We start from the raw sequence: 288,358 nt of genomic DNA, 5'->3' as shown, positions 1-288,358 counted from the left end.
AATTAAGCTCTCCATAGCTCATGTGCTGATGAGGTCACATGTTGTCCCTCTCTTGCTGGGCAGCACTTCATTAGCTAAGAGGGGAACCTGAGATTAAAGCTAAGCCTTCCGAACACAAAGAGAGAGGATTTATTTTCCCAAGGAAAATAAAAAGGGAAGATGAGCTGACCTGGTAACAATACACTATTGTTCCCCATGCCCAGTTCCTGCCTCAGGCTGAGTCCTCCAGGCTCTCAACCCAGGCAAGGCCTCACTAGAGTGTCAGCTGCTTGGGACAGGCCTCTCCTACCACTGGCCTGTCTAAGAAGATGGGATGGGGGTTTGTGGAGAGCAAGAGAGACCACAGTTGAAATGTAAATAAATAAAATAATCAAGATAAAAAAAGCAAGAAGACAAAGGGAAGAAAGAAAATCAAGAGATTTAAGAAAAGAAAAGAAGCACCCAGGAAAGATTTCCACCCCTCTTTTCATAAAGCAGAATGCATCTGCAAAGAAACCCCAAGGCTCCAAGCAATGGACATCACTAAGGGAGTAAAACATGATGCCGTTTGGGCAAACATTAGTGATCTGCTTCTCAGTTCCTGGAAGGGAGTTGCAGGGAGCCCTGGGCAGGGCTAGGTCCCAAGGAAGCAAGTTTGAAGCCTTGAGATGTTGGTTTGTTAGTTTGTTTGTGGCATTATAATTGCAATATTTATTCCTTTACTTTCCTCCATTCAGACATAGATGATAGATAGATAGATAGATAGATAGATAGATAGATAGATAGATAGATAGACAGACAGATAGGTAGGTAGATAGGTAGGTAGATAGGTAGGTAGATAGGTAGATATAGATACAGATGTAGATATATAGATATATGGGTTTGAATGTATATTGAATATATTTGACATATATATTGTATATATTCCCCACTCATCTTCAAATTTACAGCCTCTTTTTCATTCACTGTTATCCCATGCATATACATACTTGTATATACATGTATGTTCCTAATTATCACCTGTTGGATCCATAGAATGTTACCTGTATATATCTTGTCAGGGCTGTCCATTTGATGCTGGACCACCATTTGGTGTGCTTGTCCTGAGGAGGACCAGCTCTCCTATTCCCAGCTTTACTCAGTTGCCTGTGGGTCTTTGTGTAGGACTGAGGCCTTAAGGGCTTTTCCCCTGTCCATTTGGCATGTTTGTGGATGTCACCCTTGTTCAGTTGGGTTGGACTGTCCTGTTGAATCTTGAGATTTTTATATACACAGAAATTATTCCTAGGGCCGCAGCAGAGGAAACGGGGTGAGAGGGACTGTGCAGTGGTCAGGGTCAGGAGTACGTGGCCTGCAGATGAGAGGTCACACGAGGGAAAGAGACTGCACACGGCCCTCTAGACTTCAAGGAATTGATGGGTTTCTCCTCCCCACTACAGAAGCCTTTGCCAGAGCAGGATGGCATTGTGCTGTTTGGACTTCTGTCCTGTAGAACTGTGAGCTAAATAATCTTTTCTTTAGAAAGTGCCTGGGCTTATCTCATACTGTAGCAACAGGAAACTGACTAATGCCAGACAGAGACAGTCTGTTTAGAGTTGGCTCTCAACCTGCCTAAGGCTGCAACTCATCAATACAGTTTATCATGTTGCGGTGACCCCCAAGCATAAAGTTATCTCTTTGCTACTATGTAACTGCAATTTAGCTACTGTTATGAATTATGCAGGATATCTGATATGTGACCCTTGCGAAAGGATGGTTGAGAGCCACAGCTCTAGAGGAACCTGGTGGTCAAAGAAAGAACCACTGGGTACAGCAAGGATTACTTACAAAGGGAGCCCTGAGTGTCACACCCTACTCCCACAGTGCACTCAGTTCCACATGAACGGAGGCCCTACTCACCTCCTTGTTCCAGCATGGCTTTGGGAGGCACTGGAAGTCTCTATACCCACGTCTGTTCTCCATGATTTTAAATGAGGCATTCTTTTCCCTTTCCACGGCCAGTTTGGTTTGGGAAACGACCAATAGTCGAATGGGATCAAGCCTAGAGAGCAGCGACGATGCTGGACAGTAATGATTGACGTTGGAAACAAGCAGGGACTGTAAAAAATTAGGTTTGAGGGTCCAGTAACAAAAGTCTCTAAAAGTTCTCTAAACCTGTGTGCTTAGCCTGCCTCACTGAGTATTGCAAAGCCTTCTGGGTAGCCTGTGTCACACAACTATCCTCACTGGATGCCACCCCAGTTCATGTTTCTTGAGATTCGGTCTCATCCTCTCAGCCCTGTGTCAGATGACCTGACCTGTTCTTAGACTTGAGTACTGTTTGGCTGGACTGTCAGTGGAAGACCCAACATTGCCTACTGTGAATACACAACCATTACAGGCATGGCTAATTAGCCCTGGCTCTTTCCCCTCTGGGGACCCAGGTAATGTTGACAGTTTATTAAAGCTGGAATGGACAGGGTAGACCAATGCCTCCAAGTAAGAACTTAGAGATACCTGAGTGAGTGAGGCAGAAGACATGGGTTGGTTCACCACACTGGGCACCAAGAATTTCATTTATCCTGTGAAAAAATATCCCAAGTAGATGATGCAAGCAAGACAAAAGGATCGTGCTTCCTGTATGATGAGGGCCGGCCTACAATGGCTAGAGGTACACTATACACCCCAGTCTCCAGCCAGGTAGCTCCCCTGTAGACACACGGCCATGGCTCATTCATGACACCAGCAGAGCTGTGCGGCTGGAACAAGTCATGGCTCACTCAAGTCCTAAGAGGTTTCATACTCGGTTCTTTACAGAAAAATGTGTAGAGTTTTATAGGCCATTTAGGAAGTCCCAACCTGCAACCTGGTCCCTTAGATCGTATACTTGAATGACAGGTAAACACAAACACAATTCGCTCCCAAATCACACGGTCCCAGAGAGAGGCCTCCCACCCCTTTCTCATGCTGCCACACAATTACGTCAATTTCCCAAGCAGTCTGCCTGCCAATAGCTGGAATCAGAAGGCATCCGAAGGGAGGCAAAGTGGCCATTGTCCTACAAGTCTGAGCCCCTGAGCTGACAGACTGCTGCATCTACACGGACAGGGACACTGCAGGCTTCTTTTTATTTTATGTTCTGTATTTTTTCTTTTATTGGATATTTTCTTTATTTACATTTCAAACGTTATCCCCTTTCCTGGTTTCCCCTCCGACAACCCCCTCTCCCATCCCCCTACTCCTGCTTCTATGAGGGTGCTCCCCCACCCACCCACCCTCCTCCCCTGCAGACTTCTAAAGTAACTTTAACTGGTGGAAGATAGATGTAAGCCTTGCTTTCTAAAACTCATTTAAAAGATTGAAAGTCTTCTTTAGGATAAAAGGCTATCTTGAAGAAATTAGACTGAAACTATGAAACTATCTCCCAACTCGAGCTCCAGCCTCAGTTCTGGAACACGCTGACACTGTTGTCATATAACCAACCGTCCGGGGGAACTTGTCTTGTTCCCATACTACCACCCTAAGCAGGGAGTCCCTGGGCCCATGATGCAGGAACTGTAACAGTACAGATCTCAAGGCTAGGTGCAGGGTAGGAATAGTGCCAGGCCCCAGTCTGCATTTGGCTGTGGTGTGCTGAGGATCCCAGGATGCCTTGTGAAGGAAGAGAGGTGCTGCCAGGTTTAATCCAGCTTCCTAGACCTACAAGAGGAAGGCTGTGATATAACTACCCGCAAAGAGAACAAGGGTGCCAGAGGCGCACAGACTTAATGTGGGAGACTGGACAACACTTTCCCTATCTGCCCTCGTTGTTTTGGAACTTGTTTTCTCATTAGCAGGTACCTTTCGCACGGGCTAATACTTCCTCCAAGAACCCTTCCTCTGGCTCTACTGCAGGCACAATAGACTCCCTTTCTGTCCAGCAGCAAAGCCCAACTGGATGCCCAGAGACCCTGCCCAGCTGCAGCAAACAGAAGCCCCATGTTGGGATGCACAGATAGAGAAGCGCACGGTGAGTCTACACGGCGTCCTGAGGCCGGAATGGCAATGGAGAGGTGTGAGAGCACCCGGCTGTTATGAACGTTCTATGTTCACAGTGTTGGATCCAGTGATTAACATGGCTGGAGCAGGAGTTGTCTGCATCCTACTCTATGATAAACATATAACTTCCTTCCCTTCTCTCTCCTTTAATAGGCCTGTATACCAGTCATCCCATTTACAAGGTACTTGGCATGGGCGCCTTGTCCAGTACCATGTTCTCTTCATGATAGGCCAAATCAGATTTCAGAGTTGAGTGGCTTGTTCAAGGCAGTGGGACTAGGACCCTGGATCCAATCAACTTAAGTTCTTCTGTTTAACGTGCTTGTCCTGGGCCAGGCTACTTACTTCCTGCCATTCTGCCACCATTAGAAGCTCAGCGGACCTGGGACGGTAGCCCTAGCCCTTCCATTACAAGTCTTCTTGCTGGCTACAGGGCTTGGCCAGCAGCTATCTCAACATAGATGCCTGCGAAATGTTCCTTCATAGAGTCCTTACAAAACTGTATATATATATATTTTTTTTCAGGTGTCTGTGTATGGCAGGGATGGACAGCTACTTCCTATATAAGTGTTAGCCTATATAAGCGTGTTCAACTGTGAGTGTTCACATGCACATAGACACAGCTCGATACGGAGACTGAAAGTGTGAGTATGTCTACATGTGTGAGTGCATGCGAGCACATGAACCTTTTGTGAGTGGGTGTGTAGGAGAGTATGCTAGTGAACATCTTGTTCATGTGTGAGCGCATGCATATGTACATGCACACCTGCATGTCTGTGGTGTGTGCAGCTGTGAAAGAATAAGGGTATGGCACGCTTGTGTGATCGGTGTGAGCAAGTTCATGCGTGCATGACCATGAGGGTCTGCGCATGGGTGCTGGTGCTGGGGTTTTGGTTAATACAGTGCATGCTGATGTAGAACCAGGATTAAGAAAAGGAAGTAAAGCCAGGCGAGGCTGCTGCACCGTGCTGAGCAACTACCTAAAGACCCAGTCACCAAAGTGACTGTGACCTTAGGCTCTCAACTCCAGGGATGTGGCTTTGGTCCTTGGAGTAAAGGGAAGCTCACAGCCTTAGCAGTCAGCCCACCCTGCAGAAAAGCAGCTTGATTGAGAACACGGGAACATGGGAACGGGAGGGAAGGACCCTCCACTGGAAGCTGGGCAGGACTGAGCTAGTAAAGTCAAAGGCCGGTTTGTGCCTGGCTATGGAAGGGACTGTAAGAATGGGGATGTCATGAAAGATCTCGCACGGCTCACACACACGCCCCTCATCTCCGGCCACCCAGGCCCAAACACTAAGCAGCTGCTCAGCAGAGCACACAGCCTGTGGGCATAGGTGCCTGCCTGCTTCGTTCACACTCCTCACACTGAGATACCTCAGACAAGCTCCCCACACTTACTCTGACTCTCAGACCCTCAATCTCTCTCGGACTTACCTCCAGATTCATTCCCTCAGACCCACACTTGTTCCTCTCACACCACTGAGGCAAACTCACACTCACAACTCACTAATGCACACATTCAGATCCATTCCGACAGTTCTGACACACTCACATTCACACTCACTCTGACTTGCTCGTTCACACGAGTGCCCCGATACGCAATCAGACCACTCAGATCCTCGTTCATCCTTAGACACACCCGTACTGTCCTACCCACACTCACTACACACTCACAGGCAGGCTCTCACTCTGATCTTCTGACACACTTGCTCTCAGCTCACACCCCCTCAGACATGCACAAGCACACAGGCTAAGACTGGGTGTGTCCTGTTGATTCTCTGTTAGCAGTCACGTCCATCCAGAGCCAGGAATGGGGCCACTTCATGTCTGTGAACTCCTGCAACAAACCTACTCTGCAAAGACAGAGTCAACAGATACACAGACCCAAGCCGCGGGTCTCTCCACAGGGCACACCCTTGCAGGCCGGCCAGATTGACTGCTAATTCAGAGAAAGCGGAGTGAATGGGTTCCCTTCTGGCCTGAGAGAGTGTGGGCCTGAATAGACAAACGCACAGCATCTCCGTGATGATACGTTACCCAGAAAATCACAGACAGAAAGGGCTCAGGGCTGTGTGTGCTGTTGCTAAAAATAAAGCAGATAAACATAAAGAGACAAAATCGCTTCCTCAAGCCAACATGTCTGCATCTTAAGTTGCTTTTCCCTTAACACTGCATTCTCCTTGTTAAGTATTTAAAGCAAAGACAGGAGACAAATGTTGCTGAGTGTTCGTGTGTCCGTAAAAGTGTGTGTGTGTGTGTGTGTGTGTGTGTGTGTGAGAGAGAGAGAGAGAGAGAGAGAGAGAGAGAGAGAGAGAGAAGCGGCACAGCAATATATCAATGTGTGTAACTACTGTGAATTAATGTTTATCCAAAGATACACAAACAGCCTACAGAAGCACCAACAATCCATTCCTAAACATACAACATGCCATGACAAGACAATTACAGTCACGTAACACGTCATGACAAGACTATTACAATCATACAACATGCCGTGGCAAGGCAATTATAACCATGCAACAGGCTAAGAAAGCTAGCTTCCAGAAGATTGGACTCTGAACTTGGGATTGTTACATAGAAAACTCTGGTGGCTCCGGATTCCAGCAGCAAAAAAAAAGGGGGGGGGGAGGCATTGGAGTCTGCTGCCGGCCACAGACAGGTACTCTGGAGGAGAGGGTGCTGGACTACGTCCCTCTGCCTTCCTGTGTGATGAGAACCCATATGTAGCAAGGCTTTGCACACCGGCAGGTGATTGGTAGGTCCCACTAGTTTGTCTGTTTCACCTGCTGCAAAGTTGGGGTGGCGGAAGTCTCAGTAACAAAATCCTTCTTCAGGTCTCTGTAGATCAGTGGTCCTCAATCTTCCTACACTTTGGCCCTTTAATACAAGTTCCTCATGTTGGGGTGATCTCCGACTATAACATCAATTCATTGCTACTTTATAGCTGTAATTCTGCTACTGTCATGAATCATGATGTAAATACGTGATATGCACGATAGCTGACCTGTGACTCCCTACTAGGTTGTGACCCACAGGTTGAGAACATTTGCTGTATATGTAGCTGGTCCTTCCACCATCCTTTTGTGTCATTTTAGAATTCTAGAAGGCTCTCCTGAGGCTGTGACTTAGGCCTGGGTTTCTCCATCCCATAGCTCCCTCAGGAGGAGACCTCTAAAGTCAGAGGAAAGGGAAGAGCCCAAAACAGGCATAGCATGCTACCATTTTAATCGCAGGGCTCAGACTTGCTGCTTTCCCTGCCCAGGAACACTGAAATGCTACCTGTGCTTTTCTAAATGACAGGAGGACTTTCCTGTCACATTCACATTCACTACCCTGACCGGTTCATATGGCCACACCTGGCTTCTCTGGGCAGTGGGTGACAGGGGAACTGACTAACAGCTTCCCATCTGGACCTGCACGGGCAGGGACCACAATGAAGCTACTGAGCATTTGCTGACACGAACACGAATGGCCATTGCTTCCGTGCACAGGGATGAGGACCCAGAGGTTCAGGCAGGCCAATGGCTAGAGTCCAGTGTCAGAACTGGTGTTTGAGGCTTCCTAGAATACCCTTCACAGGCCTTGAATACCCAGGAGGCCAGGGGGAGTTTCAGACTAAGAGAGGTGTAAACAAAGCATGACCTATAAAGATGGTCAAGTACCTAGAGGAGAGAGAGACCAGCAGAGGACAAGGAGAAACCTTGTCCAGGGGCCAAGGCCAGGCTGACTTGCAGCATGGTAGATGATAGGCACAGATCAGAATGGCAGGCAAAGACGAGCGAGAAGCCTGAGCCCGTGACTGGCCGGCAACCCTCTCCACAGCCATGCCAAGCTGGCTTGCTAGATTCGGCCTGCACCCTGTGTACTCTGGGGGCTCATAAAATAATAAAGCTCTCGAAGCCCCTCAGTCGAAAAGCTGGGTAAATGCAAGCATTATGATCTTCCCGCAACAGATGGGAGCTGTTTGGGATCTTTTATTTCTTTTCCTCTTCCTCGCCCCCCTTCTCCGGCAGCTATGGGGAAGAAGAATGTGGCATCAGATGATCCATCAGCCTGGAGCACGGCGGTGGGAGGAGGGTGGCTGCTCCCAGAAGGGCCCCCACCCCAGACAGCAGTGAACAGCCCACCGAGGAAGCCGAGGGTCATGGGAAAGGTCCCCTCAGATGGGGAGAGGCACACACTAAACAAACGCAGCCACACGATGCACACATTCAAACGCCACCCCGGGGAATATGTGCACATATGTTCTGTGCGGGTGAGGGGGAGGCTCCCAGCCTCCAGAAAGCAGGGCTTTAAAAAAATTCCATCAATCAGACTGCGGTCCTGTGAAGTATGAAGATTAAAACCACAGAGGAGACGCGTGCTCTGCTCTGTCACCAGCTGCCTGTCTGAGACAGCTTGGTCACTTTGCCTGGAGACACACTGCTGTCCTGTCTGGGCAGAGAAGAGCTGGGAGAAATGGGAGGGTGAAAAGCAATAAACACCCTCGCCCCTGCTCACACACCTTCTGAAGGGCCAGCATGGCCTCATGGTCTATCTTCCCCTCCTCAGTCCTATACCAAGGGAGACACATGGATCCATCCCCAAGCCTACTGCTGTGAGGAACTTGATGTGAGGCTCCATTGTGGCAGTGCTTCCTTTGTAAAAGTGGAGGAGCCAGTGCACGCCCAACCCCCCCACCTCACCCCCCCACTCCCTCACCCCCACCCTCACCCCTGTCCTCCCAGTGCAGGAGCCTGCATGACCTGGCTCCAGATGCACTAATTCCAGGAATCTGCTTTTGCATTTAGATAAGGACCCCCTGCTGATGAGACACCCTTGTGGGACGACTGACTGGAATACTCAGTGCCTGAGACACAGGCTGTGGAAAAAGTGCTCAAATTGGTCAGTCCCCTGCAATGGATCTCAGATGACACTCCCCAGTCCCAAGCTGATTGTCACCTCTATCAGCATCACTGGATGCCCGTGGGCAGGTGGGCTCAGGGCAGCACAGCACGCACGGGTGTACAGCTGCACCGTCAGCCATGTACACAGGAAAGGAAGAGCAGACTTCATCGGGACAGGAAAGTTGCGTGGCTTCCAGTTTACGTCTTGAGCACAGTTAAATGGGGTGCGTGGCCCACTGGCAAGCACACCCTAGTGCCTGCTGTGCTATGCTTGTGTGTGTTTCGAGAGTAAACGCCATCGGACTACAGAAGGAGGCACAAAGTGGTCCCTTGCCACCTACAGTACGCGGAAGGGAAGCCCCGGAGCACATCCTAGAAGTAATAGCTAAGCAAGCCAAGCTGAACTGCCCGGATGACACTGCCAACTCAGAGCACCAACGGCCCAAGCCCAGTCCTTGGCCAGCGTCTTACACCACAACTTCGAGTGTTTCCCAACCACCGCTGTAGGTGGCGTTAGCCCACGCCCCACCTGGATGCAGCAACCCAGGTTGTGACTGAGGGGATTTCCAAGCCTAAAGATAAGGCCTGTGGAGCACGGGCTATGCTGCATGTGTACAGCGAAACCACACAGAAGATGAGATAAGTGTTTGTGACTCCCAACCTCGCCTCACAGCTTGAGCGGCCCCGCTGGGGTGTCCCCTCCTCCTGCAGTCTCACAGCACAGCCACCCTGTGGTCACCCGTCCTCAGATCTCGCCTCCACTTCTGCAAAGTGCCAATCATCACCTCAAAGTCCTGGCCTCTGAGTCCCAAAGCTGGGCCACCACCAGCCCCCAGGCCAGCTGCCCATTTGGTATGCCGTGACCACTGGATCTGGTGTCACACATCTGCAGTCCCAGGAGGAAGAATCAGGATAGATGAAAGCTCTAGGCCGGTCTTGGCAACAGTGAAACCTTGTCTCCAGAAGCTAAGAGAGAGCAAAAACTTCTGGCTGGTACAGCTGTTAGCAGGGAGCCAGGGAGACTCCCTCTCCTGATCCGGATGGGTCAGACAGCTCATTGCACACGCTGAGATGCAAACTCGCCTCTCCTGCTACCTCTGTGACTCAAAGGAAAGAACTATCTCCTTGAGACTTTGCAGTGCCTAGGATCTTGAGGCTTTCACTATAAAATATCAGGTCCATCATCTGGCCAGTAGCTGTCTCTGAATAAAAGCTAAACGTCAAATATCTGCCTTTAAGACACCCAACATTCAGGCAGAGTAGCAGCCTACAGAAGGAGAAAATGTTTTTAGGAACTACATATCCAATAGTGGACCATAGATATCCATATCTATATCTATACATATAGATAGATAGACAGATCGGTAGATCCAGATAGAGATAATTAAATTTTAAAATCTAAATTTAAAAGAATTCTAAGTCTAAACAGAGAATCCTAAACACAGGAAACTCAAATAGGCTGAATAGGACTTAAAGAAATATTCAACAGCCTTAGTCGTCAGGGAAATGCAAATCAAAACTACTTTGAGATTTCATCTTATATCCGTCAGAATGGTCAAGGTCAATAGAACCAATGTTGGATTGTGCTGGAGAAGATGTTGAGTAAGAGAAGTATTCAAACGTTGTTGGTGGGAACACAAATTTGCATAGTCACTGTGGAAATCTGTGTGCTGGGTCCTCAGGAAGCTGGGGATAGATCTACCTCAAGGTCTAGCTACGCCACCCTTTGGCATACACTCACTGCAGAGACATTTGCTCAACCACATTTATCGCTGTTCTATTCATGATAGCCAGAAATTGGAAACAACGTACATGTCCCTCAACAGAATGAATTTTAAAAATGCGATTCATTTACAGAATAGAGTACTATTCAGCCATTAAAAATTGAAACTATGATGTCTGCAAACAAATAAATAGAACTAAGAAAAAAAAATGATTGTGAGTGAGGTAACCCAGACCCAGAAACACAGATATGGGATGTGTTTACTAATACATGGATATTAGCTGTTAAGTCAATGATAACCAAAACACAATCCATAGAACCCGCTGGTGCCCAGAATATAAATTGTCCTCCACAAACTGATGGCAAGGCCCTATTGCTGAACACAATACCTGCACAACTCATTGAACACAGAGATGTCAAACTGGGGCTTACATAGAGCCTTTACCCCTACAGGGTAGAGTCTTTGGTACAGGAAGGTACCCTGCATGCCACAAAGGAGAAATGTAATACAATGTAGCTGCAAACCCTTTGATCCACAATGGTGTCTTGCCTGCAAGCTAAGTTAGTGTAATGGTGGCCCGGGCTTTATCAGAGTAACCAACTGACATCTGATTGGACGTAAGGCCACTCCACAAAATGAAACCCATACCCAACTCTGCTTGGGTGACCAAAATCTGAGACTAGATAGGTCAGGGACCTAGGGTAGAACCAAAAAGTTCTATTCTACTTAAAGAACTTAGCAATAAAATGATTCCTAATGACGTTCTGCTGTATTCAGATCAGTGTCTCACTCAGCCATCATCAAAGAAGCTCCCTTCTACACCAGATGGGAACAGATACAAAGACCTGCAGTTGGACAATATACAGAGAGTTAGAGACCTTAGAACACTTAGCCCTAAACAGCACGTCTTCTCTCCTCTCAGGGCTCAGTGAACCCCGTGGAAGAGGAAGTGGAAAGAATGTAGGAGCCAAAGGGGATGTCGGACACCAAGGCTACAAGGCCCTCTAATCCAGGATTTACACACATACGAACTCACAGACTGAGGCAGCATGCACAGGCCCTGCACGGGCCTGCACCAGAGGGGCTCCTAGAGCTGAGAAGTGGACACACACCCCATCCCTAACTCGGAAGCTATCTCCTATTGAGAACCACTTGTAAATGAAAATTTTGTTTTCTTTAAGGGAATCTCACTGGGCAAACAAACTACTCAGGGTGAGCACATGCACGGTAGTAGATGGCAGACAGGAAACACTCAGGGTCTTCACGTCATGCCCGGCCTTTTCAATTTTTATTTTTGTCTTTATCCTTATTTTATTTATATATCTTATTTATTTATCTCCTTTTTTATTTTACAGGTCCTTTGCATGTGTGCATGTGTGTCTGTGTGTGTCCGTATGTATGTGTGTGTGTGTATGGAAAGAGAGAGACAGAGACAGACACACACACACACACACACACACACACAGAGAGAGAGAGAGAGAGAGAGAGAGAGAGAGAGAGAATAAGCCTGTTTGCTTTCTAGTGAGTGACAAAAATGAGAAATGGGTAGATCTGGATGGGAGGGGATGTGGGGAAGAAATAATGGGAAGGTAAACTGAAATAAGAATATATTATAGGAGAAAAAAATCTTTTTCAATTAAAGGAAAAAATATCCATGTTCAAATTAGATTCAAAATGAGAGTTTTTTCAGTACCTTAGAAGAGGGTATCATTTCCAGGGTCTGTGAGTCACAAGGGATTGGTTGCTTTTGTATAAACAAATTTTAAAATAGCTAAGACTTAGAGACTTTACTCAGGATGTTACACACACATTTATTTGTGCACATGTGCCCACACTTGTTCATACACACACACACACACACACATACACACACACACACACACACACACACACACACAAATTTACGTGCACTGTGGGCTGCACGAATTATTCCCTATTGTCTAAGCTCCTGGAGAAAAGCAGCCTCCCATAATCTCCTACCTGGCAGCTTCTCACCTGTCACTATGTAGGGGACTTCAGAGCTAGGACTAATTAGGGGCTCCAAACCTCTGTGGGCCCAGGAAAGAGCAGCGAGGCCTGTGGGATCGGGGTTTCCAGGCAGTGATTTGGCTCTGAGCAATGGAGGCCAGTGGCTCAGGGACTGCTGACTAAGTCCTACAGTCCTGCTTCAGCTCCTACGGTCACACCCAGCACACAGACCTCCTCTTCAACCTCAAGAACTTCCGTGGGATACAGGAATACGGAAATTCTGCCAATTTCTATCAAAACTATCAAGAAATAAGAGGAGGAATAAGAGGATCTTGGATCTCCAAGAAGGATCCAGCCCATGAGCAAGGCAACCCCTGGAGAAAGAAGCAGGACTGTCCTCAACATTCTTCTTACTGCACATAGGCGTGGGAGGGAGAACCCATCTCCTGTGGGACTAGTAGAGTGGGGAGGAGCCTCAAGAGGTCCCAAAGCCCTCTTGCCTAGGTACACTAAGCATGCATAGAAAGACCCTGAGCCATAGTAGTTTATCATAGGCCCAGAGCCAGGCAAAGATTAGTTACCAAAGAAGATCTCCAAGACTGTCATGCATTCTAGCCCTAGAAGGAGAAGGCTCAGGAGTTCAAAGTCATTCTCAACTATACAGCAAGTTGGAGATCAGCCTCAGGTATAGGAGACCCTGCCTCAACAAACAAACATGCTGAAAGTCTGTAAGCCACCCACTCCCATATACACCCGCACACCCCCGTATACACCCATCCCTGTATACACCCAGCCATCCCCATATACACCCACACACCCCCCGTATACACCCACACACCCCCGTACACACCCACTCTCTGACACCTCAAACATTCGAGTAACCAACTTACCTTATAAACGAGATTTTAGAGATGAAGAACCTGAGGTTTGGATTCGTGCTGGATTCTCCTGGATTCTCTGACCTTAATGAGAGGGACCAGGTACGAACTCAAGGTTAGTGGAGCCAAAGGGAAAGCCTGTGATATGTCAGCTGAGGCCAGAGTGGTGTGGGGCCTTACTCTGGAATACCAGGCACCCCAAGAACTGGAGACAGCCAGGATTCTCAGTGGAGTCCTCACAGAGACCGCATCCTGCTGACAGCTTGATCGTAGCTCTGTGGGACCCCTGTTGGACTTGCCCTCTGGAAGGGTCAGAAAGTGGTGGTAATTTTTTTCCACATCCTAGGAAAAGAAAGAGCTATTTTATTCCTTATGCATTTTAGAATCTCAAATATATTCAGCTCGTTTTCAAGCCCAGAATCCTAACATTGTTTCTTCCATATTTACCCTTCGGTGAATGTTCTCAGCACCTTATGCGCTCTTATACTAGTAGTTCTTTCCCACAAGACGGATCATCTATTCCATCCACCCTTGTTTAGTGCAGAAAGGAGAAAATGAGGTTTAAAGAGGAAAAACAAGCTAACCCCAGTTGTATTATTCTCCACATCTCTGGAGAGACAGTGGCAAAGAGCCTCAACTTGATACAGTCAAATCAGCCCACAGTAAGCCGGGTCCAGGTCACTCTGGTACATCAAGGGCACTTCCCACCTTCACTCAGCACTTCAGGATGAACTCGGGCCAGTGTATACTGTTCTTACCAACATGCCCTTCTCCATATTGTTCTCAAGGGCTGCGAGGGAGGCTGGAGCATTCACACACAGGCCATGTAGCTATCTTACGTCCTGGCCAGTGCTTGACCTCACATGCCCAGCCGCCCTCAATCAAGCCCATTCAGGTTGAGTTCTTACAGCCCCTATCCCAAAGGACAAACCCCTAGGTCAGGCTTCCCAGTGTCTGTGGTACTCACGGGTGTATTTTCTAAGAGATAAAAGTTTCATCTCAAACACTGCAGCGCCTAAGATGTGAAGGAGCGGGTGAAACGGAGGAGGCCTCAGAGCTTTACCTGATATGCTCGGGATACTGTGAGTTATGTAAGAGATAGATGCCCCGTCTTCTCACAGCCATCTTCTTCAGGGAAGAAGGTGGAGTCAGAAGAAGAGAGTCAAGAGTGGATCTGGAGCATGTAGAGAGGACCCTGTTGGCTGAGATGAGAGACCCTGAGAAGGCTGGTCCTGGAGACTTGGTAAAGAGCAGAGCAATGAACAGCTGAACAGGAAAGGGTAAGAAAGAAAACAAACCCAGCAAGCCTAAGGAAGTCTACCAGATTTCACACATTCTGCCAGAGAAGCCAGCGAGGCAGAGAGCATCGCCCTGAGACAGAACTGGGGGGACTTTACACTTGGCTGAAACTGGAGGAACACGGTCCAGCACTTCCAGCTCAGAAAAGCATTCTTTTGTGCCACATCTCTGTGTTATACTGAGCCTCGAGCCGAAACTGCTCTAGACACTCCTGAGCTTACTGTCCTGATAAGTAAGTCCTGGGTCTTCAGCCTGGTTTCTTGTATAAAGAGAAGGCAGATCTCCCTGTACTTGTCTAAATTTAAACATTGATTTGTGGGAATCACACACACACACACACACACACACACACACACACACTAAACCTTGTCCCCCTTGCCCATTACCCTCTATGGGTGTGTCTAAACATTTTTCAGATAAAGTTCAGCTAATTGTTGAAGCTGTAACTGTATAGAGTGCAGCTCCCACATTTTCTATCCTCTAGGAAGATGACTCCTCTTGTATTGAGTACACCCTTCTCCCAGCTAATGTTCCAGACAGTGTCTCTGATTATGACTATACAGCCAGCGCCTGTAAGAACTTTCCCATCACACAGCCCTTCTTCCAAGTCCCGATATCCAAAGAATGAAGTTGAGGCTGCAGATCTAAAGGAGCATCCAGGCAAATGGAGAAATGGGGACCAGCATCCAAAACCTCCTGAAGGAAACTGATTGACCACCAGTACAATGCAGGAGAGAGCCTGGATAGAAAGCCACCATCATCTTTCTAACATAAAGAAGACAGGACACCATTCTCCAAAAGTTTGTAAATAAAGTAAAGAATATGGGAGAAGAGAAACAGAGGGGTGAACACAAGTCAGGAAAGCTGAGAGAGAAAACTGTGCCCACATAGCGTTAAGGAGCTTAGGTCTGCCTGGTGACAGCATAGACAACAGGCAGCTATCAAAGAGAGGTAACAAGCAGAGGTAACAGCTGTCGGGTGGGGGGTCCCAAACAAGCCCAGGGCTTTTAGCAACTGGCTGGCTGCTGCTTGAGAGATTTGTTGCACATGACAAAGTGACACCCAATTCTTAAAGGCAACAGTGTGCACAGCTTGGCACTAAACCAGAGCAATCCTGGTCCTGATGCCAGTAGAAGTCATTAGCCAGCAGTCGTGGATACAGCCCTACTGAGGAGGCAGTGGCCAGCTCTTAGTGTGCTCAAAGGTAGCCAAGGAAGGGACAGCAAAGGCAGGAAGCCAGCGTATCATTGCTAAAAAGCCAGGTCACTGTTCCAATTTTCCAAGAAGATCTTCCCAAGAAATGCGAGGAGATTCTGCTCTATCCATAGCTCTCTGCTCCGTGTGAACCCTGTTGGTCATTTTCAATATGGCACAGCTATAGGAATAGGCCCTGGCTTCTGAGAAGCCAGAAAGAGGCCAGACTGCTCCTTCTAGGATCTCCTGAGTCCTTAGCTGGTGCAACTCCAGAGTGATCAGCCGGATAAAGACAACAGGGCCATGACCTGTCTGCTGCAGAGCATGGTGTTAAGAGGGAATAGCTCAGGGAGACTTGGGGTGCAGTTGTTTTAGACCCTCACTGACCCTCACAATGGGCTACCCCTCAATCTTCACAATCCAGTATGGAGACCATGAGTGGAGGCTGTGACTTACCTGGCTCAGTGACTTTGAGATTTCATTCCGTTTTAATTAATACAAATTGAATTGGCGACACAAGGTTCAGGATAATGCATCAAAGATGACTGCCAAGTTTTTTGAGCCACCACTTTATGTACAAATTTTCAGGTCAGCATGTGTATTTGTGAAGCCTAAAGAAGGGAAAGGCCAACATGGCGTGAATGTCAGGAAGAGATAACAAAGATGGAAAATTATCCCTCGAGCTGTGGACCACTTTCAATCGTTTTGCTTTTTTTGTCAACTCTCCTAACATCAGGGAAAACGTTTCCTAAGATTTCTGTCTATCCATTCGTTAGCCAGAATTCAAACACTTGAACATTTCTGAGTCATGCTAATGTTGTTATGATGGCAAGAGGTCTCTTGATAACACTCCTGGGCTGACAGCCTCTTCCCTCTCTTATAGCACCTTTTAGGTGATGGGTAGAGTCTTCCTCCAGGTCAGACAAATGACCCTGCAAGGACATCAGGACACCAGGATCAGGGAGCAGCCGAAGGGACGCAGAGAGATTATTACTACGTTATCATTAAAGTCTTCTGCTCTGAGCGAAAGAAGACTGAACACCAGTCATGTACTTCTCTGTAACAATCTGAGCTAGACTTTAATAGTTTAAACAACAAATATTAATTATCTCCTGCGATTTCTGGAAACCAAGACTTTCCCAGGTAAGGTTCCGGTCTAAGAAGCTTCATGGGGCTGTAGAACCAAAGGTTTGCAGGGACCAGAGGAAGCACTGCCAGATGAACTCACTGCCACTCAGTCAGAAGGCTTCTCCCCATGGATGAGAGAAAAATCATCCAAACATGGAGCTTGGCAAGATATTCAAGTGTGAGAGCAAAAGAGAAGCCATATCCTAACCTGGCAACCTTACAGACACCTTCTGCCATATTCAATGGACACACAGACAAATATTAAAAGACTATGATGGGAGGTAAACACTAGGTAGCAGGAGTCACCTTGGGGACATGGCATATCTCGTCTAAATCCATTCTGATTGCTGATCTTAACCTCTTTCCATTTCAAACTTACTCCAAGTTTAGTAACGCATCTCATTAGAACACGTGAATTCATGCTCACGAGGGGGAAAAATCCCTACCAGCCAGTTCTCTGGACACCTCTTGAAGCTTCATCTCTCTAGCTCAGCTTTTGCCCCAAATTCAGTACCTGCCTGGCTGCTCCACCTGGCAATTCCTCCTTTCAAGGTCTTGCTTGTAAAAGTGGTGACCAAGGGTGGAGAACTGTAGTAAGAATTTTGGTTTCTTTAAAAACCTAGTTATGTTAAGTGAATATGTTTATGTGTTAAGCCCAGGTGTGGAATAAGAGGCTGCTTCACAGCAGGTGATTATGATTTGTCTCATGCACTAGCAGGGGCATGATTTTTGCCAGCTTCAGATAGTTTAATTCTGGGGACTCTGGAGAGTTCGAGAGGGCCTGTGGAGGCCATTGCTCCTATGCTGTTCCTGGTTGCTGCTGTTGAAGTTTGACGGGAAGTTTATAAAATCCTGAGAATGAAGCTTGGACTTGCCCCAAGGAACTCAATGTTCCTAATCAGCAGGAAGTAATCTAAAGAGGTCTACACCCCTTTCCTCCCTAACCTTATTTCTCTCCTACCTAGTGTTCAGGGATTGGAAAGGATCAGAGTGGAACAAAGGTTAGGAGGGTAGTAGTCATAAGAACCTAATAAAACAGCTTTAAAAAAAACCATACCAGGGGCTGGAGAGATGGCTCAGCGGTTAAGAGCACCCGACTGCTCTTCCAGAGGTCATGAGTTCAATTCCCAGCAACCACATGGTGGCTCACAACCATCTGTAAAGAGATCCGATGCCCTCTTCTGGTGTGTCTGAAGACAGCTACAGTGTACTTATATATAATAAATAAATAAATCTTTAAAAAAAAAACAAACAAAAAAAAACCATACCAGCATGGCCAGCATCAAGCTGTCCATGGGCACAGAGCATTCTGAATAGCCATTCAGCCTCTCCGGTTTGTAGACAGACCATGGTATCAAGTAGGAATAGCCAGATTCCCAAATAGTGGGATCCATAAAGGAAGGTATCAGAAATCCATACAGCTATCTACATAGCACAGCTTTCACAGACTCACCAAACCACCAAGAGAGGCACCTCTGCTAAAAATATCCTCAGGGGATCAGAACCTTTGCCTTCTCTTGACTTCTTACCCTGGCCATGGAAGCTCTGAGTGGTCCCCATGGAATTCTCCAGGCAGCCTTGCCTGCCTGGTGAGTGTGGTCTCACTGAAATGTACCTTCCCTCTGTGCCCCTTCAGGGACCCCACATCACTACAGCCAACTATGGCACCGACAGTGTGGCAGATGCAGACACAGAGGATGAGGCATGTCAGGAGGCTGGCTTGTCACAAGCCCATAGCAGCAGGGACAGTCACCCTTCTCCATAGCAAGGACAGTATTTGCCATGAAATTCTGAGTGACAGCTACTGATCCTACAAAGCCCAACACTCCCACATGAGGCACCCCAGTTCCCTGTCTGAAGACAGCATACACACCTACCATGTACACAAGGCCAAGTGGATGTTGTCCGTTGTAGAGCATGGTCAAGAGCCCAATGCTAAGCACCATATGCACTGTGTTGGGAGCTCTAACATTCTGGTCCTGGTGTCTTGGAATCCCAGAAAAATGCACCAAGTTTTCCAGTTACAAAGCTTTACACTAAGTGTGCAGATGAAACAGAGCAGGGAGCACTGGACCATTGGAAGTATTCAAAGGAAAAGAGGTGTCTACATGGAAAGATGGCAGAAAGGAGTACAAACTGCTGCACTCCTGTACTGGATGACCCTCATGACAGATGAACACTTGCTTTAAAACGTAAGGTACTTTCTAGCACACCCCTGGTGGAATGTGGGCTCCTGGTATTAAAATGTAGGTAATAATAGAGCTAGCCAATACTCTCTGGAGATAAAGCCAGTCTGTGGGAGGGACACCTGCAATTCTATGTGCTGCCTAAGAGCCAAGATATGCATTCAACCAATAGCGTGCTAACAGACAGCGAGATGCATTTATTTATTACCAGATAACATTAGTAAGCCATGAGAAAGCAATCCTGTCATCTGTAGTAGTGTGGATGGAACTGGAGTTCATTATATTAAGTAAAACCGACCAGGCATGGGAAAACCAGTGCTTTTAGTCGGTCACTCAGTTACTGGGACACACACACACACACACACACACACACACACACACACACACACACACTCACACCTCAAGACAGAGACTGAGGCAGTGGTTACCAGCTGGGAAGGAGGGGCTGCTGAGGGACTGAGCAAGTCCAGAGGTCTCATGGACCACACAGGCGCCACAAGTCACTGTGTATATGGCAGTCTGCTTCACTACCACCACCATATAACTCCCCATAATTCCATGTCATAAGCCTCAGATGCATGAGATAAATGCCAGGAGCAAGAATGGATACATTCTGGAACATAAAATGCTATGGAAGAAGCCATGGAGATTCATAGCCTGCCAGGAAACTACAGAGCTCTTTGCAAGGGTGACCTTCCCTGGAGGGGAGGCTGGCTGTGCCCTTCCACCTGACAAGAAAGCCACCTCAAAAGGAAAGAGGTTGTGCCAGCTAGCTCTGGAAGGGGTTGGAACCACCCTTCCTGTATCCAGTTACCTCATGGCCTCTTATCTCATACCCATTATGAAAGATTCCACAGCCCGTGCCAGAAGGAAGCACTGGCCAAGGTATGCACCCCTTCTGATGCAGGGGTTCTCCTTGAAAGACCTGAACACCTCGTGGGGACTTTCCTGCTTAGCTCAGTCCCATCTGCTGCCTCCACGTGTTTCTCTGATCCCTCAGGGATCCCTTGCCTTAGAAACAAATGTGTTTTCTCATCTCCTCGAGTTCACCAGTACAAGGTCACGTGCTGCAGGATCTGCAGAAGGGTGGGTTTTCAGCCATTCTAGATCTATCCTTAGTACTTAGCACTGTAGTAGGTTATACTTCTCTCAACTTTACAGCTCACACGCAGGCTTCTTGGTGTGGTGGGGTTTTGCCCAATTCTATTCCTTTTCAAAATCCCATCTCACCATCTCCCTTTATAGAGAGAGAGGTATCCAGAGGGCAGACAATGCCTTGATGTCTAAGGTCTATGCAGATCTCACAAACTGTGGTTCTTTCTTCAGTCTATCTTGAAGACCACACACAGAGAGAGATTCTTCTCCTATTCAGCAATCTTCCCTCTGGGAATGAGTCTCAGGCCATACCCAGGATTCCCGAGTCAGGTTTGACCACTTTGCCTCTACAAAGCTATCCATCCTAGTTTCCAAGGATGCATTTCTCACTCAGGCTGGTACAAGATACAGGCTGATTGTCCCCAGCTGCTCTGACCCAGGGACAACACTTGACTTTCCAGTGTTCCAGTATGGCCTTCTTGGATCCAGGCTTATATCAACATAGTTTTCCTCCATACAGGGGAGAAGCAGGCACAGTCTTCCTTAGAACTAAGGCCTTGTGGTCATGGCCTTCCTAAGTGCCAGGGTACATGGGTATATTCCTCCTGAGAATTAGGGCCATGTGAAAGGGTCAAAGTAAAGCCAGAGGACTCCTGTCTCTGTCTCCCAACATTTGACTCACTTCTGTCACCAGGAAGTAGGGGACAAGAAGGAGGAGCATAAATGCTGTGTGTTGTGGGGGGCATGGATACTATAGATGTCGTGCTTAGAATGACAGTGACAGCACAGGACAGCTTTAGCTCCTTACTGTACATTTCCCAGGTGTAGGGAGGGAGCAGTCTCAGATGACTGGCACTTCTGTGTTATCCTCAGCTTGAGTTTGGTAGGACTAGAGAACAGGGACCAAGGATCTAGAAAGGAAAGCAGAGTGCCGGGAACTAAGTGTAGGCACAATGTTATTGTGTGTTGTGTGAAGATTCAAATGTTTATTTCTGTCTCCCTGTATCTGGTTGCAATTCTTATTCAGAGGATCTCCTGTCTCAATCTGTGTAAACACTAGTTCCCCAATTGTTCCCTGATGAGTCGATAAAGACAGCTTAACAGCCAATGACTGAGCAGGGGAGAGAATAGGCATGGACTTCCTGCCAGCCAGGAAAGAGGCAGGAGAGAGAGGAAGTAAGGAATTGACCATGGGGAGACCATGGAGAAGGACCTGGAGCAAAGAAAGCCATAAAATGCAAGTATCGTGGGTATTTTTGCTGGGAGGTGGCCGGATTGGCATAGATGCATAAAATAGAGTAATACTGCTCAGTTGTTGTGCCTTTAAAGCATGTTAAATAAACATAATGGTCCAGTCACAATTATTTGGGAGCTCACTGGATTAAAAGAAAAACTGTAACTCACTCAATTCAAAAGCCACCAACAGCTGAGCGTTGTTGGGGTTGGGTTTCTGAGATGTTCCAGTCCTAAAGAGATCACTTTAGCTATTCATTTTCCATTCCACCATGCCCTGCACACCCAGCACCTGGATTCAAACTCCTCTGAGGTCCAGCACTGTCTGGGTCTCTTATTATTCTCTGTTTCATATTTTCCATTGATTATGTCCATTGATCTCTTCTACACACTCATTCTTATGCTAGAAACTGGTGAGCCAAGCAAACAGAGTCGCTGGCCCAGTCAATCAGTGCTGGTTCTCTGATGGAGAGAGAAAATAGAGAGCTTTTACGAAGTTCACCTCTCGACCATCAAGGACAGCACCCACTCTCACATCTCAGACAAGCGTATCCTGAGAATGAGTAGATTCCTCTGTCCCACAGCTCTCAAGAGTTAAAACACTTATTTCCTCCTGTTTATTTTTCACAGACTCTTCAGCACAGGCTCATCGGCAAAGCATGCCTTCTCTGCACCATGGTGCCTGGGCCATTCATTACACCAACGTTGCTTCCTTTAGCCGTGCAGATTGCCAGTGAGTTGTCCACTACCAAAAAGAAAAATAAAATAAAATCAAGTCATATAGATACCTACTACAGTGCAGACACTACGCTATGCTAGCTACCTTGATGTCCACATAGTGGTAGCGAGACTAGGTGTGGCATTGCAGAGTCCTACTGTTCACAGTACCCTGCACTTCCTCTACAAACCTCCGTAATGCAGCCAAGAGCGCCCCCTAGTCTCACAGAGCCAATCTTCGCTTTAACAAAACACCAGCGGGCTAGTTGCCATTGAAGGCTGAGAAAATCTGCCTGAGGTGGAAACCACAGATGCACACGTAAAGCAATAGAACTCCCTGTAGATGCCACTGCTGGAATCTGGTTAAGCACCACAGGTGTACTCAATTTACTCGATGCTACTTGCGCACTGACCTTTACCTCATGCGGCTGTGAGTTTCGTGATTCCCATTTCCAGATAAGAAAAACTGAGGTTTCCCCAGGTCAGGTATTTGCCCTAGCTCATGTAGTTGAAGTAAGAAACATAGACTCAACTAGGATTTCTTTGAATCCACTGAGCTTTTTTTTTTCTTTTCTTTTCTTTTACTGGATATTTTCTTTATTTACACTTCAAATGTTATCGCCTTTCCTGGTTTCCCCTCCGGAAACCCCCTATCCCACCCACCCATCCAGTCCCTCCCATCTCCCTGCCCCAGCATTCCCTTACACTGGGGCATCGAGTGTTCACACGACCAAGGGCCTCTCCTCCCAATAATGCCTGACAAGGTCATCTTCTGCTACATATGCAGCTGGAGCCATGGGTACTCTTTGGTTGGTGGTTTAGTCCCTGGGAGCTCTGTGGTGTCAGGTTGGTTGATATTGTTGTTCTTCCTATGGTGTTGCAAACTGCTTCAGCTCCTTCAGTCCTTTCTTTAATTCCTCCATTAGGGACCCTGCTCTGAAGCCTGATGAGGGTATCAAAGTCATTGCTGCCAAAATCTATGGGAAGGTCTGCCAGCCAAAAAAGACCTTTGAATACCTGCCACCACTGTGACTCGGGGACCAACTATTTGCCTATCTCTGAGGCATTTTGCCAAATTTGGTCCTGTTGAATAGGGCTATTCTCTACTCTTTCCCCCTACAAATAGCCATCCTGGTCACTTAAGTCCCCCAAGAATGCTCATCCAGAATATCCACAGGAAAACTAAAGGAAGCTGAAGAGCCAGACTCAAGAAAAACAAATCAAAGAACAGGCAGCTGTCAGTCTCCCCCTGCAATAGGAACTATGTTCTAACCTCACTGGTTCCTTTCAAATCTCTGTTTAGCTCCAATATAGTGCTCACGATGCAAAGAGATGAACAGTTAGTCAGTGAGGTGAGATCCCCTGAAAACGCAGAACTCTGTGATAGAGAGGTGAGAGAAGGGGACAGCAATAATGCTTATCTCCAAAGGGAGCACCTGGGGACTGAGCCCTGCAGGGCAGGTGTTCCCATGTGATGAGCAGGTGCAGCCAGATGGCCCAGGCCTGGCCGAGCCTCCAGCCAGATGGAGTGCTTGTTCAAGGAAAGGAAAGGGAGTGGAAGCCCTGGGGGGTTGGGGGAGATCCCTGCTGACCAGCCAGCCCCCTTACAGGCTCACATCTGCATGGGTTTTAATGACTTGTGAAAAGAAGGAGGGCCCAGAGACATAACTCTTGGCAAGCAAACCCGTGGGTACCAGCAGCTATGTCATTCAGCTGGTTCAGCTGCAAGAAGCTGTTAATCCAGGGGCTTTGCAAGGTACAAGCAAGTCCCTTAGTTCACTTTCAGAATCACTGCAACCCTGACTCTGTGAGGTTTTATCAAAGCTGCACAGATTTTCCATAAAAGAAGTTTTTATCTTACACATCACACATTTATGTTTATACGTTGTTGATGCTAAGTTCTAAAACAGACTTTTGCACAATGCACCGTTCTGCTGTATTTTCTACGCGGCTGGGGTGCAGTGGCAGCTACCTCATTTGTTCTGTCGAGCACATGATACCATATGCCTTTGTCTTCTTTTGTTTTTTTTTTTTTAAAGATTTACCTGTTTTTATTTAATGTGTATGGGTGTTTGCCTGCGTGTATGTCTGTGCACCGTGTGTGTGACTGTTGTAAGACTGAAGGTGTTGGGTCCCAAGGAACTAGATTAGATTCACAGAGGGTTACTAGTGGTGAGGGAACCAACCCTGGTCCTCTGGAAAGCAGCCAGTGCTTCACCACTGAGCCATCTCTCCAGACAGTTTTAGTTTTGCTTTTCTTATTATGCTTTATTGTTTTTGTTTGTTTGTTTTGCTTTATTTTTTATTCTTAGCAAACAGATTATGTTTAATCCTGCTTGCGTTGCTATGACTGCTTTTGGTGGAAATCATCAACCCAAATTGAAAGCCACGGCACAAAATGTTTTTTCTTTTCACACCTTTCGGTTTTCTTACCACAACAACTGTGTATGATCCTTGTCCCACCGTGCACACACTCCAATGCTTTCAGATCATGGCAAGCTGACACTAACATTAAAGACCATCTCTATAGCCAGGTGCGATAGCACAACCCAGTATTCAGAAGTCAGATGCAGGCAGATCTCTGAGTTCAAGGCCAGCCTAGTCTACATAGCAAATTCAAGCCAACCAGGACTACATAGTGAGACCCTGTCTCAAGACAAAACAAGCATTGCTATTGTCTTATGATTTTAAAGAAGGAATTGAACCAATTGAACCAATTAAAATCAGCTCTCTGTTCAGAAACAAGATTATACATAAACTTTATTTAGGTCATCATGTCTGTTTCCATAGTGACTGCTACATGTTAAGGTAGTTCTCTGGACTGCAATCTGGTTTATTCCACATCTAGACTTCTTCAGACTTCAGAGAAACATCTTCAAAAGTCAGAAGCTAGGTTGTCATTACCGTTAATTTACAGCCCCTTAAATTATCTTCTGATGAGTATGAAGTATAGAAAGAGCCCAACTGCTCCTCCCACTTGACTTGAATAGAAATAGACCACACGGGTGGGCCTCTAGCTCACAAACAGGGAACCAATCATAGGTAACCCCAATCTAAAGACAATCCAGCTGGGAACAACTTGTCCTTCAGGACCCTCTAGGTCCCTGTCTGCTGGAAATGATATGAAGGAACTCAGAAACCACCTAGTAGTAACTCCTGAATGACTGAGACTGGCTTGTCAGAGGAGGGCTTGGAAGAGAGCTAACAGATTCCTGGTCCCCTGTGTCCTTTATCTTCATGAGGAAGTACTCTATGATAGAAGAAAATGCCCTGAGGACACACAGGGCCTCTGGTGGAACCCAGACACAACTGTAGCCTGACTAATACTGCTCTTAGGAAATGAGATAACTGGTCTACCCCTGGCTGAGTCAAGACGTGGACCTTGAGAGAAGAGGATACTTGAGTATTGAATCATTAAAATGACCTTAATGTTAATTCTTTGATTAACTTTCAAATATTTATTGAGATTCTTTGTGTTAGAAAAATTATCCATCAAAGCGTAAGATTCAGTCCCTGTTCTCAGTAAGCATTCTAGAAGATTTTGAGTGTAAGAGGAAGCAGTAAATATACAAATTCACTTTATAACTCAAGTTGCAAATGAGTGGCTTAACCTAGCCTGCATAAATTTTTCAAAAAAGAAAAATCAACTAGAATCTCTGGTTGGCACTAAATCTACGAGGACAGCAAGGATGGTGAATACAAGGGCTCACAAGAAGAATGGAAACGGGGCTGCAAAAACAGCTTAGTCAGTAGGTGTTTGCTTTGCAATCATGAGGGCCTGAGTTCAATCCCCAGAACCCAGGTGAAATGCTGGCATGGTGGCTCACTCCTGCAACTCAGCAAGGGGGATGCAGAGCTAAAACAAATCCCTGAGTCTTACTGCCCTGCAGGCCTAGCCTAACCAGAAAGTCCCAAGGCAATAAAAGATCATGTCTCAAAAACATGAGGAATGACACACTCACGTACATGCATACACACTAGAATAGGTACGAGTAAACTCATCAGAGCAGATGAGTGTTGTCTCATCTGTCAAGACTCCATAGGACAAGGGTCTTACCCTTGGGTTTAAGTCCAGTGCAATGGACATGTATTAACCATCACTTGTGAGTTAGCATCATGAGACTCAATAAACTATAATGAAATGAAATAAAGGATTTAACCTGTCCAGGTATCCTGATCCCAAACTGTCACTCCTAAACACACACACACACACACACACACACACACACACACACACACACACACACCCCATGCCTGCACACAGGCCGTATGCATAGCAGGTGACCAGCCAGGTCTTCCCCTGGAGCTACTGACCTTCCTGGTATTACAGGGCCTCACAGACAGCAATGTAATATAAATTCTGAAGATCCAGTGAACTCAAGCTGATGTCACTCACAACATCCAAAAGTGTGGTTTTTGTACCCAGTAAGATACAGGTTCTCTTTATCAACACTGGTCTAGAAAAATCCTTCCACGTTGAAATTTTAAAATGGATTATAGGAATCTGAGGTAAAGAGAATGCAGAACCTGCTACAGATTCAAGTGTGGGATCCAGGTAGAACCAGGGCCCAGAGCTCCTCATAGTCTTCTTGGGGCTCAACTCACCTGTTACCTTCATCCTTCCTCTTTAACTTCTGGTGTCTTTGTCCTCTTTCTGGAGTTTTGTATCTTCAGGTTCCTTAAAAAAAAAATAGTTCCATCGAATGGACCCTTATGTTTAGAATCTAAGAGCTCCCAGCACCTTTTGAAACTGTCTTTAATAAAACATATACTATAGTTTGGTAAGACTATTATTGTTTGCAAATGTCATATGATTAATCTGGAACACCTAGAGGATCAATTAAAAATTGCTCCAAGGGCTGGAGAGATGGCTCAGTGGTTAAGGGCACTGACTGCTCTTCCAGAGGTCCTGAGTTCAATTCCCAGCAACCACATGGTGGCTAACAACCATCTGTAATGGGATCTGATGCCCTCTCCTGGTGTGTCTGAAGACAGCTACAGTGTACTCATATACATAAAATAAACATTTTCTTTTTAAAAAAAATTGCTCCAATTTGTAGACTGCAAGAAAGGTGTTCCAGGCCCATCTTGGAGAGAATTAACACGGGGGCAATAAGCAAGTGCTTAGTTCCTCATCTTGGAATACTCAACAAATAAAGAGAGCAGCGAGGGCAAACAAGAAAAGAGGCAGCAGAGCATGGGCTGAGAGATATACAGGGCAGGCTGGGGTGCAAGTGCGCTCAGACCAATGAGAACTCGAGGGATAGTTTCAGGCAGGACAGTAGGCCTGCCATGTTATCTCGAGATTGTGTGGCTCCTGTGGAGAATGAGCTCAATGGGGTGGAAGGGGTGTGTAAAGGTCCCCTGCCCCTATTGCCCCCCTGAGAATTCTGACTGAAACTCGGGTGGCAGGAGGAGACTTTTGAGTTAGAAGAAGCTGGTAGGTTTCCGATACACAGGAAATCAGGGACCTCATGGGGTGGGCCGGATATGAAAGAAAGAGAGACATGAATTCTGGGGGCATTTTACTTACAGGATCCAATAGATACACTTAACACTCAGCAGCCTTGGGATAGGCAGGATCAGAAGGGGCATCTGAGCCATTCAGTTGTCTCCCTCTGGTCTAAGCGACGCTCATGTGAAATCCCTTTTGTAAGGAGCTATGCAACAGTGATACTGAGGGTTTTTCTTTTCTTTTCTTTCTTTCTTTTTTAATGCCTTGTACACACACAGTTTCTCTCACGGTAAAAAGCTTATTTTGACAACAGCGGGACCTCAACAGACCTTGTTACAGCTGCTCTTCTCTACCAGCTCCTTTGCCTCGGCCCCTCTCCCTTAGCAGCTCTCTGCGGCCCACTTTCCTTCAGTCAGGCTCTCCTTTGCAGACTCGTCCAAGAGGCTGCTTACTTCCTGTCTTTCCCTCCCGCGTACAGCAGCCGTGACCCGAGCATCTGCGGGTGCCAAGAGCCTTCTGAATGCCTGTTTCTGTCTCTCCTTTTTATTTCAGCAGCCTCAGACATGAATTGCCCACCTCGTCCTTCCTCTGCCTTCCAGTGACCTTTTATGGGGAAAGGCCCCACAGATTCCAGCATTTCCTGCTCTTGTCTGGAGCGGGCCTGCATGGCCGCGACCCATGGGGCCATTCTGTCAGCCCAGGCGTTTAATTAACTAATTACAACCTGCTGACTCGCATGCCCAGATCGCTGTGCTCAGAGGGCAGCTTCTTCCAAATCATTATTACAAGCCACATACATCTGATAGGTCTTCCCTGAGGGGATGGGGTGGTAATTGGTCCTTCCAACTGGAGGTTCTCGCAGATCATCAGAGCCGAGACCAAGTGTCACCATCTGCCAGTGTTTGTTTCTGGCCCCATCCCACATCTCACAGTGTGTGACAAGGCTGCAGCTGTGGTACAGGGGACTGAAGGACACAGAAGGAAGGGAAGCTGCCCTGGCAAACCTGCCTGAGAAGAAGAGCTGCCCCGGCAGACCTGCCTGTTGTATAATTCTCTCTCTCCCGCTGGGCTCACCAGCCAGGGCTGGGAAACCGAGCTGATGAGCATCAGAAAACCTCATGAGAATGACCTGGCCAGAGAAAGGCGGGATTTCTAATTAGGGCATACGAAAAACCCTGCCCTGGTCATGGCTTTCTGTTCCCTGAGAGGCATAAGACTGGAAAACCCCTGGGCTTCACCCAGATGTGGGGCCCAGACATACAGGGTTGCCATGGTGATGCCTGCCAGGGAGTGACAAGCACGGACTCTCAGGTCCTAGAGCCACAACACAGCGAGTCTCAAAGAGGTCTGTGAGTTACCATCCCCAGCACAAACAGAAAACCCTCCAAGGGCCAGTAGGACAACGGCCACAGCAAACTGGTGCTTTCCCTGCTCTGCCACCTCAAAGTCCAAAAAGGTCTCCTTGACCTACTGTCTGTTTTATTGACCTATTGGCAGTTCAGGTGTCAACAGGGTTTTGAGAAGAATCGGGACTTTTGTTTTGTTTCCAGTTTCCTGAGGTTACAAGCACCCTGTGTGTCTATCTCCTGAGCTAGCAGTGGTTGTCTAGTCTTGTCACCACAATTCTCCAATACTAAGGACAGAGCTTGGCAAATGCTAAGCAAGCTCCCTGTACTGAGGTGCAGGCTAGTCCAAGACCAAGTCTTCCTGACATGGAATCTCACTTAGGTATCTTTTGCCCCTGTGGTAAAGATGGGACTGCCTGGGCAAGTCCCCAAATTGTCTTAGGACAGTTGATTGATCACATCAGACCCATGTCTGATTGAAATGCCCGCGCCCCTGCGTGCGCGTGCGCGCGCACACACACACACACACACACACACACACACACACACACACACACACACAAAGAAGGAACCTTTCATTTGCTGAGGGAAGCCTCTCAATGACTGGTGTGATGACCTTTCCTGGCAAGCTGGCTTAGAAACACAGGCAAGCGCCCAGTGACACCACGCCAAGGATACTGACAGATTTTATAGCAGTTACAAGGAGGTGAGCATTTCTTAGGCTAACATATTTAGTGGTAAGTCAGAATGCATGCGTTTTAAAGAGAAAGGTGTTTTTTCTTGATTTGACTCTTGTTAATTTGTAAGCAGTGAAAGAAAACCTCTTTTGGTGCAGTTTTATGGTTCCTAATGCACGTCTGCACTAACATCATCACAGTACCCACCACATAGCAGGAGAGCAGAGGCTGAGTGCATCAATATTACACCGTGAATGACTCACTAGCCCACATCCATGGTCCTAAGTACCTTCTCCTTCCCAATGAGCTGTGTCTATTTTTATTTCTAGCCATGTGTCTGCCCTTGGTTCGATTCTTGAAGCATTTAAGTGCTTGGATAAGTACCCCTGGAACATCCCAGCGGGTTCCTTTTGGACTCGGATCTTGCCTGTGGATTTTGGTTTTGGCAAAGTCCAATTGACTGAACTTGTCTTTTGGCTTGCGCTCCTGGTGCTGAACCCTGATGCTGTCTTTGCCTACCCCCGGGTCCCTTTGTGCCTTGTGTGTTGTATTCTGTCTGCAACACGCAGCATGTAGCAGTTACATTCTCATTCATTCCGCACATTTTTCCAGACACTAAAAGAACTCAGTCTCTTTCATTGCCCATCATACCACCATTTCTTTTCCTTTTTGTTCAATCCTACCTGAAGAAGAATTTCCCTGACATTTCATAAAACACAAATCGACTGGAGATCAGTGGCCTTTGCTTCTCAATCTGAGAACATGTGTATTTTGTGATCCTTGCTGATGGATATATATTCTTGCTGGATACAACACGGAAGGCTGCCAGCGTGCCCTGCCCCATAGGCACTGTGCTGCAGTATTTCCAATGAGTGCCAACCCTGCTGCTGTGTAACTTACAAGTTTATCTTGTTGCAGAAAGAAAGAGAGGAGGCAGGAGGAGGGAAAGGAAGGACAGAGGGAGGGGGGAAAGGGAGAGAGAAGAAGAGAGAAAGGGAGGAATAGAGGGAGGGAAGAAGAAAAGAAGGAAGAAAGAAAGCAAGCAAGGAAGGAAAGATATGTATAAAAGATGTAGGGGAAGAGCCCTAGGGTCTATCTAGTCAGTGGGCTGCACTTCTGGAAATTTCCTTCTGACTAGTCAGAAGCCAGGGTCAGCAAAGCCTTCTTCCCTGGGGAGTTGCCCAAGCTGAACAGCATTTGCTTCCTGAGCAGTTTCTTTTCCTCTTGGGTTTCTAACATTCTCCTTCCCCACCTGTCATCCTGAGAGATTTCGTCCAGCTCCAAGAAAAGATGCTGCTCACAAGTGAGGCTCACAGAATGCCCAGCCCTGGGGTCTCCCCTACAACCCTGCTTCTGCACTCACTTGGGTGTGAGTGGATGCCATGGTGGGAGTTGCCAAATAACCCTTTATTTTGCTTATAGATTAAATGTCTGCACGATTTTCAAGGCCAAATCAATGGGTCAGTCAGACTCTGCTTTTTTTCTTGACTTTGCCATAACATCTACCTCTGGTCTTATCATCTTTAATCCTAAAACACACCCTCACAGTCCTCGGTTCACAGTCACTTCGGTTCTCCTTAGCCTTCCTCATGTGTGCCACCACATTTCACATACAAAGAGGTTGGACATGGCTCTACATGAGACAAGCGCTGGGTCAACACTCAGCATTGCCAAAACAAACAAACAAACAAACAAACAAACAAACAAGGAGCATATAGTTACAGGTCAAATCTCCATTTATGCCTTTTCCTGGCTTTCCTGTGCCATGGAATAGTCATACCTCTCCAACTTGGGCAACTCTTCTCTATCTCCCTCTACTGTGGAGCTAAAACTCCCAATCCCTCAGGCTTATTCACCAAGAATTCCTGGAGCCACCCAAGAAGCAGAGCCTTTGTGTCTGGCCCTCAGCTTCATCTTGCTTTAGTCCCACAGTTAGTGCTAAATAAATAAATGAGGGTGGGGGTAGATGAAGGGTAGAGGGAAGTTGCAAGCCGTGGCCAATGACACCCATTGGTCTATAGACATGCTCTGCCTCCCAACACACAGTGTTTCTTAAAAAGCAAAGCAAAGCAAAACAAAACAAACCTTCATGCTAAGATTTTCATCCCTAGCCTGTGGGCACCTGCTTCCCACTTCTCTCTCTCTCTGCCTGGCATCTGAAACACGAGTCCCGCTTGTGTTGGATGTGAATACATGGTGTGAGAGCCTGGGCAAGACTCCTTCCTAGGGCTACGACATCCGAGGAAGCAAGGAAATGTTAATGGAACCAGGATGTGGTTGGTGGGAAAGACATCAGTTAAGGAGGAACTCACATCATGCTAGCTGTGGAGGCTTGAATGAGAATGGCTCCCGTAGGCCATAGCTCCACGTGGCACTATTTGAAAAGATTACAAGGATTAGAGGGTATGGACTGGTTGGAGGAAGTGTCACTTGTGGTGGAACTTGAGGTTTCAAAATCCCATACCAGCCCCAGGCTCCCTCTCCCCCTCCATCTCCCTTTCCCTCCCCTCCTCTCTCTGCTACATGAATGCCACTGTGCTCCCTATCGTGATAATGAACTAAACCTCTAAATGGTAAGCAAGAACCCAATTAAATGCTCTTTTTCTTTCTTTTTTTTTTCCTATTCTTTTTTTCGGAGCTGGGGACCGAGCCCAGGGCCTTGTGCTTGCTAGGCAAGCGCTCTACCACTGAGCCAAATCCCCAACCCCAAATGCTCTTTTTCTTAATAGTTGCCTTGGTCATGGTGTCTCTTCTCATCAATAGCACAGTGGCTAAGACCACAGTCAACCATGAGAGCTCAGGAAAGCTCTCACTGTGGATGAGACAGGGACAGTGTATGGTCCCAGCACTGAGTCACTGTAGTGAGGACTTAAGACGTTCCTTGTATAGAGGCCTGGGCCTAAAACCTCCACACTTTCTCCCAAGCAGAAGCATCTCCCTTGTACCTCGGCCTATGTACGCTTTGCAGTAAATGGTCATTCAGGACTCAGGCTCCCTAAGCTAGGAGGTAGCTAAGCACAGCCAGGGAGCAGAGATTCTGAGAGGAAGGGTGGTCAAGACCAGCCCTACCCCTAGAATCTGCTGGTGTTGGCCTCAGTGAAGAGTTTTTCTATCTGTGCAACAAGGGAAGACAAATGGGCTTTGGGTACACATGGTTATCTTTGCCATGCACAGTGGGAAGCCGCTGTGGAGAGTGGGGGAGCCCCACCCCCATACTCCTGGCCTCTTTTTTTTTCTAGTAGCAATTACAGTCCTTATCTACCACTTACAGCTGTGACCATGCCGCTGTTGATCAGCCGCCACCAGCTCCCACCACACTGGAGGTAATTCTGGCAGACAGTGGGGAGTGTGTTCCCTGCTATGAAATGAAAATGGAGGCTTGCCAAAAAAGCAAGAAGCAAACATTCTGGTAAGTTCTCGGGGACCCAGTTTATCTCAGCCAAGCCAGCCCCTACCATCTCACAGTCTTCCTTTCTCCATTGCTCATAGTTACCAGGAGATTTGGTTGATGAAGGGCAGGAAGCCAGGGATGAAAGGCAGGGCCGATCAGCAAAAGCACTTGGGGAAGTGCCCATCTCTGCCAGGATTAGCATCCTGGCTTAATGGTGATGCAAAGAGGATGAGGCAAACGTCAGCCAGGTACACCGTTTTTTTCTCCCTTGTTGATCAGCATCGTTAATGAGCCAACAATCTCCAAGAAAACTCAATTTGAGAAGTTCAGTATTTGTTGAGCATGCACCATTCAACTAGCTGCCATTAGGCCGAAAAGAGGAAAAAGCCATCAGAGAAGGAAAAGTGTCTTGTCATACCTCTGAAGAAAGGTTGAATAGCAAGTTGCCCATGAAGAGTGTCTACTAGTGGTAGGGACTAGTGGACTGGTGGAAGCACACAGGTCCCAGAAGGATCCCATTGGGGTGAGATGGGGAAGGATGGGAGCAGGAAGCAAGGATGCACCTGTGAGGTGCAGGCTGCAGAGAGCATCTCCCCGTGCAGGAGAAGCTTGTCTGTGTGGCACTGGAAGACTGAGGCTGAGAATGGCGATGGTCAAGGGGCAGGGTAGCAGCTAACATGCACCCATATGTCAAAGCTGTCTGGAATACAGGAGCATTTGGAAACCACGGAAGATGAAGAATGGGGAGAATATCTGGCAGGGACAGGTGGGGAACAAAAGTAAGACCCCCATTCAGAGGCCAGAAGGGACAGCTCTGTGATGGCAGACAATAGATTCAACTATCCCCAGGTGACGGTCTGATGTCTCTTTACCCATTCAGTTGTCACCCAGTGCTTGCAAAGACACAGTCATTGTACAGTTTCTTCACGCCCAGTGATCCAGAGGCAGAAATACTTGCCGTGACCATCATGCAAACCACATTCCTGAAGAGCAATTGGACCTTTCTTCACAGCCAGTGTGGAGGACAGGCTCTATAGAGAAGAGGGTCCTAGCAGTGAGACTTGTCCCGTCACCTCAATATTGAGAGGCACTGAAGACATTAGTAGCATTGAGATCATACTGTCCTCTGTTCTAGGTTACTCCATGTTTAATAAAACAGTGGGTTTTCAGACTGTGTCTTGTTCTGAATGACTGTATTTTAAGTTCAGGATGATTCCGCATCTTGATGAACAAGTAGACAGTGAGGTCTGTCTTGCACCTCCTCCAGGGCAGGGACTGATGAATAGCTTATTCCTGAAAGTAAAAAGAGCACCACTATAAATTTATTGGAGTATATGGAGGCCATATGAGCACAAGAAATATTAAAATCTCACCAGGAAAGCCAGGGCCAAGACTTACAAACACACAAATCGAGGAAGGCTATAACACCTCACCTGGGCCCCATAATGAGGAGAGCACCTAACCCTGCAGATGGCCACAGCCCCTGCCAACCTGGCATCTGTGTGTGTAAGTGACCTGTAGGTAGAGAGCCCCTAACGGTCCTAGGAGCTTCCGTGTAGCTTGGCTCCCACTGGTGATATGGCCCTCTGCCAGGATGCCATCACCAAACCACCCAGTGGTTTGTAGGAACCCAGTCTTGCATGCACGTTAACAGCCTCCACAGTCTTGCACCTCACTTTAACATCTTAGCTAAGTCTTGAGGCTCAAACAAGTGACCTAGAGTCTCCGGACAGAATCCAGCAGCTTTTGCCCAACCCAACACCAGCAGAGACTCTGTATGTCTGCCTCTATGTCAGCCTTTGGCCCGCTACCTCCAAGAGAGGTCCTTTCAACTTCTTGAGCACTGATGTACCCTCTCTAGCCCTTTTTTAGCCACTCTATAAGCGGTAGACACACCAATACAGATGTAATTACTGTTTGATATGTAACGACGGATGATCTGAAAGTTAGTAGCTAAGACCTGAATGAAAACACATGTGCTTGGACCAACTACCAAGGAATCAGTACTACTTGACAAATTTCAGGTATCACCAACCTGGTACTAAGAAGAGAAATGTCTCTTCCTGGTTAGTCAGCATTCTCTAGGGGAACAGAATTCATAGACTGGGTATATTTGAACGGTGTTTAGTAGATTGGCTTACACAATACAGTCTGGGAAGTCAAGCAGTGGCTGTTCCAACGAAGAGTCTGACAGCCTGGTCTCTGTTCACTCTGCCTCACTAGACCCTGTTTGGCACCAAAGGACTGAAGACTTCCTAAAGAGGCATTGGTCTTGAATCCACTCTGACAGCCTAAAGAAATTAGACTTTGATAATAGTTAGTAAAAGATGGCTTCAACTGACCCTAACAATTCCAATAATGTGGCCAATGAAACTAACCTCTTAGATCAGGATTCACAAGGTCCCCTGTGAATGTATTGTTATTCAATAAATTCTGACATTATGAAAAACCAACAATGTGTCCATGATTTTATGCTGGGGCCTGGAAGCCTCTGCTCACCCTTGTGTCTGAGAGAACTCTACAGTTGGCTGTTGTCTACATATACACAGAAATGATTCCTACCACTGGGTAGTGACATCAATCAGAGAAGGCAATTCCTAGGCAGCTTCAGTCTTTCTGATGTGATTCTGACTTTGAAGGGAAAGAGGTTTCAGGTAGCATTTCCATGTCCAGTCTTCTCGGGCCTCGGCTTGTACCCAGCTACCATTGTTTTCCACATAAATAGGAGCAGTGTGTTCACCCTTCCCTGCCTGAGCCCAAGATTTCATTTATTTGGCTCTTGACAAATCCCATTGTCCGAGGGTGGACACCAACTCGGCTGGTAGAGCCTTTTGAGAACACCCCTAAAGCCGGTCAAAGGCTCTGAGGCACAAAGCCCACCCTCTTCCCCCGCCCACCTCTAATAGTACCACATGCCAGGGACAGCCCTAGACAATGCCACCTAGTCCAGTGAGCCCCAAACCTAAGTACAGGCCTCGTGCTATTAAGATTAAGACGCTAATCCATCTCCGGTGCTTTGAGGCTACTCTTAAAGATAATTCAGTGTGCCCATTTGAGGACTCAAGACACAAAACCTCAAGCAAGAGTGACCTTTGATTCCACTGGAAGCTCTAAGTACTACTTCAACAGGTGAAGCCTTTAAAGTTAGCCTTTTTTACTCCATCTTGACAACACTGATTGATAACACAGAGCTAATCTCCTGCTTTTGTTCTCAGGGGACAAAGGTTCCAGCAGCCCCTTTAGAATGTGGATCTTTTAACTGTGAGGTGTGTGTAAATCATAAGCGGACCCAGTCTGGGATTAATTCCTCCCCCAGGAAATGCTCCCCGAGGACTTCTAGTTACTGAGGCCCTCCTGGATGGCACACGCTGCTCCTGTACCTTGGAAACTAAGACTCCTCAGTTTGTAGTGATCCCCTGACCATAAAATTAATTCCTTGATACGTCATAATGTAATTTTGCTACTGTTATGAATCATAATGTAAATCTCTGATATGCAGGATATCTGCTATGTGATCCCACCAACCCCCCCCCCAAAGGGTCACGACCCACAGGTTGAGAACTGTTGCTCTAAATAGAAGTTACTGAAAAGTCAGAGTATACACTTCAAGTGTTTAACTGTGTTTTCAATGTAGTCTTTGGCAAACTCCAGCACTGTCCCAGTGACCTCTAGGTCCCTGCAGATGGCTCCGCTCTGAGGCGGGCAGGTCAGTGAAAGCTCCTCCCTTGCCTGCCTTCCATACAACTCAGTGCACAGGCCCCACTTGGACCTTCGATCCAGGTGTATTTTCTTAAGATGTTCTAAGCTCCCTGAAGTTCTATTCAGGTGAGTTTAAAAAGGCATAATGGAATGTAAGGGGAAACAGGAAAATTAATTTTAATAATATGTTAGCTATGCACAATATCCAGTGGTGGAGAGAGAAGCAGAGGGGATGGGAGAGAGCAGAAAGACCCAGAAGCTGACATGCACACATCAAATGTCGATAGTGATGGAGACGGTGGTGGGAATATGGAAGGCAGAACAGGCTGCTAAAACAGTAAGGTCTGACATTGTGACGTGACACCAAAGCACAGAGCATGGGGGAAAACCAGGTCACTTTGGTCAAGGTCCATCAAAAATAATCCTTTCTACAAATCAGAAGACAGCATGTCAGAGATCGCCAGGCAAAGAGGGTGTAGATGCCACCTGAAGAAGATGAAGGAGTTACAACATGCACCAAGAGTGACTTCCAAAATACGTGAAAGCCATCGAGCCCATTGGCTCTGTGGAGCAGAGCAGATCCTGTGGTAAACTGTATGGAAGTTAAATTTCCTGTTCTTTCTCCAAACTTCTCACGCAAACCCCAGGGTTACAATTTTAAGATTAAGCAAGGGCATGAGCTACTAAATCTTTGTAGAAAAGGACAGGTGTGTTTGTGCTTCAGGGGGTACAACATATTGATGTTTTCGAGGGCTTACACACGCAACAGGCTAACCTCTGGGAACAGGATTCCAACTATATCTGAGATGTTTGTTTACTGAAGATAAAGCGATCACAGCCAAACAAGAATACGTGGGGATCTTTGTTTTATGCTTCATGTTTTTATGAGTTCTATGTTTTAAAAAAAATCTAATTTTTCTTAAATAGATATCCACTCTTAGAATTTTGCAGTGTCTGGTTTAGAGACATTAATCACATAGGCTTTGAAGCCACAAAGAATTATATTTTTCTCAAACAATAGCAACAAAAGTACTTAAGCTGGACATCAAAACCGTTGTCCAATCATTTCAAAGAGGGAGATTATATTAGACAAATTTTGAAATAATGCAGATTAATTCTAAACCTTTTCAGATTGGTAAAAACAAATTGAACTTAAAACTTAAGTAGTGGACATTTTAATTCATGTTGCTCCCTCTGGCACAACTACTGATACTGAACATCTAAACTTGGTTATGCATTCCTCATAGGTATACACTGCTGCTCTCTCCTGCTATAGCCCTTCCCTTGACACCCTGTGACTCAGTAGGACTCTGTCTACCCATGCCAAGATCTGAAGCCAGGACCATGTGGGCTTTGAATGCTGCCTTCTGTTTGGACCTGGCTCTTGGGGTTGCAGGACTTGCACCCAGAGCCATTAGTCTAGTGCCAAGGTAGCAGGAGACATCAGCAGCACACCCAGAATTCAAGGAGGGTATACATAACCAGTGCTCTCTGAAGCCTGCTGTGTTTTCAGTACAAGGACAAAAGGGCAGCGTGCAATTTGTACCACCCAGAGCTACATCCTAGAGAGAAGATCCTAGGGTTCAGGGCTGGCAGACCCCTGAAGGGCCTCCAAGACTGCCCCGACATCCTCCTGATGCTGCATGAAGTTGCTTCAAGTGGAAAGAATCTGGATCCTCTTAGAAATGGCCTGTGGAAGGCACTGGACCCCAGTATTCATATCCCAGCCAAGAGCTTACCATTAGAGAGACATGCTGTGGTTGTCTAGGTCATACCCCCACATTAGTGGGCACAGCAGGACTATGGCTCAGATTAGGGAAAGTGCCAAGGTGCTAAAGTCAAACAGACCTCAAAGGTTCAAACTGTGATCCACCTAACAGATGGGAGGACCTGGGAAACTCTGCTGGTTCACTTCCTCTACAATAAAATAAACAATATACAGTAGAGATGCTTGGCTACCCACCACAGATACACACTGCTCCCACCAGCCAGATGGCCTACCAGTCAAGGATGGCAGGCCCTGGAGCCGATTACAACTGTAACCCTAGGCAGATTCAGCTAGCGCTTTTTCCTAGTCCCAGACACACCCACCTGTTGGCACAGCCTCTGGCGATGGCCCGATGGCAGATGGAGCAGAGCCCACGGGCTCACAGGATCAAAATCCCCATTATCTGGCTGTTTGCTTACCCTGCCCTTGAGAGAGGGTTGCAGTACAGGCAGGAGAAGAACTTTCACTGTGATAACCCCAAAACTTGGGCAATTTTATTAAAGCGAGAAAAAAAATGTCTGCTGCAAGGCTGCTGCCGTGCAATGCTGTTAGTGCCCCTGGCCTATTTGGCACATGTGACCTGGTTCACTCCTGGCCTTGAGCTACACACTAGGTTCGTGGAGTGGACAACGGATCTCAGAATAATCCCTTTATAGGGAAGGAGTTACTACCGGGTGACCAGTGGAGCAGCTGCTTTTCAGGTAACCGGGGAGGGGAGGCATGATCTTGTAGTTTCACAGAGGAATATATAGCAGAAGTCAGTATCTGCCTCACACTGGGCAGAGCATCAGAAAGGTCCGGAAGCAGCCAGCACAGTGGGTGTAAGCTGTAAGCATCCTGGGATGAGCTGATGTGATGCAGGGAGGCAGGGGGATGTTTCAGGTATAGCAGTATGGATAACAGCAGCCACCAGAAGGAAGCAAACCCTGGGGAGTGCTGCTGGCAGGTTCGGTTTGAACCTTGACCTTTTCCCCAGGAGGTACTGCTAGGCTTCCAGGAGTGTGGCAGGGTGTAGACCTGCAGGGCACTGGGAGCTGTCTGGGACTGGAGTTTTGCCAACTGCAAGCTCAACCTCAAAGTCCATCCTGGACTCCAGCAGCCACACAGGGGGAAACAATGAGCCGATTGTTACTAATATAGGGTCCATGCTTTGGGTCAGATGAAGCTATGTATGGTCTCCCATCTGATCGAGGAGTCAGTTCGGAGGCTACATAGGAAGAAATTGAGTTGCTGGGATGCTTATTTCAAGGACAGGTTCTAGTGGCTGTGGGAACTTTTGAGAATGATGGGGAAACCTGTTTATGCATTCAACCAGGGAAAAGAAAAGCATGTGGATCAGTGTCTAGCTTGCCATCCACAACCCAGACAGGTTTGTGTGTGTGTGTGTGTGTGTGTGTGTGGTGTGTGGTGTGTGGTGTGTGGTGTGTGGTGTGTGTGGTATATGTGGTGTGTGTTATGGTGTATGTCAGTGTCTAGCCTGCCATCCACAACCCAGACAGGCTTACCTGTGTGTGTGTGTGTGTGTGTGTGTGTGTGTGTGTGTGTGTATTTGGTGTGTGTATTTGTGTGTGTGTGTAGCTGTGGTTCAGGAGCCCAGAGAAGTTTTCCAAAGCCAGCAGGAGACTTAGTATAAAGACAATATATTGGGCAAAGAACACGATCTGGTCCAGGACAACTATGTACCAATGTTCCAGCCACGCAGAGCATCCTTGGCTCTGCCTCTCTGGTGTATGCCACAAAGATCAAGCTGAGCTGTGCCTCCTATTCATGTTTGTCTCCTGGGCATGTATGCCATGCTTCATGTCACTAAGGGAGAAAAGCACCCTGACCTCCAGCCTGCAAGCTTGCCTTTGTGTGCATTCCCTGGGGCAGGGACAAAGGGGGGCGGGGCTCAGAGGATGTACAACAGGAAGAATCACCTCCTAACCCTACTGATGAATTTATTATTTAAAGGATGAGATATTATGTGGGAAGCACCAAGGAGTTCACTGGCTGGGTCTGTGGCCCGAGCGGGCATCCGGCAGGAGATAAAGCCCCAGGGGAATCTGGGAAGGGAAAGTGGTATGAAGATGGAGCCTTCATGGGGCACACCTGCAGACCTCAGACAACATGGAAACACAGGTATCCACAGACCACAGCCGCAGGACAGATTGGTGGGGGAGGGGAGGAGATCTAGGATTCAAGTACAGATGTGTAATGACTGGGGCCACTCTGACAGACTGCAGGTGAAAAGCCAAGCAGGCAGCCTTGCACACAGAAGAGGGGTGTGGGGAATGGAGGGGGGCAGAGAGAAACATTAACCAAGTGGCAAGGTTGAGATGCTTGTCTGACTGTTGCTTTGGGGAAAGTTGATCTTACAAACAGACCCACCTGTTCTCCTTGTAAAACTTTATTTGGGCTGTTGCGGAACATGTTATCAGCGCTTGTTTAAACATTCCACTAAAGATCTGGGTGGTGTGTGGGGCGGGGAGGCACTGCAGTCACAGGTCTCCAGTTTTCAAATTTGGAAGCTTCTTTCCATTTCTTGGGAGGAAGTTTAGAGGTGGTGCACCTATAAGAGCAGGAGAGAGTTTTTCTCTAGATTCAGAGTGACTCCAGGTCAGGTCAGGCCATGCCACAGCAGTCGCATTTGTGGGCATGCAATTTAGTTATTTCTCTCATCGCTTTGACAGAAGCAACATAAGGAAGTAAGGGTTTATGCTGGCTCACAGTTTGAGGGTACAGTCCACTATGGTGGGGGAATCCTGGCATCAGGAGTCAGGAGGCAGCTGGTCACACTTTATCTCCAGTCAGGAATGAGGAGGACGAATGTTGATACTCGGCTTGCTCTCTCTTTTTTATTCAGTTGGGAAGGAACAGTCCCTGAAATGGCACCATCCATTTGAGGTGGGTTTTCCAACCTAGAAACTCTCTGACATATATGTCCAGAGGTTTTCCTCTAGGTGATTCTAGACCCCATCAAGTTCACAATCAATATTAACCATCATAGCACATATCTATCAAGAAAATTATTTTGATTTGCCACAGATGTTTCCAAACTCAGTTCTTTTATTAAAAAAAAAAAGTGTTACTGCCCCACCTCTGCTTTCTCCAGACGAATGGTGGCAAGTATGACTAAGGGAAGTGTTCTGTTTCCTGGGAACAATGAATGGAAACCATGTTCTTTACAGTCTCGGCCCAAATTAAAGCTCCTTCCTGTTGGGACAGCATCTGATAAGCTGGCCCAGGATGCATGTGATCCACTGTTTTCTGTAGACAAGCATCACACAGCAAGAAGGCGGTAAAGAGCATTTGCTCATCACTAGTAAGAACAGACCCTCTTCTTTCTCTGCAAATGCTAGTCCATGAATCTGCTTCTTCATCCTCCTCCTCCACCTCCTCCTCCTCCTCCTCCTCCTCCTCCTCTTCCACCTCCTCCTCCTCTTCTTCCTCCTCTTCTTCCTCCTCCTCCTGTTTCTCCTTCTTTGGGATAGTGTCTAGTTATGTAGCCCTGACTAGTCTAGAACTCCCTATGCAGATCAGGGTGGCTTCAAATTCACAGAGATCTGCCTGCTTCCCACGTGCTGGAATTAAAGGTGTGCATTTCTCTAGAAAGCTGCCATTCTCGTCTGCTGTACTCCTCTTTTCTCAGTTGCCTTCCATTTGAACTGCTCCACCCTGTGTCCTGACCATGTGTTGCCCTGCCCACTGACACCTATACCTTGTCCTGTATTTCTTCTGCTCATTCTGATGAGTAGCTCTATGCATGTAGATGGGAATTCCTTCAGCAGAAACCAAACAATGATGGTAAGAGTTGGCTCGCCCAGAATTACAAACAGGGGAACCATGGACGGTCAGGAAGCAGGCTCAGTCCCAGTGCTGCTGTGCTCGGGAATTTAGAGCACTAGTGGCAGATTTTAAAGGATGAGCATGTTGGAGCTTTACAAAGTCATGGGCTGGTACCAGCACAATCATTCTAACACCCGACAGTCTGAGGGCATGGGTACTAAGTGGTGCACCCTGGCATTCTTGTGAAGTCTGCCCCCAGCTACTGGAACCAGCTAGAAGGGGGAGCCGTTCCTGTCTACTTGTTTCATGGAAGTTGATTCAGAATAGTCACCCATTTGGTAATCTTCAACTTGACAGTCTTCCCCTCCCCAGCCTATTACTCCTGAGGAGGTGAAAACCTAGATGATTCAAGTGATACAAGCCTTTCAGTGATACAAGCCTTTTCTGTGCCTTGAAGGTAGACTTCATAAATCACAGTGCGGTTCCACAGAAGCAAATGAGCTGAAGACACGACACGGTGCCATGTCAGGACAGGGATGACTTATGGTGGCGTCACCTTGGCCCGATCCTCCTGTGCTCTGTGGTTTCCATGGAGACCAGCATCAGGGGTCTGCTTCACAGGAGCATATCTGTACATCAGATCTGTTTTCTGTTTGCTATTTAAGAAAGTGTGTGCTTCATTAAGATGTGCCACCAATGTTTATCTGATCCACTGCTGCTGATTTATTTACTATTCTCAATTTCACTGGGTCGTACCTGCCTTTTGTGCTTAAGGAGGAACTTAACTTGAGCATAATGCAAATTGCCTCTCACTGTTAAAGTGACCATCCATTCTCTTTTCAAACTCAGGGAAGAATGTAAGCTCTACAATCATTAATAATTAATTTATAATAAATTATGCCCAAAATGTCAAACAAAATAAGGATGAACTCACAGGGTTATGGTGCCTTGGGAAATGAGATATTCTTACTGGGTTTTGAATGATGCATAATAATGAGAATAAATATGTCAAGATCACATTCAAGAATTATTTCAATTATTTCAAAAACTGGCTATAGGCAATTCTACCTTTTAATGGGTCCAAATAAAAATTAGTATTAGACTCATAAATTCATAAAAAGCAGTGAAAAATATGTGGGAAATTATTAAATTAAAAAATAAATAGGATGTGTATGATAGCATTATGAGATAGCATATGAGAGGGATTACATCACTGACTGACGTAGCTGGGTACGACATGGACGTATAGGAATGAACAGCTGTGAAGATGTAGAGAAATAACCACACAGCCATAAAGGAACAACAGCTGCAGTACTAAGTCTAATAGGAAAGTTTTCATGAATTGAAACTCAGACACCCTAAAATGTTCACATGTGAGTATTAGAGTCAGCGCAAGAACAACGGCAGCTTTGGACAAGTGGACTGGGCATTGTAGGATGCCATTGTCCCTGGCATATTTTATGGATTACACTGGAAAAAACTAGCTGAGGTCCCTTATGATCTTGATGTTTTTACATACGCTTTTACTAAGTTGGTTCCAAACTTCAGGAAAAGACAGAAAAAATCTGAAACAAAGAGTCCAGAGATGGGAGGTTGAAGTTCTGTCAATTTTTAAGTTACAATGGTTTAATAATTAAATCTTCATTGTATTAGATAAAAATAAGATATAAAATAAGCCAAAAAGTAAGAGGAAAGCATAAAACTACAGATGGGCACCAAAAGATGTGGGAAATTATTAGATTAAGTTACAACTCAAATTATCATTGAAAAAACTACTATGTGGAATATGGCATTTGGCAACTGTGTAGCTGCTGATAAAAATATGAATGATGAACTTGCTAATTAGGTGAGCCAGCATACACCAGTGACCGTCCATGCAGGAAGCTTAGGAGGGAGAGCGGAGGTCAATTTTCAGAAAGGAAAACAGCTACAACCATGTTTACTACCCTACAATACCTATAGCATGTTTCAAAAGGAATCTAAATGCATGAAATATTTCAACATTAAAACCAAACACCCCACACACACACTACACACACTACATACACACACTACACACACACTTACACTACACACACACTACATACACACACTATACACACACACTATACACACACATACACTACACACACTACACACACACTACACACTACAGGCACACATACTACACACACGCACACACTATACACACATATACAGTACATACACACTACACACATATACAGTACATACACACTACACACACACTACACACTACACGCACACATACTACACACACACTACACACTACACACACACTACACACACACTACACACACACACTACACACTACACTCACACATACTACATACTACACACTACACTCACATATACTATATACACACTACACACGCATACTACACACACACACTATACACACACTACACACTACACTACACACACACTACACACACACACACACACACACACACACACACAAAACGGCAATAGAAATCATGATCAGGGAAATTGTTCTTTATAAATTCAGAACTAAGTGAAGAATTTTCTAACTAAAATCCAAGCATAGAGAAAGGATTTTTAATTTCAGCTACACAAAAATGTTGACTTACTCATGAAAATCAACCATTAGCAAATTAAGAAATCAAAACAGGCAGTGAGGAGAAATAAAACATTTTCATTGCTATTACAACCCACACCCTTAATATATAGAACTCCTAGAAGCCAGTAAAGAAAGAAGAATATCAAGAACGCAATAGGCAAATGGCTAAAGCCTCGGGTGGACCTTCCAATAAAGGGAAATAGACGCTGTGCCTCATCGATAACAGCAAACCCTTCAAGCTAACTGAATTGCAAGACTTCCTTATATTATAACACTCAGTAAATGAAGCTAGGACAGAGGAATCTCAGACACTGGGAGGCTAATTTTATGCATGTCTGACCCTGGGCATCATGACATGCATGCAAGACTTAACTTGACTTATTGTGACAAAATATATGGGATATGTTGGTATTAATAAGCAAACATAATAAGCATAATACGTTGGTTCATTAATAAGCAAACAGTGTAATGTTAAAGGTCTACAAGGCATCAGGGCACGGTGGTGTACACCTTTAATCATGGTGGAGGCAGAGGGAGCTCTGTGAGCTCAAGCTAACCTGGTCTACAGCGAGTTCCAGGTCAGCCAAAGCTACATAGTGAGACTCAAAACGAAGCAAAAGTAAACACGAAATATGCATCTACTAAAAACAATGGAGATCCTCTTTGTGTGGTAGGCTCTTCAATATACTCTTGTTCATCAGAGCATTGTGGTGTAGTACAGTTTATATAATATGCTACCATTTGTGTAAGACTTAGGATGAATACCTAAATAAACTGATTGTTATATAAAGGTCCTGGAAATCAGTCAGAAAGAATTTCTTACTCTGAGGGTTGTGGAAAGTGTGAATGGAAAGCAAACTGTACATTATATGTTCTGGTGTTCTTGGTTCCTGATCCCTGTGAATTACATCCCATTCAACAATATCGACCTAATATTCAAATTTTGGAGTATAAAATTCTTTTAAACTTTGTACACTTTCTGTGAAACTTGCAGCCTCATTAACAAATATTACTTTCCCAGTAGCCAAACTCAGCTCCCTTTGACTTTATGGACCACTCATTGTGGTGCTATGAACAATAACCTCAATTTTATATAGTATTTGCAGGAGTGACCTTCGAACACCATGGAGTGATTTCCCCCACCAAACGACTTTCCACTTCCTCCTTTACTCTCTCTACTTTGCAACTCATGATGATGAAAGCCACTTCCTAAGTAATTGCTAGGATCCCTGATTTGAGCGGCTTCCTGCAGCGGCTCCTCAACTGGCTTCCTTACTAACAGTCCCCAGGACACCAGGAAGTCAGGAGCTTCCGGATGCCGCCTGTGCTTAGCACACCCAGGCATCATTCCACGGTTTGCAGGGTGTCGGGCATGTGGAAATACTGTGGCTGAGATCAGCCTGCTTACTCTGGAAGGCAGCCTAGTCAGGGCAGGTGGAATCTGCAGCTTTTTGCAGGATGGCAAAGCAGATATCTTTGCCCTGCTGTCAGTCTCTGATGCATCCTCCCCCTGGAAGAGCTGTTTCAACTCAGACATTTGCAACCTGCCCAGAGCTTTCCTGGAACCAGCAAGGAGCCAGACAGGAAAAGATGAGTGCGGAGGAATCAAACCCATTGGAGTATGGAAAGTTGCAATAACGTCTGGTGGAAGATTGGGTTTCTGTGCTGACCTGGCGATCTAATAATGTCCCTTGGTGTGACCGGTGTCCTTATGTTGACACAGCCCGTGTGTAGGTTAAACCCTGTTGGACCACAGCCTGATATCCTTACCTGCGCGTCCTTCTCTTCTCTGGTGACTGTGAGGATTAATTCTGATAACATGTCTGGGTCAGTGACATGCAGTGGAGGTGTGGGGTGACATGAGTGGTGGCTCACAGTCCGGTGACAGTTGCCTGGGTCCCTCCTGTGGCCTCTGTGATCTAGTTTATCACCCTAAAGCTTCACTCCGAGGCCAGATTTCACACACACACACTCCTTTAGGCCGGAAGCGCTCTGGCTTTGGAAACCTAGCAGCCTTTCAGGGCCCCATTTAGTAGCCCTGCACTTTGCCTGATCCCTATCAGCTCTTGCCTTGTCCCTTGGCCACCCATCCGGGCTGGGGCCCCATGGTCTCACTGTGGTCTCCTGAGCCTGAAAGTTGCTGGAACCAAGCATTGATCCCCCCAACCCCCACCCCTCTTGCTTACACTGGCATCTTGAGCACAGACATCAACCTCTCAACTGGACTTTCAGAGTTTGGCTGAACTGTGACCTTGTGTGAGCTGGATTGTGACTCATCTGAGGTCAGTTTGCTCAGCCAGCAGCTGACTGTGGTGACTTGAGTCAAGTGGATATGGAAATGGTTCCTTCCTCTACATCCTTAAGGGACCAGAGCATATTATCCCGTGTGTTCCAAAACGGAGGAGCGGAAGCAGTGGAGAACGAGATAAAAGCACAGACGCCGTAACTGCAGACTCAGCAGTCTGGCCTGCACAGTTCCGGCACTGAAGCACAGCCCTGGGCCTGTGGGTAGCCATGAACACTGTACTTCCTGGCAGCCCGTAAAGGGATCCCTTGCCAAAAATAAAAATTAAAAAAAAAAATCATGAAGTTGGGTGACTGGGGTAGACTGGCTGTTTCAGGGTGGCACACAGAATGTCGCAGGCGTGCTAAGAATGGATTCCTGAGCGGTTCTGAAACCCCAGGTCCTGAGTTTCAGAGCTCCTTCACTTGGAAAAACACAAGGAGATCCGGGCACAGGACTTGAAAGCACTGGGGGCTTCGGGCACAGGACTTAAAGGGGGTGCAGAAGAGCTGGGTGGAGGGAGGGCTGTGAGGTGATGCACCGGATATTTAGCACCATCTGGACATGACCAGCACTTAAGGGAAGCAATATTCCCACCATTTGTCAGCCTGTGAGTATCACACCTCGTGGAGGACCCCTAAGGTGTGGCTTCACACCTCCTGTTCCCACCACTGACTGACACAGCTCCCAGCAGCTGAAGATCAATATATAAACACAGTGCAATGTTCCCAGTGATTTAGCAGACCCCTCAGCCATTAACTTAGGTCCGAACCTCATCCTGGACCCAACTAAAGAAGAAAATCACCATTAACTTTTCTATCATTTACAGGTAATACAGGAACAAGCACACACACAAACAACAACAGAGCCAGAAGCGTAGACTGCCCAGGTCCAGATGGACAGTCAGGATTCTGACTCCAGCAAGACTGACAACTAACACAGAGGCTCCTGAGGATGGGTCAGCATAGGACCGTGGAAAATAGCATGTCTTAAGTGGGAAGTGAGGGCCACAGCCTGTGGAAGGGATTTATCTCTAAATTCAGCACTATGAGAACTTTACATGCTGACATATGAGCAAGGCCTAAGCTACTCTCATAGGCTTGTTAATTAAGGCCAAAACAGAGAGACTGGAGGCCCCTGTGCCCACTGTCCCTGCATCACCTGCAGACCCTACCCTCTGCTCTGACAGGTTTCCTGGACCTCATACTCTTAAGGACTGGCCTTAGTGTTATAGCCTTCCCCTCAGCCTGTAGACTGTAGCCCGTTCTTGCTCATTCTGTATTTTTCTGGGCTATTTCCATCTCCCTGCCAAGCTGCTGGGAAGGTTTTGAGATTGCATTTTAAGATTTTGAGATTATAAAGTTCATTTCTGGGATTCAGGGGAACTGTCAGTGAACCATCCAGAGAGCCACTTAAGCAGCTAAGCCAGAGCCCAGCAGATCTCCACAAAGACAAGGCTGCTGGCTGAGGACTAGCACTCCCCTGCCTCCTTCGCAGGGGAGTGAGTTCCAAGTTTTCTGGACTAAGTTTCTGACCGTCCTCCTAAATGGAGTCAATAACACTGTCTTGGGAGTACTCAAAGTCCTGAGCAATTAATGATAGCAAAAGCTTTGAAAATATGTAAGCTTTCTGGAAAGGTGGCATTTGATATTTATAATGGCAAGTGTATGCTTACAAAGCTCCATCAACTACAGCCATTGGCTGGCGCAGGACTTAGCTTTATGACTAGCTGTTTTGAATTGAGCATATTTCATTTCCGATTAATTAATTGATGTGTCAAGGGGACATCCTGTATACATCCAGGGTCTTATTTGGAGAACATCTGATGCAATCCAAGACTTATCTTAATCGGTCCCAGTTAATTCACATGGGCTCTCTACAATCCAGACACAGCCCACAGAAAAACTGGTTCCTCCAAAACCCAAACTCTGGAGGTACCACAGTGATTTAGTTTCATTAAAATTACTTAGTAGGGCTGTAAACCAAACCACAGACACTCCCTTTTATCTGTTGTAAAGAATTTTCTTTGTTAGTCCCTAAGAGCCAATCCCACAAGGGCGCCCTGCTTTGGCAGAGTGTTGGCTGACTGACTGTGGTGTCCAGGTGTGACTTCTGACTGCAGCTGGGGAGACCGAGCGAGTGGTTAGAAGCCAGTCTCCACTGCAGGTCTGCACCCCTTCCTCTGCAAAGCTCAATCAGTTCCTTTAGACAAAGGGTTCCCCTCCCCCATCAGCAGTATGGTGATTGGTGGTTGGTTAATAGTGACCTTGCTACCTCCCTTATTCTCCTGTCACCACCACTAGCCATGCTGATGTCTCCCCCAAAGGGATTAATTCACACAGTACAACCCCAATCTTCCCTCATGAAGATGGAACAGATTTCAGACTGTGATTGCTCATGCCTTTCATCAATACAGAATTAAATGAACGGAAGGCCGAGCCTTCAGGTGCACACAATGCCCCACAGCCCCAGTGGCCGGGTGCCAGCGGTCACTCCCCACTCTTGTCACCCTGGATCTACCTCTCTGTGGCCAGATGAACAGGAAAGAATTCATTTTCCTGGAGTCCTGAGAATTCACAGGCGACGGCTTCCCACACAGCTGTCAGATTACTTAGTGAAGAGCGCCGCCCTGTGTCTGACTAGAGAAAACACAATCAGGAAATGGACCTAGGAGGTTCTATAATTCCAAATCCAGCATCATTGCATTCCAAGGTGACTTCTCCTTAACATGGGTTCCTGAGATTCCCTCGGGAAGTAAAGCTAGAAAGAAGCCCCACAAGCACTCCGATCCCGTTGGGATACATACCTTTGGCAAACTCCAGAACGGTTAACAAAAGCGCTACCTGTGCCAGGTTCAGATCCACAGGTAAAGGGCTCACCTGGCAGAACCAAAAACTACTTTCAACTGGGACTTCAGGTGAGGACTTGAGGCTGGCCACCATTTTCCCAATGGTTAACTCATGTAAGGCTGGGGAATTGTTGGAATGTTAGACACATACAGTGAAGATATGCACATAGCAACATACACACATCACACATACACATCTCAATGTAACAGAGAATCCAAATCACTTCCCATCATGGTCCACGAGGGACAAGAAAAGCTGGCATCTGTTGATATTGTAGGGACAGAGCAAAGCATCTGCTGCAGCGCTTTTCCTTCCCTCATGTCAGTTAGATGAGGTGTGTGATGGCAGGGTCAGCATCAACACTGCACAGACAAAGACAAGCCCTCAAGCCTGGTAAACTATGGAGCATGCTCACTTCTCTAGCATCGGGTCTGCACTGCCAACCTTCCTTCTGGCTGGCCTCTGTGCTTCTGTTTTCTTTTCTAGGCAGACTCTTAGAATGATTCGTATCTTTTAGAGGCCACTGGCAGAAGTCACTCACAGGAGTTGAGGAATCTCTTGATCCAGGATTGAACCAGGCCTTATACAGGGCAGAGCCTCTGTGGGATGTCAGCTTCCTGAGATCTCCCACCAGTCTCCATAGCATGGCCCCCAGCTCTGGTTCTTTTTGCTCTCAGATCCTGTTGGAAAACCTAGAGAGTTCCGGAGTGGTGTTCACCCAAGCAGCTTGTCCTGATGGAACAGGGAGACAGTACCGAAGACTACATGCTGAAGAAGTCATTCCGTTTATTTCATTATCTTTCAGAACCTCTACATGTGCTTTCTGTGTCTTCTGTTCTCTATTTCCTTCATAGACCTGGTCAGCCCTGAGCAGCCCTACAGGTACTGCAGGCCAGGGTGAGCCTTGTTTTTAAGTACACTTGGCAATTGGCTGGGGCCATACAGGTAGCACCTTCAATCAACAAGAATCATCAACTCAAGATTTTTCAGAACCTTGAATTTGTACATGTATCATGCAACTGCTTCCTCTACTAATGACGTAAGGAGAAAGGAAGGCTCTAAACTTCTATCACCTGGCCTCACTCATGCACTACCATGGTATGTGTTTCTTAATTGTGCTGGATGTGAAGCCTTTTCTTCTGTGTGGAAACACGTAGATGACAATTCTGACAGAAAGCGTGTCAGCCTGTGTCAACTTTATTTGTGTTTTTGGTTAAATGTATTAACATTTGTTTCTTCTCACTGAACGTCCAAATTCTCAACAAAACTGCACGTGTGAGACTGACGGCTTCATTCCATTTGTTCTTCTGTCGGCTGGTATAGGCCACTAGGTTCTCAGTGTATTGGAGGATCAGTTTTAAGAACCTGTTAAGAAGACAGCGAGGAATGTTAGTTTGTCTGTTCTAGTACAGAATACAGCAGTGTACATGTCTTGCCTTCTCTTGGGAATATTCCTAAAGATTACTCAGCTGTGTCTGGATTCAGGAAGAAGAAATGCATGTGAAATGAGAATAAGAGAAACCGTTAGAGAAAGGACGCAATGCTGGGGCCAGTGCTCTCCACACGGGGATGGGTCTCATGAGACTCCAGATTCTTTCCCCTCTCTTAGATCTTGACATGATGTTTCTAAGCAATGGAACACAGTCTCAAAGACTGCACAGCTATCTGGCTCAGACTGACAGAGGATGGACACACGGTGAGAGAAGGTCCTGCCCACAAGTCCCTCTGGTACTGAGGCTACATCGTTTGGCTTTCTTCCCTTGGTGTTGATGTGTCTCTCTGAAGAGAAACACCATTACTATGAAACACCTGCCACTGCTAAAACCAGTTTTCCTTAAAGTTATCCTTTGAGATGGCAGCAAGTTCCAACTGATTATGATACACACCATTTTTACATTTTCAGGTTTATCCTCAGTTTCCTGAGTACTGTAGACTTTCCCGTAGTTGTTTACATTTTTCATGAAGATATGCTAGAGGAATGGAGCCCACAGAGCCTTTGCTCTCCTCTGGGACAGGTATATTCCTCAAGGACACTAGGAGGCTGCTACTAACATGTGGCTAGCACACAGAAGCTACAGAGCTAGCACTGCTGGTGTTAAGGCTGAGTACCCCAACACAGTTGCCACTGATGCTTGACTGAGTACCCCAATGTAGTCACCAGTGGTGCTAAGACTGAGTATCCCAATGTAGTCACCAGTGGTGCTAAGGCTGAGTACCCCAATGTAGTCACCAGTGGTGCTAAGGCTGAGTACCCCAATGTAGTTACCAGTGGTGCTAAGGCTGAGTATCCCAATGTAGTTACCAGCCTTGCACACACTTGCTAAGGCTCTATTCATCCATCCGTATCCTACTTTCATTTCTGTTGTGATAAAACAACCCAACAAGAAGCCATATAGGGGAAAAAAGGACTTATTTGGCTTGGACAGTTTGTCACTGCAGGGAAGTCACAGTGGCAGGAGCCTGAGCGAGCTCATCATACCCCACCCAAAGTCAACAGCAGAGAGAAACAAGTGCATGTATGCTGCTTGCTGGGTACTCAGCTAGCCCTCTCTCTCTTCTTATTCCATCAAAACCAGGGAATGGTGCCACCCACATGGGCTGGGCCTTCTCGCATCAATTAACAATCAAGACAATTCCAAAAGACATGCCCACAGGCCAGCCTGATCCACAAATTCCCTCAACTGAAGTTGAGACTCCAGGTCTGTCAAGTTGACAATGTCAAGTAGTACCACAACTAACCAGTACAGAGCAGGTGAGATGGTTCAGCAGGTACAGCACCACCAAGCAAGCCTGGTGACCTGGGTTTAATCCCTGGAGCACATAGAAAGGCAGAAGAAGGGGCTGGAGTTGTCCTTTGATTTTCACAATTCCCCACCTCACAGCCCCCTCCCCTAGAGTAACTTAAAACTACAACTTATACTACTAGCACTTAGAAAGCAGAGGCAGGCTGGCTTCTCTAAGTTTAAGGCCAACCTTGTTTACATAATGATCCAGGGCCAGTCAGTGCAACCCTTCTGGGCACCAAACTACAGCCTGGCTAGTTGAGAGGGTTCACAAGTAAATTAGGTTCAATTTTGTGATCCACAAACTTAGTATCCAATTGTACAGAGAAGACCAGCTAAGGATCAAGGAGAGCCTATGGGGATTTTAAAAACCCTCACCAAAGGAATAGCCAAGAGGAGTCAAACTTTCTTAAAATCACCTCAGTACTGTGTTCTTTCTCCTGAGCAGGTGTACCTTACCTCAGATACTGCTGTCGTTCCTGAGCATCTTTACCATGAACAGCATGAACACTGACCAATTCCAGTGCAAGGAGCAACAAAATCAGGGAAAGCACAGGACACAAAAGTCCAACACTGAAAAAGGAGAAAAGCAGGTCAAGGTTTTGACAAAGTTCTTTCCATTTTCACAAAGAAAAACAGCACTTCACCTAATCAACACCATTTTATGTTATTAAAAAATTCATACAATGTATTTTGATCATGCTTTTCCCCTTTCCAAATGTTCCAAATCCTCCCCAGCTCCCTACATACCCAGCTTTATGTCTGTAAACATGTTTGCTCTCTTTGTCTGTCTGTCTCTCTCTCTCTCTCTCTTTCACACACACACACACACACACACACACACACACACACACACACACACACACACATACACACACACCACACAAAACCACAAAAAAAAAAGAAAGAAAAAAAAGAAATACAAAGGGAAAAAAGCCAAAAACAACCCCCAAAACATGGAGTTCTTTTGCCAACACCTTTAAAGCAGCACCAAAGTCCAAACACCTGAGAAGATGGTTTATCAGTCTTTATCCTTGCTCGCCCGGCCTGGCTCAGTCCCTGCCTTTCAAGCCCAGCCCCTTCCTGCCTTTCACGTTCAGGTCACAAAGTGCTTCTACTCCCCGGCAGCAGCACTTGCTTTAGTCTGGCTTGGTTCCAGTGCCTCCAAATCACTGTACCAGGTCAGCCCCTAGCCTGCTGCAGGGCTGCACCAGCACCTTCCTCAACAGTAAAGGACTTTCCCAAGAGGAGAAAGTGTGTTTAACTTTGCCAGATTCCAAGAAATTCCATTTACAGCCTGACCTTATTTTTCCCATGAGATCAGCAGAGATGCTTAAAAATATTTCGCTCCATTTTGGAGGGGAATAAATAGCACTCTGTATATACTACATGAGCGCACACTGAGAAACTTCTGGGAGGCAATGAACATGTATATGCTGTGATAGTCCTAGAAATACAAGCATTCAACCCAAAGTTCTAGAAATGTGTCCCAAGCAGCTGTTTCTAGAGGAAACGTGAAGAACAGCTCTAGGGCTTACATTTTGGGTGGTGGGACCCACACCAAAAGGCCAAATTTAAAGTTCTATAAAACTGTATACACTGTAACTACCCTCTGAAAGGATCAGCACCCACCGAAGCTTGAGTGAGAGGAGCGCTGAGAAGGGGGGTGGGGGTGGGAGCTGGGGTAATGTCCTACCTGCTGAGCATGCGCACATAGTTCTGACGCTGCCTAGAGCGCAACGTGTGCTCCACCCATTGCCTGTGTCTCAGCTGCAAAGAGGCGATGACCTGGTCAGATACGCGCTGGCATTGGGAGCTGATGCCTCGGAGCACAACCAGAACTTCTAGAACAATTTTGGGGCAGAACAGTGTAGGAATGCGTGTGTTACAGAGTTCATTGAGCAGCTGGGACCACCTGCAAGTGACAGTGTAGCAATCAGGGGACTCATAGCACCACAGAATGCTACTGCCGGCTCTTTTTTTCCTGAATCTTAAGTGCAACCTCAGCAAGTGACACTCATGTGACTTCACTAGATACGTGGTACTTGCACAAACATCACCTAACCTCACCCAAGGACCCTGTTTGGAGTACAATTCCAAACTGCTGAAATTTAAAATTTATGCTATCATAAATCCCTCAGTTATGTTTCTTCAGTACTCACTTCTCTGAGGGAAGACCGTCCAAGCCATTTATAGCGCAGGCACTCGCAGGCAGGTAGTGGCAGAGCTCACACAGAATCTTGCTAATTAAAGAGTTGCAGGCACATGCTTCCGAATTACCTTCCGATCTGAGGAGCACGCAACATTAAAGGTATATTCCAGTAATTAAACTCCCTCATTATTGGTAATACAAAATGATGTTTAATGCACAGTAACCTTGATCTAAAAATTGCTTTCCCCAACATAAAGGAGCATAGGTAGCATGACAGGATCTGTGGCTTGCCCCAGATTAGCCCTACTACAAGTGTGTCTGCTTTATTCTACACTCCCCAAATTTGGACCCCTACTCCTTTTCCTCCTGAGTCCAGACCTTCATCATGTCTGCTGAACCCTGGTTGAAGAACACTTTATCATCCAGTCTGTGTTCAACTGCCAAGTTGGGCCCTGTAGCTCCCTTTCCAAAGGTTTCTACCAGCTCTGTACCTGGAGAATGATGAGCACTTGGTGCTCACTACAACGGCCAGGCATGGTGTGCACAAACCAGGTGACATGCACAACAGCTTAGATGACACAGACTCAGCCCCTGTGACACGCACCTGCCTGCTTCCTGACAGCACTCTTCTGGCAAAGGCAGCACAGGCCACATCCTGAGGCTTTTCTCACAGCTCAGCACCTGAGAGGAAAGATTTGACTGCTCTAGGTTTTACAGTATCCCAAGAAGGATGCTTTCAACTGCCATAGATATTGAATCACTTTCTAGAAAATATTTGTAAATGGTTACACGCTGCATATTTGAAAACCATGTGGCAAGCTCAAGTATCTTCCATGCTCAGTTGAGCTGACAATTCAACATATTGCTGGGCCTGTGATTACGAACATGTTTGCAACTTGACCCCCTCCGTTAAGAGGCAGCCTACCTTCCCTCCTCTGAACTGTGTGACTCGATTTGGCAACTGCTGTGTGAGTGAGAGCCACAGCACAGATGAGGGAGACATGTCAACACTGTCAACAACTTGTCAGCAGCCGCAGGAAGCCACACAACAGATCCTTCTGCAGGTTTTGACCCGTGATAATATGAGCAAATTAAGTGGCAGCTGTGTAGACACCACTGAATGTGAGTAATTTTCTGCAACAGCAATAACCAGGGCAATGACCTTATAAAGCACAGGACTGTCGCCAAGTAGTGGACAGAAAAGAGATGAGAGTCCAAATAGTCAAGGAGCTGCCAGGGGCCAGAGAAGAGGACAGCAAAGGGAGAGTGTCTCCAGACATCAGCAATCAGTCCACCATTCAGAACCTTCCCTTCTGTCCTGTCTCTTTAAAATACCTGTAGGTAAGTCCTGATATCTCTACTTTTCTAACGGTATCTCTGAAAGCAGACTCATGGGGGACATCATCCACACTCCTGCCCCCAATCCAGAGCTCACTGGCAAGGGACTGTTAGATGATCTGGCCCTTCTCACCCACACTGTTTTAGCTGTTTCCTAACTGAAATGTCCCTTCTAGAGGGAAGCTCACAGAACTGACAAGATTCAAAGTCCCTCCCCAAGCTATAAAAGCAGAAGGAAAGAGGACACTCCTGGCTCAGTGGACAGCAACTGCACATGGATAGGGGCTCTGCAATGCATCCCTTGTGAGCTGTCCCCAATGCTGAGATGGACTTCCCAGCCATCTAGAATCCCTTAACTCTAAAGCTCACTGCTACTGAGGCCAACCCAGCTGGATGGTCTCTTTGATCTGTTGTGGTGCCTCTCTGGGAGGAACAGATGTTTGCTCACCTCTCCCCAGGAAAGGTCTCATAATGGATTTGTTTGTCAGCACTGGTCAGGCCTTGGTCTCCAGCATGGCCTCTCTAGGCCTTTCCCAACAAGCATAAACTGGCTGCTACCAGTTTATAGCAGCCTTGTGAGGATGTGCTCACATGCCAGTATCTATGCAATAGCTATCCTGAGTGTGGCATTCATGGGGACTGTTCTTGTCCTGTCTCCTGCTGTATACAGAATAAAACATCTGAGGCCTGAGGAGATGGCACAGTGGTTAGCATCATGCACTACTCTTGCAGTGGACCTGAGTTCAATTCTCAGCACCTGTTGTGTGGCTCACAACTACCTCTACCTCCAGCTCTAGATCAGAAGGCCCTGGCCTGGCCTCCAAGAGCACCTGTACTCGTGTACATACAATCTTAAAAAAAAAAAAATCAAAAAACAAAAACAAAAAGCAGAGTGCATTTGAGATAATCCCCAAACTACCTGGTGGAAAGTTTACTTAAAATTGTAAGTTAATAAAAACTTGTCTTACATGGTAGAAGAAAAAATGACATCCCTTACTTGGTAAAACTTGCTTCTCATCTTGGGAAGTGACTGGTCCCAGCAGCAAGCCAGGCTCCATGCTAAACACTCCACACGTCATCCTTGAGACTGAAGCCACCTTTAACTCTGAGACAGAACCTGAGCTGCAGGCGCGGCAGACTGAGCCACTTGCCCAGGCCACACAGGAGATCTGACCAAGACCTGGACCTTTCTGATGGATCTGAAGCAGGAATGCTGTCTCCCACCACCCTCTCCCACCCCCTGCAGTGCATACCTGTTTTTGCAGCTGGAAAGCTGGATGGCAGCGAGACCTGTAACGTTCTGCAAGACTAACCAGCAACTGTATTGCTGCTTCCTCCTGGTGTAGAAACACTGGTGTCAGGCATTATAGGTCTATGCTGGGTGTTGTGTCTTCTTCTGAATCATGTCTGACTCGGAGCCTTCCACTGCCTTCTTCAAAATAACTCTACTGAGCTGAAGCATGGTAAAGCTCTTCAACAAAGTAGGGTGGACCTGGTGGTCAACCATAACCAACAAAGTGATCAACTGGAGCTGACTAATCACCGTAATTTACAAAGATCACACCCTGTGATCTGTCCATAGCATAGCAAAACTACAAATGTATGAGGAGAAAAAGATGCCAAAATGAATGGAAAAAATTTAAGGACTGAAAATCAATACAATTAGAAGGAAATTACATGACCTTAAGCAGTTAATTGCTAAACACATAAATATTAAAAAGCATAGATAAAGTATTACAGTACATTCTAAATTATATAAATATATAACTGAATATAATGTGTAACTGATGTAAATGTGTAACTGAAAAGCCAAGTCTGCCACAGGAAACTACAAAAATGAAAAGTTGGGGAGCCAAAAGCTGGCAGAAGCCAGAAGTGGGAACTGCTTCATTCTCAACGGCACAGAGCAAATGACTGAGACGACAGCAGATTGAAGTGCTGGGACATGTGCCAACCCTTCCCTCACTGACAACTAAGTCACAGCCACATCACGGGCAGCATCCTCATAGCTGTGGTGCCAAGCCTAGGGTGACTGCTGGGATGGACGGGAGGGAGCACACACTTCTGCTCTAAAGTACGAAAGCACAGGCAGCCTCTGCACAGAGGGACATGATGTGCAGAAAAGGATCTGGCTGCTGTGTTGAGAAAAGAGAAGGAAGGGACTGACAAGGCAAGTGCCCCTCCAGGAAGTAAGTGATGGTGATTTCGCCAAATAAGGGAATAACACTGAGTAAAAGATTCAAGACATATCTTAAGACACAAAACTGAGAATTGAATGTGAAAACAGGAAAGGGAGTCATGGGAGTCTGTGAGCCTTGGAAGCCACCTTAGATGGGAGGCTGGGGTGCATACTCACCACAGACCAGGACATACTTGCTATTGATTGTTTCTTTCTTTCTTTCTTTTTTTTTTTCTTTTTGAGACAGGGTCTTATATATCCCAAGCTGGTCTCAAACTCTATGTAGTTGAGGATGCCTTCTGAATCCTTCTGCCTTTACCTTTTGAGTGAGGGCTGGGGTTACAGGTATACACCACCATACCTGGTTCATGCAGGCTGGGGATCAAACTAAGGTATTCATGCATACTAGGTAAATACTCGACCAGCTAAGCTCTATCCTTAGTTTCTGAGTGGTGTTCAATATAGTGAAAGATGTCAGATTCCCTACGCGATTCTAGGATATTCTGTTTGTTTTCTGGGTCTGGGTTTAATGACATAGCTCACATGGAATAGAAACAATGAAAACAGACAATTCTGAGGCCATAGGAATGGGTGTTGTCTTTAATATCTGGAGAGCACTGAACTGAAGACTCAGCAAAGAGCAGAGCCTCGAGCAGGAGAACGCAGGGCTGGGCGCTGATGACACAAAAGAGTGTTATCAGGTCTCCACATGGCGTTTGGAAAGGCTGCTAGCAATTTCAACAAGAAAACTCAGGAAGTCTCTACCTCACTCCCCAAAGGCACTAAATTCTACTTGGAGAAAATGGAAAAAACAAAACAAAACAAAAAACCCAAAACACTAGGAAAATTATGTATTGGTTATAATTTTTAGAATGCAAAGAAGCTTTCAAGAATGACATAAAGGCAGAAGCCAAGGAAAAAGTCCAGAGTTAAAGAAAAGTAACAGGTGGCACATCACTGAAAAGAGCAGTAAGATTAATAAACCAGTGGAAAATGCACACGCGCATAAGATGGCAAAGGAACGACAGCCATCAGTGCAAATGAAACAAAAGACAGTCCTTGCTGTCACCGCCACAGGGCTTCACCTTTGCAAACTCACTAACAGTGATGCCCAAGTGAGCACAGTCCTTCAGCTCACCATTACAGTCAGAGAACTTCATCAGTCAAAGGGACAGCACACATATCCATGGAGACAGACCACTTGGATAAATGGTGGTCTGCTAAGGCAACGGAATAACAGACAGCTAACAGAACAGGCACAGCAAAGGTCCCAAAATACAGCTAATGAGAAGTGCTGCTTATAGGGAAAAGCACCTGGGACAGTCATGGAAGGAAGCAAGGACATCCAACTTTTAACTGTTTCATTTCTGGCAAAGGGAGTTCCTGATGGCTTGATGTCAACTTTGCTTAGACTTTTAAACAGTTTTAAAAATAACTGTCATGCATATAAACTGAAAACAAAAGTACCAGCTACACCATTACACCATTACTGTAACTCAAATGAAGACGGGAAATTGTCAATAGATAATCACATTTGAGAAATAAGACGTTTCTTTCAATGCTGGTGGCAGTCCATTCCGCCAGCCGCCCTCTTCCCTCTGTGGTACCTTTAGTTCTGACAGTGTGTCCTCCTCAGTGAATCTGAGCAGGAGCACCAGGCAGAATGTGAGCAGCTGGCTTGCTGCTGCTTTGGGAAATTCACGTATGTTGATCTCCCCGTGGCTTAAACGATCCCGGATACGAGGACCCTCCTGATAGTTCAGGAAATCCCACAAGAAGTCCTTTTAGAATTAACAGAGAAACATTCTGTTAGTGTTCTGGGCAGACGGAAGAGTGGATGGCAGGGTTTCCAGGCAGTTCCTGGCTTGTTTATAAACTGATGGGAAGTGTGAGTCTCCAAGAGGGCACTCATCCCATCCTGCAGCTGGAACTGTAGTGGGGAGCCCTTGTTCAGTACAGCCTGCCTGTGGGGGCAGAGCAACCACCGAGGGAAGGGAAACAAACTCCCTAAAGAAGCCTACGTCACTGCTCTCGCTAGGAGCATAACCAAGCAGCTGTCCTTGGTCACTGCTTCCTTTGCATTCACCACAGCCTACTCCTGCATCTTAAGCCAACGCAGATAGCTGCTCCCTCCTCTAACGGTACATGCCCAAAGGCTCTCTCTGCCAGACTGTGGGGGGAAGTCAGAGAACCACTGATGTGGGCAGATGCCAACAGATGAAGAGTCCAGGGGATTCAAGACAAAAAAGGAGGAGGAGGAGGGGATGGGGAGGGGGGAGGAAGAAGAAGAGGAAGAGGAGGAAGAGGAGGAAGAGGAGGAAAAAGAGGAGGAGGAGGAGGAGGAGGAGGAAGAGGAGGAGGAGATGAGCTAGATTAGTTATCTGACTGACTGATGTCAGGAAGCGATGCCAAAATCACATAAGGAATGGGAAGTATAATCCAGTTCTTCTCTCAGTGAAGTGGGATAGACAAAAAGTATCTACTATAGTCTATAGAGAAGTCACTGTAGTATTCTTATAAAATATAAATCGCTGATTGAAAATGGACCAAAACATTAATCTTATCATCTAACACTTAATCTCAAAGACATCTGACTGCTGCTAAGTTTTACAAACAAATATATAGTCCTTTCTTAAGTAAAAATACATAGAATCAATAAATAAAAGTGTTTAGAAAGATGGCAGCCAAATAATTAGGCATTCAAAATGTACAGCGCCTACACTGTAGTCACTTCTGATGATGTCTGTGACAGGTCAAGGTGACAGGCAGAAGCAAGTCAGCTTCTGAGCACACCACAAATAATGTTCATAACCAGAAAGATGCAGACTGGAGATACATGGACTTTACCATGGCAGGCTCCCCCAGGAAACACGGAAGCTGGTTGATGCTACCATCACTCATGTGTTTTGCTAGTATCTAGAACACCAAACACAGATGAGTCAGTAAGCCGTTAAGCTGACACATGCACATATACTACAAACACAAGAGTCATGTATGTACACGTACAGAGACATTGATCTGTACACATACAATTAGGATATCTACAGTTGTCCTGGATGAAAACAGTTGTTCTCAGCAGTGGTTATAGCCAATGGCATCAATCTCCAACTTTGTGTTTTGTACAACTACAGAAATAAGATCAACAATATTGGGTATTAAAATTAACCTGAAAGCTTTATTTATTTATTTGAAACAGAGTTTCATGTATTAAGGTTGGCTTCAGATCCTGCATCTGCCTCACAAGTGCTGGATTGCAGGTATGTGCCACCATGCTGGGTGTATTCAGTGCTGGAGACTGAACCCACAGCTTCCATGCCAGGCAAGCACTCAATTCACTGAAGTACAGCCCCAGAGGTATATCTAAACCTCGCATGAGCTTCTTCTTCTTGCCTATGACCATCGACACTTCCTTGTCAGCACGCTACTTATGGTTTATCGTTTTTATTAGTAGCATTATTTTTAAACTCACTTATTTTACCTGCATGAGTATTCTTGCCTACATTTAAGTATGTGTACCATGTGTATGCCTACACCTGGTTATGAGCCACCGTATGGGTGCCTGGAACCAAACCCAGGTCCTCTGAGAAAAGCAGCAAGTGCTCCTAACCTCTGAGTATTCTCCCCAGCCCTAATCACTGTGTTTTAATTTTTACCTCGAAAGAAAATAATTTTTTCAATTTCTTTTGCAAGTTTGGCTACTTACTTCATCGAACGTGGTATATAGAATTGTTGACTGCAGAAAAGGGAAGAGAGAAAAGAGAAACAATTAAAAAGAACAGTTGTATTATACAAAATCAGAAACAGTTCTGCAGAAAATGCTGATGTTTTGCAACACCATGAAGCGTGTGTGTGTGTGTGTGTCTGTGTGTGTGTGTGTGTCTGTGTGTGTGTGTGTGTTTGTGTGTGTGTGTGTCTGTGTGTGTTGTGAGGGACTGAATCTGGGGTTTTGCAGATACCATGCAAGTGCTTAGCTGCTTATCTGCATCTCCAGTCCTTAAAACTTTTAAGTAGCCAGAGAACATTGTCAACATAGTAACTGCAGTTGTGGTGAGTAACAGAAACAGAAACACAGGTACCTCAGCTGTGAGCAGTCTATCAGGACATTTATTAACTGTAGCAAAAACTCTCCTGAGTCCAGCTTCTAGCTGTGACAGCAACAGCATGGTGCAGTCGGCAAACCTATGGGACCCAAGGAAATCAGCAGGTGTCTCAGTAACTGCACTGCAGCCTCAACACAACTAACAGGGCCCTGAGAACAAGGACACAACCTGCCATGGGAGAAGCAAAATAAGGACCGATTCTCTTCCTTTTTTCTTTTCTTTTCTTTTCTTTCCTTTTCTTTGTTCTCTTTCTTTCTTTCTTTCTTCCTTTTTTTTTTGTTGGTGTTTTAAAGCTTGATGAAGCATTTTGTAGTTTCAGTAGAACAAAATGTCATCAAGTATCTATAAATGCCACATGTTACTTTTGAGGATGGCCAGAACAGCAGAGCTACAGGGAGTGGCTGAAGAAAAAGTGAATCCAAGAATGAGGTCACCTGAGGATAAGTAATGACCAACTCACTGGATCTCCAGTCTCTGCCTCTCTGAAAACACGCTGTGCCTGGCTTTTGCATGGCTTTATCTTTGAGGGAATACATGGCCAGCTTATCTGTCTTCCTCGCCCCGCAACCCCCAAACAGTTCTCTAAGGATAGGTTCGATGTTTTACTTACAGGAAGAACTCAGAAAAATACTACGAAGCTTATTCTAACAACAACAACCAAAAGTTCTATCAATGGCTGCAAGAGGATGATACAGAGTATTTCAGTCACGGCTTGTCTGAGTCAGCAGAGGAAGGCGCTCTACACCCAGTCTAATCTGAGGGAGTTACCTCTACCCCCTTGGTTGGGACAGTAAGCCAACTTTAGATGAAGGACAGCTAAGCACCAAGAGCACCGTGCCACCCTCGTCACCTGTGCGACTTAAACTTGCTCACTGCCAGCTCCCAATATGGCAACATGATTTTTAATAGAAAGCTGGATTTCGTCATCACTGTCTCTAACGCTGAGAGTACCTTGTCAGTCACACCTGTAAAAGAGCAAGCATCTCTGTAAACACAAGCACAGTCACAATGGAAAGACATCAGGAACACATGTGGACAGACATGCCAATCAGCCAGCACCCTGGGACAGATGAACTGTGGCCTGGGTCGGACATCCCAAAAAAGGGAGAGCACCTGGCCTACAGCTACAGTGGAGTGGCCTCAGGAAGTTGCCAAGAGGAGAAATGGACAACCAATTCCTTCAGGGACTTAAGCAGCAACTGAGAGTAGGGCTCAAGGTACCCTAGCTGAGGACATTGACCTGGAGGAGTAAGATGTATTCTCAGAAAACATGGCAAGTTTCTACTATGTGCACAGCTGATACAATGGCCGCAAGTACAGATGCAGACAAGGTGAGAGGAAAGAAGAACAGATACCATGAATTCCCCCAAGATTTCTGAAAGACAGCACATTTGAGGAAGAGACCAGGTCTAGCTAACAGCACCCCAGAGCAGTGGGAAGGGGTGAAGTTTAAAAGGGTCTTTCAGTAACTCACAGAGCCATCTTAGCAATGGCAAGTGAGTATTTCACCAAGAATCCAAGTCTGATGCTACTTACGAACTGTGCAAATACCTCCGTGAAAACAGAGTAAGGGGGGTGTGAAATGTAGAACTTGCCAGGAAAAACAATCACATCCTCTAGGTTCGTGAGTGTTACAAAAGGTCGATGTGCCAACTGGACTTTTGTGTGGTGAAGGTAACTCTTCAGTAACTGACCCAGTCCTGCTGTCAACAGCAACAAGGCTGAACAGTATCTAGGGAAGGAAACAGAGATCTCCTGGCAAACGATCACAGCCACATACAAAGGACTTTTCTTAGACAGATGTGTTAAAATTATGCAAGGATGAGGGTTGAGAAGGATCAATGGGGAAAAGCATCTGCAGCCAAGCTGGATGCTCTGAGTTCAATCCCTAGGCCCGCATTTGGAAGGAGAGAAACATTTCCCACTATTGCCCTTAGACTTCCACACAAATGCTGTGGCATGTATGGGAATGAATAAATGAATGTAAAAAATTAAGGGAGTTAAGAAATCAAACATCAGAACTCTCCATAGAGGGAATTAAGCTGTACAATAACTAGGAAGGCTATTGCTGTATCAAAATGCCCAGGTTTTCTATCTATCCAGGCACCTAGACTTGTTCCTGGGAGCAAAGGCATTGAAACACCTATCCCGCTCCAGTTGCTCTGCTGCTAATGTGCAACCTGACCATCCATGTCTCAAATTCTTTGCCTTTCAAAAACAATCCTTTCTTTGTGAGAAATTCAAAATATAGCAAATTCTTAAGCAGATTAAGGAAAAAGTTATTAACCAGCAACTTACTTTGGAGGAATATCTTGAGGGGAAGCAAAGCCATGCCACAAGACGTTTCTCAGGTTGAGTCCACAGGGAGACCCGATGAAGACTTTTAGTACGTCCATCTAATCCATCAAGATAGCGGATTACTGAATCATGGAGCAAATCAATTCAACCCTAAAATATCTGCTTTCTCCCTTGGACCTAAGAAAGCCAGCAGCTTCTGCTAGTATAAATAGTGACAGTAATGAAACTAACATGAAAATGTTAACACATGTTTATCCAGTATGCACCAGTATCTAGATGTCACAGGAGAACCTGAGGGAACTGTTTCTGTACTTCCAGCAAGTGTAAGCTAGGGTTTGAACTGCTGTCAGCCTTGTGGCAGGCGCCTGTCCCCAGTGAGCCATTTCTCTGGCCTGAAACCAACATTTATTGAGTACTTATCATATGCTGGACACATTGTTTAATGAGTCATCAACTTATTTATCCCTAGAACTGCCTTTGAGGAAGGCACTAATATTTCCCCTGTGCATATAAAGTAACCCAAGTGAAGAAGATGAACCCAAGGAAGGTTTCAGAAACCAGGACCAGCAAAGCAGTCTCAGGTATAGGAGCTAGCCATGTACTCAGAGTGTATGGCTTTAACACTAGACATCAGAGGCACCCAGGATCTGGAGACAGCAGAAAGTGACAGATATGAACTCCATACCAGCCAGCATGGGCCTGTATGGTAAAAAGCCCTGTGTTCCCACCTGCCTGGACAGACTCATGAGAGAGAGAGAAGACCAGTCAGCCCTCAAGGAAAGAAACAGAAACAGTCTTGGTTTACATAGAGCGCTGCTGCAGAGCAGAGTAAAACCTGCTTTCTGGGCCTCTCAAGCAGAACCAGAGAATGGAAAGCTCAGAGGGGTTCAACTCAAAATCCATGTTCAATAGCCACATCTCTCTGCAGCAGCTTCAGAACTCCATTCCCCACCCCCATTTTATATACCGTTTATCAGCAGTTAAGAAAATCATCTAGAGGATAAAAGTGGCCATTTGGAGGAAAATGTGTAGTGGGAACAAAATGTGTTTAATGATTCAGTAAAATAGGAGGCCGCACTCCAGCCTCATTCAGGCTCTCCACCAGAAAATGATTCTCAAGCTGGCAAGGGGGTGAGCAGTGAGGGGAGGTGTGTTTACTGAGGATGGTTTCTTAGCCCCAAATGTGAATTTGGTGGATCTTTGGTACAACTAGGATGACTGTTCTGCTCTTTTGCCTCTCTAAGCTGCCTACATGTTATCCTTTAGTTTGAAGTCTCTTGGTTACAGTCCCTCTAGAATATTCTGAAAAGTATAAATGATATATACACACACCTTATGTTGCTATAAGTCTGCATGGCTGTAAAAATCATAAATTCCTACCTGTTAAAAACACAAGTATTTTAGGACAAAAGTGTAATGCTACCATTCCAAGGTGGTAAATATCAGATAATGCTATGTCAGACTTAGCATTATCATTAGGAATCCTTAAATAAGCAAAGTGACATGCTTCCAACGGCCTCTCTGGCTATTCTATCATCATCAAATCTGGGGAGAGAGACCCATGGAAAAGGTGGAAGAGGGAGAGTTCCAGAAGGAAGAGAGAAGCATACACTTAATCTGTGAAATAGTTAATGTTTTCCCAGAGTATTGTAGCTTTGGAAGATCAAAGGCACAGCTCCTGCCAGCTCCTCTATGCTTTGTGAATAATTTGCACACTCACCACAGCATGTCCAAAGACATGTGCAAGCTCTGCAGATGCAAGAAGATCTCTTAGGAGAAAGGGACACTCATTCCCAATCAGTAAAAATACCTAAAATTCAAACAGAAATCACATAATAATTATATAATAATCAGCAGTAATATTTTTAAAAGAGTAAAATGTATGAAGCATTGTATAAATAAACAAAGAAAAGTGTTTAAAGATTTCCTTTCCTGTGTGTGTGTGTGTGTGTGTGTGTGTGTGTGTGTGTGTGTGTGTGTGTAATGGCTGCACATGCCTAGAGGCCAGAGAAAGGCAGGATCCTCCATCACTCTCCACCTTATTCCCTCGAGTCAAGGCTTCTCACTGGAACTGGAGCTAGAATGGAGGCCCCGAAAGCCCCAGTCATCCCCATCTCCACTCCCTCGCCCCACAGCATGGTGTTACAGGAGGTGCAGAAGCAACCACACATAGCTTTTCATTGTTTAAACACACGTGCTGTTATCTAAGTTTAGGTACTCATGCTTATGAAGCAAGTATTTTTGTTTACTGAGTCATCTCCCAGCTCACAAAAACTGTGAGTTCTTAATCATGTACAAAGAGAATTTTACAGAAAAACAATCATAAAAAGCAAGAGATCTGAAGTTCTTGTGTTCATCCAGGTGCTCTAGCAAACAATGAGGATTCTCATGCTCACATCGCCTAAGGCTCGTTCCAGACAGGAAGCTAGTTTCATCACGCTGAGGGAGATGGCAGCAGACTGCGAGCTCTCCAAGGCATCGTATATTTCAAGAAACAGCTATTCAAAGGAAGACACACATTAGAGCTCATGAAAGATGTTCCTCAAAGGAACAATAATTTGTATTCATTTACTATTACCAAACTCAAGCCTCTTAAGATGTAAAGATTATAAATTTTTGGAGTAAAAATGGTTTATATTGAATACTATAATAAAGGGACTTATTTAATACCTGAGGGGTTCAAGGTTCGTTCTTTAAATCTTTGCTCAAAACACAAATTTGACATTAGTAATTAATTAATCAGATATTCTGACCTACTCATTTCCTAAATGATTTTTAGTTGTTCCTCTATGAGGGAGCTTACCTCGCTGTTTTGGGATCAGACATATTATAGGGGCTGCTTTATTACAGTTCTTGACATGTCAAATGAAACACAGGAAAAGACAAAAAGCAAAGCACACAAGAAGTGCATTAGGACTTGCCCCATATTACTACCTTCTTTTTCAATTCACAGTCAAGAAAGCAAGCACCTACTCTCTGATCTACTAACCTTGTCATCTCTCCAGCAGGTCTGTTCTATATGCTCAAGTGGACTATATTTTCTAAAGCCTAATTGAGTCCAAAAGTTGTTCAAAGAATTATCTTCAACTCAGGCTTCAGATATAAACTTACACTTCTCTTGCAGCCCCTGGGACCTCTTCAGATTGGAAGGTATAGTGAGCATAGTAAAAAAAAAATGCTTTTTATACATGGAAAAATAACTTAGGATCCCCACTACACCCAAAGCTGCATTGGATAACCAGGCATCATCCACTCAAGATAACAGACACAGTCCTAGAACCCCACGGCGGGCGACCTCTGGACAGTATATAAACAGAGACTAAGAGCAATGCTCTGCTCTGCACATCTGGAGAGACAACACTATGATCTGCCCTTCAGCTGGAGAGTCTCCCCAGGATCCTGACCCTCAAGACAGTCTGACCTGACCTTCAGCCAAGATGTGTCACATAGTTAGGGAGATAGGCTTAGGGCTGTAGTTAGGAATAAGAGTATGAACATTATGTGATGAACCTCAACATAATAAAATACAACTTTTGTGATAGTAACTACGTGTATCTACCTGCTTCCTTGTGACAGTAGGTCAAAGATGGAAAAAGACACCCTTAACTTGGCAAGTAATGAGGATTTCCAATTTGCAAAGTCTTTCATTTCTAAAGAGATGCAAATGTCAAACCTCTGGAGAAGTTGTCCACTGGTACCATGGTGAATACTGAGTTTCAAACTGTGCTCTGCTCAGAGATGAGATGTGTAGATGGATGGCCTCACACACAGGACCCAAGCGCTGCACACTTTGCCTGTAGTCCAGACTGTGCCCTTATAGGAGGAGAAAATGTTTTAGCTCTATGTCCAGGGATGAAAATCATCTAAGTCAGAGAAACCTTTAATACAGAATGTCCACAAAATCAAGCAGTTTATAACTGGGCATATGGTAAATAGACATACAGTTCATTAGACATGAACTGTAAAAGGTTTTACAGAACGTGTAGCTGTTGGTTTAGTTGCTCTTGACCAACTACAAAAATCTGGAATTTGAGAAATAACTCATATTGTCAATTAAGTGCTGTTCTGTGTAACATGATTAGAGGTGCTACTCCATTCTATCTTGTCTTTTATCCAGAGAATCCATGCTGTATATATAGCTAGTGACTAGTGGATCTAAGTCCTATACTAGTATCTCTTAGACGCTGCCTCCTTGACCCTTCTGGTTACATTATCCCTTTAACTAAGCATCTTTTGACTTTTGTATATTTCTCCTCTGATTCACAACTACACTATAACACTCTTCAAGAAGAACAAATTAGGGTTTTACTGGACAACACATTTTTCATGGGACAGTACTAACTGAAGCTAGATGTACAAAGAGAATACAAACCTAATTCTGCATAGCTCACACGGTCTGTAATTGCTTTCCAGCGTACTTCACCATTTTGGGTTACAATGCTATTGATATCACAAATTTCAGTGAGTTCAAACCCAAGGTTACAAATCAAGTCATGCACTAAAGGAGAAAGGCATGTGGTAATGGAATCCCCTGTTAAAATCTGAAATATAAAACATAAAAGGCACTGTTACATTCAAGTGGAAAGAAAATCGGATTAAGAACAGACTTAATTAAGGTATGCAGCTGTTAATATACTTTCCGGACATAATAGCTCTATGTGTAGAACAGTGCTTAGACACTAAGGGTATGTATCTGTTTTAAATGTTCCTTGTGAAATTGTTATCGTTTCGTTAATCACACTTGCTGACTCTAGAGTTCGCGATGCTCGGTAGATTTTCTGAACAATGTGTCACTCCTTTCGGCATTCCTTCATTTTTACCGCAGTCATCAAAATCAGAGATACTTTACACGGAATATAAGAAGAGAAAACCTAGCATCCCTGACGTTGGTATGAAACACAACTTCCGACCCAAAAGCACCGAGTTAAGGGTGTAGAGAGATGGCTGCCAGGCCTGAGGCGATTTACCTTTTTCGTTTTTCAACAAACCCTCCCTCCTCTCATTAAGCACAGTGTTCTGTAAATTGACTTCCCCTGTAGCTTGTAAGCCCACCCGCACTCTCGCGTGACAGCATCCCCCTGCAAAGCCTGCGAGGAGGGGTTACTGGAACAACTCACTAGGTGAGTGATAGGACCCAGCGCCCCGCCCTACCTCCATCGCTTCCGCTCAGGTCGGGGCGCTTTCTGATGACTCGCGCGTCCCTCCTCCCCGGTTTCCGGGATGCGGCGCTCTCTGATGACTCGCTCCTCTTCGCTCTTCTCCAACTTCCGGGATGCGGCGCTCACTGATGACACTGCGCCTCTCCCCGCCGGTTTCCGGGACGCGACGGCGCCAGCGCGAGACTAGTGCTCAGCGGCAGCTCGGCGGGGCGTTGGACGGCTACCCGGAGGAGAGAGGCTAGGCGTCCGGGTGAAACGATCAAGATGGAGCGGCGAGGCCGAACGGCGAAGACGCCCTCCACCCAAACGCATCAATCCCCGGTGTCGTCTAAGAGAGAAAGGAGGCCTAGCATGTTCGAGAAGGAGTCAGTGAGTGAAGACCGGAGGCCAAAGACAGCCTTTCCACCCTTTAGATGAAGCTCGTTCCCTGTCAGCACCCGGAACCCAGGACGGCTGGCCGCCCTTCTGTTTTTCTGACCATCGCGAAACCGAGTTTAGGCGGAACAAAGTCGTTTAGATGTTGAAGCCTCAGGAATTTTTGTTGTTAAATCCAAAGAACCACACGTTAACCAGTAGAACGTTTTTACACAGGCATCCTCAATACTTTGAAGCATTGCAAATGTCCAGAATTATCCAGTAGTTGTATTACACCTTATAAATGCAATTTTAGTAGGTACATAATTTACCAACCTCTAGTGAGTTTATACCATACATATGTGTGTACACACATGCACTCACACCCCTAACTGATGTGCTGATCAGTGAAGTGTTTTTAGTTTTAAAGAATATATTAGTTTGTTATTGGAAGAGTATATAAGAGGAAAAAAATTAAGATATTTAGTCATTTTTCTGATATCAGTGAAAAAGGTCATTCCAGTAGAACATTGGCATTTCTGTGTGATTGTCCTTTCAAAGCCATTAGTGCAATCAGGGCTCCATCTTCTATTGAGGCAATGAAGGAAAACATTTTGCACAAGGATGCAAAACTAATAGTGCTGAGCTTAGGCCCTGTGTCGGAGGACACCTGGTGGTTTCTTTTCATACATACTTCATCTGGCTCATGGGTGATTAGTAGGATGAAGCTAGATAGAGCAGAAAACACGAATTTTTGGAGCCGAACTATTTCAAGATGGCCCCGGAGTGATGGCAACACTTCAGGTTTTAATGTCTTTTTAGTGTTAGTGTTTTACAGAGGAAAGAACAAATAGAAAAGTAAGCATGTTGGGTTAGCACACCTAGGAAAAAGCAGAACAATGAGCTGTGTCTAGTTGCCAAAAATTATATTAATGTTTGGGTTATGAACATTAAAGATTTCTATACTTTGAGACAGACAAGAGTGATTCTATGAATCTGCTGCCTATTTTGAAAGTTGAATGAGCCAAGATTCAACCTGAAAATACACATTTAGTAAAATCTAGAAGCAAGGGTACATGGAGCAAGGCATCTTAGTTGATTGATCTATAATCTGTATATCTGTATTTCTTAAAATCTAGCCTTCTGAAGGTAAAAGCTTCCAACAGGAAGAAAAACTTAAAACAGAATCTCACATGTTTACTAACTGTAACACCAAAAGTTATTTTCAACTTTCAAGTGGCCAGTGATCTCTATTTCTGAGAATATGGAAAATCAAGACACTTGAATCAATATGAACACCACTTGATATTTCTTAGCCTGTATCCATTTATAAAAAGTTATTTATTTTGTTTTATGTGTATGTGAGTTTGGGCGTATGTATATGTACCAATAAGTGACATGATAATGTGGTTGTGAGCCAACATGTGGTTGCTGGGAGCCACTGGGTCTTTTACAAGAGCTGTTGAACTTGTGTCCCTGTCTTTTCTCTAGTGTTAGAGCTTTCAGAAAAGTAATTCACCTCACATTGGGCAGGATTTCAGTGGTTTAGGTGACTACTCAAACTTTGTAGGGTTGAAACCAAATTAGATTAATAAACTAAGATGAGGTTTATTATGACAAATGCAAATTGGAATTTTCTCTTGTCTGTGAATTACTCCATCTTTCCAATAGATTATACTTTTGCATGAGTTAGGTCATTGTAACCAAAGATTACAAAACCTTAAGAACATTATTAAAAGTTCTCAACTTCATCAGTCTCTCAAGCATATGTATTTGAAAACCATAAACATTAGCAAATAACACTTTTGCTAAATAATTGAATATATCATTGGAATAATGACACGAGTAAACTCAGTTTAAGTTTTGTAAGTAGGCTGCATATAGATAAATGCCTGTCAGTAGCTAGTTTTGATAATAAATTTGATGGTATTTTAAAAAATTATAAAGGTTTCATATCAATCAAAGAATAAAATACTTTTAATAAGTATTTCCTAGTTTTAAGGAAACTAGGAAAGAGAAAATAGGCTTCTCAAACAGTCTGAATCGGGAACATCATCTTTACTGAAAGAAAACTAGATCTAGAATACTATACCCAGCTAAAATAAAAACAGACCTAGAATACTATACCCAGCTAAAATATATGTCAAAAACAGACTTTCAAGCTCTTGATGTAAGGAAGTTGAAGTCTTTGCATCTTCAATAACCAAAAAAAATGGCAAAGTAAAAACCAGTTCTTACATTAGAAAAGTGATTATAGGACAGATTGCTACCATAAAAGTTAGTGATAGTTCAGAGACTCAACATACCAAAACTCAAACTTTTAGTGATAGGCTATGAAAACCTGAAATGTAACTGAATTGTTAGAGTCCCCCACCCCCATGTGTCTGGTATATGTATAATTAATATACACTCACATACAATATTCATATATGTAAATGCATATATATTGGAAATATTAATGTTTAATAAGTTATATATAAGAATTTAAATTTCCAGAGAAACTTAGTCATTGAGCAGTTTTGCTTTTAGCAAGGAGTGGTGAGGGTGGTGTGTGTATGTGTTTACGATCTTCAGAAATTCTGCCCTCTTGAGAAATTAGTAAACTAGACTTAAGCCATTGATTTGTAAAGCAAAGGTGACCCATTAAAAGTGAATCAGTTCCAGCTCTTGTAGATTTTCTGTTCTTAAGGAAGAGAGAAGGCAGTGGGGACAAAATACTTGAAGGAAAATTGTGAAATTCACAGTCCATAGGTACAGGCTTATTTAAGACCTAAGACTTAACCATAGGATTTAGGCTACATCCTTTTTCTCCTGAGCATTACAACCACATTAACTTGAGGCCTTTTCTAGAAGTTCTCACACTATGAATTGGTCTGATTATCAAGGAAAAAAATTACAAGGCATACTAGATGGAGAACACCACAGAGAGTAATCACTAGATCCACCCGCTACAGGAATAAAAGTATCAATAGAAATGTTCACAATAACTGAAAACACAGACTAAAAAAGAAGAATGTTAAAGTTTTTTGAGGTAGTTATAAAAGTTATCCATAATGGAAATTCCAGATAGAAAATAGAATATAAGAAATAAATGTACCAATAAGTTAAAATAATCCAGAGGCCATACTACAATGTCAGGAAGGTCAGAGAACACATGCTAAAACAAAATCTATAAGTAGGCATATATTCTCAAACTACAGAAATTAAAGATGAAGAAAAGTCCAAAAAGAATCCAGAAGACAAACACTAATTATAAGAGAGAATTACATTCACATTCTTAGAAATTATGAAGAATAGAGTGAAGTAAAAGTATTCAGAAAAGAAATGTGACAACCTAGAATTTTATACCCTAGAAAACTACCCTCAAATAAGAAAAGATTTTTTGAAGAAATAATGAAATTATCTCCAATAAGCCTGCATAACAAAATGTTAACAAAAAATCAATAAAAAGGAAGTCAGAAATTTGAATCTAGATAAAAGAGTGTCAAAGAGAGTAAATGAAGGTTAATTGAAAAATTTTAATGTTCCCCTTTTTACTCTTAACAGCTATTCTGAACTCATGGGTTGTGATCCTTTGGAGGTTGCATATCAGATATTTTTACATTATGATTCATAACAGCAGCAAAATTAGTTATGAAATAGCAATGAATGGATTTCATGGATGGAGGTCACTGAAACATGAAGAGCTGTGTTGAAGGATTGAGAACCACTGCTCTAACAAAATGGTTTGCTAAAAATAACAAGATATATAAAATTATGTTGCATATGAATACATGTTAATGTACACAGAGGTGAGATGAATGGCAGTTTAAGAAAAGGAGACGGAAGGAACGACTTGAGTAATTTTAACCTGTGCAGTTGAAGTGTTAGTTGAACATGGTTAGATTAGTTGCACATGCATATTTCCAAAGTCTACAGCTAAGAGAGGAGGTCAAGGAAGAGGAACTAAAATGCTAAAGAATTAGAGGAGCCACGTTAAATGCTCAGTCTATAGCACAACAGAAAAGAATGGAGGACATGAAGAACAAGGGTACGACATAGAGCAGAGTAGCATATGTGATCGATACTAATCCAGTTGTGCTAGCAATCACTTTGAATGTCAGCGGACTAAGTACAGCAATTTAAACAGTTGTCAGAATGGATTAAAATAAGACTCAACTGTGTTTATAGTGAACTCACTTAAAATACGCATACATAGAAGGAGACAGGTGAAGAAAGATACACTAATATCAAAATTAAGTACGAGTAGCTATAGACTTCAAAGTAAAAACCAAAGCAAGTAAAGTCATCAGCAATAAAGTGGAGCATTGTTTATTAAGAATGGGGCCAGTTGCCTAGGAACCATTAATGCTTGCAAATATGCAACTAATACAGCATCAAAATATGAGAGGAAAATATATAGGTTTACAGGAGAAATACACTAATCTACCATCATAGTGGGAAATTTGAATAATAAGTCTGTCCAAGAAATGGACAATTCTGGATTTAACTTTTGTAGAGCAACTGCTTACCATGCGTGAGGCCCTAGGTTTGTTTGATCTTCAGCCCTCAAATTTTTAAAAATTTTAATAAATTTTATTAGTAAAAGCTTGCAAATAAAAACCATTGTGGGGGTTGGGGATTTAGCTCAGTGGTAGAGCGCTTACTAGGCAAGCCCTGGGTTTGGTCCCCAGCTCCGAAAAAACAAAAAACAAAAAACAAAAAACATTGTGTGCTGAAATAAACTAAATCCCAAATCTATAAATCTTAGTGAACTGCTCTTCAGTTAGATTAGCACTAACACACACACACACACACACACACACATATACAAATTTGAACATGTATGTTTATGTGTGTACTTTAAGACCATAGCATACCCAATCAACTGCTGGTAAGTAAATACATACATAAATAAACAAAACAAAAATAAAATTAATTGCCTTTATGAATATTGATACAAAAAAGCAAAATGCTAAAAAGAAAACCTAGCATGCTTTTTTTCAATTCTAAAAATTAGATACCATGCTTAAGTTTTCCAGAATGCAAAGATAAGTCATTAAAAGCCTCCCAGTGTAGTACAGTACATAACATGAAACAGTATGCTATATTATTACCTCCAATTACTAAGAAAACTCACCTTTTTTCAAAATTTACCCTTTCACAATAAAAATACCAAAAAACCATAAAAACCATAACAGGAATCATCACAACATTAAAAAGCAATATATTTAAAAAGATTGCTAACATCAAATTCAGTGGTAGAATTTGTTCTCTAATAAACAATATTTAATAAATAATAAAGTCGAAGTAGGACAAACATGTCTATCTCCTTCTAGCCAAGCAACTAGATATGAAAAAGAAATGCCTGGGTATTATGACAAATGAAGCTTGCCTCTGTAAATCAGAGACTGGAATCAAACCAAGAACTACTGTTGTGGTAGTCAGCCTTTTGAAACTGCTGTATGACCTTGTCACCTACAATGTGCTGAGTTATATTCACAGCATTCACAGATAGCCTGGGTGCGTGCAGGCCACCAGTCAGTCACAGGTTGGACTGTCGGGATCTAAGTAATTATTGTAATACAAATGGTATACTTTAGAAGGAAACATCATGTCAAAAAAAATCACGTCAAAAAATCATGTGTACACACATATATGTTTTTGTTACCTTTTCAAGGTAAGATTTATAAATGTGTAACCCAAAGATATTACTTTTTAAAATAACTATATGTAAAATAAATTTAAGGAGAACATGTTTATGATTGTAGGTAGGAAGGAAGGGAAGCATAAAAAGTTGTTTTATCTTTATTCCTCAGCCACCCTATGCAGGCTATTCTTGTTTCTGTTCCTTTATGATATTTTGTGGGTATTATAAATATATGCACCCATTTGTATGTTTGTATAGTGTATCTTGGTTGCTGTTCCTATTATGTGATAAAATACCCTTAAAAAGTAACTTAATAGAGCTGGGGTCTGTTTTAGTGTCATGGTCCCAGGGTGCAACCCACTAAGTCAGAGAAGGCATGGCAGCAGGAGTGTGAGCTGTCTGGTCACTTTGGAGCCACACTCAGGAGGCAGAGGCAGTGGTTACCGGGGCACATCACTATCTCCCTCCCAGGGAGTGGGGCACCCGTGGTGGGTAGGACTTTCTCACTTTAGTTAACCAAATTTAGGCAGTCCTCCACGGGAAGCCCAAAAGCCTCTCTTTGGGTGGTTATTTAGTCTCTAACTGGCAATAGCTCCCTCAAGTTGAAAGCTAATCTGGAATTTCCTGACTGTACAGAAGTGACTGCCTAAAGGATTTCAGGTTTGTTAGCTCTGTCTCCACTGATGCAAATTCTCAAAATCTGAAACTCCGTCTCTCTCCCTTCTTTCAGTATGCACAGATCTTAAGAGAAAGACTGAGAGAGTCTTTTCATGACGTTCAGTATGTGGAGCCTCCGTTTGATGACTCGATTGCTGATTTAGGCAAAGAATGGAAAAGTGCCCTGGCAAAATTAAAGTTTGCTAATTCATATAGAATGGAACCATTGAAGAAATTCCAAGCACATTCTGTAGAAACTAAAATCCAGCAGATATTAAAGGTAATTAGGGACCAGGTATTATATAACTCAGTGATAGACACTTGTCTACCATGTATGAGCCCATCCTAGGCCAAGTGTGTGCATGCATGCGTGCGTGCGTGCGTGCGTGCATGCGTGTGTTCACTACAGGGACTGACTGTGAAAATATGGAGGTTAAATGGTCCTATAATCTTCTTAGTGTTTGTTGGACTCAGTCTGAATCTAAAGGGAAAGACAACCATTTCCCAGTAAACTAGATTCTGACATGGGTTAGATATTTGACACACTACAGGGAGGAAACATGAACTGGCAGCTTTACCAGTTGAAAGCAAACTGGTTTTAGTGGCATGAGGAAAAGGCATTTTTGTTCTAGTAACTACACAGGTGGTACCAAAGTTATGCTTAAGCAGTCAAAGCATATCCTATACAGCAGCTGTAAGGTAAATGTCGCCTGGCTAAGCTTACAATCCTGGACCTGTCTCTTCTGAACAGGCCAAGTAGATGCACTGAAAGAGGCTGTGCTAAAAGTCACAGTGGCAGTGATTCACACAGCTCCTTCACAGGTGTTACAGCTTTTTGAGTAAGGTAGTGATAATTCTTAATGCTTCCACTGGAGGTTTTCTTCAATAAAATCCCTTTCACAGGTCAAGAAATCATGGCGGACATTCTGCCAGCTGCTAAGTATGTCTGTCTAATCACACCTTTCTATAACTGGTTCAGGGCGGCTTTGGAGAACCTGATGTTTGCTATGTGAAATGGACTTGCATTCTCATTCCGTTCATCAACTGATGGGTCCTAAAACTAAAGCTTGGAAAGGTGGGGTCAGGCTCCTGTGGACTAGCTGAGCTACCGATTAGAACATCAGAAAAGGCGTGTGGGCTGAGCAGGCTCTCCTCGAAAGCTTTGTGCCTAGGAACAGGAGGCCAGCTGAGGAAGTGGTGTGCTGTGCCTCCATTTCCATCTCGGGCGGTATTCTTCCTTCCTCCCGGGACTGGAGAGGAACTTTCTTGTGAGAGTTTATCTCCTGCTTTCAGGAAGCATAAGGAAGGCCAGGTTACTGCACCCACAAATTTTCAAGTATTTTGGGGTCAAATAATATGAGAAAGAAACTTACTTTCAGGTAGCATATTCTGAACCTTACTACCTCTCATCCCTCCATTGCTAGTTATATATTTGAAACTAAGGAATACTTGGCAAAGATATTATACCTTGCAGTTTGGGGAAAGAATTCTGATCAACACAAATAGCATATGTATTCTAAGAGTGTATACTTTTGGTCTCCCACTCGACCCTTTCACATAAATGAAATGAAATACAATTGAATAGGCCTGGGTAGGAACCACATTTACAGAAGCCACCCCAGGGTCCTTAGGCCAAAGTGCCAGTCAGCATATGGAGTTGGAGAGACTCCTAGACAAACAAGCAATGGTATAGGACTACTCTCAAAGCAGACTAACCGTGAACTTGAGTTAGATTCAAAAGAAAGCAGATGAGCTGAGTATTGAGAAGATGGTTCCAAGCCCAAATGCAGGTCTCCAGCCAGCTATACACATGAAGGTACCTGTCAGCGAGCCAATAGCAGAAGGTGGAGAGAGAAGAGAAGAAAGGGGGTAGAAGGAGCAGGGCAGGAGGATGGAGGGAGGACATTTACTTGACTTTATGTTCCTGTGAATCAGGTTGATAGGCGTCCACCTGTTATCACCAGAACTCAGTGCACAGTCCTGGGCGCACTCCAGAAAGCCAGTAAATTAAAGGCTTTGTTCTTGATCAGCTCCTTCATGGGTCCGGCTTTACTCTTCATCCTGGAATGAAGAGATTGCTCGGCAGTTCGGAGCGCTGGCTGCTTTTCCAGAGAACCCACATGGTGGCTCACAAGCATTTATAACTCCAGCTCTGTGACACACAACGCCCTCTTCTGGCCTCCATTGGCACTAGGCACACATGTGGTATACAAGCACATATGTAGGTGAAACAATCGTACATTTAAAGTAAATCTGAATTTCAGGGAAGAAAGGTCCCTGCTTCATGCTCCGTGAGCTACACCTCTTTTTCTTAGTTAGTTTCTTAGCAAATATGCTAAGTCATAGTTGCCATAAGGAATAAGAGAGAGAAGTAAGTTTTGATTCAAGGACCCAGAGAAGATAGCAGTGACACAAACCAACTCTGGGCCCAGAAACAACAGGCATTTGGAAAACTCAATCCAAAGTTTTACGTACACAGACACACAAAGTGTTTCCTTCCTTTACTAGGAATTTTCAGAAACTTTTTGCAATTTTCTTGTCTCTCTAGTGAGAATTGGAAGCTGGGTTACTTACAGCAAGTTGTCAGAGCAGCCTCAAAAGCAGAAACTTACAGCTCAGGGGTTGATCACGAAGGGCAACTGAACTCACTAGTTTTGGGACAGAGTCTCACTGTTGTAGCTTCGGTTGGCCTGGAACTCACTGTATAGGCCAGGATGGCCTAGAACTTATAAAGAGCCATTTGCCATTTGAATGCTGACATTAAAGGCATGTGACAGCAAACCTGGCTTTTACAACTGAGCGTGATTTTGAAAACAATTTTCCCAAAATTGTTATTAAAAACAAATTGGTAAGTATAAATGTGTGATCATTTTCAGGAATGTGTGTATTTTGAAACAGTTGTATGCATTATTGAGATACGTGTTTTCTATTTATATAAAAACATCTGGTTTGAAAATTGAAACATCTTTCTTAATTTTCTTTAAAGGCCAGTCTTAAAGATGTTAAATATGACGACAAAGCCTTCTCTCATTTGTCACTTGAATTGGCAGATCGAATATTGGCAGCAGTCAAAGAATTTGCATTCCATCGTTATAAATTCATTATAAAAGTATTATTTATTCAAAAGACTGGTCAAGCAATAAATGTAAGTGCCCCAATGGTCCAACATTTGTTTCTTTGAGCTGTGAAGTGTCCCCAAGGATGGAGAGATCCTGAAGGAACTCGAATGCGCAGATCATTTTGTTCAAAAGACTTTTCTTTTTCATTGCAAATTATCTGAAAAGTACTAAGCTGTAAACACAATTTTTCTATCAGTAATTTGCTAGATTATGTAGCTTGTTTCTTGGTCCTACCAATTTTGGTAATTTAAATATTTAAATAAATTAACTAGTAAGGCTGGTGGCAAACACCTTTGATTCCAGAACTTGGGAGGCAGTGGCAGGTGAATCTTTGTGAGTTCAAGGCCATCCTACTCAACATATCTAGTTCCAGGATTGCACAGCTACAGAGTGAGACCCTATCTTGAAAAGATCAAGATAAATAAATATTAATTAATTAAACAGTAAGTTTCATTTAGGCATGTTAGGTAATGAAGAATGTTTATAATGGTATAATGAATGTTGATGTTTATATTAATGTGTGAATTTTTTAGGGATGAACAAGAACAATAGTATGTTTATGTGTTAAGTTGACAAGGGTCAATTGTGCTGGCTGGTTTGTTTGTTTAGGTTTATTTTTATTTGTTTAATGTATGAGTGCTCTATGTGCATGTACACCTGCCAGAAGAGGGCATCAGACCCCATTGTAGACGGTTATGAACCACCATGTGGTTGCTGGGAATTGAACTCAGGACCTCTGGAGGAGCTTTATATACAAAATATAACAATGTTCTTATGTGTTTACCCTATTCGCCATCAGTAAGTTCTCTGTAGAAAGAATAAGGTTGGGGTGATAGGCCAGAGCAGCTGCTTGGGACTTGCCAGAAAGGGGAAGGCTGACTGATGGCCCAGGAGAGGACCCAATTGTCCCAAGCCAGAAAGAACATTTTAGCAGAGGTCTAAGGCTAGGCCGAGCTTAGTAGGATGGGGGAATAGACATGTGCTATATAATGCCAGTGTGACTGCGTAACAAGCTGTCTGGAATTTAGGCTCTTAAACAACAGCCTCTCTGTCACCATCTGTGAGGCTGCTGAACCTGCAACCAGCTGTGTAGTCTTGGAGGCTCACTGATGTACTGTCACTGCTACTGACTCAGCTGGCCCGGGCATTCCAGATGACCTGTCCCTTGCCTGACAGCAGCGCTGACTGCTGTTGGGTTTTAGCCATACTCCTGTAGACTGAGCTTCTCTATATAGGAATCTCAGCACAGTAGTCTACAAAAGCGAGGCCAGAAACTACAAGACCTTTGATGCTTTGCTGTACACTGACACATTCTATTGCTCAGAGCAAATCAGAAGGTCCCCGCATTCAAGAGGTGAGGAATAGTCTTTTAGGAGGAACCACAAGGAATCTCTGGCCATTTTGGATCCATAACAGATATAGGACAGCTTGTCCTGTCCTTGCAGGCATCACAAAAAAAGTCATCTATTTGCATAACTGGCACTATTGCTGCCAGACAAGGCCCTAACAAGACTTTTGGCTGAAGATTTTTAAATGTGGCAAGAAGAATTCCTTATCGAGGTTTGGAACACAACAGACTGGCTTTATGGGCCCCATCACAGAACCTGTTCTGGGATGAACTAGAACTCTGTTTCTACCTAGGACTTACTAGAAAGCAACTACTAGCTTCCAGAGAGTAAGGGAGGCAAGCAGTATCACTCCTGATTCTCCATGAAATGGAGAATTGGGCTTATCCTGTAAAGATACTTTTTTTTCTCTTTTTTTCGGAGCTGGGGACCGAATCCAGGGCCTTGCGCTTGCTAGGCAAGCGCTCTACCATTGAGCTAAATCCCCAACCCATAAAGGTACTTTTAAAACACAAATGTGTGTGTTTGGAAGCATGGGCTTGTGCTCAGGAGTGCAGTGCAGGTACCTGAGTTGGCCAGAGTGATGGATTCCCCTGGAGCTGGAGTTACAGGTAATGTAAGCGGTCTGATGTGGGTACTGGGAACTGTGTCTTCTGGAAACAGAGTGCGTGCTCTTAACTGCTCAGGCATCTCTGTAATGCTAGAGCACAGGGCTTTGAGCCAGTGGGTTATCACTTAAGTTACCCTTTCAGCCTAACAGATTATTCTTTAAATATCACTTTCTGAGATATTGACATGCTGATGTAAAAAGCCAAACTACTGTAATTTATGTTGCTTAACACATTCCTTCTGAGTCTTTTACATTTTGTCTCACAGATTGTCAGCAGATGGATCTGGGATGTGGCATGGGACAGCTGGGTAGAAGCTAAACATGAAACAGAGTCTTACTTGGCATTGGTCTTGGTGTTTGCTCTCTATTGTGAGTAGCTCAGGACCAGCAGTTTTACACCCTCTCACCCCAATAAATGATGTATACAGATTTGTGAGCCTCGTGTGTTACCTTACCATACACATGCGAAACACACAAAGAGCCAGTTATAATTACTAACATGTTACCTCAAAGCAGTAGAAGGTAGGTACGAATTCTTACAGATTCCAATACAGAGGTATAGTTATTCTTAGGTTTAAGAAAATTAGGATAGCTAGACAGCTGGCACATGTCTTTTTAATCTCAGCATTTAGGAGGCACAGGGGATGGATCTCTGAGTTCTAGGCTAGCCTGGTCTACATAGTTCCAGGATAGGCAAGTCTGAGAGTGTGTCTCAGAAATAAAATTAGGACTTGCCATAGGAAATGAAGTGGAAGTCTTAAATAATGTAAATATAAGATACATTTTGGAAAAATTATAAGGGCAGATGTATTTTGGATGGTGTTTTAATATTTTGTGTTCATTCTTTTGAAAGGGCTCTCTAAACTTAAAGGAAAAATGATAAAGCATTGGTGTTTTCTTATCTAGATTCCTCCCTCTCTGAAGCTTAGTCTTAAGCCAGTCTTAACGAGACCTCATTGTCTTCTCCACATGTCACATTGTTTTCAATCTCTAGCTCTTAATGCCTTTTCATTTGCCCTGTTATCAAGTCAAACTAGAATAAAGGGTAAACCTGAACACACTTCCTATTTTCCAAATTGTTATCCATTTTCTGTCTTGAAACAGGTGGTATTTAATCTCAGTTGTACAATTGATGAGAATCTAAAATCTTTAGCACCTGTGAGGGCTTATCTAGGTTAGCTCAGTCTCTGGATGTGCTGGTGGAATAGCTTGATTGGATTGAGGTAGCAAACCAGGATCACTGTGGGTAGCACCAGAACCTGGGATAAGATCCTGGACCACACAGAAAGATTGTATTGAGTGCATTCTCTCTGCACTCCGACTGGATGTGATGTGACCACAGGACTGTTTGTACAGTTGAACAGAGCTAGAGAAACCCTTTCCCATAGGTTGCTTTGTCAGAGTATTTTATCACAACTGCAAAAGAAATAGAGACAGATCTCAGTTTCCACATTAGATCTACTATATTCATCTCTCTTGTCTTTTAACTTTCAAGTTTTATAACATTAAAATCTTGTTTTTTTATTGCAAGTAAGTTCTCTTCCACCTACGCTGCTCTTAAGTTCAATTATATATTTGTGTATTGCTTAGCTTGAAGCTGCTGATCTATAATGCAGACATCCTGCTCTATGGCAGGCATTCCCTTCACCTCTGCCTTGTGTAGGTGACAGCTCTATCTTTCATGTGGACACACTATATTTCATGTGAGGAGAAAATGCTGGGTTTATTGTCAGGAGCTAGAAGTCCTGGCCATGAAAGGGAACTCAAATTCTGAAATCCAAGAGCTAGATCATCTTTTCTGATCTGGTCCTGTACATTCTTGGAAGAGTTGTGGGGAGTGTTGTGGATGGGGGCTGGGGAGCATAGGGGTGCTTCTCTGTCCCTTGCCTTTGTCTATTGGACCTGTTGTCTTCCTGGTGCTCCTTTCAAAGGGTGGGGTCCGGCCTTTCAAAAGGCGAAGTCTAAGAACTAGGATCAATATAAATCCAAGCACACTGGCTTTCATTTCCCAGGGATTCCCAATCCTGTGTCCTGCAGGTGATTATGTTTTCTGACACTGTCATATGGTTTGGGGGACCTTCTCTATGTTCTTGCCTGATTGGGTCCTGTTCAGCCAGAGTGCTGCTCTGACTTTTCTCGTGGCCACTACACCTAGGTTTCGGGAGTGGCAAATGTAGAACAAAGGAGCCAAGGGCGCCTTGGGGACCCAGAGGTGTGCGGAGTGAAGATGGCGGGGTGGGGAAAAGGCACTACAGGAGAGGGGATCTCAAGGAGAGAGGAGGCGGAGCTCCTGGGGTGGTTGACCCTCAGGGCTGAGGAGAGAGGAGGAAGTAGACTGAGGACTCAAATCCTTCAGTTACAGAAGGGAGCGCAGACACTGGTGGAGAAGGGGAAGGTGGCCGCGGGTGTGGGGACCCCAGGCTGAGGGGAGGGGCTGGGACCGGTGGTGGGAGGATACCACGTAGCGGGGACCCTTGATTCGGGGTGGGGGCGGGAAGAGACAGCGTGGTGGAGACCCCTGGCTGAGGGGAGGAGCTGGGCACCGGTGTGTGTGTGTGTGTGTAGGGGTGGGGGTTGGAGGACACGCGTGGTAGGGACCCATCTTTCACGGGAGGAGCTGGCGACCCAGGTGGGGACTAGGCAGCCGCCGCCGACTGAGGACCCCCGGCTGACGCGCGGCGGAGGAGGGGAGGGGGCGGGACCGCGGCGGGGCGGGGCGGCGCGGAGCCGCGGCTGACGCGAAGGGCCGGGCTGGGGGCGCAGGGAAGGGGCGGCGGCGAGCTCGCCAGGCGGCCAGGAACCCGGGTCGGGCCGGGGCCCGGGCCAAGGCGGCAGCTGGCCAGCGGAGCTCAGGCCGGGCGCGGCGGGCCGGGTGAAGGCGGCAAGGCGGCGGGCCCCGGCCCAGGCCCGTAGAGCCGCGCAGCTGCAGCCGGCTGACGTGAGCGGCGTGCGGGTCCCGGCCGGCGGCGCGCTGGCGGCCATGGCGGTGGCGCTGGCGGGCCGCGGGGCGCGCGGCGGCAGGGGCCGGCCCCCGGGCGGGCGGGCGGAGGGGGCGGGGCCGGGGCGCCGGGCGGCCCGCGCGACAGCGGCGGCAGCGGCGGCGGCGGCGGCTGGGACTAGGCGACGGCGGCGACGACGACGGAGGCGCGGGGCGCTGGGGCTGATGGCAGCGGCCGGGCCCGGGGCGGCGCTGTCCCCGCGGCGGTGCGACAGCGACCCGGCCTCCCCCGGAGCGCAGTCCCCGAAGGTGAGCGGAGCGCGCTGCCCAACGGCTGCAGCGGCCCGGGCCGGGTTCGGGAGCGCAGTGGGGACAGGACGGCGGGTCCCCAAGCAACAAGTGCGGCGAACGGTGGGCGCGGACCTCAGGGAGACCTGCGCGGCGGGTGGGAAGTTGTCGGGGAGTAGTAGGGACCGGAAGACTCGCGAAGAGTGGTTGAGACGGAGCGCCCGCAGCCTGGGGAAGTCAGAAAAGTTGCGGCCTTTTGGGATCTCAAGTCCAGGAGACGCTGAGCGGGGCGTGCGCTCGTGGTCCCGAGTTGGCAGAACGTGGGTTCACACCCACAGACTCGGCCAGCCGAAGTGACCCGTCCACGTGCCCGTCCCTCCCCGAGGGGCCTCTGTCTGCTCCCCTGTGAACCTCACTGTGGCCGGGCCCGAGTCAGAGCAGCGCCCGGGGGCTGCTGGCTCCTGGCCCCGACTGAGGACCTTGCAGAGAAGAGGGCCTTACCTGGAACGTAGCCCTTAGAATTCATACGGTTGTGAGCTGTTAAACTCTGTGTCAACTTCCATTATTGTTTCTTTTCGAATGGATCATTGTTTTTAACTAAAAGCGTTTTTAAACAGAAATCTTTAAAATATTCACAAATTAGTAAAATAGCGCTTAAAATGCTTCAGAGCTTAAAATGAACCTTGTCAAGCAAGTATGGAATATGAGTACTGTGAAAAATTAAATATTAAATATTATCTTTCAACTTGTTTTTTAGTTTTAAAAAGGAATATTAAGTTTGTTTACTTGACTTCATTTTTGATGAGTGAAAAGGAGAATGGTTTCTTTTTTTTTAATTTGAAAAATAATTTTAGTAAATTCCTAGGTGCTAGAGACATAGTGAAATGTAAAATCACTGCTAACCTCAACGTTAACATATATCAGTTATGCACTAGCCCTTGCTCTTCATGTGCTCATGTATCACTTCACTGAATCCTTGCATCAGCCACCTAGGCTTTCAGACAGGGAGAAGCTGGCAGGTTACCACACAGCTGGTGGACAGCTGCTCCATACGACTCCAGGCAGCCCACAGTGGCATGCTGACCTGACGTGCTGGCCTGTGCTTCCTTTTTATTTTCTTTCGCGGGTCCTTATTGAAATATATAGTAAGATTAGTAGTGTTAAGAGCTATAGTACCTTGATTTAAAGAACTATGAGCTGAAGCCATGAGCAATATGTAAATGAATTATTTTAAAAACATTTGACTACTTCTTTCCTTAATGGAATGGCTCAACAACTTATATCTTCTATGAGCTTATCACAATGTGCTGAATTTCTGCTATAGAAGAAAAAGAATGTAGTTAGACTTGGTAACCTGTGTCCAGTCCTTCATCTGCAAAGTAGCTAATTAGAATGTGATCTGGTAGGCCAGTTGTAAATGGAAGTGTGCTACAAAATTTGTTAGTATTTATTTCCCAGCTCAAATAGGAAGGCTTACTTTGATTTTAAAGTGGTTTTGCTATTAAAAAGCAGAAGACATTTGAACACAACCTAGTTGGTAAGAAAATGAAAGCAGAGTACATTTAAAATATAGTTGAAAATCAATTTTGTTTAGATTGAAGGTCAGTTTTTAGATTTATTCCATTTCTTATAACAAATTCTCTGTCCTTTTAATTATTCTAAAATTAAGTTTTCTAAGGACACTAGGTAGAAATGTGCTTTCTCTTGTTGATATTTAGGCAGACTGGAATGATACAGAATCACTCTTTGTTTTTAATTCATTTTAACATTTTCCATTTTTTTAATGTACAGGATGATAATGAAGATAACTCAAATGATGGGGGTCATCCATCTAAAAGAAGACGAATGGGTTCAGGGGATAGTTCAAGAAGTTGCGAGACTTCAAGTCAAGATCTTAGGTACTGCTGCTTTAAGGCTCAGTAGTGACTTCTGTAAACTGTTTGCTCACTTCTTCTTTCCTATCCCAGGCAGCATGAAAAGTTATTAAAAATTATATGTATGGGCTGGAGAGATGGCTCAGAAGTTAAGAATGCTTGTCTAACTGGAGATTGGTTACCAGCACCCACCTCCCCCAGTCTCCTGTAAGCTCCAGAGGCGCTGATGTTCCATTCTGTCCTCCACAGATGTTTGTACACATATACACAAAGCAAGCAAACAAACAAATCTTTAAAAAAGAGTCATATAATATAATATCGAAGTTGGTCTTGCTCCTGAGAACTATTAAAAAAAACAAACGATAAAATAGGTACATAAAATACAGCCATCGTAACACTTTTTATATATAAGAAGTATAGTTCAGTGGCATTAATTACATTTACAATATTGTGCAACCATCACTCTCACCCCTTTTCAAAACTTCAGTAGTGAAACTGCAGAACCCCCCAGTACCTCCTGTTCCTTCCTGCCCCCTGCTGCTGGTTGGTTACCAACTAAGTTCTCCTTCCTGCCCCTGACTGTGAACCATACAGTGCCTATCCCTAACCATATTATCTTCAAGGTTCATCTGTGTTGGAGGTCCTGAAGTCTGAACGATATTCCACTGTATGTGCTGCTACATTTTGCTTATTCCTGTGTATGCCTGCAGGCTGGGGTAATTAATGCTGAAGTGAACACTGGCGTTCAGAACCCTTGCTCTTAGTACCCTGGTATATAGCTAGAAGTGGAAAGCTGTACCATATGGTAATTCTGTGTTCAGCTTTTATAAGGACCTTCCATACATTTCCAGTGGTACCACCATTCTGCATTCCCACCAGTAATACACCTTGCAACATTGTTTTTGGTTTTTGCTTATTTTGATGATAGGCAAATGGAAAAACATAACTTAATCACCCACTGTGATTTTGTTTTGTATACACTGGCTAGTGGTGTTTGTTGAATATTTTTTAGGTGTATTTTGACAATTTGACTTATATTTTTGGAGAAATGTCTGTTTACTTCTCTGTCCACTTCTCCACCCCTGCCCGTTTTCGCTTTTGTTTTTTGAGACAGGGTCTTCCTATGTCCCTCTGGCTAGCCTAGAACTCACTATGTAGATAGGCTGGCTCACAGCGCTAGGACGGAAGGCCTACACCGCTATGCCCAGCTGTCCATTTCTCTTCTTGACGTACTCTGCATAGGAATTTCTTTATCTGGCTTTTTTCCCTATAGTTGATAGTGTCACTTTTTTTTTTTTTAATTTTCATGCCCGTAACTTTTGTTTTGGGTATTAAGTGTAAGAGTTGGTTTTTAACTTAGAGTTTTCTAGGCAGCTCTTACATACATTTAGGATTTTGATTCATTCTGAGCTACTTTTTGCATGCGATGTGATGGGAGGTGAGGTTCCTTTCTGTGGCTTTGTATGTGTCTGTTCTTTGCTAGCACCAACCAGGTTTGGCTGTTTCATGAGCTAGTTTTTTTTTTTTTTCCCCCGGAGCTGAGGACCGAACCCAGGGCCTTGCACTTGCTAGGCAAGCACTCTACCACTGAGCTAAATCCCCAACCCCGATGAGCTAGTTTTAAATGAATAAATGCTACAAACCACTGTCCCACTCCTGCGTCTGATTTATGTTACGTGATCCAGATTGACCCGTTCATTACAGTCTTTACTGTTGAGGATTGCAGTTGGGTGCAGTACACAACTTCCAAATAGATCTGCTCTTTACTTCAGGTTTGTAGAGTATAAAGACATAAAATTACAGCTTATTGTCCAGTTCACTGACAAAGTGGTCCTTGGAATGTCTGCTTTTCTAGTTGTGTGTGACTTACTGAGCAATACATAAGGATCGGAAGTTGTCTGTTATATCTGGGATGTATGACGTAATTGTAGTGACTTTTAAATAAAACTACTTGAGTGTTGCTTCCTTGCTTTGCTTTCTTAGATCTAGTAGGGTTTAACTTTACGTGTGTGCCCACGTGGGTATGGCGGCTCGCCGAGGCCAGAAGATCATAGTAGGTTCTGAGCTGGAGTCATGGTGGTTGTGAGCTGCCTGATGTGGTGCTGGGAAGCAAATACTCATCCTCTGCAAGCGTCAGTCATAAGCGCTCCTAACCACTGAGATCTCTCCAGCCTTAGGTTCTTTGCATGTACAGAAACTGCCATGTATATGTTTGCATGTGAAGAAATTTAGTGGACTTTTTTATGTGACATTTTGGATCATTAAATTTCTTCCTTTTACCCATTTTGTAATTTTTTCTATAATTACAGCAGTAATAAAAAGAATTGCAATTCTTAAAATTGTTTTGAAAATAATTTGGAATATAAATATGATTGACGTTTAATAAATGCCACATATAAGGCATAATGTGTGTTTGCATCTTAGCTTCAGTTACTACCCAGCAGAAAACTTAATAGAATACAAATGGCCACCTGATGAAACAGGAGAATACTACATGCTTCAGGAGCAAGTCAGTGAATATCTGGGTGTGACCTCCTTCAAGCGGAAATATCCAGGTACTTACGGCTTAGTGTATTAATGGATGACATCATACTTACCACAGAGACTTGGTTATGAGTTATTTTTCTTCTGCTTATGAAGCAAGTGCACTTGCTGATTTAATTTGTGATGAGCACTCAGTATCCTACTGTGGAGGTAGCATGCTTCTTCTGTATGTCACCAAGTTCTTTAGGGACAGAATAAGATTATAGGTGTGTAACATCCTACTGACTTCTTGAGGATAAGTTTGAAAAGAAAAATCACTTTATAGCCAGTGTTTTTAATCGAAACTGTTGCTCTGTGGCCTCAGAAATAGAGATAGCATCTAAGCCGAGCTTGAATTGTCGGAAGCCATTCATGATGAGCTGCCCTAATATAGAAAATGGTTAACTTCGGATTGTTCTAGTTTTTAGTTTTCTGATGTTTATTTCTTGAATTTGTAAGATGTGTGTGTGTGTGTGTGTGTGTGTGTGTGTGTGTGTGTGTGTAGTTACCTAATAATACTTAGAAAATTTAGCAACAAATGTGTTTAAATAGTTGTTTTCCTAAGTTTTTAAAAGTTTTAAGATGTATAGTTTTAGTTTTTTTTTTTTTGTTTGTTTGTTTTTTGGTTCTTTTTTTTGGAGCTGGGGACCGAACCCAGGGCCTTGTGCTTCCTAGGTAAGCGCTCTGCCACTGAGCTAAATCCCCAGCCCCAATAGTTTTAGTTTTTAACAGTCCTTTTGTTCTGCTTTTGGAGATTTAGAGCGACGAGATTTATCTCACAAGGAGAAACTGTACCTGAGAGAATTAAACGTCATCACGGAAACACAGTGCACACTAGGTAACTAGCACCTATCCTGTCTATTAAATGAACATTTGTAGGTGGTAGATAATTAGATAAATGACACATCTCCTAAAATAGTTTACAAAATTAATAAATTATTTAAATAATAAGTTGTTTACTTATTTTTAATTGTTAAAATGTAAAGGCATGATATAATTTTTTTATACTACAATATAATTTTCTATTGATAACTTTAACAGAGTTGTCAAAATGTTTGTGTTTTGGGAGTAGAATTTATATCTAAGTAGAGAGCTTTATCTGTACTACTGGGGATTGAACCCATAGATTCTTATTTTTGGCAAATCTTGTCAAACTTTTAAGTTCCTTATAGCATCTGCTTTATTGATAATTTATCTTTGGTGAGTGCATCAATGTCAACGGGCACTTCCCAGTATAAATTCATCACAGCAGTAGGGAAATCTGATACTGATGCTGTAAAAGTTACGTGGTGTGTGTAGACTGGCGAATGTTTTAAGATGTGAATTGATAGTATTTCTGATATATAAATTTGGAGACTTAGAAATATATATTGAGAAATACTTTTTACATATCCTGTCTTAATTATTAGTGGCTACTATATACCATTCATAATTATTTCTAAGTATATTCTTACGATTTATATAAAATAGAAAGGCTCAAATCATTTGATTTGATTTAATTTTTGTTTTACAAGATAACGTTTAGTTTTGATTGCTTGACTTTATTGGGAAGAATTAACTTATATTTTACAATGTATTAATTTTGCTTTGATTACAGTAAGACAGTAAAAAAAAAGCTAGTTTTGAAAAAGCACTGTGTTCGCTTGGCCTTAAGATATTTTCTTTACTTTCTTTTGGGGGGGGTCTAAAATAGGTTTAACAGCATTGCGCAGTGATGAAGTGATTGACTTAATGATAAAAGAATATCCAGCTAAACACGCTGAATATTCTGTTATTCTACAAGAAAAGGAACGTCAGAGAATTACAGATCATTATAAAGAGTATTCTGTAAGTGATTTGAGGTGACTGATGTCTGTCTTAGGGGGCGGGAAAACTTTTTATAAAACTATATCTGACTTCTAACTGTACTATTTTCCTTTCAGCAAATGCAGCAACAGAGTACTCAGAAAGTCGAAGCCAGCAAAGTGCCTGAGTACATTAAGAAAGCCGCCAAGAAGGCAGCAGAGTTTAACAGCAACTTAAACCGGGAGCGCATGGAAGAAAGAAGAGCGTACTTTGACTTGCAGACGCATGTAGGGTGATACAGTGCAGGAGTATCTGGGGCTCCCTTGTTGCTGCAGAATGGTCACCAGCTGCTTATTATTATTGTTGTTGTTGTTATTATTATTATTGTGCCAGCTGTGTTTATTTTCTCACAGAAGTTAAGATACCATTTTTAATGATATATTGGATAATGCCAGTTGCCTGCGTTCCCATCCTCCTTCCTTTCCTTCTTTCCGAAACCTCTTTGCTTTATGATTGAGTTTACTGAGCAAGACGAATAGTAGCTATGCATCTAACCCCGTGACCCCAGAGTGTGTGTGAGAGCAGCACACTTGAGCTTGTCTGTTTGGTTTTGATGGGAGTCCCATGAGCTTACACAAATGTCCCCTACATTTGATAGAAGGAGCCAGGTGAGCTACAAAGAAGTTTCCAAACTTCACAAAAGGCTATGACGAGCCAGAGGCTTTACACTGCCTTTCCTCAGAGCCTGTGCACATGGTGAATAACAGGCACAGAGCTAAAGTACAGGGCTGGGAGGCACCAAGTGTCCGCTCAGTTATTGCTACTGTGGTATTTAACGTGCTGGCTTTTCTATAGTGTGGGGACATGATGTAGTGTACGCATGGGAATTCTTTTTTGAAGCCTTGATTCCCAGGTTGGAATCAGTTTTCACATTTCTTGATCTGAACGCAGGTCATCCAAGTGCCTCAAGGGAAGTACAAAGTGTTGCCAACAGACCGAACGAAGGTCAGTTCCTATCCAGTGGCTCTCATCCCCGGGCAGTTCCAGGAGTACTATAAGAGGTATTCAGTACTTCAGTTACCATTGATTTCGGGGCCTCCTAGACATTTTTGTTTATCAGTGACACCAAAAGGTGTGTAGGATTTGTGTCTGCATTTCCCTCTTGGCTTCTGTGCAAAGAACACCATTCTATTAGAATTGAAGGCCTACAGGGAAGGTCTGGAGGGCCACCTCTGCCAGCCTTGTCTGCATAGGTCTTGGGTACTTTCAGTATGGCCCGTGGCCCAGTAGTTTGGCATCCTTGGGAGGCTTTTGTGAAGTAGAATCTCAGGTAGGTTCAGTGTCAGGTCCTCTCCAGAGCCTTCTTCACTTGAGTGGAGCTCACAACATGCAGCACAGAAGGACATGATAGCAGTGAGAGGGGAGATAAAAGAAGGGACAGATAAGTACCAGGGCACACACAGCCACAATCCTATAAGTGTACTTACTTCCTGTTTTCATCTTAAATGCAACCAAACGCCTTTCAGACCAGGACAAATGGGTTCCTCTTGTTTCAAAATCTCAGCTTTTCTTCCAGCAGTAGACCTCATTCTGGAGACTTGTTCTCAGAGTAGGTGTTCTACAGAAAACATGATTTTTAGCACAGCCAGGCTGTTTGATACTCTAATTTAATTGTGCAAAATTTTAACTTTTTAAAAAAAATTTCAATCTGGAAAACCAAAATCTGATGGTGTCCTGCCAGCTCCTGTGTTCCGATGTGGTGATGGTGTGTTAGCACTGAGGAGGCCTCTGAGGCCAGGACGGCTATGCGCAGCCTGAACTGGGGAGACTCAAATGTTGCACTACATGCTTTCCCATGTCTTAAAATAATCGCTGTTAAAAACTGTTCCCTAATTTTTCTCTAATTGTTACACACCACGCACTGGATGACACTCTGCTGAGCCTGTTCTAAGTGGAAGGTTGCAGTGCACAAGTCACCACAGCTTGCATGTGTGGTTGTGCAGGAGCATTTTTTGGGCTGCCTGGGTTCCACTCCTATCTGCTGATACAGTAGTCATTGTCTTTTTTCTTGCTTTGAGGGTAAAGGGAAAGACTGACATTATGTTTAGATAGGATCAAATGCAATATCTGTATGGTCAGTTGGGGAAGAAATGTTCTGATTGCTAAAATTTATTACTTATTCCCACCTTATGACCAAAATGAAATTCTCCCTGCCCATTTGTGTGAAGTATATGTGAGAAGCATAAAGCAAATTTCATAGCTTAAAGGTAGTTTGTACACACTTGATATTCAAGGGCAAATGAAAGCAACCTTTCTGAATTTAGGTACTCACCAGATGAGCTTCGGTACTTGCCATTAAACACAGCCCTGTATGAGCCGCCCCTGGACCCAGAGCTCCCGGCACTAGATAGTGATGGAGACTCAGATGACGGTGAAGACGGTGGAGGGGATGAGAAGCGGAAGAATAAAGGCACTTCGGTAGGACTGTGCACCTTCCCGGGAAGATCCTTGGGTTATTTGCTGATTACTTTCCTGGAATGTTAAATTGAACTCTATTACCAGACTGTTTGAATGAGACAGTCACATCTATTTCTAGAAAAATTGTACAAGAATATTTAGTGTGTATTGATATAAATAGGTAGTGCTTTTTTGGGGGCAACTTTTTTTATTGAAAAACTTACTATTTTGAGCAAAATAGGCAATTGTATTCAACATTAATATTCTTTTATCCAACTTGCTGTTTCTGCAGATTGAAATACTGATAAAATAGACTGGTCTTTGCCACAGAGGAATGGAGTTTCTTGGGCTGGGGCAGCACACAGTACCCTGTGCTCCTTTTGCTTAATCTGGGGTTTCCTGTAGGAAACATTTACTAATGTGGTGTTTGCTTTTCTGGGTGTCTTTTTCATATAAAAAATTCAGTATATGTGCTGCCGAAGAGAGCACTCATACCAAAAATTTAGCTGCTAAAAAGCAAGACATTTGCTCTCAGCATGAAGGACAGTAGCTCTGAGGTGGTTTCTGGTTGTGATTGTCTTCAGAAATACACACTAAGCCACGGTCCTTTTATATGTTACATTGTTGCAAACCCAAATGTGTGTTTTCATTGAGTGGAATTTTATTCCCTTGTCTACTTCTAACACATACTTAACCATGAAACAAGGTTCTGTTCATGTCCTACATGGTGATGCCTCCTGTCAGTTACCAGAGAGGAGCTAGCTATGGAAGTTAATGATGAGCCCAACTTTATCACACTGTTTTGTGGAATATAAATTAATCAAATATTTGAGGAAAGCATTTTGACTGCATACCCAGAATTTTTTCAGATTTTGACCTGGCAGATTTGTTAGTAGAACTAATTCTCAGGCCTTAATTAGATGATAGAAAAATTTAAATAGAAAAAAATGTTTTTAGTGTTACAGAATTTAGAAATAAATCTTTATCCACAGTGGCGATACATTTACACAAAAGAAATGTGGTTTAAAGAATAAGAGAAAAATGCATGTAGTACTTTACTAACATGACAGCACATTTGCATATACGTGCTATGTACATATAGGATGTATGTGATTGTGTACATATACTGATCATGTGTTTACTGATACATACATAGTGTAATCACATGTGTACACACTTGCAGTATAACCAGTTTTGTGAATTACACTGCCAGAATGAAACTGCATTAGGAGGATATGTGGTATGTATGTATGAGAGAGCCTGGGCTCTGCAGAACATAAACACACAGAGAAACCAGAAGGAGACATGCTCATGGGCCCAGTCATTTCAGGATGCTTATCAGGTGGATATGGATAACTTAATTTTTTCATTCACTTTTTATAATTTATTTGAATATAAAGTTGTCAGCAAGCCTTGGATTATAAAATGAATTAAATAGTCAGATACTGGGGTCTTGTTCCTTGAACAAATATAGTATGTCATACTGCCGTGGATAGCTAGGGATATGGCTTTGGATCTTTTATGTTTGAACATGGTTATGTATTTGAAGGACTTTTGCAATAACTTCCATCACTCAGGAAAAATAAGTATTTCTATAAATATAAAACTATGGATCCGTGTGGTATGAAAATATTGGAGCTGTAATGTAATCATAGTTGAGTTGGTAATTCTGTTTTTGATGACTTACATCAGAAAGTGTAGTAGTTGACTAGGATACTTGCTAATAGAAATAATTATTAGATGGGTAAATAATTTAACATGGCTTTTCTTACTCTATTTAGAAATGAAATTCTTAAAATCATCTTTATATTTTTAATTGGAAAAAAACTTTCAGCTTAAAAAATGTTTTCTGTCATTTAAAAAATTGAGACTCAACTGGGTCCTGATCCCAAGGAACCTTTGCTTTTACTTGTTTGCTACAGGACAGCTCCTCAGGCAATGTGTCTGAAGGAGACAGCCCCCCTGACAGCCAGGAGGACACCTTCCAGGGAAGACAGAAATCAAAAGACAAAATGGCCACGCCAAGAAAAGACGGCTCCAAACGTTCTGTACTGTCCAAATCAGTTCCTGGGTACAAGGTAGAAGAAAAAAGCCCCTGACTTGGCCTCTTTCCTGGCCAGCTTCTCCCTCATACCGTTAACTCTGAGCCTGAGGAGCTGAGCTTGCTGCGCTCCGCCATCCTGTCCTGTGCACCTGTCCACTGCTTTCTTTCTCTGGTGGCTTTCTTGTCACTTTTGGTCATGGTATAGCTTCTATTTCCTGTATATAAACAATTTATTACTTCATCCCTTTAAGTAATAACCAGACAAATAGGAGTTTTTAAAACATTCTTTCAAGGCAGAACCTTTTTTTGAGTGCAGGGCATAATTGTCTAGCATTCTGAATATCCGAACAGTTGGTGAAGCAGGGCTGGATTTACAACCACACGAGGTGGTATTTTTGTAGTGCCTTTCATTGACAATATCAGGCTTATTCTAAGGATTGTTGGATCCAATTGCCAAATTCTGCCAAGTTTTGGACAGAAAATAGGAAGAGCTGTTAATTACATCATTGTTTTTGTATAACCTTTGACAGATATACCATTCTGTTACAAGAACTAAAACCTAGTTTGTGGATCTGATCATTCTTGGAGTAAGGCCATAGATTATAAGAAACTCTAATTATTTTTAACATTTCTGTCTGCCTCTCCCCTTGAGAAGTTAGATGAGAGGTGAGCAGCTGTATTGGTGCAAGGAGATGTAGGAGGGTCATAGAAGGAATGGACGTAGTCTTCAGCTTTGTGACATGGACAGTGATGCTACAGCATACACTCCTGGTCTTGGCTGCCTTAGAATATCCATCTGGTCACTATATGGAGGTGTACTAAAGGAAGGCTGTGAGTAAGAGTCGCGCCGAGCGAGTTATTAAACACCTGTGTGGTAGCATTGCGACAGCGGCACATTGCAGAGAAAGAAAAGTGAAGTGAGCTGAGTCACTGTCTGTCCGCCCTACTGGAACACATTCTGACAGTGTCCGCTTAGAACATGCTTTTGTGGCATAGCCACACAATTGATGGCTCACTCAGCAAGGACTCATTCTGAGGACAGCTTCAGTAGGCTGCTGTGTGATTTTTTTTTTCTACATGTATAGCTAGCTTATTTATGCTTTTTAAACTAAAGATTTCAGTCACTGCTTAATAACTGAAACCAAAAATACTCCAAAGATTACATTTTAGAGGCAGCCGGCAGGAGCCAGTATGTGTCACTGTCTTAGAGGTGCCAGTGGGAGTGACAGTTGTCGGGCTGAGGAAGTTTAAACAAGGAGCCTGTTTTATCATGCATTATAAACAGAGAATATTGAAACAGACATATAATACAGGCTGGAACTGAAGAACTATCCATATTATCACTGATCTAGTGAGTAAATCATATAGATTAATCTTAGTTAATAGTACTCAAGGGAGCCTCATATGCAAAATAAACATTTTCTAATCTGTAAACATTTTTAGTAACTAAAAATGTTTCAGGGATTTCAAAGATAGGAACAGCCAATATATAGATATTATATATTAATGTGAACACAATTATTGAAAGTTAACCTCTGTATGGAAAGTATTAATGAGCCAAGATGTGCCTAAATATTAGGGTACTTCAAGCTGACACACACTTTAGAATATGGGAGTTAAACATAATGTATGTGATAGAATAGGATGACTGGTGCTTGCCCTCAACTTGTAGGACGGTATTGCTTAGGTTACATTAACCTGAAATTAAAGTGTAACTGTTAGGCTCAGGCCTACACATACATAATTAAAATCTATACTATGTTAGTGCTACCATGAAGTTTCAACTTATTTGCTATTTTTTCAACAAGAAAAGCATACACAAGCCTTTTATTTGAGATGCTGAAGGAAACTAAAAGGCTGTGGCAGTGTGCAAAGGTGATCAGAGGGTCTTAGTGAGGCACAGGGCGGTCCTCCTCCCTCCTTCAGTGCTGGTCTTCAGTCTGTCTGTGAGGCCCTGGATGCAGGCTGTGGCCTGTAAGAGCCTGGGTGCTGCACGAACAGTGTGCTTTTGTGTGTTGAACTGTAGCATCTCTGTAGAAAATGCCACAGTGGTCTCTCACCCGCTTCCACTGCTGCCCTCTCATCTATCACCTTTCTTTCTTTCCATCCCTCTTCCCCTCTCCCATCCTCCTATATTTTTCAACAAGATGAAGATTATTGGGTAAGAAAAAAAATTGAAGTGATTTATCAGAACATTATGTATAATTTTAAAGGTAAACCCAGAAGTTTCTTAGTGTCTCCTTTTATTATAGGCATTATGTGTACTTTAGTGATTGTAGAACTTGAATTGCTCTAGAATGTGAATTAATTTGTGTTTTATTCCTTTTGAGTTGCTTTGTAAAGAGTCTCCTATGAGGAATTCTCTTTTCAAAATTTAATATTGTGTGGTTTCTTCCCTGGCTTTAGTAAAAGATTAATTAGAGGACTTACTCTGCTAGTGTCTAACTTAAACTCTAAGTTTATCTTTTACATTAGGACAGGTTATTGAAAGTTCTGCTGCATATTATAGCAGTTAAGACTCAATCTTAGAAGTGAATTTCCTAGCATCTTTTTTTACTGATGTCCAGGACACAGTTAAAGCATGTTCTTAGGGTGCAGCAGGAATAGCAGAGTAACTAGCTGCTATCAGGTGCTGGGAGAGCAGGGTATAGAGAGGAGATGGAGAGTAGTCAATGGGACATTTTATATGTTTGTTTAACTCCATATTTATTATTTTGTAGAGACATTTGTGATTGTTTAGTTATTGTTTTTTATCATATTTATGTATAAGGTTGACTTTTTAAAAAATAAATAAGCCAAAAATTGTTTTTGAATGCCTCTGTCATCTTTTGCTAAGAAAGTATTTAAAAAAATTAAAGTATTTAGGTCTGACAAGGTACACAAGTGGCAGTGAGATATATAAAGTGAGTTTAGATCTCTGTGGTATAGGACTTAGAAGAGATAAAGTCTATTTGGCGGTGTTTGACTATTTTCCTGTCATCATCTTTGTCCCCCCCCCTCGGTTTAACACCATTTGTTCACACGCACCATAGCACAAGGGAGCACTGTTTGCGAAGGTCAAGATTATGATGCTTAGATATTCTTTTCTTGCCCTGGTAGTTTAGGTGTAGGAAACCTCTTATACTTTGTCCTATTCCATGTTTAAAGCCCTAATCCTGTATGTTTTTAATCTGAAAAATAATACTCAAAATATGCTTTGTGTATTTCCTACTTGACTACATTTCTCCTTTCTGATTACATATCACAGTGACTGCTTCTCCTCTTTACCATAGTTCTCCTGATTCTTTAGCCGTGGAACAAAAATGTGCATACAACTCCAATTTCTACATTTATGCATGACTCTATGGATGGGACATCTTTTAACTAAAATGTTCAAATATTGTTTTTTTAAAAAGATTTTATAGCTTCAGCTTTTTAGCTCTGAAAAATACCAGTTTTAAAATAAATATGTAAGTTATTTAAAACTTAGGCTTAGCTTTTACGTGTAGTCAGTGGTACATGGGGTTTTCTTTCCCAATTGTCAGTGGCATTTGACATCCTATTTAATTTTCCCTTCTTGGAATTATAGAGATGATGCCAAGTGTGTAGAGCACTAAATTTTAGGCAACACAAGTTTATGCTGTTTACAGAGTGCAGTCTAGGCTTTCATCAGTAGGGGAGGTTTATATCCATCTTATATCCAGTTGCGTCTTACAAAAAGATTTTCATTAGCAAATTATGAAAAATAAAGGTAATAACAAAATCCCTTTTGAACCCATAGTGAGTTCTTCTGGCATGAATTTATAGCCCTCTTCTACCCTTCCAGCCAAAGGTCATTCCAAATGCTCTATGTGGAATTTGTCTGAAGGGTAAGGAGTCCAACAAGAAAGGAAAGGCTGAATCACTTATACACTGCTCCCAGTGTGATAACAGTGGTAAGTAGAGATGTCTACTTAAGATTTTAACTTCATCCTGCGTGTTGCCTCAATAGCTAGGGTTTATTGTTGTCAACAAGGTGTCCATCAAAGAATCAACAAATAGTGACTTGTTAGACATAGACAAAGCCTATGTATCCTCTACACTGTATTTTGATGTTTCTATAGTGATATTAAGCATGACAGACATTCTTGGGAACTAATATTTTATATGCCTTAAGAGTTCGTTTGTGAAATGCTATTCATGTTGGTTTTGATTTAGGCCACCCTTCTTGCTTGGATATGACCATGGAGCTTGTTTCTATGATTAAGACCTACCCATGGCAGTGTATGGAATGTAAGACATGCATTATATGTGGACAGCCCCACCATGAAGAAGAAATGATGTTCTGTGATGTGTGTGACAGAGGTTATCATACTTTTTGTGTGGGCCTTGGTGCTATTCCATCAGGTAAAGATGAAAAAAACAAAACAAAACCCACATTATCTTGTATGAAGATCTCCCAGCAGTTTTTTAAGGCTGCATAAATGGCAGGAACATGTTCCAATTATGCTCAAGCTGTTATTGTCCATGTCACAGATACTTGATTTTCATCCTTGGGACCAAAGGACAAATGAGATGGCAAAATGCCTAGTTTAGGTTTTGGGGGAAGTATCATTTGAGGTATAGTATGAACTGGTGTTTTCTACTAAAATTACTAAAGTAACAGCACCAGTCTGTCTCAATGGTTTGATTTTATTTTTAAAGATTATTTATTAACAAAGTGACTGCTATGTCTTTACATATGCTAAGACATTTTTATAAAGTGAGGCAGCATGACAGTTCCAGATAACTTTAGGATGGCCACAGATTCAAATAGTAAATCACAGTAATTCTATTAAAACATTATACAGGTCAATATGAAGAATTTAGTTGCATAGCTAACACTGTATAGTGCTCTTTAAAAAATGGTTCCTGGAATTCCTTTAGAAATACGCAACTTGAATAGTTACTTAGGTTTCTGTAGTAATTCAGATCAAGTATGTGGTCTAGGTGCTAGTTTTAAAGTGCATGGAGACATGGAGGGGGGGGGCAGGCGCAGAGAGAGAGACAGACAGAGACAGAGCAAGCACAAGTGCTGTTAGAATAGTGAAGAAAGAGGCCATAGAAAGCCAGCTTCTTTAACAGTCTCTACATTAGGAATTGTGTTGAGGTTTCAAAAGTATGATGGTACTTGAATTTTAGGAAGGATAACAGTCTTTTTTCTTTTTTCTTTTTGGCCATGCACTAAAGTTCACACTGATTAAGGGTTGTTTACATTTTCTTCTTTGACTTAAGGAACCAGTCACTACTCCCTCCCACTGAAAACTCCCAGGGAGTTATCACTACAGGTAGCTCAGGAATGAGTTTAGATGGTTTGTACTCAGTCCTATAAAAATAAAAGTCCACTCTATATTAACTAACAATTTTTCTCCTAGGTCGCTGGATTTGTGACTGTTGTCAGCGAGCTCCCCCAACACCCAGGAAAGTGGGCAGAAGGGGGAAAAACAGCAAAGAGGGGTAAATAGGCTTTGACCCTCGTGTTTGGGATATTTGGTGCCAATTTATTTACAACACTTTCATTTTTATGCCAATAAAGAACTTTTTTTGAAATTAACTAAGACCTTAAACATCCAGTTGATTTATTTCTTTATTAGCAACTTCTACCCTTGAAAGAAAGTCAGAGAAATAGCTCATTTCCCCAGACATTAATTTCTTAGTGTTGTCTTTTTCCAGAGATCAGCAGAAAGAGGTAGCAACTTAATTTGAAATATTTCTTCTTGAATATAACAAAGTTACCACTTGTTATGACTCTGTCTTGACCTGATTAGGTAGGATCATAGTTACCTAATAACTAGAGGGCTCCAATCTGGCTAAGCATAGGAAAGGGCAAATGGCCCAAGATCTAGTACAACTGGATTTGGAATCGTCATTACCGCACAGCTACAAACAGTCTGTAAATACTTGCTGCCAGGAAATCTTGCTTAGATATCAGGTGCCATATCCCTACTGTGCAGAGGCTCTGGGAAGAGCGAAGGTCTCACTGCGTTTCCGACCTGGCTTTAGTACCTCTTTAAAACTTGAAGTGCTGTACTTCACTTAGAATGTCTATAGAATAAATTCTACAGTCATCAGCCTTTTAACTTTTGCACTAGCAGGAAAGTTTAATCTGATTTATACAGCCTGTTACTGTAATCTTTTTACTCACCTGACTAACCAAAATGTATTTAAAAAAATGTTTAAATTGAGCAGATTCCTTTTTATAGGAATTTTAATTTCTAAAATATTGTGCTTGCTGCTTTTCCTGCTTGGGGAGTAAACTGAGGTAACAAAACTGTATGGCTTTATTTTTCCATCCTAGTCTAGAAAAAAGTAACCAGAATTTCACCAGGTCAAGTAGCAAGGTTCACAGCAAACTGTAATCGATCCGTGCAAATAAGGGTTTGTGCTCCAGCGCATATTCAAGGGATCAGAAGAGAATTTCAAGCACCAATTTCAAAATGCTAATCAATATCGTCCAGAGGACTGACTCCTCTTCTTGGGCTGCCTCCTCTGGAGTGTAAGCTTGCTTCTGACTGGTTCCTGTTTGGTCAGCGGCATAGGCAGCCTCTCCGAATGGGTACTGATCCACAGTTCTGTCATAGTATACCCTCATCTCAAAGTCGCTCTCATGGTGAGAAGGGTGTCCATAAATTCCTATCCCGACCGGTCGCTGGAAGTGTGCTGGTATAGAGACTACGTCCTGGCCGCAAGTGACAGACTGCAGCTCATACTCGTCGAAGCTTGGGTGCGGAGTGCTGTCGGACACATACAGGTCCGCATCCCCTCTCAGGCTCTGCATCCTGAGAATAATTTTACCCTCGTGGTTCAACCGCAAGTAGCTGTAATTCCCGGCTCCTATTTGGCCCTGGACCACATGCAGAAGGAGCCACTCCTCAGGGACGTCGTCGTCTTCCAAACATTTTACCAGGATCACCACCTGGGATGCCAGGATCATCAACAGGGCGCACCTCCAGGGAGTAGCCATCGCTGGGACACTCAACTCGGGGACTCCCTCATCTGCAGTCGCTGTGCTGGGAAGGCACGGGTGACAGACTTGACCGGAGGTGCTCGTCCACGCAGACCAAGATGCGTGCACCTGGGTCCCGGGAACCGATGGTGGGGAAGGGGAGGGAGAAGAGGGGTAAAGAGTAGGGAACAGCAGAGAGGGAGGGGCGGAGGAGGCGGGTGGGAGGAGGGAAGCGGTAAGGGGGAGGTTAGGACAGGCCCCTGGGGGCGCAGGTGTCTGGAGAAAAGCGAGGTCGCCGACCCCGGACTCACCGCCACGCCCCGCAGGCCACGCAGCACCATCAGCATCCGGGCTCAGCCTGGAACTCGCCCCAGCTGGCGGAAGAGAAGCCGCGCCCGGAAGTAGTGTAGTCAGGAAGCGAGGGCTTTTGGGACTGACTCGGGCCTAAGGGGTCGGAAGTGAGGCAATTCCAGGCTCTCGCGAGAACGGAGCAGCTTTCCTGTAACCATAGCGACGCGGCATGCGTTATGGGTGAGTTTCAGAGAAAGTGGGTTGGACGGCTGGTAAGACTGCTTGGGATTGCCGCTGGCGTTGGCGCCGGCGTCCCGTGGGGTAGTCGGGAGACGAGCTCCCGGGAGGAGTTGACTGGGAAGCCTACTCCCGGACGGCGAAGGGCTGAGCGGCGCGCGCGAGTGGTGCGGTCCCGGGTGACTCCTTCCAGCCTTCTCCCTCCCGCGCCCCTAGGGCTGCGCGTGAGTGGCCTTCCTAAGTCTTGCAGCACAAGCCCCTGAGTACAGGCAGCACCCGAGGGATACTTTTGGATTTGCCTTAAACCATGACAGAAGGAAAATATACATTTCAACATGAGAACTACTAGTAAGAAATGATCCAAACCTCGACCCCCTGTCCATTCCATTATTTTATAACAGAACACCAAAGACTTGATATATCACAAACAATTGTCAAACCCCCCACCCCTATACTCTCTCCCCCGTACACACACACACACACACACACACACACACACACACACACACACACACCCCACCACACCACACCACACCACACCACACCACACCACACCACACCAATTCTTAGGGCTAGATTTCATGTCTGGAGACTTTACTGATTTATAAAAGGGTGGCCTCAGTACTGGAAAGGCAAGAAGCTCTTTGTCTCCTTTTACAAGAGCACCATTCTCATCAAGGTTGAGAACTCCTGGTGTGGAAGGACAGACCAGTGGTTTGTGGTAAAAGAAGCAGTTTCCCATTCTGGGTCAAGACACCTAGCATGGGGGCACATTTCTATCCTCACACAGTTCTCTTTATGGGACCCGAGTGAGACTGCTAGGGTCCAGAGACCTATGAGCTAAGCTGATGCATTGTTGACTTTCCACTGGGGTACACCGGCTGAGTGTGGTCAGGTGAGTATAATGGAAAAGCAGAGGCAGCTCATGGCAGCTATAAGGTCTGCTGGAGTCTGGAATATTTCTCTGATTGCATGCTGATTCTGCCCTGTGGTGAGGTCCTTTATTCTTCTACCATGGCTACATCTGAAACGGCTACGAAGGATGTGCTTTTCTAGAGTGTGTGACCCTGCCTTTGGGAGAAGTGCACCCTGTGAAGCTGTTGTGTTTTTGTTTGTTTATTCTTGGTTGGATTTTTTTTTCTTCAAGGTTCCCTGGAAGACAGTAGGCTCTGGCCAGGATGAGCCCCCTTTGCTCTAGGTGCAGCTACCTACCTCTACTGTTATCCTTCCGTCTTCACATTAAGTCTATTTTCTTTGAATGTAGCTGCTCTCCTGGTGGCTCATAACCTGAAGTTACATGGACTAAAGGTAACCACCCTTGAGTTGCTTTTGGCTAAAAGGCCAAGTCTTGACTACTCTTTGTGCCTGATGTGGGTACCTTGAGGTGCACCAGAGTGGAAGCTCCCATACTTTTGCACACTTTCCACTTCCCCTTGCTCTCACATGGCCTTGCCAAATTTATCTGTGGGCCACCACCCCTGTCGTCAGCCAAGGTTCCTGTGCTCAGTCCATGTGTGGTCAGGCATGTTTTTTTGTTAGTATGACACGAATCTTCACCTTCTCTGGGTCCTAAGGTACTTTCTTTGCCACCCCCTACCCCTTGATCAGGTCACTGGACATTGTTTCACAGTGTCACTGAATCTCTTTTCAAGGAACCGGTTATGTGTTAGCTATGGAAAGAAATCTTAGAATGTCAGTAGCTTAACACAGCAAATCTTTCCACAGAGCAGACAGGCCATGATGCTCTTCTGATCAGGACAGGTGTCCTGCTCTGGATCTTCAGCCTTCCTCCTCCCTTAGGGAGGAAATGGAGCACCATCATAGATATTCCAGTGCACCTGTGAGATAATTGTTCTGGAGCTATACTTGCTAGATCCTTGTAGCACAGGCTGTCCCTGACTTCCAGAGAGCTGGGAAATGTAAATGTTGCTACATTCCTCTGGTTCTAGGGAGAAAACTGAAAGTACGGATGAAAACTGCTAGGTGACTGCCCATCTACTGATTAGAAAACAGATGTCTTCAAGACAAAAATAACTTTGACATGGCCATCAGTTTTAGGAGGCCGTCTGATCTTTGATCAAAGGGAGGACAGGCTGTCAGCTAGCTAATCCAGAGCTCTGGAACTGCCCTTGTGTGTGTCTCTGATTCCTCCTGTGGAATGACCTAGTTTTCCAGATACCCTGTGTCTCTGACTGTTGCACATTACTGTCTGCAGGAGAGTAGGTGCTACAGCTGAGAATGCCAAGCGTTGGCTGCAAGGGGAAGCTGGTGCATCAATAACTTTCCTTCCCTTGATGTTCAAGGCAGTCTACAGGAACTGGTTAACACTCTAAGTGCATTCCTTTATCTCTTGTAAATATGTCAGCCTACTAAGGGATGCTCACACTCACTCTTGTATGTCAGATGCTGAGTCCAGGATGCTGCTTGTTTGCTTTCTGCTTTTACTATAAGATTTTGGTCAGTATGAGACTTTTACAAGATCTAGCCAGTCAAAATTCCAGCATGAGACTTCACCCTTATCTGAAAAAGTACTGGCAACTGACACCTTCTAGGGGAGAGTAGAAAGTCATTTATCTTTGGATGTGTGGCCACTGGTAGGTTGTTCATGCCCCACTGAATGTCCCTGACCGTGCATACACTAGTTGTACTAGTTGGGCCTAGTGGGTTATTAAAACAAAATAGAAGAGGACAGAAAGGGGGGGGATTTGTGGCAGAGTCCAGAAGGAGTTGAAGTTCAAAATACATTAAGTATATGGAATTCTCAAGGAATAGATTTAGAATGCTATAGTCTCCATGGCATTATCTCTCTCTCTCATTCTTTATGGTCAACTGACCACATCTGGACTTTACTAAAACCCAAGTGGCTGGGCACACCTATGAGGAGTTTTTCTACGTCATCAGAAGTGGGAAGGCCCACAGGTAAGCTGTGCCACACCCGTGGTGGCAGTCTGCATAAGGGACGTGGAAGAAGGAAGTTCTCCGCTCTCCTCCTGCTTGCCCTCCCTCTGCCTAGCGACTTGAATCCTTCATGGGCACAAGTACCTACTTTTTCAGGATTCCAGCATATATTGAAGACATCTGAACCATCCAGCCTCACTGACTGAACACTACTGGATTTTTGGACTTTCTATTTGTTGGCAGCCATTGTTGATTTGGTTAGACTACAGGCTGTAAGCCACTTTAATAAATGCCCTCTTTATGTAGATTCTGTTGCTCTAGAGAATCCTGACTAGTACAGTCTCCTTGAGTTGTCATCATATTCCTTCTCCAAGATCCTCTTTGCATCAAATTATATGTGTTTGGGTGTGTGTGTAAGTGTGGTTAATTATGAGCATATGTGACGGTGCATACATGTGTGTCTGCATATGTGTTTTGTCTCTTCCTGTAGAATTGCACACACTGTCTTCCTCCACATGAGATGTGGTATCCTGGCCAGTGTCACTGCCATGCCTTCTTTCTTTCTTCCATGTATTTAGACTAACTCATTCTGCTAGCTCCTGGATGGTAAGAGCAACATGAGGTGCTCCAATTGCTACACTCAAAATTTACACACAGTTTCATCCCATGTAACTGCAAGAAAGTTGGATTCAGAGCCTAGAGAATGGCACAGTGGAAGGTTTGCATCTCATGATCACATTTACTAGTTTATTTATGATACTCCATATTGTTCTGTCTCAGAAATAGTAGCCCTAGTTGCTCAGGCCAACAACCTAGGAAGCATGTTTGACTCCTCTAGCCCCTATCATCCACTGGAGAGCACGGCTCATCAGTGTTGGTGGGCTTCCTTGTCATCTCACCTGCTAAAGTCCTAAGCTTGGACATGCCAGGAGCTTTCTCTACCAGACCCGCAGTCAAACCTATGCTGAGATAAAACCCCAGGAGTCTATTTGATGTTAGAAACTATAGGATCTGTGGACACATCTTTCAGTATCTCAAACCAAAATATCTGTTTCCATAGCCAGTGAGGCCTTGCAGATTTCTGCCTCACTGTACTGATCTATCTATCCCTCCAGTCAGCTGAGAGTTGTCCTGTTGAATTAAATATCTGCCCATGGAAGACGCCAGCACCAGACCAAGGACAGCACCAGCCACATAGAAATGTCCAAGCCACAGTGGCTGGAGTGTGGGGAAAATGGGGAATTTATATTCTAATTAGATCACACTGATATTTCACAAAGCAACAGAAGGACTCTTCTGATGTTTGATCTGGAGGAGAGAGGCAGGTGTCCTGAAGATGAGAGACATTCAGGATTCCTAGTACATGGTGGCTATGCAGGTTCCTCACAGCTATGCACAAAGTGCCTGCCATGTGTCCAGTCTGTCCTGTGTTGATCCATAAGTGCCTGCTGTGTGCCGAGTCTGGCCTGTGCTCATCTTGTGTTACAGTTTGATAGGCATTTGTTCTTTAGCAGACCAGTGGTAGTTTAGCTATGAAACAGGTCTTTGAAACTCTGAAACTACTAGTAAAACATAAGCTTCACATTAGGGCATAAGGATGACTTTCTGAATAATTTTGATAGTGTAGTCAGCAAAAATCATTGCCAGTTACGTGTCTGACAGGATTATTGTGTGGAATATACAAAGAACCCCCCAAAAAATTAACAAGAAAACAAACTACCCAGTTGAAAATGGGCTCTAAAGGTAAGCATAGTCCATGAAGGAACCTAACCATTTATATGTGTCTAATAAACACAGAAAAACCAAACCAAAAGCCCAAAGTGTTGACATCCCTAGCTATCTGAGAAATGCAGGTTAAAACTACTTTGAGATTCCACCTCTTCCCAGGCATAGTGGTCTTCATCAAGAACTCAAATGACAGCAATGCTAGTGTGGATGTGGGAATTGGGAATGCTTAATCACTGTTGGTGGGGTGCAAATTTGGGTAGATGCTATGAAAATTAGTTCAGTAGTTTCTCAAAAAATTAAAACAAGACACATATGGCCCAACTATACTACTCCTGGTATATATCTATCTCAATCGTATCTGTCTGTCTGTCTGTCTGTCTGTCTGTCTATCTATCTATCTATCTATCTATCTATCTATCTATCTATCTATCTATCATGTATGTATGTTATCTGTATCATCTATCCATTTATCATGTCATGTATCTGTCTACCTACCTACCTATCAGATTATCTATCTATTATTATCTATCCTACCTACCTATCACATTCTATATCCTCCTGCAGAGATACTGGAACGTCTATGTCCATTGCTGTTCTATTCACAATAGCTAGTAAATGGAATCAGCTTAGATGCCCCTTAACCAAAGAATGGCTAGTAAAACAGTGTATGCACAATAGAATTTTATTCAACTGTAAAGAAAAATGAGATCGTGAATTTTGCAAGGTAAAGAATGGAACTGGAAAATACATTATAGTAACCAAGGCCCAGAATGTCAAACACTGCATGCCCTCTGATATGATTATAGCTTTGATTTCTTTGTTTGTTGAACTTGGGATGTCTGTAGAGACATGGGAATTAGTAATGGGCCATAGGGATGGGAGAAGAGGCATCGAAGAAGGTGGGGATAGTAGCACATGTGTGATGTGAAAATGGCTGGAATACTGGGGATGGCAGGAATGTGAGGTGGCTGGTCACATTGCATCCATAGTCAGGAAACTGACAGATTACTAATGCTCAGCTCTCTTCCACCTTAAATGTTTTGTGTGTATTAATCAGACATAGTGACGATTTTATTATGGCATTTCCACACATGTATGTTTTGATCATAGTCTCCTCTCACCTTGACCAATCCCATTGCTCTTCCCAAATAATCCTCCTATTTTTCATATCATTTGTTTCTTCTTTTGTGTCCCAATGAATGCTTACAGGAACATGAGTAAAGGGCTATTTACAGAAACGTGGACACCTAACCAGTGATGTAGCCACTGAAGAAAATGTCTCTTTTTTTTCCCCCTAGCAACAATTAACTACCTAGAAATCCTGAGGGAGATGTGGGGACTCATGACCCACTTTGCTGTCCCTCCCCCATGTCAGAATATTGACAGGGTCACTTTAATGTAGGTAATCCCAGATGCTGCGGATTCAAGAGGGGATTGGCCATGTCCTTCCCAGAAGTTCCACAACTTTCCACTTCTTTCTCTGGCTCTTACTAACTTCCCTTTTCTTCTTTGGTAATGTCCTCTGAGCCTTTGAGGAGGTAATATGGATATTCCATTACTGGGCGGTCACTCAACACTCACTTAGTTTTAGTTACTGCTGCACACTATAAAATGAAGGTTCTCTGACCAAAGCTGAGCTCAGCACTAATCCAATAGCATGAATAAATACCTAGAAGGCAGTTTGACAACATTGCTCATTCATAAAAGCAGCACCATCAGTTTCTGTGGTCTTGGCCGCCGTGTGCTCCACTATTGTAAGCGTGAGTATAATTTAGAGGAGAGGGGCATGTTTTCACCCAGCAAGGCCACTTGACGGAGCATCTAGGGTCCAGTTTTAGATCAACTAGTCTGTATTTTCTTCAAATCCCGCTGTTCTTAGTTTTCTGAAAGAAGGTCTCTGCTTTTCCTTCTGATGATAAAACTTTAGAGGGTGGACCGGGGCCTGATCAGCTGTTTGTAGAGAGGTATAGGCATCCTGATCACCAGAAAACACAGGACTAAAGATTGGTTGCTGTGCCTTCAAGTACATCTGTTCCCACAGCAGGATAGGATGAGTGGAGTCAAGGAATCCTCTAACTTACTACCACAGGGCTCTAAGGTGGTCATGCTCAGTAAATTGTTTAATAAAGTGAGAAAACATGGAGAACAGTTTTGACATTTTATGCTTGTTGAGACTTAGGAATGAATCACTGATGTTGTAACTTCCATCACAGAGTATCGAGATAATTGCATGTGTCCAGATCCACTGAGATACTCGAATACCCCCTGAGGTTCCTCATTTCTGTTGCAGTATCTCACCAACTCCACCTAGGCAGGGGTCTTCCTTCAGGTCAGGAAGGTGGGAGGTGGCAGTTCACCTTCAGAGTCCCGGAAGAGACCTTGAGGGTGGAGGAAGGCCTGTGGAGTGCGGACCATGGGAGAGCAGAAGAGTTCATTCTGTGCTCACTGCTACCTTGTCTTTTGGGGGAGCTGGAGTGAGTGGGTAAGCGTGATGTGTAGCCATGCTCACAGTGATGAATCAACTGGACTTTGATGTGTATGACACAGGGTACCTGCCCTCATCTTACTTATGCATTGTGTTTTCAGGCTGACAGGAAACACCTCCAGAGATGCCGTCCACTGGCGGCCACATGAGTGACATAGTTACAGAAAGATACGTGGTCGAGTCTAAGCAGTCTGCAGCTCACGCTCCACTTGCTTGTAGCACACAGCACTGTGCTTTTCCTTTACACGGGAACCATGTCTGTGTGTGGAGCCCCAAGGACCCTTCTCACCAGGCACGTTACAAACCAAGGTGGGGTCTTGTTAGGTCCAGGGCTGCAGAGGCCTTGCCCTGCCTATTTGTTTCTCTCGTATTCTGGAAACATTAGCTTTCATGGAGTCAGCTGTGAGCTGTGGCGGATGATGTTGATAAACAAAAACATTATGTCACATTCTTGTTTTTAAAATACAAATGGTTGTGAATTAACTTTCTTTAAAAAGTCGTTGCAAGAATATGAACAAGAAAAGACCCATCTTAACTTAATGAAGCCTCCTTTTGCATCCTGCTTGAGCATTCTTACTTTGCAATGAAGAATAAAATGCTTAGGAGAAAAGTGTCCCACATAGGTGTGTGCACTTGGGAAGCCAGGTCAGGGCTTCACTCTTGCTAAGTGCAGTGCCATTTAGATCTCTGCACCAGAGACACATTTTCCTCATGTTTAAACTTGATGTGACTGGAATTTCACACTGCATTCTTCTGTAGCAGTTTCTTTTGTTCACATGTATTTAGGAGAGCTCCGATTCTTCCTTTTCATAGTTCCACAGTATATTGAACAGACTCTGTTTAATCCATTGTATTGTTGGTAGAATTTGACCCTCTCTCTCTCTCTCTTTCTTTCTTTCTTTCTTTCTTTCTTTCTTTCTTTCTTTCTTTCTTTCTTTTTCTTTCTTTCTCTCCTTCCTTCCTTTCTTTCTTTCTTTCTTTCTTTCTTTCTTTCTTTCTTTCTTTCTTTCTTTCTTTCTTTCTTTCTTTCTTTCTTTCTTTCTTATTTGATGTTTTCTAGTACACTCACGTAGAAATGGCTAAGTTACAGGCCATGTACATACTTAGTAGATAATATCCAGGAGGTTCTCAAGTGGCTGTGCTAAGCTGTGTCTTTGCTGATGGTCAGAGCTATGGTTGATCACAACTTATCTGTACTTGATCCTTCCAGGTTAGCCCTGTTAGCAGTCCCCTGTTACATAGTTCTTGCATGCCTTATGATGATTAGGGTTCAAGTCTTGTTGCACACTGATTGGCCACTTAATGTCCACTTGGCAGATATGTGTGTTCAGGGGCAACTCTGTTTGCAGTGCTGGAATCTCATGATTTTATTTCTGTCAGGTTATCTGTAGTTTTCATGTTCGTGTGAAGAAGGTCTTTATATATTCCTCAGGATGAACTCTCTTTTTCAACCCAGGATTTATGTTTGTTTTGGGTAGCTTGCCATGCTAAGGGCATGTCTCTTTGCTTTGTGAGTTTGGTCTTTTCTGGACTCCTAAGGCTGGGAGTTGGCAGCACAATGCTCTCGTCTTAATGGGTTGAATTCTAGCAGAAATGTGTTCATCCACCCATACTTTTTACACCCCCTAGATTGATTGTCAGGTTTGCTGTATGGCACAATCAATATGGCAGAAGGAATAGTCTGTACCTCATCCTATATGCTACTCATGGTATGGCCTTGAAAAGAGTGCATTTGATTATATTGAGTCTCTGTTCTTAGGTCTTTTAATGTCTTAGTTTCTCAGCAGCATTTTATAAAGCAGCCAAGAGTCACTCTTGAAGGAGATTTCCTTTCTTTCTGGAATACTAGGGATTAGACCTAGGGCCTAGTAGAGAGTAGGCAAATGTCATTATGAGAGACAAGTGCCTGCAGCTCCTGTGACCATGTCAACTTGTGTGCACCTTCACTTCCAAAGAAGCAAAGGACCCCTGACCACTGGGCATCTCACCCTCTCTCCCGTCTGCGTGTTTTCCCTCTTAACTGTGAGCATGGGGATTTGTTCATCGCCTCTCTCCATCCGCATCAGGATTACTATTTCTCTAGCTCACAAGTTCTCATTGCCAGGCTCTCCTCCACATGCATACACAAATCCCAGGATCCTCCTGCTTGGACTTAACTACTGGCTTCCAGTTTCTTGGTGTGTTTGCTATCTGATCTCCTTATATACTGCCAGCAGCAGTTTCAGGCCACACACCCTATAACTCTGCTTTACTTATTTTTAGAGCCAGTAGAGCTTCCATATCCCCTGCTGTGTAATGGCTCAAATGTGTGATTTTCTGCCAGCTTCCCCCTTAGCTGTCAGCATAACCAGCACCTCTTCTGTATCCACTGAGTATTCAGTATACATTTGTTTAATAAGTAGGAAGAGTGGGTACCCTGCCTCCTTGTATCAGTGTTGGATAACAACCAGTAGTGATGTGGTCACTTGAGAGAATAATCAGCAGTGTGTTCAGAAATTATAATGAATTAATTAAAAGTCAACACATCTAATAAATACATTTGAAAACCTTAGGTTTGAAATTATATTGTTCTAGATTTTTTATGTTGACCTATTTGCTTTTTAAGCTTCTTACCCTCCAAGGACACCATCATTTGATTACTGCTATGGTTTTTGGAAATCAAATAGATCCACTTCTACTCTGCTCTGCATCAGAGGATTATATTATAATGTGGAACATGGACGAATGCAGAGAGAAGGCACTTAAAGGTAAGCATGTAGAGCACAGTGTAACGACATTCAAATGGAGAAATGCTGAGGAATACCTACTGGAGGTACAGTGGGAGGTGTAGTGCTTGCCTGCTGTCTTGTTAATTTTCAGCTTCACGGAGGCTAGGGTCATCTGAGAAAAGAGAACCTTAATTGAGAAAAAGGCCAATCTATAAGATTGGCCTCTAGGCAAACATATAGAACATTTTCTTGATGGATAATTAAAAGGGCCCAGACTGTGGTGGGTAGTGGTCCTGGGGTGTATAAGCGAGCAAACCGAGCAAGCCATGAAGAACAAGTCAGTAAGACGTCATTTATCTGCAGCACTGAGTTCAGGCCCTGACTTCCTGGGTGATGAACTATAAGTTGTAAGATGAAATAAATATTTCCTCCCCAAGCTGCTTTTGGCTGTCACATTTGATCATGACAGTAGAAACCCTAATTAAGATACCTACGATGGAGGAGACTGGGTTTAATCCTAGCCCCACCGAGGGAGTAACTCATGTATAAATACACTTGTGACAGTCAGGGAGTGGGACATGTCCCTTCAGTGCTGCAGGTCTAGTGTACCTTGTCATCAGTCCCACTGACCACTGCTGATGCAGACTTGTGTTGGCTTTCTCTTCTGTATTTTCTTATTTTAAATATCAATATTGTACACCCTTGAGGATCTGTGGACAATTTGGAGTATTTTAGCTCATGCGTAAGTATCCTAGGGGTTTGTGTTGCAAACAATGAGGAAGGAGCAAGGCTTGCTATCTGCAGGCGAGTTTCCCACTCAGATTGAATAGATAACACACAGGTGAATAGTAAGTTCTGGGAGTGTACATAAGGGAAAAGTTTGTTGACTTCTGCGGAAATGTAGCTGGAGCTGAAGACAGGAGGCTCAGCTGAGGCCTGGGATATAGGTAAAAGGATATGGCTGCAGAGAGGAGGAGGGGAGGGAGGGAGGGGGGGTGAGTGTCTGGATTACGAGAGCTTTCCCAGTTGAGGCTGGTGGCCACATCCCAGATGTACAGTTACAGGATTATGCTGAATGATGCCAAGGAACCACAGAATTCTAGCAGCTTGTGCCTCACTGCTGTGAGTGAGTGAAGTATGCCAGAAACATAGCCAGATCTGTGTCTTTTTACAATTTAACACATTTTTGAATAATAATTCTCAAGGTGTGGTGGTTTCACTTGCAGCAATTTGCCAATTTATTCTACCTTATAATCTAACTGAGGTGAACCAATTTATTTCAATCTTATTTCTAATATTGACTGTCATAGCACATAGCACGTAGTGAGTCAGTCTATCCATCCATCCATCCGAGTTACAGAATGAACACGAGTTAAAGAGGCTGGACAGAGTTAAGAGGTTTTAGAAATGGGCCAGTAGAAATGTAAGCAGAACATGTATTGGGAAGATGAGGAACCCAAACTGGCTGCAGGAAGAAGCTGTTGCTGAGAGTTAGGGGTAAAGGGGATGATATAGAATTGAGCTTAGCTGCAAGGTGAAAAGGCAGAAGAGGGTTGGGACAGGAACATCAGGAGCAAACGGATGAGGAAGTGGACAGGCAGATGGTAGTTAAGCTATGTCAACATCAGGGAACCACACAAATCTGAAACCCAGGGACAGCTGGGAGCTCTATATTTACTTTGACAGGTACACTAGTTATCAGAAGACATACAGAATGCCATTGTACACATTAAAAAGAGCTGCCTCTTTGAGACTATAGATAGACAGCCCTCTGTTTTAAGGGGTTGTTCTCCTAGAGTATAGGTAGACACTTCTGAGTTAGAGGAACCTATACCGTGGTGGTTTAAATGAGAAGGATCCATATAGGCTCATATGTTTGAATACTTGGTCCCCATGTGATGGGGCTGTTTGGGAAGGACTAGGAGGTGTGGTCTTATTAAGGGAGCTGTATCACTGGAGATGGGCTTTGAGGTTTTAAAAGAATATACTCTCTCTGATTTCTCTTTGTGGATTGGAGCATAAGCTCTCAGATGCCTCCAGAATCTCTACCATGATGGTACTGGACTCCCTCTGCAACTGTAAGCCCAAAATAAATTCTTCTTTATGTTGCTTTGATCATGATGCTTTATCACAGAAATAGAGAAGTAACTAATACACATAGACTTAAAGCCCTCATTATTAGAAGACTCCTAAGGCTGTATGTATATAGACAGTCCTGTGTTAGAAAGGGCTGCACTCCTAAAGCCGTAGGTAGATGGTCCTCTGTGTTGTAAAGTGGGAACTTAATGGTTCTTTAGAAAGTCAGTGTGTTGCATGGTGTTTTGCTGGGGCAAACAGGTGAAGGAGTGCTGTCCTGAAGTGGACACAGGTAAAAGGCTAAGACAGACTAATGAAGGAACGTTTGGCTGAATCAGACACAGGTGAAAGGATGCTCTCCTAAAGCAAGCACATGAAAGGACATGTGATGAAGGATTCTTCGATGTTGAAGGATAATGACTCATGTATTGGTCTACCTTATATGCATAGTTGAGCTGCATTTATTGGGACTCCATAGAGAGAAATGCACCAAAGGGTATGCTGCAGTTTCTTGATGCTTCTACAGACTCGGGCTGATTGGCAGAGCGATGTCCACCTAGACAGATTCATGTGCTGAGGCAAGACACATGCTGAGGCAAGACTCGTGCAGGATGATGGGAGTACGTATAAGAAGGACTCTAGGACAGTGACAGAGGCTAAGCTAGGCTTGCTTGTAGAGCTAGCTATGCAAAGCTTGTTGTCCTCTCGTCTGCTGATCTTCGCTTCACTGAGAGAGGCACAGCTGGGAGCTTTTCCTGGTGTTTCTGTCTGCTCTGGTTCCCTCCTGTTGACTCAGCCAAGGCTGAGGCCTGGCTGTCTCTGCTAGGTTAATGCCATCGCTGCTGATTTGTGTTTGCCCTCCCGACTCTCCTGAACTGGACTGCTGGTTTATCCAGGAGGTGTTTGCAAGTGGATCAAGCTGCCTCTGCTAGTTGGTGAACTGAACTGCTAATTTCCAGAGAGCACAGATGGGAGTCGCTCCCAAGAACCTTTCTAAACAGGTCTACTTCCCCTGTAGCCTTTCTTTCCCACTACCTCTGGTGGGTGGTGGGTTAAAGGAGAGGTTAGAGCATTTAAGAAACATCATTTAAAATAGATTTTGAAAAATTAGTTACAGTGTTGGAAGGAGCTGCACTGCTGAGGCTGTAGTCCATAGCTGTCTGTGTTAGAAGTTGTGTTAGAAGATTTTGTTTTCCCATAGTCATGGTTACCATGTTTTTGGTTCTTCACATGGATGTGGATGATGAATGGTCTGGGTAGAAGGTTCTTTCTGAATCATGTCAGTGCTCACTTGGTGTCTGTCACAGTACATAATAAATTTTCCGTGTCTGATTTACTATGCTGAAGGTCCTGGAAGTGAGAATGGACTTGTTCTTTGGGTTTGAAGGGGCAGTGGCTCCTAAAAGCTGTACGTTCTCCTCAGTGCGGCTGTCCTGTCCTCTACAGGAGTCGGCCTAATTGTATTTGGTTCCTGAGCACATTGCAGGTCTTCTGTCCACACCACTTCGAGGTTTGCTTGTTTGGATTATGATTTTATTTCATGTGCCAATGGCTTATCCCTTTATTTCTGTCTGGACCTTCTAATTTAGCCTCCAGATACTTCCTGCCGGAAATACCTTGTCACATCTAAGAGCACTGTAGGCACCTCTGCTCCTGGCCCACAGATCCCCTCTTACTGGCTTTCTGTCTGGGTTCTCCAGGGCTCAATCCTTCAGTTGCTCAGGCTAGGATCTCAGCTCACGCCATGTCCAGTCCATTGGTGAGTTCCATCTGTTTTACCTTTAAACCCTGACTCATATTTGGCCATCTCTCACACATCTGTAAGTGCTAAAGGTACAAGCTATTAAATCCTTCCTCTGAATTCTCACATTAACTTCTTACCACCTGTCTTTGCCTGACTCTTTCTTGCTTGTATCTCTCGACCCAGGAGCCTAAGGGTACTCTCAAAGTTAATCAGCTCTGTCTAGTGTTTGCTCGAAGTCCAGCAATGCACTTATGTAGAGAAAGAGTCACAGTGCAGGCTCCACTCTCAGCCTGGAGAAGCAGGGACTCGTCCCTTCTAGGGCTTAATTTCAATTCTGTCTTGGATGCTGCCAGAAGATGTATCCTAGATTTAGGGTAGATCTTCCAACCCTAATGATCCAGTTAAGAACAATCCCTCAGCTGTACCCGACTGTACCTAGCTGCTTGGATTTTAGTTGATAACAGAAATAGTCAAGTTGAGGACTAAGATCAACCTCTACACACAGTGTTTTGGTTGGCTGCTGATACATCTGTGCTAATTATCAGTGGTTTCTGAGGCTCTGGGAAGACGGCAGGCACCATAGTCTTTTGTCTCACAATTTTGGCCTGACTGGTGTGGCTACATGTGAATTTTCTCTGTACATTTTGCATTGTTGCCCAGGGACCAGCAGGATGGTCAGAGATGATGTCTTGGTGGTAAGAGCCTCAGAGGCCAGCGTTCTCATAGCACACTGTCTCCTGTTTGCCCACCTTGGTCAGAGGGTATCACTACCAGAGAATGGATGACAGTGGACACCGAGAAAAGAGCTTCACCCATGAAGAGCTTGGTCTGTGCAGCTCTTCTGGGTGCCCATGCCCTCCAGAGATTAGTTTTCTTATGACATTGATCCTGTCCTGAAAAAGCTCAGGAAAAACTCTTGCACCATCACAGAGGCAATCATTGTTCCTCTGCCTGTGGCTCTGTACCGGAGACCTGCACAGGACTCTGCACGGGACACATTCTTCTGACATCTGATGAGTTGACACTAATGTCTGAAATTTGCTCTAGGGTTGACTCCTCGAGGGACTGTCTTGGGCTCCCCTTTACAAACAGTGTTGTGTTTGCGATTTAGTCCAGATGATCGTGCTCTTGCAGTGTGTGCTGGAAACAAAATATCTATGATGGATGTGGAGGTAAGACTGACAGCCCATGGAGGAACCAAGCATACATTCGTGTGTGTGTGTGTGTGTGCGCGTGTGCGTGTGTGCGTGTGTGTTTACACTCAGGCTGGGCTCCTGTTAGTGAGTATTTCATTCCTGCTTCCCTTTTTAAAATGGCAGTTTGGTATAATGTATTTTTAAAGATTTTGGGAAAAAGCCAAGGAAAACATCTTGGTCTTGTAGATGATAAGCCACCAGAATTGGTGTTTACACAGACACATTTATGAAAATAGTTCTTTTTGAGCAGTCTTCCAAGTTAGATTCCCCAAGAATCTGTGTAACACAGGACTTCGGCTGCCTATTTGTGAAAAGTCTTCTCCTCTGTGACTCAGATTTCTCACTTGTTGCTAAACTGAGGCAGTTTATATAAAAGTAAATGTCTCCTAGGTTGGGGATTTCTAACCCAGAGTTTGCTGTGCACTGGTGCTTGAGCCATGGGAAATCAGCACTGTGTTATACAATCTTCCTGCAGAGAGGGAAGGAGCATCAGCTTCCTCAGTTCATGGGAGTGTTCAGTGCTTGAACTAGCTGTCTTGTACATTTTTTCAGGTTAATACAGTGAATGAAGTGTTTTTTCCTTCTATGGCTTGCCTTGCTATCTACTTTACAACTTTAAGGTGAGGAAAGATGTTAGCTAAGTGTCATCTGGTGGTTATCCTCAGCCCTAGGATACAGGGATACAACATGTCTTGGTCACTGTTCCATTGCTATAAAGAGATACCATGACCAAGGCAGCATGTATAAAAGAAAGCATTTAACTGGGAGCTTGCTCTTACAGTTTTAGAAGCTTAGTCCACTAGTATCATGGCAGGGAGCATGGCAGCACATAATTCTGGAGCAGTAGCTGGGAGCTACATCCTGGTCCTCAGGAAGAGAAAGATTCTTAGCATAGCATGGGCTTTTGAAACCTCAAAGCCCATTCCCAGTGACATATTTCCTATAGCAGGGCCACACCTTCTAATCCTTTCAAATAGTGCCACTCCCTAGTGGCCAAGCACTTAAATATATGACCCTGTGGGGGCCATTCTTATTCAAACCACCACACAAAGGGAACAAAAATTGTTTGGACAATTTTTGGGCTTATTTAAGTGAATGAAATTGAGGATCATATGGAAAGAAATGACATCTGCCCTCATGCAAGTCATATCTCAGAGTTTGGGGATGGAGAGGCTGTGTCATGGCTGGAGGACTGAGTAGTTTTAGGTCAGTGGTGTATGGGAGCCTTCTGGATAAAGTACTGTTCAGTTCTAAGCATCAGTGGTGTTGTTAACATCTCTAACTCATTAGTTGAACAGATTCACATTAGGCTGCTTTACTATGTAACAAAACTGACCACCAAAAGGAAGAACTAACATTAGTTAGGATGAGGGAGACCAGATGAATTAGGAAGATAGTTAAGATTGTGTGCGTGAAGTGGGGAAAGTCCTCAGAGAGCAAAGGTCATTGTCAGTGTTGTCTGTCAAAATTAAGACGTCAGAGAAGAGATGTGCCTGGGCGGATGTGCCTGTGAGCAGCAGACATGTTTCTTACCTTTCATTTACTGACGATGCACCTCCACCAGGGCTTCGGCCTCAGATTTCTAAGTTGACACAGGTAGGGCAGGTCCGAATTTGGAAGGAGTGACGTGTAAAAAAGAATTTATCCTTTAAGTTAAAACATTCTCTCTCTCTCTCTCTCTCTCTCTCTCTCTCTCTCTCTCTCTCTCTCTCTCTGTAAGTGTGTGTGTGTGTGTGTGTGTGTGTGCGCGCGTTATATGTTTGTATGCATATGCACATGAGCATACATGGCACTGACATGTGTGAAGGTCAGAGGACAGCTGTGGAGTTGGCTGTCTCTTTCTACCATGTGACTTCCAGTGTCTGAACTTAAGTTTTCAGGCTTGGTGGCAAGTGCCTTTACCTCCCAAACCCTTCATCTTACCTTGTAGAATTTGTTTCAACAAGCTCTTGTTTATGTGGTGGACTATGATTTCATGATGTCAATCATTCTAGAAAATTCCATGAGTAACCTCTTGTACAAATCCTCGTAGAAGCAGTCTGTGCTGGTAGAGCTGAAGGGCCATCAAGGCTCAGTGACAGCAGTGGAGTTCTGTCCCTGGCAAGCACACACCCTGTTCTCTGTGTCTGAAGACAGAAGTTTTAAGGTGGGCAGTTTTAAGTGGCTTGGGCTGCTGGGGTGTTGTGGACATATCTGCTGCCGCTGTTTGGTTGCTACTGCTGTGCACATTTTTCTTGTGATGTAAAGATGGCAGAACTGGAGAGAAGATGGCTCAATGGTTAGGAGCACTGGTGTTCCTGCAGAGGACCAGGATTCTGTTCCCAGCATCTGTACACTGGCTCATAACTGTCAGTAATTCTAGTTCCAGGGGATCCAGTACCCTATTCTGCCCTCCATGAGCACTGCTCATGTGTGGTGTACATATATGCATGTAAGCAAAGCACTTATACACATAAAGTAGAAATGAATGCAGTTTAAGGCATGCACCCGAGGAGGCTATTTTCTCACCACACAAAAGTGGAGTTTTGATGTTCTAGAGGGGCTGGCTTACTCCATGTTGCATTTCTTTGGTCTCTAGCATTTGGACATTGAAAAACTATGAGGACTTTTCTTGAATCTGAATCTAGAGGGAGCAGTGTATATCTGCAGTGTTTCCCAGTGACCAACAGATGAGTGGATTCCATTAGCACTACACCAAGCTTCAGAAAAAGTAAAGCAAAATGCAGGTTCATGTTTAAGCATTTCCAAGTTAGCTAGTGTTGCTATAATTGTATTAATAAAGGTTGAACACTATCATTCCGAAAGAAAAACTTAAAGTCACATGTGTGTATTAAAGCACAGAAGTTGCAGGAATACATTCTACAGTCATTTTGAAATACTTATTTGATGGGACCGGGTGACTTCCACTGGGGGTTAGCAGCTGTTGAGGCAGAAATCCAAGTTGCCCTACTTGGATAAACTATGTTGCATTTCAGTTTTCTTATATTCCAAATAGGCATAGTGGGGCCTCTTGTATTACTGGTGGTCATGAGAATGAAGAGAGTTGGTATTTTGGAATGTCCCTAGAGCTGAGCCTACCTTGGAAGGAATGGTGGGTACAGCAAACACATGTAGCTGTCATGGTTGGATGTAGTCCTGCGGTGAGCACCCTCTACAACTGGGGCATAGACCAGGGGCATGCTGGCGCTTCTTAATTGAGCTACTCATCTTGGGAGGAGTCCTCCCAAATCCATAGGCTGTCATCTTTGTGACAATCAGCATGCTTATGTTGTTCTGGGTTTCAATAAGGCACTGATTCAATATGTGAATTTTAATTCTTTAATGGAAATATGGATTAATTTTTATTGCTTAAAATTTAGTTCCTGGTTAGCAATAATGGCAACATTTTTATGTCTCTTAATGAAATGTCTTTCATCTGAAGGTCTGGGACTTTTGTGTGGGATCCTTGATATACAGTTCATCCATTTTAACAGGTAAATGAAAGACTGACTCTTTTTTTTCTTTTCTTTTCTTTCTTTTTTTTTTTTTTTTTCAGAGCTGGGGACCAAACCCAGGGCCTTGCGCTTGCTAGGCTAGCGCTCTACCACTGAGCTAAATCCCCAATCCCAAGACTGACTCTTTTACATTCTAGCTGAGTAGGCTGAGTAAACGAACTCTCCTGGTGTGGTTATCACCCCAGAGATACACGCAGCAGACAGTGGTCTGAATCACCAGCGCATCTTTAAGCAGCCATTCAGAATTGTGTGTTTTATGTAGCCAGACAGAGCTGATTCCCCTCTGAGTACTGAGCAGGTGAGCTTCACAGCTACTGTCTCTGAGGATTTTAACTTACACATAGATGCACATATATGCATTCAGCTTCTGAGCAGCCATTTTAGGTAAATTTGTGGAGTAGATTGGCTCCCAGATAAAGTGCCCGAGACAGCGCCCTCCTCTGCCCTGTAGAGAGTTTGGGACATCATCTTCCCCAGTGAATGGAGTTCTGGACAGCATGCAATCCATTGATTAGGTTGTAAGCATTTGTCCATCTTATAAATTCTGGATAATTGTTGCTTTCATCAAACTGTCTTTTTGTAGGAAATGGAACTATCACCTGATTATACAAATGTGTGACCAATTTCTATGGGCTGGCTCTCCTGGAGCCTGGGGGTTGTTGTGTGTGACGTCTGGGGACCATTTCACCTGAGGTCCTGTATTTCCTTCCTGCATCTAACAAGGTTGCTTCTGGAGTCTCCCTACCTCCTACCCTGCCCCCATGTTCCACCATGCAGTTGTGTCTTGGGACAGCAGAAAGACTTTCCTTTGAGATGCCCCATTAAAAATACCTCTTATGAAAGACACAGATGCCTTTTGACCTGCTAGAGTTACTGTTATAATTTTCCCAAGATTGGACCTTTCGAGGTTGGTTACCCACATGCAGAGTATTGTGTGCTTATAGCCTGCCATTGCTGACCAGGCTTTGGCATGAAGCACATTTTCTGGAAGTTGGTTGGATTTTCTGAAGACAATCTTATGGAACAATTTGATTGAGGAACACAATTGTGGACTGTTCTGGAATCTTACCATGGATGCCATGCTACAGCTCAGTTCCCAAACTACTTGTCTAGTCCTTCCAGACTCTCGATAGTTTCAGACTGTTTTAAGTAAAATTAAATTTTATGGAGTTCTTTTTATTTAAAGTAAGATATCTATTTAACTGCTGCTTTTATTGCCAAGTTCATGATTTCACTGCTGTTAGTCTGCAGGAACTGCTCTGCCTGGTTTGAAGGGCCAGCTGAGCTGTACTTTCTTCCTCTAGGCTGTTGGCAGTTGCTCTGGGCCCGCTTAGTGTGGGCAGACAAGCCAGGCCCACCAGAAGTCAGCTGTAATTCGTAGACACCATTCTTCTTGTTTGGGACAGCATTCCTTTTTTGTTTTTTTGTTCGTGGATGTTTCCAAAGTTGTATTCATTTATAAATTTATCTCCTGGTATGAAAATTCAGAATAGTGCTAAGTTGAGTAGAAGGAGCACTGTCCATACTGAATGTCCTGTGTTCCCTCTACAGCTTACCCTCTCCTGAACTTGCTTATTAATGAAGAAAACCAACAGCTCGTCACCGGCAGTGCTGATGGTCAGGTGAGACCCTGTGCAGCTACAGCTGTGTTTCAAGCATACAGAACATGAGCATGTGCAAAGTCTCTGTTTCATTGTCACCAGCAATGTGCTAGGATTTGTCCCACTGTCCACCTCAGTGGTGGGGTTTGGGGACCTTTGGTCTGCAAAGTGGACCTTGATTCGCATGCTTTAAAAAATGCTGTGTAGTATTTGAATAGCAAAAGTTAGAACTACATGCTCAGCTATTCGCATCAGCTTCGTATGATTTTAAAACTGACGATATTGATTTCAAATATTTAAAAATGTAAACACTTTAGGCTTATTTTATAAAGGTGCTGTTGGTACAAATATGATGAATATGTACTTTGGGAAGCTATGATAGTTAATTTTATTTTTCATCAACTCAACTGCCATTATCTTATGTGCTAGGGCCCAGTAACATGGTGGAAGTGTTCATGGCTCAAAGGCTGTAGCATGTGCTGTGTGACACTGAATCATAGCTGTGTCTGAACTAAGCATCTGGACAAAATTTCCCTTGTAAGCACTTGTATGGGACTCAAGAAGGGACCAAAAGCAACACTCAGGATAGCCCAAGTGTCTGAGAGAACCCAGGAACATATCTGATGCTGTTATCTGTGCTCTGTCCCACTTTCCTTTGGCTTTTGCAGTAAGAATCATTTTTTGAAAGAGATCTGTATCCACATTTCTTGATTTTGTAGCTGTGGATCTTTAGCTTGATGGAGGGACATCACTACCACTGTGTGGCACATGTGGACCTAAGGAAGAAAAAGGAGACTTTCACCACCCGAAGAATGATGACTGAGCAGTACGGCCTGCCAGGTGTGCTTCTTGTACCCTATAGGCCTCCTACATAGACAGAGCACTCAAGGACAGAGCACGCCAGGAAGTCTACAGGACAGGGTGGGAAGGAGTAGAAGGGAAGTTTCTGATTTAGGAAAGGCCAAGAGTCCTGACCTCTGACACCACTGAGCCCCATAGGTTTGTGCCTCAGGCTGGAGGCTGACTCACACGCAGGGACTAGCAGGGACTATAAGAGTAGGAGAACACAAACCCTAGGGTTGTCATGAAAGCAGGAGCTCAAGAGGGTAGGCCGTGCAGCCATCAGGAATGGTTGGTCTGAGCAACCTGGTGCCTTGTCCCCCAAGGTGTTGTTTGAGTGCAGACCTATTTCCTCCAGGTCTTAGATCCTGCCTTTCCTCCAGCTCCTCAGCCATGCCCTTCACATCACAGACCCTGTGTCTGCATCGGTACCTACTCCCCTAAGCTCCTGACCAGCTCTGCTGTCCAGAATCACTTCCACTGTCAGCCTCCTTCCCCACATCTACCACAGGTCGCCATGGCAGGGAGGGAGCCCGAGAACCGTTCGGTGTGCACTAATTTCCTTGCACTGGCTTCCCTAGCTTGCTCTTGTGGATATTTTCCTTTAGTTTACGTCTTTGTATGGCTTAAAATGATTTGTTTCTTAGTTAGGTCAGTGATTACCAACATTCTATTATGTCTCCCTTCCCCCAAATGTATTAAGCGCTGACTTTTGTTATTTCTTCTATGGACAGTCACTCATGGTTTATTGCACCTTAGCTCCATTTTAGGAGTGGTGGCGTTAACCTCCACATTGGCGGTCTCCTCCCCACCCCATCCCCATCCCTGACAGACTCAGTCTAGGCTGCACTTTGGTTTTTATTTTTCTTGGTCTTCACAGTATGACTGTTCTTTTGATTTGCGATTCTTTCTGTCAACATGTATTTCTGAAACTTCCCTGCGTCTCTTCTTCTCTATTAGTTGATTGCTAAGCAAAGTTGCTTCTGAGATAATCAATAGCTCTGTTCCTTAGAAGGCCATCAGTACCACTGCAGATACGAGGTGGATAAAAGGGGAGAGGCTGAAGCAACGTTCCCTGTCCTGAACCTGGCGCACTGTGACCTCTGCCTGCCGGATTCCCAGGGTGGAGGGTAAGTATGATGAACAGGGCCACAGCCATAGGCAGAATGCCTTCTAACTTTCCTAAGTGAGCATTCAGTTCAGTTTTATGAATGATTGAAGTAAATACCAAGTTCTGTGTGTCCATTATTACTGAGTGTGTGCCTCTAAAATTGCCTATTTTAAGCCTTCGATTTAATAAATTTTTTCAGTTTTATTAAACCTTGTTACCGAACCTAGTCAGATGGAACCTCGGTAGTAGGACTTTCCCTTGGGTTGTGACAGTGCACATACAACTCGTTCTTTTCTCTCCCCTGTTAAAATAGATTCCAGGTTATCTTACTCATCTGTTTCTGAGTAGAAATAGATGTGAACAAAAGAAGTGTCTAAGAGCTGGGTGTTCTTCCCGAGACAGCTAAGCAGATTTGACATCTGGGAATTCAACTCTATGTAGGGTCGGGGTTGCTCACAAATGAAGGGAGTTCATTTCAGTGCCTGGACCCTGGGAATAGAGCACCCCCTGCTAGTCCACATCCCAGGGCAATGGGGCAAGAAGACAGCTGGGCTTGTGTTGTAGGCTGGTTCCTGCACTGCGGTCACAGAGTATTGGGAGTTCCTGCAGGCAAAGCCAGGGCCACACCACTAAATCTTGTTCCCCATGACTTGTTAGGTGGTGTGAGAGGTGCTGGGTTGTGTAGTTTGGGCCTGTGGAGGGGCTGCTTGCTGACTGCTCTGGTGAGCAGGCTTGCAGCTGCTCTGGTGTTCTGGGATACAGTGACGGGACTGACAGTTCAGCTGGAAGAGGATTGTTTAGTACAATCCTAGCTTGAATGACACTTACTAATAGAAACAGACTCATGTCTGCTTTCTGATGGGCTCTGCCACTGTGGACCAATAGCTCCTGTCTGAGCTTATCTTTATTTTCGTAAGTGTAACTGGCAGCACCATCAGGTACATTGGTGACATTGGTGTGAGCACATGCCTAGATCCTCACCTGATCTGGCAGGCTCCTGAATGGCTTAGGCATCAAGCGCTTTTATAAACTCAGAAGAAAAGACACACTACACAGATCAGAGTTGAGCAGTGGTCATGCTGTGACCATGGGGGTACCTGTTTCCAATGACAGAAGTGGCTGTCAGCCACTCAGTCAGATGGAAACTCAGCACCTGATTCCAGTATAGCCTGAGGTGTCAGCGGAGACAGCTTACGGCTCATTCACACAGGCGTGTGCCTGTCCTCACTGCCTGGAAGGACAGGAATGCCAGGGAGATGCTGGGAGCTAGCCTGAAGGAAGACCGTTCCTTTTTTCCTAAATTAGTCTTGCTCCTGAGTGCACCACATGCATATGGATTGGAAGCTCAACAGCTCTATTCATATTGAACCTGGCAAGCTTTGAGTTGGAAGCTGCTTTACATCTCAAGGGTAAGGTCTTGAATTCAGTAATCTTTTAGGTCAGTCTCCTATAACCTGATGGTTTTCTTAAAAAGGTAGATGAGTAAAAGTTTGGGATAGAAAGCCTGACCACTTGACTTTGAGGATATGTTTATCAGTAACCAAACATAGCACCTGCTCGGACCAGCAGTAACCCCTGTGCTGTGGAATCTGAAGGACATAGCTTTACTTCTGCTCTTCTGGGTCATCCAGCCCCTCAGCCCCTCAAAATGTCTCTCAGGCTCTGTGACGCTCTCCCCTATCCTTGTGTGCTAGGCTCCCGTGATGCTCTTTCCACCTTTGTGTTGGGTGGGCTCCTTAGGAGGCTCTCCTTTACCCCTGTGTGAGTAGGCACCTAGACACGACACGTAGGCTTCTGTAGGCTCTCCTCTTCATGTGTGCTTTGGCCAGTACTGACATAGCACCTGACATGGCTCTAGACAGCCTGCAGTAGGAGCTGTCTTCTCTAGAACTGTGCTCTTAGGTCTCCCTGGAAGAAAGGTAGGAATGCTTACCTAGATCTCCTACCCAGCAGCCCCATGCTCTCCTGTGCCTCAGTTCTTCTCTGTCTGTGTGGGGGATAGGGCGTCAACCTTCACTGTAGCTTCTGAGGCTTGCCTGCTGCTATTCAGGGTCAGCAGGAGTCCTGCTCGGTCCTTTCCCACAGCTCTGTCCTCTGGAACACTGCTCTTGTTAGGTGTCTGAAACAGGGCCTTACTGTCATTTCCTGCTTCTCCAGAAGCATAAGATATGTATTATACTGTGTGCTTCCTCTCAGTTGTGGGTTCTGGCTGCACACCCTTGCTAGCACTCACAGCCTTACTCCCTGCACCTGTGCCCTGGCACATTCCTTACAAGCTATGTGACAAAGGACCCACCTCTTTCCATATTGTATCCCCAGCTCTGTACATCATATGGTGCAAAAGCACTAATTTAGAACTTATAGTTAGGGTGAACAAATGAGTCAGCTACTTACTTGTTTCCCTCTATTAATTCCCAAATATTTATCTATAATGAAAATAAAGAATTTCAGAGCCTGAGTGTCCAAGTTGCTGGGTCGTGTGCAGTGATGAACGAGCCCATCAGTGCCAAGGTGAGTGTGAAACTCGTGCAGTGGGCAGTTGTGTCAGATGAGTCCTTTGTGCTCTGATGTGTGCCTCTGCACTGTGCCAGTGTAACAACAGTCATATGTGAAATTATGACTGATTGTACATGGCTATCCCCTGTTTGTACATATGAAACAGATCTGCTAAAGCTGTGTTGATGGCTGGAGAGGTGGGGCGTACCCACAAGCCTCTGGTCCAGCCATGCCGCTAATCTTTTAAATGTCTCATAGGCAGTTTGCATACTTTCATCTATGTTTGGGAGTAAGATTGCTGTATTGGAAATCAGCCTGTCTGCTCTGCTGAGCGCTCAGCAGTGCCCTCGTGCAGGAAGGATGCTCTCCGTGCTGGCAAGGTACAGACTTTTTGATATTGCATTGGCTGTGAGTGCTTACCAGTGGACAACATCTTAGATGTTTTTAATGTGAAGATATACAGGTAAAAATTGGAAACTCTCAACCATACTAATGCTATCTGAAAGAACTAATTTGTTATGCCATGACTTTACTCAAACTTAAATGGTTCACAATTTAACATAAAATAGTAGTTTATTAAAAATAAACTGTAAATTTTAAAATAGCACTTTATTAAAATGTCAGTATTTTTCTCATAAAGATAATGACCTTGGTAGTTTCATTTCCAAATATTGTATATGTACATTTACATGATTTAATCTGACATTAAAAATATGTTACATTGAAACAGTTTTATAATATCATTGTTTTCTCTCACAATGTGGTTATTTTTATTTTAGCTCCTGTGTCCTGCCAACTTCTCCACTGTATTTTGGAATTATTAAGGAAAAATTTCCTAAGCTTGCCAATACCAAACGACATGGTAAGTATAGCACACTCTGAGACACACATGCAGAGGCAGCCAGCTCCTCGCATAGTCGGCACTGCCGAATCACTTTGTGAGTTCACATCTGCCAAAGTTAAAGCCAGTGCAGCCTCTTCTGCCCCTCTCGGATTTATTGCATTATCTCTGGTAGGGAATACGCTCCACACTTTCTTCCCGAGTTTGGGCACACGCCTCAAGGACATGTCTCAATGCTGTTGTGATTTTTTGGGGACTTGCAGTGTGCCTGTGGTGGACTCTGGGTGGCTGCACAGTTGCTGTCACATCATGTATACTTCAGTGTGAGTTTCTGAGATATGTAGCCACAGTCATATCCTGTCACAACTAGAAGTAATTTCTTGTATTATCTAGTCCATAATAAATTATTGTTGACTATCTAAAAATAGCTTTTGATTGGTTTGTTGTAAAGCATAGCCAAATAGTCCTCATATTGATTTTTCTAAAGTATATTTTTAAAGCTAACTTCTGTCTTAAGATGGCAGTATCTATCGTGCACTCTTTATTGATATTGTAGGAATCAGTGGAGATTGATACTCCTTTGTTTTTCCCCCTCAGTGACAAACTCACAGTCTTATAAAGTCTCTCGATGAACTTAGTTAGGAAGATGAAGGCCCCAGTCAGCTTTCCTGATGCATTCTGTATATCTGTATATACGCACCTCATCTACATGTATTCTTACCTTTGACCCTGTAGCTGCTGATCTTCAGCCTGGCTTAGATGAAGCCCCAAACTCTCATGTTGTTAAGGCCCCTATCATCTAGAACTCTGCCCCCCATTCTGAGGAATAGAAAGTCATTAAACTCTTTTATTTGTTCTGTGAGGCAGGTGGTCTTCCCCTTTGCACCATGGCTTTTCTTGGCTGTCCTCTCAGTGGAATTCCTGTTAGTCTGTGTGCTGTGGTCCATGCCTGTGTGTTCTTCCTACAGGGACCCAGTACTGAACTGTAGTCTAAATGTATTTGACACATAAGCTGTTATCGGGAATGATGCCACATGCCTTTAATCCCAGCACCCAGGAGGCAGAGGCAATTGGACTTTCATGAGTTCAAGGCAAGCCTGGTATACTAAGTGAGTTCCAGGACAGCCAGGATTGTTACACAGAAAAACTCTGTCAAAACAACAACAACAAAACAAAAACACGAGAGAGAGAAAAAGAAAAATAACCAGCGCCACAGATGATGTGGTTTAGTATAGTCTGCACTACTTTCTATACCTTTAATCTCCTGGATAGATTTCTGGCTGTTATTCTTTGGCTTGACTTTGGGAAGGAACCTCTTTATTTCAGAGGTTCATTTTGCTTGAGTATTCCTGTTTTTGGGAGACTGCTCTTTTTGTCCCAGGACAGTGAAATTGTGATGTTAAACGTGTGCTGCTTCTTTCACTTCATGTTACCCAGCTGTGAAGAGCGCTGTGGAGCACAGGCCCCTGGTTTTCCACACTAAAGTTAAGTCGTCTGGCTACACATCGGCACCACAGTAAGTACCCGCCTTCGTGTCTTCTGTGTCTTCAGATAGAGCAGAGCTGCAGGAATACCACTGGGATGGGGTTAGTGTGTCCTGGGGTTCCCACATGAACAGAGTGGGTAGGGGTCTACGTAGGAGTGTGTGGGTTAGGCCCCAGAATGCCACAGTCCCCACAAGGGTAGCATATGTACAGCTAACATTTGTTAAATGCCTGCTGCTGTTGATCTCCGCTCAGGTCCTTGTGTTCTTGTCAAATCCTAAGGGTGACTTTGGTGAGTGAGAAGCTGGTGGGTTGAGAAATGGAGTAAGGTGCTATACTAAAACGATGTAGCTCACTGAAGCCTGACAAACACTGTACAGATTATTTTTGAGCCCACTCTCAAATTTGTGACCAGTGCCCCCTGCTCCCCTCTCTTATACTTACGGCCTGCTGAGCTCAGATGTGTATTTTCAGGGCTGTCCAGTGGGATTGTATAACCTATTAGTAAGTTCATCCCGAGCCACAGATCTTTGATTAGAACAGCTTTGTTCCAGGTTAAAACTCAGGGTATTTAAAACCTGAATTAGCAAGTCTAAAGGTAAGGCTACCTATAGACCAGGGAACATAGCATCAGGTTGGTGGGAGAGACTGCCATAAAGTCTTGAAGTTCCCCAGTCTTCAAAAGCCTCATATCTTTCAAGGGCAAATTTGCTTTTTTTATAATGTGTAGTCATACCAGCCTCTTATCTCAAAGCTGGATCTCATATGGGGTAGCCCACTATACCATATCCATTCCTTCAGCAGTAGTCAAAGCTGCCCTAGAGTCTGGAGCCCCAGCGCACTTAGAGAATGTGGCAGGGTACGGTGAGGTCTCTGTCCTCTCCTAGTCAGTCTTCTCATCTGACTTTCCCTCTTGCCCACCCACTCTCATCTCAACCTTGAGTCCCTGCTCTAGGTGGGTCATCCTGTATGCCACTGCAGCTCTCCCGGCCTCTCAGCCCTTCCCTACCTCACCTTCTTTCCCTTTTCCCAATGGCAACAAGTGTAGATGCTCCTTTAATTCTTGTCTGTTCTATCAACCAAGCACAGGAGAAGCACTTGGCTCCTCGAACTCTCAGATGAGACACCAGGAGTAGATGGCAGGTAGAAAAAAGGAGGGATGGGTAGAGAGATGGTAGATGGAGGGAGAGATCACTGCAAGGGGAGAAAGGTGACTAGATAGAAGGATGAGTTAGTTACAGGTGTGCCCCAGGGGTGGCCTGCTAGTCACGGAAATTCCAGGATAGCTATGACTACGGACAACACAAAACCATAAATCTACTTAAATCCATATGAAATTTTACTGTATTGAGTTCTTAATGATTGCATACTTTTGAGCATGAACTAAATAGATGACAGTATGGCCTAGAGAAGGCAGCCCATGAATGGAAGATGGTGGATGGATGGATTGGATGGTTAGAAATTCATGCCCTAGGAAAACAATGCAGCACTTTCATCTGTGAGGTTAAGTGTGCATTCTGAGGATCCACACTGCGTGATGGTGCTCCTGAGGCTGCGGTGGCACCTTGAGCTGAGAAGCATTCCATAGGGTCACCAAGGGGAGGTGTGTCGCTTTGTGATGTGTCTGAGTCAGAGTGAGTGCCTGAGTTTCTCGGAGGCCAAGAAGGATGAGGTAGCTGGAAAATTATGTAAGTTTGTGCATGTTTAATTTTTCTTTATAAAATGTAAATATCTTAGGAAATTTAGAATCTTAATTGGTGAGAATTATATATACATTTGTGTGTATGTTTTTCCTTCCAGCATGGCTATGTTTTCTCCAAAGACTAACATCAAGCATAATAACAAAAGATCTTCAAAATACAAGAACAATTACAAATGGTATGTAATTGAGTGCGTGCATTAGGTTTGAAGCAACTTAGAAGTAATCTTAAAGTGCTTGCATAATTCTTAAGAGTATATGTACATAAATATTGATAAAATATGTCACTGACATGCATCCTTTAAATCATGTATGGTTGAGTCATTTTAGTAGTTCTTGGACATTTTGCTCTTTTATTATGTTATTAATTTTGAGGTAGTGAATTTTTGTTAAAACGCGGTTGTAGGAAAGTACTTTATTTGATGGCTGGCCACCCCATCAACAGAGCTCACGCTGCTTCTTAGTGGTCACTGCTGGTTCACTGACATGGACATGCTGCAAACATAGCCTGCATGCTTGTATAATCTCAGGCTGAACTTAAAATATATAATGAAAATCCAAACTATGGGTTACCTAAGTTAACACTCACTTTAATGTACCCCACACCCACTTACTGTTTTTACAGAAGTGCTAACTGGAGCTCTGGGTGGTTGTGATCGACTTTGGTCAGTTGCTCCATTACTGGGCTCACTGTGGTGTTTCAGCACATGTATATGTACAGCATTCCCTGATGACCCTGACCTGCTTTATCCACTGCTCTCTCCAGGCCACCCTCCCACCCGCTAGAGTCCTCACTAGTCTATGTTCAGGTCAACTTTTTGAATTTTTAAAAAACAGATATGAGCGAGAAAATACAGTATTTGAGGTGCTGTGTCTACATGTGACAGAGAAATACGGTGTTTGAAGTCCTGTGTCTGGCATATTTTACTTACCACCCTTTGGTTCCTGTCCAGTCTACTACAAATGGCAGGATGTTATTACTTTGCAGCTGGATTTTCTTTTTAAAGATTTATTTTACTTTTAGTGGCTGTCTGTGGGTACGTGTGGGTGTCTGCAGAGGCCAGTAGAGGGCATCAGACCAATGTGAGCTGTCTCACATAGGTGTTAGGGATTGAAATGGGTTTCCTGGAAAAACCAGCAAGTATTCTTATGCTGAGCTACCTTTCTAGTGCATAGATACCACACTTCACTCATATATTGATGGGTACCTCGGCTGATCCTGTAGTTTAACTGCTGAACAGTGCCTCAGTGAACGCAGACAAGCAGCGTCTCTTGGGTAATGATTAGTTCCCGTGAGTCTGTATCCAGAGTGAGATTGGATCATAAGAGTTTTCATTTTAGGTTTTGAGATATCTCTATCCTTTGTTCCACTGTAGCCATTGTAACTTAAATCTCCTCTTACAGTGGATCAAGGGTTTCCTGTCCCCACAGTCTTGGTAGTATTTGGCGTTTTGTTTGTTTGTTTTGCTTTGTGAATTGTAGTCGTAGATTGGAATGACATTGTAAATAACATTAACTTGTATTAGTCTGTCATCAGGAAACTGAGTTTTTTAAAATTTACTTTCTGTTGTTAAGAGTACATCCATAGCATTTTAAATGTGTTTTTGATATTCTGGATGTGATTTTAACCATGCATATTGATATTTTTCCTAAACACTTTTTTCTTTTCCTTACCTAATGGAGTGTTTAGTGTTTCTTGGTGACACTGGGCCTCCAGAGCGACCTGAACCCCTGGTGTTCTTCCTAATATTAGAAATATTAGGCTTCCCATAAGGAGCCTTGTTTACACTGGGCTGGATTCTACTGTGGTGATCCTGCTTTTTATATGAGATATCTTCTTTTTGTATAATTTTGGCTCTTGTGGGAAGCAAGAAGACATGGCTCTTAAAGTTTAAAAAATGATATTTTTAGTGCTTAAAATGGTATTTTCTCAGGAAGCAGTTTCCAGATGCTAACAGATATGTGGGAAGAGTGATGTTCACTTGCTGGAAGTGGACCAGTGTCACCAGCTTCAGTTGAATGTTAATGTATGATAAATAGCCCTGCCTTCAGAATAGCATCTAGGCAACTAACGAGGCGTGCTCCCACCAGGCCCAATGATTGATTCTGCCATAGCCCTGTAGCAGGCAAGTCCCCTTTATAGTGTGGGAACCCAGAATGCCAGGATCAACCCATTGCTTGTGAAAAATGGGCCTTGCTGGTGCAGTGAGTCCTCAGGCTGCAGGCTATTGAGACCCTGGTAACTTTGCTTCCTCTGCATAGACCTGGGAGACTGGTGTTGTCCACTCTTTGAGTACCCTCCCTGTAAGCACCCGCACCCTTCCCTTGCCAAACTTGGTTTCCTTTAGAATGCGATTCTTTCATGGCAACTATTAACTGAGTATAGATTATCGGAATACAATCATTCCCAACTTAAGGTGCTGTAATTTATACATTTTCATCTTTATGGGTACAAAAAAAAAACAATACACATTCCATATAACCCATTCTTGTATTGGACTTGCCTGTTTTCTGAGTGAATGGTGTGGGCATGATTCCTTCCTGGGATTCTGAGCAATGGCTTGAACTGCAGTTCCCAGTGAGTCACCAAGGGACAGCCAGTACTCAGCCTGTGCTTTGGATGCAGATGGTTAGTGCCGTGCAGGGGTATTCAATGCCTGTCGTGGAGCAAGCTTTGCATCGGTCTTTGTGCCTGCGCTGAGCTTGTGGGAGTGTCTGGATACGTTCACAGAAGACTAGGTTGAGCCCTGCAGATTTCTACTTAGGTGTACAATGGTCATTCCTGACTTAGGCTATTTTCAACTTATGATTTTTAAGTTAATTTTATTTATTCAATTTACATCCAGCTCACTGCCCCCTTCCTCTACCTATGAGTGCTTGCTATACAAACAAGGGGGTCCGGATTTGAATCCTTAACACCCACATAAAAACTGGGCATTTATGCCCATAAAGCATAGTATTGAGGGAAGGAGACAGGAGGATCCTGGAGATTCAGAAGAATGACATCTGAGGTTGACCTCTGACCTCCTTACGCACATGCACACATGTGTACATGTTTGCACACAGATCCACAAAGATACATGTCTTTTTGGCAATACAAGATACAAATCTGTATTAAAGAGTTATTCATGATTGTGACTATAAATTCAGATGGATTTTTAGTTTTAATTATATAAAACAATATATTTATATAAAGGGAAATAAACTTAATTTGTAGTTTACTTCTAATCTTACTTGAATTTATCTCTTGATTTTTACTATGACTTTCCTTAAAGTAAAGAGTACTCGGAGAGTTTCCTACCCAGAAATCTGATCAGACAGGTGGCTGTAGCCCAGGCGCCTGTTGCTGTGACCTGTCTGCAGTTCTCAGGTAAGCCAGACCTCCTCTTGGAACCATTTGTTCTTCTTCCTGCAGCTGCATTGTGCCTATTGTCCCAGTACAGATCTTGGTTGATGTGGTCAGGATTCTCTAGAGGACAGAACTGGTATAATGAAAATATATATAGGACTTGAGTGGCTTAGAGACTGTGGTCCAGCTAGTCCAATAGTGTCTGTCTCCTGACTGAAACCCAAGAGTCCAGTGGTTGTTCAGTCCATGAGGCTGTCTGTCTGAGCTGGTCTTCAGGCTGGGTTGGAATCCTGAAGAAGTAAGCTCTAACCAGTGAAGGAATGCTTCAGCAGCAGGCGAGATGAAGCTGCCAGCATCCGTGAGGGCCAAAGAGGCAACGTTTCCTGCTTTCACATCCTTTTATGTGGACCCCCACCAGGTGTGACCTAGACTTAGGGCAGATATTCCTACCTCAAATGATCCAATCAAGAAAACTTGCACAGGTGTGTCCATCTGCTTGGGTTTTAGTTGATTGCAGATGTAGTCAAGTCGACAACTAACATAAGTCAAGAGGTTGGTACTGATGCTCCAGAACATGGCTTGGGTCTGAGTGGAGGGAGACTGCAGTTGCACATGATGAGGGTTATTGTGGGGCACTTCTATCCTGTAGCACTGCCAGGATGCCTCACACACACTTTCTTTCTTTTTTTTTTCTTCCATCTTTATTAAATTGGGTATTCTTATTTACATTTCAAATGTTATTCCCTTTCCTGGTTTCCAGGCCAACATCCCCCTAACCCCTCCCCCACAACAATCCCATTCACTGGGCGTTCAATCTTGGCAGGACCAAGGGCTTCCCCTTCCACTGCTCTTACTAGGCTGTTCATTGCTACCTATGAGGTCAGAGTCCAGGGTCAGTCCACGTATAGTCTTTAGGTAGTGGCTTAGTCCCTGGAAGCTCTGGTTGCTTGGCATTGTTGTTCATATGGGTTCTCAAGCCCCTTCAGCTCTTCCAGTTCTTTCTCTGTTTCCTTCAACAGGGGTCCTGTTCTCAGTTCAGTGGTTTGCTGCTGGCATTCGCCTATGTATTTGCTGTATTCTGGCTGTGTCTCTCAGGAGAGATCTACATCTGGTTCCTGTCGGCCTGCACTTTTTAGCTTCATCCATCTTATCTAGTTTGGTGGCTGTATATGTATGGGCCACATGTGGGGCAGGCTCTGAATGGGTGTTCCTTCTGTCTCTGTTTTAATCTTTGCCTCTCTATTCCCTGCCAAGGGTATTCTTGTTCCCCTTTTAAAGAAGGAGTGAAGCATTCACATTTTGATCATCTGTCTTGAGTTTCATGTGTTCTAGGCATCTTGGGTAATTCGAGCATTTGTGCTAATAGCCACTTATCAATGAGTGCATACCATGTCACACCCACTTTCTATGATGACCTTTTCACATAGACAGAAGCTAGAGATCTGACACTGGCCTGTGAGCTGTGTCTCTTCCTCCAATGGATTGTATCTCACAAAGAAGAGCAACTCTTGACCTCCCCGGTGCTGCTGAGTTCTCAAATGCATCTTCCCTGCCTTCCTTCCTGGAGCTCCTTATGGGCTCTCACACTTCTCACGGCATCATGTCTGACGGGAGTGAAGTGGTTGCTCGTGAGTGCCTGGTGGCTTCCTGAAGGCAATTTCAGATTCCCAGGCTTTCTTTCACCTTTTTCACAGGGTTTTGGTGTTAACATTTACCACTCTGGCTCATAGAACTCTGCTTTTCAGGTAATCCTAGACAAAAGCCTTTTGAAAATCTAATATGCAGTGCTTGTCTGGGATATTTTGATACTTGCTGTTTCCTTTTATGAAGTCGCACACTTGGTGGAGATCCCCCAACTCTGACTGTTGTGAAAGCGCTGTCCCCAATGGTCCCAGTGACGGCTTTTCTGTGAGGTTTGGGGAGGATGGTGTGAAAGGTCTTGATGAAGGGCTGATTCAGGGCCTGGCACACTCCTTGGGAAGGAGGGTATAAGCAAAGCAACTGAGCCTTGTGTGCTGTATCAAATTCGTCTCTATGTGAGAAAATGACTATTTATCTAAATGTTCTCCACATTGTCAGTTGTCCAGAGGGCTTTCCATGTTATGATTTTATAGAGCTCTTTATTTTTTTAAACAGGGGATGGACAGCAGCTGGCCTGTGGCTTAGGTAACCACCTGTCCCTGGTCTTCGATGCCAGCCTTTCTGGAGCACCGGCTGCCTTTTCAGGTTTCCTTACTTTTGAGGGATGGGAAGGGATGGGGTGTCTTCTCTGGTGTGTGAGCTCTGTAAGACCAGGCAGCCAGCTATGGCCAGGGTCTTGTGGGCAAAAGCATATGAACAGTTTTGGTCAGTGAAGGAAGTCTACTCCTACAGAGCTGAAATATGGTTAATTTAGTAAAAAGTTTTTATTGAAGTGCTTTGAGATGTAGGGTTTTAATAGGTATTTTAATACATAAGCAGCTCAATACCTCTTAAAAATAAGAGCAGCCATGTTAAGTTGCTACTAAGTTGTGGAAACATCCTAATAGATACATAATTTTTCCTGGTTTTACAGCCAACAAGTCTTAGCTCTTCAGTAAGATCCTGTAGCTGCTTTAGAAACGTATACTTGCTAGGTATTTTTACTGAATACAAATATACACAAAAATCCGTTGACTTATGTCCATTTGCCTTCTATACACACTTGGGTAGCAGTGGGCAGACACTCATAAGTTTCCTGAGAATAGAGGCATAGACAGGTTTGCCATGAAGTACTAGGAAGGTAATGGGTTCAGGACCAAGTAAGGTCATGCTTACAATCAGAGGTACACTATGACCCATGTATGTTGGGTCCCTGGCTTAACCTGAACTGTCTAGTCTGCACCAGGGTCCTCACAGTGTCTAGGGTGGTTTGAAAGAGAAAGAGGAAGGCCTTCAGTAAGTCTAGAGTCATCCATGACGGTCTTGTCCTGGGGTATGAGTGTAGAGTCTTCCATGATAGACTGAAGGAGTAGGCTGTGACTGTCCATATCGAGCATCTCTATATAATTCTGCCATGTCCGTTGTGTGCTGGCTTTCAGCTTCCAGTTGGTGCAGCCTAGGATGCTGGCTTATGCTGTGGTGAGTGGAAGATGGGTGATGAGGAGAGTACTTCAGCTCTGAGGGGGTCGTCCACTTCCCGGGAAACCTGAGCTCTGGTGGGATTGCCCCACTGCTCCTCCTTTGTGTGCTACCATGCAGCCTCTGCACCTGAGGTTAGGGGTCAAGGCGGATCTGAACATCCCTGTTTGTCATCTGAGAAGAGTTATTACGTAGCTGATAGAAAAGCAACTTGAGAAGACAGGAGGTAGGATTGTGCGAGCAGGTACTGTGCGAGCACATTGTCAGGCAGGATGCTCAAACATGCCCTGTCCCAGGGCAGATGTGAGCCAGTGCCAGTGTCATAGGTGCTCTCTGCTGGTGCAGTCACAGTGCTGTTTCCTGATGGCCTTGGCTGTTCACAGGCTTGGTGAGTGCTCAGGACATTTGTTAGTGTTGTTTATTTATTTTTAATTAGTTCTTAATGAATTTTGTAAAATGTATTTGATCATGCTCACTTCCTTGACTCTTCCCAGATTCATCCCTTCCTTACGTACCCAGCTTTGTGTTCTTTTGTTTGTTTGTTTTTTAACCCATCAATTCCAATTTGTGTTGTCCATAAACTTTTGTATGCTGGCTTTCACTGGAGTTTGATTGACCTACCAAGGACAGGCCCTTAAGAAAACCAAGTCTCCCCTCTCCCAGCTGCTCTCAGTGGCCATCAGCTCTTCATGCCTACCTCTCCTCCACATTGGGATTTTGTCTGGTTTGAGCTTGCACAGACGTGTTCATGCTGCCAGAACTGCTGCACGTTCATATGCCAACTGCCCTGCCATATCTGCAAACAGTGTCCTTGTGACTTTCTGCCACCTCTGGCCCTTCCAGCCTTTCTGTTTCTTCTCCTGAGCCTTGGGAGGGAGTGCTATAGCTGGATATAGATGTCCCACTCAGATTGAGCATTTCAGTTTCTTACTGTGTTTGCACCTTCGCCAGATGAAGGTCTCTGTGTTAATCACCGCCTGTTGAGGACAGCACTGAGTGTGATGAAGGTTGAGAGGTGCCCCAATCTATGGATATAAGGTTAAGTCATCAGGAGTCACTGTAACATTGTGGCCATTCAGCATAGTACTAGTACTATGTTCTCCCCTAGACCCTATGGCTTGTCTACGAGCCACAAGTTCTTAGCCCTGATATTGGTGCCTGGTATGGGTTTCAATTTGTGGATGGGCCTTAAATTCAATCAGAAAATAGTTTATCTCTTCGGCATTCACACTACTATTAAAATGGCCATGTCCTGCCAGGCCCATTGCAGCATTGAGAGTTTGCAGCCAGGCGTGATTCATGATAACTTCTCTGTGGTAGCATGTGTAGCGCCTCCCAGTATGTGCAAACCAGCTAGTCGGGATGAACCTTCAGGTGTTAATCAGCTTCATTTTTTTAGATCCTATGACTCAAGCATACAGTGTCTTTATCCATATGGTCTTACCATCAGTTTCTGGATGTAGCCAAGAACATTGGTAATGGTCTGTAATATTTGGGGTTCTGTGGGACCCCAGTGGCCAGTAAAAACCAAAGTGGTAACCATTCTGAACTCTGGGCCTTTTATTTGTTAGCCTATGGTATCTAGTAGGGCTTTATCACCTCATTATAGAGTAACTCTATTTAATTTCTTCTTATATATGTATTATACACTTTAAGTATACTTATTTTGCAGTTGGCTTTCATGTGGCATTTTCAAAATTCTTCAGTGTTAGTTACGCTCCCTCTTCTACTCTGTGTTCCCACCCCCTACCACATTTAACCTTCCCTTTCCCATCACTGCTCTTCACCTCTTATACCATTTCATTCGATCTCTGCTCCTTTGAAAGCCCCACCCCAGGGCACCTCACTCATTTCCTGACTTCCATAGGAATTCCAGATGAAACACCGTATCAGAAGTGTCGAAGATAATATCATGAATGAGAGAAAACATGGAACATTAGTGTTTCTGGGTCTGGGTTACCTCAGGATGATTGTTTTCATCCACATACATTTACCTGGGGGTTCCATAATTTTGCTTTTCCTTTTTTTTTTTCGGAGCTGGGGACTGAACCCAGGGCCTTGCGCTTGCTAGGCAAGCGCTCTACTGCTGAGCTAAATCCCCAACCCCAATTTTGCTTTTCTTAATGGCTGAATCGTATTCTACTGAGTAAACGTACTGCATTTTCATTATAGTAGGTCAGTGGATAGGCACCTAGGCTGATTCCGTATTCTGACCATTGTGAACAGAGCAACAGTGAGAGCCAGACCGTGTGGTATTCTTTTCCCAGCCTTTTTTTTTTAATGTAAATTTAGCTTTTATTTACCCAGATGAAGTCATGGGATGAAAGCCATACCTAAGTTTTATGAATACATAATTTTAGCTGAACCCAGAGTATTTCTATCTATCACTAGGCCTATGTATGGAAGCTTCTGTCCTTTGTATAATCTAATTTTCTACAAGTTCAGATCTTAAAAGTTTCAGATTTCAGCCTCCATCTGCTAACCTAGCCCTAGAATGAATGTTTGAGCCTCTGAGATTTACTACTAGATACATTCACCCTTTCTAGCTTTCTGAACTCTAGCTGGCTGTTTCAACTCAGCTGTTCTGACTTAAACTCCACTTCAACTGACTGATTGAAATTTGCTTCTCTTGTTTTGAGACTGAATTGCTCTGCTTTGAAGGATTGTCTCCGAACTCCATGAACTCAACTTCTTTGCTTTGAACAGAGTTCAACTGCACTGAAGTGTTCAAAATGAATTGAACAGAACAGTTCTGAACTCAATGATACTTGGAACTGACCTGACTTCTCTCTCCATTTCCATTCTTTTTTGTCTTTTTTTTTTATTAACTTGAGTATTTCTTATATACATTTCAAGTGTTATTCCCTTTCCCGGTTTCCGGGCAAACATCCCCCTCCCCTCCCCTCCCCTTCCTTATGGGTGTTCCCCTCCCAACCCTCCCCCCATTGCCGCCCTCCCCCCATAGACTAGTTCACTGTGGGTTCAGTCTTAGCAGGACCCAGGGCTTCCCCTTCCACTGGTGCTCTTACTAGGATATTCATTGCTACCTATGGGGTCAGAGTCCAGGGTCAGTCCATGTATAGTCTTTAGGTAGTGGCTTAGTCCCTGGAAGCTCTGGTTGCTTGGCATTGTTGTTCACATGGGGTCTCGAGCCCCTTCAAGCTCTTCCAGTTCTTTCTCTGATTCCTTCAACGGTTTTCCCAGCCGTTTGAGCAACTTCCATGCTGCGTTCCTACAGCAGTGAGTAAATAAATGTTCTTTGGGCATTTGCGTGGTCCTTTGTGCTTTTGTGAAAAATGCCAGAACTCGACACAAGAGGGCAGCAAAGCCATTTGGCATAATTTTTCTGTTTGGTAACTTTTTGCTGTTTTGAGGTCCCATTTCAGAGTGGCATCTTACGTACAGTACTCTCCGCCTTGCCTTTCCATTTCTATTCTGGCGTCTTTCGGGCCGGTGTGCTCTGGTGATACTGATTCACTGAATGCCCTTTCAGTTGCAGTGTGCACGTTCCCGTGCTGAGAGCAGCCTGCTGGGAGGGTCCTGTCAGTTAGATCCTTGTCAAAGCTGTGGTTCCTTATGCTGCGGAGTTTACCACAGGGCACCACGGGGTGGAGTGTGATGCTTCAGCGTGTCTTGGGTCACTGATGTTCTGTGTATGCCTGACACTGTGCAGCCTCCAGCTCCCCGTCTACTTAATTTCACTGGCTCACCCAGGGACGAGCCCATGATGCTGTCTCCAGGTCTCTTCTCCTATGAATCCTTGGGCTTTTAGGTCTCTCAGAACACTCAGGTAGTTGTGGTTTCAAGTTTGCTTTGTAAAGACTATAATGGCAAAGGTGGGCCTAGGAGACAGTGTGCTCCTTGTCAGAAAGAAATTGAAGAGTAGGGGCTGCATAACTGAAGGTTGGTCCTACCTGCTTGTGGTTTCCCTAGCAGGTGTTGTCCACTGCTGGGCTGGTATAAGCCAGCATCCAAAGCAGCTATTGGCCAGAGCAGATGATCAGAGCATGTCCAAGCATCCTCAGTGAGTTCTTCTGTTTTCTTACTTAGAACTAAAAGTAAAGGCTTATTTATACTGATAGATTATCACAGGGTCCAGAGACCTTTGTACTCTTTTTTAGAGCACTGCTTTTTATACTGTGGTATTAGAACTTCCCCAACCTGGGCACATGAAGTCAGAACTTTATCTTTAAGAAATTTGAGATTTTAGAAAGGCATCCTCTACAAGCCTCATCAGTAGGCCGTCATGTAGAGAAAATCTCTTGTAAGTACCACCTGTCAATACAAAGGCTGGTGGCCTATGAGCTGAGGCAAGAAATAGGAGGCAGGACACAGCGGAAAGCGAGAGAAATCTGGTAAATAGTCACAGATATAAACCAGCAGGTCAATGAACTCAGCGGGATACTAGGAGAGATGCTGAGGAGATACGAAGGAAGACGCAGGCCAGTACTGAAGGGGAGGGGGTAACTAACTAAATGGTAGATATGGAATAGTTTAAATGGGTTAAATAAGTTATGAACCAGTCAGGAAATGAGCCAAAACTTATGGCCTAGGTATTCAATAATAAATAATTGGTCTTGGAGTTGTCATTCAGGGAGCAGTAGAAAGGAAAGAAGAAAAAACTGATTTTAAAAAAAGAACACCTTTAATGCAAGGTTATCTGATGCTGGGCCTGGTCTTTTAGTCCAGCAGCAAGAAACCGCTTCCTTTATTCCTGGAGAAGAGGCAGTTCTGGCCTGTTCTTATACAGGCAGACATTCTACTTGGTTTCGCTTAATCCTGAATACCTAGGTCACGATGGAGCTGTGAACACTGTCTGCTGGAGCCATGACAAGAGGTGGCTGCTGTCTACAGCCCGAGACCGGACACTGAGGGTGTGGTCAGTTCCCAGGACAGAATTCGTGATGCTTTTGGTAATGTGTACATGGGCACCTATGTCATGATGGTCAGTGACATCAGACAAAATGCTTAGTGATGCTGAGTTGTGGACAGTCACAGCCATCTGCCTCTGTTTGAGGGAGGCCAGCAACAGATATGAGGCTCTGTTTTACTGCAGTAGAAACACCATGGTGGGGCAGTTTCTTTCATTCATTCACATATGAAATATATACATATATAACACATAGTAATACACTCTTGGTATGTGATAAGTTCATTGACGTACATTAAATATATATGTTATGGTGTGGAAATGGCAAAATACCCACAGTAAAGCACAGCGAAGTTTACATATTAGTTCATTGTAATATCGCAGAGGTAACAGTGATGGCCAGAGGACACTATGTGAGGGAGCACAGTGACTGGCTAAAGGAACGTTTGTGAGGTTATTTGGAAGTAGAGTGAGAAAGGAGAGACAGAGCACAGAACTCTCACTACTAAGGTAGGAAGAAGAGAGGATGCTAAGAAACCCTGCTTCTACCCATGAATTATGACCTTACAAACTGCAGACATAACCCAGAAGTGGTAAGCATTTCGGAAACGTCAGACAGGCTGAGTCTGGATATTTTGACTTATAATCTTTAAACTTAACAGTATATGAGAATGATAGAAATTGTACTTTGAAGTTTGACCTTTTCCTGGCCTAGAGACCCAAGGATGCTGTACTCTCTGGTAATGCTGGGCTGGGCTGCACATGCTCAGTTGGTCTTACGACCCACACTCACAGGGTCTGAATACTGTGCTGCAATGCTGAATGGTTGGCTAGGATTGAGTACATTGTCAGTGGCCACAGGCACATGTCCTCTCATAGAAGGACAGGGCAGAGGGCAAAGGGCAGATGGGTTGGTCAGGGTCAGTGCCCCATTGGAAGTTTTCAGCAGTACCAGAGGAACAAATGTTCTTCAGTGTTGGTCTCTGTGTGGACTTGATTTCATGAGACACAATGTTGGTCTTTCTTTAAAATTAAAACAATTTGTGGTACATCTACACAATGGAATATTACTCAGCTATCAAAAACAATGACTTTATGAAATTCATAGGCAAATGGATGGAACTGGAAAATATCATCCTGAGTGAGGTAACCCAATCACAGAAAAACACACATGGTATGCACTCATTGATAAGTGGCTATTAGCCCAAATGCTTGACTTACCCTAGATGCACAGAACACATGAAACTCAAGAGGGATGATCAAAATGCAAATGCTTCACTCCTTCTTTAAAAGGGGAACAAGAATACCCTTGGCAGGGAATAGAGAGGCAAAGTTTAGAACAGAGGCAGAAGGAACACCCATTCAGAGCCTGCCCCACATGTGGCCCTTACATATACAGACACCAACCTAGATAAGATGGATGAAGCAAAGAAGTGCAGGCTGACAGGAACCGGATGTAGATCTCTCCTGAGAGACACAGCCAGAATACAGCAAATACAGAGGCGAATGCCAGCAGCAAACCACTGAACTGAGAATAGGACCCCCGTTGAAGGAATCAGAGAAAGAACTGGAAGAGCTTGAAGGGGCTTGAGACCCCATATGAACAACAATGCCAAGCAACCAGAGCTTCCGGGGACTAAGCCACTACCTAAAGACTATACATGGACTGACCCTGGACTCTGACCTCATAGGTAGCAATGAATATCCTAGTAAGAGCACCAGTGGAAGGGGAAGCCCTGGGTCCTGCCAAGACTGAACCCCCAGTGAACATGATTGTTGGGGAGAGGGCGGCAATGGGGGGAGGATTGGGAGGGGGAACACCCATAGAGAAGCGGGGAGGGGTTAGGGGGATGTTAGCCCGGAAACTGGGAAAGGGAATAACAATCGAAATGTAAATAAGAAATACCCAAGTTAATAAAGATGAAAAAATATTAAAACAAAAGGTGCTTTTAAATACTGGTGCATTAGCTGCAACCATCCTCATCTGTATCAGTAGGGCTCTAGAAGAGCCTCTCGGGAGACATCCATTTCTGGTTCCAGTCAGCAAGCACTTCTTGGCATCAGCAGTAGGGTTTGTTGGCTGCATATGGGATGGGTCCCCAGGTGGCTGAAGGGGTTTGCAACACCACAGGAAGAACAACAATCTCAACCAACCAGACTCCACCATCCTCCCAGGAACTAAACCACCAACTAAAGAGTACACATGGAGGGACCCATGGCTCCAGCCGCACATATAGCAGAGGATGGCATTGTCCAGCATCAGTAGGAAGAAAAGCCCTTGGTCCTGAGAAGGCTCATTTTCCCAATGTAGGGGAATGCCAGGGCGTTGAGGTGGGAGTCAGAGAATCCTCATAGAAGCAGGGGGAGGGGAGTTGGGAGAGGGGGGAAAGGGGATAACATTTGAAATATAAATACATAAGTATCTAAGAAAAATAAAATAAAAAACAATACTGGTGGATTATGCTAGGATCCAGAAATGTCTGTACTCTCCATTAGAACACTTCTTATACTGCTTCAGATCATGTTCTCTACTTCAACAATGGTTGACTATACTTGATATTCAATATTTCATTTTCCCCACTTTCCCAATCTTGTAACACAAGCCTGTAAACCCTGATCAAGGAGGCCGAGGCAGGATGGATGATGATCTTCTAAGTCAGGGCAGCATGGGTTACATAGTGAGATTCAGTCTTGACAATCCTTTACCCTCAGATTTTCCAGTTTCTTTTAAATAAGCTTTGGCAATGGTCAGTAAGCAAAATCAGCATTGTGAGTTGGTTGTGACAAGATGTGTTGAAGATGAGGACAGTGTGTGTGTGTGTGTGTGTGTGTGTGTGTGTGTGTGTGTGTGTGTGGTGTTGGGGAGAGTCTGTTAGTGTGCCCAGGATTCTCACAGCTGTTCTGCCTCACAGGCTGCAGATGCTTTTCCCAAGCCAGTAGCATCTGCACAATTCTACTACATGGATACTTTCATACTGCTGTCTTCTGGCCCTGAATTTTGTCTGCTGAAGTACCACATTGACCTTTGTAGGGATGACATACGAAGGTAAGTGGCTTTGAGCCTTCCTGCTCTGACCCCAAAGAGTCAGCCCACATTCCCACTCTGCCCTGCCCTTTCATTCCTAGAGGCATGAACTTTAAAATCTTAAGCTTTAAAAAAAAAACAAAAACCCAAACTTTTGCAAGGGGGAGTTTTAGTTATTGGCTTCGCAGTTCCCCGGGCCGTAACACACATTTCTCTGTGCCCCTCTCTGCACTTTGGCACTCCACAAGGGCAGGAGCTAGTGTTGTCTTGCAAGAGAAGTTGTGAGGGCGGTGCGGCCTGCCTATGTCTCTGTACCCTGTGGACAAGTGGAAAGAGGACTGACAAGCGAGTGCTAAGAGGCTGCTGTAACGTAGGACAGTGGGAAACAGAATGCAGTTAAACAGTGGTATTCACAGTCTGTAATTCAGTGCAAAATCGATACACTACCTAGAAGAATACTTAATAATAATGAGAGATTTCTGATACTCAAAGAATATTTTAGTGTAAATATTGTTATACATTAAAATGTCTGCCACAATATTCATCACAACATTCACTTACGTAAAAAGAGCCTTTTTCTTCCATTTACCACCTTATACAATAAAATGTGTTGTTTTCTAGTTTTAGACGTTTTTCTAGTTTTGTTCTCATTGCAAAGCTGTTAAAAGCACAGGTAAAAATGTATCCTGATGAGTGATCACATGCGCCTGCTGGAATTCAGCACAATTCTCGGGTGTCAGCAACTGCCCAACCTTTTAGTCCTTCTAGGTAGGACACTTGATGTCATCATAGCTGAGTGAAATGATGCAGGTTACAATGAGGACTGCTAATTGCCTGCTGTTTACCTTGACCTCACTGCTGGGCCAGACTTGCAGTGTCAGAACCAGTGTGGAGCTAACCCAATCTACATCTTTGAACCCACTCATCCCAGCCCATCCATCACACATTTCCCACCTCAGCCACCGTATCCTACTTTATCCCATTCTACCCCATCCCATCTTATCCTGCCCCACCCCAACCTACCCTATCCCATCCCTCCCCACCCCACCCACCCCATCCTATCTCATCCTACCCCATCCCATCCCACCCCATCCCATCCCAAAACAGAAGGCTCTGCCTGTTATGATTGGCAGCTCCTGTCAGGAACACCACAAGTTAAACAGGGTGAAGTGGGTCCGTCCCAACAAGGTCTTTCAGCCATTGGTGAACTGCTCTGTGTCAAACTTTTGGTCCTTTTCTGTGATCACCACTGTAGGCTCCAGTCTAGCCAGAGTTTTACTACTTACCTGGTTAGATAGACACGGACTTAGAATAGATAATCCAAATTGCGGCTCAGGTGGTGGCAACAAGAAAGAGGAGACAGCTTCTGAGAGGTGTGCTTTCACTTCTGAAGATGAGTGAGGATGTTGACTGTGTTTGTCCCTGCAGGATTATCTGCTTGGCCTTCTCTCTCAGCATATTGTTCTATAGTTTTAACACATTTTTCTAGATAAAATGACTTCTTTCTCAGCCATCCTTCTGTGTAACTGTAAGCCAGCAATTCCTAACCTATGGGCTGCAACCCCTTTGTCAAACCTCTATCTCCAAAAATATTTACATTACGATTCATATTCATAACAGTAGCAAAACTACAGTTATGAAGTAGTGATGAAAATAATCTTTGGTTGGGGGTCACCACAACATGCGGAACTGTATTAAAGGGTCACATCAGTAGGAAGGTTGAAAACCACTGCTGTAAGCCGTGTTTCATCGTAGCCATCTCAGTGACTGCCAATCTCTTCTCTAGATTCTTCTGAGACTCGACTGTACTGTTTCTATCTCTGTATGGCCACCTCTCTTATGTCTCTGCAGGCCTGGGGCCTGTCTCTGAATTCTGTTGCTCTGGGACCATTCCAGTGTTCCTCAGCCTCGGATACAGTGCTCTTCCAGGGAGCACCTTCCACCACCTGCTTGAGAACACACCTGTCCTCATCCTGGACAGTGCGGCAGCTGCCGTCAGTCTGGCGTGGCTTCCTATGCCATCAGTCTGACTCTTGACACATTTGGCCTTGCCAACCTGTCCTCCGACTGGGCAGAGACTACGTACTTACTTCCCCTTAGGAAATTATCCACGATTAAGATCATGCACCCACTAAAGAAATATCCCATGCTCATGTTATCTTTCTGAAAATGACAAGGACTAATACTTAAGATGAGATATTAACACTATGTAACTGGTTGAGTGCCTACAAGGTAATACAGTTATTTTACAATTAAGGAACAAGCTTGCTTTCTCATAGTTAGGAATCAGTTGTTTCAGATATATAATATACCATTATTTACATTGAGCCATTCCTAGAGAAAAAACAACCCTAGAATTTCTGATAGAAAATTAATTTCCCAAAGGAAGGATGAGGGGGCTAGTTCATTCACTCCCTTAGTATTATAACATGATTAAGCAATGCAAAACCTTATTTTCATTTTTATAATTTTAAATGTAGGCTGTTTGGTTGTAGTCAGAAGTAAAATCATCGGTCATTTCCTTGTTTCTTTCTTCCAGGTATAAACCAAAAAGCAGGTATAAGCCTATTTTCAGGCTCCCAACGACCAGTGCGGCAGACATAACCAGCCTGTCAGCGGTGAACGACTTTTATTCCCGTATCCTTCCTCTCAGTCTGTTGGTGTGCTTTGCCCTGAGCATTGCTTTTTGGCAAGCCCTTTCCAGGTGTCATGCTGGACGTAAAGATCAGATGAATGGTTCTCCTGTGCAGTGTGGGATCTTTGCAGTAACCGTGCGTGGAGTAACCTCATCTTACTAGTTAGAAGCACAGTTTGGACTATGACGCAGCAAGGCAAGCTCCTAAGACTTGTCTGTGTTTACTGAGTCATGCATCGTCATTGAGTGTATTTCTTGGTAACCTGTCACACTTGCGATAGGTGTCCTTGGATTACGTGGACAGGACTGGCAGAACTCAGAGCGGTTGCCATGTGAACAGAGCACGGTGCTGGGCCTACAGCTTGCACTGATGAAAAGCCATAGAGGGCTGTGCAGGGCCTCGTGCAGATGGGCTCTGTCGTTTCATCTTTAGCTTACGCTATGAGTGTCAGTCTCCAGTGTGTGTCTCCCCTTTGCCTTGCTCTCCCACTCACCGTGAGCTCTGCTGCTTCTTCCGCTCCTGCCCTCGCTGGGAGGCAGGTGTGGTAGAGTTGCGCTGAGTATTTTCCATGGATCTTCAGAAGTTCTTTAGTAATTATCCATTTCTGAGTCTTGTGGGGGTCCAGTCTTTTGTAATAACATAGGAAGAACTGTGTGCTCATAGGTGAGACTGCTGAGAGGACCCTTGACTGACTTGCTGCAGACATCATACTCACAGCTGGCCGGGACCGGACTGTGGAAGTTTTTGACCTCAATGCTGGCTGCAGTGCTGCAGTGCTAGCTGAAGTTCATTCACGGCCCGTCCATCGCATCTGTCAAAATAAAGTGAGTTTGTAGATAGTATACGTATTAGTTAAAAACTTTGAGCTTAACATGTTTAACAATTAAAACGTTAATTTAAATTTAAATTTAATTTTGTAACTATCGCCAGATCTAATATTAGCCTTTTCTGATTATCAAACTATGCTAAACTTTCTTCTGTAGCTATAAACATCTTAAATATTTATTATCTTTTTTTGTGTTTTTAAATTATGTGTGTTTGTGTGTATCTGTGTGTGGGTGCCGGTGTCTGTGGAGACCAGAGGCATTGAATTCTCTTAGCGCTGGAGTTAAAGGAGCTTATAGGTTCCTCTATATGGGTGATTGGAACGAAGCTCAGGTCCTCTAGAAGAGCAGTGTATGGGCCATGTCTCCAGCCCCTGCAGATGGGTTGACAACATTGCATGACACTTTTTTGTTCATTGTCTTTGACTAATTGTGGATCAGTGTAAATATCTGTGGCTAGCAGTGTGTTTTCACGTAAGCTGGATGCACATGTGATGGCGGGAATTAATGATAGTCATGAACACTGAAGGCTCTGACAGTCTGTGTCACAGTTTCTCCCTGAGCTGTTGGATACAGTGATCCTCTTTGACATAGTGTGGGCAAATTATATCTTATCAATTGGATCAGAAGTTATTATGTGATGTGTTCTTTCACGTGGTGACTTAATTGAGTTCAAGAGAGTATATGGTGGTGGGATGCACTGGGCCTGCCACAGAATTGGGATGCATATGTCTAGAGTGGTGGAAACCAGCCAAGAGAGGTGTGAGTGAGGGCAGGGCAGCCTGACAGGGTGTCACATTGGAATGGCTTATAGACAGTGGGTCAGAAAGTACATGGGGTTAGCGTATAATTAGCACTAATTCCAATGGTCCACTGGAGCTGTAACTAGCAAGTGCAACTGCCAGGGTATGCACAGGAAACAGTCTGCAACAGTACCCAACCTCTCCAGCGTATGGCAGCTTGCCCTCACAACTGAGCCCATCTTCCTGCCATCTGTTCGTTTTGTTTTTGACTAAAGATGTGATTTTATTTTTGAGACAGTATCTCATTAAGTCACTCAGGCTTGCCTGGAATTTGCAACCTTTCAGTGCTAAGGTTGGGATACTTCCCCTTGAGTTACTGGCCAAAAGGCCTCAGAGGACCCCAATAACCCAGGCTGTTGCTGTTGCTTTTGACTTCCCATCATAGCTAGACAGTGAGACCCATTGCTGAAGACAGTAGACACTATAACTGAAAGACATTGATAAATCAATCTGGAACTATCCTGGAAACTAACCTCCTGCTGGCTACCTATCATAGTTAGGTACTATGCAGGCCACCTCTCTAGTAGTGGACCCTGCACATTATAATACTGACCCACTGCATCAGATGTATTCCCTGGTACAGTAATAGTAGCATTGCTATGGGACTAACTGACTGCTTTCTGGTTGGATTTGAGGCTTGTTTCACAGGAAGGTTTCAGTCCTGGTAATGTAAACCTGGTCACAGAGCCTGTGGCTCAGAATATCATTAGGCCCCAGGGGAAGGGGAGACTACTAAGGCTACTTGTTAAATGAACATGTTGTTGAACTGCCTTCTAAATATTTATGTTTGTACCCATAGATTAATGATGTTTTAAACCTTGGTCAGAGAAACTTCCTTTTGTGTATATATGTGATGTATGTATGTGTTTGGACTACCATCAGTGCAGACTCATGGTTTGTCAAAGTGCTGGGAACAAGAGACATTTGAGTGTTAACACAAAGTAGGACATCTAGAGCAAATCTTTCCCCTTTGGACCCACAGGGCAGAGGTAGAGGATGAGAAGTTGTGCTGTGAAACGCTGTGCTCTGGATATGACATGGCCGCTGCTTAGCAGCTGTGGCTACCTACACAAGATCAAGCCAGTCATTATACTCCAGCATGGATGGGGGAGGGGCATGTAAGGCTCTACCTAGGGTGAGGAGCTATTAGCGATCAATGGCAGCCTGAAGGAGGGGGTTGTAGCTCCTGATAGTTTGTGCATGCTCTAAAGGATGCCTCATAACCATGTTCACAGCAAAGGTAGCACCAAACTGACCTAATGGGACATGAAGACCTAGAACATGAAGGTGAAAGGTATTGAGGACTATGAGAAGGGGAGGGAGGGAGGAGAGGAGTTTGGGTTAGTCATGTGTGCTTGTGAGCAATTGTGACAGAGTGAGTACATTTCTTAAGATGGATCTGTCTTCTTTAAGAGTTCCTTATTCTTTAGATGAGACAAAAGTAAGTGCTACCTGTCTTAATATAAACATTTTAGTAATTCATCTCTTTGATTAGATTAGGTTACATTTCAATCTTGTATTTAAAACAATCTTTTCTAATATTTCAAGAATTTTTATGCATGCTTGTGTTTTGTAATTTATAAACAACAAATATCATCTAAAAAAACTAGTCCTCTTTCATCAAACAGTGCTAGCATCTTCCATATGTTATTATGCCCCTGAGCAGGTATTTGTCATTACATATGTTTTCTATGCTCTCATGGAACTATTTTCTGTCCTGTTTGTTTCCTTTTTTAATTGGATATTCTTTATTTACATTTAAAATATCCACTTTCCTGGTTTTCCATCCATAAACCCCCTATTCCACCCCCCTGCCTTCTTGTATGAGGGTGTTCCACGACTTAACGACCCACCTTTTAAGTCTCCCTGCCCTGACCTTCCCCTACACTTGGGGGGACCAGCCTTGGCAGGACCAACGGCTTCTCCACCCATTGGTACCCAACAAGGCCATCCTCTGCTATTTATGCAGCTGGAGCCATGGCTCTGTCCGTGTATACTCTTTGGGTAGTGGTTAAGACCCTGGGATCTCTGGTTGGTTGGTATTGTTGTTCTTATGGGGTTGCAAACCCCTTCAGCTCCTTCAATTCTTTCTCTAACTCCTCCAATGAGAACCTCATTCTCAGTTCAATGGTTGGCTATGAGAGTCCGCCTCTTTATTTGTCATGCGCTGGCAGAGCCTTTCAGCAGACAGCTATATCAGGTTCCTGTCAGCATGCACTTCTTGGCATCAGCAATATTATCTGAGTTTGGTGACTATATATATATATATATATATATATATATATATGTATGTATGTATGTATGTATGTATGTATATATGGGCTGGATCTGCAGGTGGGGAAGTCTCTGCTCCAAACTTGGTTGCCATATCCTCCCCACCCATGAATTTTTGTCCCCCCTTTTAAGAAGGACTGAAACATCCACACTTTGGTCGTCCTTCTTCTTGAGCTTCATGTGGTCTGTGGATTGTATCTTGGGTAATTTCAAGCTTTTGGGTTAATATCCACTTATCAATGAGTGCATACCATGTGTGTTTTTTTTCTTTGGTGTGTGTGTGTGTGTGTGTGTGTGTGTGTGTGTGTGAGAGAGAGAGAGAGAGAGAGAGAGAGAGAGAGAGAGAGAGAGAGAGAGAGAGAGAGATTGGGTTACCTCACTCGGGATGATTTTTTTCTAGTTCCATCCATTTGCCTATAAATTTCATGAAGTCATTGTTTTTAATTGCTGAGTAGTATTCCATTGTGTAGATGTAAATGGACACATTTTCTGTATCCATTCCTCTGTTGAAGGACATCTGGGTTCTTTCCAGCTTCTGGCTTTTATAAATAAGGCTGCTATGAACATAGTGGAGCATGTGTCCTTATTGTATACTGGAGCATCTTTTCAGTATATGCCTAGGAGTGGTATAGCTGTTAGTTCTCTGTCCAATTTTCTGAGGAACCTCCAGACTGATTTCCAGAGTGGTTGTACCAGTCTGCAATTCCACCAACAATGGAGAAGTGTTCCTCTTTCTCCACATCCTCAGCAGCATCTGCTGTCACCTGAGTTTTTGATCTTAGCTATTCTGACTGATGTTAGGTGGAATCTCAGGGTTGTTTTGATTTGCATTTGCCTGATGACTAAGGGTATTGAACATTTCTTTAGGTGTTTCTCAGCCATTTGATATTCCTCAGCTGGGAAATCTTTGTTTAGCTCTGAGCCCCATTTTTTAATAGGGTTGTTTGTCTCCCTGCAGTCTAACTTCTTGAGTTCTTTGTATATATTGAATGTTAGCCCTCTAACAGATGTAGGATTGTGTAAAGATCTTTTCCCAATCTGCTGGTTGTTGTTTTGTACTAGTGACAGTGTCCTTTCTCCTACAGAAACTTTATAGCAATTTTAAGAGGTCATATTTGTTGATTCTTGATGTTAGAGCATAAGCCATTGGTGTTCTGTTCAGGAAAATTTCCCCAGTGCCCATGTGTTCGAGGCTCTTCCCCACTTTTTCTTCTGTTGAGTGTATCTGGTTTGATGTGGAGGTCCTTGATCCACTGGGACTTGAGCTTTGTACAGGGTGATAAGAATAGATCGATTTACATTCTTCTACATGCTGACCTCCAGTTGAACCAGCACCATTTGCTGAAAATGCTATCTTTCTTCCATTGGATGGTTTTAGCTCCTTTGTCAAAGGTCAAGTGACCATAGGTGTGTAGGTTCATTCCGGGTCTTCAATTCTATTCCACTGGTCTATCTGTCTGTCTCTGTACCAATACCGTACAATTTTTATCACTATTGCTCTGTAATACTGCTTGAGGTCAGGGATGGTGGTTTCCCTATAAGTTCTTTTATTGTTGAGGATAGTTTTCACTATCCTGGGTTTTCTGTTATTCCAAATGAGTTTGCAAATTGCTCTTTCTAACTCTATGAAGAATTGAGTTGGAATTTTGATAGGGATGCATTGAATCTGTAGATTGCTTTCTGCAAGGTGGCCATTTTTACAATATTTATCCTGCCAATCCATGAGCATGGAGATATTTCCATCTTCTGTGATCTTCTTCAATTTCTCTCTTCAGAAACTTGAAGCTCTTGTCATACGGATCTTTCACTTGCTTGACTAGAGTCATACCAAGGTATTTTATATTATTTGTGGCTATCGGGACGGGTGTTATTTCCCTAATTTCTTTTTCAGCATGTTTATCCTTTGAGTAGAGGAAGGCTACTGATTTGTTTGAGTTAATTTTATACACAGCCACTTTGCTGAAGTTGTTTATCAGGTTTAATAGTTCTCTGGTGGAACTTTTGGGGTCACTTAAGTATCCTATCATATCATCTGCAAATAGTGATATTTTGACTTCTTCCTTTCTAATTTGTATCCGTTTGACCTCCTTTTGTTATCTGATTGCTCGGGCCAGAACTTCAAGAACTATATTGAATAAGTAGGGAGAGAGTGGGCAGCCTTGTCTAGTCCCTGATTTTAGTGGAATTGCTTCACGTTTCTCTCCATTTAGTTTGATGTTGGCTACTGGTATGCCGTATATGGCTTTTACTTTGTTTAAGTATGGGCCTTGAATTCCTATTCTTTCCAGGACTTTTATCATGAAGGGGTGTTGAATTTTGTCAAATGCTTTCTCAGCATCTGATGAGATGATCCTGTGGTTTTCTCTTTGATTTTGTTTACATAGTGGATTATGTTGATGGTTTTCTGTATATTGAACCATCCCTGCATCCCTGGAATGAGGCCTAATTGATCATGATGGATGATTTGTTTTTTGATATATTCTTGGGTTTGGTTTGCCAGAATTTTATTGAGTATTTTTGTGTAGATATTCATAAGGGAAATTGGTCTGAAGTTTTCTTTCTTTGTTGGGTCTTTGTGTGGTTTAGGTATCGGTGTAATTGTGGCTTCATAGAAGGAATTAGATAATATTCCTTCTGTTTCTATTTAGTGGAATAGTTTGAAGAGTATTGTTATTATGTCTTCTGTAAAGGTCTTATAGATTTCTCTACTAAACAAATTTCGGTATATTGTGCCTTCATTTTCATTCAACTCTAAAAAGTCTTTAATTTCTTTATTTCTTTCTTGACCAAGTTATCATTGTATAGAGCATTTTTCAACTTTCATGTACATGTGGGTTTTCTGTCATTTTTGTTGTTATGGAAGACCAGCGTTAGTCCATGGTGATCTGATAGGATGCTTGGGATTATTTCAATTTTATTGTGTCTGTTGAGGCCTATTTTGTTACTGATTATATGATCATATTTGGAAAAGGTACCATGAAGTTCTGAGAAGAATATATATCATTCTTTTGTTTTATGATGAAATGTTCCATAGATATCTGGATATTCTTTGTAGGGCTGGATTAGTGGAAAGATATTGTACAAATTTGGTTTTGTCATTGAATATCTTGGTTTCTCCATCTATGGTAATTGAGAGTTTTGCCGGATATAGTAGCCTGGGCTGGCTTTTGTGTTCTCTTACGATCTGTATGACATCTGTCCAGGATCATCTGGCTTTCATAGTCTCTGGTGAGAAGTTTGGTGTAATTCTGATAGATCTGCTTTATATGTACACTTTACCTTTTCCCCTTCCTGCTTTTATAGTCTTTCTTTGTTTTGTGCATTTGGTTTTTTGACTATTATGTGACAGGAGCAATTTCTTTTTTGGTCCAATCTATTTGGAATTGTGTAGACTTCTTATATGTTTATGTGCATGTCTTTCTTTAGGTTAGGGAAGTTTTCTTCTATAATTTTGTTGAAGATATTTACTGGCCCTTTAAGTTGGGAATCTTCACTCTCTTCTATACCCATTATCCTTAGGTTTATCTCCTCATTGTGTCCTGGATTTCCTGGATGTTTTGGGTTAGGAGCCTTTTGCATTTTACATTTTCTTTGATGACTGTGTCAATGTTTTCTATGGTATCTTTTGTCCCTGAGATTCTCTCTTCTCTCTCTTGTATTCTGTTAGTGGTGCTTACATCTATGACTCCTGATTTCTTTCTTAGGTTTTCTATCTCCTAGGTTGTCTCTCTTTGTGATTTCTTTATTGTTTCTATTTCCATTCTTCAATCCTAGATGGTTTTGTTCAATTCCTTCACCTATTTGGTTGTATTTTTTATAATTCTTTAAGGGATTTGAGTTTACTTTTTAAGGACTTGTACTTGTTTACCTCTTTTGTTCTGTATTTACTTTTGCTCATGGCTTACCTGCTCTGCTATGGGATAAGGAATCCTGCTCCCAGCTTCCCTGCTGTGCCACAACAATCAGTGTTTTTTCCCTCTGGCAGAAACAGCTCATTTATCCACCAACAGTGGAACCCAGTGTTTAATTTCCCACACATAGAGTTAGCATCAGTATGACTTTTTGCGGTATCCACTGACCTGGCTCTCTTCCTGTGTGTAGTGTCGCAGGTCTACTCTATCTCCAACCCCCAAGCCTGCCTTCTCCAAGCTAAGAGGGTTCAGCAGGAGCTGAATCAGCCCTTCTTCCAGTCTCCCGGGACACACTCAGTCTGGGAGCTTACCCCTGCTTTAGCAGCTAAAGCCCCTCCTCAGGAGACACATCCTCTGCTCACAAGTCAGCCATGGTTCTTATGTCAGGGCTGAGACAGGGACAGCAGACTATGGATGGTACTCAGAGTTAGGGTAAACTGTTGTTTTACAGGTAGAGCCAGTGCTGGCCAGGCAGGCAGTAGACTCTGGATTCGGTGTGTTGTTATATGGTAGATAAAGCCTGAAGAGGATATTCCTTTCTGAGGATACTAGGGCAGCAGCAGTCTAGAAAATAGGATTGTGTGTATGCATCAGTGTCAGAGTGGTTCTGAGGAGATTTGGTGATCCTGCCCCATTTTACAGGGCAGGCCTGCAAGTCATCAAGGGTGCGAGGAAGCACGGCCTGCTTGCTCCTTCCCGGGTGGTGGTTCAAGGCATTCCTTTCTTGGAGGAATCTTCCCATTGAATGTGTCTCGCCTTCCCATGTGGCCTTGTGGATTGACAATCCTTTGAGAGCCACTGTGGTGTGCTCTTAAATGGGAGGTGTTATGTTAGGAAAAACAGTTCTTTTTTTTTTTTTTAAATGGGGAAATAACTGGTTTAACTTCCCGAAAATAAACATATGATGGAATGCGATGGAATGTGAGGAGAGAGTATGAGGTCACTGAGGTTGGCACCATATTTAGTGGTTTGTTTTTTGGAGATGCCTCTTAAATTTTCATACATGGACACAGAACACATCAGAAGAGTCAGACTCACCATAGCCATGTGGGTGCTGTGGTACGAGGTCCTTCAAGTCCACGCACAGACACATCTAGGTCATACTTGGTCCAAATATCACATTTCAGTAAGTATAAAGTAGGCCAGTTCTCACTTTGTGAAACTTAGGACTTAAAGTGGTCACTCCAGTCAGTGCCTGTGAGGCCTCTCTTGACTGTTCAGATGTACCACCTAGGGCCAAGTTCTAAGTATGTCCTCCAATATTAAGCTGGACAAGTAGGGTTTAATTCACTATTCTATTTATAAGAATTCCCCTGAACTGGGTTGATGGCCAGACTTTTCTATTGCTGTGTATTATATCATTAAATTATTTGTTTTTAGATTAAAATATGTCTTAGTGTTTATTGATATCTTAAAATCATATCAAATATTTCTTCTTTATTTAAAAAGTGTTCGACAAATACTTCACAAGTGTTTCAGTTTCCTTAGTGTTGCTATGGATAAAATACTGACAGTAACAACTTAGAGGAAGAAAAGATTTACTTGGTTCATACTTCCAGGCGCTGTCCATCATTGAGAGAAGTGAGGGGCAGGAACTCATGTGTGGACCGGCTTCTTGCACACAGCCTTACTCCTCACCAGGAAACTCATTCACTCAGCCAAGAAAGTCAGTAGAAACAGTGGTGGAGTATTTACTAATGGAATGTAGGCACTCTCATGCTTAGCCAGCTTTCTTATGTAGCCCAGGACTCCATGCCCTGTGAATGGCACTGTCTGCAGCAAGCTGGGCTCTCTTATACCAATTAACAATCAAGACTGTCACAGGCCAGTCTGTTCTGGGCAATCCTTCAGTTGAAGCTTCACTGTGGGATAATTCTAAGTTTAACTAAAGTGAGCTTCACAGCTGTGCTACGACTGTGTATCAGATTTCTTGACTATAAATGGAGACTGAGTAGTTTGTTTGCTAAAAGGATGAAGATCTAAAGAAGTGTGCAGAATGCTGTCTGGCACAGTTAATCCTTAGAGTGTGGCTTGCTACCACTGAACCTAATATAAGCCTTCATTTCCTGTTTGTAAATGAAAAATGCCTTCTAGGTTTATCTTATACTGAGTTTGTTATAGTACTTCAGGTAGTCTTATGAATTACAGTGTGTTTAAGGAATGCTTTGGGCTAAATGACTTCTCTGGTGGTGCTCAGTTGTTTTACACAGCCGTCTTTCTTCAAGGGGATTGCCAGAATCATCAGATGTCAAGGCTTAGACTTGCAGAGTCTTTACTCGTAGTGACTTGGGGTCCTGTGGTACATAGACTTGTGTTTGATTGCCAAGGTGCAGCTCAGTGTTTTTGGTGTGTGACAACTACAAATCGCTCAGTGCTCACTGTGCCATGCATGGCATCCAGATAATTTATTGAATAAAGATTATGATCAATACTGAGAAACATGCTGGTGTTCAGACATGCTGGTATGTCAATATTCTGGTGTGTAAACATGCTGATGTGCAAACATGCTGGTGTGCAAACATCTTAGTCTTTTATCTGTTGCTGTTTTCTAGTTCTGTGGCTCTCAGTGGCATTGAGTGTGGAGTAAGCACATAGTCATTATTAAGGATAGAGTGTACTTGCTTGGTTACCCTGCCAGCTGGCATTGTTCATCCTGGGGTTGTATTCTGAGAATCAGATCATGAGTCAGAGCACACTTACATAGGCCTTACATAGGCTAAGATACGTCAACATCAGCAGGGCCTTTTTGCATGTGCACTCTGTTTGCTACATAGGTTGCTGTGCTATTCATGGTTGCGTGGAAGTTTAGAGTCCTACTCTAAAGCTATAAATTTAAAAGGTTATGTTGACTTCTGGGTTTATGTTCCAGGGTTGTTAGGTGTTATTAGTCTTTACAAGTTTGTCTTAGGGGTTGTGAGATGGTTTAGCAGGTAAAGGCACTTGAGGTTAAGTCTGAGAATGATGTGAGCTCGATCTCAAGGCCCTGCATGGTGGGAAGAGAGAACCAACTCCTGCTAGTTATTGAACATCTGTCAATACATGCGCTGGGGCACGCATCCCCTCCCAGATTAAATAAGTAAAGTATTTTTAGAAAGCTCTTCTTAACTTTTTATTTTCCCCATCCGATGGCAGGGATCATCCTTTATAGCCCAGCAGTCCCTGGCATATAATCTTTTCCTGACTACAGCTGTTGGTGATGGGGTTCGCCTGTGGGACTTGAGGAACCTGAGGTAAGGCCAGCCTTCATCACAGCACTGCCCTGAGGGAAATTGGAGCTGAACTGGGGATGAAACCTGAGTGCAGTAAATATTAATAAAAGAATGTCTACCATCCTGTGCTAGTGCCGGCTTCGGTGGGCTACATGGCATCTGCGGGTATTTTCATCTCAATCAGCAAAGTGTCTCAACTGCTAAGCTCCCAATCTTCATCCTGTACTGCCTCTGGCTACTCTCTGAGCCTGGCAGCAGCCGCCCTCTTGCAACTCTTATCATCTAGTTCCTAAGGCGGGTCATTACCACACCAGTTCCATCAGAGCCTGCCTACATAGCGGCTCTCTTGCTGCCAACTTTGCTCACATTCCCGGCATCTGCCCCCTGTGGTTATAGCCACAACTCCCAGTAACCCGTTAAAATCAAAACTCAATAAGCTTGTAATTTAGCAATCAGATTTATATCATTAAATTTAAAGTCCATAAAATGTCCACACAATAAACTCACAACCAGTTGATAACAATATTACCTGCCCACCTAGATAAGACAATTTGTCCTATAGAGATCCACCCCTTATGAAGTATTCATAACTACCTGTGGCCATTTAAGGCCACGTGGACCTGCGTCACCCTTTCCCCTTCATCTTGGTTCTCTTCTTTTCTTTTCCTCTTTCCTGACTTACAAAAACTCTGTCCCCGCCTTACCTTTTCACTGCCCAATCACAGGCCTTGTCTACCTTGTGCCAGCCCTCACCTGCACATGGACATCAACTACAAACCTGAACCTTATTACAAACACTATAAGGCTGTGACTAGTCTGCCCATGCTCTGGAGAAGCCTGGCTTCTATACAGGTTTGACGTAGTCACTTTGGAGTGCTGGAACACAGGTGCTAATCTGTTCTCTGAGGGCTGATCACATGTAGCTTCTGAGAGCCAGAGATGTAAGATGTGGCATGTACCCTGTAGCTGTGGCCATTCCACATACAGATTGTTTTGTCACATATGTTTTGTTGACACTGGATACCTGTACTGGGCTCACACAGTTTGTAACTACACCGATGGTGCTTCACCTTGGGCTGCTTGATCTCCCTCTTCTGAAAACATTTCTATTTAGCATTAGCCTTTATCAACTGGTAATTACAGTATTGCAAGCCACCACTGTATAGAGCATATGTAATGTTAATGAAACTTGCAAATGTTAATATATGTTCATAGTACACAGATATTCATAAGGAAACATGAGCAGTGTGTTTGCTTTGCTTTTTGTCAGTAGAAGAAATATAAAAGTCCTACGCTACATTAATTATGGCATGAGTGAGATCTTGCTTACTCCTCAAGGGCCCTGTTTGGCCTGGACATGCTCCATGGTACCCACTAGGTGTTGGCCATGCTTATTGGTGTTGGAGGTTCCCACCTGATAAAGTTGCACAAACTCATTAATTTGTCTCTGTGAGGGGGCTTATGTAGTACCTGGTAAGTGATTGAGGAATTCAGTCTTCTTATTAGAGTGCTGCACCTCCCCTAAAGCTGTGGGCTTGTTTCTCTACATAATTTGTGATTTTATAAGAATGTTTTGAAAAATTTATAATAATCACTAGAAAATGCTTGTTATCTCATATGTAAAGGTGAGTTCATTCTTAGTTTTGTCATCTGTGGGAATTTATTATTTTTGAAAAATGTTTAAATTATTTTAAAGATCCCTTTAATTATATGCCATTTAATAATTCTCAATATGAAGTTTTTTCCAGGATGTAGTTCAGCGGTAGAGTGTTTGTCTAGTATGTAAAAGTAGCTGAGGGTTTGATTCTCAGCACACACACAGACGTCAAAGAAAAAATATTTAAAAAATCAACTTGTTCATTTTGTAAAGGAAAATATCTTGGTATCTTTTAATTTGTCTTAAGAGGTAGCAACTATTTTCTGCTCAGTTGTTTCTTTGTACCCTGCAGGTGTGTTCGCTGCTTTGAAGGGCATCCAAACCGCTCTTACCCTTGTGGAGTTGCTTTTAGTCCTTGTGGAAAGCTCATGGCTTGTGGTGCAGAGGACAGACATGTATGTATGTGTGCTTGCTCTGAGTTTAGGATTTCTAGGTGGTGTAATCGAATAGACCTTGAGCCCCGTGGAGTACTGGGATAAAAATCCATTTCATGCCTGACAGTATTTTAAGATAGTTACCCAGCATTAGAAGTCCATAGATAGTAAGCTGTGACTATGAACGGCTCATTTTTACTGAGTCACAATACACTCTCACATCCGTCATTCATTTCTTCATGTATTAGTCATCCCAGACATGGGTACCTGCTCCATGAATGACTGTAGCATGTGGTGTAGGAGTGACAAAGTGATGGATCAAGTGTTACACATATGTGCAGTTCATCTGTAACTAGGCATTCCCTGTCTCTGTCGGGTTCTTAGAGAACTGCATGCTTCTCCCAGTGTAGTTGCAATTCTTCCTCTCCACCATTCTTCTGTGCTACATCCACAGCTCCTGCACATGTAGAACTTAGAGATCTTATAGTGTCCCTAGGCTGTGGAACACATTGCCACATAGCTGGGGGCAGTGGCTTCTCCCATAAGGAGGCCAGCTCCCTCATGAGACCTTGATGCTTCCTGGCTAGAAACTGCTACCCCTCCCTCCTGCTCCACTGTGTGTCTCAGACTTTTCTGAGAGGTCACTTGATGGTCACTTGTCTTCTATAACTTGTCCTCATAAAATTCCATATCAAGAGGCACAAAAATGATGGTGCACAAACAAGAACCTGGGTCTGAGCTTATGGATGCTTACGTGGTACTGGTATAGGGTAGTGAAGTGCCCAGCACTCCTTGTCTTGGCCCAGCCCCTCAACATACTCTCCACAATGAGCTGAGGCTTCCATGGGAGAAGAAAGAGACCACTGTCAACAAGAAGGACAGGACATCATGATGGCAAGTTGCATGCATGCTCAGCTGATTTCTTCTCAAGGAGATGCAAATTAAGACCAACGATCACTGAAATCATAGGAAAAAAAAGAACAGCTTAGAAAAGAAAAGACATACCTAACCGGCATTTATGCAGCACTCACTGGTTTCTCTGGAATACTGCCATACCAGTTTCAAGAACAATTGCAGACTTTACTCTGAAGCTTTGAAGACTTATGCACCACCGACTATACTGTTTGAGTCCACCACCATTTATCACAAGCTCTTTACGACTAGCACTTCGCATTCAAGTAACATAAGCAAAGAGAAGTGTTTTTCTGAGATTTTATGTCACAGTGCTTTGGCCTTTTCCAGAAACGAGTGTTTGGCATTTAAGCACCATCCAGTTCCGCTGTCACGGAAAGGAATCCATGCAGTGCTTTGGTTACTCCTCTGTCAGGTTGGGATGGACGTGAGGGCCATTCTTCTGCTCTTTCAGACAGCATTGATAGCAGCAATTTCCAACCTGACGGCCGAACTCCTTTGGGGATCACATTTCAGATATATCGCATACCAGATATATTTATGTTACAATTCATAACAGTAGCAAAATTATAGTTATGAAGTAGTAACAAAATAATTTGTGGTTGAGTGGTCACCACAACATGAGGAACCATGTTAAAGGGTCACGGCATTGGGAAGGCTGACAGTCAACCTTTAAGTCGGTGGGTTTGTAGTGTTTTATTGTGTATACCTCTATGCTCTATGTGAAAGAACATTTGCAAAAACCATGCCTGAAGGTTAACAATCAGTGGAGGCTTAAGTGAGAAGAATGAACATTTTTTTTTTCAATAAGGGTGCGGGCATTGGTCAAAGAGTAAAAAGTAACTCTGTGTCCTTTCACCTGGTATATAGCAGTAATATATAAATGTAAAACAAGTATAAGCATTTTTTTACTTATAAATTGTCTTCACTGTACAATTTAAATGTTTATCACATTTGTTGGTGATGTATTAAAAACTACAAGTGTAATTCAGCCCCTTCAAGAAGCATAAAATCTAAAGAAAGGAATTCCCTGTACCTTCTTTGGAGTTTGTGGAGGTGATCTGAGGTGGTTTACAATAGAACCTAGCTGTATACTCAGATGGACCTTCTTGCCTCAGCCTCCCAGCTACTTTGTCAGAGTCCAGAGGGACTCAGCTCACCCTCTGATCATGATATTAATCCACTCCTGTAGGTCCTATTGTAATGAACCGCACTTAAATGGGCGACTCATATCCAGCATAGTTTCCATAGACAGGAATCCCCTCAATAATACCTTCCAAAATCCTCCCCCAAAGAAAAGTTAAATGGAAAGGACTAGTTTTTATAGATTGAAAATAGAGAAATATTTCAAGAGTTCTTTTGTAGGAAAGTGCCAGGCTCAGGGAATTTTTACTCAACTCTTAAAGATCAGCAAGATTCAATAATACCCATTTCAAATCACAAATATCTAAAGAATGCATCATGGTTATTCTGTTTTTAGTGAATATAATTGATGTGAAAAAACTTTATAATATTTCAGAAAAAAGCTGCTTTTAACTTATGAATATCAATGAAAAACTTTGAAATGAAATAGGAACAAATAGAACCCAACAACATATTGATAGCTATGTATCACACCAAGATGGGTTTATGTCAAGAAATGCAAAATGATCAAATACCAAGCAATCTACTAGTAAAAACATATTCTATTAATAACTGACATTAAAAATACAGTCATTTAAGCATCTCCATAGGTACAGAACAGTCATTTTAGTGTAATCCTAGACTTATTCATAAATCCTCCAGTAGAAGCAAATCTATTAATATTCTCTTAAAATGACAAAATGCTTATCTCAAAGTTAGCATGTTCCTAAGGAAAAAATAGAGCCATAATAGCTGGGACACTGAAGTTTGTCTCTGTTTATCAGGGTCTCAGAGGCAAGTGCTCTTTTAGACAAAGCCACTCATGGATGCCATTATGGAAAGGCACAGAAAAGCCATCTTTACTTGTACAAGAAAAAATGTGTGTCTAGAAAACCCAGAAGAAATAATGACTGTTGAGAACAAGATAGAAGGGAAGTATTAGTTTGAAGAAAAGTTTATTTTCCTCCACAGTAGACCTGAAGAAACTTGGTCTTAGAAAGTTCTGTACTGAGAAACCAATAGTCTCTGGTCTGACTGTTCAGTTACTTGGGAAAAGCATTAGGTAGGAGAGCTCTAGTGCAGACACTAGAGAGCCTTTAAAAGTCAGAGAATTGTTTCTAAATAAACGAGTGAATGGACTTCCCACGTCCCAATGGAGAGTACTTAAAAGCAATGCCAGTCCAACAGTACCCTACTCTGGTCTCTGGATGCTATCCCAACTCAGACAACAGATAACTCTGGTGAACAGGTGAATCAGCTCTGCATTAGAAGATGTGAGGAGAGCCAAATGATGGGGAAAAGTATGAGGGTGTTGTGGACACATGGCGAGGCCATAGAGAGAAAAAGGCCATGCAGTGAAGCTATATGAAAGAAGCAGAAGGGTATCCTGGTCACCTAGGGAAGTCATAGTAGAGGATCAGGAAGGTAGGCTGGCCGTATAAGCCATCGGGACAGCATCAAAGGACACTGGCCAGGGGAGGAATAGATAGGTATCAAAGAACTAGAGTTGATGTGTAAGACATCACTTTAAATATCTGTATACCCAAGATAATATCTAAGACCTCAAAACTAATAGCTGAAGACAAAAGTAGAACCAGCATACCAACCAGGTTGGTCTCAGAACAATGACAGCACAGTCCCCATGACAAGGCTTACTTCTTTGTAAGGGCAAGAGTAACATTCGTCTGGTCTTTACTGTGCCCTGTATGTCTAGTTAGTATCCTACTTGATGGCAGACAACTTTTTTCAGAGAATTCTGGACAAGTAGGGATGAATGATTGCATTAGAGAATTCTCTGAAGTCTTAAATGAAGGAAGAAATTTAGGCAAATGTCAAAGACTGATGGCCCCAAAGTGGCTTGAATTGACACTTCTCTGTATGGCCATCTGGTGTATGCAAAAGGGCTATGCCATCAGTACAAAGGAAAAGCAAACAGAACCAACAGGAGATACCACTTGACGTGCATCAAAAAGATAAGGGGCAGCTCTGGAAAGGTGGCTCAGGCCTTAACAATCAAAAGGACAAGGGGTAGATGGGACTGGAGAAGCAGCTGGTACCATGCTGGTAACCCGGGGAAACACAAGGGGATGACATTTTGCAAAGGTCAAAATGGGGTGCCTGGGGTAGTGATTATCAAACACCCCTGAAAAGATGCACACAAGTATTGCCCAGTCATCATTTGTAGCAGCCAGCACTTGGAGCTGTTCTGCAGTATAGGGTATAACAATTTTTATTGGATGTTTACCAAAATGAGTTACAGCTACTTTTAGTCCTCTCATAGCCAATCTTGCCACTGCTTAGGGGTACCACTCTATGGTTTTAGCCAGAGAGGCTTGTGGGTGAATCCAAAGTAAGGGGCCATTCTGCCATAACACCGCAGTGGGTAATTTAGCAGTTTGCAAAACACATAGCTCAAAAGGTTCATCAGGTTGTATCCTTACTAATTGAGCCTCAGAAAGAGTCTTCTCCACCTTTTGGAGGGCCTCTACAGCCTCCATAGACAGGGATCGCGGGGATGTTAATTGCGGATCCCCTTCCAATATATCAAACAAAGGTTTTAACTCAGCAGTAGATATTTTCAGGAATGGCCGTAGCCAATTAATATCTCCCAAAAGTTTTTGAAAATCATTTAAGGTTTGTAGGTGATCTCACCTGATTTCAATTTTTTGTGGAGTAATAACTTCTGGATGTACAACGGCTCCTAAAAACTTGCCCATCAGCGATCTCTGAACCTTTTCAGTAGCTATAGTTAGCCCAAACTGTTGGAAATGTTTAATTAAGTCAGCATATGCTATCTCAAGCTCTTGAGGTTTGGATCCACAAAGGAGTATATCATCCATGTAATGAAGAATCGTTAGTGATGGATATTGCCCTCTGACAGGAGTCAGGGCCTGTTGTACATATAACTGACATATAGTGGGGCTGTTTGCCATCCCCTGGGGCAAGACTTTCCATTGATAGCGCTCATCAGGCTCCACATGATTTATTGCAGGCAGAGTAAAGGCAAACCTCTCTTTATCCTTAGGATGTAAAGGAATAGAGAAAAAGCAATCCTTAATATCTATTATAATAACCTCCCATTGCTTTGGCAAGGCAGAAAGAAGCGGAAGACCGCGTTGGACTGATCCATACAATTTCATTTGTGTATTAATTGCTCTAAGATCATGCAATAGTCTCCATTTTCCTGACTTCTTTTTTATAACAAATATTGGAGTATTCCAGGGTGAGCTTGAAGGTTCCAAATGTCCTAATTGCAACTGTTCCTTTACTAATTGGTGAGCGGCCTCCAGCTTTTCAGAGGAGAGAGGCCATTGAGGAACCCATACAGCTTCCTCTGTTATCCACGGAATGGGCATAGCCACCTCAATGGCCCCTAAGAAAAACCCAGATCGTGACGATCGGGTTTTGCAGTGGGTTGAATTGGCTCTGTAGTTCCTTGGTGATGCTTACCAATGCCTTTTCCTGGGACATACCCCATATCCCTTACCATTCTCTGTGCTGGTAGGGAATTCTCATTCATAAGTTTAAGCCCTAACTCAGCCAAAATATCTCTTCCCCATAAGTTGACAGGTAAAGGAAGAACATATGGGACGAAACTACCCTCCTGTCCTTCTGGGGCTTTCCACTTTAAGGGCCTAGAGCTAATAGTTGGACTAGCTTCATAACCTAAACCTTGTAATGAATGGGAAGATTGAGTAATGGGCCATTTTGTAGGCCACCATTTAGTGGAGATAATGCTTTTGTCTGCCCCTGTATCTAGAATTCCCTCAAATGTCTTTCCTTCAATGGTTAGGATCAGAGTAGGTCGAGCGTGTAAATCGACCATAAGATATGCTGAATCAGTGCCCGTAGAGCCGAAACCCTTCTTTCCTCTTTTTGTACTTCCCGATTTAAACTGGGCGTGATAACTGGGTAAAACAAGCAATTGTGCAATCCGGTCACCTGGGGAAATGGAGAAGAGACCTCGTGGGGAGGAGCACATGATCTTCAACTGGCCCTCATAATCTTGATCAATAACCCCAGGATGTACCACCAATCCTTTAAGAGTAGTAGAGGAGCGTCCTAAAAGCAGCCCAACTGTATTGGGTGGTAAAGGGCCATGAAAGTCAGAGGGGATAGGCTGCACCCCCATTTGAGGGGTTAGGACGATTCTGGAGGTGGCACGGAGGTCTAATCATGCGGAACCCGGAGTGGCTCTCCTGGGGAAGTTTGATGAGCCCAGGTTACTGGGGAGCTGGTTGCCCCATATATTTGAGGGCCCTGAGGACGGGGGCCCCGTTGGACGTTTTTTGACATATCCAAGGGTTTCCCTGTTATGTCCTTTACTGACCTGCACTCATTGGCCCAATGTTTCCCTTTCTTACACTTTGGACACAGTCCTGGGGCTTTCTTTGGATTAAAGCCAGGATTCTGATTCCTGCACTCCCTTTTCATATGACCGGGCTTTCCACATTGGAAACACATGATGCCTCTGCTAGAGAGGCCAGGCCGCCTTTGTCCTTGTAATATAGCCGCGGCTAGACCAGTATTGGTAAGTGGTCCTCCTATTTCCCTACAGGCTTTCAGCCAAGCCTGCAGCCCCTTAGATTTCCAGGGAAGGATTGCATTGCGGCATTCTTTGGTACATTGTTCAAAAACTAACTGTTCTATTAAGGGCATGGCCTGGTCTTGGTCTCCAAAAATCCTACCAGCAGCCTCCATCATGCGGGCCACAAAATCTGAGAAAGGCTCACTTGGTCCTTGGATGACCTTGGTCAGGTTCCCGGACACCTCTCCTCTGTTAGTTAGAGCTTTCCATGCCTTGACAGCACCAATAGCAATCTGGGCATATACCTCCAAGGGGAAGGCAGTTTGATTATTGGCCCATTGCCCTTGTCCAGTTAACATGTCAAATGTCCAGGCAGGTTGTCCTGCTGCTGCATTTGCACGTGCTTGTGCTTGGCAAGCATCGTGCCACAATGCCTTCCACTCAATATACTGTCCCATGCTAAGAAGACAGGCCTTTGTCACAGATTGCCAGTCTGCTGGAGTCATGGCAATGCTTGCTAGTCTTTCTACCCGTGACATGGTAAAATTAGCAGTAACCCCATAGGCACGAACAGACTCTGCCAGTTCCTTAACTTGCTTGTGCTCTAGGGGCTGATGAGGACGAACGCCATCGTCCTCAAACACAGGAAACATTTGCCTAAGTGCTCGCTGTGTTTCAGGTGGACAGAAAGAGTACTCACACTTCCCCTCTATATAAGGCGGGGGAGTGGAGGCCACCGAGGCATTAATAACTTTCGGTTTCTTCACAGTGGCTCTCCACCTAGGCCCATATCTTTCTTCCTCATATCGGGCTGCCTCTTCCTCTAATTCCTCCTCCTCCGACTCTGACAACTCTTGCTCAGAGTCACTAGCAGTCAGTTCTAAGGCTTCTGATTCTTTTAATAGATACAAAGTATCCTCTCCGGATGACTTGTACTTCATCCTCTGGGGTATACCTATTTTTTCCTCCAGCAGCATTTCTTCCGCCTTTTGTATCTCTTTCACTTTTGTTTTGTTTTTTTTTTTTTTTTTTTTTTTATTAACTTGAGTATTTCTTATATACATTTCAAGTGTTATTCCCTTTCCCGGTTTCCGGGCAAAAACCCCCTCCCCCCTCCCCTTCCTTATGGGTGTTCCCCTCCCAACCCTCCCCCCATTGCCGCCCTCCCCCCATAGTCTAGTTCACTGGGGGTTCAGTCTTAGCAGGACCCAGGGCTTCCCCTTCCACTGGTGCTCTTACTAGGATATTCATTGCTACCTATGGGGTCAGAGTCCAGGGTCAGTCCATATATAGTCTTTAGGTAGTGGCTTAGTCCCTGGAAGCTCTGGTTGCTTGGCATTGTTGTTCATATGAGGTCTCGAGCCCCTTCAAGCTCTTCCAGTTCTTTCTCTGATTCCTTCAACAGGGGACCTATTCTCAGTTCAGTGGTTTGCTGCTGGCATTCGCCTCTGTATTTGCTGTATTCTGGCTGTGTCTCTCAGGAGCGATCTACATCTGGCTCCTGTCGGTCTGCACTTCTTTGCTTCATCCATCTTGTCTAATTGGGTGGCTGTATATGTATGGGCCACATGTGGGGCAGGCTCTGAATGGGTGTTCCTTCAGTCTCTGTTTTAATTTTTGCCTCTCCCTTCCCTGCCAAGGGTATTCTTTTTCCTCATTTAAAGAAAGAGTGAAGCATTCACATTTTGATCATCCGTCTTGAGTTTCGTTTGTTCTAGGGATCTAGGGTAATTCAAGCATTTGGGCTAATAGCCACTTATCAATGAGTGCATACCATGTATGTCTTTCTGTGATTGGGTTAGCTCACTCAGGATGATATTTTCCAGTTCCAACCATTTGCCTACGAATTTCATAAACTCGTTGTTTTTGATAGCTGAGTAATATTCCATTGTGTAGATGTACCACATTTTCTGTATCCATTCCTCTGTTGAAGGGCATCTGGGTTCTTTCCATTTTCTGGCTATTATAAATAAGGCTGCGATGAACATAGTGGAGCACGTGTCTCTTTTATATGTTGAGGCATCTTTTGGGTATATGCCCAAGAGAGGTATAGCTGGATCCTCAGGCAGTTCAATGTCCAATTTTCTGAGGAACCTCCAGACTGATTTCCAGAATGGTTTTACCAGTCTGCAACCCCACCAACAATGGAGGAGTGTTCCTCTTTCTCCACATCCTCGCCAGCATCTGCTGTCACCTGAGTTTTTTATCTTAGCCATTCTCACTGGTGTGAGGTGAAATCTCAGGGTTGTTTTGATTTGCATTTCCCTTATGACTAAAGATGTTGAACATTTCTTTAGGTGTTTCTCAGCCATTCGGCATTCCTCAGCTGTGAATTCTTTGTTTAGCTCTGAACCCCATTTTTTAATAGGGTTATTTGTTTCCCTGCGGTCTAACTTCTTGAGTTCTTTGTATATTTTGGATATAAGGCCTCTATCTGTTGTAGGATTGGTAAAGATCTTTTCCCAATCTGTTGGTTGCCGTTTTGTCCTAACCACCGTGTCCTTTGCCTTACAGAAGCTTTGCAGTTTTATGAGATCCCATTTGTCGATTCTTGATCTTAGAGCATAAGCCATTGGTGTTTTGTTCAGGAAATTTTTTCCAGTGCCCATGTGTTCCAGATGCTTCCCTAGTTTTTCTTCTATTAGTTTGAGTGTGTCTGGTTTGATGTGGAGGTCCTTGATCCACTTGGACTTAAGCTTTGTACAGGGTGATAAGCATGGATCGATCTGCATTCTTCTATATGTTGCCCTCCAGTTGAACCAGCACCATTTGCTGAAAATGCTATCTTTTTTCCATTGGATGGTTTTGGCTCCTTTGTCAAAAATCAAGTGACCATAGGTGTGTGGGTTCATTTCTGGGTCTTCAATTCTATTCCATTGGTCTATCTGTCTGTCTCTGTACCAATACCATGCAGTTTTTATCACTATTGCTCTGTAATACTGCTTGAGTTCAGGGATAGTGATTCCCCATGAAGTCCTTTTATTGTTGAGGATAGCTTTAGCTATCCTGGGTTTTTTGTTATTCCAGATGAATTTGCAAATTGTTCTGTCTAACTCTTTGAAGAATTGGATTGGTATTTTGATGGGGATTGCATTGAATCTGTAGATTGCTTTTGGTAAAATGGCCATTTTTACTATATTAATCCTGCCAATCCATGAGCATGGGAGATCTTTCCATCTTCTGAGGTCTTCTTCAATTTCTTTCCTCAGTGTCTTGAAGTTCTTATTGTACAGATCTTTTACTTGCTTGGTTAAAGTCACACCGAGGTACTTTATATTATTTGGGTCTATTATGAAGGGTGTCGTTTCCCTAATTTCTTTCTCGGCTTGTTTCTCTTTTGTATAGAGGAAGGCTACTGATTTATTTGAGTTAATTTTATACCCAGCCACTTTGCTGAAGTTGTTTATCAGCTTTAGTAGTTCTCTGGTGGAACTTTTGGGATCACTTAAATATACTATCATGTCATCTGCAAATGGTGATATTTTGACTTCTTCTTTTCCGATCTGTATCCCCTTGATCTCCTTTTGTTGTCTGATTGCTCTGGCTAGAACTTAAAGAACTATATTGAATAAGTAGGGAGAGAGTGGGCAGCCTTGTCTAGTCCCTGATTTTAGTGGGATTGCTTCAAGTTTCTCTCCATTTAGTTTAATGTTAGCAACTGGTTTGCTGTATATGGCTTTTACTATGTTTAGGTATGGGCCTTGAATTCCTATTCTTTCCAGGACTTTTATCATGAAGGGGTGTTGAATTTTGTCAAATGCTTTCTCAGCATCTAATGAAATGATCATGTGGTTTTGTTCTTTCAGTTTGTTTATATGATGGATCACGTTGATGGTTTTCCGTATATTAAACCATCCCTGCATGCCTGGGATGAAGCCTCCTTGATCATGGTGGATGATTGTTTTGATGTGCTCTTGAATTCGGTTTGCCAGAATTTTATTGAGTATTTTTGCGTCGATATTCATAAGGGAAATTGGTCTGAAGTTCTCTTTCTTTGTTGTGTCTTTGTGTGGTTTATGTATAAGAGTAATTGTGGCTTCGTAGAAGGAATTCGGTAGTGCTCCATCTGTTTCAATTTTGTGGAATAGTTTCGATAATATTGGTATGAGGTCTTCTATGAAGGTTTGATAGAATTCTGCACTAAACCCGTGTGGACCTGGGCTCTTTTTGGTTGGAAGACCTTTAATGACTGCTTCTATTTCCTTAGGAGTTATGGGGTTGTTTAACTGGTTTATCTGTTCCTGATTTAACTTCGATACCTGGTATCTGTCTAGGAAATTGTCCATTTCCTGAAGATTTTCAAATTTTGTTGAATATAGGTTTTTATAGTAAGATCTGATGATTTTTTGAATTTCCTCTGAATCTGTAGTTATGTCTCCCTTTTCATTTCTAATTTTGTTAATTTGGACGCACTCTCTGTGTCCTCTCGTTAGTCTGGCTAAGGGTTTATCTATCTTGTTGATTTTCTCAAAGAACCAACTTTTGGTTCTGTTGATTCTTTCTATGGTCCTTTTTGTTTCTACTTGGTTGATTTCAGCTCTGAGTTTGATTATTTCCTGCCTTCTACTCCTCCTGGGTGTATTTGCTTCTTTTTGTTCTAGAGCTTTTAGGTGTGCTGTGAAGCTGCTGACATATGCTCTTTCCTGTTTCTTTCTGCAGGCACTCAGCGCTATGAGTTTTCCTTTTAGCACAGCTTTCATTGTGTCCCATAAGTTTGGGTATGTTGTATCTTCATTTTCATTAAATTCTAAAAAGTTTTTAATTTCTTTCTTTATTTCTTCCTTGACCAGGTTATCATTGAGTAGAGCATTGTTCAATTTCCACGTATATGTGGGCATTCTTCCCTTTTTGTTATTGAAGACCAGTTTTAGGCCGTGGTGGTCCGATAGCACGCATGGGATTATCTCTATCTTTCTGTACCTGTTGAGGCCCGTTTTTTGACCAATTATATGGTCAATTTTGGAGAAAGTACCATGAGGAGCTGAGAAGAAGGTATATCCTTTTGCTTTAGGATAGAATGTTCTATAAATATCCGTTAAGTCCATTTGGCTCATGACTTCTCTTAGTCTGTCGACATCACTGTTTAATTTCTGTTTCCATGATCTGTCCATTGATGAGAGTGGGGTGTTGAAGTCTCCCACTATTGTTGTGTGAGGTGCAATGTGTGTTTTGAGCTTTAGTAAGGTTTCTTTTACGTATGTAGGTGCCCTTGTATTTGGGGCATAGATATTTAGGATTGAGAGTTCATCTTGGTGGATTTTTCCTTTGATGAATATGAAGTGTCCTTCCTTATCTTTTTTGATGACTTTTAGTTGGAAATTGATTTTATTTGATATTAGAATGGCTACTCCAGCTTGCTTCTTCTGACCATTTGCTTGGAAAGTTGTTTTCCAGCCTTTCACTCTGAGGTAGTGTCTGTCTTTGTCTCTGAGGTGTGTTTCCTGTAGGCAGCAGAATGCAGGGTCCTCATTGCGTATCCAGTTTGTTAATCTATGTGTTTTCATTGGGGAGTTGAGGCCATTGATATTGAGAGATATTAAGGAATAGTGATTATTGCTTCCCTTTATATTCATATTTGGATGTGAGGTTATGTTTGTGTGCTTTCATTCTCTTTGTTTTGTTGCCAAGACGATTAGTTTCTTGCTTCTTCTAGGGTATAGCTTGCCTCCTTATGTTGGGCTTTACCATTTATTATCCTTTGTAGTGCTGGATTTGTAGAAAGATATTGTGTAAATTTGGTTTTGTCATGGAATATCTTGGTTTCTCCATCAATGTTAATTGAGAGTTTTGCTGGATACAGTAACCTGGGCTGGCATTTGTGTTCTCTTAGGGTCTGTATGACATCAGTCCAGGATCTTCTGGCCTTCATAGTTTCTGGCGAGAAGTCTGGTGTGATTCTGATAGGTCTCCCTTTATATGTTACTTGACCTTTTTCCCTTACTGCTTTTAATATTCTTTCTTTATTTTGTGCGTTTGGTGTTTTGACAATTATGTGACGGGAGGTGTTTCTTTTCTGGTCCAATCTATTTGGAGTTCTGTAGGCTTCTTGTATGTCTATGGGTATCTCTTTTTTTAGGTTAGGGAAGTTTTCTTCTATGATTTTGTTGAAGATATTTACTGGTCCTTTGAGCTGGGAGTCTTCACTCTCTTCTATACCTATTATCCTTAGGTTTGATCTTCTCATTGAGTCCTGGATTTCCTGTATGTTTTGGACCAGTAGCTTTTTCTGCTTTACATTATCTTTGACAGTTGAGTCAATGATTTCTATGGAATCTTCTGCTCCTGAGATTCTCTCTTCCATCTCTTGAATTCTGTTGGTGAGGCTTGTATCTACAGCTCCTTGTCTCTTCTTTTGGTTTTCTATATCCAGGGTTGTTTCCATGTGTTCTTTCTTGATTGCTTCTATTTCCATTTTTAATTCCTTCAACTGTTTGATTGTGTTTTCCTGGAATTCTTTCAGGGATTTTTGCGATTCCTCTCTGTAGGCTTCTACTTGTTCTCTAAGGGAGTTCTTCATGTCTTTCTTGAAGTCCTCCAGCATCATGATCAAATATGATTTTGAAACTAGATCTTGCTTTTCTGGTGTGTTTGGATATTCCATGTTTGTTTTGATGGGAGAATTGGGCTCCGATGGTGCCATGTAGTCTTGGTTTCTGTTGCTTGGGTTCCTGCGCTTGCCTCTCGCCATCAGATTATCTCTAGTGTTACTTTGTTCTGCTATTTCTGACAGTGGCTAGACTGTCCTATAAGCCTGTGTGACAGGAGTGCTGTAGACCTGTTTTCCTCTCTTTCAGTCAGTTATGGGGACAGAGTGTTCTGCTTTCTGGCGTGTAGTTTTTCCTCTCTACAGGTCTTCAGCTGTTCCTGTGGGCCTGTGTCTTGAGTTCACCAGGCAGCTTTCTTGCAGCAGAAAATTTGGTCTTACCTGTGGTCCCGAGGCTCAGGTTCGCTCGTGGGGTGCTCCCCACGGGCTCTCTGCAGCGGCAGCAACCAGGAAGACCTGTGCCGCCCCTTCCGGGAGCTTCAGTGCACCAGGGTTCCAGATGGTCTTTGGCTTTTTCCTCTGGCGTCCGAGATGTGTGTGCAGGGAGCAGTCACTTCTGGTTTCCCAGGCTTGTCTGCCTCTCTGAAGGTTTAGCTCTCCCTCCCACGGGATTTGGGTGCAGAGAACTCTCACTGAATCATTTCTTAATGCTTCCTCCCTTTGTGCTACTCCTGAAAGTCAGGGACTGCCATGTTGCCACTTCAGAGCCTTCCTGATTGCGCCTCACAGCACCCAGCAGCAGGTATCAGAGGATAGCACAATAAACCACTCAAGCAGGCTCAGCTACTAAGGGAAAGAAGCCTCTCACTTTTGTTTTAGTAACTTTTTTCTTTTTGCGCGCTCCTATTTTCTCACTCTGCTCCGTTTCTGACATGCTCTCTTGAATGTTCTGTCCTGCCTTGACTATGTCCTCACATTTTAACACAACTAGTAAGAAGACAACAGTCACTATAAAAACGAGCAACAATCCCTCCATGGCAAGACTAAATCGAAAAAGGGGCATGCTTTTTAATTTACCTTCTCGCAGTTCTGAATCCTCTTCAGCACACTGAAGGGTCCCCTCGGCACCGGCGATGTTGGTTCCCGGGTCTCGGCACCACTTGTCGCGCGCCCAATGTCCCGCCAGCAAGAACGACGCGCGGCAACAGGATTCTTCTGCGAGCAAGCCTTTACTGTGTTACAGCTCTTCTTAGTGTTTCAGCTCTTCTCAGTGTTACAGCTCTTCTGAACAGGGACCCCGAGCAGCAAAATCGCTCGGCTTATATAGACAGCAGTATGCTAATTATCTCTCAGGGAGTGGTGGGGCTTGGATCACCCCACTACTTGTCCTCCAGGGATTGGCGGAGAATGAATCACCTCATTAGCATATTAACGGTCAACTAACACCTGGTGAATAAACCGCACATGTGCAGTACCGCTGTTCACCACTAGAGGGAGCCCTAGCAAGGGGACAAGCCTGCACATGCGCAGTAAGTCGTTTATATCCAGACAAGGCTGGATGTCGGCGCCATCTTTGTTTCGCTGCACCGCTCTCTACAGGAGGTCAAGGGGATACAGATCGGAAAAGAAGAAGTCAAAATATCACTATTTGCAGATGATATGATAGTATATTTAAGTGATCCCAAAAGTTCCACCAGAGAACTACTAAAGCTGATAAACAACTTCAGCAAAGTGGCTGGGTATAAAATTAACTCAAATAAACCAGTAGCCTTTCTCTACACAAAAGAGAAACAAGCCGAGAAAGAAATTAGGGAAACGACACCCTTCATAATAGACCCAAATAATATAAAGTACCTCGGTGTGACTTTAACCAAGCAAGTAAAAGATTCGTACAATAAGAACTTCAGGACACTGAGGAAAGAAATTGAAGAAGACCTCAGAAGATGGAAAGATCTCCCATGCTCATGGATTGGCAGGATTAATATAGTAAAAATGGCCATTTTACCAAAAGCAATCTACAGATTCAATGCAATCCCCATCAAAATACCAATCCAATTCTTCAAAGAGTTAGACAGAACAATTTGCAAATTCATCTGGAATAACAAAAAACCCAGGATAGCTAAAGCTATCCTCAACAATAAAAGGACTTCATGGGGAATCACTATCCCTGAACTCAAGCAGTATTACAGAGCAATAGTGATAAAAACTGCATGGTATTGGTACAGAGACAGACAGATAGACCAATGGAATAGAATTGAAGACCCAGAAATGAACCCACACACCTATGGTCACTTGATTTTTGACAAAGGAGCCAAAACCATCCAATGGAAAAAAGATAGCATTTTCAGCAAATGGTGCTGGTTCAACTGGAGGGCAACATGTAGAAGAATGCAGATCGATCCATGCTTATCACCCTGTACAAAGCTTAAGTCCAAGTGGATCAAGGACCTCCACATCAAACCAGACACACTCAAACTAATAGAAGAAAAACTAGGGAAGCATCTGGAACACATGGGCACTGGAAAAAATTTCCTGAACAAAACACCAATGGCTTATGCTCTAAGATCAAGAATCGACAAATGGGATCTCATAAAACTGCAAAGCTTCTGTAAGGCAAAGGACACTGTGGTTAGGACAAAACGGCAACCAACAGATTGGGAAAAGATCTTTACCAATCCTACAACAGATAGAGGCCTTATATCCAAAATATACAAAGAACTCAAGAAGTTAGACCGCAGGGAAACAAATAACCCTATTAAAAAATGGGGTTCAGAGCTAAACAAAGAATTCACAGCCGAGGAATGCCGAATGGCTGAGAAACACCTAAAGAAATGTTCAACATCTTTAGTCATAAGGGAAATGCAAATCAAAACAACCCTGAGATTTCACCTCACGCCAGTGAGAATGGCTAAGATCAAAAACTCAGGAGACAGCAAATGCTGGCGAGGATGCGGAGAAAGAGGAACACTCCTCCATTGTTGGTGGGGTTGCAGACTGGTACAACCATTCTGGAAATCAGTCTGGAGGTTCCTCAGAAAATTGGACATTGAACTGCCTGAGGATCCAGCTATACCTCTCTTGGGCATATACCCAAAAGATGCCCCAACATATAAAAAATACACGTGCTCCACTATATTCATCGCAGCCTTATTTATAATAGCCAGAAGCTGGAAAGAACCCAGATGCCCTTCAACAGAGGAATGGATACAGAAAATGTGGTACATCTACACAATGGAATATTACTCAGCTATCAAAAACAACGAGTTTATGAAATTCGTAGGCAAATGGTTGGAACTGGAAAATATCATCCTGAGTGAGCTAACCCAATCACAGAAAGATATAACATGGTATGCACTCATTGATAAGTGGCTATTAGCCAAAATGCTGGAATTACCCTAGATGCCTAGAACAAATGAAACTCAAGACGGATGATCAAAATATGAATGCTTCACTCCTTCTTTAAAAGGGGAACAAGAATACCCTTGGCAGGGAATAGAGAGGCAAAGATTAAAACAGAGACTGAAGGAACACCCATTCAGAGCCTGCCCCACATGTGGCCCATACATATACAGCCACCCAATTAGACAAGATGGATGAAACAAAGAAGTGCAGACCGACAGGAGCCGGATGTAGATCGCTCCTGAGAGACACAGCCAGAATACAGCAAATACAGAGGCGAATGCCAGCAGCAAACCACTGAACTGAGAATAGGACCCCCGTTGAAGGAATCAGAGAAAGAACTGGAAGAGCTTGAAGGGGCTCGAGACCCCATATGTACAACAATGCCAAGCAACCAGAGCTTCCAGGGACTAAGCCACTACCTAAAGACTATACATGGACTGACCCTGGACTCTGACCTCATAGGTAGCAATGAATATCCTAGTAAGAGCACCAGTGGAAGGGGAAGCCCTGGGTCCTGCTAAGACTGAACCCCCAGTGAACTAGTCTGTTGGGGGGAGGGCTGTAATGGTGGGAGGGTGGGGAGGGGAACACCCATAAGGAAGTGGAGGGGGGAGGGGGATGTTTGCCCGGAAACTGGGAAAGGGAATAACACTCGAAATGTATATAAGAAATACTCAAGTTAATAAAAAAAAAAAAAAAGAATGGGTCAATTTGCATTCTTCTACATTCTGACTTTCAGTTGAACTAGCACCATTTATTAAAAATGCTGTCTTTTTTCTATTGGATGGTTTTAGTTCCTTTGTCAAAGATCAAGTGACCATAGGTGTGTATGTTCATTTCTGGGTCTCCAATTAAATTCCACTGATCTAACTGCCTGTACCTTTACTAATACTATGCAGTTTTGTTTTGTTGTTTTTTTTTAAATCATGGTTGCTCTGTAATAAATATCCTATAAAGAAACAGAACTTCAAGTCAATTTCCCTCATCAATATCGATGCAAAAATACTCAATGAAATTCCTGCAAACCAAATCTAAGAACACATCGAAATGATTATTCACCATGATCAAGTAGGATATATGGAAATCCATCAATGTAATCCACTATATAAAACACTATATAAAATAAGATGATATAAATCATCTTATTAGATGCTGAGAAAGCATTTGATAAAATTCAACACTCCTTCCTAATAAAAGTCTTGGAAAGATCAGGAATTCAAGGCCCATACTTAAACACAGCAAAAGCAATATACAGCAAACCATTAGCCAACACCAAACTAAGTGGAGAGAAACTTGAAACAATCCACTAAAATCAGGGACTAGACAGGCTGCCCACTCTCTCCCTACATATTCAGTATAGTACTTGGAAAGGAAGAAGTCAAAATATCACTATTTGCACATGATATGATAGTATATTTAAATGCCCCCCCCCCCAAATTTCACCAGAGTACTCCTACAGCTGATAAACCATTTCAGCAAAGTGGCTGGATATAAATTTAAATCAGTAGCCTTCCTCTACTCAAAGGATAAACAGGCTGAAAAAGAAATTAGGGAAAAGACACCCACAGAATAGTCACAAATAATATAAAATACCTCGGCATGACTCTAACCAGGCAAGTGAAGTATCTTGTATGACAAGAACTTCCAGCCTCTGAAGAAAGAAATTGAAGACGATCTCAGAAGATGGAAAGACCTTCCATGCTCATGGATTGGCAGGATTAATATAGTAAAAATGGCCGTCTTCCAGAAAGCAATCTATAGGTTCAATGCAATCCCCATCAAAATTCCAACTCAAATCTTCATAGAGGTAGAAAGAGCAATTTGAAAATTCATTTGGAATAACAAAAAACCCAGGATAGCGAAAACTATCCTCAACAATAAAAGGACTTCAGGGGGCTGTTTCTTTTATTAGCAGCAGACTTTTAGAGAATGCCTTTGACACACCCTTTGTCCTTCAAATGAAGTGTTCAACGTGCGCTCTGGATGTGCATCTTACACGTGCTATGTTAATTTGAATGAAAATTCTCTCCATGGACTTAGGTGTTTGAACAGCTGGTCCTTAATTGATGGCACTGTTTGGGAAGGTTTATGGGACCTCAGCAAATGCGGCCTTGCCAGCATGCAACTGGAGCAAGCTTGCAAAGCCTACAGCCTCAGCCCACCTCAGAGCCTCCCTCTAATTCCTATGTGTGGGCGAAAATGTAACCAGCCAGTTCTTGTTTGTCACCTGCTACTGCGCCTTCCCTACCGTGTGGCCTGTAAGCGAAAATAACCTTTTTCCTTAAGTTGCTTTGGTTATGCTATTTTATCACATCAACAAGGAAGTAACTACTACACGTGGGAAGAGCAGCTGATTTGGTAGAGATATTTCCCAGTCAATGGCAGAAAACCAAAGGTACTTACGTTCTAAGCCAAAGGTACCCTGTTCTCTCAGGGTAAACACGGGGACAGTGGTGGCATCTTCTCCTGTAATGTGGAACTTTAAATTGGGGTTGACATGGAAAGGCTGTGCACCTTCCTAAGTATTAATCATCAAATAAGAATACTTGCTTCACACTCTTCGGAGGGAGTCACAGAGGCTTGTGACAGAGTAAAGAGTGTGTACATTTTGGTCACAGGACTGTGAATGGAGGGGGGCCCTTAGCCTCTGACTAAATGCCTGAGGTGAAATCAGAGGGATTGAACCATGGATCCCATAGCAACATATACAGCTGGTGACATCACCTTCTATCTCACATCACGTGCAGTCTATCCATGCCCAGCAGAACCAGAACCTTACAGGAGGCGCTAAGATAGCAAGGGCTTATGACAGGAAATAGACGGTATGTCTGCATTTAGAGGTGAGAGGAGCTTTGTGACTAAGTCCTGTAATTTGAATGGCACCATGTTAATCTTGTTAACTGTCACTGTGTTCTGAGTCAGTCACAGAGCATAGTTGAGCCATGGTTTGGAGCTGGTCACCAGCCCTGTCAGCCCAGAACATCTGCTTATCTTGTCTCCTAGGCTTACGTGTATGAAATGGGCTCGAGCAGCTTTTTGTACCGTCTTGCGGGACACACAGATACAGTTACTGAAGTGGCCTTCAACCCGGCAGCTTCTCAGGTACAGTCTTCTCCCAGTATGAGCAGGGTCTCTCTAGGTCAGTCTCCTGTGTGAGCAAGGCCTCTCCAGTTTATCCTGTCTCTCAGCGTGAGCATGGCCTCTCGAATTCATACAGTCTCCTATGTGAGCAGGGCCTCTTCAGTTCATGCCATCTCCAGTTGTAAGCAGGATCTCCCCAGTTTATACTGTCTTGTGACACATTTTAAAAATGACCAGAGTTTATTTTGATGAAATCTTAAAGGCATTTAAAAGCACGCGCAGCTGGGCACAGTACCTATAATTCTAGCACTCCAGAGATGGATGCAAAAGGATCATCCTAAGCCACATATCTGGGTCAAGGTCTTCCTGGGCTATATAAGAACCTTTCTCAATGAAAAAAAAAAGATAATATGATAGTTTTGGGTACAGGGAGAGGAAATTATGTAGTAAACTTATTGAGAGAGTAATCTGAAATTTTTGTAATTAATTTGTTATTCAGTATATTTGCTCGTGTTGCAATATAGAAAGTTAAATGCACCCATAGATATAGTTCTGTCTAATCTAAATGTGAACACTGTAAAGACCCAAGTAGGAGAGAAGTTTAAAAAGAATTTGTATGCAGGGAGAGTGCTATAGAATGTAAAGACACTATCTTTTTCTATCTTTCTTTTTTGATTTCGGTTTCTTATTTTTTATTGAATATTTTTATTTACATTTCCCAGTTTCCCATCCATAAGCCCCCTATCTCATCTTCTTCTATGAGGGTGTTCCCCCTCCCCAAACACTCCCCTCCATCCCACCCTCCCCGCCCTGACATTCCCCTACACTGGGATGTCCAGCCTTGGCAGGACCAAGGGCTTCTTCTCCCATTGGTGCCCAACAAGGCCATTCTCTGCTTCATATGAAACTGGAGCCTTGGGTCACTCCATGTGTAGTCTTTGGGTAGTGGTTTAGTCCCTGGGAGATCTGGTTGGTTGGCATTGTTGTTCTTATGGGGTTGCAAGCCCCTTCAGTTCCTTCAATGCTTTCTCTAACTCCTCCAACAGGCATCCCATTCTCAGTTCACGGGTTTGCTGCTAGCATTCACCTCTGTATTTGTCATGCTTTGGCTGAGCTCTCAGGAGACAGTTATATCAGGCTCCTGTCAGCATGTACTTCTTGGCTTCATCAATATTGTCTGGGTTTGGTATATATAGGCTGGATTCTCAGGTGGGACAGGCTCTGAATGGCCTTTCCTTCAGTCTCTGCTCCAAACTTTGTCTCCTTATTTCCTCCTATGAATGTTTTTGTTTCCCCTTTTAAGAAGGACTGAAGAATCCCTACTTTGGTCTTCCTTCTTCTTGAGCATCATGTGGTTTGTGGGTTGTATCATGGCTAATTCAAGCTTTTGGGCTAATATCTACTTATCATTGAGTGCATACCATGTGTGGCTTTGTGTGATTGGGTTACCTCACTCAGGATGATTTTTTGTAGGTCAATCCATTTGCCTATGAATTTCATAAAGTCATTGTTGTTAAGAGCTGAGGAGTATTCCATTGTGTAGATGTACCACATTTTCTGTATCCATTCCTCTGTTGAAGGACATCTGGGTTCTTTCCAGCTTCTGGCTATTATAAATAAGGCTTCTATGAACATAGTGGAGCACGTGTCCTTGTTCTATGTTGGAGCATCTTTTGGGTATATACCCAGGAGTGGTATAGCTGGTAGTCCTCTGTCCAATTTTCTGAGGAACCTTCAGACTGATTTCCACAGTAGTTGTAGCAGTCTGCAATCCCACTAACAATGGAGAAGTGTTCCTCTTTCTCTATATCCTCACCAGCATCTGTTGTTACCCGAGTTTTTGATCTTAGCCATTCTGACTGATGTGAGATGGAAACTCAGTGTTGTTTTGATTTTCATTTGCCTGATGACTAATTGAACATTTCTTTAGGTACCTTTCAGCCTTTCTTCGGCATTCCTCAGCTAAGAATTTTTTGTTTAGCTCTGTTACCCCACTTTTTACTAGGGTTATTTGACTCTCTGGAGTCTAAGTTCTTGAGTTCTTTGTATATATTGGATATTAGCCCTCTGTCAGATGTAGGATTGGTAAAGATCTTTTCCCAATCTGTTGGTTGCCATTTTGTTCTAATGTCAGTGTCCTTTGCCTTACAGAAGCTTTGCAATTTTATGAGGTCCCATTTGTTGATTTTTGATCTTAGAGCATAAGCCATTGGTGTTGAGTTCAGGAAAATTTCCCCATTGCCCATGTGTTTGAGGTTCTTCCCCACTTTTTCTTTTCTTTTCTTTTTTCTTTTCTTTTTTTCGGAGCTGGGGACTGAACCCAGGGTCTTGTGCCTCCTAGGCAAGCGCTCTACCACTGAGCCAAATCCCAACCCCCACTTTTTCTTCTATTAGTTTTAGTGTATATGGTTTGATGTGGAGGTCCTTGATCTACTTGAACTTAAGCTTTGTACAGGGTGAGACGAATGCATGGACTTGCATTCTTCTACATGCTGACCTCCAATTGAACCAGCACCATTTGTTGAAAATGCTGTCTTTTTTCCACTGGATGGTTTTAGCTCCTTTGTCAAAGGCCAAGTGACCATAGGTGTGTGGGTTCATTTCTGGGTCTCCAATTCTATTCTGTTGATGTACCTGCCTCTCTCTGTGCCAATACCATACAGTTTTTTTTTAAAATCACTATTGCTCTGTAATACAGCTTGAGGTCAGGGATGGTGATTCCCCCACTAGTTCTCTTATTGTTGAAGACAGTTTTTGATATCCTGGGATTTTTGTTATCCCAAACGAATTTGCAAATTCCTCTTTCTAACTCTTTGAAGAATTGAGTTGGAATTTTGATGGGGATTCATTGAATCTGTACATTGCTTTCTTCAAGATGGCCATTTTTACTATATTAATCCTGCCAATCCCTGAGCATGGGAGGTCTTTCCATCTTCTGAGATCTTTGATTTCTTCTCTTCAAGACTTATCATAAAGGGGTGTTGGATTTTGTCAAATGCTTTCTCAGCATCTAATGAGATGATCATGTGGTTTTTTTCTTTGAGTTTGTTTATACATTGGATTACGTTGGGATATCTGTATCTACTTGGTTGATTTCAGTCCCGAGTTTGATTATTTTCTGCTGTGTACTCCTCTTGGATGTATTTGCTTCTTTTGTTCTAGAGCTTTTAGGTGTGCTTTCAAACTGCTAGCCTATGTTCTCTCCAGTTTCTTTTTGGAGACACTCAGATCATTGAGTTTTCCTCTTAGCAGTGCTTTCATTGTGTCCCACAAGTTTGGGCATGTTATGCCTTCATTTTTATTAAAGTATCAAAAAAGTCTTTAATTTCTTTCTTTATTTCTTCCTTGACTCATTATTGAGTAGAGCGTTGTTCAAATGTGATCTGTTGTTTTTGTTGTTATTGAAAACTAGCCTTAGTCCTTGGTGATCTGATAGGATGCATGGGATTATTTCAATATTCTTGTATTTGTTGAGGCCTGTTTTGTGACCAATTATATGGTCATATTTGGAAAAGGTACCATGAGGTGCTGAGAAGGTATATTCTTTTGTTTTAGGATGAAATGTTCTATAGTTAAATGTTAAATCTGTTTGATTCATAACTTCGGTTAGTTTCTTTATGTCTCTGTTTAATTTCTGTTTGCATGATCTGTCCATTGATGAGAATGGGGTGTTGAAATCTCCTACTATTATTGTGTGAGGTGCAATGTGTGCTTTGAGCTTTAGTAAGGTTTCTTTTATGAATGTGGGTGCCCTTGTATTTGGAGCATAGATATTCAGGATTGAGAGTTCATCTTGGTGGATTTTTCTTTGATGAATATGAAGTGTCTTTCTTTATCTTTTTTGATAACTTTTGGTTGAAAATAATTTTATTTGATATTAGAATGGTTACTCCAACTTGTTTCTTAGGACCATTTGCTTGGAAAATTGTTTTCTAGACTTTTATTCTGAGGCAGTGCCTGTCTTTTTCACTGAGGTGTGTTTCCTGCATGCAGTAAAATGCTGGGTCCTCTTTATGTGTCCAGTCTGTTAGTCTGTATCTTTTTATTGGTGGAATTGAGTCCACTGATGTTAAGAGATCTTAAGGAATAGTGATTGTTGTTTCTTGTTATTTTTGTCATTAGAGGTAGAATTATGTTTGTGTGGCTCTCTCCTTTTGGGTTTGTTGCAAGAAGATTAATTTCTTCCTTTTTCTATGGTGTAGTTTTCTTCCTTGTGTTGAAGTTTTCCATCTATTATCCTTTGTAAGGTTGGATTTGTAGAAAGATATTGTGTAAATTTGGTTTTGTCATGGAATATCTTGGTTTCTCCATCTATGTTAATTGACCATTTTGCTGGATGTAGTAGCCTGGGCTGGCATGTGTGTTCTCTTAGAGTCTATATGACATCTGCCAGGATCTTCTGGCTTTCATAGTTTCTGGTGAGAAGTTTGGTGTAATTTAGATAGGTCTGCCTTTATATGTTACTTGACCTTTTCCCCTTACTACTTTTAATATTCTTTCTTTCTTTTGTCTGTTTGGTGTTTTAACTCTTATGTGGTGGGAGGAATATCTTTTCTGGTCCAATCTATTTGGAATTGTGTAGGCTTCTTGTATGTTTATGGGCATCTCTTTCTTTAGGTTAGGGAAGTTTTCTTCTGTAATTTTGTTGAAAATATTTACTGGCCCTTTATTTGGGAATCTTCACTCTCTTCTATACCCATTATCCTTAGGTTTGATCTTCTCATTGTGCCCTAGATTTCCTCGATGTTTTGGGTTAGGAGCCTTTTGTGTTTTACATTTTTTTGATAGTTGTGTCAATGTTTTCTATGGTATCTTCTGTCCCTGAGATTCTCTATTCTATCTCTTCTATTCTGTTGGTAATTCTTGTGTCTGTGACTCCTGATCTCTTTCCTAGGTTTTCTATCTCCAGTGTTGTCTCCCTTTGTGATTTCTTTAATGTTTCTATTTCCATTTTTCGGTCCTGGATGGTTTTATTCAATTCCATCACCTGTTTGGTTGTTTTTTCCTATAATTCTTTGAGGGATTTTTGTGTTTCCTCTTTAAGGGATTATACTTGTTTACCTGTGTTGTCCTGTGTTTTTAAGGGAATTATTTATGTCCCTCTTAAAGTCCTCTATCATCATCATAAGATGTGATTTTAAATCCAAATCTTGCTTTTCTGGTGTGTTGGGATATCCAGTATTTGCTTTGGTGAGAGAACTGGGCTCTGATGGTGCCAAGTAGTCTTGGTTTCTGTTGCTTAGGTTCCTGTGCTTGCCTCTCACTGTCTAGTTTTCACTGGTGTTAGGTGGTCTTGCTGTCTCTGACAGTGGCTTGACCGTCCTGTAAGCTTGTGTGTCAGCAGTCCTGAAGTCTGACTTTCTCCCAGCTGGATCTGGGTTACAAAGAGCTGTGTGACTGAGTCAGCTCGGGCACAGGCAGAAACGTTAAGAGTCCCAGACTGTTCCTGGGTTCGTGTGTCCTGAGGGCTCCAGGCGGGTCTCTTGGAGCAGAAGCAGTGGTCTTTCCTCTGCTTTCGGTTGTGATAATGCTCCTTGTGACTTGCTTTCAGCTCTGGGAGCAAGCAGAGACCAGAAGGATCCTCTCCCTGACTGCTCCTCGGTTCCTGTGTCATCTTTTTACTTTTTATTTTTTTAGAATTCTCTAGTTTCTAGTTCTGTGGTTTAATTTCTTTCTTTTTCTTTTTTGTTATTGTTGCTTCGTTTCATTTTAATTCTTTAGTCTTCTTTTACAGTCCAGACTTCATCCCCATCCCAGTCTGCATGCTCCACTGCTCTTTGTCTGATACCTCCTTCCCACACTGCATCACCAGGAGGATGCTTCCAGATCCTCCCCCATGGCACCAGACCTCCCCCTTTCCCGGGGCATCAAGTCTCTCAAGCGTTATTTGCATCTTCTCTCACGAGGTTAGACCAGGCAGTTCTCTGCTATATATGTATCAGGGGCCTCATATCAACTGCATGCTGCCTGATGGGTGGCTCAGTGTCTGAGAGATCTCAGGGGTCCAGGTCAGTTGGTACTGCTTACCTAACCATGCTGCCCTCTTCCTCAGCTTCTTCCGCCGTAAAACACTCTCTTAATGAGGCAAGAAGACTTGCACACCAGCTGTGTATAAAATGAACATTCTGGAAAACGAAAACAACTTGAAAGTATTCAGATTCTGCTAAATTTGAGTATCAGTAACTTGAGTTTCATCTTGCCTTCTTATGACCACGTTCTGATTCAGAGAAAAGAATCATGTTACTGTGTGGTCGTGTGCTTAGTGTGTCCTGTGTGTAACAGCATTGTGTTAACCCATGCTTGTCAGAGACATTGTACTGCTGTGATCCAGGACCTGCTGCAGTGCCTGAAACATTGCTGGCTTTGATTCTCGATGTCCTGTCAAATGATATAATCTGTAAAGCTTGCTGTGTAGTTGCCAGGACTCTGCGTCCCTGAACTGCTGGAGCTGGTGGCCCTGTCACAGTCCGCGCCTTCCTACGCCGTCCCTGATTTTTATGGTCTGGCTTTGGGAGTGTAGGTTAGCCACCTCCTTTTCTCCCTGTTGCCACATTTACTTGAGCAACTGTCACATTGTTATGTGCATGGATGTCCCTCTTCCTTTCTGTGATTCTATCCTTATCTTTATAAGCTACACTACTCTATGTGACTTTGCGTTGCTGTATCCTCTTAATGAGTTGAGGCTTTGTTGTTATGAAGTATGCTCTTTTTAGCCATGATATCCATACATACTAAGGCAGCCATGCTTGTTTCTGTTAGTGTTGGGATTTGTTTGTTTTCTCAATACACTATATTTTGATCATTTTTTCTTTCCCTCTGCCAACTCTTTCCATCTCTTCCCCATCTCTATACTCTCCAATGTCATGTACTTTCTTTCTCTATGGAAACAATCCTCCAAAATCAAAACAAAAAGACTAAAAAATTTTCAAAAACAAAATAAGCACACACACAAACCCAGGGAGTCTGTTGTGTGTTGTCCCACTACTCCTGAGCCTTCCCTAAAGTGTGGTTGATATGCAACTGTCACTCAACTGGGAAAACAGATTTTCCTTTCCCCAGCAAGTATCAATTGCAAATAGATTCTTGGTTATGGGTAGGACTTTGTACCCACTTCTCCATGCTGGGATTTTGGCTGTCTTGAAACTATGTGAGCCTTGTGCATGCTGTCAAAAACCCTGTGAGTTTGTATGTGCTGATGCACATTGATCTGAAGGCAAATCTATAGTGCATTTTTTTTTATTGATAATTGATGGTGAGAGTGCACAGCCCACTGTGGCTAGTGCCACTCCTGGGTAGGTGGTTTTGAGTTGTATAGGATAGCAACTTGAATAAGTGATGAAAGAGGGGTAAGCCAATAAGTGGCACTCCTCCATGGTTTCTGCTCTAGTTCCTGCTCCAGGTTCCTGCCTGAATTCCTGCCCTGACTTCCTTCAATGATGGACTGTGATCAGGATGTTTAACCCAGAAAAACCCTTCCCTTCCCAAGTTCTCATTGGTGATGGTGTTTATAACAGCAACAGAAACCTAAACAGGACAATTATATTCTATAAAATTTTAAAATACAGGTAGTCCCCAAGGATATAATAAAAATTATCAAATCACCAAGTACTTGGAAGAAATCACAATGGAATTTTATATGTTGTCTGGTCCTTTTTTAAATACATGTAATTTGAGGAAAATATTACTTGAAAATAATGTTTTATAACTGTCACCAGTATATATGGCTATAGCATATACCTCTTTTGTGTCATTTAATATTTTATGAATTATTATTTATAATAAATGACTAGATTTCTCTCTTCTCTCTTCTCTTTCTCTCTCTCTCTCTCTCTCTCTCTTTCACACACACACACACACACACACACACACACACACACACACACACACACGCACACACAGTTAACAGAAGGGCTGTGAGTTCCTTTAAGGTTTCCTGGCTTCGGCCTGCTTCCATGCTCACCCACGCTGTTGGTGTGTCTTAGTTCTTTGCGGTTATAGTATTGAAGGCCACAGCTGCTTGCTGGCTACAGGTTGAAGACCACTGAAATCTTCACCATGCAGGAAGACTCTATTGAAGAGCCTCTTTCCTGAGTGCTGTGCATTGTCCAGCCTGCTTGCCTTTATTTCCTTTTCCACTTCACAGCAGTAACTGGTACGTCCAGTTTGATGCAGTAAAGAATGGTCAGAAGAGATACGCTTGCTTTCCTCTGATCTCAATGGGAAGTTTCCAGGTTAAGTGTAGCTGCTATTTGTAGTTGCTATTATGAAGTTAAAGAAGGTTCCTTTTCCTTCTGCCTGATGAGTTGTTTCGTTGTTATTGTCTCAACGAGTGGGTGTTCAATTTGTTAAATGATTATTTTTATCATTCACGGATGAGATCATATAATTCTTTTATTTTTAAGCTCATTGGCATGATGGATTATATTGGTTTTCAAATGTGAACATAGCTATAAAAAACCCTACTTGGTCAGAATGTATCATGCTTTTCATGCAATGTTATATTAGATTTACTAATGTTTGCTGAGCACTTTTATATCCATGTTCACTGTGTAAATCGGTCTGTATTCTCTTTCCTTGAGATGTCTCTGTGCTGGCCTTTGGCTTTGAATACTGGCCACATGGGATGAGTAGCTAAACATTCTCTCTGTTGCTAGTTCAGCAAAGGAAGTATAGAGATTTAATATAATGTCTTTCTTGGATGTTTATTAGAACTTTCTAGTGTCTGTATGAAACTGGTGCTTAATGTTTTAGATTATTAATTATTGATTCCATTAAAAAATAGATAGAAGTCTAGTTACATTTTCTGCTTCTTTTTCTGTGACCTTGAGCAAGGACTATAGAACTATTGATCACAGAGTTGTTTGTAGTATTGTTTTATTAGTCTCTTAATATCCACAGGATCTATAGTGATGCCTCATTAATATGTATTCTCTCTTTTTGTTTTTATTTTTCTTAGCTTAGTCAATAGCTTGCCAATTTTACCCATCATTTAAAATTGGTTTCCCTGATTTCCCTCATTGACCTTCTGACTTCAGGCTTGTTGGTTCTGCTGTGGTGCTCATTGCCTTTGTCCACCCACTCACGCTGGTCTAGTTTTATCTCCTTTTCAGGATTCCAAGGAGGAAGATGAGACTGCCTTTATTATTTCTCATATTTGCATTTAGTATGTTACTTTCTTTATGTGAATGGCTGCCATGGTGTTCATAACTTTTAATAAGTGTATTTTGGTTCTCATGTAGTTCAAGATATTCTAAATTTTCTTAGGAGCTTTTTTTTTTAGTTGTGAAGTATATTATTTATTCTGGATTATATTTCTGTTATTGATTTCTAGTTTAATCCTACTGTAGTATATGAGTAGGCATCATATAATTTTTAATTATTTTAAAATGGTTAAAGAATGTTTATGGTTCTAAATGTTGTCAGTCTTGGTCAGTGTCCCATGCAAATTTGAGAAGAAACCTGTGTTATGTGTGGTTACATGAAGCAGACTATAAACATCAATTATATCTACATGATTAATGATATTATTGGGTTCAAACAAGTCCTTATTGATGTTCTGCCTGCCTGCTGGATATGCCCATTTCTGGTAGTGTGATGCCAAAGACTCTGCTATAATGGCAATTTATCTGTTTTCTCTGTGGTACCATTTAGGTAGCTGTCTCATGTAGGCATGCAGTATGTTCCCAGTTATAGTTATTATTTGTTTTTAGAAAACCAACCCAGTGCCTTTCTTATCTCTGATAACTTTTCTTGTTTTGAAATTAGTTGTATCTGAAGTGCATAGTGCTGGTCCTGTGCTGTTCTGGTCCGTACTAGCTTCCCATACATTCACAGTCCATGTACTCTTCACAGGTATGTGTGTATATTTCAAACGTGGTTTCAGGTTTAGCTTTTTGTTGTGATTTGTTATTTGTTCTAGTTTTTTGTTTTTTATTCTTTTTCTTTTCTTTTTGGCTTTGTAGTTTTAATTAAACCTGATTCCATTTTCTCTCCTTTCTTAGTATATCAGCTTTAACTTTTCATTTTAAGCCTTCACTTCTTTTGGCCTTTTGGTGCTTATCCTTAAGTTGCATTGTGCATTTATGCATTTATAACTAATTTTACATAATAGCAAGCTAACATGGATATTGTGAATACATAGTTACAAATCCTCATCCTTCCACCATCTGTGAACACATAGTAACAATTCCTCATTCTTTCTCTATTCTCTGAGAATGTTTTACTTTTTCTTAGAGAATTTTACAAGGTACACCCTTCCCCACCTGCCTCTGTTAATACCTGAGTGTTTCACTTCATTGCCTCCTTGCTTACATAGTTTCTGAGAATTGGCTGTAATTCTTATGTTATTTTCTTTGTAGGTAAGTACATTTTCTTCCTGGTTCCTTTGGTGATTTTCCCTTTCTGACTTGTCTTCAGTTTGTAAGTGCTGTTCCTAGCGGCAGTTTTGTTGGCATTGATCCTGCTTGAACTCTCTGAGCCTCCTAACACTGCTTTAGGGGACTTCTCAGTCATGTAGTGCCAGCTCCACCCTGCACTCCGTTCTCTCTTGTAGGTATTCCCACAGCACATTTAGAGCTTATGCCTCCCAGACTTCTAGGATCTTCTGTTCTAAGTGGTTTGATTTCCAGCATTTGTTTCTGGTTATTCTTTGACCCTGATTGCCCATGTGTGCCTGAGCTGCACGTCTACTCTGGTTACTTCCTGGCCTCCATTGCCCTGCTTGAGCAGCACGTCTATTCTTGCACATTGTATATTTTATTCATTGGAGCTCTGAGCATGTTAATCTTAGTTTTTATTAAAGTCCAATTTATTTTAATTCCAACACTCCTGCCATGTGGAGTCTGCTTTTGGTGTTGCTAAATTTGTTGAAACTGTTTTTGGATTTTTGTATACTTTGTGGCTTTTTGGTTTAAATTTAGATATATGTTAAGTTGAAGGGACCATAGTGAAAGTCCTCTTATGGTGCACTAAGTCCTGTATGAGCCGAAACTCTGGGCTCAGCCTTGCTGTATATCTCATCCTACATCTGGTTGGCACAGGCTAGCCAGGTGATCAGAGCTGGTTTCCCTTTCCCTGTCATTTCAGCTCTAATAGCCCCAGAAGGTGGGGCTATGGCTGACCAGCTCATTACCCCTGGCCCAGTGAGGAAAAGGCTCTGCAGTTTTTTAAAAGCAGATCCTTCCCCATCACGAAGCATGAGAACTTTTCCTCCTCATTGGCTACCACGGAAATGGAGTTGACTGTCACAATACTATGGGGCTTGTCCCTCTAGAGGTTTTAACCTCTGATGTGTCCACACTGAGCCTCTAGGAATCTATCGGTGATCCTTGAAGGGCAGTGCTGCTGTCCCCGCATGGTATGGGTTCTAGTCACTCTATCTAGACAGCAGGGTTTCTTGCATTTGCCTTCCTTTCTCTAGCTGGGGTGAGTGATTTGTCCAGGGTCTTCTCACATGGATCAGGAAGAGGCACCAGGTTTGAGCATGTTGAGCTGTTTATTAGGACACAGCAGAATGTCCATATTCCTACCCAAGGAACCAGAGCTTGGGAATCCCAGAAGCTTACAGAAGGTTTAGGTGCATTGCTATAGGGATATGTCTGTCTGTCCAGAAAACTACTAACTGGGTTATAAACCTTTTCTTCTCAGGTTTTAGAAAATGTGCCTATTGTTCCCAATCTATGTATTGCTAAAATTTAGGAGCTCACCCCAGTAAGAAGGGAAACAGAGCATCTGTCTTGAGATGCAGGCTCATACACATTTTCCAGATTCTCAGTGTAGGTAACAAGAGTCCACACAGAGTCATGGAAAGGGTCAGGAGTTTTCATGCAGCAGGTCAGTTGTCCAGCTTCTGATTACATAGCCTAAAATGTACTCTGAGGAAACCACAAGGACAGGGGAGGGAACAGAAGAGACCTCAAGTTCAAATATATTGTTCTTATTTTCATAGGTTGTGTTTGAACTCATGGATTAAGGAATATAATATAATGTCTTTACAAAAGGATGTTCAATAGTAGGATCTGCTTTACTAGGAAGCTAAAGAAGGTTTTTGCTCTTTCGGTACATATAGAAATAAAAATAATTTGTAAAATATAGCTATGAGGTTAGTGACAGAGCATCATATAGGGAATCACATTTAAAGAAAAGGTTAGAGTCACTGGAAGTCACTGGAATTCCCCTGCTTACCAGCATATGACATGTGTTCATTCTGCCTCCGACTTTAGTTTGTGCAGGTGCTGACACCTTTTCTCTTAGAGGCTATCTTGGTTTCTATGTTCCCATCATGCACATTTCCTCACTGACAGTCCTTAAAAACCTCCACTCAGATCACAGTTTTTCTGTTCCACATCCACTGTCCCTTGTCATACATGTGCCCGGCTCCTTCAAGTGCTGTGACATGTAGATTTATGGCAAGCTTCTCCCCTACTGTCATCCTCCATTTCCAGCAAGTCCTTTTGTCTACAACATCACCATCTATTCTTTTCCTTTTTCAAGCCATTAATACTGTAGTACCTCAGAGGAGACTGCAAGATGGTTCATTATCCAAGAAACAAATACCAAAACTTGGGTTTTGTTTTGATTTATTGGATGAGGAAGACAGCCCCTTTTTTATTTAATTTTTCAGCTCGACACTGGCATCCCTGCTGTGTCTAAGGACTTGGGTGCCTCATCATATGGCCTCTGCAAGTTTCAGGAATGTCCTGAGCCCAGCAAATTAGGAGGCATGCTCACACGTGCTGTAACTTTCAGCATTTACCATGAGGATAACTCAGATGATACACTCTGCTATGTAGACTTTGTGTTACCCTGTTTTGATAAGTTAATTTTCACAAAATGAATACAATACTTCCTACATACCCATAGTTTTGCTATCTGTAGCTTTAATTACCCATACTGGATAAAAAAAATTCAGTAATAAATAATTTATAAGTTTAAAATTCTTTATCATTCCAAGTATTCTGTGCTGTCTTACTCTGTTTTACCCAGACATTAGCTGGCCATTTGCTCAGTGAGCCCATGCTGTGATCACTACCGACACACTGGGCACGTAAGCTATATAATTCGTTAGCTATGTGTTGGTTCCACAGAGCTCATTTCCAAGTGACCCTTGTTTGACTTCATAATGGTCCCAAAGTCTATACCAAAGAGAAGACATTCCATTGAAAAGCTGTAAATTCTTGACTTACGGGGACAAAAAGGCAAAGTTTATGCTGACATTGCTAAAATTGTATAAGAACAGACGTTCTATCCATTAGATGGTAAAGAAGGAAAAAGAAACTTGTGCTGGTTTTGTTGCTGTACCTCAGAGTGTCGCCAGATGCTTAGTTAGGATGGAAAATGCACTGGATTATAGGGCTCTCTGCTATCTGTGGCTTCAGGCGGCCCCTAGAGGCTTGGAACAGTGTCTGTGTGGATGGGGGCTCTGGTACTTGGTTTCCAGGGATCCTGGCCAGCAGCAGCTCTGTGGAGATATTAGTAAGGAAAATAGTCTAGGGACAGACGGTGTGGAGCCAGCCCCTCAGCTGCTGTTTTTATAGTGCCTGGGAGGAAATGATGTGTTAATTTCTTTATACTTAAAGTTGTCTTTAGAAAGTACCATTTAGGCACTTTTGTTGCCCCAAATGTGAGCAGTGGTGCTTTTGAACTGTGGAACAACTCTCTCTCTCTCTCTCTCTCTCTCTCTCTCTCTCTCTCTCTCTCTCTCTCTCTCTGATGAGAGCTTTTGTTTGGTTTTTTTTTTTTTTTTGGTTCTTTTTTTTTCGGAGCTGGGGACCGAACCCAGGGCCTTGCGCTTCCTAGGCAAGCGCTCTACCACTGAGCTAAATCCCCAACCCCTGATGAGAGCTTTTATTTCCCAATTCATACTTAACCTTGTTACTTGTAGTGGGATCCTGGGAGAATGCAGAAGTGAGGATGCTGAGGACAGTGTGATGCACATCCCCTCAGTGAGGGCTGCTCTCTCCAATCCCAGGAAAACTATGTTTAATGCAGGAGAAGGTTTTCTTCTCTTCTCAGAACTCATTGTTTCAGTGGGTGGCAGGCCCTGTGATGCACCTTTAGACGTGATCCACATACTAGGGCTTTGTGTGTGTCTGATTTTTGTCAGGTGCTCTGCACATTGTCCTTCTGTAGATGGTTGCTGTAACATTGTACCAGCATATAATTAGGGATAACTTCAATCAGACCTTCATTTCAGAGAAGACATGTAAGCTGTCATAGCTCACTGCCTGTGCAGAATTCAGATATAAAGCCAGTACAGTGGCTGAGTAGCTTACTGTAGACTACGGCTTGGGTCTGTGTTAGAATCCTAGGAGCCTGACTGCTTTCAATTTCGGCCATGCAAAGTGCTTGCTTTAATGGAACCAGATACTCCTCTCACAACCTCAGAAGATCCAGGAGCCTATTTAGCAAAGTACATAGCTTGCCTGATGGCCTTAGAACATTGCAGTTCTTATTGGACATGTGGCAAGAGAGATGGAGATTTTTATCAGAGTTTTCTTTTTCTACAAAAAGAAAACTTACTGTATCCTATTGGATACAGTAAGCTTTGCTTGTGCTATAGAACCTTTATGATAAGGGTCTCAATGCAGGGAAATAAATGCTCTAGTTCCCATGCTTGGTGTGAAATTCTCATGTAGGTGAGCCTAGCTGAGCAGTTTTCAACTTGTGGGTTATGACCCCTTTGGGGGTCACATATCAAATATCCTAAATATCAGCTATTTACATTATGATTCATAACAGTAGCAAACTTACAGTTATGAAGTAGCAACAAAATAATTTTATGGTTGGGGGGTTGTCACAACATGTATAACTGTATCAACGGGTCACAGCATTGGGAAGGTTGAGAACCAATGGGCTAGATGAAGAGGTAGATATTGTAGCCCTTTTCTTCAGTGATCTTTCTCTCCCACATTTCTGAGACTTCAGCAAGAATACTAACAGAAGCAGAGAGATAGCTGCCTGGTGAGCCATCTGCAACAGGGACAGTCAGTGTTCTCAAGAGTGATCACAGAGTCATCATTAGTACACGGAAATAAGACTGAGTCTTCTGTGCTGCTGTCATGTCTTCAGCCTTTGATAATGTACTTCTGAGCTGTATTAGCTTTTTTACTTCTTTCCTTACTTCCTTGAGACTTCTTGGGGGAATTCCTGTATAATCATTCACACACAGGGGCAGTATCTGTCCTTTCTAATCTGTTTTATTTCATACACTGATTTCTCAGTAGAACTTACACCATACGATTCATGGATGTTTTGTGAAGCCTTTTCTAAAGTTGAAATAACTGTTTATTCTTCTGAAATTGCTGAAGTGCTCACCACAATTGCTTCTTGACTTTTGCTAAAGACTCTTTCTGTACCAATTGGTAGCATATAATGTTTTCCTTCTTGATGTTACTAACTAGTATTTTGGTATTTAATAAAGTAGCAAGATTTTTGCAAATATTTATAACTCGGTGAGCTTCATAAAGCATACAGGTTATGAAAGAAGTCTAAATGGAGTCACCAAAAAATGAGGGAGACAGTGCCCCAGATTGATGTCTTTGCCATCAAGTAAAACACCCAGTACCAGGAATGGATTCTATCTGGTTGAGTCATTGGCCAAAGGGCACCCATGAAAAATCCTAAACATTTCATGCTATTGCTTGCTCTCCACAAAATGATGGTAAGTCCTGGTGCTGAAGGCAACACTTAATGTGTCTCATTGGCCATGGAGAGATTGAGCTGGTGTTTAGCCTTCACCATACTGACTGAGCTGCTGGGAATATAGGTGAAATGTTCTGAAATATATGGTGGGTCTATTTAATTAATGGCATAGTCTAACTCCAGCATTTCTCTGTTTAGTTTTTGTCTGCATTGTCTTTCTATTGGGTTAATGAAGTAATCATTGTGTGGGGTCAATATGTGATTTTTTTGGAATAATGTTTCTTTTTATGAACATGGTACCCTTTTGCTTAGTGTATAGATGTTAAGAATTACAACATCATCTTGGTGGATTTCTCCTTTGGTGAGTACATAGTAGCCTTCCTTTACTCTTTTGATTAGTTTTGGCTTGAAATCTATTTTTTCAGACATTAAAATGGCTACGCAAGCTTTCTTCTTCAGGCCATTTGCCTGCATACCCTTTTTCATCCTTTACCCTGAGGAAATCTGTATCCTTGATGGTAAGCTATATTTCTTGGATGAAGCAGAGAGATGGGTCTTATTTTCTAAAACAATCTGTGAGTCTCTGTCTTTTGTATTGGGTAATTGGGACATTAATACTAATGTTATTAATTAGCAGTATTTATTGATTCCTATTATTTTGTTGTTGTGGTGGGGGTTTCCCTTCAACTTTTGAGACCTGAATTCAGCTGTGTCAATTTCTATCTCGTTTTATGTTTATCTTCTTATATCTCACACTCACAAGCCCTATATAGAGGAAAATCCTGATTACACATACATCGGTGATATTGACAACTGATGAGGACCCATTTTAAAATAACTTGAGGGCTGGAGAGATGGCTCAGCGGTTAAGAGCACTGACTGCTCTTCCAGAGGTTCTGAGTTCAATTCCCAGCAACCACATGGTGGCTCACAACCATCTGTAATGGGATCTGATGCCCTCTTCTGGTGAGGACAGCGACAGTGTACTCACATATATAAAAATAAATAAATCTTTAAAAAAAAATTTAAAAAAAAATAACTTGACTAGGAGACAGTTTATATTCTCTTGACAATAATATTAGTACATAGTCCAGATTCCTTTTTCTTTCTTCCTGCCACCTTTTCTAGGTCACCATTACCCAACTTGGCCATTCGCTGGGATGCTTGGCATGCCTCTGCCTACCCTCTCTGTTGTGTTTCCTTCCTCCTCTTTTTCTACACAGCAGCTGGAATTTGCTGTGAATCGAATCCTTGTCACTACCCTAGGATTGCATGGTGAATTTACAGGTCTATAAGTCATGAGTCTATAGAAATCATGCAAGTTGTGTGGCTATATGACATATTCAATGGATATTTTCCATGACATAAGATACCTTGTACACTAAGCCATGCAACCTGCTTAATGAATTCAAAGATATAAAAGGAAATGAAGGGTCTGTATTGCTACGTCCTTCCTTGATCTTCTGTGGGACTTCTGGTTGTATTTTATTTGACTAGGAGACCACTGTTTGTGGCCCAATTGTTAAGCTCTAGAGCCCAGACTATTGCTTGCCTTGGAAAGACTCCAATATATTATTTTTGTGTAAATGAGCTTGGTCTTTATGGGAGGGTCATGAAGTTTATGTTTCTAGCATACTTCTTCATGTTTTCAGTCATTTGTATCATAACAAGCCCAATTTCATTACTTGTTTATCACATTAGCTGGGAGACCTCAATAGCTACAAATAGCCAGATTTGTCATGGCCACAGTTAGCATCAAGGTTTATGAAAACAATTGACGTAGTTTGGAAATATATTCTTGCAAATATTTAATGACTGATGCTTTCCAGCCCTTAGAGTGAAAATGGAAATTGGGAGTAACTGGGACTTAAATGGTTGAGAAAAGTGGTATCTCAAATGCAGTGGTTATTACACAGTGTTCATGGTAGATACGACCCTGGTCTAATGCTACAGTTGCATTCCTAAAACATCCCCCTTAGGGAAGCTCAAAGAAGCAAGTTTTATAGTTAGAAACCACAGGTTTCCCTTTATGTGAGCTGTTATCCTAGAGCTTCAGTTTTACTTCCCTTGAGGCATTTTTTCTTACTGGCCCAGAAGGAGAACTTACTATTTCCAAGGCTGAAATCTGACAGGCATGCTGCAGCTTCTGGGCATGCTTCTGTGAAGTGATTCCTCAGTTGTGTGTATTGTTACTGGTCATAATTCCTCTAAATTGAAGAATGTGGGAAGGGCTTGCTTGGGTTTGACAGGGACAAAATCAGGACTGGCAATGTACTTGCTTTCATTGTCTACCAACAACCCACATGAATCTGCAGATTGCTTCAGACCTCTGTAACGTCACCTTGGTCCTCTGCTGTGGCCCTTTCCTAGCCTTCAGGCTTTGAGGAAGCTGTCTCAGAGAGCACTGGACAGCTCTCCAGTGTGGGTGCTCATGAGCACATGATTAACCCTTGGGCTGAGCTCTGAAGCCGAGCTGCACTTGGGCCAATCCGTATTAAGTTCCTTGGGCAGCACTACAGTCTCATGTACTTAGATGAGGTAAACTACGGAACCGTTCCTACTGCTTTTGAATTCTGTCTTTGCTTTTCTATGATTTATAATAGATACTGAAAGGATGAAGAAGGAGAATTTATTGTAGATGAGCCCCCCTTTTCCCCATTGCTGAACTTAAGAATCATTGCACTGGGAGATTGGTCACCTCAGGCTTGAGAGCACAGAGGCCCCTGAAGGCCTGAGCTGGGGCTGCTTCTGCTGCATCACAGCAACACATAGCTCAGCTTTTTGTTCCGTTTATTTATTACTTGTGAGTAATTCTTCACTTCTGAATGAGCCATTTTTTTAAAAAAAATTATACTTTGTGTAGTTCAGAGGAGAGATGAACAGATGAGCCTAAAATACCACTACAATATAAATAATTCATATTTTACTTGTCTGACAAATTTGTATATACAGATGTTAGAATATATGAAATTCTCAAAGTGGAGAATCAAAAGATAGAATACTCACAAAAAAGACAGAAGGCATAAAATTATCAAGGTTATGAATGAAGAGGGACATCATTACCAACCTTACAGAAAAAAGGAAATACGGGTAAACAGATGTGCTGCATGTGACAGCAAATCAATTACTTAGCTAAGTAGAACATTTCTAGAAAGAATCAAGTCACCAAAATAAACTCAAGGATAAAGAGAAAATTTAATAGACTTATAGTAATGTAGCAGTGAATTATTAATCTGCTTTGGCTCCAAGTGGGTCATGTGTGCACTGTTACCTCCCTCCCCCCAAGAACTCTGGATCCATGAATGAAACACACACACACACACACACACACACACACACACACACACACACACACACCCAGGATAATTTTGATATGCCTAACTTGCTCAATGGCTGGGCACTTCTAAACCCCCCTGCAGTTAGACCACACTCCCCTCCAGTATTCCTGAGTTAGCACCTTCTAAATCAGTACTTAATCTTTGCTGTTCTGTTACCTTCTGGGCAGTCCCCCTCTTCCCCCCCTTAACACCTCCATTGTTGGATGATTTCTCCCTGCAGCTCTTAAATCTGATCTCTCTGTCTCTGAGTTATGGCAATTCTCCTCTCTTCCCCTAGGTTGGTCCCTTGCCCTTGCAATCCAAAAGTCCCACCTCTGTCTCCCTGTCTAGCCATTGGCTATATGGCAGTTCTTTATTACCAATCAAAGCCAGCTGGGGGCAGGAGCCCTCATCGTCTAGAATCATGGCTTTTGTGAGCCAAATTAAGACAAAGCATCAGAACCATTTCCCAGCACAGTAAGTAAAGAGATACTAGTAATCTGGAATCTTCCTTCAAGAAACATGTAGCTAGAGTAACTTCTCTGATTGTCCTAATACACAGCTCCTGAGATAAACACTGGTTCTTCCCACAGTCTGGCAGCCTACAAAAGAGGAGGAGCATCTTAGATCATTCTGTGAGACTGGGATCTGATCGATCCCAAGCCACAAAATACCTAGACTGATGTCTTTTATGACTGTGGATGCAAAGCTCCTCAAGCAATTATAATAAACCAGATCCAATAATATATTTAGATGATTATTGCTATGTATTACTCTATGAGTGAGTTGATTTATCATAGGAATGCAAGGTTGACTTAACAAGGGAAATTAATTAATATAATGTATCACATCAACCAAATAAAACCAAAAATTATTGTCTTAATTGACACACAGAAGTTTTTTGATAAAATTTAAAAGATACCCTTAACAGCAATAACAAAATGGGAAACTCATGAGGTTCTAGTTTGAAATGTCTTTCTTCTCTTATCTCATTAAAAGTGCTGTGTGCAAACCCATGGCTAACATCATAGTTGACAGAGAGAAGCAGATGGAAACAAAGATGAGGATGCCCGTCTTCCCACTCTCCTGTCACCAGTGTACTAGAGTCTGCAATCAGGGCAGTCAGGCAACACACACACACACACACACACACACACACACACACGTGCACACACGCACACTCACATACACACACTCTCACACACACTTGCCTTTGAGCACTATTATCAGAAGGAGATTTGTGTTTGCTTTGGGGGTCATCAGTGTCCCCATAATTTGGGGTAAACACATTGTCTTAGTTAGGGTTTCTATTGCTGCAACAAAACACCATGACAAAAAAGTAAGTTGGGGAGGGAAGGGTTTATTTGGCTTATAATTCCATATTGCTGGTCACCATCAAAGAAAATCAGGACAGGAACTCAAAGAGGGCAGAAGTCTGGAGTCAGGAGCCGATGCAGAGGCTATGGAAGGGTGCTGCTTACTGGCTTGCTTCCTATGGCTTGCTCAGCCTGCCTTCTTACAGAACCCAGGAGCACCTAAGGGTCTCTCCTTTCAAATAACCTCTGGTTTATATGTCAAGTTGACTTGACATATAAACCACACACACATAGTCCTGTGCTGCAGGAGTAAGAGTGTGGAGGTTTCCTTCAGAGGCTCTTTGCCTAGCACACCCTTCTCTGGGGCCATTCAGTGTGCGTAATACCATGCCTTCCATGTCAGCTGTGGGATCTCATGTAGCTGCTCTGCCTCTTTTTGACTTCTGATCTGTGATCTCTGACCAATAGAGTGGACTGCCAGAACCTGTTCCCAGGAAGTCCCCAGGAAACTCGTGAGGTTCTAGTTTGAAATGTCTTTCTTCTCTTATCTCATGAAGTTGTCTCTGCTGCTGTCTTCCTGCTCAGGCACACCTGTTACTCCTATATCAGGAAAATGTCAACAATCCCAGTCACTCATGGTATGGGATAGGGTCTTACTTCCCAGCTATCCCTCACCATGTACAGCATCTTCTGCTGTCGCACAGCATCACATGTCAGTGTCTCCCATCCTGCATGTTATGTTGTCTGCAACGCTGTGCCTATGTGCCTTCTTCTTGCTGTAGTCTCCCCAGCTTCTGCTAGCTCCCTGTGTTGTGAGTTCCCATGGCCATGGTCATCCTCTATGAAGGGTCCACCTTCTTATGACAGTGTAGTGGGCTTGGCCCAGCTCTTTGTACACTTCTCTCTTTCTTCTATCTCCTCCAAACTTCCCAGGTCTAGGTGTCATGTGCTTGGACCTTAGCTTTTAGAGGTTCTGTCACAATGCTGAACCCCTCCTATGCAGCAATGTGGTATGTCCATCTGCCATTGGTAGCTTGTTCTGAGGTATCATCAGATAAGGGCTGGACTTCTCACACCAACTAACAAGTTATGAAAGGAGACGCTTTATCCATGATCTCATTAAAAATTAAATATCATCAACAAAACACAATCAAGTCTGCCAGACTTGAGTAGACAGATCTATGGAAGCATCTCTCCATGCTTCAGCAGGTCTCCTCTAAAGGGTTGTGTCTGAGGCAGGCCTCTTCTATCTGCTTAGAGCTGTAAGCCCTTCCTGTGCAACACAGAATTCAGGAACGTGGTCTCAAAGCGTCCGTGAATGCTGTGTCCATGCAGTCTTGGTGATGCACTGTGAGTGCCAGTCCCTGTGGCAGTTGGTGTGTCTGTGGAGTGCCTCTTTAGCCCACTCTGTGCTCTTTTTCTCCTCAGGGTTCATCTTATCTTCATTATCTCCCTCACAGAGCATTAACAAATAAAGGATAATTACACAAAATAAAAATAGAAAATAGAAAATATTTTTATCAAAGCATACATTTTCAAGAGGTAAAATGATTTAAAAATGAATGTATATGATTTAAACAGTTATTTAGAAATTTTCACTTTCATTAAAATTAAAAGTGTATAATTCATATTTTATTTGTGTTCTAACTTCAAATAAAGATGGCATGATTTGGTTTTCTTAAGACTAAAGAAATCTTACTAAATATTTTCATAGGAAAGAAAAACAGTTTGCAATCCAGTGTCCAGGATCTGCATACCAATGTTAAGATGAATCATTATAGGTTATGCATGCTCTGTCCCGACACACAGCTGCAGAGAGGGATATGTCAGTTATGTGCAAAACAGTCCTGGATGCCATGTGGAGCTGCTGTGACTTCCTGTCAGCTCATTTGATGTCAACGCTAGACCATAGCAGAAAAGCAAACCCAGTGTGTGAGCCACACTTTACCGTGTGAATTCTTGCCCTCTGGAAGGAAGTGCTTGGTGTGAAAGGCCCTTCTCCTGTCTACAATGCTTGCTGTACACCCTTGGCAGCAGCCCCTGTTTCACAGCAGGTACATACTTCAGGGGATGAACCCACAGGCGCCTTTTGTTCCAAACAAGGTTTAAAGAAAGAACCATCATGGGAGACTACAGTAGGAAAAGGTGAAGCTCGAGTGTTGTCCTTGATTCCCCAGAACTGCTTCTTAGCTGTCACACATGCCAGTGGGGTCTAAGAGTGCAGTGGGGTCCAGTGCAGAAAACAAAGCCAAAAGCAGTACAGGACATAGAAGGCCATAAAAGAGGAAGTCACATAAGGTGCAAAATGGAGACAACTCATTTCACTGTTGGAAATCAAAGCTAACAAGAGAGGGATGGATGTAAGCTTTCATGGAGCTTAGTGTGACGCTCACAACATGTGAGTGAGCCGATACGATAAGGACTGGCCTACTGTGTGCTGTGGCAGTGACTACTGTGGGGCACAGACAGACTGGGTCAAAAACACTGGTGACCTCAGCAATGAGAGAGAGAGAGAGAGAGAGAGAGAGAGAGAGAGAGAGAGAGAGAGAGAGTAAGTGGGTAAGTGCAGTCATGTGCTCCTTAAAAAACAACTAATACTGTTTAGAGATGTAATTTTTTAATCATACAATTTACTCCTAAGATTTGGTGACAGCAGCATTTTCCCCCTAAATTTGCTATACAGAGCAGAGCGATGGGATGCCTTGGGAAGAGAGAGGGCAGGAGTGAGGGAGTGAGGGAGTGAAAGTGGTCCCCAGAACTCTGACCTCTCCTCTTAGAACAATGCCATTGGATCAGCAGCAAGCCCTAGTGGTCCCTCACACAGCGGAGCCAGCTATGCATGAGCAATCCAGGGGGCTGTGAGTCACACTGTGTACAGACCAGGTCCCGAGTGGCCCTCTGTGAATCCGCAGTGTGTCGTGTATAGGTGCAGAGCGGCAGAGGACACGGGAGAGGCTCTTCCTGAACAAAGATTTCCAAGTTATGTGAGAAGGTGGGCTGAAAGTCGGGCAGGTCTCCAATGTCAGTCCCTGGCTCTGTCCTCTGCATGGCATTTCTCCTCGAAGTCTCCAGGGGCTCACGCAGCACATGGACACTCAGCAGCAGGGCGACTGTTTGGAATTCAGTTCTTGAGCCTTGGCCATGGAAGATGGTTCAGATTATGTTTAATGGTTGTTGATCTAATATCTGGCTGGCGAGGATATTTGTCCCTGATGGTCTGGCAAAGCTTTCAGGCCTGCAAACACTCATTGCTGTGGCCTCCGGCCCTGAGCACACTGTGGTCACACTGTAGGAATGTGACAGTTGGACCATAATTTCAGTTCTGCTCAATTTCTTTGTAAGTGATTTATAAACCCAACTTGAGAATTTATCTCAAATAAGCTGCAGCAGTTTTGTTCTTCTCAGCACATAGGATTCCAGTTACACAGCTGGCTCTATTACTGAGCTTCGCTAATGAAGTTTGTGAATTATAAGAATGATAAGCATGTTTTACTCAAGGACAGCAGATTAAAGAGAGCAACAGACTGAAGGGAGACGATACAATAAACCACTCATTGTATAGACTTGTGTGGTTGTGGGTATCTTTGTGCTAACTGTAGTTAAGAAAAGGGTTTAATTAATTCAGTTTGGCTATGATAAAACACATTCTCTTTAATAGAAATTATACACAATATGTAGTTATTTTTGGAGATGTAAGCTGCAATGTAAAAATATATTGCTGGAGTTCCTGTTTCATAACTGCAGAGACATTACATCTTACCTTGTTGACCTTTTTGTTTCATTTTTTTCAACTTGTAAAAAGGAATTAGGGCACGTTCTTTTGGGAACTAGAGTAAGAAGCCAGGTGTGGCCATCAGGTCTGTAATTCCAGCTGTTCAGATGGTTGAAGACCATCTGAGTTAGCAAGATCTGATTTAAAACACTGGGGTCCATAGCTCAGTGGCAGAGAGGTTCTAGGTTTGACCCCATCACAACAAAATAAATATATGGAAGGGAGGTGCGGGGGGGGGGAGGTAGGAGAGAGACAGGCAGAGAGGGGAGAGAAAGGGAGAGGGAGGGGGCAAGCAAGCACCAGGGAAAATGTGACAGCTCATAGGCACTGACCTTTCCTCAGTGGCTGCTGTAGAAGCTCTCACGGGGTATTTCTTCCTGAGCATGTGTAGGTGTGTATGTGTTTATGCTTACACACAGCCACAGGTGAAAAAAATAAGATTTGGTTACAAACAATGTTTACTACTCGTTTTCAACCTAGTATTTTTAAATTTAATTTTAAAATTGACCATTTGGGTATAATCATATAGAAATGAAGTTAATTTTTGTATATTGATTTTGTGATCCAATCGGACTTGGTTATTAGGTATAATTGATTTTGACTTTTTCACTTTATGTGCATATGATTCTACCATCTGAAAAATCAGTTTCAAGTCTTCCCACTCCAGATGAGTGTAGTTCTCTTTATTAACTTCCCTAATTATAAGAGTATTATCCTCGTTATGTTCCTGATTTTACTGGACACTTCCAGGACTTTGCTATTAAGGATAATGTCAGTTGTGGGGTTTGTATAGTGGGCCCCATAGTGTACAGGGAAGCCACCTTTATTGTTAGTCTGTTTGGTGTTTTTATAATCATGAAATGTGGATGCTTCCACTCTTTCATAAAAGGGGAAACAAAAATATCCATAGGAGGGGATATGGAAGCAAAGTTTAGAGCAGAGACTGAAGGAATGGCTATTCAGAGCCTGCCCCACATGTGGCCCATACATATAGAGCCACCAAAACTAGATAAGATGGATGAAGCAAAGAAGTGCAGGCTGACAGGAACTGATTGTAGATCTCTCCTGAGAGACACAACCAGAGCATGTCAAATGCAGAGGTGAACACTAGCAGCAAACCACTGAACTGAGAACCGGACCTCCATTGGAGGGATTAGAGAAAGGATTGAAAGAGCTGAAGGGATTTGCAACCCCATAAGAACCACAATGCCAACCAATCAGAGCTTCCAGGGACTAAACCACTACCAAAAGACTATACATGGACTGACCCAGGGCTCCAACTGCATAGGTAGCAGACAATAGACTTGTTGGGGCACCAGTGGAAGGGGAAGCCCTTGGTCCTGCCAACGTTGGACCACCAGTGCAGGGGAATGTCGGAGGGGTAAAGGGGGTGGTTGAGGGGAACACCCTTATGGGGGAGGGGGAAGGGACAGGGGGCTTATGGACAGGAAACCGGGAAAGGGAATGACATTTGAAATGTAAATAAAGAAATATATCTAATTAAAAATAAATAAGTAAATGTTTACTTTTTCTGTAATTGCTTTTGTCTATTGAGATGATCACATGGTTCACCTTTTCTCAATTTCAATAGAGTATCAAATTAACTTTTTTTGTTGTTACACAACAATTCCTTAATATAACCTGTTTAGTTTGTGTAATGCTACTTGTATTTATATTTTTAGAGCTGATCATTGGCACTGGGTGTCCCTCCCTGAGAAAGACTACCATTCCTAGTTATCCCTGGTTGTTTAGTTTGGCATGTCCATTGGCATCGCCGTCTTTCAGCTCATATTTAGACAGTTGTGTTGGTGAGGCCTTATAGGCATAGCTTCTGATTGAGACACAGTCGCACAGCAAACTTCCTCACCCTCTGCCTCTTCCAGTCTTTCTGACCCATCTCCCACAGTGTTCCTGGGGCCTTAGACTGGGGAATGTTTTGTGGGTGTAGACATGGGGACTGATGGGCCTCACAACTGTGCATTTTGATCAGTTGTAGTTTTCTATAGTGGTCTCCATCTGTTAAAAAGCGATTACTTGATGAGGAGTGAGAACTATACCTATGATATGAGGACAAATGTTTACAGATACTTACCAGGAGCTCTGCTGCTGGAGTAAATGGGGTTACAGTGTGTCCTCTGTCAGCCATGATTCAGTAGCAGTGAGTACTTAGCTAGGTTTCAGTACCAGGTATAATCTCCCTTTTACTGAGTGGGACTCAAGCCTAGCTGCTGGGTATCACCAAGATGTTCTCGTGTGCAATTACTGCACCATTAGGGCTATTGTGCTATGCTGGTTCTCGGTGTGGTTCATGCATATCATATCTGGGTAGGACTTGAATCTTGCATGGTGCCTTCAGAGGAGAAAAAGTAAGAGAAAGAAAGGGAGACAAGAGTGAGTTAGGGAGGTATATATAATTAAATATGTTAAATATGTGTATAAAATTCATACACATTTCATACAATTAAATATGACATAAAAAGTAGGCAAAAAGAAAAGGTACCATGTATGATATCGAGGCATTTTGTGGCTAAATATATGGCGTATCTGACCAGCAGATCACTAGACATTTAGTACACACTGGCTGCTAGGTTCTCCATTGCACTGTGGGGTTGCCTTGGGCCGGGGAACATGAGCTTGTACCCACCGTAGGCAGTTTTTTGCCAGGGAAACTTATCTCCTCCAAAAGGGAGTTCCATAGCTACTTGAATTCTGAGGCCACATATTTATTCCATGCTCTCTAAGCGAGTAACACAGACACAGTGAAGGACGGTTTGGGTGACTTGTATACATCCTGACTGTATGGCGGATTCTGTGTCCGAGCTGCTCCCTGCTCACCTGGCTGTGGTGTTTGTTTATTTCTTTTCAGCTGGCAGTCACTGAGGTCTATGCTGACACATAGACCCACACTCACACTCTCCTCTGTCCTTTAAATGGTGCTGTGGAAAAGGGACAATGGCCACAGCTGAACCAAACCAGAGATTTAGAAAGTGGGGAAGCTTGCCCAAGATGCCCATGGGGCAATGACTCAAAGACAGTTTTACTGCTAATTTTCAATTCCAACAAAACATATTGCCAACAACATGGTCACTGTGCAGACTAATTGAACACTAATCTTTACAGAGCCGGGTTAGTAAATGAGCAGTGAATGAGTAGTGGCTAAAGTTTATGAAGTGGTTCCTAGACCCAGATCTCCAAGATGTATGGAGACTGAGCCTTCCTCATGTCTGAGTTGGGAGACTAGACAGGAGTAGAGAGGAAGTCTTTCATTTTATTTGGATTTCCTTATTTCTGTCTCTTTCTTCTGCATGTTCTTTGAGAATTCTGTGTAATGTATTTTGATTATGTTTGTTCTTCTTTCCCCAACTCCTTTCAGAGGCACCTCTGCCTCCATGCCCAGTCAATTTCCTTTAAAAAAAACAGTCAAATTTAATTTATGCTGCCCACATACTCCTGGGTGTGTGGCCATCCACTAAAGCATGGACCAACAGGAGCTGCAGCCATAAAGGAAGTGGACTCTCCATCACTCAGTCACTGTCATTTACCAATAGCTCCTCAGCTAGGGGCAGGACCTCAAGCCCCCCTCCTGCTGTGATTGTGTCTGGTTTGAGCTTGCACAGGCCTCTGTGCCTGCTGTCCCAGCCTATGTGAGTTCAAACCTGCTTCAAGTTCCGTGTAGTTTTTAACATTCTCTGTTGGTGACTGAGAAGTTTTTCTGTTTTCTTTTAACTATTATCCTTAACTTTTAATGAATGAAAACTAAATTTAAATGAAGTTTATTAATTTATTACTTAAACCTGAAAAATCCTAAAGCTGTTATAAATGTTTGCTCCTGGACAAACAAAAGCCCCGACAAGCTACATGGGGATCGTTGTCTGCGCTTTCTACAGGCTTGCGCTCGCTGTTGCTGGAACCAGTCTGAACTCCCACTAGCTTTTTTCTTTCTTTCTTTTTTTTCTTTTTTTTTTTTTCAGAGCTGGGGACTGAACCCAGGGCCTTGCGCTCGCTAGGCAAGTGCTCTACCGCTGAGCTAAATCCCTAACCCCTCCCACCAGCTTTTTATCTCACCTTTCCCTTCAGTGATATTTTGAAGTTACATTTGATCTTATATATCTGATAATGTCTGTTTTTTCCTTCCCATGTGAATGGAAGCTTATTTTGTTGTAAAATTTTCATTGCTATAAACTTATTTTCGACACTTTGAAAATCTCATTTTGTTTTGGCATCTAAGATGTGTAATTTACTGTTCCTTAAACGTTGCTTCTTAAACATTGCCTTTATGTTCGTCTTCTGAATTCTATTGGATATAAATTTGAAACTCTCACAGTAGCATCCCCGCATCTTCATTGATCCTTTCTAGTTTAAAATCAATTGCCTTTCTAAGCTGTATTTTGGACAGTTCTTCAGTATTTTAACAAACAAGATTTTTTTTTTCTACTTCAAATGTGTTTGGTCTTGTCAATCAAACTGTCTTTCCCTGTCCGGTTCTCATTTCTAATGTGTTCCCTTAACATACCCACTTTCCTGTGCTCTATTAACATTTGAAAATTATTTTTATTTGGCTTTCATCTGTTTGTCTCACTGAGGGGTGACTACTCCCATTTTAAGAGCATTTTACTGATGCAGAACGACCTGCAATGCTGTCACCAGCAATTATTCAGCTACCCATCTTCTTTGCATTCAATGTCAATAATGTATTTTGTATATTAGTTTGTAGACTGATTCTTAGTTGAAAAATATTCCATTTTCTTTTTTGTTCATCGCATTATTTCTTGATGAATTTTGGTTTTGCAGTGCCTTCTTTCTCAATTCTTTAGAATTTCAACTTAGTGATTTAAAGTAGTATTTCTAGTCCCCAGGATGTCAGGAACCAGGGTCTAGATGTGCAGTTGCTACCTTTCACATGCATCTTCTAGTGTGGCTACTCTCATATATTCCCCACGTACCATGTAAGCTGTCCTTAGTCTTGGATCCTAGTGCACAATGCTGTCTGCAATTCTGGCAGTCTGGCTGGGATCTACTCCTGTGGGATCTACTGCTAAGAATCTACTGTTCTAGAATCTATTGCTCTGGGATCTACTGCTCTGGGACACACTCTGCTGCCACTCTGCTGGACTGTGTCAGGAGCCCTGAGACCCAGAGCCTGCTTCTGTTCTTTGCTCTGCTGTGCAGGGGACTATTTTTTCATTTTTCTTTTCTTTTCCGTCTGTCTGTCTGTCTGTCTGTCTGTCTGTCTGTCTGTCTATATGTTATCTAACAATCATCTTTCTTTACTTTTGTGTGCTGAGCTATATGAGGTTTCCTCCCATTACATCTTGTATGTTAGAGTTTCTGTATGTTTGAAACAAGATGCCTTGAGGTATTTGTTAATTTTGGCTGGAATGTGGATTAGTAAGACTGTAAAAAGGATTAGGATTTTGGGATTTTACATCTCAGATGTGGTTAGCAAATATACCAACCATATCTACAAACCTTACCTCAGGAGAGGTAGCTGCAGAGTCATCTTCACAGCCTGGTCAGTCTGTGAGCAGCAACAGGAAGCATGGCCCAGGAAATGAGCTAATCTCCTTACCTTGTTCCTTCTCTAGTGACTATGGTGACTGACCTCATTCATCTTCTATGATGTTCCTAGGTTCCCATACTCTCTGACACTAGGAGTGCATAAATTGAGAGATATACAAGTGAAAAAGAGCCTTATGTCTCCAATTTTAGATCTTGTAGTGTAATTGTGTTGATTTCTCTTGAGCTGCAGAACCAGCCAAAGCAAGTATTTAGCTCCTCAATGATGTGGACCTTAAACTCAAGGGAACAGCTTAAACTTGGGGAACAGCTAAAGTCTCTCCTGTTATTGTTATACATCATTCTTTTACTGGAAAGGATGGATATAATTCTCCGTGGGGAAAAGTCATGTTTCTCCCTTGTCTACTCCAAGCCTGTGGGTATTTGCTCTTACACACAGACAACAGGACCTGAAGGTCTGGGTGTCATGTTGGAATTAAGGACAGGATGGGGGCAGGGTTGAATTTATATCCTGGGATTCAGAGCTAACCTAGGCCATGGAGCCCTGAGTGTTTCTGCATATTCTTTGTTGCCCTCCCCTTTTTCTTAATGGCTCAAGAGTTTGGAGATACAAATGCCACAACCATCTGAAAGGTACTCACATTTGTCTCATTGATTTCTAATTTTTAAAACTCAACATGTGTGCGGTTTAATATAGTTTTCTCTGATAAAGTCTGCTAAAGATGCCATGCAAATGAATGAGTATAATATTATTTTGAAATTTGAAAGTAAGTGCAGCTTTATTCCAACATGAAATCAGATATATTTTGTGGCCTTTAAAATTAGAATTAACTTCTTCTTCTAGAACAGTGTGGACATGAGGCCAAACTCTGTTATGTCAGTATCTGTGCATTATTTTCAGGACTATGTGCTTAGCCTGGCACTGATATATTTATAAATGTATTTTTGTGTCAGCCTTCTCTTTGGTCCAGTGCTGATCCTCAGTATCACTGCTCTAGAGGCAGTGGGACCTGGGAGAATGGAGCTAATGAATGAGGCAGACTAAAGTCCCATGCAACAGCCAACAAAAATGAGTAATCTGAGGTAAACTCATTCATGTCTGCTGCATACCTGGGAGGAGCATGGAAACATATTCTAAGAACAATTTTGTTTTAAAGAAACAGCTCACAAGATTCTTGTCTTGTTTGCTTGGAGTGTTTTCGTAAGCACTTAGAATTCTCACGTGACTTCATTCCTGAACCATGTTCTGGCACTCAGTCAGAAGGGAATATGAACAATTTTTAAAAATACAGGAAAGGAACATACAGAATAAATGTAGGACACTGTGAAAAAACCCAAACCTCAAAATACAGGCACAGAGGAAGAAGAAACCCAAACAAATGACATAAATTCAACAAGATTGTAGAAGAAAACTCCCAAATAAGGAATCCATGTAGATACAAGAAGCACACAGAACACTAAGTAGACTAAACTAGAAAAGAAAATCCCACAGCATATCATAACTAAATTACTAAGTATACATAACAAAGTGTTTTGAAAGTCAGAAGAGAAAAAAAAAACAAGTCACATATAAAGGAAAATACATCAGAATAATGGCTGATTTCTCAATGGAAACTTTAAATGGCAGAATGTGGAGCAAGGCATTCTAAGTCCTGAAAGACTATTACAGCCAACCTAAAATAGTATACCCAGCAAAACTATCTGCCATGATTGAAGGAGAAAGAAAAATTTATGATATATATGGTCTAAAAATGATATCCAACACACTAAGAAAAATACAGGAATCATTACTTCAGGCTGAAGAGAGGAATGAGCTCAGCAGAGAGATCATGGAAAGAAATATGATGTCATAATTATTAAAACACAAAGCTCCACAAGAATACAAACAATAACACCAAAAATTAACACGATGGCTACAATTAACTCACATTTCAATCATAACTTTAAAGTATCAATGGCTGCAATTCTTCAAAGGATACAGACAGACTGAATGGAATACATCTATCTTCTGTCTCTAAGAAACATGTCTTCATTTTCAAAGATTGGTACTGCCTTAGAGTAAAAGGATGGACAAAAATACTTTAGTCATATGGGACCAAAAGTAAGTAGGTATCATTGTTTAATATCTGACAAAATAAACTTCAAACCAAAACTAAACAGAAGACATAAGGAGGGATACAACAGTTAACTAAGAAGATATTGCTATTTTAAATGTATTTGCACCAAACTTTGGGCACCCAATTTTATTAAAAAATTCTACTACTGGAATTAAAGACATGGATTAACAATGTATTAATAGTAAGCCGTTTTGTTGTCTCACTCCATTCAATAGACAGGCCTTCAGAACAAAAATAAACAGAAATACCAGAATTCATTGACACCACACATCAAATGGACTTGATATACTCATCAGTACATGGAAACTTCTAAAATATATCACATACCTGGACAAAACCCAAATCTTTAAAAATTCAAAAAGATTGAAACAACTTCTTGTTATCCTCTCTGATCACATTGCAATAAAACATAAAGTTGAGAGCAGACAAATCTCTAGTAGTTACAAAACTCATGGAGATCAGTCAACTCATGAGTCAGTGATGAGTGTGTCAGAGAAGAAAGAAAGGAAGAAGAAAGAAAGAAAGAAAGAAAGAAAGAAAGAAAGAAAGAAAGAAAGAAAGAGAGAAAGGAGGAAAGAAAGAAAGAAAATTCTGGAACTAAATGGAAACTAGAGCATAACACAAGACTTGTGGGACACATAGAAAATGGTCCTATAAGGGAAGTGTCTAACTAAATCAGAAAGTCCATGCATAAGTGACTTAATGATGCAACTTGAAAAGTTGGAAAAATAACAAACCAGGTCCAAACCCAGTCAATGGCAAGAAATAGTAAAAATCAGAGCAGATATCAATGAAATAGAAACAAAGAAAACAACAGAAAGAACTAATAAGTCTAAAGAGGGCTAGCTCTTTGAGAAGATAGACAAGGCCGGGTGACTATTTGTTCAACTATACAAAAGAAAGAAAAGCCAATTAGTAGACCTGGAAATAAACAAGGAAGCTTTACAACAGACACTAAAGGAATTCAGAATATTAGAAGGTAGTATGTTAAAAACTGTACTCCATTCTTCTGTAAAACAATAAAGTAAAATAATGGATGAATTTCTAGATTGATCCAAGCCACCAAAATTAAACCAAGAACAAATTAAAAAACCTAAATAGACACATAAAGATGAGATTCAAATAATAAAAAGCTTTACAGATTTTTTAAAAGGGGTGGGGCTAGGTTCAGAGGATTTGCAGCAGAATTCTACCAGCCGTTCTTTTCTACAATGTGTGTGTGTGTGTGTGTGTGTGTGTGTGTGTGTGTGTGTGTGTGTTTTATAGCAGTTCAGTTTTTCTATAAGATAAATTTATCTTACTATAAGGTACAATTTGTATGTGAAAGATGAGATAAATACTTTATTTCCCATCTCTTACACTTTGTTAGGACAATGTGTCACACACAATTTGTCAATACAATGTGTTGGTGCCCTGGAAACTTAAAAAAAAGAAATAAAAAGGTAGTTAATGTGATACTTCTAGTGATAAAACTTTTTTAAATTGTGCCTCCTACTTCTGCCAGCAGATAGTAACACAAAATAACATTGCTTTGTTTTAAAATGATAAAAAGTGCCTTTTGTAAGGGTCCACAGCAGTACTGGAGCAATCTGTCCCTGTAAGTGGTGGCCAGTCTTCACTCTGCTTGACTGATTTTCCTGTCTTGTCTTCATTTGTTCTTCTGGGGAGAACTTTGAGAGTGGAGCAGCTTCATCAGTCTCAGACTGATTCGATTGTTTGTTTCCTGATTGATTGCTGATCACCTGACAGTCTTTTTTTTTTTCCATCTTTATTAACTTGGGTATTTCTTATTTACATTTTGATTGTTATTCCCTTTCCCAGTTTCCGGGCCAACATCCCCCTATCCCTTCCCCCTCCCCTTCTATATGGGTGTTCCCCTCCCCATCCTGCCCCCATTACCACCCTCCCCCCAGCAATCACGTTCACTGGGGGTTCAGTCTTATAGCCAGCCATTCTTAAAATTCTTTTAAAAGACAGAACCAGAAGGAGCACTACCTAACTCCTTCTATAAAGCCAGTATCACTCTAACATCCAGACTAGGTAAAGACACAGCAACAAAGAACTACAGAACAATATTCCTGATGAGCATTTATTAAGAAATTTTCAAAAATATATTGATATATTGATGTATATCAATACTATATAGACATATATCGTAAAGATTATGCATGACGAATAACTTGTCTACATATTTGAATGTAGGGGTAATTCAACAGATGCAAGTCAATAAATGTTAATGTATCACAAAAATGGACTTAAGGATGAAAATTACAAGATCATCTCAGTAGACACAGAAAAAGTCTTTGGCAAAACCTAGCATGCCTTTATGATAAACGTTCAAGATAGAGTATGGGTAGAGGGAACATAGTTTAAAATAATAAAGCCATATATGAGAACCCACAGCCATCATAATCCCCAATGGAAAAAGCTTAAAGCAATCCCATCCCTGTCAGGAATACGACACAGATATCCCATATCCCCACCTCTGTTGAGTGTTGTGCTCAAGTCCTAGCTGGGGAAATAAGGCAGGAGAAGATGGAAAGGGTACATACAGGGAAAAAGTCAAACCATCCCTATTTGCTGATGACATGATACTATACATTAGGGGTCCTAAAGTTCTACCAGAAAACTTCTAGAAACAGTAAGCAAATTTAGCAATGTGGCAAGATATAGAATGGCCTTTTCATATATCAACAACAAATGTACAGAGAAAGAGATTATGGACACAGTTTTATTCACAATAGCTTCAAAGAAAAGAAAATGTCTTAGGAATAAAGTTAACTAAGGAAGTGAAGGACCTCCACAATGAAAACCTCTGAAGAAAGAGATAAAGAAAAACACTAAGAAAAGGAAAAATATCTCATGCTCATGGAATGGTAGAACTACATTGTGAAAATGATCATTTTACTAAAAATTATTTATAGATTCAATGCATTCACAGTCAAAATCCACACCACATTCACAGAATTAGAAAACAGTAATCTAAAATTCATATGGAACCACAAAAGACCCCAATGTAGTCCAAAGTATCCTAAACAAAAAGAACAATGCAGGAATGAGTACAATTCCAGTTCTTTGGATATATTATAGAGCCACATTAATAAAAACATGGTATCAGCCCAAAACAGATCCATATACACCAGACTATTGAAATAAAAATTTAAAACTCAAGCATGAGGTCATGTAATGTCATGGGTTTTATATTAACAAGGATACCCCCCCAAACCTATAAGCTGGAGAAAGGAGCATCTTCAACAAATGGTACTGGGAAAACTGGATGGAAGAAAACATAGGCAGAGCCCTACATGGCATGGATGTAGGAAAGCAGGACTCTTCACTTTCCCGAGGATTAAAGCCAACAGCTGACAAATGAGACATCATAAACTTAAAAAGCTCTGCACAGCTAAAACACTCAACTAGATGAAGAGGAAGCCCACAGAGTGGAATTGAAGCTCTCTTAGTTGTACAGGGACAGAGGAGTAATAGCCAGAATATTTAAAGAACTCAAAGAGCAACAACAAATAATGTCCCATTCAAAACATGGGTCTTGGACTGGAACAGAATTCTCAAAAGAAGAAACGATCCTAAGGTATAGCTCAAAGAACATTAATCATATCTAGAAATACACACATAAAACAACTTTAAGGTGTTGTCTTACCCCATTCTGACTAGCAATTCTGGAGAGCATGTGGGAAAAATAATTTTCAAAGGGCTAAAAAAAAAATCTATCATATGACCCAGATAGTTCACTTCCTGGCATATGCCCAGAGGGCAAGATATCCCCATTCACTGATAACTTGCTCAGCTGTGTTCATTGCTGCCCCATTCTCAATAGCTAGGCAATAGAGACAACCTAAATGCTCTTTAACTGATTAATAGTGATAATGTCAGATTCCAGTGTGTTTGAATTACAGATGTGTACTCCCACACAAACCCATTGAAAGACAGATGTTGTATTCATGATTCACTCTTACTAGTTACAGACACCTTCAGGTGCGTGTGTGTGTGTGTGTGTGTGTGTGTGTGTGTGTGTGTGTGTGTATGTGTGTATTATGTTTGTGTGTGGTATAATATGTGAATATGTGTGGTGTGGTATGTATGACATGTGAATGAATCTGGGATATGCATGTGTGTGGAATGAATGCATGAGTGTGGTCTCTTTTGTGTAGTATGTGGTGTGAGTAGGTATATGATATGTATGTTTATTTGGTATGTACACGAGTGTGGTATGTGGTACATATATGTTTAGTATGTATCAGTTTGTGAATGTGTGTGGCCTGTATGTGTGTGAGATATATATTTATTTTGAGTGTATGGTATGCATGCATATATGTATATATATATAATGTGTGTGTAATATATGTGTGGTATATGAATGTATATGTGGTATAAATGTGTTGTATATTTGTGTGAGGGTGGGGAATATTGATGTGTGTGTGCTATGTATGTGTTTGTGTGCTATGTATATAGGTATATGTGTTTGTGATGTGTATGTGTGGTATATATATGCTTGTGTGACTATATATGCACTTAGGTGAGAAAATAGTCAATCTGATAATATAAAGTTCATAATACTTTTAAAATGGTTTTATTTCTGTACTATCAGTGGGAATGGCACCCAGTTTCAAATTAAGTACTTTTAATATTCTGTTTTTCTTAGTTCATTTAGTCAGACTTGCCAATTTTGTTGATCTTTTCAAAGAATCAATTTCTGATTTCATTGATTTTTTCCTATTTTTAATGTTAACGTTTTTTACTTCACAATGTATATATGTTAAAATGTCATGTTGAACACTGTATATATTTCCATGTAATCTTTGTCAAGTTTTAAAAGGTAAAAAGTAAATATCTGTCTGTCTGTCTGTCTCTCTCTCTATCTCTACCTCTATATCTATATATAAATTCTTTAAAAAACCCAGAGTAATCTTAATGCCATAGTGAGAATTTTACATATATATAATATATTTTGGTCATATTCAACTCCTATTACTCTCTTATGTCTTCTGTGTGTGTGTGTGTGTGTGTGTATGTGTGTGTGTGCGTGTGTGCATGTGTGAGTGAGTGTGTATGTGTGTGCATGTGTGTGTGTGTGCGTGTGTGTGTGTGTGTGTTCCAATGAAGTTTATTATGTGGTCATGGAAGAGGGATTGTTTACAGGGTCATGATCATCTTTTAATGGCTACATCACTAAAAATAAAAGTTTCTTCTTCTCCCCAGACCATTAACTTCCAGTCCTGTTTGCATGTTCATATGTATTTTAGTATTTATTTCCTTTCTCTGACAGCTCTGAGATGTGTTGTTCCTAAGAGACTTGTTTCTAGTTCTTTAAGATGTAAAGTTATGTTGTTGATTTGAGATCTTTTAAAATATAAACATTATAACTGGTTTTTAGACCTACTCCTTTGCTCACTTTTTGCGTGCTAGATTTTCATTTGTAGTCATATCTCAAACATGTCTCCTGTGGTCCATTGGTTCTTTCGAGGGCTTGCATAGCAGGCATGAAACCTGGGTTCAATTCCTGGTACTGTATAACCCAGTACTCTATATGCCTGTAAGCCCTACACTTGGGAAGTGAAAGCAGGAAAATCAGACGATCAAGGTCATCCTCGGCCTCAGTGAGTTTGAGGATACACGAGATCCTATCTCAAAAAGAAAAAGAATTTCAGTTTTACAATTGTTAGGGTCTGTCTTCATTTAATGTGGACAGAGAGGGTTCTTTGTATCATACCTCTCTTATTCAAATTACTGAAATATAGTTTAGCAAATGGTCTATTCTAGAGCACTCCCCCTGGGTAGTTGAGAAGAATGCACATCTTCTTGTTTGGTATTTTCTCTGTTTTCTAGATCTAGTTGGTTGATTATATTGTTTGAGCCCCTTATACCCTTAACTTCCTTCCGTCAATGGAGATAAGAGAATACAGAGAGTGTTGAAATCCCTGTTATTGTCAAAAATATTTCTCTTAGTCCTTTATATTTCTTTATCATATATTTGAGTGGTCTCTGTGATATATGTGAATTCTTCTATCATTGTATCCTGAGCTATTGAAATGTCAATCAATATACAATATCCTTTGCTTATACCCTTTTTTTTTTTTTTCCCGGAGCTGGGGACTTAACCCAGGGCCTTGAGCTTCCTAGGCAAGCGCTCTCCCGCTGAGCTAAATCCCCAACCTGCTTATACCCTTTTTATTTAAAGTCTGTTTTTCTGAGTCATCTCCACTCACATTCCATGTTATTTGCATGAAATGTCATTTTTCTATTTCAGTTTATTTATGGTTTTGTATCTAGAATGAGTTTCTTGTAGACAGCATGTAGTTGGATCATTTGTTTTAATACATTTTCCCAATATCTACAATTTTTGTTGAGTTCAACCTACTTGCATTTAAAGTAATTATCGATAAGGAGAGAGCTGATTTGCTTACTTTCTTCACATAGGTTTAGCTCCCCCTCCTTTCTTGCATCATGCTCTTCCTTTGTCTTTAGTCAATTCTTACAGTGAAATGGTTCAAAGTATTTCATTTTTCCTTTGTGTATATTTCATAAATAGTCTTTGTGCAAAGATTCCGCTTAGCTTATTATAGTTGAAATATTTGAATTTCATCTATACTAGTAACTTCAATAACGCAGAGAGAGAGCTATGCCTTTTCTATATATCACATTTATTCCAGCCCTTTTTAACTTGGTCTCTCTTTCCACCTTTTCCTTATTTCCTGGGGTCAAATTCAGTTGCCAAGTTTGAGCAGAAAATGCTTCTAAGACTGAGACATCTCACTGGCCTTCTTTCAGTTATTAAAAATTACAATCTTATTTATATAATGTGCTGCTCAAAAGATAAGCCAAAATAATAACTTTTAAATACACTTGCTTCTTGAATAAATTTATGAAAGTGTAGAGTTATAAAACCAAGTCACAATATTAATTTTTGACACTAATAATTATTTTATTAATGTATTTGTCTATTTAAAATAGTTACTGAGGACCTGAAGAAATAGCTCAGTGGTTAAGAATTCTGATTGCTCTTTCAGAGGACCTGGACTCAACTCCCAGCACCTACATAATGGATCACAACCATCTGTAACTTCATTCCAGGCAATCTGATGCCCTCTTCTGGGCTCCATGGCACTACATGCACATGGTGCATAGATACACATGTAGGCAAAGCACCCATACCCATAAAATAAGTCACAGAGTTCTATTACAATTAAGTTAATTTAAAACTTACTCATATCTCTGCCTTTATTAAGACCTTTATCCTCATGTAGCTTTGAGTTCATGTTTAAAGTACTTCTGCTTCAGTTGAAGGGCTCCCTCCAGACCTTCTCACAGGCTTGGGTCTAGTGTAATGAACTTCCTTGGCCTTTACTTACCTGAGAAGTGTCAATCATGACTCAAATGTATTCACTCCACACAGTATGCTTGGTTGACAGACACCTTTTCTTTCAACCTCTATAGTCTGTCAACTACCTTAGTCAGTTTGGCTTGTGGTTCAGCCTGCAGGTGTTTATTTTCATGTCATTTGTATATAAAGTAAAATCTTTAAATATTCTCTCTGATTCTTTTCTTCTTGTCCTGAGACTCCTGCAGGCACACATTGGTCTGTTTGACAATGTCCCATGGGTTCTTTACTCTCTAGTGCCACCCCATTTGAAGTTAAGATCTTGTCTCCCTGTCTGTCCTTAAACTTGGATGCTCCTAAGGTCAAAGAATCTCAGATACTAAAGCACAGTGGAACATATGTTGGCCTATTGGAGTGTAGATATCACACTGTATGTGTTGGACTAATGGAGTGCAGGTATCACACTGTATGTGTTGGACTAATGGACTGCAGATATCACACTGTATGTGTTGGTCTAATGGAGTGCAGATATCACACTGTATGTGTTGGCCTATTGGAGTGCAGATATCACACTGTATGTGTTGGACTAATGGAGTGCAGGTATCACTTTGCAACAGACTTCACTAACGTAATAGATTTTGCTCTTTGACCTGAACATTACAAATAATGTATAAACTTTGTAACTATTTTTCTCATTGGTTACTCAATAAATAAAAAACGACTTAAGTAATATTGTTCTTTACTTTTTATTACAGCTTATCACAGCCACCTTAGATGGGAAACTTCAGCTATTTGTGGCTGAGTGACAGCTGACCTGCTGGTAAGAATACAAGAAGAAAGGAGAGAAAGAATCCATGGCTTAGCTATTTGAAGTGGACGGGCAGTTTCCATAGGAGACCCTTGCTGGATTCCTCTTCTGTAGGACTGACCCCCATGTGAGAGTCCCTCCTCTTAAGAAAACCTTCATGGGAATCCTGGAAATGATGTTCTTCAATAAAGATGAGCCAGTGCCTCTTTCATGACTGGATCTTGAGGGGAGGTAGAGATGGAGAGAGAAGAAAGGAGGGGGCATGAAGCAGCACTGGACACTACAGTAGCCAGCTCATCTTATTCTGCCTCATGCCCGCCACCATGGCAGCTGCAACAGAGGGTTCAAGGCGGCAAGGATGCCATGGCCCTATGTTGTGCTCCTGGATGTCCTACCTTGGTCTCTTTAGGATGAGCACAGCCCAGGGGCAGAAGATGGATGAGCCATACTCAGTCCAGTCTTCTCAGTCTCCAATTAGATGGTTCTTAGGATTCCTTTTGGTATTTGAAAGATAAAATGATTCATATTCTGGGGAATATGTCATGGATTTGCACAACATTGGCACATCCATGTGTTTGAAGACATCAAAGCAAGAATGTGGTCGAGGTCCCAAGCCTGGCCACAGAGGGATTTGGCCCAGACCTTCTGGAATAAGCAAATTTTGTTCATTTTTCCCATTCCCTTGAAAGGCTTTCTTTGCAGATGTGGGCCTCATTCTTTTTCACCCAATTTAAAGAAACTTCTCTGCATTCCAAGCCTGCTCTGGGAAGGAGCTGACCTTTCCTATATAACATGGCCATTTTCTGTGCCGTGCGTGTAGCAGGGGGTGAGTGGAGAAAAGGTAAAGTGTGCATTGCAGGTGTGGGCATCTATGGGTCCTGGGGGCACACAGGCCACAGTGACAGGCCCTCTAGAAGCTCCTTTTCAGTCTGATGATCAAACCAAACTACTTGGAAATTGAACTATTTGCCTGACCACAATTTGAATCATAGAAATGCCTCATTTGAATGTGTTCTTAAAAAAAAAAAGTGGCCCTAAAACCCTGCCTTCATTCCTGTTACTCTTTCCTTTTTCATTTTATTCCATTTTTTTACCAACCAAAGTTTATTCATATTCTATTAGAATCAGCTTGCTTTGGTTTATTTCTTCTGCATAAGTTCCCTCCTTATTCCTGACTTTGCTGTGGTGTTAGCTTTACGATGCCCTGTGCTCAGAGCTCATGGCAGCTGCCAGCACCAGAGAGGCTGAGATGGCTCCATATACTGCAGGGGTTTCTCCTCGTGGTAGGAAATTTTCTCAGATAAGTAGGCAACAATTTACGGTAGCTGTTCAGGCTCCTAGTCCCTTGGGGTATGTAGTCCTCATGTTATCTCCCGGCTGCTTATAAGAGGAGTTTCAAATTGAGCCACAGAAGCCAGCACAGCAGCAACTGGGACTCCAACTCTCCCAAAGATTAGTGTGCCTAAGACTCGGCCCCTCCCCAGCCTGTGACAGCTTGGTTTCCTGGAGGGGCCACCACTTGAGACCGGTGTCAAGGACCACTGCTTTGATTTTCTCTAATAGTACAAAAGAAGAGATGCTGATGAGTGCAGGTCCTGGATGAAAGGTGTTAAGGGAAAGTAAAACGCAAAGTTATACTACTCTGCCAGTGCCACCCGCCTCCAAACCCTCAGACGCCACATCAGTCACTGTGTTAGCACTTACCCCTAACACTCAGACATCATTTCAACTTTGAAGTAGGTAATGGCCACCTCTTTCTACCCCTATTTTGTTCAAATATCGTAAGTTATGTAGGCATTGTTGTGGGTTGAACCTGAAGAATCTCTGCAGGATAATGCTTTCTATACTTGTTCCCAGCTGGAAGCACTATTGGGTGCTCCACATCGGGAGCAAGGGCTTGACTCACGCTTCCTCTACACAAGCTAGAGTTGTCCAAAAGGAGGAAACCTCAACTAAGAAAATGCCTTCAGAAGATCCAACTGTAAGGCTTTTTCTTAATTAGTGATTGGTAGGGAAGGACCCAGTACACTGCAGGTGGTGCCCACCCCTGAGCTTGTGGTCCTGGGTTCTATGAGAAGGCAGACCAAGCAAAGCCATGATGAGCAGGCCAGTAAGCAGCACCCCTCCATGGCTTCTGCGGCAGCTCCCGCCTCCAGGTTCCTGCCCTGCATGAGTTTGTGCCCTCACTGCTTTTGATGATGAACTGTTATGTGGAACTGTGAGGAAAACAAACTCCTTTCTCTCCAAAGTGCTTTTGGTGATGGTGTTTGATCACAATAGTAGTAACCCTAACTAAAATAGCCAGGCTTTTAGACCCCAGAGTGAGCACTTTGTTGCTCATCCTGGGTGACTGAGAGACCGTTGTTTCCACATTTTCTGAATGTCCACTTACTGGGTTGCATTTCAGAAAACACTACTCTTTTGCCTCAACAAATTTAAATGTGAGCTTTCTTGGAAATTCCCTGGAGTGTGTCCAGAACCTTTGAATGTATTATCTTTTGTGTTAGGCAACAAGTCTGACTGGAAATGAGATATGAAAATAAGTGGCTTTTCTAGACGGATAAATGAATTTCAGTGTAATAAATTGTGCACAAGCTGATTACTAGATAACTAGTTTGTGTAAGATGTGAGTTTTATATCCCTGGTTCTACATGGCAGCTTCTGGTACCAAACACAAAGCACAAACTACTATGAAGCCAACTCTCTTACAAGTTGAAACCTTTGAAATAATACAAGTTGTAGGCAAACTAGTCTGCCAATCAGACCGGGCTTTCACTCTTGTTGGCTGAAGCTAGTGCCGATATATGGGTTGTGAAGCGACAGGAAAATAGGACAAGGAGATGTTTGGGGCAGGGACACAAAGCTTCCCTGATCCTTTATTGTACTACAGCCATGTAAGGATGGTCCCGTTCCCTTGCATGCCCTAGGTAAGCTCCGCCATGGTGGTTAGGGGGCAGGCTGTTAGGCTCTGGTTTCCTTCCATCTCTGGAAGCTGTGAGGCTGGCTGAACTGCTAGGTTAGATTTGGCCCAAGCTTATGCTGGTATCTCCCCAGTGGCTGCAGGAAAATCAGTGGTGCTGTTTGTGACAGGCACCCAACGATGCCCTCAAGGACACTGCACCCGGGAGGTCAAAATTGATGTTCATCCCACTTCCCTTGCTGCCCATCAGAGTCCCAGTGCTGGATTCTTGTGATATTTCAAGTGAGCACTCTAGGCTGTGCCCATCACCTGTCTCTAGCCAGCTCCTTCATCCACTGCTAGCCACACCCTAGAGCCACCCTAGCCTTGGCTCTGAGCTGTTCCTGTCTGCCTTACTGAGGACCAGCCCTAGTTTTAGTCTGTGTCACCCCCTATGGGGCTCTCAGTCTGTCACCTAAACCATTCCTATGGATTGGTTCAAATTGTAAGAGCACAGTTCCTACCTCACCACATGCCAGCTTTTAGGCACCCAACCTCAGCTGTAAGTACACATTACAGTCACACCACAGTGACATGGTGCTCTGAGGCTTTAATGCCCCCCGATGGTTGTTGTAGTTACCATTGATCCAGTCTGAATAGTGCTGTCTGTATATTACCTGCACATGAGAATTACCTTGCTTATCACCATCAAACTACGCCCAGGGACACCCTTGACTCTTCTCACTGAACTGTCTTGCGGGTAAGAGCTTTAGCTATGATTTCCTACTCAGAAAAATTTTGAGTGTGAATATAAAATAATTAGTATTTGAATTAGTGCTATTTTGTAATTTTACTATGGCATTCAGTGGCAGTCTTTATTTAGCGTTAGTATGTCTTGAATCAGATGCTCTAAAGTAGTTTCCTTGAGATGTTTCCATCTATCTCTACTTCCTTTTCTCATTCTTTTGATTTTAACCAGCCACTTGTCTGTTTTTAGTGGAATTTTATATCGAACTCTTGATTTTGAAGATATTTAAAACTACTTAATCTGAGGATAAAATGATAAAAGTATTTTTATTTTATAATATTGTAGTATCTTTTGTCATCAAAAAAGGTTTGCCACAATTTATGTTTGTACAAGTGTGTGTGTATGTGTATTCATGTGTGTGATTCCTGGGTATGTTGGTGCTACAGTGAGTGTGGAGGTCAGATGAGAACCTTGACTGTTAGTCTTTGCCTTAAACCTTGTCTTAGACAGGGCCTCTGTGTTGTTTTCCTACTATTCCCTACCAGCTGGCCCAGGAGATAATGCAACTATCAAGATGAATTTAAGAAGCCAGTCCTAAAGTTAACCATTTCATAGCCAAATCAATGAGGCCTCACACATTTGTGGGCTCACAGATTTGTGGACTCACATTTGGGGGTAGGCTAGAGATGGATATACAATATGCCCTGTGTATGATACTGTTGAAGATACACATACAAGATACAGAACACCACCAACCCAGCAGACTGAACAGTGAGCACACTCCAGTAAGATCTCACTAACGTGTCTTAAGAACTGTGCTTGTCAGTTTTTGTCAACTTGACACGAACCCAGTAAATCTGGAAAGAGGGGACCTCAGCTGAGATATTGTCTCTATCATGTTGTCATATGTGTATGTCTGTGGAATGTTTTCTTGATTGATGATAGATGTGGGAGAGCCAAGCCCACCCTTGGTCAGTGCTACCCCTTGGCAGGTAGGCCTGGGTTTTCTAAGAAGGAAAGCTGAGCAAGCCTTGAGGAGCATGGCAGCCATCACAGTTCTTCCACGGTCCCTGCTTCTGCTCCTGCCTGAGTTCCGGCACCGACTTCCCTAAATGATTAAACTGTCAAGATGAACCAATTAAGCCCTTTCCTTCCCAAGTTGCTTTTTGGTCAGTACTTTGTCACAGCAACAAAGAAGCAAAATATGACAACACCCAAGTTGCATCCAATTCAAACATGACAAATGTTTAATGAGAAGCAAAATCCCGACTCTACAAGTTCATTTGGTTTCCTATGCATATAGAGTTGGCCTTATGATTCAAGTCCTGATGAAACAGCATCTGTGTTCCTCTGGAAGTTTCTCTGCTGTTTTCAAATAGACTTTTTAAAGTTCAGTTTTAATAAAAATCCTTTTGCACACTTATAGAATTATTAACAGTTCATATCCATGACAGGAAGGAAGTTAGAGTCATCAGCCTACACACTTAATCCCCCTTAAGATCATTTCTATGGTGTTCTTTAACAGTAGGAAGGGGCACTGGGCCACCAGAAGTCAACCTAGTAACTACTTTGCAACCTGTAGTAATTTCTCAGATAGAGAATGCTGTTTATCCAGTGTAGGTCAACAGCAGGTTGGCTAAAAATCCATAGTTGAGAAGTTTTTCCAGTCAATTATGTATGAAGCACATTATTGAATAATTTTTTTTCTACAGGGGCAGGCTGGAGGTTTCCTTTAAAACCTAAAAGACCCTTCCTTAACATTTTGAGATCTTTCCAGTACTGTGTGGTTTACTTTCTTCCACAATTATAGAATATAAACAAACTTCCTCATTGCACTTATAGACAGTCCCAGCTCCCTGGTGCTATACACAGGTGTCTGTCTGCACCCAGACCTTACCACACCACAGGGGCCAGATTGGCCCAGCCCACCTGCAAAGAGCTACTTTTCCCAGTGGACTGACCCTTTTACAGTCTGAGCCCTAAGACCCTTTCTACTCCCTGCTGTGGATCCTGAGCCAGAGGGTACCCCCTTCTTAAGTGACAGGTCTCCTTTGTACTCCCTGGAGATCCAGGCCCTTCTGTAGCTTGATAGCTCATGGTCTTCCACTTTTCAGGAGGATACCCCACCTGTTCCTGCGAAGAGGGCAATGCTGTCCAGGCAGATTTGAGTGACTCAAATCCACAGTACCCAGCAGCTCCCTCTCAGTTTGTGATGGGATTTTCTCAGCTTCTCACAAGCCTGTGATCCATGGAAAGTTGCTCAAGGCCATGCCTCCCAATGCCCCCCAGCTCCATGCTGGGCTGGCTCATGCCTGCGGGAGCTCAGGCTGTGTTCCCCACAGTGCCTCTTCATGCACAGGGAAAGGCCAAAACTCTTGTCTAGTTCATCCTGTTCCTGAAGCAGTCATTGAAGCTGGCTTATTGCCCACCTGCTGAGCACATCCTTGCCTCCAGCCAAAGGAACAAGGCCTGGATTCTAGCCATCACCTTCAGCTGCCAGATTCCATGAGACCACCTACAGCAGGAGCCTCCAGACCCCTGGAGTGAGGGGACACGCAGAAGTGTGCAGGTGCTCTCACTGACTCAGAGCCTCTCCAAGGATTTCACAATTCTTTGCCCCCACTACTGTCCAAACTAGGTCAATGGGAGTGCTCCACTGCAAGGACTGCTCTTGTTTTATTTTGCATTTGTAATGATAGCAGCAGGTTAGATTCCTATTGTGCTTGGTCGTCGGGCACTGTCTGAAGCCTGCCATTGCATACTTGCTACCATTCAGTTCTCCCCAAACTCTAGCTTATCAGTTATTAATCCTATTTCACAGCTGTAGAAACTGAACCTTCTGCTTATGGTCTAGTTGCTAGTGCCGGACTAGAATTAGCCTTCAGAAAAGGGGCCCCAGAGTTACCTTTCAGAAGTGGGGCCAAGGACTCAGCCTCATGATCACTGCTTAATGGGGAAGGCCCAGAGAAGCCTCCGCCTTGGTAGACTCTGCAGCCCAGAGGAGACATTTCTTCAAGAAAGATTGGTTGCTTAACCAAGATAGAAGTCGTAAGAAATCTATCCACATGCTGTCATCCACATGTGGTCCATTCTGCAACCAAATCACACCCATTTGTGGCAAGCATGGTGGTATCCCCTCATCCAGGACTGCATGGAGGTGTGGGCATGCTTTTGCCAGCATTTATTTTTGAGTAAGACTATACTGCAACACAAAGAATGCTTGGGGGCCAGTGCTATCTGGAGATTGACAGCCAGAAATGGGTCTGCAGCTTGGGTGCTGCATCTGTAGTTCATAGCTTGGGTGCTCTGAGGTCTGCGGCACAGGAGTCTGCAATGCTGCTGCCTTTGACAACATTCCCACTCACACAGAGATAGGCTCTGCAATCTAGACCTGGCATATTCGTAAAGGAGTCTGTCTTAGTCACTGTTCAGTTCCTGTGACGTTCATGGTTCACCATGACCAAGCCAACTCTTTCTTTTTTTTTAAACAGACTTTCTCTGTGTAGCCTTTGCTGCCCTGGAACTTACAGAAATTCACCTGCCTCTGCCTCCCAAATACTGGGATTAAAGATGTGTGTCACCACGGCCTGGCTCTAATTCAACTTTTTTTTTAAAAGAAAGATTTATTTTATGTATGTGAGTACTCTGTCACTCTCTTCAGACACACCAGAAGAGGGCATCGGATCTCATTACAGATGGTTGTGAGCCACCATGTGGTTGTTGAGAATTGAACTTCAGGACCTCTGGAAGAGCAGTCAGTGCTCTTAACTGCGGAGCCATCTCTCTAACTCCCTAATCCAACTCTTATAAAAGAAAGCATTTAATTGGGGCTGGATTACAGTTTCAGAGGTTAGTCCATTGTCATCATGGTGGGGAGCCTGGCAGCATCCAGGCAGAGGCTGGAGCACTAGCTACATGTGTTACTTCCTGATATGCAAGCAGAGGGAGAGAGACTGAGCCCAGTGTGAACTTTTGAAACCTCAAAGTTCACTACCAGTGACACAACTACTCCAAGAGGGCCAGACCTCCTAACCATCCAATCTTTTCAAACACTGCCACTTCCTGGTAACTAAACATTCAAGTCTGTGTGAGCCTATAGGGGCCATTCTTACTCAGGCCACCACAGAACTCACAAGTAATTGATGCATGAGGCTGAGCTGGCCACAGGAAGACATGTGGTGGATGCTGAGCCTGGCAGCCTATGAGGTTTGTTGCACATTTAGACATTTGCTAAACAGATTTGTTTCATCGTGGGACTCACTCATTGCAGCTCCAACCTCAGCAGGAGCCAGGGTCAGTGGTTGAACTGTGTATGCATGCACTGCCGTGCACCTGTCTGGGTATGGCCATAACCAGGACCCTCACTCCATACCATTATCATCTCTTACTGGTAATGAAGTTGGGTGTCAGGGTCCCGTGTAAACCCTATGTGTGGAATTACCAGGCCAGAAAACCCCAAGGCTACCTGGCCTCTGCACCTCTCAAGTTTTGGACCATTATCAGCTGCCTTTCTTCTGTGGAGCCTTGAGGCTCACTGATGTCTTCCTTATGCATTTCCTGGGGATGTTTGGCTGTGTTCTGACTCTAACGGCTGTGGACACTGAAGCAGTGTGCACTCGATGGATGGTGGGGGAAGCACCCAGCTCTCCTGAAGTCTGAGGGTCACAGGCTCAGTGGCACAATTCTACTCGTAAAAACAAGGAGAAACCATTGCTGTCATACCAAACATTCTGAAAGTGTATAACATGAGAAAGGAATAATCTACCAGCTCATGAAGATACATTTGAGAATCTTTTTGGCATAAAGTTGTATGCTGACCTGTGATGACATCTATGTATGTAGCTCGTAGCCAGTGAACATATGTAGCAGATGCCTTGGAGATCATAGGGGGGACTAACCTCAGAGATGACCCAGGTGGTCAGAATCCAGCCCCATCCTCAAATGTCTTTGAAAGTCGTCTTGAAGTATGGGTCTTATGAAGACCCCACATTTCGAGAGGAAGTAATACTCAGTCAGACTCACTGAAAAACCTTAACTCATCTCCTAAGATGTCCCTAAGAACCAAAGACGAGGAGTTCCAGGATGGCCATAAAGTATGAGGTGGGATGCAGGCTTCTTCCCCGAAGGACACTGCGCATGGCGACCACCAAGGGATCAACACTTAGAATGGATAGTTAGCTTGGCATCAGAGCTCCTGGCTCAGAAGCCATCCAAAGAAACTGTGGCATATGTGGGGACCGCATGGAACAGTGTGGAACAGGAGGAGTCCAGGTAGGACACTGGACACATACAGCTCTCATGCATGGAGGTGGTAAGAGGTAAACTCACTTGCTATTGGGCAAAAGAGGTCAGACGAGCAAGACAGGATGAGAGAGGGAGAGGGATTCTGGTTTGGACTGTATCTGCCAGATGTCCATGTGTTGAAAGCTTTGTCTCTGAGGTGGGACCTTGGAGGAAATGATTGTATCAGAAGACCTCAGAGGATTAATTCTGCCTTAACAGGCTGTTGGACAGAAGTAACTGGTCATCAGGGATGTGAATTTTAAAGTGATGTTTTGACAGGGCACAATCTCTCTCCTGACTCCTTCCCATGTCTTTTTTCCATTTCCCCTTTTTCTCACCTTCCCCTTCTCCTCCTGTGTCTCCTCTTTGCTGGCCATTCTGAGGTGGGCATCTTTGCTCCTCCACACACTTCCTACCACGATGAGGCCTTACCTCAGGTCCCAAACAATGGACTCAATGGACCCTGTACTGAAACCTCTGACAACAAAAACCAAATTAACCTTTCCTCTTCTGAGTTGATTTCCCCGGGTTTCCTGTCACAGGTTGAGAAGCCGAGTGGCACAAGGATACACAGGAGAAAACCAAGAGGAAAAGAAGACATAGAGGAGGCTCTTTGAACTGTAGTTATCTGGCCTGGAACAGACACAGTACCTGAGCATGTGCCCATTTATGTGTAGTACAGCTGGGAAATGACAGATAATATGCAAGAGAGAAAGCCTGGAACACATCTGCCCCATTGCATAATGTCCGCAGAAGGACACCAGAGCTAGTGTGTGTGTGTCTGTGTGTCCTGGGTGATGCATGTGTAAATGTGCATGTGCAGATGGGGGTGCATGCCTGTGTAAATGTGCATGTGCAGATGGGGGTGCATGCCTGTGTAAATGTGCATGTGCAGATGGGGGTGCATGCCTGTGTACATGTGTATGTTCATGTGTATACACACCCGTGTTTATGTGCTTGTGTGTGTGCATGTGCGTGCGTGCGTGCGTGTGTATGTGTGTGTGTGTGTGTGTGTGTGAGAGAGAGAGAGAGAGAGTGGGGATGTATTGTGATTGTGCATGTGTGTGTGGAGTGCATGCTTGTGTGCATATGTATGTGTCCACACACCTGTGTATATGTGTGTGTGTGTGTGTGTGTGTGTGTGCATGTTCATGTCAGGTGTGCATTCCTATATGCATGTGTATATGTGATGTGTGTGCACATACCTGTGTGTATGACCATGTGTATGTGCACGTGGGGGGATACATATGTGTATTACATATGCATTTAGGAGGTGCACGCCTGAGTGCATGTGGGTATGTGCATGTGTGAGCACATACCTGTGTGTATGAGTGTGTGTGATTGTGTATGGGTATATGTGCATGTGTGGGGTGCATGCCTTTGTGCATATGCATATGTGCTTGTGTGTGTATGCATGTTTGTATGTGTGTATATGTGCTTGTGGGGGGGGTTAAGAAGTAGGGGGTGGGTGTACCTGACAGAAAAATGGGTACTCTCGAGGAGCCCCACTGTGCATTTCATGGTGTGCACTCAAAAGACACTTTTGAATATGAGTATTCAGTGAGATTCCAAGTTAATAAATTCCCTGATGTGAGGCTCCTCTCTTGAGGGTGTCAGCCTATCATTTCTTGGACTGGATCTGCCATTCAGATCTTTGCTGGAGTTACATCAGTGCTCTGCTGCTCCGAGCAGCCAGCCCTCATCAACTGACCTGCAGCTGCACACAGCCTGGCTCAGGGATGTTTCCTAGGATCTTCCCTCAGCTGTGTAGCATCAACAAAGTTCCATTCCATTTCAGACGGTCACCGTCGGCCAGCCCTTGAGTGAGAATGTGATGCTCCCACCTCCCGCCAGAGGAGATCCAGTCACCAGAGTGATGGCCCTATTCTTGTTACAGAAATGGCGTGGGCTCCTCAGTGTGACCCTGTGAGTGCGAATGTTGGAGGCAAGAGGATGATTGTGTACTCTGACTGCACACTGTATCACTTGCCTGTTCAGAGTCTCAGGAGATGGTGGGACCATGTTTCCACAGTCACAGCTGTGAGACCAAACAGGAGTCCTGAGACACTGGGAGGCTCCTGTTTGTGTGAGGATAGTGGCGTGGGAAGATTACAGAGGCCTCTCTGCCTCAGTCATCGGGACACACTGAGAATTAAGGTCAGCCTTATCTTCTTCATATTTTGCCAGAAAAAAAATACTAATTATGAGAGACATGTTGCTTCTCCCTCCTTGCCCTGAGGGACTTTAGGATAAAATGAGCAGTGAAACTGGCTAGTGTACATATCTGCTGGAGTAAAAACTAAAAAGAAAATGTTGTTTTAAAAATGTTATTACAGGGTTGGAGAGATAGTTCAATGGTTAGGAGCACTGACTGCTGTTCCAGAGGCCCGGAGTTCAAATCCCAGCAACCACATGGTGGCTCACAATCATCTGTAATGGGATCTGATGCCCTCTTCTGGTGTGTCTGAAGACAGCTACAGTGCACTTATATATAATAAATAAATCTTTTAAAAAATGTTATTACAATTTATTCTTTTTAAAAAAGATTTATTTATTTTATGTATACTGTGTACTTACATATAATAAATAAATCTTTAAAATGTTATTACAATTTATTCTTTTTTAAAAAGATTTATTTATTTTATGTATCCGAGTACACTGCAAATGTCTTCACACTCACCAGGAGAGGGCATCAGATCCCACTACAGATGGTTGTGAACCACCATATGTAGTTGCTGGGAATTGAACTCAGGACCTCTGGAAAAGCAGTCAATGCTCTTAACCACTGAGCCATCTCTCAAGCCAGAAAATGTCATTTTTAACTAAAAATGTTTTCCTTTTATTCTTTTTCTTATTTTTTGAGATTATGACACAATTACATTATTTTCCTACTCCCTGTCCCTCCATACTCTCCCATTTACTCATCCTTGCTCTCCTTCAAATTCATGGCCTCTTTCTATTGTTCAGTAATACATACATACATACATACATACATACATACATACATACATACATACATATATACATACACACATACACACACATACACACACACACACACACACACACACACACACACACACCTAAATACTTAGGTACAGCCTGCTTGGTCTGTATAGTGTCATTGTATGTATGTTTTCAGGACTGACCATACGGTATTGGATAGCCAGTTGGTGTTCTCTTCCCCAGGGAACACTATTTCTCACACTCTCAGCATTCCTTAAGTCGCCTGTATTCTTTGTGTAGGACTGAGGCCTCATGGCCTTTATATGTCCATGTTAGCATGTTTGTTGTTGTCTTTGCTCAGCTCATGTTTAGGCAGCGATATTGACATTTTATAGGTGTAGTTCTTACATTAGTAGGAGACACAAACATACAGAAAACTCCCCAACTCTGTGTTCTCATTGTCTTTCCTCCTCCTCCTCCCTCCTCTTCCTCCTGCTCTTCCTCCTCCTCCACTACCGCCCACCACTACTGTTTGCACCATCCTTCTGCAATGAACCCTGAGCCTCAGTAGTGGGAGGTGCTCTGTACATGAATCCACTGAGATTGGGCTCTACAACTTAGCATTTTGATTGGTTGTGGTTTTCTATGTTGTCTCTGTTGCAAAGAAGACTTTCCTTGATGAAGGGTAAGGACTAAACTTATTGGTAGGCATAAGGAATAAGATTTAGAAGGTAGTGAGAGATTATGCTAGTTTAGTAAAATGAAAGTCATAGGTTCTCCAAGGTCCACACATTCAATAGCCCCTGGTAGTTTCCAGTACAAGGCATATTTTTTTCCTCTTGTTGAGCAAGTCTTCTGCTGGTCACTGCCAAGGTATGCATGCAACTTCTGCACCCTTAAGGTTAGCATGCCATGCTGGTCACTGTTGTGGTTCATAGTCACCATAGCTGGGTAGGACAGTTGGTTGCTTCCCTCCTTTGGCAGCTTGCACGGCCCCCTCTGGTATCATGGGAACTAGTCTCAGGGAGGAGGCTCTCAGGTCAGTTCTAGATTAGGGACTTCTAGTTCCTGTGTCTGAAATGCATGCTGTCTTATCTTTGACCCCTGGTGCAACCAAGGGCACTAGCAGTAATCTGTAATGGTTGGGGAATCTCTTAGACAACCCTGGTCAACAACTCAGAGGGCTTATGCCTGGTGATGGAGAGAGTATTGTTAGCCCAGATGGGAAATTTTAGAATATTGACTTACTTCTACTGCAAAGCCATAGTAATAAAAAAAACAATATGGTACTGCACAAAATAGTCATATAGACCGATGAAACATAATCAAAGACCCAAATGTGAGGTGTTTAGTATTTGACAAAGATGCCAGAAACAAGCTGGATAAAAGAAAGTATTTTCAGCAACTAGTGTTGGGAAAACTGGATGTTCACATGAAGAATAAAACTTAATCTATTACCTTGCACAAAATCAAACTCCAAATGGATCGAAGACATGAGAAACTTGAAACACTGAAACTGCTAGAACACAAAGGCATGATCCATATAGTGCCCTACATGATACAAGAGTAGGAGAGGATGTCCTGAATAGGACTTCATTTTACCAAGGATTAAGGCTAAACACTGACAAGGGAAACTTCATAAAACGGAAAAGCTCTGCACAGCTAAAGAAAACAAGCAACCTGTTGAAGATGAAGCCTGCAGAGTGGGACTGCATCTCTGCCAGTTATACCTCTGACAGAGCACCAATAACATCCACTACATAAAGAACTCAAGATTCAAAAAATGAATGGCCATTTAAAAAAAATGGGACTGGGATTAGAACAGTGAATTCTCAAAAGAAGGGAAAAGTGGCTAGAAAATATCTAAATTTTCATCATCCCTAGCAATTAAGGAAATGTAAATTAAAACGACTCAAATTTCATCTTACCCCAGTCAGAATGGCAAAGATGAGCAAAACAACCAACACCAAATTCTGGACAGGGTTAGGGAGAAGCTCCCTTCACTGCTGCTGAAATCACAAACTGGTTGAGCCATTCTGGACATCAACATGGAGAACTCTCAAAGTACTAAAAATCTGCCGTATATCACTTTACTATATCAGCCATATCACTTCTTGGTATATGGCCAAAGGGTGAGACAGCCTGCCCCACAGATAGCTTACTCAGCACGTTCATTGTCTGCAATACATAAGAAATGGAAACGAGCTAAATATCCTCAACCAGTGGACGGAAAGTGATAGCGTGCACCATGGAACACATTCCAGCTGTAGAGACAAACAAAGGATCAAACTTTGCATTTAAATACATGGAACTATGAAAGATGATATTGAGTGAAGCAACCCAGACCCAGGAAGACGAATGCCGCACGTTCTCTCTCGTCTGAAGTTCTGAGCTTCATGTCTTCAGAGATAAGTACATATCCTGGAGTCATTGCAGAAACCAGGAATGTAAAAAGGGGCCATGGTCAGGGTTATGTGAGGGCAGGGGAGGTGCAAGAGCAGTAGAGGGGAATAGGATATAGGTCATCTAGTCAGACAGATGGAAAGACGGGGTTCTAACTAGGGAGAGCAGGGGATAAATACAGAAGGAGGGTAAAATAACATCTCTGAAAAACAATCTTAAGAAATTTATTACTATTACTGCTACTGTTACTAGTACTATTATGCATGTACCTGTATTTTTAAAGTTCCCCCTTCTCCATCACATGCAATTTTGTTTGATTTGCCGCTGCAGATGCAGCCCTGGCTGGTTTTATTCAACTCCACAGAAGCCAGAGTCACTTGGGAAGAAGGAGCCTCAGTTAAGAAAACGCCCCCATCAGGTTGGCCTGTGGTGCATCTTCTCGATCGATGGTTGAATGTTGGAGGCTTCAGATCACTGCGGGCAGCACCATTCCTGGGCTGGTAGTTCTGGCTGCTATCATGAAATAAACTGAGTAAAGCAGGAGTGCCAACCCAGTAAACAGCACTCCGTGTCCTCTGCATCAGCTCCTGCCTCCAGATTCCTGCCCCAACTTCCTCCGAGAATGGACCTTGGAGTGGAAGCAGAAGCAAAATACAGCCTCTTCTCCCCCAGTTGCTTATGATCACCGTGTTCCACAGCAATAGAAACCCTAAGACAGACAGACATTGTTGACTCCTGTCAAAGGCTGGAAGAAATGGGCAGACCTTTTGCTTTAGTTGATTAGGTAGGAGCAAAGAAAGTTTGTTTTATGCTTTGTTAAAACTTGCCAATTGGTATTAGAATAAAAAACACAATAAGTGTGGTTGTGTTAGACATCATCTTAACATGCATTTATCTACTATGCTACCATCCCTCTGGCCTGAGGGCAGCATTGCCCAGCTGAGGGAGGGGGCAAGCAACACAGGAATGAGATGACCCCTCTCTCATCAAGAGGGCCAGGAGAGAGGGTCAGGGAGCCATGACCTGCACCCTGCACATGACTCTGCCACTGCTACACGGAGGTCAGGGTGCCCTGGCATGCTTACCATCCTTGGGACCTCTGTCCCTCCAGTGACTCAAAGCACATGTGACTTTAAGAATGTGGATTCCACATGTGAGTGCATCTGCCAGATGCTTAAATACTAAAACTCATGAAATCATAAATTCAGAGGGCATGAGGCCGGTTAATTCCACGTCTTCCTTAGGAGTGGTGTGAGTGAACATTTCATAGTCTTACACATATTTTAAAGTGTTGCTTTTCTAGGCATTTGTCCCTTAGGGCCCAGCACTGGGTCAAGGGTGTTCCAGACAGGAACTTTCACTCAAGACTTATTGTGGAAGGGTGTGTGCCCCTGCGAGAGGGTGGAGTTTGTCTATGAAAACAGGGGTAACAGAAATAACTGCCTCTGATGGGCAGGTTAAGGAAGGAAGTCATTCCTCTCCTCAATTGAGTGTTCCACAGTGACACCACAAGATGTCATCGTCATTTACATGCCAATAGCCATTCATCCAGGCCCAGCACTTGTAAAGTAGCAGACACATGGCCACATCTGTGTTCTTTTCACACCTCATTTTCCCTTGGTCACTCTTCTCTCAGCTCCCACGTGCAGCTCCAAGATGCCCTCTTGTTATTGATGAGCACAGGGAGGACCGGGGTCTCAGGAAGAGCTGTGAAAAGGGCTGGGTGTTAAACAACCAGAGTCCAGAGTGTGGTTTTTAAAGTGAATGAAGCTTAGCCACTCATTCCTGTCAGGACAGGAACTCCAAGGCCTTCTGTAGAAATGTCTGTGGTAGTAAGGGACAAGTCTAGATCCCACATTTTAATTTACTTTTCAGAAATGGTTTATAAGTTAAGACAAAAAACACCCAGCAGTTTCTATGAACATACTATGTTGTAGAAAGCTAAGTGAATGACTATAGAGACCCCTGGGTTCTAACATATATGTCTTTTAAAACAACTGATAACTAGACTTAATTTACTTACATGTAAATCTGACCTTCCTCCTGGTGGACTGTCGAGTCTCATCACCAGACAAGAATTCTCTGCAGCCTGTGGTCTGTCATTAAGCTAACTAATGGTAAAACAATATTTTATTATAAAAAAGGAGGAGAGGAGTCAGAGGCAGAATGTAGACTTATGACCCGGGTTTGTGATCTTGAGACATCTGTTATAGGGCTTCCTTGGCTCTCATTTGTATAAATCAAATTCATTAAGTTAAATCATCACAGATTAGTTTTAGTCTCCATTTGTGTGTGTGTGTGTGTATGTGTGTGTGTGTGTGTGTGTGTGTGTGTGTGTGTGTGTGTGTGTGTGAATCTAATTACAGGTGGTACAAACATAAACACAGTCCCTAAAGATGTCTGCAGCCTTAAAAGTGATTAATATCCTTTCTAGTTATGCCAATGGAGACTGACTTTTTCCTGTGCTATTACTGTTGCTGGTTACATAAAGACAGGACAGAGGCCATTATCTTATTATCCCATGCAAAGTTGATTAGCTATGCCAGATATGTCTGGCAATTAATAACCAGAGAGGTACTCTCCTTTTTTTCATTTTTTAATTTTTTTAATTTAATTTTTTTTGTTTTGTTTTTTGGATTCTCAGTTTAACAAAATACAAGGACCTCTCGCCTATTGTAGGCCGTATACTGAGTTCTGTGAATATTGCCAGTTCAATGGAAAGTAGAAAAAACTCCCAAAGATAGGTCAAAAACGAAAAAAAGATCATCTCTTTAATGTTCGGAGGTGTGTTTATATTACATTCCTGAAGCAGAGCAGTTGGGCTAGGAGGGTGGTTAACCGTCCTGGGTTTTCCTGCAGGTTTTCAAGCTCCAGAAAAGTCCCTTGAGATGCCAGTGTCCTCCAGGAAGGCAAGATGTTTGTCTCTTTTAAAAATGGATTATGGCTGGAAAATCTGTCACAAACCAGGATATGCCACGATTCTCCTTTTACATACATCACATTTAAATAAGCCGGGCCTAGAAACTGCAGATCTTCAAAAGCCAAAGTCCTCAATGGAACATGAGCTACAGAGGGTGATGATGTGAAGTCTGCTACAGCCTGGTAAGGTGGCCTTTTACCACTCAGTGCCATGTTAAAGAGGCAAAAGATGGTGGGAGACGCAGGAGGGACAAGCTAGAAATGAGTATCCTGACACTTGATCCCTTGAAAGACAGGGAGCCGCTCAGTTCTGAGCAGAGCAGGGCAAGGTTTCACTGCTTTTCTCCTCCTCTCTGAGCACTTGCGAGCACACCCATGTTTCTCCTCAGCGAGGACAGCCTTTGAGATGTGACTAGGTTTTCAATAACTGAAGTCTCAGAGAGAATTGATGTTCAGTAAACTGTACCCACGATGGTAAAAGTATGAACAAAGAGGGGACTGATGTGGTTTCAGCCTATTCTCGACACTCATTAGTGTTGAGAGGCTCCCCTATGCCGTGTCCCAGAGCAGACTCACCACAGTGGAACAGTTGCAAGGAGGGTGCCAGGAGTCAGGGATAGAGAGGGAGTGCACGGTTAGGTAGGGAGCCTGAAGTACGATGGCACGAGCTGCATGTTACACAAGTGTTCTTAAAACCACCTATTTTATTCGTATTTTAAGCATAATGAAAAGGGAAAGGGATTCAGGAATGTCACAACTTTAAAGAGCCTCAATCAGGCTGCGAACACAGCCTCAGGGAGCCTCGTGTTATTTGTAGGAAATGTTCAGAAGAGGCAGATCCAGAGGCAGGTCAGGGCTTCAGTTGAGGGCTTCAGTTTAGGGCTTACAGCGGGTTGTTGCCAAAGATAAAGAACATGGGGTTTCCTTTGTGTGTGAAAAAAATCCTGCCTCTAGATAAAAATTACACATTCTGAGTCATGAATTCCACTTTATAGTGGACTTTGATTGAAGGATGGACGGACGGATGAATGTCTAGATGAATGGACACAATGCCATTCTACTTTGGTTTTGAATTTCGAGTGATCTTTGGGCCTCAGCCACCCAGTGCTAGGATTACAAGATTGAGCAATCACGACTGGCTTAAGGGTATATTTTTAAATGGTTACAATTAAGAATTTTATGTGATATGTGTATTTCACTTTACTTTCAAAACTATAAGATATTTTAAATAACAAAAAAATGTAAAAAAAAATCTCTGAACCTTACTCAGCAGCAAATTACCGAAGGCCCATTTCCAGTCTGTTAACAGAACATTCTGCCCAGTGGCTTAAATGAATCCCAACATCTTGCTGGAGCCAAAGGCACTAATGGCTTAGTTAGTAAATGTGGGGTTAAGGGTTAGGGGTTAGGGGTTAGGGATTAAGGGTTAAGGTTAGGGTTAGGGTTAAGGCTTAGGTGTTAGTGTGTTAGTGTTAGTGTTAGGGTTAGGGTTAGGGTTAGGGTTAGGGTTAGTGTTAGTGTTAGTGTTAGGGTTAAGGCTTAGGGGTTAGGGATAGGGTTAGGGTTAGGGTTAAGGTTAGGGTTAGGGTTAGGGTTAGGGTTAGGGTTAGGGTTAGGGTTAGGATCATAAAGACAGGACAGAGGATATTTCATTATCTTAGAAACAGGGTTTTTTCTTCTTCTTGGAATCCTCAGCTTACAATTCATCACTAAGGTGATTCAGATCAGAGACTCACAGGAGGAACCTGGAGGTAGGAACTGAAGCAGGTGTCACGGAGGGCCATCGCTTACTGGCTTGCTGCTCTGATTCGCTCATTTTGCTGTCTTATATATCCCAGGACCACCTTCCTAGGGATTGCACCTCCCATAGCAGTGGGGCCCTTCCTCATTAATCATAAATCAGGAAAATGCCCTACACACTTGCCTGGAGGCAGTCTACATGTAGGCATGTTCCTCTCCACAGATAACTCTAACTCCTGTCAAGATCTCAAAACTCCAACCAGGACAAGTAGTACTTATTGTGAGTACAAGTCAGGGCCACTCTGTGGGCTCGTGAGCAGAGCTTCATGGATACTAGTCATCATCATGTATGTTCCAGTCAGCATTGGCGTGCTGGCACAAGGCTGCATCTCACTGTGGCTCCCAGGGTGTGGGAAGTAGTCGGCATTGCTTTGTGAGCACAAGCCGGCATCACTGTGTGGGTGATAGTATCAGTCTGTGGATAGCAGTCAGCATCACCGTGTGGGCAGGTCACCAGGGTGATGTGAGTACCAGCCCATCGGAGGTTCCAGCCATCCCTGAACAAGCGGGCAGTTTTATGTGTGCAATTCCAATTCCACTTTACTCGGCAGGAAATTTGCTTGGTTCAAGAGAAAAACCCTTAAGGTAACATCTGTCTAGCAAGTGGCAATAAAACTTCCACAGTCACCACCCCACTAAATTCGAATGAGGTCAGAGAAATTCCCAAGGTTAGAAATTCAGACTGGAAGGCATTCTAATAACCAAAGCTTCCATGTATAGACATCAATGGTCATGAAGATGGACTGAGAAAAGTAAAGACAGGCTCTGGCCTTAATCAGAAAAGGCCTGGGCTTCTCTCTTGAGAGTCTGAATTCAGTAACTATTAGTTGTCAGCTCCCTAGGTCTGATGTCATGCACACCCTGTGACAGGAAGATTTCTCTTTTTTTCTTTTGCTTTTCATTTTTTTATTGGATATTTTCTATATCTACATTTCAAATGTTATCTCCCTTTCCTGTTTCCCCCCAGAAACCTCCTATTACTTCCCACTACCCCCTGCCTCCATGAAGGTGCTCCTCCACTCACCCACACAACCACCCACCTCCCTCCTGCCACCCTGCCCTGGCATTGAGTCATCACAGGATCAAGGACCTCTCCCCCCATGATATCCGACAAGGCCATCCTCTGCAACATATGCAGCAAGTGGGAGCCATAGGCCCATCCCTATGTTCTCTTGGGATGGTGGTTTAGTCCCTGGGAGCTCTGGTTGGTTGGCATTGTTGTTCTTATGGGGTTGCAAGCCCCTTCAGCTCTTTCAATCCTTTCTCTAATTCCTCCAGCGGGGATCCCATTTTCAGATCAATGATTTGCTTCTACCATTCGCCTCTGTATTTGACATGCTCTGGCTGTGCCCCTAAGCAGACAGCTATATCTGGCTTCTGTCATCATGCACTCTTAGCTTCATCAATCTTATCTACTTTTGGTGGATATATGGGCTATGTACCCATGTGGGGCAGGCTCTGAATGGCTGTTCCTTCAGTCTCTGCTCCAAACTTTGCTTCCGTATCCCCTCCTATGAATATTTTTGTTCCCCCTTTTAAGAAAGAGTGAAGCATCTGCACTTTGGTCGTCCTTCTTGAGCTTCATGTGGTCTGTGGATTTTATCTTAGTAATTTGAGCTTCTGGCCTGATATCCACTTATCAGTAACAGCATACCATGTGCATTTTTCTGTGATTGGGTTGCCTCACTCAGGATGATATTTTCTAGTTCCATCCATTTTCCTATGAATTTAATGAAGTCATTGTTTTTGATAGCTGAGTAGTACTCCATTGTGTAGATGTACCACATTTTCTGTGTCCATTCCTCTGTTGAAGGGCATCTGGGTTCTTTCCAGCTTCTGGCTATTATAAATAAGGCTGCGATGAACATAGTGGAGCATGTGTCTTTGTTGTATGTTGGAGCATCTTTTGGGTATATGCCCAGGAGAGGTATAGCTGGATCCTCAGGCAGTTCAATGTCCAATTTTCTGAGGAACCTCCAGACTGATTTCCAGAATGGTTGTACCAGTCTGCAATCCCACCAACAATGGAGGCGTGTTCCTCTTTCTCCACATCCTCTCCAGTATCTGCTGTCGCCAGAGTTTTTGATCTTAGCCATTCTCACTGGTGTGAGGTGAAATCTCAGGATTGTTTTGATTTGCATTTCTCTTATGACTAAAGATGTTGAACATTTCTTTAGGTGCTTCTCAGCCATTCGGCATTCCTCCGCTGTGAATTGTTTGTTTAGCTCTGAACCCCATTTTTAATAGGGTTATTTGTCTCCCTGCAGTCTAACTTCGTGAGTTCTTTGTATATTTTGGATATAAGGCCTCTATCTCTTGTAGGATTGATAAAGATCTTTTCCCAATCTGTTGGTTGCTGTTTTGTCCTAACCACAGTGTCCTTTGCCTTACAGAAGCTTTGCATTTTTATGAGATCCCATTTGTCGATTCTTGATCTTGGAGCATAAACCATTGGTGTTTTGTTCAGGAAATTTTTCCCAGTGCCCATGTGTTCGAGGGTCTTCCCCACTTTTTCTTCCATTAATTTGAGTGTATCTGGTTTGATGTGGAGGTCCTTGATTTACTTGGACTTAAGCTTTGTACAGGGTGATAAGCATGGATCAATCTGCATTCTTCTACATGCTGACCTCCACTTGAACCAGCACCATTTGTTGAAAATGCTATCTTCTTTCCATTGGATGGTTTTAGCTCCTTTGTCAAAGATCAAGTGACCATAGGTGTGTGGGTTCATTTCTGGGTCTTCAATTCTATTCCACTGATCTATCTGCCTGTCTCTGTACCAATACCATGCAGTTTTTTTTAAATCACTATTGCTGTGTAATACTGCTTGAGGTCAGGGATAGTGATTTTCCCAGAAGTTCTTTTATGGTTGAAGATAGTTTTCACTATCTTGGGATTTTTGTTATTCCAAATGAATTTGCAAATTGCTCTTTCTAACTCTATGAAGAATTGAATTGGAATTTTGATGGGGATTGCATTGAATCTGAAGTTGCTTTTGGAAAAATTGCCATTTTTTACAATATTAATCCTGCCAATCCGTGAGCATGGGAGGTCTTTCCATCACCTTCTGAGATCTTCTTCAATTTCTTTCTTCAGAGACTTGAAGTTCTTGTCATAAAGATCTTTCACTTGGTTGGTTAGAGTCACACTGAGGTATTTTATATTATTTGGGACTATTGTGAAGGGTGTAATTTCCTTAATTTCTTTCTCAGCCTGTTTATTCCTTGAGTAGAGGAAGGCTACTGATTTGTTTGAGTTAATTTTATACCCAGCCACTTTGCTGAAGTTGTTTATCAGGCTTAGAAGTTCTCTGGTAGAACTTTTGAGGTCATTTAACTATACTATCATATCATCTGCAAATAGTGATATTTTGACTTCTTCTCTTCCAATTTCAATCCCTTTGAATGGCAGGAAGATTTCTACCTTTACATTTGTTCTGTCTCTCTCCTTCTCAAGACTTTCATGGTTGCAGAGGCAAATTACAATGTTGTGAGCATGGTGTTAATTACTTCTGATTCTCAGTGACCACAACGCCTGACAGACAACCTAAGGAAACAGTTATTTATTTTGTCTCTCACTTGTGTGCATGTGTTTCAGTGGAGTATCATAAAGGCAGGAATTTATGACAGAGAAGAGTAGATCGTAGCATGATGGAATAGGAAGCAGGGAGGAAGTGGCCAGGGAGGATAGATATTCCTAAAGACCTAACCAACTAGGTGTTATTCCCTAAAGTTCAAGAACATCCCAATATAGTGCCCAGGAAACAAGTTTTCAAAATATAAACCTGTGAGGTTTAAGCCATAATTCCATCCCTGATCTCCCTTCTTACAATGCAAAATGCATTTAGCCCAATTTTGAGACTAAATAATAACAATTTCAACGTGACCCACAATTCTGAACTCAGAGTCTCTCTACTGAGCACCATGCCAATCTCCTGGCTGTCAGCACCTGTTAAAATGAAAAGGGAATATAACACATAAATTTAAGTTGTTACTGTATAAAATAACACAGAGCAAATATTTTCATTCCAAAGGGGAACAAATGGGAGGATGTCCAAGGAGTTAACAAAATTCAGTACCAGAACCCAACAGGTCAAGCAGTACAAGCTGTAGCTCCATGTCTGCCATTTAGGGTGTGTTAAAACAATTTGAGTTCCAACATGTATGGGCAGCCTAGTAAGCATGTTTTTGTTATATGAATCTCACATTGTATCATCCTCTGGCCTGGTTCTACTCAGTGCTTATAGCTTTCCTTGAAAGATATTTCATGTTTCTGGTGTTTACAACATGCTAGGGCCTCCACTACAGCTTAAGTTTCATACACACAGCTTCATAATCAGCTTTTCAGGGACTGGACACATGGCCATCCTGACAGGCCTTCCTTTAGAGTCTTTTGGAAGCTTACATGGCTCTGAAGTTCTTGCATTCTGCCTTTCAACCCAAGGCCATGTGGATGGCACCAAGCTTTGCCAGTTCAAGGAGTGTTTGTTTTTCATTTATGGTAATGGTGGCATCTCAGTACCTTGGTGTTGAGCCTGTTGACTATTTTCTTATACAACGCTGTGTGATTGCAGTTATGGAGGCATTCTCTTACTAAAGGAAAATTTGTTGAATGAGTTTGCAGTTTTACACAATAGAGACTGATACTGGAATTTCAACAATTCTTAAAATACCCTCAAGTTTCTTGTCTTATTGTTCCAGTGAATGTGCCCCTCTCTCTTTCTCTCCCTCCTTCCCTCCCTTCTTCCCTCTCTGTCCCCTCTCTCCTTCTCTTTCTAACTTAATTGTTTTGTTTGTTTGTTTGTTTTTGTTTTTTTGTAAAAGTACTTTATTTTCTTCTTGTATTTGCTTTATATCTCACTTACAAAGTTATGAAGTTCACAACTTTTATTCCAAAATGTAAGAAGGCTGTTTAGAAATATCTTTGTAGTCAAATGTCATCTGACATTTCTTCTAATCCACATTTAACATTGAAAAACCAAGGTTCAGGGTAGCTCTGGGTATCCACTTCCCCCCACAGTCTTTCCTTCTCCACTTTGCCCCCACTGGGCTACTCCTGGGCTGGGCTGGGCCGGGCCATGTCCTTGGGGTTGGAGGAGATAAGTGGTAGATTTAAACAAGATTTCATACCATTTGCATATGGGACCTAGCGAGACCCACCACAGCTTTTCCTTTCCTACCTATCAGGCCAACTCCCTCAAATCCAAGGTTCTCAATGATAGGATATGGATGAAACCACCACAAGTATGGCAAGTAGTCTTTAGACTAATTCTAGAACTCTCCTTGAAGTAACAGGAACAAATTTGCTAAGTAAGCATATGGGAATTTAAACAAACCTACTTACTGTTCAAACCCCACTTTACAATGTATTTCACTATCCTCCTCAATGAATTATCTTCCATAAAATTATCTCCTGTATCATTCTTTAAGTGTGCACCTACACTCAGCAACTCAGCCACATGCCCATGTCCTCAAGGTGTGCCATGATAATCTACCAGAAAAACAAAAAAACAACAAAAAACCCAACAACAAAACCTTTGTTGGCAAGAATCGCTTCAATCATAAAAGTGTTGCCTTGGACTCTATGTAGTTCATGAATTCAAACCTTCAACTGCTAACTCTCCTAGAAACCATTTTCTTCACCATAGCAACGAATGTAATGCTAACAACATCTCAAGCTCATGTCAGAAAGACATTTTTTTAAAGATTTATTTATTTATTGTATGTGTGTACACTGTTTCAGAAACACCAGAAGAGGGCCATCAGATCCCATTACAGATGGTTGTGAGCCACCATGTGATTGCTGGGAATCGAACTCAGGACCTCTAGGAGAGCAGTCATGCTCTTACCTGCTGAGCCATCTCTCCAGGAAGCACATGTTTTTGCTCCTTTTTTAATTTGCACTGTTTACAGTCTAGCAGAGTGTGCCAAAATGTGTTTTGAACCTTTGTAAAGACTTTCAAAATAATTGAAAGTGGCTGGTATTTTGTTAGAATTGTCATGGAAAATACACACAAAAGAGATTTTAAAAGTTTTTCTTTGCTTTAAGTGGTTGAAATCAGCATAAAGAATTAAAAAAAAACAATATAAAAATGACCTTTAAGTAACCCATAAGAAATGTCTTGTTTTTCGTCAGGATATTAGTTACTTTCTTTCCTTCAACAAAAAAAATCAAACAAAAATCGGCATAGACAGAGCTGCCCCTTCTGAGGGGACCTGGAGGCTGATCATGAACAACAGACATCATGAATGACCTAAGAAGAAAGCTCTGCCTCCTGTGGGCAGCTTCTGTTGAGGAGCCAAGACACTCAGGGCTCTCCATTTTCAGAACACAGTAGATCTGGGGAACAGCGACTCATTGTCAAAAATAATTCTGCCTGTGCTTGAATTCATTATACTGATTTTAAGAAACCCTTGCAAAACAAGGAAACCCAAGTGCAGGTGCCCACGCATGCACAACTAAGCAGGCAGTCACGTGTACACAATGCTACCAAGGGAAGTTCAGATCAGTTTATACTAATCCTATCAGTCTGCATGCTCTCAAATGCATGCTCTCAAATGTCCTTCACCAAGGTCAATGCCTTACATTCTTCCTTGCTGCTTAAGGTCCCACCACTATTCCCTTTGCATATTCCCTTTGGTGAACAGCAAGGTGAGCTTCCTTAGCACACCACCCCAGGGAGATTACATTTCTAGTTTAGTTTGGGGAGATGTCAATCAGAGGCCACTTTGCAGGTGTTCTTGCCTTTTACCGTCATGCTACATAGATGGTACTCAGGCTGCCAGTTAGCTCTTTAGTAGCACTAATCTCCTTAACAACTCTTTGTTCACAACTTTGAAAGGGCCCAAGTTTTTCTTTTTGGCCAAAGTGCTGACTTTTCACATTTTGCTGCTCTGATTTTTGATCCTGATTCTCACTGTCAACTTACCTTAAAGCATCTAGCAGTAACCATGCCACAGCCTGAATGTTAAATGCTATTGTAAAATTATCTGTATCAAATTGGTTAGCCCATTACTTTTGAACTCAGCCTCACAAAAACTTTCTGTTCACAAGTAAAATGTGGACAAGTTCTTTACCAGAATGTGACACAGTGCACAGTACAGTTCCCAGCACAGCCCTCCAGCATAGTCCATAGTACAGTTCAGTTTCTGTCTGAAGCTTCATAAACTCGGTTTTTTATTATTCACCTTTGTGTCCACACTCTGGTCGTCTGAGCTTCAGAAGACCTACTCATGAAGCTGTCCCTAGGACATTTCATGACATCTTAGTCCATATCCCCACACTTCCAGCATAAAAACCAGACAGGATTAGTCACAGCAATTATCTACTGTTGACACTATTAGTTACTTGTGTTGTTGTTACCACAAATCCTGACAGAACAAGTTAGGGGAATAATTATAGGGGAAATTTAACCCTACAACATGGCTTCTCTGGCAAGTGAAGACAGTATGATCTGGGGGGAATATAGACATGCCCTTACTACACACCATTTGTTCCTAACAATGAAGAGAATGTCATTTTGTAAAAGGAAGTGGCCATGTTTGAAAGTAAAGTTCAATTGAGGGCCAAACAAAGTGACAAATCAGAGAAAGATTTGTCAGAATGAGTCAGAAATAGGATACACCTAACTCACATAAGAACAGTACAGAAAAGAGAGTCTACAGAGGAAAAATAGTGTGATGACTGTGTATGGCAGTTTCATGAAGACAGGTTGCAGTGACAAGTTAGACACTGGTGAAGACAGAACAAGCCAGAGAATAAGAAGGAGGCAGAAGATTAGAATCTATTGCCGAAGTTAGTATGAGTACAAACAGAACAATTCAGGCAGATCCAAGAGAAGCTGGATTGAATCAGTCAGCTTGAAAGATTAGATGGTGAAGAGGCTGGAAGCTTCCAGGCCTAGGCCTAAGGATAGTTAGAACAGAGAAAGAAACACTCTGGGCTCATCACAAGCTGTATATTGTCACAGCTTGGGTATGGTTCTCATCTCATCCCTTCATCAGAAGAAATAAAAGAGATGGTTACAAATAATTATATATTTTGGATCACAGATTCACAGGGTTCAGTCCAAACTTGTTTGTTCCCATGTTGGAACATCATGGCAGCAGTGTTATGTGGCAGGAGATAGGAATTCACAACAGGGCAGCCAGGAAACAGAGCAGCAGCCAGTAGCCAGGGACTTTTAGTTACACTCAGGAAACTACCCCCACTAAACTATGCTAGCAAGATTCCACCTCCTAGGGCTTCCAGAACCTCTAAAAATAGTGACTGCAGGTAAGCCAAGCATCTGAGACATTAGTTTGTTAGTGAACACTGCAGATTCAGATCATAAAGGCACTGCTAAAGAGAGCCACACAGCACAAATGTGACTAAGCCCTATCTCTAAGGACCCACAAAGAAAAGAGGCCTTCATCCTAACAAACCATGGAGAATTAAAGACTTTGGTCCAGAAACTGTTTGGCACTGAAGCCCTTAGTCTAAAACTACTTCAGTGAATTTACAGTAGATCCCTTTTGGGGTCATCTTGAAAAGAGAACACAACCAAAACACGAAGCTTACCTGCTGTCATCAGGAAGGAACAGTGTTACAGGGCTAGCAGATACTACTCACATTTCTTTTTGCCATAGACTTTGTGAGTCAGTAAATGTTTTTGGTTTTTAAGTTGAATTTATGCTAATTCATTACACAGCAGTCAGTAGTCATACACATATTAAGTTCCTCTAGAACTGCAGTGAGGGAGAATTCCAAAGGGTGGATGACCTTCTTTCTTTTCCTCAATGATGCACTGCCACAAGTATTAGGGAATAAATTGACAGTGTTTGTGGGAAAACCAGTGATGAACCAATGTATTCGGGGGGATAGAGTTCTTGGAGGTGAGTTTCTGGGAGACATATGGTATCAGCTTGGGTTATATTTTCATTGTTCAAGACTTTCTAAAAAGTATAAAATCAGTCTTCAGATTACAGGTCTCAGTTCCCCCTCTTATGGTTGAGGGAAGATTCTAATTATGACACTAAGGGGGGAGGGAGGGAGGGAGAGGGGGGGGGAGAAGAGAGAACGAGCTTGATTCTAAGAGAAAACCCTGTAGTTTACAGTGACAACATGACTTTTACCATATTTTTAATAAACATGTGAAGAAGGCTAGCATTTTAAATAAATGTGTGAAAAAGACTAGCATGTAGCTCTATTGTTTGCCTAGAATGTACATGCCCTGGTTTTGATCCCCAGGACCATATAAACTGGTGTGGCAGCACATGCCTAAAACTCTAGCAGATGGGAGGCAGAGCAGAAGGCTCAACCTGGTTATATAGCAAGTTAGAATGCCATCCTGGGATGCACAGGACCTCAAACAAGACAAACAATAACTGTGAAACCGGAACATAAACATGCAAAAAGGAAAAGTAGTGTTATTTAAAGTCTAAAGATCTTAAGTTAAAATGCAAAACACCTCTACAACTAAAATATGTGAGTATGTGAAGAGTTGAGAGGGAAGTAGGTATTCTCCAAAACCCAGAAAATCACTTCCAGAATTTCACATCACTAAATATGAAGTGATATATCAACAAAGAAACAATCTAAAAGAGAAATGGAGACAAACGACAGAACGAAGGATTAAAATAAAACATATTAGCTGTGAGAACTGTTATACATACCACTCTGGGCATGCTGGTTGGTTACATGGAGGACAGAGGTAGGTAGATCTCTATAATCAGAAGAGCAACAGAGTGAGGCTTTAGTAGATGGGTATGAGATACAGTGGATGGTGACTGTTGAACCAACCCACAGTGCCGCGAAAGGAGATGTGTTTGTGTGTGTGTGTGTGTGTGTGTGTGTGTGTGTGTGTGTGTGTGTGTAAGAGTATTTGAGGACCTAGATAGAGGAGGAACTTTATGGATAAATTTACTAAGAGAACTCTTAGACAAAAATATATTGTACTGAAAATTATTCTAAAAAGAAGAAAATATTTTCAACATTTTGACTGAAAACAAACAACATAATTAAAAACAGATCAACTATAAAAATCTGGCTGTCTTCTCTCAGTATAACAATAAATCCTGAAGCTAAAGGAGCAACATGACCAGACTCAAAAAGCAGCTGCCCCCAGTGGCCTAGCCAGGATGCTCAGGTGTAAAGGCTTGGGAAGTAAGGTCATGAGCCTTGTTGACACAGATGGTAAAGGGTCAACCCACTGCTGAATGAGGGTATCAGGAAGAGATGGCTTCAGTAAGGCTTTCGAGCTGGCAGGTGGCTCAGAGAACTGTGCAGAATGGAGGGCATCCCTTTTTGGATGATTAGTCACATGTCCATTCTGGAAAGTACCAGTTTTGCTTTTCTGTCTTTAAATAACTATTTTTTTAAAAAGACAAATATGAGTTATTGACATAGACTTTCAAAACCCACTATCGGTAAAAAACAAAAAAACCACCTTGAAAAAAATGGGTTTGGAAAAAAAAGCAACTACAACTGTAGTAATAAAACTTCCCACAAAACTGACACCAGACTCAATGGCTTCATGGGTCTAGACTATAATGGTTTTTAAAAATAGAAAATAGTTATAAATTCTTGCATGTCTAGAGCCTCATGAATGTGGGCGAGAACACAGTGACCAGATTTATGAGGCAGGTGTGAGTCAGTTAAATTCTGGTAAAACCAAACTGCAGCAACAAACACAAAATAGACCTCTGAAATGGGTTGGGAAAGCATCCCCACACCATGGGTAAGGGCATTCGGCATGAGCAAGGACAGGGCAACAGTTTATTATGACCTGCGGTCACCCTGACAGTGACGGGAGAAGTGTGAACAAATACCATTCAGAATCGTAGCCCCTGAGAGTGGAGACTGATTCCACTGTGGCAGGGGTGTTCTTCTGACTCCACTTCAAGGTCATCCTGAGGATCTGGAGACTCTGACACCAGTCATCCTGAAACCATGACACCAAGCTAGAGCAAGGCCATTCAGGTCCATGGGTGGAGAGTGCGGGAAAGCTGAGGGGACTAGGGAAACAGAGGCAGTCAGCATTTTTAAGACACATCTTCTTGGGAAACCAGAGCCCTTACTCAGATATTATTAGAACCTTTATGTGAAGCCAGTAAGACTTTTCCACACTTGTAACAGCCCATCACACAACAGACGCCCCTCCAGTGATGATGCTCCAAAGCGCCCATGAATAGCTGCAACAGGAAAGACAGGGGCTATCGTGGATAAAATGTAAAAGCTTAGCACTGAGAAATTTTAGATGATGGAGACAACACTGTGCTGCCAGGATGTCCTGCTCTTCAGAAGAACCGGCAAGCTTTCTCGTATGCTTCCAGTAAAGATCCAGATGGAGTTGAAGAGTTGAGAGGGAAACTGATCCGTAGATCCTGTGGAATAATAAAATACACATTGAAAATCACCTTGAAGTGGAAGACTGAGGGCCTGTCCAGTCCCCAGACAGACAAAAGACCTACTTAAGGGCCACACAGACAGAATGCAGGAATGGGAAGAAAGTCTAGAAACACTCTCAGGAGACAGAAACTCACTGGGGGAATTTGTATGATTCCAAATCAACAGAGAAGGAGCAAGGTTGACTTGGCTACCAGTGGCATGGGGTATTCTCAACCATCACCTGGCCAGAAAATCTTTCCCAATTATATGTGAATATTTGCCTGACCTGCAAGCACTGGTACAGTTTTAATCTCTACATTAGGTTTCAGAATGTATGAGAAATGGATGCTGAGTATTGTCCTGGTTTGTTCTTGCTGTTGTAACAAGTTGTTTCATACACAATGGATTATATCATAGGCATCCTTGACCCAACAGTACTAAATGCTAGGAACCCTGGCCTGAATCCTTAGAACTAGCCGCAGCCAGAAGGTACCACTTTCTGTCCTTGAGCTCCAGAGAGGTTTATTTGGGCTCTTACAGGTTCTTCTCTTGAGGATAAAGAACTTATTCTCTATCCAGTTGGCTGTAAGCTTAGAGACAGACCAGCCTTGAGAATTTATCTTGGCTTCCATTTGCCCAGCCAGCAAGGTGGCCAAGTCCTCCCTGCACTTGTCCATTTATGTCCTGTTCAGATCGTGTGATCTGCTAGATCCACCTGGCTCTTCCAGGACAGCCACCCATCTCAATTGATTGATTAGTACCCTCAATTCCACCTTTAATCTACTATCTTTAGGTGTAAGACAGACATTTTTGTGGATGACAGGGAAAGGGATGTAGATTTTGGGCACATTATTATGTGTACTTTATTGTGTGAACCACAGAAGGGCTAGGTAGTTTCAAGCCTTAGTCGGAAAGCCCATCCAGTAGGAATGAAGTGCTGTGGAAAACACAGATACTTGCCAGTCCTGGTTCTGGGAGGTGGGCAAGGTCTGTGACTCAGAACAAAAGAAGCAACACTGAGTTGATTTGGGCCCAGGAACTTTCAGGTGAGAAGCCAGTAGTTGGGCTCATGAGATATGGAAGGGGAGATTATGGGAAGGCTTCTGGCTGAGCTTCTCAAAAAAAACCATTACCAACTAACTATATACCAAGAAAGACCTTGCTTTTCTCCCATCTCGGTATTTGCATGAACTCTGAGGAATGGCAATTACTTCTTGCTCAGCCTGCTATTTTAGTTCCTCTGTCACTGTTCAGTTAACCTCAGATAGCTTCAAAGTCAGGTGTCTCTGTTGCAAATTTTCTACCTCAGGTGGAGCTCCTCATCTGGGATCCTTTGAGATCTCCCTGATCCAGCCAATGTGGTTCTTTCCAAAGCCTGTTTCTAAGCTTCCCCAGAAAAGCTCCAGACAGGTGAATGAAGTGTCTGACTAAGTGTTGTATAATGCAGTGACCTCACAGTGCCCAGTTGTGTTTTTTATCAATAGCACATATAATCAAGTGGCTGGTATGATTCTGCATGGAAGGTGACTATGGATACCTGAATAGATCCTGTAATAGTTGATGGTGCTTGTCCACTAGACAAGGTCTAGAGACATTAAAGGGACAATGCTTAGGGCATTTCTATGAGAACTTATTTAGACTAGATTAATTGAGGAAGGGAAGATTAGTTTAGGGGAGGAAAACCTAAGTGTAGATAGCTCCAGTCCATGGGTTGATGTCCTAGACCAAATAAAAAAGAGAAATCAACCTACCAGCTCTCACCTCTCTCTGCTTCTTGACAGTGGATATGGTATGACCAGTCACTGCACATTCCTGCTGCCATGGCTGCCATGTCCAAAGACAGATTTTATTCTTGATCTATGAGCCAGAAAAAAAAATCATGCCATCTTGAATTGTTTTGGGTAGCGTCTTTTATAACGACAAGAAAAGAAGTGAATAGTGATCACTTCAAGAAGCTCCAAAAAGATTTTTGATGTTTGTACCTTAACAAATGAAGGTTGGAGAGACCACTGTTTAACCTATTTTCAGCATCCCAATATGTATGCATGCCTGGAGATATCACATGGTTCTTAGGAAATAGGCAGCATTTGAATGTCCTTTTGTATCAGTTAAAATTAATTTAACTAAAAAAAAGAAAGAAAATTCTTAATAAAAGGTCAGTTATCCTAGCCTAATTAGAATCTTCTTTTTGCTTTGAAAGAATTTTGTGTCCATGCCTCACCTGTGGTCTGGGGCTGGTTCTGTGGTCAGGGTCTTACCTGTGGCCTGGGAATGGTTCTGTGGTCAGTGTGACACCTGTAACTGAGGGCTGGTTCTGTGGTCAGTGTATCCCCTGTGACTGAGGGCTGGTTCTGTGGTCAGTGTAATACCTGTGGACAGAGCAGGTTCTGCAGTCAATGTGTCTGTTTTATCTGTGGACAGGGATGCCTTGGTGGACTGGACTGGTTCTAATATAGTCTTGCTCATTCTTTTCTATATCTGTAATCCAGGAGCTGGAGTCCAGCATGGCCACAGAGGAGAAGGTATAACATGGTTCCTACCCTTGGAGTAGGACCAGCAGGGTGAGAGTCTTCTTGAGTGGAGAAGGTTGCTGTAGGCATAAGGCTTGGTTGTATAATAATGTACATATTTTACTTTATGTTCCTACTTCAGGGGAATGTTCTCCTTGCCAAGGTTAATGACTCCATGATAATCAGAAACAGCACACAATTCTGGGAGCTGAAGGTGTGTCTAATATTCCTCAGCAAAATGGTAATGCTGTGATCTTCAGAACAGTCATTAAGGCTGTGGGAAAAAATTCTGAAAACATGAGTTCAAGAATATATAAACAGGATTTCTCAACTATGAAAAATATAAGGAAGCAATATGAATGGTATGAGGGGCTTCATGGACCTAAAAGAACAGAGGCAGTTACACTAAAAAGTCATTAAAGGGAAATGAACAAAGTTCATGGTACAAGTAATAAGCACTAAGAAGTGAGGTAGTGGTGATCTGTCAGGATCCCGCCCAGCTAAGCTTATTGTTTGTGTTTACGAAGGCAGGCAGATCTCTGAGCTCAAGTCTGTCCACAGAACAAGTTCCAGGACAGTCAAACTTAGGCAGTAAAAGGGTTGGAAAACAGAAAGCCTTCTCACATAAAAATAGCCTGTATGTCTAGATTTGGCAACCATAAGTACTATGCCCAGCAAACCACAGAGGACTTGCTATGTTAAAAATGTACATGCTGTCTTTTTCAAGGGGGGTAAGGTCATAAAATGTTGATTTGTGGGATACTCAAAAGAGAATCTGGAGTAAATGACTGAACTGATATGTAAATAAAAAACTGGACTCTGCAAGAGCTGAGCTATCCAGAGAGCCATTACAGCTAGTTTAGATTTTTTTCTAGCAGGTTTTCTGACTTTGGTAGGAAACCCCATGAGCTAACTAGAGAGCTGTCTAGAGCTCTTTCAAATAGACCATAGAGCTTACATCCATTAATGACTTGTAGTCATTTCTTCCACCACTTCCAAACATGCTTCCTCAAGACTCCTGACCAAGCTGAGGAGGTCCTTAGCAGGAAAGAGCTCTAATAGTATTTGCTGTGAATAAGAGGAACTGAGTTCAAATCTCTGGTGCTCACATAAAATCTTGACATGTTTTTAACCATAACACTAATAGGGATGGAGACAGGAAGATCATGGGAGTTTGCTGGCCAAGTAGTCTAGTCTAAATGGGTAAACCTTATATTCAGTGAGAGATTCTAGTTCAAGAACTAAGGTGCAGTAGAAGAAGTCACTTAGATGTCTACTTCTGGCTTCCATACATGCACTCTCACGCCTCCACATACTACCCCAACATACGCCTCCACATACTCCGCATGCACACACACACAAACTTTCAGTCTAAAAGAAGCTGTCTGATGTCCCTGTTCACATCATCCAGGCTTTACCATGCTCAGCTGCTGCTGGACCCAGTGTCCTCTTCAAGGACATTCCAGGTTTGATCTTTCTATCTAAGCTGATAGCTGGTTGAAGAATGAGAAACTGGCCTTCAGAAGTTCATTGTTCCAATAAAATACCATAAATTCAAGGGATTTCTGGTAGCACTGACCTGTGTTGAAACACATGCCCTCATTGTAGTCTTGCTCTGCACACAAGTCACTTCATAAAATGTCAGCAAATGCTACTCAGCTTTGAAACTATTCTGTGTTGTGAAATGCAGTGTTTCCCCTTCATATAAGCTTCTGCTCTTACAGAAAATGATGGTCTAATTGTGGAAAACAATGGCCTTTTGCTTTTGCTAACATCATTTCTCGGCATGTAAGCATTAAATCAACATATCCATAGATGTGCATGTGTATGTGTTGGATGTTTAACTTTGAAAGTTATTGTTTGAGTTAATGATTTGGTTTTTCAGAAGAAACCATTTAATGAATTTTAACTTGGGGTTAGGAAAACATTCCCAACAATTTCTGGAATGGTTCTCAGCTCATTTCTTCCAGTTTGTGCTACATATTATGCAAAACAGCCTTCTCAGCACTGAGAATTTTAAAATGAGAATATAGATTGGCTCTGAGAAATGAAGCTGCCTTGTGCTATGTAGTATCAACAATTCAGACAAGATCTAGTTCTTTGTGTAAAAGTAGCAAGTAAAACTCAGTTTGCAAATCTGCTTCTATATTTAATAAATATATATGTAATTGTTTTAAAATACATTTATGGTTTATTACCAGTAGACATTTAATTTTTATGCCTGTTTTATGCCTACATATTCAAGGCCTTGTAAAAATTTCTGGGGAAAAGTGGAAGTGTTGGTGGAAAAGTTTAAGAAGCCCTTCTTTTTTTTTTTTTTTTTTTTTTTTTTTTTTAGTTTTCAAGATATTCATGTGAGCCATTTACTTGTTAGTATGTAATAAAGACTCATACATTATTGTTACATCACAGACATGTTTCTTTTTAAATGAAGAAGCCCTTCTTTAGAGTGAGTGGGAGAGTGGGGTCTTCACAGCACATGGGTGGCATGGTGGTCTTAGACTACCCAGAATATGTCAGAGGAAGGCAACTGTTTGGTTCTGTCAAACTTCTGTGGTCTAAGGAGCCTTGAACGAGCAGCCAGCTAATTGGAATCTCAGATGGGACCCAGAAAAGATAACAGAAAAGCAGTGGCCAGTAGTGAGGAAGGCACTTACAGAAGATCCATGAGTTAAGAATCAGCAGCACCGCTGACACACTGGACCGACACACCACTCTGAGTTTTCTGCTGTAACTCCAGTGTCTTCTATCCACACCTACCCATGGTTTGTAAAGTTGAATCTTACAGTGAAGAGAAGATAATGATGTGATAATTGCTACTCTGACATCACAGGTGTGATGATATTTGGAGCTAGCCAGTTGCACACTGTTCTTACTGAGTGGATTATTAATTCTCCAGAGTCCTCAACTACAGTCAAGTGACTGGTTTCTAAGTCTCCTTTTCCTTTGCTGAGTGAACATGATGCTACAATAAGGCAGAATGAATAGCTCCAGAGGGTCACACTCACTGTCTGATTGCATGGAGCTGGGTCTGACCTGAGCAAAGCACAGTGGGTAAGAAATTATAAGTTCAGATGTCCAGACAGCCACACCCCAGGCTGTAGGCTAGAAAAAAGATGAACACTAATAAAAATATCTAGGTTCTACTTCCAAGGAGTTTATTGGCTAGTGGTGACTTGGAGATGCAATTGCCAACAATATAGAGAAGGAAACTGTACCAATGACCTCCCAATACCCTCACAGATCTCGGTCATTTCATCCATGGGATTTTACTGCTTTTTTATAGTGGGTCTTTCTTTCTGACTTAGCTCTTATAAGGACCTGGCATCTAACTCTCTGTCTGCCCTGTCCTTCCATGTGACCCTCAACCCTAACCCCAACCCCATACCTGTATGTTGCCACACTTTGCTGATTATCTTCAGAACTTCAGCTGTGGCCTGAACTCTGCTATCCAGGGCACCATCTTGGACTCTGAAGCTTTGTAAAAATCTCCTGGGTCCTCTGCCCTAGAGGAAAGAAACCACTAGTTCTTCCACTTTCTCAGTTTGGGATCACAGATACCAGTGTTTGGGATCTAGTCATAGCTAGAGCACTGGCTTGTAAAACTGGCTGGAGGCCCAGATAGAGGACAGAACCATTATTGTAGAGCACAGCTTGCACCTCGATAAAGGACAAGAGTTTATCCTGAGTCAAATATCTATAACTATGGATGGCAACATAACTTCAGATTGCCCCTTGTTCCAATGTGAAAGCTATCACATGAACTTTTACAGCTTCATAATGAAAGAAAGTCTAAAGTTACTTTTCAAATACATTGGTGTGAACATCGAGTAGACAGCTAGGGAAAACAGGGGAAATATCTGCTCTAGGCCTCAGATGCTGATGACATTTGTATCTTTTTAGTTGGTGGAAATTAGTGGCATGTTAAGTTAATACATTTCAAAGATTTAATCTGAAAATTAACAAGGTTTTAGACAATGATGTTGGCAATGAACAGCTCCTAAGGAGACTGAGGGTAGCCAAACACAATTTGGCTCTAGATCTATTGACAGTCCAACTTCCTACTATGTTGAAGTCCTAATTGGTCAATCAGTCTTGTAAAGTATTATACTTTTCAAAAGTAGTTTTTCTCCCTGGGAGTTTCAGTTTGCCAGCCCCAGCCTCCTCTTGGCCACCCCTTATCTCTTCTTGGCTCTTTACCAATGACACAATACCCTTCGCTCTGGAACTCCACATGGAATTGCTCATATAGACTGAGCCTAAAGCAAGAATGGAAAACACATTTTTAAAACAGCAGATAACATATTTTGAGGTAGCTAGTTTAAGTAGTTTGGGTGACAATTTGCATGCAGGACTATTTGTAGACATTTGTTTTTCCTATTTGTCGTCTGATATCCTAGAAGAAAGAAAATGATAAGGAAAGATGACAAGAGTCCAATCACTCCCAAGTCCTCAGTTTCCACTGTTGCCTCTACCTTGCTGTGATGTCCACTTCTAGATGGATCCTGGCTCTCATGTCTGCGATGACCCTTTGTAACTCAGGGGAAGAACCCACCAACACAGCCTATCATGCTTCCTCATCTGTATGTTGGCTATTCTTATGTCAACTTGGTACAACCTGGAGTTATCTGAAAGGGAGGAACCTTAATTGAGAAAATGCCTCCCTAAGATCCAGTTGTCAGGCATTTTCTTAATTAGTGATTGATAGGGGAGAGGTCAGCCTATTGTGGATGGGGTCATCCCTGGGCTGGTGGTCCTGGGTTCTTTAAGAAGTCTGAGCAAGCCATGGGGAGCAAGCCAGTAAACAGCATTCATCCATGGCTTTTGTCTCAGCTCCTGCCTCTAGGTTTCTGCCCTGTTTGAGGTCCTGTACTTACTTCCTTCATGAGGAACAGTGAGATATTCCAAATAAACCTTTTGCTCCCCAACTTGTTTTTGTGTATGTTGTTTTCATCATAGCAATTGAAACAGACACTCATACTGAGCAGAAGAGGCACGGATGCCTGGCCAAAGGCTCATTTTCCAGAGAAACACTGAGCTTCACAGTAGATACATCAGTTGAAGTCTACTACACAGAGTTGAGAATGGCAGTGAAGCCAGGCTGGTGGTCTTCAGATGGGTGTGGGCTGGTCATGGCTGCAGGATGAATCCTCAGAGACAGAGGCTTCATGCTTCCTGGGAAGGAGGAACTAACTGTCAAACTTTACTGTAATGCACACTTCTGTTGCCAGTGTCAATGGATCTGCTAGTGGCCCTTCCTGAAAATGTTCCAAGATAGTCAGAGGTTGACGATCATAGTTGAATTTTGTAGATGGGTTTGGCTCCCATTTGAAAGCTCCAGAGTTCTGCTTTGCTCTGCTCTGCCAGAGAAAGTGAGTGCCGCTGTGGGAGGCTTGTCTGAGTTTCCTGGCATTGTATGTCAATATTGATAGCTGAGACTTTTAAAATTCCATATTTTGGGGTGAAATCATGGTGGCCTTCTCACCCCTGCTTGTCTAACTTCTCAAAATTAAAAAAACGGAAATACAAAAGCAACAAGTCATGTCTTTCTTTGTGTTTCAGATTACCCTGGGTTTGAAGAAGAGAGACTATGCACAGAGCCCTAGCTCACTTCATTCTCGTTGCTATCCTCTCTTCCCACATATGGGGGTTTCAGCCCCTGAGCCTGCTTGTCAGCAGTGGACCGCTGCCTCTTTAATGGGTATTTGTGGTCAATGATGCATGAGGCATTGGTACTACATCCTCTTTAATGTGGAGGTTTTAGGTCAGGGAGACATGGGGCATTCATATTGTATGCATCAGCGTCTGCATATCCCAGGACGATCCAAGACTTTGCAAGGATCAAGAGATCCCCAAACTTACAGAACTAATTAGGATCAGATTCTGGGACTGGGAGCCGACTTGTCTGATGTCCAGTCTCAACGATCCATGGCTTTGCCTTCAGAGGATGAGTGACTGAAAGAGTGGTATTTGAGAACGTTCTGTTCGGATGCAGTTGGAGAACCATCTCTCCAGTGTGCCAGAGTCATTTCCAGATGTACTGAGAGTTGTATGCAAAGTTGTCCTTGGAAGAGAACTAGCAGCACCCAGATTAAAGGATTGACAAGCTTGAAGACACTTCACGTCCCAGCACAGGCCCACCAGAGTGAGGGATACAGGTGAGGTGAAGCAGCAGAGGAGAACTGAAGGCCAGTCGGGGCTGTACTTCCAACCCCAGGCCTGTCAGCAGCACCAGCCACTGACTGGCTTGAGAGCTGGGTAGAAGGAATTGGAGAATGATAGCTACAAAACTCTTCTGGAAGTCAGTTATTGTTAGATGTGATGTTAACATCAGCAGCCTGTTTTATGTGAGGAGGGTCTCAGCTTTGCTGGGTCCAGATAATTTTTGGTGCCAATCTTTGCATGGAAAGAGTATGGGCTGAAGCTTGTAGTGATTTTCTTGTCCCGCTCAGGATAGCTGTGTCCAGTGGGATAATGCTCCCAGACTATGGAAGACGAGTTAGATAGTACACTCCCCACAAATGACCTGGTCACTACCTTACAGTCAGCAAGTATACCTTTGTTTTAATTATGACTAGATAGCCGGGTTAGAATAAACACCCAAGGGAAGTCTTACCATGGAGAATGAAACCCAATACAGAAGAAAGACTGGACAGAAGGTACGGAGACTGCTGGTAGAAGAACCAATGACATCCCTAGTGAAATAAGAAGATATTATATTTATGAATCAAGACCAGGACACTAGAGAAAGGGAACAGTCACAGGAAAGAACCCCTCAGAAAATACCTGGGAGCCCCTGAAGGGATGTGTAGTGGCCCGGTGTTCACAGCTTGATTGTGCTACACTCACAGACCCTTGAAACTGCTTTAGGCTCTGAATACCCTGTCGTCTGCGGTGGACACACACTAGAGTGTGTCTGTGGGGACAGTATCACTACAGTCAAGTATAAAATGTGACCACGAAGGAAGACACTGGTTCATTCACTGAAAGCTGATGGTCCTTGAATTCAAAATACAAATTTATTTTCTGGAAAGAAGTGGCTTCTCAAAGTATATGCTGGCTGGTGAAACCCACTGAGAGTCTGTTCAAAGGTGAGAGTTCTCAATGGGAGGGGAGGGAGGCTTGATGCCCAGCATGGGGGATGGTAGAGCAGTGAGGAGAGAGTGGGTGAATGGGTGGAGGAGCACCTTCACAGAGACAAAGGGGAGAGGGTGAGAGTGTATGGGATGGAAGGGTTGGTGGAAAGGTAACTGGGAAAGGGGGGATATCATTTGAAATATAAACAAATAAAATTATTAATTAAAAATTATTAATTAAAAATATAAAATAAATTTTTAAAATGGCATGAGAGGCACCGGCTTTAGAATCGAAAGCTAAAGAAATCTGAGAGAAAAGGGAAACGGTGAAGCTGTAGTTTGAACTGACATCTGAGTCAGGGTCCATGGAGTCTTGGGAACACAGGGGGCTGTGCCACCCTTGCTACTAGGTTTGCATGCTGGTAACTTTTATTACTTTGGTTGAGAAGGGTGGGCCCTGTGGATTGGGGGAGGTTCTGAAAATATTTATAATTAAATACAAACCATCTGAAAAAATGTTTTTCGTAGCATGCACGTTTCTGCTTGAATTTCAGAGCTTGGAAATATTAAGGAAAATTTGATCCTTATGTTGGGTTAGTGTACGTGTGAAGCATTGGGCGAGCATTTTAAAATCACTTATGGAGCAGACGGCTTTGTTTATGAGCCCATTGGGCATCTATGTGTCATCTTCTTGGGGCTCACTTTGAATGTTTATGATTCTTGACCCTGTCTTGATGCTATGAAGGTGGCATCTCTGGTGGAGTCTTGTGCCCATAGGTCCTTGTCACCATGTCCGAGGAAGTTTCATCTACAGGAGTGGAAGGCCTTGGTTTGGGACATCTCCACAATAGCCTTAAGGGACATATGGCGATTTCTGTGTGAGCCTTTCTCTCCAACCCATGGCATCTTGGGAGGGATGACTCTGAAGCCACTGTTGGAGAATAAAACTGACACCCTTTCCCTCTTCCCTGCCCAAGGCTTCCCTTCCTTCAAGCTCCTCTCTGCAGAAAGGATGTTCCCAGGTGAGTACTTCTGCAGGGGTTCCACACAAAGGACAATGGTAGATACACCTTCCTTGGTGGTATAACAGGCATGATGGGGATGCTCTGCTTTACAGGAAATCCAGAGCTAGAAGACTGGAATGCACATTCTTAAATGACATTATTAAAATTGGTCTGTTGGGAGCAGCTGCAAATTACTTGCCATGGGAGACACATATTCCTGGCCTGGAGCTTGTCTCACTTTCAGATGAAAGGTTACACTGCATAATGGATAAGAAGACACACACACACACACACACACACACACACACACACACACACACAAGCAAACACATACAAACAACCCCAAATGTGTCAAGTTACCACAGAAGTTTTATTACATAGACTATAATTTATAGAGTCTGTAAGTTGTACAGCAAGTTCATAAGCTAAACAATGAAGTCGAGTGCCGGACTGCGTGACTAAGCACGTTAGAAAGTATACCTGAGCTGCTTCAGTGCATTGGCATGCATGGAGCAGGAATGTCTCTCCTTCCTCTACACCAACTCCAGGTTTTACTTACCATGGGCTCAGGTGGGCTGTATAGCACCATTCTGTTCCTTGCGCCCCCCTTTCTGGTAATTTCCAGCAACTTTAAGAAGCTCAGAAAGACCCAGGACCTTGCCCATCACAACTTCTGAGGAAAGGGCACTGCATGTTTAATCTCAGACATGAAGAGCTCCAGCACTCACACACATATTCTCTCTCCCTCTCTCTCTCTCTCTCTCTCTCTCTCTCTCTCTCTCTCTCTCTTTCTCTCTCTCCCTGTCTCTCTGTCTCTTTCTCTCACAGATAGACAGAGAGACAGAGTGAGACAGAAACACACACACACACACACACACACACACACACACACACATGCACAGAGGGGAGAGAGAGAGAGAGAGAGAGAGAGAGAGAGAGAGAGAGAGAGAGAGAGAGTCAGTCAGTCCCAGGCCCTGAGATGTGAGTGACCAGAGCCTGCTACACTCTGTGTAAGCATGAAAGGAATAAACCCACATTAGACTGTGGGGTCCCTCCAGTGTATCCTAACTACTGACTTTTCCTTTAGTCTATTCTGATCCACGTGGCACTATCCTTAACATTGAAAACCTTTGGTATGTATATATTGAGGTCAAAGCTCATTGTTTTTATTTCTGGGATTCAGTCTTTCAGTATCTTTTGCTGCCACCTCCTGGGATACAGACACAGATCTCCACAGGATGGCCTTTTGTCTGAAGCCTCTTTTGCCTTAAGAAAATAAGAATAATTTTGATGTTCAGTAGAGATTTGTGTGACAGACCTGTTCTCACCAGAAAGTGGACCTTGGGAAACTCAAAGGCTCAATCATTCAAGCACATGGATGAGCCTTAAGCCATAAAAATATCCTGATGTCCTCAAACAGGCAAGTCTTTGGGGAAAAGTCTTGAACCTTTTGGCTGCCCAGAGAAGCACCAGACAAGTCATGCGATGTGGGGAAAGGGGGCAAGGGAAGGAGTTCTGGTAAAGCCAGGAGAAGGCAGCAGCAGTGTGTGGCTTATGTGAGGCCTCCTTACTAAGGAGCTTGCTTTTGGATGCATGGGCCGTGGTTGTTGTTGACAAGAGCCAACATGTTGTTTTCAGGTGGGAGAGAAAACTATGTATGGGTCAGAGCCCTGAGGTGGGCGAAGGGCGGAATAGGATATCCAAATGGGCTTTGAACTCATGATGTACAAGGCAGAAAGAAGGTGGGAATTGAAGAACAAGGTAGGGTCTGAAGGAACTCCAAGGCAGTCACACAAGCATGGCATGGGATGGATTCCCAATTGTTACTTCTGTGGAGACAGAAGGGCCCAGAATAGACAACAGGAGGAGATGTTCTGGTTTTCCAAATACTGTGGTTAGCAAGAGAGACTGATGTCATCATGGGGCATATGACAGAAGAGGGATTGGGTCCTTGGTGAGCACAGTGCTATGAAGGTTAGGAACATATTAGCATGCCCAGTCTGTTGACTACTTGTATGGCACCTGTCCCAGGACTCTGTGCTCTCAGGAATGCCAAGCTGTAATAGTCAGATCCACTTGGAGTTGTTTTCTTCAAGTGAAAGAAGCAAAACTTAAAGAAGACACAATTTGGGGTACCGGACAGAACAATGGGAGCTCAGGGAATGGGGTCATGTGTCTTCTGTACCTGTATGGCTACTGTGCCAAACATGGCATAGATTTTGCTATGAAAGGGTACATATTTAAGCAGTCAACCTGTAGTGAAATAGAGAACCCTATTGTTGTGGGGGCATCTACTCAGCCAAAGGCCTTCAGAGAAAAACTCCCTGAGAAGAATGAATTCTGGTTGAGTTTCCAGCTTTAAAATTCAACCAAGGCTGAAGCATCAGCCCTTTCCTGGGTCTTCAGCCTGACCTACAGACCCCAGGAAGCCAATCCCACAACCACACAAGCCAATTCTTTAAACCCTTGCTCTCCCTCCCCAACTACCCTCTTTTCTTCTCACCCTCTGTTTCTCTCCCTCCCCTCTTTGCCCTTTCATTCCCCCTTCCTTAACCTCCCATGTAGTTGGCACATGGTGAGCATGTGGTGGAACCAATGGGTTTGGAGCCCTGGGACACATATGCAGGGAGGGACTGGAGTTGTGTTAGTCAATTCCCAGCCCTTCTTGGTCACAGTCAGGGAGATGAAGCTCTGAGCTTCAGCAGGTCACTGTGAGCCGTGAGGATGAGCTTGGAGTCCACTGTATGTAGACACTGAGGTTAAGCAGTGAACAGTAGAGGCTACAGATGGGAGGGGGCAGTGGGCAAGACGTAAGTGCAGACAAGGTTGTAGGGATGGCAGGAGACAGAGAGAGGAGCTGCAGCAACAGGGTCCCAGGGGCAAGCTTGTCTTTATTGTCATTTAGTGGAGGCATGAAGGTGGGGGGCATTTCCAATAAATAGCAAGAGAGATGATTTTGAAAGAGAGAGACACTGGCCGTGTCATAAGTGTGAGTGGGGGTCACAGTCAAGGAACAGGTGAATCAAACAGAAACACCCACAAATGCTTTACCTTCAAGACACTGCCAACATCCAGACAGAACTGCTGGAACAAGTGCTTTGAAACTAGCCGGCAACATCTAGAGAAGGGCCTGAGTAAAAACCACATCCAGTTCATGGAAAAAAGAACGAGAATAAAATGCCAACCCTCAGGCGTGGTGATGTCATGAAGACATGGTACGGACCTGAGAAGAGTATCTCCCACCACTGTGATCCCAGCATGCTTTGAAAACAGCCTACGTGGGTCCGATGACCTGGCCAAGAACCAATAGGCCAAGTTTTCCATATTTACACGATGTTTTAATGTCATCACTACAACTCCAACCTTTTTCTCAATAAAAGCTATTAGTGAAAGCAATTTAAAACAACAGGAAGGCAGTTCTGACTTTAAGGACTCTAATCCCCCACAAGCTGATCCTGAAATATTCATGTGTTTATCTCTGGCTGTTTGAATGCTGTAGTATCTGCTTGGGTAATTCAGCATTCGATTTGAATAGAGAGCTCTCAGCTATTCTGTTTGTCCTGGAATGTGGGCTGTGATCAGAGTGAAACCTTTTCAGTAAAATTAACTGTCTGTTCAGATTTTCATCACCAACCATCTTTTTGCAAAAAACAATAACAGTCAAGCGTGTTCTAGGATACTTGGAAGGAAAAGAAGAAGAAAGTTCAGAGGCAAAGCTTGGTCTAAGTTCTGACGCTGAAGCTGCAATTACTCCTCACAGCAGGAATGTTCTGGGCCTGGCCTGACCATGCTCTTGGCACAAGGCGCCATTGTTTATGCCAGCCTGAGAGACTCTTGAATTCATGTCCTTTGATTGAGCATTTTTATGAGGCCTGCATAAATCATGTCCCTTGAGATGGTAGCCCTGGCATGCAGTTGGCTTGCCTTTTTACAGGCATCGTGATGTGTGAGAGGCCTTCTCTCTCTTCAGATGATCCTTCTGCTCTGATTTCCTTTGCCCTGCATCCAAGGAAACTTCCCTGCATTGTCTCAGACATCACCCTTTAACCCAGTTCGTGACTATTAGAGCAAGTTTATCTTGTGTTATTCATCAATTGCAAGTGCAAGAAACTGGGTGAATCCATGGAAAGGGCGTTACTAAATTTCTCTTCTAGTTCACATCCTTGGCAGGTTGGGTTTTACTGTGTCTTTCTAGAAGAGTGGTTCTCAACATTCCTAGTGCTGTAACCCTTTTAGTGCAGTTCCTCATGTTATGATGATCCCAAGTATGAAGTTATTACTGTTCCTATTTCATAACTGTATTTTCCTATTGTTATGAGTCATAATGTAAATATCTGATATGCAGGATATCAGATATGTGACCCCCACGGAAGGGTCATTTGATTCCCCAAAAGGTTGTGACCCACAGGTTGAGAAACACTGTTTTAGAAAGTTGTCTTATAAATATTTTAATGTTGTCCCTTTAAGGGCCAGCAATACCTCAAGGCATAAAAATTACCTAAAATAGGTGAATGGATAAACTTAGACTTCAGCAAAATTTAGAATACACAATTCTCAGAGGACAAACTTAAGATATTTTCATTCACCTGCACAATTCACAAAGAGGACCCACAAATCAATGACAAAAAGATAGTCAGTCACAGTAAAAGTTGCACAGCAAGTGCCAGGGACACTTAACAGAACAAGCACCCCAGTGCCCAGTGAGCATTTGAGGGAGGGCACAGGTGAAATGTGATTAAGATGAACAAATAAACCTTCAGAGAATGAAACTATATCCTCACAAGAACGCCCTAGGCTACAGAGGCCTCCAATCTGGCTATTGAGCACACAGTGGGAAGAACCCTCACCAATCACTAAGTTTATGGAATAGTCTATGATTCCAAGAACATTCCTAGCAATGTTTACTAAGTGTATACATACCCTGCCCTTTGACCGAGCAGTTCTGGGTAGGACCGGCACAAATGGATAGCCACAAGATACATTGAGGATATTTACAAAACCCAACCTGAAACAGCATGCAGTTCATGATCAAGGGTTGTATAGGTGACCTTGCCAGAGAAATCGGATGACAGAATCCAATGGGAATAGAAATAAGAGAGAGGGGGAGGTCTGGATGCAGAACTTCTGGATGTTTCAGACAGAGAGAGAAAATCACAAAGACTAGAAGAGCCTCTGCAAGGGAATATTGATGAAAAGATATCTAGATCAGGTTTACCTCTGGTTATTTCTGTTTGTGGTTATCATGATTAGGTTAACTGAGTGGGAAGACCTACTCTAAGTCTCTGTCTCTGTCTCTATCTCTGCCTCTCTCTCTCTCTCTCTCTCTCTCTCTCTCTCTCTCTGTCTCTGTCTCTCTGTCTCTCTGTCTCTCTGTCTCTTTCTCTCTCTCTCTCTCTCTCTCTCTCTCTCTCTCTCTCTGTTTCTGTTTCTGTCTCTCTCTTTCCTAGAAATCATGGCTCTCTGCTTCCTTACTGTGGACACTTTGTGACCAGCTACTTTAAGATCCTACCACCAGGATCTCCCTTCGATGGACTGTATCCTAGAATTATGTTCCAAGATAAACTGTCTCCCTTAAGTTGCTTTTGTCAGGGTATTTTATCACAGAAACAGGAAAAGTAACTAATGCAGATAATTGGTACCAGGAGTGGGATCAATTACAATAAACCTGACCATGTAGTTCATAGGCCTTTGGGATTCTCCTGCATAGGAAACCTGTGAAGGACTAATCTAGACTTTGTGGGGGGGAATATGCAAGAGTGTGTAACTTTGAGGTTAAAAAAAACCCTAAATGATGTGGGCACAACATAATGTGAGAATACTGTGGGGGCCTAAAAGAAAAGAATGTTAAACCAAATGTGAACAGTAGAAGCCCAGCTCATTAATTTTAGTAGGGAACAAAGACCCAAGGGAGGGCATTCATGATATATTCTGGCAATGAATTTGGCTGCATTTTGCCTATATCCCAAGATCCAGAGTGATGCTGAATTTAAAGGTAAAAATGGACTGATTTATTTGGCAAAGAAAATTTCAACACAGGACAGCATACGAGATGTGGCATAGCTACTGTTTATGCTGTACAGGTATAGAGTGAGAGAAAACAATAAACAAAGCAGAAAGATTCTGTGATGACCATTCTCCGATGTCAATTTGACTGCATTTGCAATGAAGTACAATCCAGAAATGAAGGGCACACTTGTGACCTGAATCTTGAGGCTGGAAGGTTTTTGATACAAATCTTGAGGTAGGATGATTAATCCAGATGGACACTTACTTTTAATCCAGATCTTGAGTCACACCTGTAAGCTGGGCCTGACCTTCTGCTGGATGCCTTCATAAGGACAATAGAAGGAAGAAGTGTTAGCTCTTCTCCACCTGCTCTCACTTACTGTACTGGCACATCCATGGCAGCCTACTTCTTCAGGATTCCAGTTATACAAAGACTAACTGAACCACCCTGCCTCGTGGGAGTGAGCAACTACTAGGTTCTTGGACTTTCCATTCACAGTTGGCACAATTGGACTGTAGCCTATAAGTCATTCTAATAAATTTATTCATATATATGTATATATAGTCTTCATTTCATAAATTATGTGACTCTAGAGAACCTTGACCAATGCAAATACTAAAATACAAATTTGAGCAAAAAAGGAGTATGAACAACTTTAACCTTAGACACCAGGTAGTTTAAAAAGGGGCCATAATTGCTGAAGAGATAAACATCATTAAAGAGAAGCCTGAGAATTTATATTGAGACAACAGGGCAGGATCTTACCCATCAAAAGTTTCACTCTGTGAGCATGCACATTCTTTTGGAAGGAGAGAGCCTGAAATGATACTGCCACTGAATTGGTTCCCTGATCCAGCTGCTCAGAGAAGTGTTTCCTTGGGGTCATCGCAATTGGCTGATGGTGGGAGGCAGCTTCATCCCGAGTTTAGAATATTGTCCACTGGTACTAATTTTGAAGGCATGGAAATTTAAAAATTGAGAGGGTCATGGAGTCCATCAACCACAGCTCCAGAGAGCTGCTGAAGCCAAGTAAAGTGTGGCAGAGTTGGAGCCCCTGATAGACCATTGTATGCAGCTGTGGAGATGATACATAGCTTGCAATGGAGACTCCAGAATGTTGGAGATGCCCCGCATGGTTTGAAAGAACACAGCTCCTCATAGGACCATAGGGAGTAGCACTCTTAGGTATGGCCTTGTTGGAATAGGTGTGGCCTTAGAGGAAGTATGTCACAGTGGGGAAAGGCTTTGAGGTTTCATATGCTCAAGCTATACCCAGTGTGGCTAACCTTTGCTAAGGTGCAGAACTCTCAGCTCCTTCTTCAGCATCAAGTCTGCCTGCCACCATGCCACCATGATGATAATGGACCGAACCTCTGAACCAGCCCCAATTAAATGTTGTCCTTTATAGGAGTTGCCGTGGTCGTGTGGTCTCTTCACAGCAACCAAACCACTAAGACACCAAGATCGTGAGACTTGCTGCATGGAAATCTATAAATGTGGAGTGCTATGGTGAATAGAATGGGAGGGATGAGGCTTTCTACTTCTTTTGGAACACAGATGATTCTGTCATTGACTCCAAATGCTGAACAAGAAGCTGAAGAGTTTGGTGCATTCTTTGCTAGGTTTTGGTCTTAATTTGTGCTGATAATTCATTTGACACCTTTATCCTTTTGGAAGATAATGTTTACTTTGGGCCATTGTGTGTTAGAGGTTTTTCTGTTTTAGGATTTTAATTTTTGAGGATTTTACATGAGTACTATATTTATACCATTCCACCTCTCCCTCTGCCCATTTAATTCCTCCAAGTCCATCCCCACTTCCCTCACATTCATGATTTCCTCTTATTATTTTTACATGTATAAATATGTACACACACACACATATGTTTGTGTATCATCTACTAAGCCAATTCAGTGTTGCTTATACATATATGTGTTGAGTCCTTGGGTTTAAATAACCTTTGGGAGGCTCATATCCCCGACTGATTCTTCCTCTCAGCAGCCATTGGTTGCTTGTAGCTCTTCATCTAGGACTGGAAATTTCCTCCATCCCTGTTGATGTGTCAACTTGTGTTCTCATTACGTTGATCTTATTCAGGGAAACACATTGCTGAAGTTTCATTGGTGCAGTTAACATGCCTGTCTAGAGAATGCTATCCCAAAGCAAAAAAAAAAAAAAAAAAAAAAAGAGAGAGAGAGAGAGAAAGAAAAAGAAAAAGAAAATGTAAACAGTAGCTAAGGGTTTGAGTAGAGTTTGCAGAGGAGGAAATGCAAATGGGTAGAACCAGCTTACGACTCGTTCACCATCCTTAGTAAAGGTAGTGCAAACTGAAACAACTTTGACATATCGTGTTACTCTAGCTCGGTAAGATCAATAAAACAGCGAACCATAAACTCAAGTTTATGTGGAGAAAGGGGATCTCGTTTACTTTGGTGAGCTGTAACTGGTGTAGCCACTCCGGAAATCCATGTGGAGAAATCTCAAAAAGCTAAAAAGTAGATCTACCATATAAGGTCCAGCTACATCACTCTTTGGCACATGTCCAAAGAACTCAATTAATTGACTCTGTCAATTACTGCTCAGCCATGTACATTGCTGTACTATTCAAGATAGGTAGTGTGATGGTTATTCCTATCAGCTTTATTACCTCTGGGATTAATTTACACATCTGGGGTTAACAAGGGGCTGGGTACACCTGAATGGATATTTTTTCCTTAATAATTTGAAATGTGAAACTCTCTTCCTTTATTGGTGTTAGAGCCTACTTTTTTGGGATTCTGGTGTGTACTGAAGACCAGCTAAGACATTCAGTCCCATGAACTAAATAACTACTGGATTCTTGAAACATTTATTGATAGACAACCACTGTTGGTCTAACTGGACCATAGTGTGTAAGCTATTTTCATCTCTCTCTCTCTCTCTCTCTCTCTCTCTCTCTCTCTCATTCATATATATATATATATATATATATATATATATATATATATATATATATTTCTTTCAGTTCTGTTCCTTTGGGGGAACCATGACATACTGGTAGGATATAGATGTCCCTTAACTGATGATCGGGTAATGAAAATATGGTACCCATACATGATTCAATTTTACTCAGCTGTAAAGAAAAATAGGATATGAAATGTGTAAGTAAATGGATGAAACTGAAAATGTTTTACTGAGGAAGGCAATCCAGACCCAGATAGACAAACAGCACATCCTCTGTTTGTCCAATATACAAATCTTTAGATATGAGCACACAACATGACATAATGGAAGAAGCCAAGGATATAATTTGGCTTTTGTTGTTACAACAGCTCACATTTAAAGAGATTACTTAGAGATCCAGATGAAACTGTACTTTTAGACAGGGTTGAAATCATTATTAAATACTGTGGGGGGAGGGCAAAGGATGAGAAGTGGCTTACAAGTGATGTGTTTAGGTGTCAAGTTAGCAAAATATGGATTTGTAATGGTAGTACTGTCAATTTGAGACAGGCTCTAGAATCACCTAGGAGACTCACCAGTGAGGAGTTATCTTGACTAGGTTAATTGTAGTGAAAGGACCCAACTTGAAGGTGGACAGCACCATTCTCTGGGCTTAAACCCTTGACTGCGTAAAGACAAGCGAGCTGCTGACCACCAACCCCTGTTCCCTGCTTTCTGCCTGTGTGCAGTGTGACTGACTGGCTGCTTCAGGTTCCCGCTCTCCCAGCCAGGGTAGAGGGTAACCACAGCAAACTGTGAGTCAAAAGGAACTCTCCCTTCTTTAAGTTGCTTCTGTCAGGCATTTTATCATAGAAACAAGAAAGTAACTAAGACAACCAGCAAACAAGGATATGCCAGACAGCTGATAACCCAAGCAGATCTAAGAGCAGATTGGCCAGCGGCAGTAACGCACTGATATTTGAAAGACACTAGAGCCGCCAAGCAGCAAGAAGTGTATTAGGGATTTCTGCAAGTCCATCTCTCAGATAATACACTATTAGTGGTTCTTCCTAAATTCTGTTGTGGTTACAGGTTGTTCTATGGGTACAGAATTTACTGAGACATAATTCTTTCAGTTTATTGAGAAACGTTTTATATTTTAGCATGCAGGAGATCTTGATCTACATTTCTTGTATACTTAGAGTGTGCACTGAACTGTAGGGTAATATCTTGTATAGACATTATCAAGTTCTGATTAATGTTTACATATATCTGACTATCTAAGATGCTTGTATCCGCTCTTAATACTTGAATGTTTGTTCCAATATCTTATCAATATGAGATGACTGAGAGGCAAAGACAGATAAGGCAACTTAAGAAATATGTTTGAAGTCATTTTGCCAACTCCATTATTTTATAAATTTACACAGAACCTAGAACTTCTGGAAGCTATCTAAACTTTGTTACGCATGGTGCCTGCCTAGCTGAAATGCCTCCTGATACAAGCCTTACAACTAATTATAACCTCCAGGACACTAGAGGGTGGAGGCCACATCCTATGTCCAGGAGAAGGGATTTGGAAGAGGCATGAATTATACACCCTCCAAATGCCGTGGTCCTTAACCTTCCTAATGCTGTGACCTTTAGTACAGTTCCTCCTGTTTTGGTGACCCCCAACCATAAAATTATTTTTATTGCTACTTCATACATGGAATTTTCTACTATTATGAATCATAATGTAAACATCTGTGTTTTCCAATGGTCTTAAGTGATGTCCACAAACCCACCCCACACACTCACACTAAGGGTCTCAACCCACAGGTTGAGAACCACTGCTCTAATGAGACCATCATATAGACAGTGCTGGGTAGTAATGGTATGAGGCATCTGGATATCACCAGTCCTCAAAGGACTGTCATGTTGTTTCCAGAAATACTTTGAAGGCATTTTCTGGTTGTCACCAGTGTTCACAGGGGAGGATGGCAGTTAGCAGAATGAAGCCCTATGTATTTTGATATGAAGTGACTGGTTAGTGCTGCATGGTCTTAAGGCTGGTTTTACCATCTAGACATGACCTGAAAGCTCTCTGTGGGAGCCATTTTTAAGAGAGAAGTTCTCATGTAGCCAAAGATGGCCTTAAACTTGCTATGGAGTCAAGAGCAACCTTGAACCTCTGATTCTACTGTCTGTCCTCTGAGTGCTGGGATTACAACAATACGCCCCCCCCCATGCCTGAATTATGAGGATTTAACCAAGAGTTTTGTATATGCTAGGCAATCACTCTACCAACTGAGCCCAGCCACAGCCCCTGATGTTGGGTTTTTATGAAGATTCTGCAGCCTTCTTCCAACCATGTAAGTTATAGTATCTGGACCGCGAGGGAGCCATGTCTCCTCTTTCACCTTCTCAACATGGCAGATTGTATTTTCTTGGACTATGTGTCAGAATTTAAAGACTTGGCTGTAGTTGATCTCTCTGCTACTGCAGAGACTAATAACAACCAGCTGAATGAAGTAAGAGGCTCAGACTTGGAAAGACAAACAGATCCTCAGCCGGGAGAAGGCTCACTGCCACAGTCCTAGGATTGGGGGTGGTATGGGACTTTGGGTCAGAAAGGGATGTGCCTGGAAGCCTCTTGTTCTACTGTGGAGATGACCCAGGCGAGGGCGGCGTGACGCTTTGAGGTTGGTCTGAGATGACAAGAAGGATCCAAAAAGGAAAAAAAAAAACCACCCTAGTACACTTTGCACTGCTGCACACTCTCAGAGGACCAAACCAGCAGAATAAAGTCAGTCAAAGTTTAATATTCTAAAGCCAATGTGTTTCTTAATAAGAAGATGAGTGGAAAACAGACCAGTCTTGCCAGTAACCCTCCCAGACGGCCATCATTCAACTCAGAAAAAATTCTATCCTAAAAATAACAAATTGACTCAAGATAAACACAAGCCACAACTAATTCACCCACAGGTGAATTTACTAATATTTTAGTAAATTAACTGACTTGGATGAAGGGAGGGTTGGCAGGCCCGTGTGGAACATGCCAGCATCTCTTGCCTCCTTGTATCCATGGAGGCCCAAGAGAAACATAAAACAGGCTCTGGGAAAAATATTCTGCTCCTAGCTTCTCTATGCAGATGTGACTTTATTATTTTAAATGCTGTATGGATTTTAAATACATGGTATACTAGTGTGTATTGAATGTAGTGAGGTCTATTCTAAGAGATTGTGCACAAGAGACTCTAAACTCAGTTCCCTGAATTCCTAATCTAAGAACTTTCAATGCATGTTATCATTCAAGAGCAGTAGCCTAGACAATCCTGCTGACTTGTGACAAGGAGCATCCTCATCTCCCCCCAAAAGAACCAGTCAACATGACCTGTGGGGGTCACATAGTTCAGGCACCTGGGGGCTGGAATAATAATTATCCTCTCTGAAAACAATCCTATCTACCCTTCACCAAGAGGACAGAGACTTCTCCTTGGAGCTCTCGAGGAGTCTGTATTGATGAGTGCTTATGTCTTTATAGCCATAGTGACACTGCCAGGCCCCAGGCTATCTAAATCACCATGGAAGGTATAATACCCCATGCAAAGAGCCTGATATTTGCATAGAACCATGCCCCAAGGTTCACCTCTAGACTCTTCATACTATCCGGCACAATGTGATGATATTGATTCAGATGAGAATGGCAAGGGCAAACTCTGTACATGCTGAGGGTAGACATAATTAACATACTTTCCATCCACATTGGCTGAGCCCACAGACACTGACAGCCAATTGTACTATTAAGTTGTGTGTAGGTCTCTTTAGGAAGTGTGTTTCTCTATCTCCACTCTTGGAGGCGGGGGGTGGGGGTGGGGAGTGCACAGGAGCTCCTGCCCATTGGTGCACCATCCGGGCCCTGGTTTCTTTGAGAAGCTGACGTTTTAAGAATTTGAACTGCATCCTGTGACAGTTTTGTGTTGCTTTTTACATGATCTGAGAGGAAGGGGTTAAATGACTCATCTTTAAACTTCCATGAAAACATAGCCCTTTGAATTCCACCGCCTGCTGTGATGAAGTTTTGGGTCAGTTCATTGCATTTTTGTCTCTACTTGAGAGACACCTCTCAGGGGCCACCTGTAGGAGACGTGGGCGTCTCAGAGGCGGTTTTAGCCTTTCCGTGCAGACTTCCTATGGCTAGTGTGCCTTAACCTGTGCTTTTGTCGGAATCTCTGGATGTCTTGTCTGTGTGAAGATACAAAGTCCCCTGGCTTGGCTTTCTGTATCCTGTCCATCTTTCTGTGGGACTTCATTGTGGGACTTTCCTGGGCTGTAGAATGGCCTTTAACCCTATTTATTCCTTTAATCTGTCCAAAAGCTTTTAGGTTTGATGTAACCCCATTTCAACTCTTGCTTGTTGCCAGTCCTTTTGGGGCCATATTCAAAAACTCAGCTTCTCTGATCGTTTATCTGGCACATGTCCCCCTCGGTTTCTTCCAGTAGCTGGTTTCTTCCAGTTAAAGAATTTGAGCTGCACTCTCTGATTGTTCTGTGTTGATTTTTACATGGTCTGAGAGTAAGGGGCTAAATTCATCTTTTTACACATACTAGTTGTGTCTTGTTCCTCCAGTACCAGCTATGGGAAAGACCGAATCAATTTTGTTGAGCATTATTGACATTAAACTTTTCATTTCCTCAAGATCCAAACTCCAGAGACTGGAAGAACATAAGAATCTATTTATATCTTCTGATCTTCCAATTTTTTTTGCTATAGTTGTCCTTAATAATTTTCTATATTTCTGTGGTATCAGTGATAATGTGTCCTGTTTTGGTACATAAATTTACGTATTGCTTCTTTCTTTTTGTCTTTGTTTGTCTAGAGGTTTGGTGATTTTTGTGTTTTTAAATAACACATTTTCGATTTATTGATCTTTTGTATTATCCTTTAGTCTTGATTTTATTTCATTCTGCTCGGAGCTTTATTATTTATTAGTGTTTAGGTTTCAATTATTCTTTTATTTTAGTTATTTGTGTTGTATTATGTCTTAATTAGGGTTTAACTGTTGTGAACAGACACCATTGCCAAGGCAACTCTTATAAAGACATCCTTTAATTGGGACTGGTTTACAGGCATGGAGGTTCAGTCCATTATCACCAAGGTGAGCATGGTAGTATCCAGGAAAGCGTGGTACAGAAGGAGCTAAGAGTTCTACATCCTCATTTGAAGGCTGCTAGGAGAGGACTGGCTCTCACATGGTTAGGAGGAGGATCTCATTGCCCACCCCCACAGTGACACACTTCCTCCAACAAAGCCACATCTACTCCTAATAGTGCCACTTTCTGGGTCAAGCATATTCAACCCCCCACTTATTACTATGTTATTTGAAATCTATTGTTATTTGCTGAGGTAAATATTGGTGATGATGGCATCTGCCCCAGTGTCTTAGGCTATGAATGTTTTTGGCTGTAACTACCTGGCTGCTTGTTGAGACTAGTGGTAGGAGCTGTCATATAGTGTCTATAGGTCCAGACACAGGCACACATGTGTTGTGTGCCATATAGTGTCTATAGGTCCAGACACAGGCACACATGTGTTGTGTGCCATATAGTGTCTATAGGTCCAGACACAGGCACACATGTGTTGTGTGCCATATAGTGTCTATAGGTCCAGACACAGGCACACATGTGTTGTGTGCCATATAGTGTCTATAGGTCCAGACACAGGCACACATGTGTTGTGGGCTGGCCAGATATTCTGCAGGTTCACTCATTACAAGTATAAGGCTGTTGCCTGGCTGGACTGGTAGGCTGTTTTCTGTTATGGTCGGGTGGTCTGTGCTGGTCAGCTGTGTAATTGGCCCTGAGGAGGGAGGCAGAGCTGCCTCCTAGCTGTTGTCCAGCGTGCAGGTACGTGTGAGCACATCTGGGCTGTGTCTGCTGCCTTTTCCTCTCATACATCGGCTGGTTCTCTTGGGGACTAGTGGGGTTTGGGAATTTGGGGCTGGCCTCTGTTATTGGCTGAGTCCTGGGGCTCTGGGGTGATGGTACTGTAGCCACTTTCATGAATATGTTGTAAGGAGAATGGGATCTCAAGAATGGAAATACACTATGACTTCTGACCCCAGGGTGGGGTGTGCTCTAACCATGAATCAGTTGGCATTTGCCACTCAGGGTGGCGGTTATCACTCAAGGTGTCAACTTGAGTCATGCGCATGTTAGAGTCTATAACATGAACCTCCATTTGAGGAACACAGGTTCATGAACTCCAAGCCACTCTCCAAGATGTTTGGGGGCTGTGAGAGTATCCTCAGGCTCTTGCTGTAAAGACCGCCATAGTACGGAGTGTCTGTGAAGAGCTTCTCCCCAGTTCTGCTTAGGAAGACCAGGTGAAGGAGGTGGTGGCTTCTCTCCAGTCTGAAGCTTTGCCCTGTTCGTTTCATTGCACATGGGCCTCTCCTTGCCACTCCACTCAGAGTGCTGGTGTTTATTCTCCCTTGTGCCTGACGAATGCGGAGGGAGTGTGGTAGGTACCTGAGCTCAGCTGTGTGAACTTCTTTTTTTTTCTTTTCTTTTTCTTTTCTTTTTTTTCTGAGCTGGGGACCGCACTCAGGGCCTTGTGCTTGCTAGGCAAGCGCTCTACCACTGAGCTAAATCCCCAACCCCATGTGTGAACTTCTTGATTCTGCTTCTAGTCTTTGTTTTCCACAGAGCCTGACAGAGACATGCAGTTCATTTTTCTCAAGTCAGGAAGTGCAGTACTGGTTTGGTCAGAGCCAGACTGTTGCTGATGCTTCAAAAAAACATTTATGCTTATGTCTGCATTTAAGAATGACCCTTAAGTCCATTACAGTGCAATTATCTGTAGCCAGAGACACAAGGCCTGACACTACAGAGGCAGTTTCTATTTCTATACATGGCCCTATGGCTGGTCCTCACACAGACCTGTGACAGGGCCTACTGTCATCACAGAGGCTATTCGGTCTAACTCTACAATCAGAATTCTTAAGAATAAAGGGTATATTTAGAGGCAAAAGGCATTAAAGCTTTGGATAACTGTGTGTATATCTGTGCTCAAATACCTTCCTTTCATTTCTGGAGAAGTCATTATGGGCAAAGTGACACAGGCCTGTGGTGGGAAGGCAAATGAGCAGATGTCATGTGGGTGAGGTCATGCGCCCCTGGCCACCCTGTGATGGCACAGGGAGGAGCCAAGGGGTCCTCTTCTACCCAGATCTGAAGTTTATATCTCTGCAGCTGTCCATGTTTAATAACAAGAGACTTCCTTGAGCAGCATCCTAGCAGAGAGCAGCCTACAATCCCGTGTGCTGATTCCACAGCTGTGATCTCTTGTGGCCGTCTCTTATTTCCCCAAGTGCTCAGAGAGAAGTTCTGCTTCCCAGTTAAAGGGCAAATGTAGAAAAATATCCCATTCTTTCCCTCTGTGTCACACTTGAAACTGGCTCTTTGGGTTGTTACTTAAGGCTGTAATTATGGTCTCTTACAGGAGGGTCCAACATTTCCCTTTAATTCTTCCTCCCAAGGAACCAAAATTACCACATTTCTTTTCTACCACATTGGTTTCTTAAACATTTCTATACTTCTCTAGCTTACCAGACTGTGTTTAATGTAAAATTGAATTATTTTACATGTGTCCTATGTGTTCATAAAGATGATTAATATTATTATTATAGGTGTTTCTTTTTTATCCAGAGTTAGAAGTATACATATAATTGTGGTATACAAAGATGGTGACCCTATAGTTTGTCATACCAGACATGATACCCTGAGTGTCAGTTCCTTCTGTAACCCAGATAGAAACTGGGGCATACCCAGGGGTAGGTGGAATCATACTGTGAATAAATCTAAGTGTAGATATAAGCTTTATATTTTCTTTAAGCGTGTAAACATCGCAATGCCCAGCTGGGAGCTGAAGAGACCTGCCTGGGAGAAGCACACCCAGGGTAGAATCATGGTAGGACAATTCTCCAACAGACAGTGATCTGGAATCTAAGAAACACGCTTAGCACTAAAGATTAAGAACTTCAGTTTCAGGACATCACACTGCTGGATGACAACTGTGGGTTCTAAGTGTCTTATCTATACTCGGGCTCACCTACTGAGGGAGCAGAGAAGGTGAGGAGAAAATATTTCTGAAAAAGGCGGAAACAAATGTCCGTCAGAATGGCATACTTTCTGAAGGGGTCTAAACAACACACCAGGAATTTGAAGATGCCAGGATGAAAATGATGTCTGAGAAGGATGACGAAGCAGGTAGAGTATGGAGACATGTGTCCTGCCTGCTGAACTGCTCAGAACCTGGGCAGGGTCCTGTGCATGCAGGTATAAGATTTGTGGAACCCAAGGTTCACTTTAGTGACTAAACTTAAATGACTAAACTGAAGTGAGAATCCAAAGTTAAAACCCAAATCTTTTCACTGATGTCCAAGAAGGCCGATATTATTCCCTTGATAGCTGTTAACTATGTCTAGCTAACAGAGTCTCTATTTTCAACTGACACCCAGTCAGCTTCAGCTTTGAAGCTGCTCACCCAGTTGCCCTTGTACTTTGTGGGAAATTATCTTTTCCCTACTTGTATATATTAGATTATAACTGTACAGAGGCAAAAGACTATAGAGGAGACGAAAATTAATGGCTAGTTTGAAAAGTTGAGCTCAGGATTCACCGTCATCCATCTGAACAACGACATTCAGTTCTCTGGTCACTGTGGGGATAGCAGTATCAGAAGATGATATGAAGCCAAAATAGTGTCATGTCACCTTGTATGTGGGCATTGGAATGTCACAGTGCAGTTTGTGATGTTGCTGGTGCAGCCGAGACCATTGGGCTGTCAGCCATATGAAAATACAACCTATACAGCCACACACAGCGTGTGGTAATTAGGAACATTAGTTCTTAGTTAGGGTTTTACTGCTGTGAACAGACACCTCGATCGAGGTGACTCTCATAAGGACAGCATTTAATTGGGGCTGGTTTACAGGTTCAGAGGTTCAGTCCATTATCATCAAGGGAGAAACACGGCAGCATTCCACAGGCATGATATAGTGAGAGCTGAGAGCTCTATGCCTTGTTCCGAAGACACAAAGGAGAAGACTGGCTTCCAGGGAGCTAGGATGAGGGTCTTAAAGCTCAGACCCACAGTGACGCACTTCCTCCAGCAAGGCCATACCTCCTAATAGTACCACTCCCTGAGCCAAGCACATTCAAACCATCACAATTACCAAAATGAAGGAGGAGCTGTATTTGTTAAGCCCTAAACAAACAAGTCAACCCATTCACAAATAAACTCAGTGGGGATGTTGTGATCTCACAAATGCATGTCTGACAGTGACATTTCACAAAGACTGTCACAACACTGCTTTCCAGAGACACCTCCAACATCTCTCTCCCCCCTCTTTCCCACCATGTACACACACGCACACACACACACACACACACACACACACACACGGTTTAGTAATAGTCTTCTAGGCTGTTGCTAGGATTCTTTCTGGCCACAGATGGGTGTTTCCGGTGATTTGATATTATTTATTTCACCTTTAAAGGCTTCCATTTTAACCTCCACCTTCTGGAAAATGCCATCTGCTGTGGCATGCCTAACCCCACTGCAGTGCTGCTCTTCTCTGCTTGCTCTTTGGAGAATCTCCAGCTGTCGTGTTGACACGCCAGTGTCAGAAGCAGGATCTGACCAGCTGTGGAGAGAATGACGACACTGTGTTTGCTGCCCTTTGCACTCTGAGTTTCCAGGGCTAGCCCTGTTTGCCCTGGAGAATCCTCTCAGGTGGGTCGTCCTTTTTTTGTGGCATACCCTGGTGGACTTTATTTGGCATCTGATTTGGGCGAGGTCATCGTAGATAAAGGACTTTTCATCCTTTTGTGGGTCTACATAAGACTTGTCTAAGCAAGACTTTCATGGTATATGGATACTTCTGCATTCTTAGATTTCCTGAGAACTTATACTTAGACACCGTCTCTCTTCTGAGAAGTTATTCCTTGGGTCTGCAGGTTTCATGCTGCTTGATATGAATGCCTATTGAAAACATTCATGGTCATTTTGTTTTGGTAACAGCATGTATCTGTAAGTAGTTTGCTCCTTTTATTTTTTTCTCTCACCCTGAAAACCCCCCTAAGAGGAAAATACAAACACTGAAATGTTGGACATGGAGCATCCAGTTAAAGCCAGTAGGATGGCTGCTACCACCTTTGAGAGATTCTCACTGCTGCAGGCAACTGAGGAAAGCTGAGAGAGGAGAAATACTGCTCCCCAGGAAAGAGTGCTTTAACTACCCAACACTATGTGGCCAATCCTGAGATTATATACATCCAAATAACATTATATGGATTGAGTCAATTTCATGCATATATATTATATATATCCAGAGGCATATGATTATAGAGGTGATAAAATTTTATATATAAAATCATATGTAATATATTTATGATATATAATGTATATATAATACATAATTATAAATATTATATATAAAAATTATAGAGAGGAGTGAAAATATATAATATATAAATATATTTAATAAATATGTAAAGAATAAATAGAATATACTATATATAAACATATAAGTTACATAAAATTATATATAAAATAGATATAATTTTCCTCTCTATAACCTTATGCCTCTGGATATATATATATATATGAATATATATATATATATGAATGATAGCAGTGAAAGAAAACGAGGCTATGAATTTGAGAGAGAGAGCAGGAGAAGCTTTATGGAAAAGGCTAGAGGGAGAGGTAATACACCTATAATTTAAAAAAAAGCAAATATTTAAATTTGTTGGCTTGTGGCAAATAATTCAAGATATTTCTTCCCTGACCTGCAGTAGAAATTTAAATATAAATTATCACATATAATTCTACATGTGAAAAAAATACAAGAATAAAATTATTATATGTGTTTATGGGAGAAAGTCTCATGAAGATATAAAAACCTTCTATGAATTTTGTCTAGTTCAGATTTTTTCCCCCACCCCCCACCCCCCTCCCACACCCGGTGCCTAGTTCAGATTTTTAAAGAATTGTTTTTATATAAATTTAAGGAAGGGAGCAAACCTAAGACAGGACGGGATCGGTGGATCATGGAGAGGCACAAAGAAGCCGGAAATGAAATGATGCATTTCTTTAGGGAAAGCTGAATGGGGGGGGCAGTAATTTTTGTGCAAAAACTATTTTGTGTGGTAGAATAACTGGCTCTCAAAGCGTTTGGCTGCCTGGGTTTCCACAATGGGAAAGGGGAGGTGCAGGGCAAGGCTAAAGCTGACTCCATCCAAAGGCTGCCCATGAGTCTTGGAGCAGCGTGAAGGGCAGATCTTAACAAAGGCAATCTCATCAATTTGGCCATAATTAGAATGTATCAACAGATCCTTTCAAAAATGAACATTAGCATACTTATATAGAGCCAGAAACCAATTCTTTTATTTAAAAACAATGCTTTCTTGAAATATTAATCCAGTCTTAGTAAAAATTTAGAAGTTTTTTATTTTTAATTCTGAAATTTGATTTTTGATTTGCAGAAATAGAATTGTCCTTTAATCAGAAAAAAACATAGAGGAACATTCTCTCTACGTGTGTGGAGACTGTCATGGGCAGGAGAGGTTTGGGGGATTTATAGGACACAAATGGGAGCTTTTGGGTTTGACTAAAATCTGAGTATCTTTAAAAACATGAACCATCTTCTAAGGCTGCGTTTCAGTTAATTTTCAGTCTTCCTCCTTATTCCATGTCTGGAAGCCTTTCCCATCCTGCTTTGACTGCCCTGGGGGCCTAATATAGAAAAGAGTGGTTTAGGAAAGTCTGTTTCTTCATCTCCATCTGCCTCGTGTCAGTTCTCTCGTAGTTCCTGCGCTCTGACTCCTAAGATCTTGATGTCTTTTTACCATTGCCTTTAACAAGACACACAGTCCTGGCCGCGGTCATATTCTTACTGGTATCTTGGTAGATTCAGGCCTCTCTCCAGGTTACCTCACAGGGAACCCCACAGGGATTCTCAAAATATTCATGCCTCTGGAGCTCTGACAAATGGCGCAGAAAACTGAGATTTTGTGTTTTGTCAAAATAATGTCTGATGTATTGTTATACATATGTAACCTGTCAGTATATGATATACACATAGACTCTCACACACAAAGACACAGAGACATACACAGCAAACATACACACAGATATATACAGACTCACACACAGACATAATGTCAAAACACACAGAGACATGCATGCATAAACATATACAAACAGACTCATACAGATACAATACAGACGGACACACAGGCATACACACAGACACAAATACAGACAGTATGAACACACACACACACACACACACAAACACAGTGACGCAGATGTGCATACAAACACAGACATATACACAGATACACACACATATAGATATAGACACACTTGTTTTTGTGTTTCCTTACTTAGAAAAATTGAACCTCAAAGAGTTAGGAATTCTTTTTCTTTTTATCTGTCTTTTGCTTTGAAATTTTAAGTTATCATTGGTTAAATAAACCACTGTTATTTCCCAGTGATCCACATCATTTTGATCATGGTTTATGTCTTTGGCATCTTTCCCAGCCTTCCTTGGTATGGACACCCTAATGAAGTCTTTCTGACATTTGGATTTCCCAGTTGAGTCTCCCAAACGAGGCCTGCTACCTCATGAGATGTTGAATGCTGGCACAACACTGGTACTTTTGTAACACTGCTAACGGGGACCAAGCAAGAATTCATTCCGTGAGTAGTGACTGAATTGAGCTCTTAAATAAATAAGTCTTGCTTTTGTAAGACTTTTATAGAACATACTGCTGGTTTTTCACTTCAATATTTTTTTTTCTAGATGTAAGAATAATTTCTTTCTTAAGCCATCTAGTTTCCATGTAACTCAAAACTAACACAACAAATAAAGCATCCCATATGTAGCACACGGGAGAGGAGGGAAGGTTCCTACACATACCTGCCTTCAAGGGCGCTAGTCATCCCTCTCCCAAACCTAGGTTGCACCAGGGGTAGGGAAGATGGATCGTGCTAGACCCGGGATTCTGCGTGTTTGTAACAAGCTTTAAATGAGCACTTGGGCTGTGTCCTGGACAAATACACGGTGGGAGACCGCCGCCTCACTCAGTGCCTCACAAGTTGGAGCACAGCCAGGCAACCTCAGCACATTTAACCCAAGGCTCCTCCATCTCAGGGCTCTGGCTCCAAGTACTTGCCTTGTGGCTGCTTCCTTTTTTCCTGGATTGGGGTCAGGATACCATTTCCTACTGGCAAAACTGTCAGGTCCAACATCACTATGTCTGTTCAATGATCAGTAATTACTTAAAGCGGCATCAGCTGGTACGGTAGCCACACCTGTCACCCCAGCAGTTAGCAACTAGGAGGCCAAGAAGGAGCATAGAGAACTCAAGCTCAGGATGGTCTCCATACCAGCAGTTCTTAACCTGTGGGTCATGACCTCTTTGAGGAATCAATGACCCTTTCACATGAGCCACCTAAGACCATGGGAAAAGCACATATATTTACATTTTGATTTTTAACAGTAGTATAATTACAGTTATGAAGTAGCAATGAAAATAATTTTATGGTCGGAGGTTGCCACAGTAAGGAACCATGTTAAGGGGTCACAGCATCAGGAAGGTTGTGAATGGCTGAAGTACACTATGAGGTCCTGTTTAAAAGGTGTTAGGTATGGGGTAGGGAGGAGCTCAGTAGAGGTCACAGGAGATGCCTCAGGACACAGAGTCGTCTGACTCACACTGCCTCAAGGCCGTTGAGGAGGAGGCAGCTTATTGGACAGGAACCCCTACATTCCTGAGCCTCAGGAAGTGACCGGAGCCGACCTGCCTCATCCCTCTCCAGCGCCACGTGAGGCCTTGCTCAGTCTGGGGTGGAAGATAGCAACTTCAGTGTTTTCTTGGAAGGCGTGTGAGAAAACGTTATGAAAGAGAAAGTGATGGTTATGACACTTGCTATCCTAAGTGTGAGCAATAGTGACTTATCTCCATATCTATCTTCAGATTCCACCTCAGTGAGTGTGCGTAGCTAGGGGGAATGCCTGAGGAGACACTTCACGTAGGCTACCACCCTTGTCTGTGCTCAGATCTCCAGAGGTTTTCTGTTGCTCATTCAATTCCACATCATTCCCAGGGTGCAGACCCCAATGACCTATCTGTTCACTGAGGCCTGTCTTCTTGTTGCTTGACTCCTGCCTTCTACCATGTTTTGCCACCTGCCCTCCTCCTCTGGGCAGCTTTATTCCCTGGAAAGAGTTTTCTGTGCTGAAGTAGAAACTTAAGGGTTCTTTGGAAAGTTGGTTGGATGGTATTTTGCTCTTGCCCCACTGTTCTCCCAATTTACACACACAGACAAGGCGGGACACAACACTACCCTCTAGATGATACCTGTCCAATGTGTCGAAACTTATTGTCACTTGCTTCAGGAAGCTTCCCAGAGTTCCTGCTCCATGGTCCTTGAGTGTCTTGGGTGCTCCTTGCTAGAGTCTATTACGGCTGCTGGTCAAGATGTATGGTTGTATGGTGGCATTTTTTTTAAATCTCTTTTTGCAAGGTGGCCTGGTTTGTCTACTGAGCTTTTGTTTCTAGCCTACCTGGACCAGAGGGAGTGCTACACCATGTTGGTAAGAGGCCAGTGGGCACTTGCTGGATTCTATTGAGCCCTGTCTCTGTCATGACCAGAGTGCCATGGCCTTTCACCTATATCCACATGACACTGGGCTAGGCAAGTTCTCCTTTCCCTGAATTGCTTATCGCACCCTCTAACTTGCACAGACAGGCCAGTGACTGCTGTTCCCATCCTGCTCTCAGATACTTCAGCATCTCTGCATGCTAGCAGCATGGTAACTTTGCAGTTTCCCTCCCTGAGCATGTAAGAAAGCACTCAGGCCATTTCCAGTGTTCTCCCACAAAGACGTTTGTCCAGATCCACCCAGAGAATTACTTAGAAGCTGGAATGTTGGCATTTTCTTGGGAAGCAGAGGTGTGTTTGTTGCTGTCTCTCTTTGTAAGGGGTGTGGCTGCATGTTTGGGCAGCCAAGCTGTGTGCGTGGCCAGAATGGGCGACTCACGCCTGCTGCTGTTACTGGCAGACGTTACTCATCTTCCGTTGTTGAAGATGGCTTCTGTTTGATAACCACCGTTTCCCCACATGTCTGGAGATCAGCCAGGGGATCTCTCTACTTCCAACTCTGGTACGGCATGGCTGTTCCTGCACAGCTTGGGGCTGTGGAAAGTTTTAAGAAGAGAACGCTTCCCGCTATCAGCTTTGAGAGATGACTTGGTAAAACCTCTACATGATGGATAATTAAGACAAAGATACCCAGCCTTTGTGAAGAAGAGCATCGGTTTTCTCCTGTGGCCACAGTACCCCAGTTTGCCTCATCAAGACTCCATAAAAAAAGCTAGGAGATTTGTGTGGGGATAAGGGAGTCTGAGCATGCTGAGTACCAGAGTTGCCATTAGCTGCTCTGGGTGAGGTACAGCTTCCAGGACTGCAGAGCAGGCATGGTCTTTAGAATACCAACTGTCCCTGGTTTATAGTTGGCCTGACTTAGAGTTCTCATCCTTACAATGGGACGACAGTATCCTTATGGCTGTTCAGGATAGGATCTAAGAAACCAAAGGGGATCCTGAGCATGTTCTAGTAAGAGGGACTTGGGTTGAATGATGACAAATGTAGGTATTCTGAGTGAGTTTAAGGCAGGCCGGGTGAAGCTGAGAGGTTAGGTATGCCAGGTGAGCTAGTAGCACATTTTCAGCTTGCAACAGGTATCCGTGTAGCCTCACTGAAAGCTCGACAGTGCAGTAGGATGCCCTCAACTCCCAGCTGAACCCTGTCAGAGCAGCTCAGCCTCTTTCCACACTCACCATCTTACTGAAGGCCTATGTAGTTTCTAGCACATCCAAGTACAGGTGACATAATATCAGGAAGCCAGTTCTGAGGACCACCCTGATGCTTTCCTGCCACACAAACAACAACACATGGGGAACTTGAAATATGAAAGTTCAAAGTGGCAAAGTTAGCTTCGCCTGGTCACAAATTTCAGCCAATGACAGCATAAGTAAATCTTAGGGGTTCTCTGCTACACACCTTGGATGACCTGTGTCTTCATTCTCTTTTCCTTTAGTAGCTTCACTGATGAAGACACACAACTGGCAGTGAGCCTCCCTCACTCTTGCCTATGTCACACGGTCAGACCTGTAAGGACCCACAAATCACAAAGCCTCCAAACATTAGAGCTGCCGTCTGATGTCCCTCAAGTCTGCATCCTCATGACACAAGACAGAAGATGTTCACCAGGCATACTCAGAGCTTCTGGACTCTTAGGGTTCACTATGTGAAGTCACATGTTTGGGTTCCCTAAGAATTCACTCAAATCTCCCCAAGCTAACACAACACACGACTCACTCAACAAAGCAGATGCTTTTATGAAGCCTATATTCTAAGGAGAAGCGGGTCCTATTCAATTGCCCAGCTGTGTCAATTGGCTTGGCGTTGATATTTTAAAATTAGTTTTTTAAAAAAGAAACACATTTCAACCATGAGATGTGTTAAAATACTTTAAAACAACCATCTAAAATCAACGCTAACATTTTAAATATCCTCTTGATGTTTGTTTCTGGTGGCTCCTTTTCCTGGCTCCTCATACATGGCCCTTCCAGTCTGCTTAGCTGCCAATGTCAGTGGCTTGGGGTGAGATATTTGACCAATAGATTGTTGCTTCAGGGAAAAGACTATCAGTCTTTATTTACCTAGACCCCAAGATGGATATCTCCTCCTTTCACCCATGAATGTGTATATAGACATAGCTCTCTCACCAGATCTCCTGATTTCATAAAAGTCCTAATGAACCCACACACTGCAGGGCAGCAAGTGGCCCACTACCGTGTCTGAGTCAGGCAGATAGAAGAGCTCAAGTATGTTCCACCGCGCAGCCTCATTAACCTGTGGGTTTGTGGTTCGTAGTTCTTGATGATGTCATGAGAGGTAAATGGCCTGGAGTTAATGTCTTCAAGGACAGAAAACTGGGCTGCTGTGGGTCCAAGAGGAATAGGAGCTGGGGAGCATCGAGGAGCACCGAGGAGCACCGAGGAGCACTGAGGAGCACTGAGGAGCACTAAGATGACCCTGGGCTTGAAGAAGAGTGTGATAGAGCACTGTCATCCATCAGAGGGGTCATGCTGGTTACTCACTACGTGCCTTGGAAGTTGCCAGAGGCTGTGAAAGTAATGGGAAGAAACGAGAGAGAGAGAGAGAGAGAGAGAGAGAGAGAGAGAGAGAGAGAGAGAATTGTTCACCTGTCGTAGAAACAGGATCTTGTGGCCATCTTGAATATGTCCAGTTCCTCTCATTTCAATGGCTTACAGAGAGTTCTGGTGGTCTGACTCAAAACTCTGAAGCTGAAACT

At 43.1% G+C, this 288,358-nt stretch overlaps 5 protein-coding genes and 3 long non-coding RNA genes across 107 annotated transcripts; 4 read left to right on the top strand and 4 right to left on the bottom strand.

Annotated features, from left to right (window-relative positions):
• The first annotated feature begins 38,986 nt into the window (after positions 1–38,986).
• LOC120099128 (uncharacterized) lies at positions 38,987–45,797 on the top strand. Its single transcript, XR_015646253.1, has 4 exons — positions 38,987–39,344; positions 40,597–40,764; positions 41,489–41,529; positions 42,869–45,797. It is a non-coding gene; the product is annotated as an uncharacterized LOC120099128 (long non-coding RNA).
• Positions 45,798–50,912: 5,115 nt separating this feature from the next.
• On the bottom strand, positions 50,913–70,171 carry Ermard (ER membrane-associated RNA degradation). 43 transcript variants are annotated; one of them, XR_015628956.1, is made up of 18 exons: positions 69,961–70,171; positions 69,366–69,534; positions 68,667–68,806; positions 67,390–67,491; positions 66,714–66,803; positions 64,994–65,091; positions 64,291–64,427; positions 63,546–63,660; positions 62,672–62,774; positions 62,299–62,328; positions 61,443–61,511; positions 60,203–60,376; positions 57,670–57,753; positions 55,683–55,759; positions 55,089–55,214; positions 54,623–54,770; positions 53,386–53,499; positions 50,913–51,508 (listed from the first exon to the last, which is right to left on the bottom strand). XR_015628956.1 is itself a non-coding variant. In XM_087567791.1 (18 exons), exons 6-18 carry the CDS (start codon positions 65,089–65,091, stop codon positions 51,325–51,327), a joined length of 1,530 nt encoding a protein of 509 aa, XP_087423917.1. In that variant the 5' UTR covers positions 65,092–65,115; positions 66,714–66,803; positions 67,390–67,491; positions 68,667–68,806; positions 69,366–69,534; positions 69,961–70,171; the 3' UTR covers positions 50,913–51,324.
• A 160-nt stretch (positions 70,172–70,331) lies between these two features.
• Positions 70,332–82,294, top strand: Dynlt2 (dynein light chain Tctex-type 2). Of its 2 annotated transcripts, NM_001412559.1 has the most exons (4): positions 70,332–70,521; positions 76,866–77,072; positions 79,779–79,937; positions 82,134–82,294. In NM_001412559.1, exons 1-4 carry the CDS (start codon positions 70,417–70,419, stop codon positions 82,242–82,244), a joined length of 582 nt encoding a protein of 193 aa, NP_001399488.1. In that variant the 5' UTR covers positions 70,332–70,416; the 3' UTR covers positions 82,245–82,294. The 2 variants fall into 2 exon arrangements, with proteins under 2 accessions (NP_001399488.1, NP_001178488.1); NM_001191559.2 differs by lacking the exon at positions 79,779–79,937.
• A 2,311-nt stretch (positions 82,295–84,605) lies between these two features.
• Phf10 (PHD finger protein 10) lies at positions 84,606–101,327 on the top strand. 2 transcript variants are annotated; one of them, XM_087651182.1, is made up of 12 exons: positions 84,606–85,114; positions 86,885–86,991; positions 89,392–89,522; positions 90,251–90,328; positions 91,184–91,317; positions 91,413–91,562; positions 92,227–92,336; positions 93,600–93,753; positions 95,655–95,810; positions 99,582–99,690; positions 99,953–100,141; positions 101,149–101,327. In XM_087651182.1, exons 1-12 carry the CDS (start codon positions 84,848–84,850, stop codon positions 101,232–101,234), a joined length of 1,671 nt encoding a protein of 556 aa, XP_087507308.1. In that variant the 5' UTR covers positions 84,606–84,847; the 3' UTR covers positions 101,235–101,327. The 2 variants fall into 2 exon arrangements, with proteins under 2 accessions (XP_087507308.1, NP_001019918.3); NM_001024747.3 differs by having other exon boundaries at positions 84,940–85,114; positions 90,245–90,328.
• Positions 86,826–93,698, bottom strand: LOC148007176 (uncharacterized). Of its 2 annotated transcripts, XR_015646252.1 has the most exons (4): positions 93,608–93,697; positions 92,763–92,893; positions 89,565–89,692; positions 86,826–87,310 (listed from the first exon to the last, which is right to left on the bottom strand). It is a non-coding gene; the product is annotated as an uncharacterized LOC148007176 (long non-coding RNA). The 2 variants fall into 2 exon arrangements; XR_015646251.1 differs by lacking the exons at positions 86,826–87,310; positions 89,565–89,692 and having other exon boundaries at positions 91,011–92,893; positions 93,608–93,698.
• C1h6orf120 (similar to human chromosome 6 open reading frame 120) lies at positions 100,407–103,131 on the bottom strand. Of its 3 annotated transcripts, none has more exons than XM_087572313.1 (2): positions 103,031–103,086; positions 100,407–102,778 (listed from the first exon to the last, which is right to left on the bottom strand). In XM_087572313.1, exon 2 carries the CDS (start codon positions 102,735–102,737, stop codon positions 102,180–102,182), a length of 558 nt encoding a protein of 185 aa, XP_087428439.1. In that variant the 5' UTR covers positions 102,738–102,778; positions 103,031–103,086; the 3' UTR covers positions 100,407–102,179. The 3 variants fall into 3 exon arrangements, with proteins under 3 accessions (XP_087428439.1, NP_001096826.1, NP_001406459.1); NM_001103356.2 differs by having other exon boundaries at positions 100,409–102,848; positions 103,031–103,131; NM_001419530.1 differs by having other exon boundaries at positions 100,409–102,783; positions 103,031–103,122.
• A 59-nt stretch (positions 103,132–103,190) lies between these two features.
• Positions 103,191–223,643, top strand: Wdr27 (WD repeat domain 27). 53 transcript variants are annotated; one of them, XM_087553414.1, is made up of 26 exons: positions 103,201–103,250; positions 110,460–110,650; positions 112,964–113,105; positions 117,934–118,058; positions 120,115–120,228; positions 121,504–121,555; positions 123,128–123,198; positions 123,897–124,017; positions 125,030–125,147; positions 126,434–126,537; positions 127,572–127,639; positions 127,883–128,004; positions 128,404–128,486; positions 129,903–129,981; positions 131,750–131,827; positions 134,924–135,018; positions 137,134–137,223; positions 142,888–143,009; positions 145,879–146,012; positions 148,531–148,628; positions 149,330–149,451; positions 159,572–159,669; positions 161,598–161,700; positions 181,131–181,229; positions 190,974–191,060; positions 220,981–221,242. In XM_087553414.1, exons 2-25 carry the CDS (start codon positions 110,483–110,485, stop codon positions 191,022–191,024), a joined length of 2,457 nt encoding a protein of 818 aa, XP_087409540.1. In that variant the 5' UTR covers positions 103,201–103,250; positions 110,460–110,482; the 3' UTR covers positions 191,025–191,060; positions 220,981–221,242.
• A 27,445-nt stretch (positions 223,644–251,088) lies between these two features.
• LOC108348724 (uncharacterized) lies at positions 251,089–256,910 on the bottom strand. Its single transcript, XR_015654615.1, has 3 exons — positions 256,566–256,910; positions 253,150–253,255; positions 251,089–251,394 (listed from the first exon to the last, which is right to left on the bottom strand). It is a non-coding gene; the product is annotated as an uncharacterized LOC108348724 (long non-coding RNA).
• Between the last annotated feature and the right edge of the window lie 31,448 nt (positions 256,911–288,358).

The sequence above is a fragment of the Rattus norvegicus genome, chromosome 1 (genome assembly GCF_021556685.1).
Source record: "Rattus norvegicus strain SHRSP/BbbUtx chromosome 1, alternate assembly SHRSP_T2T, whole genome shotgun sequence".
NCBI classification, from domain to species: domain Eukaryota; kingdom Metazoa; phylum Chordata; class Mammalia; order Rodentia; family Muridae; genus Rattus; species Rattus norvegicus.
The sequence above is the reverse complement of the archived record's forward strand: the minus strand, read 5'-3'. Positions and strand labels throughout refer to the sequence as shown.

Excerpts from the sequence above, each read along its gene's own strand:
- Ermard (XM_087567731.1), bottom strand. Across the intron at positions 67,492-68,666 it reads AGTGGACAACTTCTCCAGAG|CTGTTTCTTGAAATATACGA; the intron begins GTTTGACATTTG and ends TCCTTTGAATAG. Across the intron at positions 62,775-63,545 it reads AGCAAGTTTAAGTCGCACAG|GTTTGCCGACTGCACCATGC; the intron begins GTGACGAGGGTG and ends TGGGTCCCATAG.
- Dynlt2 (NM_001412559.1), top strand. The coding sequence starts at position 70,417 with ATGGAGCGGCGAGGCCGAACGGCGAAGACGCCCTCCACCCAAACGCAT. Across the intron at positions 70,522-76,865 it reads GCATGTTCGAGAAGGAGTCA|TATGCACAGATCTTAAGAGA; the intron begins GTGAGTGAAGAC and ends CCCTTCTTTCAG. Across the intron at positions 79,938-82,133 it reads AGACTGGTCAAGCAATAAAT|ATTGTCAGCAGATGGATCTG; the intron begins GTAAGTGCCCCA and ends TTTGTCTCACAG.
- Phf10 (XM_087651182.1), top strand. The coding sequence starts at position 84,848 with ATGGCGGTGGCGCTGGCGGGCCGCGGGGCGCGCGGCGGCAGGGGCCGG. Across the intron at positions 89,523-90,250 it reads CTTCAAGCGGAAATATCCAG|AGCGACGAGATTTATCTCAC; the intron begins GTACTTACGGCT and ends TTGGAGATTTAG. Across the intron at positions 100,142-101,148 it reads CCTTGGTGCTATTCCATCAG|GTCGCTGGATTTGTGACTGT; the intron begins GTAAAGATGAAA and ends TTTTTCTCCTAG.
- C1h6orf120 (NM_001103356.2), bottom strand. The coding sequence starts at position 102,737 with ATGGCTACTCCCTGGAGGTGCGCCCTGTTGATGATCCTGGCATCCCAG.
- Wdr27 (XM_087553414.1), top strand. The coding sequence starts at position 110,483 with ATGCCGTCCACTGGCGGCCACATGAGTGACATAGTTACAGAAAGATAC. Across the intron at positions 121,556-123,127 it reads CAGTTCATCCATTTTAACAG|CTTACCCTCTCCTGAACTTG; the intron begins GTAAATGAAAGA and ends TTCCCTCTACAG. Across the intron at positions 137,224-142,887 it reads AGCACCGGCTGCCTTTTCAG|GTCACGATGGAGCTGTGAAC; the intron begins GTTTCCTTACTT and ends CTGAATACCTAG.